Consider the following 270,578-nt stretch of genomic DNA (forward strand, 5'->3'; position numbering starts at 1 on the left):
TACTGCTACTTGACAGCTACAATCAATATTATCAACGTCACATTCAGTGCATACTATTCATATGGTGTCTGTATTATTCACTAAAGCTCAGAGACGTATGATGACTTAAGTCTTGTCAGCTCGCCCTATGTTTTGCATGTGCTCGGCCACTGTACAGTAGACCAGGCAACCCTCGCGCTTTTTCTGTTTCGAACTGGTCTCACGCGGCAGTGGCATGCACGGGGGAATCCGAGCGGGCGGGTTTGTTCGACCTATTTCTGACCAATAGGCGCTCACTTTGGGCGGGCAACGCGTTACCTCAGCCAATCGGAGCCAGAGCCGCTAGCCGACAGGCCTGCTGTCCGCGTGCCTCATACACGTGAGCTGGAACAGCTATTGTACGCCGGGAGGCAACGTGCTGAAACGTTCTTCTCGCCTGAAAAAACGGCACACTCACGTTTTCTGTGGATTACAAGGCAACTCTAAAAGCTTTCCTGCACCAGCTGATTGGAGGCCAAAACCGTGATCTCATAAGAGATGGGCAAAGTTTTGCGCTAACAACACTGACCATAACAAAATGAGTTATTTGTGATGCCGAGGCCCGGTAGTGTAAAAGCAGGTACTTTCTGTCATCAAACTAAAAGTAAAACTAATTTATATCTTTACTGCTGCAGTATAAACATTCTAAATATTCTAGGAAGAGCCACCGTGTTTGTACCTGTCAGATAAAACAAACAGACTCATCTCCTCGAGGTGTGGCACGAGGGTAGGTGTGTCTCATAAATAATAAGCCAGGACAGAGCTCTGTTAAACCCGCCTCCACCCCCCTCTCGCGCCTCGCTCGCTTGTTCCGCGAGGTGTGACGTCACGTGAACTGCCCGTGTCCGTTCCAGCTGAGAGAGAGAGAGAGAGAACGGTCGGACGTGGACGTCTCGCGGCCCAGACATAGACCCGAGCCCGTGCGCCCGTGACTGGACCCACCGGATGCAGAAAAGTACTGACAGAAAGAGGAAACGGCCCCCTCCTTCCCCCGACGGACAACAGAGCGCGACAGCAGAGAGGAGAAACCAAAAACTTGTCATCTGATCAGTCCAGACACTGCTGTCGTCGCTGTGTGTGTGTGTGTGTTTTTTAACGATACACACTTCGGTTGTTTTGTTTTGACGGAGGTTTGCTTTGCAACTATTTTGGGGATTTCTCCCCCACCCCCGGACGATTAACTCGGGATAAATTTCATTTGTAATATCCTATCAGTGCAGTCTGCGGGCGTCTGTCATTTTCACGCCTTCTGCATTTTTTTTTTATTATGAACAGTATTCCTACTCAGATGGTCTGACAGTCCCTCCCACACTAGTCCTCTGAGAATAACAGCTTGATCTCCAAACACTTTTTACAAAATCCTGCGACAATGGAATACTTACATCAAAATATCTCTGCAAGGAAATAAGGAGCTCTTCATAACTACACCTGAAAGGTAAAAGTTTCATCTGTTTTTTAGGAGAAGTTTTAAAGTACAAAATGTCATTAATGCCATGGTCATATTTGTAATTACAATGTAGTGCCTTATTCTACATGGACATTTCTCAAAACTATCATATTTTTTTTCTGCCCTCCACCCCAACCCCTCTGCACACAGGCACAGTCATCCAGCATACTTGTCTTATTGGTAGGTACTCCGGTCAGCTTGCCTCGCCCCTTCAAGTGCCCCAGGTGTCTCTCTGCAACCCCCATCTGGTCCAGGATGTCCAGGCAGCTCTCCCAGCTTCCGACACCCGACCTCCCAGCCGGCGCAAGCCCACATTTTGGAAGCTGTACTCAGCCTGCAGGTTCCCTCACAGGGGGTCATCTCAACTCAATGACAGGTCTGAAATCCCTCCTGCAGCATCCCATGAAGGGAGACCAGCGTTTAAAAAGCCCCTGTGATGTGAAAGGTGAGAAAGTCTCTCATTTGATGAGTAAAAACTGTGTTGTTTATGCTGAATGTGCAGCACCTGACACATCTTCAATATAGCAATAACAGAGGAGGAATAAGTCATGCCCCTTTATTCCTCACAGTGCTACTGTTATTACAATAAAAATAAGTAACATTATTCCTTTTTAATGGTACAGATTTTCACGCAATAGTCTGAAGTACTATGTTAGCTCATGATGACTCCTCCATGACCCTGACGGGTATTCACCTAGAGTATAATCCCTGATGCGACTTAAAACTAGGATCCAGATTACAATGGGTGATAACGTGTTTTAGGTGTAGCTGTAATGCTGCTCAGGCATGCATTCTGGTTGCTTGCTGTGCAAAAACGTATCTTCAGCTATTGTGAGATTTGTTCAGGAGTTTACATATATGTTATGACAACAAATTGATTTTGGCTCCTACTTAATGCTGCAGTTCAGCTACCATCTGGTCCATCTGTGAGTGTGTATTTGTGTGTGTGTGTGTATGGGAGATAGAAAGAGTGAGATTTTACAAAAGTGCATCTTATGAGTATACCAGCCACCCAATTTGGTTCAGCATAAATATGGAGAGTTGATCTTTTTACCAGAGGGTACTATCTAATATATCTATATATATAAATATATCTAATAATCTTGTCAACTGAAAGATGGTAAAGTCCAGCAAAAGTTACTCTTCACTGTATTCATCCTGAAATTATAATGACTTATTTCTTCTCTCTTTGGCAGACAAAGACAGACTGGACCTTGATGAGGACTCCTTGGGAGTGTGCCCTGTAAGGAATGGCAGTGGAATAGGCAGTAGCAGTAACAATAATGGATGTGGAGGAGGTAGTGGAAATGGAGGAGGAAGTTTCAACCAGTTCTTGGGGCCTCTTCTGTGGGATCGCACCCTCCCTGCAGATGGGGGCCTCTTCCAGCTTCAGTACATGGACTTGGAGGAGTTTCTGACTGAAAATGGAATGGGCAGCATGCATAATAACAACAGTTCCAGTTCAGCTCAGATACCTTCACAGAGCTCCCAGTCAGCTGTACCCAACCAGAGCTCCCAGTGCCTACCGCCGTCATCCCCACCTGGCTCTTCATCATCTTCACCCTCTTCCTCTTCCTCCCCATCACTTATTGGTTTAGAGGTGGCACAGCAGACTCTTTCAGGGGGAACCGACTGCCTCCATGGTGAGTTCACTAACATGGACTTTTTGGATCTTGAGGGACAGTAGAACCAGAGAGTACAAAATGAGCAAGGATTGCTCATTTTTCATGGTTAGTCCATATCAGCTAACTACAGCAGTATCATGGAAGAGTGTTCTGCAAACTTCTGCAAAAGTTGACAAGCTGAAAAACACAAATTATCCCCTGCCACTGGTATGAGGCCATTAGACCCTCCAATTCAATAATGGTTGAGATGCAATCACGGTTATATGGTGTGTTTGTAATACTCCCATGGGCTGGTGATTCAGCACCTTAATTATCTCACTTTAACTCTCCTTAGAGTTTTCAACAAATACCATGGTGACAAAGCATTTTTCTGCATTGTGGGGTCAGACTGGACACAGGTGATCACATGGCTCTTAATGCAAAGACAAAACTGTTTTAATTTGCTTTAAATATTTTAGTGTGGTGCTGAATTAAAGGTTGATGGCACAGTGAAATGCGGAGAAAAATGAAGGATTTGAAAGAAAAGGGTACAGTACAAAAAGAATTCCTGAGCAATCTGATGTGTCAGCCTTACAATAGCAAGGTGTTGTTTAGTTCAGCATGTTCTCTATGTATTGCGTTGCACTGCACGGTCATCATTCACTCCCAGCCAATTATTAATGTGCAGCCGGGCAATAGCTGTACTGTACTAAGAGAGAGTTTTTGAGAGAGAGAGAAGTGTGTGGAGTGTTTGCATTGCATGTCTTTAAATCTCTCTCCACTTGACACGCCACAGCCTTGTGCACGTGTCAGTACATGTGCAGAGGCTGACAGTACTGGAGTGAGAGAACTAGAGGCAGGGCCAGTAGATGAGTAGGAGGAGGAGTCCACTGGGGGAGGGAAAAACTGAGCAACAGGAAGAGTTTCCCAGTGCTGCTGGACTTCAAACTAACCATTTGATTACCAATAGCTGACAGGAAGTACACTCACATCCACAAGGGAGTTTATGCTGTATGGCATATGGCATATCGCACATTGCATGTTAATAAAAAGGCATATGCATTTTGATTACAGCCACTTTATATGAAATCTTATAACTACATGAAAAAATGTATACTGTTTACAAGGCATATCAAAGTCGTACTGCATAAGACAAAATACCACTCAGTGTAGAAGTTACTATTACTGGGGTGAAGTGATTTTGTTTGCCATCAAGGTGCCACACCAACAGCTGCTTCATAAATATTGAATGGGGCCTCACTAATATACTGGGAACGTAAGAAGAAATAGCACTACTGTCTTCTTTCACAGCAGCTTCGTTTCTTTACTGTTGTAATAATTGAATGTTTAGTCACATGTTGGACCATTCCTTCAAAAATTAAAGCCTCCTGTTTTCTGAAGGTTTAGACATGTGGACAAAAATGCACTAAATCTACTTTGCTGGTCTGGATTCCAGAACTTCCTAAAAAGCAGAGAGGCAACCATGTGCCACAGGAGAGTTAAAGGTTTTTATTCTAAACACAACAGTATGCCAGGTAGTTGCACTGACTAGTTCTTGCTGGTTTGAAATATCTTGGTTTAAGCAGAAGAAAAAAGGGCATATTATCTGGCCTCTATACCACTTGATTGTTACCCACAGCACTCTTTAATTTGTTTTGCTGTGTTACAGAGGCAATGTCTTTGTAGGTACACCATGATGGAGCATTTTGCACTATTGTGTGCACCTGGTGTGAAAAATACCCTTATATTACCTGGCCAGTTTACAGTTATTACTCATATGATAACTCCTTATGTATTACAGATAGCATGTAACAGGTGACATGTAATATAGATATTTGTTTTATTTTTTCAAACAGCACCCTGTCTGTTTGGCCTACCACAGTGTTTTTTTTTTTTTGCAGATTACAGCACATGTTATGCTTTACCTTACGTTCTTGAATAGTGTTCGCACATTGTAGTGTAACTGTAAACTGTTTGCAGTACTTAGCAGCTTTGTGGAACTTAAGGCATACAGGTTTTCTTTAGACACAATCCTGTGTTGACACAATCCTGTGGTCATTTTGTAAGGCTGCATTATTGTGGCATTAAGTAGCTGTTATGTATCCATCTGTCCCTGTAGGGGAGCTTTGACTTATGTTCTCTACATTTGTCGCATATTGTGCTATTTTTTTTTTGACACATTCCACCTTCACCAAATGAAAGAATGTAAAAAGTAGAAACTGTGAGAACACTTGTAAGTTAACAAGCTCCCCTGACTATAATTAGGCTGCAGTTGTGATTGTTAAAAGCCTTTTTCTCTCAGTTTTGTTTTATTGAGTCTGACTATAATTTTATCAGGGTCGCTGATTGAGCTGTTTGGGTATGTAGATACTGGAGTAGCTAAGGGGAACATTGTTCTCTTATAGTGAAGAAAAATCAGTTATGGTACATTGGGCCTTAAAGGGATAGGGCTGAAGTATAGCCCTGCTATATGGGACCCACTTACTGAATCTGGTTTTGATCTACCAGATTTCTCAGTAGCTTCACTGATAAAAGAAGCTAATACTTTCATATAGTTGTAGTTATTGCAAGTTGGCTACTTTAGGAGATTCCATAGGTTCTTTATCTTCTCTAGGAACATAAGTACGGTAGCAAAGCTATGCTTTTCTGCTACTTGCATATAAAATGAAATACTTTCCATTATTTACTGTTTTTAAGTGCTTAATATATCATAGACTACAGATCTTATATAATATAGGGCAGTTAACATTGAATAGTTTAGGAATCGCTGTTACAAAAGTATATTTTGGAAATGCTACACATTTAAACTCATGAGTATTTATTACTTAACCAACCTGTAGCTCCATTATATTTGTATATCTCTGTGCTAAAATTTTTTTATTGATGATTATGCATTGTATAATTGTATTATATGTATTTGTCAGGTATAAGCCCAGAGTAGTCCTTTATCATCACTGCCAATGACAATCTGACTTCAATCGGCAAGGCTGATTGAAAAATGTCCTCTGTTCCTGAGAAAGGCGAAGGAATGTTGTTTGTGGTGTTTAGCACTAAGTAGCTCTTTGCTGCCATCTGGTGGTCATGATGAGGAAATACTGCAAATGTTTGTATTGTCATAGGAGCCTGCTGTCATAAGCTATTCTTCTTAGCTTGACAGTAGAATCAATGTCCTTATAAATGTAGCTCAGTGAGAAGCATGTTAAACAGGATTGTCTTTTTTGTAATTTCAGGGAGTCAGACAAGTATGAACGACTCGTGTGAGTCACCCTCTTCCTCCTCCTCGTCCTCCTGTCCGCCTCTGCTGACACCCACAGGCACTGGGCCAGATGCGATTGGAATGTTTGACATGGACCCTTCAGACATGGCCATGTCCAGCATCTCGGAGCAGCAGAGCTTCGACCCCAGGAGGCACTCCTTCAGTGAAGAGGAGCTCAAACCACAGCCAATGATCAAGAAGGCTCGCAAGATCCTGGTGCCTGATAACATGAAGGTGAGTGCACTCTGAAATCTTCCTGCAACAGTAGAAACATTCAAAGCGGTGGTGGCCACGTTGCACTTTGCAGCAAAGGAAATTTACATTTTTTGCATTTTTGCCTGATAACTGATTTAAGTAAATGTGTTATTTATTTGCAGATTCATTTTCTCAACTAATTGCTATAAGTCAAATTTTCAGTTATGTGGAATAAATTACTAACTTAGGGTTAGGGTCTGTAGAAGCATTATGTTAGTGAAGGAAAACAAAGTTTGCAAAGTGCTTCACATTAAAAGCATGTAGTATCAAAGAAGCAGAATAGTAACACGCACTAGATTTTAGGTGAATTTACAAAACTTATTTGTGGCCAAACAGCCTTATGGATGTACAAAAGCACAGAAGTTTGACCATTCATTAATTATTTATTAAAATATTTAATATTTTAATCCCCATTGTTAGGATGAGAAGTACTGGACCAGGAGGTATAAAAACAACGAAGCAGCAAAGCGTTCCCGAGACGCCCGCCGTCTCAAGGAGAACCAAATATCTGTGCGTGCTGCCTACCTGGAGAGAGAAAATGCCGCCCTCCGTCAAGAAGTGGCCGAGATGCGGAAGGAACTGGGCCGCTGCCGGAACATCCTCAGTAAATACGAGAACCGTCTCGCCGACCAGTTATGAAGGCATGGAGCAAATTCAGGAAGCGGAGGAATATAAGCTGGATTAAATTTAAGAAAGATTGTTTTTGGGGTGACATGATGGACAGAATGGGGTCTGAATAATTATGATGATGATGAGGAAGATGGTGATTATGATGATGAATGTATAAGACAAGGAGGTTTGTGTACTGAAGCTCAGGTGTCTTGTTTTGTTGAGGTGTCAGCTCTTAGAAGCAACGGATAGAATGAATAATTTAACAGATGAAAGATGTGACTTTTAAGAGTTTTGTTATTGGAGAATTGTATATTTTTATAATACTTCAGAAAAATTAGAGGGAGAGCAAATTTGGAGAATAATTTTGTATATTTTCTACGTGACTGGGAAATAGAGATGGGGGAAGCTATGGTAAATATCTTTTTATTATAGATGATCAGTCAGGAGATGTTTAACAAGTGGTCAGCCATTGATGGGAATTTTGTGACTTGATTATTATAGGATGCAGCAGCAGGGGCTAGGACACATGTAACCGATGTAATATAGAGAGCAAAATTATCTTAACATCGTATAGTTCAGCATTTTTGTGGATTTTACTTGGGCGCTCAATCTTTTTTTTCCTGTTATGTTTCTGTCGCTAGGAACAGGCACGCAAGTGTGAGACATAATGAGAGACATGAGACAGCATGAGACAGCACTATCCTCAGCATTTGTCTTGACCAGTCTTGCGTGCTCTTTCTAAATACAGTACTTTATTCTTTTTAATTGACTTGACTTCCCCAACAATATTAGCTCTTTGTACCTCGGACCTATTTATAAGAGTGGTACATTTTCCCTACTCCATATTTCTATCTTTGACTTTATCTTTGTTCCTCTATCCCAGTGGAGTGTTTTTAACCTACTCTGATGTTTCACATCTTAAACTAAGCCTATGAAAGCCTGTTGTGATGCTCTGGGTGACTCTGCTCCTCTTGAATTGTTTCTATATCCAACTGCTCTCACTTACAGCCAATCCCCTCACAGTTATGTGCAAACTCTTCCCATAACATTTTGTCACCGTGTCTCTCATTTGTACCTTGATGGTGCATCAAGCTAGTTCAGTCTCTGTGTTGTAACGTTATCAGTAATCAATTTCCTCAGTAAAACGCACCTTTTTACTTTACTGTACATTCATGAACACACTTTAGTTAGCATTGTTACAGAGCAAGAAATGTGTTTATTGGATAGGCCTGTGCTACTTTGTGTATTTGATGTATTCCAGGAGATGGGTTAAGAACCCCCATTGAGTGGAATGGTGTTAAATTTCTCAGATTTCTGGGAGAAATAAAAGCCAAAATTTCCTATGTTGTTCCACGAAGCTTGTTGGTATTTAGTGCTTTTCTCAGTACAGCTCCCTCCAAACTGTTTACTCAAGTAATTATTCCTTACTTTTTACTCTATCTATAAACTTCTCTGTGTACCCACTACACCTACACAAGGGCACGGTACACTATGTTACTGTATGTTCCTGAGGGAGGGATGACTAGTAATAAAGTGTTTCTTAATCCCTTTATCATGACCATGATGAATAGTCACCATTACTGCTATTATTATTGTTATGATTATTATGATTATCCCTCTTATTGTTGCTGTTCTATATTGAATGATTTTCTTTCTTTGGATGAACCTGTTAAACCTTGAAACACCTTTGCTCTGCAGTGTTCCTTAGAAAGACTGTTCAAATGGAAACAGAAACCCCTCACTCTCTGCTATTTGCATCCCGTCTTACATCTCCAGACAGTCAACATCACTCACTTCTGCTATGGACACTACGGCCAACTTGGTTACTTCGACCCTGGATTTTACAAATGTGACTCAATAACTTGAACATGATGCTCATCCAGACTTACTTAACTTTTCATGATGATCTCTTCTGTTCCCCAGCGGTATATGGACTATGCACATTATCCTCATGCTCCTTATTGGTTTACTTCAGCCTTCATCACCTCAATCAGTGATTGTTTGCTCTTCCAGCAGGATTTAGTCTCTAATATCCTCACAGATGTGGTTGATAAATCTTATAGTGACTTTAATTGAACTACAATTGCCCTGCTGCACCACTGATGTCCATGGTGCCCAGCCCACTCAATGGATGTAGTTGAGATTTCCCAAAAACACCAATAAAAGATTGTTCTCATCTACTACTGCTACACTACTTCTGCTTCATCTCATGTTTATTTCAATAATTCTTGATGCTTCTCTTGAGTTTTTTGTGCCTGCATCTTGAATTGGTATTTATTAACAAAATGGGCAACAGAGGTCAAATTTGAAGACTTGACTTAATTTATTAGTTAAGCCTGATAACCAGACTATAATATGCGGTGAAATGTCTTGAGACTATTTATTTTGATATCCTCCCCATTTGTTCACATTGTGTGCATTCTTCTGATCGGCAAAGCAGTCAAAATATAAATTGTTGCCCAACCATGGCAATATTTCTTTCCTTGGGCATTTAAAAAGTGTTTTACACATTTCTAAATTAAATGTAAAATAAAGTATTTATGTGGATAAAGTTTTCACAAATAAGCCTAATTCTTCAATATAGCAAATGATATTATTACAAAATAAAAGCCTGTATATGGTCTGTACATTGATTAAAGGATCATTTAAAGTATAAGGATAATTTAAAGTATAAGTCACTCTGGTTTTCGTAGTTGGATAGGAGAGCAAATGCTGCATTCATTGTATCAGGTATTATCCACCAAATTCTTAGCATTTCCTGTTTGTTTGTTGTGTATACGGGGAGCAGACATGCATAAATCATTCCCTTTATCTGCTCTCTTAACAGAAATGGGTGAAAGGTCCTCCAGACTGGAATTTTTCCTCCTTCTCAATACAAACCAGATGTGTGTTCCTGGGCTGTACCCACTCTATTCCCCCCCTCCTCTCCTGGGCTCTTTTCTCCCCTTCTCCCACCCTTTGGTCCCCCTTCTTTAAAAATGCAGTGTCTGGCTGTCCCTCCCTATTTATCGTCCAAGGCCTGGCTTCAAGGATGGACTGTGTACTGCTGCTGCTGTCCGTGTGGGCTTTGACTGGAACGGGGTCCCTGCAGGCTTCAGGTAAGCCCCCTGTCTGTCACCTATATCACTCACACTGATCCATGCATACACACTGAATTCTGCTGTCTGTTAATAATTACTGGGAATAAATGGGAACAGGCATTGATTAAATGTCTGTATCAGTGCATTTATTAACCAGCTGGACTTTTCCCTGCAAGTTTTGATGCAATATAGATCTTTTTCCCACTTATATTTTAGTGTAGTGACCATGATTCACTTAATCGTTCGGACTTTAAAATGCAATGGACTGACTAAGGCCAGGACTGTGCAGTATAGTGTGTTGTTAATTATGCACAAATTGGTTGAGTCAATAAGTTGAATCAATAATTTTCATGCTGATTGATAATACCATAAAGAATGTATGGTTGAGCCAAGGTTATTTCTGCTTTTGTTTTATATGTTTATTAAATATGAGATGTCAGTTTTCATCACAATGCAATTTTTGGTTGCACATATATTGTGGTGAATGCATGGTCTGTGTTGGATCAGCTTCCATTTCATGATATGCTGTGATTATTCAGTTTTTTAAATATAAGTGCTACAGAGGTGATAATTGGATATACTGCACACTGTGTCTCTATTCTGCTCACGATGCATACGTGCAGCACATATCTCTTGGTGTCACGTGTGCTGTGGGCAGGGGGAATAGAGTAACAAACATGTTTTCATTCTTACAATTGAAAAACAGGGAACCCCCTCTGACTCCCCTATTTACCTCCTACTCAAATGTTCCAGACATTAATGGTGTGCTGATATCAACACCCATGGTAAAATAAGTGGAAGATTTGATACTGCTACAGAGTTGTAGGTAGTGTACTGTTCTAGAGTTCCAGTTGGATTTAATTCACTGAAACAGCGCAACATAATGATGGTACAGAAATAAGACACACACTTACAGCACCACACGACTTACAACACACTTTTTATTAAAAAAAAAAAAAAAAAAAAAAAAAAGATGGCTGAAGGGCAAAGAGTGCCTGTCATGCAAACACTTGCTCATCTGGCAACCTGGGTGGCAAATGTTTGCCTGGCCACCCACACTGTATTTCTTAAACAGAAAACAAAACGGAATTGCAAACAAATCTCATTACGGCCCTTGGTGTTTGCAGTTTTTACAGGGGGCCATGAATGGAGTGGAGGTAAACAAAAGGATGATTACTATGATGGTGTGATAGTGTGTGTGGCATCCCAACAGGGTCATGTCCTGAGAGACTTCTGGGAGAAGAGAGGAGGAGGAATTGTCCTCGGCCCTGCAAATCTGACAGAGACTGTGGGAACAAGCGGCAGTGTCTGTGTGACGGCCAGTGTGGTCTCAGCTGTGTGGCTCCAGGTAATGATTTGTGTACATGTGTGCCCTTAGTGTGTGTGTGTGTGTGTGTGTGTGTGTGTGTGTGTGTGTGTGTCTGTGTTTGTGCGTGCGTATATGCAGCTGTACCAACATACATCTGTTTGCCTGTGAGTGTTTTTCCTGGAAAAACAAAATAAAAGCCTTTGTCATGCACAAAATCTGGGCTCAAAATGAAGCCTATGCCAGCGCACAGGACAAGCTTTTTATTATGCTTCTGCACTGTAAAAAGGGGCCACTGTGTATACATCCAGTCCAGTTATACAACCTCATTGTTGTTTTTTCAAAGCGGTTTAGTGCTAAACATTTAATTTTTCTGTTTTGAGGAGCAATGTACCACATTCTGAGGATTGACTTGTTTCCTCCCTCCCGTTCCCTTCCTCTCTCCTCTCCCTTGGCATCATCTCTATTCTCCTCAGGTCGTACTTGTCCCTGGCCTCTACCCCCTAATGAAAACTCAGTAGCTCATCTCCTCTCTCCCACTCACTCCTTTTCTGCCCTGCTTGAAGTGCGCTGCAAACCTGGCTTCACGCTTCCCAGTGGCCTGGATGCCACTATTCGCCGTTGTCAAGGTGACAGACAGTGGAGTGGGGATGAGCCCATCTGCACAGGTGGGTTTGAGTTCAACAGAAAAATCTTCTCTCTCACTCCACCACAGATAGGCCTAATAAGCATCTTATAAACAAACTCAATATTGTTTCTCCTATTTATTACAGGTAAAGTATGTGTGTATTCTACATGTATATGTCAAGGAAAAAACGTGACTCTTGTTTAAGAGAGACAGAAAGAGAGAGAGTGAGAGAGTGATATTCAGGAATGAAATCTCTCTGTGAGTGTGCCAACCGAGACGCTGCACAACTGGGGCCTATTCTGCTCGTCGCCATAGCAACCAGAGCTTTAGTTGTTCGATTGGCTGTCTGAAGATTTTACTCCTGAACTGTTGATAAGTTCAAAGAGGAGATGAAAGCTGATTAAGTGTGTGTGTCTGACAAATGAAAGTGTGTATGCATGAATGTGCACCACATGTCACAAATTTGTATTTTCTCATTACTTTGTAATTTTATGTGTTCATATTTAGGCCATAGTCTGTGATGTTGTTGAAGGGGATTATATATCTTACAATTTGAGGTGTTTTTGCTTTGTTTTTTAAAACCAGGTGAAAATAAACTTACCTGTAAAAGAATATAATGCTACAAAAACCCAAATTACCACCTACATATACACTAATTTGCCATTTGGCACACCTAGCTAAAACTGAGAGCGGCGCAGAGAGGTGTTGATTCAGATGTATTATCCTTTTTGAGACTGTAGTTTGTGCTGCATTATGTAAAGGAGTCTCTGTTATTTAGCCAAACACTAAGTGGGGACGAAATAATGGAAACACCTGTCCTCTGACTTAACAAAAACGTATCACCTTCATGACTGGAAGATTTATTGCTGGAGTGCATTTGTTTTTTTACACCTTAGTAACACTAAAGTGCATAATCAAGATGAATAACAACCTCTTGAACACTACGTTAACTAAAATCTATTATTCTAAATTTAACCCATGGTTTAAATGGGCCCATGGTATTTAACCTTTTATATGCCAAAGACCCTCTACCTCTTAATTGACTGACACTAAAACTGACACGTGACCAGTTTAAATCTTTAAAGTTGTACTTATAGGCCACTGGGGCTAGAACAGAGCTCTGAACACACTAAAACAAATGCCTGAGTGGCTGAAGTCATTTCTTAAAGAAAATACAAAGGGCTTTCTCATTAGTCCAAGTACCACTGTGCCCAAGATAATCATGTGGTGAAATATTTTGACTTTCTCCCTCTAAATATAGAAAGAAAAAAAAATCTGAATAGGTGGCTCACAAAAGACATTTTTTATCCCACTGTGCAGCCTTATTACTTCTACTACTGTGGCATAAGGCTGCACAGCAGTACATAAAGTAATGTTATTGAAACTACTTAGTATCTAGAGCCAAGAATAAGTTCTGTGTATTGTTTTTATTGACTTTACCTCTGATTAAGACAATGCGATTTCAGCTTTGAAGGTCTGACTCTTTAGCTTCATTATTCGCACACCTGGAGCTAGAGTAAACATGCTTTCTTAGGAATCCTCAACCCAGCTGGGTCCCGGTCTCACCTTTGGGATTTTTTATCTATTCAAAAATGTGAAATAAGAATACGATTCTCGGCTCTCTCGTAGAGTATCCTCCTGCTGAGAGACAGGCAGAACGTAGGTGGGTTTTGAACGTGTGAGAGCGTTTGTATTGTGTGTCCTGTGCATGTGTGTTAGAGTGTGAGTCGAGCTCCTTCATGCCTGTTGAGAGGCAGTGGGCGGCAGATCACTGTCAAAGTGGCACAGAGCTGCATGCACACAGTGAGAGTGTGAGCCAGTGTGAATGTGTTTCTGCTGTGAGTGCTTATTGGACAGAGCTAGTAAGGTAGAGTTTTTGCTGTATACATTATATGTGTACAGTGGGGGGGTGGATTGCACATGTGTGACAGAGTTTGTGTGAGTACATGCATGTGTGTGTGTGTGTGTGTGTGTGTGTGTGTGGGCGACAGATCACAGTGAGGAGAGTCAGAGAGCTCTCTTGCTCATGCTGCTCCAGGCCTTTCTGTTCCCTGTTCTCCTCTTCTCTGCTCTCTTCTCTCATCCTCTCTTGCTCTCATCTCTTTCTCCTCTCATCCTCTTCCATCTGAGGCCTCTGATAAGGTCTTTCTCTACAGTTTGAGCCAAGGACAAGCATGCAGCTCAAGGCTATTTAGTTTGTGGTGTGGGGATATGTCTGTGTGTATGTTTGTGCGAGAAAAACAGAACAAGGCTTATATTGAGCCTGGCTACAGCTGTATATCTCTGCTCTCAGTCAGATCACTGCTGATTCTAACACTGTAGCTCATTCAAAATGAGTATTTTATAATTCTTTAAAAGATGAGTTTGATATACCTGCTTCAGAGCAGCTTGGTGCTGCAGCCTGTGTGGGTGGCAGCAGTACAAGGCAGGAGAAGGGCGGTATGTGAAAACGGAACTCGGCTCTGGGCTCTCATCCACAGCCAAACAGACTTGTAACTCTCCCTCTCCCATAGGTCCCTTTACATTCTGATATTAATGCTTCTCGGTTTCAGATACCCAAGGCAGCCCTCAGGCATGAGCTGTCTCTGCCTTTCAAAACCATGTTCAGCTTCAAAACCCTGCGCCTGATGGAGCTCGGGTCACTGCGGCCTCTCTCCAAGCACCACTCTTGATATTTATATTTCCACAAGCGTGAGGCACTTAAACGTACAGGAATGAACAGTACCAGGTGTTACACAATCACAGTTATAGCTTTGAGCTCGGAGAGGTGTGGGGTGGTGTTTCACCTGCTCGTCGAACTTTGATTTCTTACCTAAGGAGGGTTATTTCAACTTAAATAGAACAAGACATTGGGTGAAACGCCTCTGTGGGTCACAAACTAAACAGAAACAAGTCAAATGAAATAGCAGGATGGATGTTTTTACTCTGTCCATTTGTTTGTCTTCCCTGATTCCTTTCTTTCATGTTTTTTACTGGCTAATAACGGGTATTTGTACAATTACATCCACAGTCACCACCCTCATGCTGATTCCAATGTGTTCACTGTGTCAGTGTGTTATTGTTGGTTTATAAGGTTTATAAGGCTCTGGATGTTTTGCATTTTTCTCTGTGGTGCTTTACATACTTCACAGAATGGCACTATAAGCCAGTGGTGAAGGATATATTGAGATCCTTCACTTAAGAAGTAATAATATTATGTATTGCTAGTTCTACATGCATTTTCTTATTTTGTATTTAACTGTTATCCACAAGATGTACTTAAAGTATTAACGATAACAGTACATTAATGGGCAATAATGGCCCCTGACAGTTTTATTCTAATTTTTATTATAGTATTTTATTATTATAGTAATTATTGCTAATGTTAGTTTATAAGCAGCTTTCTAATGTAGCAGTTAATGGATGCACTATAATATTTTGAGGTAGTGAAATTATTGCACAAGGTTTCATAAGTTTTATATATATCTTCAACTGCAAAGTAACCAGTAATTGTATCGGACAGATAAATGTCGTGGATTAAAAAAAATGAAATATTTGCATCTCAACTGTAATTAGAATAAGAGAAGTCCTTGGTGGTGGAAGTAATGAGACAGTGTACTCGAGTAAAAGTATAAAAGCAGAAAAATGTACTTAAAGTATAAGCTGGTGATATAATATAATACTTAATGCAGGGAAATGCTATGCAAATATTTAACAGTACTATTGGATTATTATTAGATTTTGTATACTGATGCATTAACATTTAAGTAGCATTTTACTAGCAGTGATAGTAATAGTACTACGTTCATCTATACCAATGCATTTTACAATAAAAGCTCATTACATATATAATATTAATTTATAAAGTAACTCATAACTTTAACTTTCAATTAGATGTAAATGTCAACAGTGCAACAGTCTTTAACAGTGCAGTATTGCTGATTTTACTTCCAGAAGGCTTCTGAATGTGTCTTCCACCATTACTTATTTATGTTTATTAACCTTTGACCTCCTTTTCTTCTCTGACATCAGAGACCCAGTCACCCGAACCTCCTGCTGCCACCCAAATGTGCTCTCTGCCTGAGGAAGTCACCAACATCTTCAGCATCCAGGGCGACGCTAGAGTTGGAACTTCCATCCGCTACAGCTGTCTGTCTGGGTGAGAGGAAGAGTGGGGGTTGATGGGAGGTTAATGAAGTGAATGTGTGGGAAGAGGCTCTGAAAACCTGAAATGGTATGAAGGTAGAAATAAAGGAAGTGAGAGGAATGGGGTTGGAGTGTGAAAAAGAGGTGATGGTGGTGGTGGAGGGTGTTGGGGATTGATGTGTGATGAGCAATGAATGGCAGGGAATTCATTTTGATCTCCCAGCTGACGATCTCTTCATTGAACTAACTAGGTCATTACAGTCTAATCTTGTATTGACTCCCCGTTACACACTGACTCATCTCACAGGGTAAGATGAGCCTGAGTGGATGTGTCAGCCAGAACTGTGCACAGAAAATTAAGACACTCTGAAAGAGAGTGGAAAAAAGGAATCATTTTACACCCTTTTTTCATCACCTTTATTTAGATGAAGCTGCTTAGCTGTCAATGCAGTAGATGTAACAAAACCGCCTGTCTCCGTCACTCTCTCATTTCTCTCCTGCAGAGCGGATATAGTGGGGAGCAGTGAAAATTTCTGTCAGGATAATCAGACCTGGCAGTATCCTCACCCTATCTGTAAAAGTAAGTGTCCAATAAAATCTTTCACTGTCCATTATGGATGTGTTCATTTTCATCCTATCCTCCTCACACTCAATATGAATTCATGCTTCTTTAAGGGGTGGCACAAGGAAGATGGAGTAGTGGTTGGTGATGTGAGTGAATGAACTGAGCAACTGCAAATGCATCTGCTTTGTAGGGATGGAAAAAGTCTGTTTTCCAATCATTTGTAGATTGTGTGTGTGTGCAGATATGTGAGGAAGAGTCAATCAAAGAAGACAGAACATAAGGATCAAGACCTAGTGCTGTGTTTTGCAGTGCTTTTCTGCCATCTTGTGTCTAAACCTGGTATGACGTGGCCTGTTTTTCAGGCTCTAGGAAATTTCGAAATTCTTTCGTTCTTGCGTCTCGGTAGAAAAAATACAAGAAAGTGAAGGTTTGAAAAAGAAAAAAAAAGACATATGCATCACTGTGGTTTCAAGCCTGTGGCTGTCAGCAGAACCAGGTACAGATGACAGGAAATAACAAGTAACAGAGCGACAACTGAGCAATGTCTTAGCTTATATGTTTAAATAATAGTATATCTGTGCTTTCACTCTCTTAGCGGTGTACTGCCAGCCTCCAGGAGAGGTGGAGCAGGGCTACGTGGTGGCAGTCCAGAAAACTGAGTATGAAGTGGGCTTTGACATTCATTATCTCTGCAAAAAGAACTTCCTGTTGGATGGGCCCCAGAAGGTCACCTGTCTGTCAAATGGAAGCTGGAGTGCTTCACCACCGTACTGCAGAGGTGACAAAATCCTAGATATATTTCAGATGGAAACACCATTAATAAAATCTCACCATTTCATGAGATTCAACGCTTTTAAGGAGAGCTGTAACCAAGCACATCAAAGCTTATATTCAGTGTATGCGTAGATGCTAATTACATAAAATCTGCATGGCTAAAAATAATTTTATAAGGATCATCGCGACATTTGTACATGTCTAATCATACTTTGATAAATTGTTGATCATTTTCTCAGCTCGCTGTCTCATCCCTGCTGAGAGGAGCCGTGTTGTGATTGGTGGGGTGAAGCGCTGGCCGTTTGACGTTACAGATGCCATGGTACCTCATGGGGAAAATGTGACGTTTTACTGTAAACATCCTCACAAGCAGTGCAGTTTCACTGATTCCCAGACCTGTTTTGATGGAAAACTGCAGCCACCAGTCTGCTACCTTGGTAAACCAGGACCTCACACATTACAAAAAGAAAACAGTTTTAGTATGCTAGTCCCATTATTGACAGCTGGAAACTTTAGAGATGTTCATTCATTTTCCCTTTGCATTTCAGAGCCCACGTGGTTGCAGTATAAACTCTTCCCTCATCGGCTGGTTTCAGAAATTGACGCATGTGAGCCCGGCGACGTGGAGTGACGACCTCGAGCCACCCTCACCACTCATGACACCGTGTACCCAATATGAACACCTCCTGATACACACCCTATCCTATGATCCTGACAACGCTGCAGCTCCAGCTACCTGTGTTATGACCATGGTCTGTAAAACAGCTCCTGTGGTTTGGAACATTACTCTGCCTGTGCTGTGTCTGTTGTTGCACCATGAGTATGAACAGCATGCACGGCCTTTATCTCACTCTGATGCGCACTATCAAACTGCAGACATATACCCTGACTTTGATCCACCTCCAGCTGGAGTCAGTGCGTACTGTTGATGCAATGCATACATAATGCATGAATACATGCTATATACCAGCTACATACACCTGTGATGATACTTTTACGTAGCCGCCTCGCTCTTAATGACTCTGTGACATGTCACTGTGATCTTTCTTTCCTCTGTTGAACCTGACGCATCAAGTCTTAAGGCTTGTAAGTTTTAATGATGTGAGTGATTTGAAATAAAATAATGTCACACTGGTTTTACTCCCTGGCTTCATTTATTGTTGCACATAAAGTCCTGCTGGGTGAGCTCAAGTCCAGATTTCTTCTTCATCCTCTTTATCTCCGCTTTGCTTAGTACAGTGCCATACAGCGCCTTCTTTGCAGGCTGCAGGTTCAACCGTACTCATAGGCTGAACATGGCTACTGGTCGGACCCGGTAGGCTGCGACACCATAGCAACTCCCCTTGACCCCTCCCTCCCTCAGCATTCGCAGCATCACCCTTTACACTGCACAGTCATATTTGGTCCTCCGGAAATATCCACAGCTCGGGTAAGCCAGTCCCTATGCAGCGAGTCTATGGGTGGAGTATAGTTTAAAATACAGTTTTAAATGTATCGAAAGCGTGTCCGGCGCGTCCTACGCCGGCTTTAACAGCAGGTCTGGAAATAAATGACAGCGCGCCGGGAAAGTTTATCCTAATGCTGCCGGGTTGCGCTCTCGGTGTCTCGGACCCTCGGCTCTAAAATGGCTGGCTGTAGGTCCGAGAAAGCTCCGGTGCAAAGGGAAGGATCTTCTCCACGCTGCGACTGTCTGTAAATATACATATTTCTCTACTCTCACCGGCGCTTAGTGATGGCGTTGTCCAAGGTCCGAGAGCTGTCAAGGCGCACACGCACCGTGTTAACACTGGCACTTCGGACCTAGGACTGTGCGTAATGGCGTCCTCCGCGGACAGTGCTCCTCGGTTTCTCCCCAGATTAAATTTAGCACGGGCTAGAATTTGCAAACCAAACGTGAAATAATTAGTGATCTGATGAGACGTTTTTTATTATTTCCGTTGCGTTTGGCTGGAAGAAGCGTGAGAAAGGAAATGTTATTTCGCTCACATCATTCGGACCCTCTGGTGCGTTTCTTGAATGATCGGCGACTTCGGACGACCCCTAAGAAATTCGCTGAGCTATAATTTATTGTCCTGTAAGGTAACCAATACAATTAGGAGCACGGTGCGGTGTTAAGGAGGTCATATGAGTCGCACATCATTTCGGAATAGGAAATAAGGGGTTTAATCTGCTTCATCTGCAGGTTGTTAGTAATATCACACAATCAATGCTTATTATTGGCTTTTTGCTCTGAACTTGACCCCAATAACCACCAGACATTTAGTTCATCCTGTCAACCACAGGATGTTTATTTATTATTTATTTCATCTACGCCATGAATATGGATTTATATTTATTGTAATTTTGCTTATCTGTATCTCTAATTCACTATATTATTCTTATTTTAGAAATATAAATAGGTATGCCCCAAAATGGATTCTCAGTTGGCTTCAGTCCTGACCAGTGGCAGTCTGGATGTCCAAAATGGCAGCCAGTGTGCAGAGGCATCAGGGCCAGTGACAGAGGTTTTTTTGGACTCAGAGGACAAAACCTCACCCAGTTCTTTGACAGGTAACCTCCAGCCATGCCCTGTCAAAGCAGCAGTGACCAACAGACAAGATGCTTCTTCAATCAATGGGAAAAAGCCAGAGGTGGGCGGGACTTCTAAGCCAGCCTCTCAGGAAACAAGTAAGATTGGTGGGATCAGGCAGCCAATTACAGTGAAGACCGGAGTGCCTGTTGTGCGCAGCCAACCAATCAGAATCAAAATTGTTGTTCCCTCACGGTGCAAGAGGCCAATCACAAACTCCTCCATCAGCCTGACCAAAGACTTTGCTCGCTCACGTTTTAGGAGACCTGTTTTGGTTTCAGCTGGAGCAGTGATCACAGAAAGAAACAGAAGTGAAACGCAGATCACTGCTGTTGACAAAGAAGGTGAGACAAGTGAAGTTACTCATCAAAAGACTGAAGCACCTAAAGCAGAATCATTCCACAGAACAGAGGTAGAGAAAAGGGAGAAAATATGCAAAGAGTTCGATGTTTTTGATGCTAAAATCATCCACACTGATGAGTCAGAAACTCCTTTTATGTCTAGCACTAATCCACTTCAAACCCTGAGCCTGGAGGGGAATAAAGAGGAAACTACAGAGAGAGAAACTGAGAAAAGTATTTCTTTATCATCCCCACCTCAGACATTTCATGAGGTGGAGATGGAAGAGCAGACAGAACCGCTGGACCTGAGTTTGCCCAAGAAAAATGCAAATCGAGAAAGGAGGTATGGACGCTTTTTGGATGATTCTGGCTGCGAGAGCTCACTGATTATGGAGGTAGATGAATACGAGGGAGAAGGAGACAGAGACATAGTAGAAGAGGACGACGATGAGGAAGAGGACACAGATACACTTGAAGACTCTCTCCTGTCTCCCTCTTTCTTTTCTACCTCTGTCTTCACCTCCCTGTCCTCAATTGACTGTGACACAGAAAACCTCCTTCTTATAGACGACCAGGGAATCCCATATACTCTCAGTCCAGACGGACTCAAAGTGCCGCAAGTTGAGGCTTCCACATCAGGGGATCCTCAGGCTGATCAGGCTATTTCAGCAGAGGTAGAAGGAACACAGCTAGCAGAACCTAGCCTCAGCCAAAGTTTTGACAATGCACTAAACGCACCTTCTGATGATCTTTACCCCTCATCAGCCCTTACTACTGATTCTCCATCACTCTGTGTTGATCAGACAAACACTTCAGAACTCTTCACAAGTTTGATTACGAACTCAGACTCCTCAAAGGTTGCAGAGCCAAGTGCTAAATCAGTTCAGGAAGCTAGTGCTGTTCTGTCCCCTTTGTCTGGGATATCAGTCCCCAGCCAACCCATTCAGATCCTTACAAACCCCACACCTAATGCTTCTATTCTCCTCCTGTCATCCTCCTCTTCATCTTCTCAGCTCACATCCGCTCCAGTGGGTCTCTCACTTCCCCTCTCTGTCGCTCAGACCTCACCTGGTGCTTCCACCCCCATGTTCCTTCTTCTCTCATCTCTACCCACTTCCCCCAGTGGCTCCACTTCTACTTCCACCCCTATTGCTGTGCTTGACCCCTCAACAGGTCAGTTGTCTCAGATCACTACAGCCTCAGCTTCTGTCTCCCTCCCTTTGTCCTCTGGTCAGGTCAGCACACTGGGATCACCTCTGCCCACACTGCCTCACCCTGTCATCAGACTGAGTGCTAATAACCCTCCTGTTATTCTGTCCGGAGTGGATAATGTAAACTCTGGCTCTGTGCTCACATCTCTCGCTGTCCCTTCGTCCACTCCCGCTCCTAAGAATGATCATCTCAGCACAACTCCCATCATCCATTCTCAAACCAGCTCTTCTGATTCAAACCAAGGAACTGAAGCCATATCTACCGAAGAAGTCTCAAATGAAAACAACAAGCCATCAACTTTCACAGCATCCTCTCCTCATGCGCAGTCTGCTAACTTGACCTATGACCCCTCAGCTCAGCTCAGCTCAGAAGCAGAAGACCAGTCACCAGGCTCAGAGGCCAAATTTGACCCCTCTGACCTGCACTCAGAACATTTACCTCTGGATGACCATCTTTATTTCTCCAACACGGCTGCTCCTCCCTCCCCTCCCATTGGACCCATACTCCCCTCTGGTAAACTTGACCCCCTCGGCTCAGTGGATCCTCTCTCTCCAGCGGCGTCACCCAGTGCCATGGCCTCTCGCAGGGTACTGTACTGTCAGCTGTGCCCACGGGTCTTCTTTTACCTCTCTGACCTCGAGCGCCACGCCATCACTCACTCGCAGAAGAAGCCTCATGTTTGTCAACAGTGTGGCAAAGCCTTCAAGCGCTCCAGCCATCTGCAGGTCAATGCAAGCTCATTATAACTATCGTTTCATTAGCAGTGTTAGTAATAACATAAGTCAGTTGAACAGATGTCACAAATTATTAGTGCAGTGACAGTAACAGATTTTTTTTGTCCACTTAGAAGCAGCGGAAACAAGCTGTTAACTAGGCCTGCAACTGATTAATTAAGTAATCATTCACAACTCTCACAGCCCTTCACGCATATTAACACATTTGGGTTAAAATGCAAACCTGTCAGCAAATAATTGTCTATTAACACATACAGCAGAGATGAAACAGCTTTACCATTGAGCTAGAGTTGAGTTTCTGGCCGTCTGATGAATAAGTTCAATACTCTCTTTTTCCTTTTGGCTCTGATTTTTTGTTTTCATCTCCTGAGAGAAATATCCGTCTTTTTAGACATCAAATGCTCCACTGTGATCACTAGCCTGTCCCTAACTTTCTGTCTGTCTGTGCAGGTGCTGAGGAGGTAGTGTAAAGTGGGTTTTATTGTACCTGCTACAGCAAAAAAAAAAAAAAAAAATGATGGTATGAAAGCAGTGAGAGTGATGCCAAACAGTAAATTTGGCTGAAAAAAAAAATCACCACATGTTGAATGATGCGGCTAAGTGCCACAGAGCTAAGGGGAGACTGTAAAGTTGAGTGATGATTCTTTCTGGATTCATCAATACAAGTGATCCCTTTCACTTACAAGTAGTCAATAAAAACATTGATTGTAGGCACTTTAATAAAAGTGTTAAAATGTTTGCTATTTTTCTCAACAGAGACATAAGCACATCCACACAGGCCAGAGAAACTTTGTGTGCCCCATCTGCACCAAACGCTTCAGGGAAGCCGGCGAGCTCCAGCGCCACCAAAGGGTACACACCGGAGAGAAACCCTACCAGTGCCAACTTTGCCACACACGCTTCGCAGAGCGCAACACACTGCGCCGACACACCAAACGCAAACATCCTTACCATCAAGTAGCAATGGAAATGCTTAACGAGAGAAGAGACAGAGGAAGTGGGGGAGGAGGAGGCGGATCTGGAGTACAGGAGGAAGAAGAGAGCGCCGAATGGTACAGCTCCACTGTGTCTAATTTGGATAACTCAGAGTCTGAAATGGAAACTTAGGGAGTTTGACTTCAGAGAGTTAGGGGACGACATCGGCAGGGTGTCTAACACTGGTTGGGCACTAAACTTTTCTTTTAACGTTCAAAGAAGGGAGCACTTGCAATATTTATTTCAATGTTTTCAATGATGTTTTATTTATTTGAATGTATATTATTCCCACACCATTCAATGGGCCAAAAATACAGCCTTGCAGAGTCATATGTGACTTTTTAAAAGAGCTTTCCTGTGTGGCTAAAGCCGGGCCAAAGCTCATGCTTGAAATCATGTGAGTTCAAAATATTATTTAGATCACTAACATGCCCCATGAAATTGCATTCCCATACAGTCCACAATAAAATCCTCAAGTGCTCAGAAAAAGATTATAACATATTTGCTCTAACCAATTCTCTGCTCTATATTGTGTATATAAAGAGTACTATTTGTAAAAGCTGCACTTCTGCACTATCTTATGTGAAAGATGTATTCTATCTTTCTTACTGTCAGAGACACTGTGAGTCATTTGCACTTGTTTTATTTAAACTTGATATCCACTTTTTTTACATTGTGAATGGAGACGCTTACTTTTTCTTATGTTGCAGTTGTTGACTTTATGTCTTCAATCTATATCATGTAAGAATTTGACCAAATGTCTTGAGTTGTTCTAACATTAACACTATATTGAGATTCTTTTGTTTTATGTGAATTATGTTAACTTATTTGAATAAAATTTTGACAAATGTAACTCAATCGGTGTCCTGTTTTCTGTTTCAGTTGTCTTCTGCTTTAGTATACCTTTGTTGATGGTGGACACTGGGGTCCACACTTCTCTAATTTAAGCTTATCCTTAAATTTGCTTCTTATTAATGACATTAAAGGTGGCATAACACCTTACATGGGTCTTTGTGACAAAACGGCAACAACAACAAATTTGATATGCATCTGCTGGATTGTGCAAACTGACCACTTGGACTCCCTCCAGGGAGTAATTGAGTTTATAAGACAGTCCTCTGTTTTTTGCACTCTCTCAATTTTCTGCTTAAGCCATGGAGCCGAACAGGGCTAAGCTCGAGATCAGTTATTAAATACTGTATGGCTCAAATGACCAGATTGGGCCATTTCAATTTCTTATTTCTACGCTGACCAGTGTGTGGATAGAGATATGTGGGCATGCTGAAAGGCCTGAGCTCAGCACCATTGTATTTTAGTTTGGCAAAGTCACTTTTATAGAGGGTCAGTGGAAGGAGGGAGGTGTAGAGTTTGTGAGGAGCGAAGGTTAACTGAGCAGTCTCTGAGAACAGAAAATGTGCTGCTGACAGGCACTTAGTCTTGGACTGCATGACTTCTGGCCAGGTGTACCTAATAACTGGCCTACAGACTTTATACTGTGTATATTTTTCAAGAGGCAGAGATTTTGCATTAGCATTTATAACACTGAACACTGAATATTTAATAAAAGAGCTGTGTTTGACCCCTATCATGTCCATACATAGGATACATGTTAGGAAGGGGTCTGTTCAGGGGCAGTATAGACAGGAGGAATGATTACAGCAATGAAAAATTATTTCATCAGTGTCATAAGCTTGGTGAGTAATGCTTTCAGATCACCTTGACAAAAAGTGAACCTCTCATTTAATAGTATAAAGCCATTTCATACAAAATGCAGATAATGGTTGCATCAATGTGATGAGGTACCATTTATCAGGTACAGTTCAGTTTTTTGCATGCCCTTACTATTGATGTTCCTTTTTCAGCCCAAACTGAGCTGATGTGTCATTTTGTCAGTTTAACAAAGTATTAATCTGCCAGGAATATAAGATAATGACGTAGGTGCCTAAAATCTGCACATTTCATTATCACTCCAAATACCATTATATATTTTTTTTAAAAATACAGAAGAAAGTATAAGAAAGTAAACTATATTTTGATGAGGTGGGATTTTATTTTTGTGCTTTTCTCACTGACATCCCGTGTTTTCATTGTAAAACTAACATGTTTATAGCTCAATTTTCAGAATTTCTTGAAAATGTTAATGAACTTGAGATATAAATGAGATATTGTATGAAAGTCCTAAATCAGCACTTTCAACTGTTTTTTTCAGCTGCTTCTGGCTCAAAAGCCATGCCACTGATCAATAACTCCACCCCTGCAATTAGATCAGAGCACGACAAGACAAAACAAGCATGGCAGGGAGCCGTCACAGTCACCATATGATATATAAATGAAGTTACATTAGTGTAACACTGAAACATTCTTAGTGTTTTAACAGATGAAAAGACAGGCTGCAGCTGGTGCCACCATTTTGATCTGGTTATTTTGTCAGTAAGTGACTGTATCACTATATACTGTATGTTCATATCATGTGTTAAATTGACAAAAAAGTTAATCTATTTCATTAACTACAAAAGGAGCTTTTATCTGTGTTGTTCACCCATTACACCCATAGCGATACCATGAGTAATTTCCTACTCACAGCACGCCCTTCCTCAAAGATTATTCCTAACTACTGTGGTAGTTAAGGACAAATTAGACATAGGGTCCTAACCTCCTTGCTGCAGTAGCTGATTGAAGTATTAGATATGTTTGTTAAGGGGACAGTCAGGGTTCAGCCATTAAATCAATGCTGTTTTGTCTGGAAAAAAAAGACTATATTGGCACAAAACAGATTATGGACCCCTAATTGACACCACTGGGCTGTAGCATCGCTGAGCCTACAAGGTTCTTAGTGCATGATGATGATGAATATTCAATCAGATGAGTGTGTGAGATCAGCAGTCCAGCTGGAGACGTGTGTGTATAGTACAGTATATGTGTGTGTGTGTGTGTGTGTGTGTGTGTGTGTGTGCGCGCGCAGTGTTGGTAACTATCCAGATTGCGCAGAGCTTCAAAGTACAGTGACTGACAGACAGATGGATGACGGACAGACTGAGGACAGAAATCTGAGGAGTGTGTGTGTGGCTGTGTTTGTGTTGCGTGAAGTGGAACGGGCAGCAGGCCTTCTGAGTGGCACAAGGCACATCGCCAAGTGATTGAAGTGATAAAGGTAGAGGAGCAGTGGAGAGGGGGATGTGAATAGATCCAGTGATGAACAACCCAGGGAGAGGCAGCAGATGTAATGATGTGTGTTAGACTGGTGTGTTTCAGCTTTTTTATTTTCTTTGATACATTCAGCACTTATATGATATGTTTACTGTATGTCCGCTCTGTTGCATCACGGTCTCATTACTGCTACTAAGAGCTGAAATGATAGAAAGCTAAACTAACCATGAATGATTTTTTTTTTTTTCTCAACCCAAAGTGTATGGCTGCCATTTCACACTTCAGCCATGTGAGGGCACACTTTAACTTACAATGTGCTTCATGTGCTGCTTCATTCTCTCTGCTGTCTCTGTCAAATGGTGGAAGGATACTAATACTGGGTGAAAAGACAGCAAACAGTGAGCCTAGGGAGAGCTGGATCTTCATTCAGATTCTGCAGTCACATTCATAAATATGAAATCACCTATGCATGTAGCATAGCTTTAGTCTAGGCTATACGATGGACAAGCAAGATTTCTTTTAGCTGACTATGTACTGTGTGAAAAGATGCGTGAGCCCAGAATTACACAGAGAAATATGATATTTCACAAGGGAAAGGTTAGCAGTGTGCAGTCCTCCACACTCACCAGACACAGTGCAGGATTAACACTTGTGTGTGTGTGTGTGTGTGTGTGTGTGTGTGTGTGTGTGTGTGTGTGTGTGTGTGTGTGTGTGTGTGTGTGTGTGTGCGTGTGTGTGTGTGAGTGTGTGAGTGTGTGAGTGTGTGAGTGTGTGAGTGTGAGGGGAGGGGAGGGAGAAAAAGAAGGAGGGTAACAGGTGTTAATCAGAAAGGGAGTCCCGACTGTAGAGGAGAGGGTATGGCTGTGGGGGGAACCGGAGGAAAAAGCAATTACATCACCTTTCCTACAATCATGTGCCATGCTATCAGTGCAGTGTTTATATATGTGTGTGAAATGCATTTACAGGGCATGAGAGGAATAGCTGTCAAAAGTGACATTTTCTAATGATGGAAAACACAGACGCACTGTGCAAATGGCACCTAAAAGAGCTCTCCATCTATAACCATGTATTAAACTAAGGTTCACATTCGTTTTGTGCTCCATTAGTCGTTCTGTTTTGTTCCATGGCAACTGTATTTGTCCCAAGCAGCGCTTTCTTTCCACATCAGATAAAATGGCAGCAACCTCCTTTTTTCTGGTTCCCTGTCGGCTCCAGCTCACTTCCTGTCCTCTCTTTAAAGACTTCCCCCCTCTGTTACCCCCTCTTCAGTTTTTTTTATGCTGTCTCCTCTGCCTCACCCTTTCTACCTCTCCTGCGCTCAGTCCCCCCCCCCCCGCACCCCCACCCCACCATGACCTGCTGAACCAGCACACACCAGCCTGTCTGTCAAATCGACGGAACAGGTGCTCCAGCTACGACATCACTTCCCCCACTTTTCCCCCTCTGTAGCTCAAAGGCACATACACGTCAGCACATAGCCACATGTGGAGATCACGCACACACAGGCAAACGCTCTCCTATATGGTCGCTCATGTTGCTATGGAAGCTTGAAGGGTGAGGTGAATTCACTTGGCACCTGGGCTGATACACATTGTAACCTGTATCATGTAGGACACTGACTCACTGACCTGTGACTCTCTCTCTCTCTCTTTCATACACACACACACACACTCACATGCATACACACACATATGTACTAAATAACTTTAAGAGGGTGACCCAAAGGTATCTTGACAGGAGCATATGAGCCTGCGGTCCTCCTGCAGTACATGATTTGATGTGAGTCCAAAACACTCCTGGGCTTTTCTCGCTGCCTTGTAATAAACCGTCTCTTTATCCTGCCTTCACTTTTCTATACTTCACCTTATGTTGCATTTCAGCTGCAGTCACTTCATCAGTAAATCTACTTTTGAAAGTCCTGCACAAATAAATATAAAACTATTGTGATTATTGTTTGAATCTACCCCTCAATTCAATCAATCAGCAGATGTCCCTTTTAGAAGGGGGGGCAAGGGCGGTAAACTGCTGCTATAGGGGTGGGGAGGGGAGGGGAGAGAAGGGTGGGGGATGAGACCATGTGGGGGGGGGGATGAAGTTGACAGTCGCTCACAGTTGGCATCAAGGAGCCAGGATGCTTTGGGGTGGACGGGGACAGGGGCAAAGAGAGTGAGGCAGAGGTAGAGAGGGTGAGTTTTGATCGTAGGGGGACGAAGGAACCATACTGGATTTTACCTCTACGAACAAAAAAGCAGTGAGGTGTGGAAAAGGGGCGAAAGGAAAAAAAAAAAAACAGATATGAAAAGAACATGAAAGAAAGAAATCGTCATTAAACACTCTACGAAGTTCTCGCTTTCCCTCGCTTCCTCCATCTCGCACCTCTCTCAGCTTAATCTTAAATCCACTCCAATTTCCCCTGAGGGACTCAATTCTCTCTTTTTCTGTAAGTATTCTCTTTTATTCTCTTGCTTTTATTCTCTGTGTTTTCAGTGTCTTTTTGTGCCTCAGTGCCATACTGTGAAATAATGTGTGTGCCAGAGAAGAAATCTCAATCAATTGCTTGTTATTTGATTGCATTAATGAGTGAGTGGTCTTCTTTTGGACTCTTCATATTTTAAACAAGTGAGATGTGTGCATTTATGGGATTTGGAATAGGAATTGCACTATGGTGATTTAATATGCATAACATCAGCTTTTTCGAAATGTGTGTGTGCGGTTGTGTATATGTGTGTTTGTCTGCTCCCTTCAAGCAGGTTTCCTCTGGGTTTTCTGTTGCTGGCCAGTTCAAATCAATATTGTTAATAGGTTCTGTGTATGTGCACAAATGCAGCATATGTAGATTCCCAGCGTCTCTCTATTGCAGAGGCAGCTTCACTCCTTTGTAGAGTATGACACATTTGTGGACCTGCTGTCACAGTGCAAACGTGCGCTTTGATACTCTAGGTTGTGTGAGTTCATGTTTGTCTGTCACAATCAGTGTCCTCCAGCTCTGACGTCAGAGTATCTGCTGGGCCTTCTGTCTCTGTCACTAACGCATGCTCGACACTGCTCTTCCTCCTCTTCCTCACTGGAAAATCTTTCTTAAAGCCTTCTTGTCTGTTTAATTCTCTGTCGTTAGTTCTGTCTCTGTGGGTGGGCCTCGGTGACTCTGTGCGATTATGAAAGGCTGTCTATAGGGAGGCTTGCTGCTGCTATAGAGCCCCTCACCTTAGTGTTCAGTCTGCCTGTAGGTCTGCAAGGCTTTGTATCTCTATTTCCCCCTCAGCGTGTCTCTGCTGTGCTTTGTTTGCCTCTACCAATATCAGTTTGGTCTGTCAGTGGATTAACAAGCACCTGTCTCTTCTGCTCCCCTTTGTTCCCAACGCTGGGACACAGAACGAGAGGGGTTCATTCCTCCTGGAAGAGTGACACCAGGATTTTCCTCTTTCTCTCTGCAACACCTCCCCCTACATCCTCCCTTCCAACATGACTCTTCTGGCCTCTGAGAGGTCACTTCTCATCCGGAACAAGTTCCGCTCAGGTGAGGATCCCAGAGTCTCAACTCATGCCAGTCAAACAGGATGAAAGATTTACAGCGATGGCTTCACATCTCAAGCATAATTGGCAACATTAGCAGCCATATGTAGAGGTGAAATGCTTGTGGATGTTATTGACTAGTCAACCACAGTGTCATGTGATCAATAGAGTCAAGGTATTGATCATGGTGAATGGATTTTAGTGATTGCTACTCTTAAACAGAGACGTCAGTGAGCAGATGTGAACACAGCTGAGGCAAAACATCTCAGCAGGTTACTGTGTGAGACATTAATCACAACCTGAGCTGGTTTGTAAAAGAGACAGTGGGTCGCTACCAGGGAAGTCATTTTAAACTGTTAAGTTTCTAACATTTAATATTCATGTCTTAACAAGTTAGGATCTGATAGAAAAGACCCTGAATTATTTTTTTTAGAACAGTGAAAATGTGTGGGTGTGGTTTGATCAGATTTGATTGACTCCTATGACAGTCAGTGGGCTGCTTGATGAAACAAACAACCCACTGACTGTCATCGGGATTTGATTAGAGTCGCTAAATCCTGATTGGTGCACAGAAAAATGTGACATCAGCTGTTCCCAACTGAGCCCTGCCTTCAAACAAATGAGGAACAACAAGGACACACAAACATGCTTGTGTGCAGTAACCAAAAGAGTCTCACTATGGAGGAAAACAGTGTCCTCATGTAAGAAGTTGGGGGAGGAAATATACAGTACAGTACAGTAATGTGCAGTTTTAGGTACTTTTAGATGTTTTAGATTCTTATCACACAACACCACTAGGTGCCTGATTGATCCCAGGTTCATGGCACAGGACAACAAGCCCACTAGAGTTCATGAAGAACTATTTGCAGAGACAGGGAGAACCAGGAGTCCTGCAGCAGATGGTGTGAACTTACAGAGCCCTGATCCCAGCAGTGTGGAGTCAGTCTGGGATCACATAAGGAGACAATGCAAAGGGGAGTGCTGCAAATACTGATTAGATTTAGCTTTTGCTCTCCTTACTGCACTTTGTAGGAACTGACAAATGAAAAACTATTTCTGTAATTTATATTACAGTGTAATGTTGTGTGTAATTTTGTGCCTAAAACATTTGCACAGTACCATGTGTATATATAAATATATATGACTGTTTAACAGTTTTATGAGACAACAGCCTATTAACAAAGTCTTAAAAGTCTTCCTAGATCTCTGAAACAAAAGAGTTAAAAAAAAAAGTTAAAATTAATTCTATGTTAATACTGAGTTTTTCTAATCCTAATACACTTTTGAGGAGGCGACAATGATGAATGAAAAACAGCATTAAACAACCTTCACATAACTGCATAATGCAAGTTTTCCTAACAGTTGCAGTTGCTACTCCTGTGTTCCCAGGCAGCTGTCGTAAACGGCTGGTAAAACAGAAAGGCAAGGAAATGACATAGGGACAGTCCCCTAGGTATGAAAACACCTGCTGGAAAACATGACTCTTTAGGACAGCTGCTCTGTTTGTAATCATGCATATACATAGCAGAGATTGAAGAATATATTAGTCTGGCTGGTATGTATCCTTATCAGTGAATGTATGTTTGCTGCATTTATTCAGTGTAAAATATTAAAATATTGATGTTGCACTAGTTTAGACAGTATAAAGATAATTATTATTAAAGTAAAATGGTAGTTTTAAAGCTTTTTGCCTTTGAAACCACTTAAAAAAAAATATCACACCGTTTGTGTCTATGAGTTTCACGTTGTTAAATGAAAATATCTGTCTAGGTTTATTTCATTTCTCTGAGAGGTAAGAGTAACCAGAATTATATAAGAAAAATAAAATAAAAATAAGATTTTTTAATTAGAGAATTGTTGGAACAAGTTAATCATATTATATTATAGGTTTTTTTTCCAAATTGAGTTATCAAGTTGGGTAAACACAACTCACCAGACTATGAGCCCAACTGATGTTATGTGTAAATTGAAATCTAATTGACAGGAGCACGTCTAATTGAAATCCAGATTTCTAAGATGTTAAACTTTTGTTTTGCATTGGAAGTTTGAGCTGACAGGAAAGCAGAACGAGCAGTTTGCAGCACGAATGAGGATGACGTGAGCAGTAGGGGATGTATGAGAGGCTTGTTGAGAGAGCGGACAGCTGAAGGGGGGGATGGGGTCAACAGAAATAGACATACTGAGAGATAAATAGTTACTGCCCTCCCTCGCTTCCCCCACCACTGTACAGTTCAACCCCCCGCCCCTCCGTCAGGTCTCTCAGGTCTCTAAACTCATAGAAATGTATCATACACAGTTTCACCTGTTCAAGTGTGTACTAAATGTTAATGGGTGTGTAGATGTGTGCAGGCATGCAAGAAGACACATAATCTACAAGCCCTGCAAAGTCAAGGGGTGATACAAGTTACAAGACCATATCATTTAACAGTGATCGTACTGTCATGTATCGCTCAACTCTTTCCATGTGATTTCTTTTTCTCAGGTAATTTGTCCTTCAAAGAAAACTCAAACGAACTTACAGTTCTAGAAGCTGTAACTTGTAATATTTCATCTTTTTTTTTTTTTTTTTTTTTGAAACAGCCATCTCAGTCTCTGCTCTTGTCTTTCAGTCCTGCAGCTGAGGATTCAGAATCGAAGGCAGAGTGAAATCAATGCAGACCCTGGTTAGTCTCTGTGTATCATTAACATTGTGATTGCTCCGTCTACAATATGACTGCAGGTTGGATTTCATATAAAAATATCTTCAAGTCTCATCTTTTCACTGAAACATACCTATTGATTAGTAAATACTGTTACAGGTTTTATGATATGGACCAGCCTTTACTTTAGCTTAATTTCACTTTAAGAACATACATTTGGTGTTTGATTGTGCAAGCATCTATTTTATTTCAATATGTAGATTAAAGTGTCATATTATACAGTATTGTAAACCTAGTTGAATAAATTCGGCATTAACAAAACCAAGGTATGGTTATTCACATAACAGTGTTAAAATAAGAATGTGAAAATGTTGTCAAAGACATGATGCATAACTGTCATCATGAACTAGAGGGGCAGTAGCGAGCACTATTTAAAGAAATTACACCATTCATTTGAAAAGTGTCAAAAATATAATATATATATTGTCAACAAGCAGTGCACTTTGGTTCAGTTCCATCTTTTTGATGCTGCATGATCATTTCGTCTTATGACCAGAGTTTGTCTGTCTCTTTAGGGTTGAAATCTACCAGTCCCTCTCAAAAAACAGAGAAAGATCAGGGTGAAGCTCTGGTGAGTAGCTTCTTGTTTCTCAGCAGCCTGACATTCTCACACTACAGAGCAGATACTTGTCAAATGTATTTATATTACTACTGTTTGTACTTGACTGAACAGAATGAGATCAACTTTTTAAATTTTTTTATTTTACTTGTGTTATTTACATATAATTCTATGTTTATAAGGAATTCATCAGAGGAAGGTTTAGTTTAGGTCAGTATTTTCCCCACCATTGAATGGGTCTCCTCCTTACCAAGAAACACTAAAATAATCTAATTTGTCTATAGCTCAAGATCCAAATACTATTTAAAAAAGCATTGCAATAATTCAGAGGGAAACATTAAACAAGAATACCTTGCTATTAAATTACAGTTTTATTTAACTTTCCCCTGAGTGAACTGCATTGTAATCTCTGAGCCCTGGTTGTTGGTTTGACATGCTGTTTCCTCATGCAGCGTCTAAGTGATAATGGTGCCACTCAGAAGTTGCCCCCTAGTGGTCTGAACACTGAAACAGCTCAAGGTGATACCCTGTCTGCTATGATGTTTCTGTCTCCTCCTGCCTTGCTCTGTATGTGCCTAGCAAACTGCACAGTAACTCATTTCCCCAGCTCCCTCTCATTCTTTCTGCCTGTATTTAATCATGTCTATGTGGCTCTCCACTCCGAGTTGTACATTAGTTTTGCAAAGAAATGAAGTGTGTAAATCTGGCAATGGGCTTGGTGTTTCATCAGCTGTCAGTTAACTAGATATGTGACCTTGTTGCACACTCTAAATCTGCATTCTAAGCAGCCTGCAAACATATCAGTGATTGACAGCACATGATCAACCTGCCCATCCAGGGCGTCAGAATTACTGACATCTCTCTCTTTATCTCTCATCCTACTCTTTACACCCTCTGACCTGCCTTTTATTTTGAAAAGATTATTTTAATATTTGGCTTTTCTGATTTTCTAAGCAGTCATATTCTGCCCTTGTAAAAATGCTCTGTGAATGTGTGTGTTTGTGGGAATAAATTTCCCTATGAGCAGGATTGTTTTATTTATTTTTTGAAGCCTCTGCTGGTTTGATTTGGGACTGATTGCCTATGGCAACACTGTGCATGCTCAGATCACATTTGTTCTAAAATCCTGTTGCTTCTTTCTCTTCAAACTCCTCTCTTCTCTCTGCTGATCTCCCATCTGTCCCCTTCTCTCCCATTAAACTGCATCATTCCTCCCTCTGTTTGCCACCTGTAGAGAGGACTGTGTGTAGTGCACAGAGGCAAAAGAAGGCTCGCCTGTCGCAGGACCTCACAGAGAGGATCCAACATCCGCCTGGACCTGCGGAGCGACAGCAAGAGCATACACTGCCCCTGGAGAACTGTGAGTCAACAAGCAGCCGCATGCACCAGCAAAAACAGTCACATACATCTTTTCCCATTTCCCAACCAATCTCCTCTGCTTCTCTTTTGACCTTACCTCCTTTCACTTCTCATTTCCTCAGGTCCTCCCGCTTTCCCTCTATCCACTGATGTCTTCGAAGATGACATCTCCTCCTGCTCCTCCTCTTCACCCACCGAGCAACATGGCGTTCACCAATCTCTAGCCTTTTCTTCTGTGCTAGGGCTCCCTGGTGACCAATTACTGAGTGACTTCTCAACTATGGGGCCACCCCTTAGCCAGAGCCCCAGTCATTCTCAGGTGAGGAAACAACAGTGAGATTTAGGCTTGATTGAGCTGCATGTTAAATTGAATTCATTGCAGCCGAAAACCTCTGATCAACGCATTTAAATAAATATTAACAGACTGATAAGTTTATAAATAGCCTTATATGTCAGCTCTGATAATCTGATATTTTGCCTTCAGTCTGGTTTGGCGTTGCTCCCGGCAACCGAGGGCATCAGACAACCTATGAGTGTAACACTGGCTGCATCAAATTCCATGGCAACAACTGGGAGACCAAATGGGATGTATCCGACCTCTCAGGCCACACCCCTGCTGCCAAAGGTAATGTTGGGTTAGCACATGCTAATCCTGTCACATAAAAAAAAACCTGTTTCTTTTTGTATGGAATTTTTATTTTGGCTCATTTAAATTTTATAAGGGTCCTTTTCTGCTTAGAATATTTTATGACTCCTCAAAATGACATGATAATGTTAAGAATCCAAGGAAATACATGTGGTAATATGACATCCAGAAAAACAGTACCCAGATTATGTATGTGCTTGCTCTGGTGTATTCAGAGCACGGTATACAATATATACAATATAAAAGATAAAAGAGCAGTGTAGAGGTCTTTAACCTAACAGGATGGTCACTCACTGTTTTGTCAAACACAATGCTCTGCTGTAAGCTACTCTGCATTCATTACTGTCAATTTGCACTTCTGGGGGAGCTCAGTATTTGCCCTGTAGGTTAACACATTCACACACAAGCAGCATGACTTATGTCAGAACCAGCACATATTGTCATGTGGAGATTTGTGAGGCATTTGTACACTTCGTGTAAGAATTTAACCTTGACATGGGGCAAATACTGTCAAACAATGTGGAAGAACTTGACATTTTCTCAGTGATATTTTATGTTCTATTCATGAAATGACTCACTAGAACTAGAGTATGGTTATTGTTTTACATTTTGTGGGCATTGTGTATTTTTACAGACAGTCCGGCCTCCCAGCCCCACCTGCTCATCGCTGCCCCCCTCCCTCAACTACAACCACCTCCCCCGCTCACGAAAACCGCGGGACACAAAACCCAAAATGAGGAAACTCAAGTATCACCAGTACATTCCTCCAGACCAGAGAGGACTGTCTGGGACTGGAGGTACCAATCCAATTCTAATTTCATTAGTCTGTTCAATGCATGTTCTTAGTGGTATAAAATAAGCCACAAAATTATATTTCCAGGGGGAGGAGCCAAACAGAAGAGCCCTACCCCTACCCAGCCTTTAGACCCAGCATATTCCCATCTCCTCAGTCAGCAGCAGGTCTTCCTCCAGCTGCAAATCCTCCAGAGCCAGCAGCAGCAGCAGCAGCAGCAGCAGCAGCAGCAGCAGCAGCAGCAGCAAAAGCAGCAGCAGCAGCAGCAGCAGCAGCAGCAACAGCAACAGCAGCAACAGCTCACTGTTGTACCCAGGTATGCTCAAACCTGTTGACTGTTTTACAGTTCAGACTATACCAGCTATGCAACAAGACATTTTTCCACAGGTAGTTTGGATGACTTAATGCTTGTGTCATGTATTTTAGTGGAGATCACAATGATCTTGTGAAATCCTCTGGAGCCATGCCCCCAAACCCCCAACCTGTTCCTGCCACAGCAAACCACACTCCTACGGGCACAAAGTCTGAGCTTCTACCTGCAAATCTTGTTGATCTAACAGTAAGAAAACCATGAAAGCACAGAAAGACAGAAAGTGTCTAAGAAAGATTATTATTTACAATTCAGGGAGAATACAAACTCCTTCCACCTTCATCACTTTCCCCTTCTCAGGTGTCAGAATTGCGACAGCAGCTGCGTAAGCGTGGTCTCCCTGTCTCCGGCACCAAGTCTGCCCTGTTGCAACGTCTTCGCCCCTTCCAGCGTCCTCATGCTTGCCTCACTCCTGCTCCCCTCGGCCAGCTGGGTACCAGCCTGGAGCCCCTCACCCGCTGCCCCCCACTGCCACCTAGCCAGAGCCCCAGTGCAAGCTCCAGCTCTGGACAAGATTCACCCAGCAGAAGCCCTAACCAACAGCTCTACTTCCAGGACAGAGGGATTACCAATGGGGCTCTCCCTGACAATCCAAATGGAATTATGAACACCAGCCTGTCTGGTTTCACAAATGAGACTCCAGTCAGTCTGGCTGGTGAACAGTGTGTACCTACCAGTTCTGGCTTCCTGGCACCTGGCAGTATCGCCTCAGAAACTCCCAGTCCTAGTCTACCCCTGTCGTCTTCCTCACCCTTGCAGTGTGGCAATCCGTGGAGAACTGAGAACGAGCAGCAGCATCAACAGCAGCAGGAGCTGAGTGTGGAACTGGAGATGAGGGAGAGGATAAGGAGCAGGCCTAGGGACCGCTCTTCTACCACTGACTCAGAGGTGAGGACAGACAAACTTGGTTTAACTGCAATAAGGTTTTTCCAGAAGTAAAACAATTAATATATTTTTACCATTCCTTAGTCTTCTGGAGGATCCCTTCATCCTTTCCTGCAACAGGATCCAGGATGTTGTAAAGTGAAGCCAGAAACAGATGGGAAAAAAGAGGCATTGTTTACGCAGGTAAACACACAAAAGAGTACAAGTGATAACTGCATGCCAATTACTCTTTTCAATGACCTTTTTTTCTAGAAAACTGCTCAAATGTGTGAACATACTCTCATCACCACCTGTCAACTGAGTTACTCCTGTTTTCTAATTAGGTGCTTTGCTGCCAACCTTGTGAAGTGATTGGCCAGGACTTTGAGCTGCCAGTGCAGATTACAGCAAGTCCTGTTCAGTCCTTGCACAGTGTTCGCAGCTTGGAAGAGGAACTACAGGAGGCTATCCAAAAAGCACAGGTTAGAGCCAATAGAGGATCAGGAACAAATCACCAAGTGTTTGTTTTGTACAGTGGGAACTAAGTATTTTCCTTCCTTGTTGCAACAGATGGACCCTCGGCAGTCCATAGATGACATTCTCGATGAGCCTCTTACTTGTGTTGGTGAGTAACCATAGCTAATAAAGAACTTAAATGGTGCTCATATTTTTTTTCATTTTTACTACCTCTCTTCCAGGCTCTGTCAATACATTGCATCATAAATCTCCAGGCCACTCAACCCCCAGCCTTTCTGCTTCTCCTCAAGTTGATCAGTCCCAGTCCTCCCAACAACACAGCAAGGATGACAGCTTTCTGCCCTCACCCCTTTGCTCCTCTCTCTTGCTCGAGCTTCCTCCATCTCCTGCTGTGATAAACCCAAACCAGGTTGTCCCAGCTCCCCCACCACCACTCATCTGTATTTCCCCTCTGCCGTCCACTGGAAAGTCACGGAAACGACGGGCTCCAACACCATTTGACGCTGCTGACTGGCTTGAAACGCTGACATCTGGCCTCCGTCCACTTACTCCACCAGTAGCTCCCTTTGTTGAAACAGACTTCAGTCTGGATTCAGATCTGAATGTCAATCGAGTGCTGGATCTGATGATAGAGCAATGGTGAGGACTTGTGTGCACATACCTGTATTTACAGTAGGTGAGTGTTGTCTGCATCCCACTGGGGACACAAGATTGTGAATAGAAGCCTCCATCCATCCATCACTGAAAGGCTGTCAATCACCGGCTCCACGCAATGTCGAGAGCTGGATTCATTGCAGCGATCAGATCAAACATAGCTTTGATGGGGCACTGAGAGCACACACACACACACATGCACACACACAAGCCCTACGCACACCTAGACACTGCAGAATGCTGTTTAAAAGCACAGCCAGAAATGGCAAACAAGCAACACATCTGTGGACAGACACACTCCACAGCACAATGTTTGCAGTGCAAAAACAAAAGAAAACCTGGTGGCATATTAATTTAAACATGCTTCCTGGCTGCGCTGGGAGAATGTTGTTTCTGACTTATCTCCAAAACCCGTTGTTGGATTGGTTTGAGTATGGCCCTTGGTGTTGACTCAGTCATTGAGTCCTAGTCATTCATAAAGCCCATTTAGAGTGTGTAAAAGCCAGACAGAGCGCACAGCTTGTGTGTGGCTCCAGACCTTAACCCTGATGCCAGACACACAGTCGGCATACAGAGGGAGAAAGCTGGCAAAAGCTACACACAAAGCAGTATGTGTGCTTGTGTTAATGTGTAAGCTTGTGTGTATGTGTTGAATATGTTTAACTATGTGTAACTGTGCAGACAAGACTACTTTTGTTTGCCTGTCAATGCACAAATGCTTCCATGTACTTTTAGCAGCATTAATGCCAAATGCACTTGTAGATATTTGTTTGTTTACAGTTATGCGTGGATGGTTGTGTGTGGTATGGTTGAACTGAGAGGATACACATGTCTGTGTCCACATTTAAGAGGAGACATTTCATCCACTGTAGTCTCATTGTCACTGGGCAGTACCTCCAATGTAGTTATCCAGGGTAATTATCGGAACAAGCACATTACCTTGTTCAAGTCGCCATTCTCCAAGAGAGCAATCAAGCAACCACCCCAAAAATAGTACCCATACAAATGAACCAATCAGACAAGAGAGAGTTTCCTCTTCTCTTTGCAAAAACAGGTGGTCATTTTGTTCCCTGATTAACCCCCAACAGCGTCTGGCTCACAGCTTGCTGCTTATCCTGCTACTAGTGAAGCCAGATTAAACACAATTTATAACCCAACACTGAAGCTACACCTGTTCCCTTGGTGTAAATTAATTCCACAAATGTATCATTTGACATTGTTAAATCTTTGCTGTACATTTCAGCTCTCAAAATGACCATTTCTATTGAGAGAAAATGCACTGTAGAGTTAGCACAAAGTAATGTAATGTTTGGAATATGTGTAACATATGAAAACGGATGAGCTTGTCAGTTGAAAACAATACGGTAAATGTTTTTGTAATAGTGACAGTGGTCATGATTTTATATTCTACATGATTTACTGGCAATACAGGACTAGTACATTATTTGTTTGTACAATATACATTTGATGATTTATAGCTATTGTCAACCTCACTTACCATAATTAATTAATTCAAACAAATCTGACAGAGGTTAGCTGCCATTAACCTCTGCTATAGACCTACTAGATAAATGTAATTTAAGTACGAGATCCCATCTACATAAAATTATATTCTGTCCTTAATTGGGTACATGTCCCATCAGTCATTTTGGAAAGCTCTGATTGGCTCATTTATATCTAGAATATTTGTATAATTTTATGACTAACTGGAAGACCTTCAGCAAGACCTTTTTATTTTGCAACTTGCTCAGTCTCCATAAAACTGTGTTAAAAGAAAAACGATTTGTGTAAAGGGCACATCTGAGGTCGTACTACAGTACGCTCATGTCATGTTTGTCACATTTGCTGCCATCCTGTATCTTGTTCTGATGATAAACCAGTGTCTTACTAAGCAAGACAGCCATGGTGAGTTATTAGAAGAAGACATCTGTGCATCAGTAAACCCTCAGCAGAGCATTACAGCTTTATGTTGAAGCAAACTTTTACTACAGAGACAATGAAAATGCAGTTAAATGTGAATGGATAGCTATGATAATCATAGTATTCAATAAACACTGCCTGCTGCATTAAAAAACAAAAAAAGAAAATTGATAGTCAGGAGAGTAAGATGCTACCTCCTGTGATTTCAAGTGCTTTAGGGCCTACACCAGTTTTCCTAGTTTTTTATTTAATTTCCAGACACTGGTACAGAGCGTCCTGAAACACACCCTAGACAGTTTCATAGGTTTGATTAAACCCTGGTTTAATACTTATATTCTAAATTGGGTTAGAGACTGACCAGATCTAGAGCTGAAGTTTGTAGGCTACTGGGGTGTTTCAGGTAACCAAGACTCTGTTGGTCAATTCTGCTGCTACAAATGCCTTCAAATTAAATGTGTTTGCTTTTATTTATTATGTAACTTATTTGTGCAAAAATATTTCACCCCCTGTATAAAATGCATTTAAAAGCATTAAGAAAATTAAAGTCTTAATAGATTTTCTATGCTGTTCCTCTTTCTTTTATCCCTGTTAATTGAAAGAAAAAAAAACACTGCTCATTGCTGTGATATGGTACACTGAAAGGATTAACAACTAGATTGCCTTATGATGAAAGAACTGCTCACTTATATATTTCATAAGAAACTCTCCAAAATAACGTCTTATTAAATATTTATGATCACAAAGTAATTTAAATATTCACTTGTGCCAATATGGTGCTTAAATATCCATGAAACAACAGTAACATCCACATAGTGGATCTTCATAATGGCACAATATTGTAATGTGGAAGAATAATGATGGAGTTAAATAAACTCCAGCCAGTAAATATCATAAGGAAAATGTCAAAGAAAATGAACAAAACATGCTAATTTATTTTGAGAAAACCATACACCATCTTAATGCTATTTAATATAATCTATAGCTATTCATTAGCTATAGCTGCCTGACCCTGAGTGCTGTGGGGAGCCAGAACTGATCCCAGCTGACACTGAACAAAAAGAGATGCACATCCTGGGCAGGTTGCCAGTCAATAACAAGGCTGACACCCAGAGACACACAATCAGTCACAGTGACATTCATACACACTGGCAACTTCTAGTCACCAATTAACCAAAGCTACATGTCTTTGGACTGTGAAAACCACAAATGTAAGCCTCATATTGGTCAGAATGATTCATTCAGTGGGGACAATGCAATTCTTAACTGAATTTCATGATGATCCATTCAAAGTCAAGACGTTTCACTAAAAAACAAAAATATCAACTTGCCAAGTAAGACATTACTTACTAAAGCAGATGTTATTTACTAAAGTAAGTACTGTCTGCACAAAAATTCAAAGCAACTGCTGATTTATTAGAGTCTGGACCAAATTAGTGGGGTGACTGTCAAAGTCACAGTGTTAGAATGGCAAAAATGAATTATGTCTTTACTGAACGTGGTGGCTGTTTTCTTACTATCTTGTCAATGTATTCTGTGCTTTACAATCCATGATTTTTGTCATTTGTCAATATTCCTGCAAAAGGCTTCTACTCTAAACTGCATCTCCTAATGAATGGAGAAACTTGGCTTAATGGATCCACATGAATCTGGTGGATGAGACAGGCTGTTTTTCTGTCTCTGATGTCTTGCCAAACAGCTCGTATTGCTGTGCAGTGCAAGAAGACTCCTTTAGAATTTTTTTCCTTTTTTCACTGTCTTTCACTTGAAGCCTTCATAGCCTTTTTCAGCAGCTAATAACAGCAGTGGCCCCTAAGGACAAAGCATGTACAACAGAGAAACCACAAACTTTAAGGGAAATGCACTCCAAATCCGCAAAAACAACAAATACAAAAACATCTGCAACAGACCATTGATAATCTAGATATGTGCTGCATTTTGCAAAAGCACTGAGATACTTTTGCTTGTAATCATTTAGATTTTTAATATCTTGTCAGTTTATCCATATAATTCCTGTTTTTCAGAAATGTGAGGACCAACTTGCTGGGTGAGACTAGTAGTATGGCTGGCTGTATGTGGTATATAATATGTGATAATCCTTTTTGGGAGGTAAAATTTGGTCTTAGTGTTTAAATATAATATTTCTTGCTGCCCATCTGTTTGACTTCAAAGATAAATATATAATTAATGCATTTTAATGGACAGATTAACAACTGCCTCAATTAACTTTTTATATAAACAGATAAATGGCCACATTTCAGCAAAAAAAAAAAAAAAAAATACATAAAGGAACAGAGGCAGTCTGGACAAGATTAAGTTTTGCTTTATTATTTGTTTTATATATATACATCCTGGTGAAGTAATTTTTTGTGCTTGGGTTTTCCCCATGTGTTTGTGTTTTTTCATTTGGACTGTTTTTATATGCAGCACTTTTCCCTTAATGTGTTTTGTCTCTAGGAGCTGTAATAGGTAAGACACTGTTATTGCAAATGAACTGCCTCTGTAAAAGTGGGTGAACTGATTAACTGATTGACTAAGGACAAACTGAGATGTGGCTTTGGGACAAACCTCCATTCCGGTTGAAGATACCACAGAAAATATTTCTCTCAGGTCTCATTTACACCTAGCTAAATCTAAACCAGCCTCTATGTTGGCTCTACAGTGATCTAAAGCTGATTATGACTGATTGACATTTAAGCCTATCATACCTGCACAAAGGAAAGAAATAAGATGTGACAATCTACAGTCTCTGACTTATCCACCCAGGGGTAAGAGTGTGTTTTCATAGGGGTAATACTCCAAAGCTGTGTAATGAGGGATTCTCTGTAATGGCCCCTCTAGCCGTTCCACATCACTTCTTCCTTGTCCCCCCATTGCAATAACCGGTACCTGTGTGATTTCATGGGAATTAAAGGGAGAAAGGTGTGTTTCATATGTAAAGCAGGTAGCTCTCAGTAAGATGTGCACTGGTTTGTGTGGATTACCTCCCTCCCTCCCTCCAACCCCATACCCCCCCTTTTCCTCGCTCTCTCATTTCGTCTCTTGGGTCGGGGTTGGGTTGGGGTGGGGTGGCGAGGGGCTGGTTGAGGTAGGCTTTGATCACTGGCAGAAGGTCGCTATGGTTCAATTTCTGTAGCGCTCCTCTGAGAGGTTTGCTCTGCAATTATAAACCATGTGAGAGAAGGCAGAGGGATGTTAATTTCTTAGCAGCTACTATAGCCTGTGTATCAGTTCGCCAACAGCGTACAGTAATGACATTTACGGTTTAAAGCAGAAAAAAAAACGTTAATAAAACGCACCAACCAACACATGGGATGTAAAATACATGAAATTATCGTTTCACTATGTGAGCTGTGTAGTTATAAGAGATTCAATGAAAGAAAAACAGCAGAAGTCCATGAACTTCTGCTGGCTCCCCAACCACAGCCTCATACATTGATACTATAATACTATAAAGTACTATAGTATTGGCCAGCAATAACATATTTTATTACAATTTGGATGCAGTTGAAAACAAGCTGTAAACAATTATTTAAACACAATTTATCACCTTTTAAGTTGATATGGCTAACATGTTAGCAAATGGTTCATTATTTACATATCTAACAGCTAAAGGGCAACATAAACAGCAACATTTTAATCTTTTTTTCATGCCACATGCTGCGTAATGTTCACTAGCTTGTTGCAAACTTTGTCTGCTGAGCAGGCAATGTACAGTGGTTTTACACTTTTTAGAGCTGCTTAACTGAAAACAGCTGCCTACTGATAAGAGTAGTGAGAGTGAACCAAAAACCAATGAGCTGAAAGATGTTATAAATCTTCAAAGAGCTGAGAGAAGCTGCAAAGTCAGACGATGGTAATCTATACGCTTATCATTATGAATGATGTCACATGATACATCATTAATATGAAATGATCAATTACAGTTACTTTAAATGGCCTGGTCTAATAGGTACATTTTGGCAATCATATAATTTTTTTTCAGTGTATTTTCACCCATGTAACAGTTGCCAAAATGCTTCTTCTCATTTCTAGCTGATGTTGATTTAGCTGAGTGAAATGCCAAGTATAGTTAGCATATCATAGCCAGCTTTATTGTTATCTCAGTGAGGTGTTTGAAATGTGTATGCCCAGTTGGTGTTTTTAAACTACCCTGTAAAATGCTTTAAAGGTTGAATGTGCATTATTTAGAGTGATCTAAAAGCAGTATAATATTATATAGTATTCATACAAATAAACAATTGCATTTTCTTAATCTAAAGAATTTTAAAGAATGAGCCTTTTAAATCCTAATTGAGCGGGTCTCCTTTCACGGAGGCAGCCATATTGTACAACCATGTTAGTACAGTAGCCCAGAAGGGACAAACCAAACACTGGCTGTAGACAGGTAATCACGCCTAGAAATGTGAAGGGGTGCTCAAAAGGTTGTACTTTGCAATCTCACCACTAGGTGTTGCTAAATCTAATATACTGTGCTGAAAAACTGAAGATGGATATTATACACTGGAATCCTAACAATGGCTAGAGAGCCATAAAGGAGACCTGCACTGTGTTTGTACTCGTGGATAAAGTTAGTTAGCAATAGCCTACTTTAACATGTAATTAAGTATAGGGAAAAATTAAGACCAGGCAGTCAATTTGTTCATGACCTTGTTTGGATGTGTAGCCTACAGAAAAACACAGAGCTGGTAATTAGATTTATACTACATTGGCCAAAAGCTTGTTTTGACCCAAATTTGCTGACTTTTCTTATACTCGCACCATTCCTAAATTTTTTAAACATCTATACCAGGCAGCTTCACACCACGGTCATATGTCATGACTAATAAAAAGTATATGCATCTGCAATCTGGTCCAGCTTAGACAATATAAGACAGTATAAACATAACCTTACACAATTAATAATATACAAAGAACAACTGTATGAAGTGGTATCACAACACACCATAATAACATGAGCAATTTACCAAATACAAATATGTGCTTAACTGTCTATTGAAGCTATTTAAAACCAGTATTTGTGTAAATTTTGAAAATGTCTGACTTCGGGGCATTCAGTCATATTATCAAAAAGACACAGCAGACTGCACGCTGTTTGCCCTGACAGAGCCAACATTGAGACTGAGAAGCTGAACGCACTACATGGACTACAGTTTACTGGGATTATATCTTATTTCTACAAACAAAAACTTCAAAGTACTTTCAACTGTGATATAATTATATTAAATGTTTCACTCATTGAACTTTAAAAAAAAAACTACCATTAACAACAACAGAGCCATAATTAAAACAGAAAGAACAAAGGACACAGCACCAAAGCAGAACAGATTCTTGGTTGTGATTATGATGCACACCTTTATCTCAGCAGCCAGTGTTTATAGGAGGCTTTTACATATACATTATTGTACTTTTTACACCGAACCTCAGACTGCTTCTCCAAGTCTATAGAAAGAAAATGAAAACATGAGTCATTTCCTTGTGGGACGCAAAACATGGGCATTGACTGCATTTGTTATAGAAATCTTGTTTTCTGCTTCAGAAATGGTGAATTGTTACTGTTCCTCTGCCCCAAGGAGGAAATATTTAAAAAAATTCAAACTCTATTCTCTGTTGTTGTTGTCACTTCCATTATAAGGTAGAAATGATAGTGGATATCAGTAGCATCCTGTAAATAATTTTCATATATGTAAATAGTATTATGTATAATTTGTTATTTTCATAAAAGAGATGTGGGTTGATTATTTATTATAAAGTGCTTCTGTAAAGAGGCAGTTATTGAGGAATGATTAATTATTCTTTTTATGTTCAGAATAACTCAGTTGCTTGTAGTTCTGTGTTCAACTGTATCTAACGGGTTCATTTACACCTCCTCATGAAATCTGTTATCGCACAATACAGGCGACCAGTATGCAACATGCCTTTCGGCATTGCTAATCATAAAATTATGGCTGTGGGAATTTTACCTCCACGCTGCAGTCTGTCTCCTGCTGCACAAAACCATGTTTCTGTGCTAAAATCTTGCTAAAGGGTCATACACAAAGTATTTCAAAACATGTGGCAGGGTGTAGTTTTATCCTGTGGAAGAAGGATGCCCCGAAACTGTTTAAAGTAGCCTGTGCCTGTGTCTGTAACTTAGGGCTTCTGTAGCTTTTTCAGCACTACCACACATCAGGCCACATGGCTGGTTAAGCTGAGCAGAGCTGCTGCTTGTCTTTGTTTAAAACACTGTGAGATGGGTAAGGCTAATTGGACTAATTAGCACCAAGACAAGGCTTGACTGAACAGTTTTACCGCACCACAGATGTTTTGCCTCTTTTTAGCTGAAAAAAGATGGAGGAAGAAAAAAACCCAATTTTTCAGGACTAAACCAGTGTGGCATCATTAAGGGCTTTGCAGTCACAAACCAGGCAGGCAGACATGTTTAAACTGACCTTTGCCACAACACCAGGAAACTCAGCAACTCCAACCAAGCTTCTTGACGTTCAGTAGCTGAGCCACACTATCATGTGAGATGAAAGCTTAATAAACTTGACACTTTTCTTATCTTAACTGCAATTTCTTTGGGCTCGCTGTTAAATTGTGAAGACTTCATAAAGACTTCATAAAGACTTCATAAAGATTTCATAAAGATTTCATAAAGACGATTGTGCGCTACCCCAGTATAGACCCATAACTTTATGAGTTTTGCTAAATTAAGCAACTAAATTAGCATGCAAGGCTACAGATCCACATACAACCTCTGTTCAGGTTCTGCTGAGAAACATTAGAAACATCTGAAACTGTCGCTCCTCATTCTTATCATTTGCTGCAGCAATACTTCACATTATCAGGCTGAAATGACTCCTCAGTGCAGCTCTCACTGTGCCTTGTGCTAAAAAACACAGTAACCCAGAGGCTTTTTGGTAAGTACTGTATCTCTCTCTTGAAAATCTTTCTAGCATGCTGTAGGCTTAATGTGGGATAAATATAGAAAGTATTTTCATTATAGTGGCTTATTATAATTTAACAGACTAAGAGGCTTTCGTGGATCTTGTTAATATTTTAATATAAAATTTTGGCATGTTGTTGCTTCTGTATAAAGTGCCTTGAGATGATTTTATTGTGATTCGGAACGATACAAATAAAATGAATTGAATTGAAACTAAATTGTCTTCTTTGAGATTGACAGGCTCTTTATTATGCACAATACACTGCCAGTCAAATGTTTGGACACACTTTCCCATTGAATTGAAAGAGACTGTGTGTCCAGACTTTTGACTGGTAGTGCATTAGCGAATAAACAACTAACAAAAGTCTATATTAATAAGTCTCAATGACTGGTATAGGAATATTTAATAAAATAATCTGTATTTGGATTTATAAAGGACATATGTAAACCTTATATTATAATTTGGTAAAAAAAAATATCCATGTTGCTTTGTTTCCTGTTTTTCAGCTACCCATAAAATAGGATGGGGACATACAGTACGTGCTTGACAAAGGTACTCAGTGTGCGCCTATCAACACCAGGGGGCGCTCTCTGTTAACACCAGGCTTTTTTTTTTTTAAACTGCTGCAAATCCAGCGAAAACCGTAGAAGAAGAGCAGTTGAAATCACGAGAAGCGTCTGACATTTTTATTTGTTTATTTATTTATTTATTGGCAAAAATAATCTAAAACAGAAGAGGAGTTGTTGCGACAAGATAAGAAAATATTATCTAAGCTCTTTGGCTGTGATGTTAAAAATAATAACAACAGGGATATTGTTGAGGAAGGCCGGGTGGCAGCAGACACATCCACAACAGCCAGTGTCATTTCAGAACAAGTGGCATTGATGGTAAGTAGGCGAAATAACCAGTGTCTTCTACGTTTGCATGTGTATTCACACCTCTATTACTCCCCCGTAGTTGTTAAAGCTGTTCTAACCGCATAAACGTCACGTGACACTCCACCTGACAGGTGCCGCAGCATAAAATGACTTTACACGTTTCCATATGAATTTATGAACCAGCAGTGTAATGGGGTCAGGTGTAGCAGCGCCGCTGACAATCAATAAAAATGTAATTAAATTAGTGAGTGTCAGGCTGCAGGATCTCTGCTGTGTCCTCAGTGACGGTTCTACCGCAGCTATTATGAAGGTGTAGTAATAGTAATGTGAGGCAGTACTACGACCACCCTGCCACATGCTGTGTTTCTGTACTGTTTTTCATTCCCAGTCTGCCCCTGCCAGCCATCCAGCCAGGTGAATCTGTCACAACCTGCGCTGGTTTGTGATAAGAATTTAAATATGTTTCAAATCATGCAGAGAGGCCTGCATCTCTTAAAACCCATGATAAAAGAAGGTCCTTGAACGGACTAACAGAAAGATATGTAAAGTGATCTTTAAATTGAATTGTTCATGCAAACCATAAGGGAAAAAAGCCCCAGAATTTATACCTTAGATGTGTTGATGTTAAACAAATAAAACAGTGTTCCACAATATCAGGGGCAACAGGAATAAACAAAGAGGTGAGGACATTTTTGTTTTTTGATAATGCTGAAAAGGTGGTCATACCTACAAAAATGACTGGCAATGTCTTTTTTTTTTATGGTTTAGGTCTTAGAAAGGTGATGCTTTATTTTGCGAGAGTATTAGATCATTTTGTTTCATGTCCTGATGATGAGTTTACTGTGTTGTTCTGTTTGTTATTGAATGTCTGTAGCTGTTGTTACTGTTTTGACAATCCTGACATGTCACATCTGTGCGACGTTAGCAGAAGCAAACCTTTCTTAGCAATTTATCACACTTCATATTTTAGATGGTCAAGGAATTTAATATGTGTCATAAATGATCTGGAGTTCCTCATACAGGACAGAAAACAAAATTACATGGGACAGGATTTCATACAGGGCATGACACAAAATGATTTGATCCTTATTGTACACTTGATTATACTGCCTTCACCTGAACTGTACTTTTGTCCTCTTGAGAGTCTCGCAGAAGCAAGATTGCAGCAAAACAAAGTGTGTGCTACAAACAGGCCTGTGTGTGTCGGAGTGATTGTGTTTTTTATTGTATGTGTGCCTGCAAAGGGCACAGCTGAGTTCCAGCACTGAATGTGTACTAGACTACGATACTCCCTGCTGCCTTTCTGCTTCCCACTGGGTCTTTTCTCTACTTTATAGCAACGACTTGTGCTTGAGGCCGGGTGTCAGTGACAGCCCTCTTCACGCACTCAGTGTCTACACCTCTGCAGCGTAACATAACCAAACCTTGCTTGCAGCTCACTGCAGTGTAATAATGAAAAATAGATGCCGGGGGTTTGTGCATGCCTGGCTGATCCTTTGAGCGCCTGTGCATGTATGCATGCTTGTGTCCAAGAGATGCCTCCTCTGTTAGTTTTTCAGGGAAGTGGGGAGAGCTGGTAGATGTGCTCACCTACAGTACTTCATCCATGTTGATGGTGCTTTAAAGGCTCCCGTCCCTCCAAGGTCATACCTACAGTAGCAGTACTGTAGAAATGAACTACCCTATGTGTCCTTATTCAATATTCTCTCAACCACAGGCACTCACAGATTAGATGGACCTCATCACGTGCGTGGGATTCTGTCTGTACAAAATATATATTGTATAAATGGAAATGGATTGAATCCTATATGTGTGCTCATGGTGCACCAATCCCTCTCACCGACATTATCAGCAGTGTATTTTAGAATGTTTTTTTACACAATGAGCATTACATAGGACACAGGGTAGAGCACGTCCTTGCATACCAGTATTCTCAATACCAACTATCCCTTACAAAACAGTATTAAAAGAATAACTGTACATTTTTTGAAATATGTTTATTTGCGTTTTGCTGAGAATAAGATTTGAAGATAAATACCTCATTTATGCCTGTTCGTTAATTGCATGGCTACATTTTACAGCCAGTTGACATAGCTTAGCACAACCACAGGAAACAGCCTGGTTCTGTCCAGGGATAGCATAATCCATGCACCAAAGCCTAAGTGCAAAAATGAGCTGTGTTAACTTATTTCTTGGTTGGGAGCACTTGTCAGATAACCAGTGATTAATTTTGTCTAGGAAAGTTATGGTGAAATCTTCAAACAAATGATACTAAAACAAAATTAAAAAGCAACAGTTGAAAGTAAGCGTGATGATGAAATGTATTATGTTTTTAGCTAATGAATAAAAAAGAAACAAAGTGAAAGATGGAGGAACTGTAAAACCATCTACCTGCAAAGTCTCAGTCACAAACTGTAGTTCCTCATAAAAAACTAATTATTCATTTTCACAAAGACTAATATATTTTAAGCCTAAATTAAAAACCGGTACCAAAACAATATTACAGGCAATCAATAGTAACTCCAGTAAATTATTGCTCCCAGCATATCACACCATCCTGTAAAAACAGGAGTAAATTGTTCTTTATGTCTTTAATACTGCCTAACAATGATGTTAATTTTATGAAACTGGTCATAAGTTTCAAACTGGTCCAAATTAAAGTCAGAATGCAATAATACAGTTTTTTAGTTTTTTTAATAAACAGAAAATAGCCATCAATTTATGTAACGTCCCACTAAAAAAAGTCCCATTTGGGAACCAATTAGATGTGTAGATATGATGTGTTAATTAGTGAGCCTTAGATGTGTTGGTAAATAGATTTTTTTTTTTGTATACAGATCCCAGATAAAGGTTTTACCTTGTTTCCAGTTGTCATGCTAAGCTAAGCTGCTGGTGGTATCTCTGTGTAAACTGTAAAGAGAGCACAGTGGTATTGATCCTCTCATGCCACTCTGAAAGAAATCAAATAAGCATATTTCAAGAATCTTTATTTAATCCTTGCACCATCCTGTGACATTGTTACTATGCAGTTTTCAGTTGCAATTGAGAAGTTGTTTAGAAAAAAATCCTGGCATGGATCTGTCTGTCTAAACTCCTCAGACGGCTTCCAAAGAGAGACTGCTATGGTTGAGCTAATTGTAGAGTCCAGAACCAAATCTTGCACTGTAGCAAGCTACTAGTTGTCTGTCAGCAGAGGCTCTGCTTCTTCTACCTTAACAACCAAGTCAGCCAAGCATGAAGCTCTCTCCTTCAATGGAAGACCCGTATAGGCCAACAGTCTCTCCTCATGTCTGTCTGCATTATTCATTCTCTTCGAAAGTCTGTAATCCAGGGATGAGGGATGCAACTCGAGTCATAAGTGGGGGATCAAAACCTATTCCAGCTTTTGAATTGTTTTTTCACTAAGCTCACTTAGTGTCTTGTGGGTATAGATGGAGCAGGGGCAGCTCAATGAGGCTCACAGCAATGTGTCCAGTAGTGCTGCTGTCAGAGTCTGCTAGTGAGTGTGTTATAAGTACACTTCTCCACTCTCTACAAGTAGGACAGGTACGACAGGGTCAGTTTGGGAAGAATCTCTGGATGCTTTAGGGGCTCAGTGTAGTAGTTTTGCTCTCTGTGCTTTATATTTGATGGGTGTTTTCCCTTGTCAGTGTTACAGCTTGATTAGGGGGCATTGGCTACATATGTTCAGGTGCTTTTCTGTTTCAGTTCCTCCTGTTAAGAGGAGATGAACAGGACTGATGAATGGGAGGAAACCAGCCCATTTACCGAGCCACTTCCTGGATTGAAGAATCATTATGCACGAACATAGAACAAAACATTTAGTCTATGAATGGTATGTTCATGTTTCTGAAGCAAGGCAGCCAGACAGATATTGAGTTCATTCATATGTATCCAGTCTGCAGCCTGCAGCAGATGGAGGACTGCATACCAAAACATAACATGGGCAGCATTATTTCTCAGCACTGGATCACAGAATCTGTTTCACACAAGCAGATCTAAGGTAGTGGGTAACAGGCCCTGTAGAGATGCGGATTATGTGAAATGAAGGCTTCGATGCATCCTTTCCTCTGAATCTCCACAGATATTCACATGATGCACACTCTGCCCGTTGCCCCGCGCTACCCCAGGATTTATTTTTCTGTTCATCTCAAACAACTTGAGCATGGCTCACTTTTTCTCGCCTCTTTCTGTTCACCCTATCATCAGTGTAAAATACCTCACCCCTGCAGACAGAGACAGATGGAGAGAGCAGTACCAGCTCCCTGCTCAGTTCTAGTGATTTATGCCACGGCAGCATAGGCCTACACATACACGTACACACACACACACACACACACACACACACACACACACACACACACACACACACACACACACACACACACACCTAAGCATTCACGCATACAGTATGCATGTGATACATCATACATCAGCAGATAAGATTGCATGCGTAAATACACAAGTTCTCACTGGTGACTCAGGACTGAATGCATGACGGCACCTGTCATGTGTTAATGTTAAATGCCAGCGCTCCAGGGCTTTTTAAAAGGACATGAGCATCTTTGAAGCAGTGGTAACAGAGTCAGCCATCATTTGTCCCTTTCTGTGACAGTTAAAGAAGAACAGGCTGCGGGCACATTCTTCTTCCTTATTCCACCTGACTGAGGTGTCACACTTAAAAAAGCTGTTATACTCAGCTGCAACACTTTGCTACAAGAATGGAGTATCAGTTGTGCTATCTGTTAAATGCCAACCAAGCAAACAGTGAATTGTTCAGAGTAGAAAATGAGCGCACAATCCTGCTGCAAAAAGAGAGACTGAGAGGAAGCAGTTGGTAAACATGTTTGTGTGTGTGTGGGAGTGTGTGTGTGTGTGTGTGTGTGTGTGTGTGTGTGTGCGTGTGTGTGCGCGCGCGCGCGCGAGGGTGTGTGTTTGCTTATGCCGCGTTGTGGACTGGGGCTAGAAGCTGTTATGGGGTTGCAACAAGGACATGCTCACTGTACATGAGGCAACGATTTGCAAGTAAGGTCATGGTACACACTGTCCTCCTCTCATCACCCTCTCCCTCTAACCACACATACACACACACACACACATACACACACCTTTTTAGTATGTATTCTGCTGTGTCGAGGGGTAGGGCACAGAAATGGGGTTTGGATGGAGAGAAGAGTGGTGGAGGGTGTGAAGGAAAGGGGAGAGAGGATGGAAAGAAGCAGTCTGATGGCAGACAGACAGAAAAGAGGAGAGGTGGGCTGATGGGGCTGAGTGAATGGAGGGATGGTCCTGGAGAGAAAGAAAACATAAGAAGGTAGAGCAGTGGTGGTGGGGAAATCGTTTATCCTGCAGTCCAGGTAAGGGTGACCTGTTTGTCTCTGTCGGCCTCTGTTACTCCCCGGATGTCTCTATAATAGGCCTGTGAAGCAGGTAGACACGAAAGTGCAATGCAGCAGTCTGCAGACACAGAGGCTCATAGACGTGCTAAAGCTCCATTCCACCAGATAACTTTGGGGAATTCACACAAATTTCAGTTAATGAATTAAAATGCACCATTTGTTATTTCCATTGACTTGTTTAAAGGAAAATAGAAAAGCTGGAAGGAAAAAAAAAAAAAAAAACAGCACTTAAAACCAAACTCTTTAGACAGCTTTTTCTGCTGCAACCTGAATTTCTGAGTCAGCTTTGTTGTTTGGTGCAGTATTGTTTTATCCATGCTAGCAGTAGGGCTATAGGGATGGTGATGTTACTCTGTCAGCTGGTGGAGGTGACAACACAGGCAGTTCATCAGATTTTGGGCAGCTCCAAAAGCTTTTAAACCACTTTGTTTTTTCACACATACAGTAGTTCTCCCCAAGACCTATAGACACCGTGTTGTGTAAAATTACTAAAGTTGAACTGTGCAACCTCACAGATATGACATCTCTGCACATCATTGTTAGGTTTGGCAACAGCACTTCTGAATCAAAGAACAGCTGCTTCTTTCTAGACATACAATTTTGTACCACTGTTCAGCAATCACACAGGGAGCAATCCATCGTAGAGTAAAAATGATAATACTTTATGACAAACCAACTCCTGCAATCCATGGTACGGCACAGATTGATAACTTATAGCACTCTATTCAAGGGTGGATTTTTCCTGAAGGCAGAAGCTATAGATCTAGCTGAATCTTGAAATAAAAGTAAGCCAGACAGCCGGGTCTCTTTGATTTGTCTCTCTGCTCACTTCCTCCTCCTGTTTTTCATTTCACTCATCATCCCCTCCGCATGATGCAGTAATGACAGCCCGCTCTTTGCTTGCTATGAAATCACCTCAGTGAAGATCCATTTCATTACTTTGATTTGGAAATAAAACAGAGTGCGGTGGCAAAGTTGGAAATGAGTGCCGATGAGAGAGAGAGAGAGAGAGAGTGAGAGAGAGAGAGAAAGACAGAGGGCGAGAAGAGAAGGAGATGAGAGGAAAGCTTGGCCTAGAGCTATGGAAAGTTGTAATAGATGTTACATGAGCAGCAGGAGAATAAAAAGCATGTGGGTGTTTTTATGGAATTAAGACTAGGGAAGTCATTACCATATTGTCTAAGACTTTTCAGAGGATTGCATTGGTTTTTCTTAAATTCCACCCCCAAATAACACAGATATACACACATTTAAAACCATGTGAACTGTGAGAAATGAAAGGATGCTTGTTGATGCTGCTCCAGTGTGCTGGTCGATTGCCACCTCACTGTCCTCCTGCCAGTGACACTTGCTGAATTACTGGGTGTCAGTCTGTGTCCCATTGTACAGTCAGTCAGGAGCAGCCTGTCAGCCCCGGGATGTAGGTCAAAAATGACCACACAAGAAAACAGATTCATCTCCAGTACAGTAAGGACCATCGTCGTAAAAATTTTCCATCATCATAATTTTCTTCATGATATAAAATAATGGCTTTCACGATGCAAGTCATTTCAAACAAAACAAGCAACATCATAAATGAATAGTTAGACATTTAGGGATATGTGCTTATTTGGTTTCTTGCCAAACCCTCACAAGCTGTTTCCAGTCCTTACGTCAAGCAAATCAGCTGGTGAATGTAGCTTCAAATTTATCCTCAATATGTGATGGTGTTTCTTTCAGTGGTTCTGCATAGAGGGATAGAGTAGATTAAATTTTATTATATTATTGTTGTTTTGTGTTTGCTCCCTTTAGTGTTTAATTGACATTGTAACAAACTGTTCCAACGTGCAATTTCGACTTTGTGCATCATCAGGTCAGTGATGTGCAATTTAAACAACATGTTCTTCAAATTAACAGCTAGAATATGTTGTTATTGCGTTTTAGAACAACACAGAAGTGTTTTCAGATTTTCTACCCCCCATCAGCCGAATGACAGCACTGGTCCGTGCCTTTCAAAAATGTTAAAATCCAGTTTAAAATTAAATATCTTTTATGATCTGGCCCTTTTAAGCTTAAACATAAATATGTTTTACGATCTAACATGAGATAACTGATTTTATTTGGGCCACTTGGGGGCAGTGGAAACAAGTTATGAATATTTAGCTGCTGCTATGGCAAACATGTTGGCAAAGATTGTTTAAGTTACATATGAAGCAAAATTAGCATTTGTACTCCATTTGTTTCCAAATGACTCGCCTTTAACTCTGTGTTGTTTCCTAATTCCTGAGGGAAATACTTGACTCTGCTGCTAAATGCTCCACTGTGTTCACCAGCTGGTCTCACTCTCTTGTTTTCTTCACACTGTCATTTAATACAGTGTTATTTTAAGTATATCGATTATTAAGGTTTACTTATGTTTATGCAAACATCATGTTCGGGGTTGAATTTTTTATTTTATTTTTTTTTTCAGATTAGGCATATATTTTGTTTTAGGTTAGGGTACCTTCAACAACATGTTTATAATAATAATAATAACTTTATTTATAAGGCACCTTAGGAACAGCAAGAGCCAACACAAAGCGCCGCACACCAAAGCAAAGAATTTCTATACATATATATACATACATATACACACACAGACATATATATATATATATATATATATATATATATACACATACATGTACATGTACATGTACATGTACATGTATGTGTTTAGAATAATAATCAAATTTTAAGGCTGGGGAATTGCAAATAGGTCAATACTTTTTACACTAATGGCTCATGTAAATCGGTTCATCTTCTTATTTCCTGACATATTGTTAGTTTTACCGCAGGTGCAATTGTTCGCTTAGGTTTTTGCCAAGTTTTGAGTTTAGTCAAAGCAGTTGGAAATCAAACAAGGTCAATTTGTAACCTTGTATTATCCCCAGTATACATGTTTTCCATTCAGAGACAGTGTTTCAGCTTTAGAACAGCACAGTGCATTGTTCCTGCAGCCTGAGAAGCATCTTTTGTTTCACAGAAATGTGGTACTTTCTTCTTACAGCTGACGTAACTCTTACAAAGCTTCTTTACAATAGTGTGTTACAGTGTATGAAATATCCTCTGCCATTTGTTTTTTATTGTGTTTTGGAACTCATAAGAAAAAAAATTGCTATTGTTTGTATGTACATCCTGGAGAGGAAATATGATGCTACCTTTGTAGATCAATAAAAAACATTGTATTTTAATGTATTACACTCCTAATCCATCCTTTCCTATTAGCAAACATATGGGCATGCTGACTGCAATGGCTGTTATGTAATTAATAGTCATGGCAGGGCAATTAAAATTGGGGGGGCTTTATAGGCTTGCTGATTAAGATATTTAAAGCATGAAGTACCCTGGGCTCTTTTGTGCAAGTTTCTGCGTATGTTCTTCTATATACTAATTTGCTTTTTCTTTCCTCTAGCAAATATGTGTTTGTGTGGAAAAATGAGCGTCGCCTTTGTGTTTGTGTGTGGTGTAAGAGTATGTACAAGGCGAGGAACAGTTTTAACATTTATCCTTGACTTTTTCTTTACCCGCATACAATTAATTACCGCCCAGAATAGCAGCCCTGGGATCAGCTGCTTCGGAAATGAAAACACATCAGTGTAAATGTGGAGCCAGCCGACTCTGGGAGTGTTGTTGCGCAGCCCACTGCAAACCTGCACCAGCATCCATTTGTAGTAAAAGTCATTATCACGTCAAAGCAGTGGTCTCCAACTCTATTCCAGAGGGGATGTGCATTTTCACAGTCCCACCATAATCCATATTCACTTTCTTAATTGGTTCAATTAGTTCTCTCAGATATTGTATGAATTTCGCACTCTGCCTGTCCCCAGATAAAGTCCAGTTAACGTATTACTGGGCAGAGGTTACAAATTGGGCTCCCAGTAGTGAGGCTTAATACACAGAGGATTTGAAGTCATTTATGTGGTTGAGTGGGCTAAAAACTGTATTGCTGACACTGTAATGGCTTCACCATTCAATCCTATGAAAGTCTTAAACTCATGGGAATTCACACAGACACACATGCCATATCAGGTAAAGATAACACAACAGGAGGTAAATATTCTTATAATATTATCTTGTTTATATTCACCAAGTGGCCATTTAATTCACACTCATTCTGTGAGGGCTGTGTATCTGAATGGCCCCTTGCTTCACACACACCCATTAAACCCTTATTAAATCAATGCTGGCATGTAGACTTGGCGATTAAGTTAGTGACATGCTAAACTATGTGGCTTAATGGTCACTCTGCTTTAACAGCTAAGTTAAAAATGCTGCACAGCCAGGAAATGGAGACACAGACACATGCACACATGTATGCATGTGCACACACTGTCAAACAAATGAGGCGGTTGCATTACTGTCCATCTAGTGAACAGAAAGCACGTATTGATCTGGAGGAGAAGCTCATACATCAGTGCGGTTAGGCAAAATGCCATTAAGGTGGAAGAGGAATAATGTACAGACATAAATGCTTTTGAGGCTTTGCTACTATGAACAGACTCTTGCTCCTTCATTAAACCGCCTTGCTCTCAGAATTTTAATTCTTTATTGCTCGTTTTGTTTTTTTTATCCCTTGTCTCTTCCCATTTAAAAAATATTTTTTCACCTTTTTCTTCCCGATAATCTCTTTCCATCTGTTTTGTGCCGATAGTGTATCTGTCCAGTTCAAGGTTTTGCATGAAAGTACAGTACAGTACAGTAGAGCACAGTGCAGGTGACTGAGGTGCAGCTGGCTGCATGTGGCTCTGGAGAGCGCCCCATCTTTCCTTTAACATTACCTTGTGCGTTCTGATGGACGGACTGGGAGTATCAGAATGATTCAGTGCTACAGGGTCAGGGTCTATGATAATGTACCATGGGGAACACTTCCATATAATGAACACAGTACATCTTCTTTAGAGGCCCTCTTGAGGAGCAAAGATGAGGACAGACACAGGAGAAAGAGGAGTGAATGAATGGCAGATCAAGAGAGATGTCAAGAAGGACAGACAGAATAAAGGACGAGGACAGAGAGAGAGCAGAAGGAGAGGAGAATAGTAAAGATGACAATAATGAGAGAGAACATTTTATGGGAGAGAAAAGAAGTAATAGAGAAAGAGGTATTGTTAATACAGTGCAGCCTCCACTTTGTGCTTCCTCTGCAGTACTTGTGAACACTCCTGGCTGTGTCACACACTTGCTCTTTCATATAAGCATCCTGCTGGTACTGTTAAAAAAAAAAAAGAAAAAAAAAAGGAGCGAAAAAGTTTTGTGTGCATATATTTATGTGTTTGTGTGTATATGAATGCGCATTTTTTCGGGAAGCTAATAACAAATTGTCATGCTCTTGATTTGTATGGATAAAGAAATCACAATGAGCCCCATAATGTGAGCTATTAGTGCATCATTCAAAGCAAGCTGCCATGTCTGTCAGTCACAGGAACTTACAAATCTCTCTGTGACAAGCTTGGGCTTTTGTCTTCAAGTCTTGAACAATAAAGTCATACAGCATTGACGGACATGCACATACGCCCAACTCACAACCCCCCATCTGTTAAACATTCATTATTCTCCAGCGTTGTCTTGCAGAGAGAAAACTGCCACGAGCAACAGATCCACACCAGGCTGGACTGAGAGGCTGCCTCTTTTCAAGTCGACTGCTGCTGGAGCCGGTTCCACATGGCACACAAGTGTGAAATTGGTGAGTAGATTACATGTGAGAGCTGTAATGTGCCAGCAGCAGGTCCATCGTTACAGGTCAATACTGATCAAACGTGGCTGATAATGTGTGCCGTGACTCAATATTTTTCGCTTATCTGTGCAGACATCAGGACACTAGTGAATCAAAAACTGTATTTATTGATAAAAATCCATTATAAAAGACCATGCAGTGTCATTTCCACATAAATTTTCCACTTCCATCATTTTTATGCTTTGTTTAAACTCAGTGTTTTTACAAATAAGGCAAGAGAAAACTGTGTTTCAGCATTTACAGTCTATGTATATATATATATATATATATATATATGTATGTCACTTCAGTTTCCATATTGTCATTGTTGCATTCTGATGATGTGAACCTGTTCCTCTATATGTACATAAAAAAATAAAGTCTTATAAATCATTGACTCATAATTGAAGTTTAGACCTGGCTTGACCCATTTGCAGTTCTCAGCTAAGTGATCAAAGAACCAATACAACGTCTTACTGCCCTCTGTCAATACACCTGATCTGACCTATTGGCTGAGGTGGAGAGGAGAACAGATCTATAGCATTGACAGCCTCCCCCTTTCTTGTCTGCTCTCTCATTAGATCCACTCTATTAAACTTCTTATGCATCTCTTTGTAGGCTGCTGGCTGGGGGCTGGGAAACAATCAGAGAGCCCTGCTGGTGGTTACTGAGCTTCACTATGGCTGAGAAATTTACTGAAAGAGCTGAAATACCCTGCTTTCACAGGCTGATGAAGACATTGGAAGGTTTTTCAAAGGCAACAGTAGAAACCATCTTTAAGTAGGTACAAAGTGTTATAGTGCTGTGAACAAGAACAGAAGTATTTCTGCAGCAGTGATAAAGGAATAGTTTGACATTTTGCTTTCTGGTGACGTTAGATAATAAGATCGATACCACTCTTGTGTCTATCTGGGAAAATATGAAACTGGAGCCACCAGCTGGTTAGCTTAGCAAGACTTCAAACAGGGGGAATCAGCTAAGCTGTCTCTGTTCAAAAATAACAACATATGCCCTTCTAAAACTCCCAGATTAACACATTGTATCATTTAAATCTGTGCAAATCTTAATCTGAGCAGTTGTACATCTTGAACAAACCAAGAAGTAATGTGTTAATAAATGAGCTTTAGATGTAACAGATGATGGTAGCTGGATTGTTTTTACTTTTGAATGGAGCCAGGGTAGCTGTTTCCAATCTTTATGTGCTCATGTACCTCTCCTCCCAACAGTGAATACATGTTCTTCTTAAACTGCGTCTTTTAAGATCATGTCACTGTTTGTATGTGGGTGTGTCGGAGAAATAAGATCACATGACTCTAGTGAGTGTTTGAGTGTTGACTTTGGTTTGTGTGTTTTAGCACTGTGCAGTTTGTTTGTGTGTGTGTGTGTGTGTGTGTGTGTGTGTGTGTGTGTGTGGTGTCATTCAGGGGTTGAGTTAAGGCGAATGGGACTGGGTGGCACAGAGCAGGCAGGGTCAGACATGGCCAAAGTCGTCACTCCCATCTTCTTCAGGGAACGCTCGTCTGTCACGGAGATGGAGCGAGAGATAAAAGGACGAGAGGCAGTTGCTGGGCCTGAGATGGACAGATAGATGGATAGAGACAGAGATTTTTTTTTTAAATTGTTCCTTTTTCTTTCATCCACCTTTCTGTTTGTCTATAAACTTTGACAAAATTTCACATTATGCCAATAATGGAAATTGAAAGTGAAATTAAGAGATACTGCTGGAGAAAGAATAAGATACACATGACATGAAAGAAACAACAAGACAGAGATAAAAGAGGAGGAAAATCAAAAGCGACACTGAGAAAAAGAGAAACGGGGAGAACTCTGTTTGTGTTTTCAATTTATTTAAGTATACTTAAGATCTGTGCCGTACACTTAGATTCCCATTACTTAAATCCCTTATTGGCATTCAACTCATACATCAGACTTTTTATTAGACTCTCTGGAGTAAATGACATCCATTTACTTTTATTATGGCAGATGAATGAAATGAAAACTATTACTGGGTCTGTGCAGAGATAAATGCAGTAGCAGTGTTTGTCCTGTAGGGGTTCATGGCAGTGCAGCGAACTGCAGCAGGTTGAGCAATGACTGCAGATTTGTTGCAGCTTGATGTCTCTCATCACACGCACAGAGGGAGAGGGTGAGGGAGAGCACAGGCAGCAAGATGCTACAGGCCATATTTAGGAATTCTACCTTTGATATCGCTCACATCCAGCTGAGGTTCAGCAGACGAACCAGCAGGGGGCAGGGTGACCACATACACACGCAACACACGTGCACACACACACACACACACACACACGCACAAAACACATATGCCCAGACACAGACCCCCACTGGGGCTGACATTTGCAGTTAAGTGCTGCAATGGCTGGTTATTTATGTTGAGAGGGCTTGTGCTGGGGTGAGTTCAGCAGGTGGCTGCATTACACTGTTTATCGGACCGACGCAGTGGCATTATCACTTCATGAGCCAACCTACACTCTTCTCCCTCCCTACATCTGTCTTTCTGCCATCCATTTCTGTGCATACACCCACTGTCTCTCCCTGCTTACTGCTCCTTGTGCTGTGAAATTCCTCCTGACTGCACTTCCCTCAGTTTTTCTCTCACAGATGTACACAAGCCATCTGGGCACTTGTAGGTCATTGCTAAGACACTACAGGTGCAACCACCACTCTGTTCAAGCTTGTAAGCATTAGAGTTATTCGCTCTTCCTGTTTTGTAGACTAATGACAGCAATTTATAATATGGCAGACTGAAAACTGTAAATACAAAATACTTGTTCAGATTTATTGTAAATTCATAATAATTGAAAAATATGTGGTTTAGATGAGAATCAGCGTGCTTTCCCTGTACATGTTGGGCCGTATCCCTGTTTATTATGCCAAATGCAATTACTGTAGAGTAATTACTGTATACACCTCAGAATAGCTCTTTTGATCTACGACTCATCTCAGTCCCTGTTTTCTGTGTGTCTACCTTTACCGCTCTCCTCTTCCTCCTCTGTGGTATTTCAGTACAGTGAAGGTCAGGTGCTGCAGCCTCACCTTTGATTTTGCTGTTGGTCTTCTCTTGCATCGTCCGCTCGTACTCTCTCACATCCTCCAAACTCAGCCCTGTGGGGAATTCAAAGTATACATGCGCATACATGGCATCAGAACAGAGTGTGAAATATGCATTCAATTTCACAGGGTGTATACTAAAGGTAAAATCTTATTTAAAAATACAACAGAGCACAAATGCACTGTTCTGAATCTTTTACTCTGTACTTAAGACATGCAAAACTTTGCATTGCGACTGTATTTTTGACTCACCATGCCATTCATCTGTCCAAGCTACTGCCTGCCTGTGGCCAACCAGGAGAATGTCCCGGATATTCTAAAATAATAACCGAAACACAAAGAAAATGTGTGCAGCTCAGTTTGTCATCCTCAGAAAAGAACAATGCTTTTGTGGAAGTTGAAAAATGAGACCATAGTTGCGATAACTGGAAACATAGCCCAGATTAGAGGTAGCTTATCTCAGTAGTATTGTTTGCTCTAGCCTTACTCATAACTAAAACCACATTTCCATAAACACTCCTAATTTACAGTAACAATATTGGGGAAAAACAGAGTTGCTAGTTTTGCTTTTAGTGCTTTCGCTTTTTATTTCATGCTTCATTGCTTTGCTTCATGGTGAAGGAAAAATGTGCTGAAAGTGTTTTTTCCACTGAGACTCTATTTTGAGAAACTGAAAAGCTTTGCTTTGTCTGCACTGAAACAACACAGGCCCTCTTACTGATTTGTCATGTAAAGCATTACAGGAAATATCCCAATAAATTTGACATAAGTTTGGTTTACGCACAATCCTTCACAGAGGTCATTTGAGGCCAACAGTCTTATCAGTATAGGCCTGGTAATTATAATAATGTCTAGAACCTACTGTTATAATGATTGTATGTATTTGTGCGAGAATGCAACATAAGGAAAACTCAGTTACGAACAGAGGTGGGAAGTAACGAAGTACAAATACTTTGTTATTGTACTTAAGTAGATTTTTCAGGTACCTGTACTTTACACGAATATTTTTTATCTGATGACTTTTTACTCGTACTCCCTACATATAAACACAGACATATGTAGTTTCTACTCCTTACATTATCAAAACAGGCTCGTTACTTTTTCAACCTCCGCGGATGACGACACGATGTAAAAAACGTAACTAACTAGAGAGGGAAATCGAGTGAGTGTACAGGTTATGATAGAGAGAAAACTTGCAGTGCGACAGGGAGGAAGAAAGGGTTCCAGGGAGTGTTGCAGTGTCCGACTACAATGCAGCAGATTCAGAAAAGCATCCATGGCCGTACTTAAAAGAACTGTTCGATTTTGTCGGCTCCAAGAATGATTGATGGCGAATCCATTGTGTTTTGTTTCCTGTACTAGCACTGTGCAGGTTATTAATAAAAGAAGAATTTCCTGTTTTTTGTGCTGAACTTCTTTAGTTTTGCTGAGTTATCAAAAGATGTATTACTTTTTACTTAACTACATTTTAGGCACTGTACTGTCTTACTTTTACTTGAGTAAAGGAGCTGAGTCAGTACTACTTTTTTTCCCACAAGTATCTGTACTTCTACTAAAGTATAGAATGTGAGTATTTAGGGCCACCTCTGATTACGGATAACTAATCAGGACAATTGATGACTAGCACTATACATGTGTAAAGTCAAATATGTAGATATCATTGCTTGAGTAAAAAAGAGCATGTTATAAAATCCAATTAGCTGCAAATTTAAAATGTTCAATCTTGTATCACACCTGTAACCATAGTTACAGATCTTATCTCAGGCCAGTCCATGTTTACCTCAACACAGAGCAAAGGCATGATGGGATAAAAAACAAAACAAAACAAAACAAAAAAAAATACTGTCTCACTCTGTGTATGAACTCCTCAGTCTTGGTCTGGAAGCCGTAGACCTCGAAACTGCACTGCACTCTCTTGTAGGAGCACATAATGGGATTGTGGTCTTCTCTCCAGCTCTTCTCCAGAGGCCCTCGGCCAGTTTTGCTTGACTGCCAGTGACTCAGATCCTGCATAGAGCAAACAGTGGGTCTATATGTCTATACCAGCTGAGTCTGCAGAAACATAGGTCCTGTGAGACATCTTCAAGAGCTATGGATCTATATATGTACACTATGTGTGTGTGTGTGTGTGTGTGTGTGTGTGTGTGTGTGTGTGTGTGTGTGTGTGTGAGTGAGAGAGAGCGCGCGAAAGCGCAAATGTAACAAAATGCGTGTAGAGGCGCAAGTAGATTGATGCTCAACACAGCCCATAGTATCCAAGTGTGACAACACATATTATGCTTCTGACCAAAGAATGATTGAACGATGTGTTATATTCTCACCATGTCAATTAATGTGTAGTTTTTGTGTGTGCATACGTGCGCGCTTGTGTACATTATGTGTATACATCTACGTTGATGTGTGCCTGTTTGCATGCTCCTGTGTACCCAATCATGTGAATTGACCTTTATTTCCAGGGACTTGCAGGCAGTAAAGTGTAAAACTACCCGGGGGAGGGTTTAAAAGAGACGAGTGGGTGTTTTATTGATTTATGTTCCTTCAGATACAAAATCTTAAGTACATTTGTACGTTATCATTTGGGAGCTGTTGTTGTCACATGTTGATTATGAGTTATTTTTTCTAGTTTGACATTCTTGAAAGGACACATTTGCTTTCTTTCTGAGAGTTAGATGAGTAGATTTAAGCACTTGGCACGATCCATGCAGCGACACGGGCACAGTCTCCTCTGCGTGTGTGCACACTGTCTGCGTGAATGGTGCTTTCATGTGTGCAGGACATGTCATTGCTCACTGTAATGGTGGCTGTGGAATAATTTACAGCAAGGACACCAAAAGAGAACAGAAGAAGAAGAGAAGCTGAAAGCAGGCAAAGCCATGTGCCAATTCTGACATTGGCTGTATGTTGCCATTCCACAGCATGGGTCTTGTCTTCTACATTTCTTTCTTGTTCTGCAGTTCTTTATATATACATTAATGATTGCCAGTGTGTTTTAGAATAAATTGGAAAAGCCGGTGACTGGGTTGGGGGAACCACAGACCAGTAAGCAACTCATGAACAATGAAATAATAATGAATGTGATTGACCTTTATTGTAATCATAAGTTTTAATTTGCAAAGACTCAATACAGTCAACAATGCTACCATTTTGCTTGTGTGTGACTGATCTCCATGTTTGTGTATTTGTAGTACAGTACATACCTCTGACTCTTTGTAGTGTTTTTCAGGGATGGGGTCATTCAAGATATCCAGGAAACTCACACTCTCTGGAGGAGTCGGCTTGTCCCCAAACACCTACATCCAAACAGATGGGGGAGGTCATACAGTATAATGAGAGCAGGCACACATACACATAATTCTCTGTGTACTCTCACGCAGATGCCGTCACTCACTCAGTCGAGAGCAGGATGAGAGTAGATGAGTAACTGTGTAGAAAACTGAGGTCACACACCATAACACCTCTCACTATATCCCACCCTGAGGCCCATGGAGCAAATCACACTGGAGCAGAGAGAAGAGAGGAGGGGGTGAAGAGATAAAAAAAAAAAAAAAAAACAAGGACGTATGTGAGATATTAAAAGAGAGGAGAAAAGAAGAGTTATGAGAGTGGAATACGCTTTTCCTTGAAAGAGAATGGAAGGAAGCTAGGAAGAGAGGGGAGGCTGCACTTTTATGACCTTGTTTAAAATTAGTTCGGAGGGTCCTGTGGAAGTTGCTCGTTTCACAGTTGAAGACTAACAAATAAGAAAAACTGGCTATTAGATAAAACCCCACCACACTCCTGTGATGTGTCTACTCAGGTCTAGCTCCCTCTTATGGAATCTGCTCCATTAGTGTTGCTTTACTTGGATGGTGCTGTGTTTTCTATGTGGTGTAGATAGAAAGCCTTGGTATTCAAATATTTCACTTGTATGTTAAAACAGGAAAACGTATCTAAACACTTGTTTATATTTTGGGATTATATTATTAGTTGTCACATGAACTGTTCTATGTAGTACTACATCTAATTATTATTTTAGTTATAGTTTATTCTATTGATTACTTGCTTAATTGATTGAATGATTGATTTGCAAAATCTTAGAAAATAAACACGTTTTACACAAATATCAAAATAATAAATTTACTGTCAATTGACTATTCAGTTAACAGTATTTCAGCTCTAATTGCAATTGGTAAATTTAATCTATAACTTCATAATTTGTGTGTTTGGAACTTTGGATCTAACAATATAATTTGCACCAACAACAGCTGTCAACTACATGCAAGTCAAGTGAAAAGTACAATATTCACCACTAAATGTAGTAGAGTAAAAGTATAAAAATCCATTTGTATAAATGTACTCATGTTACTTTACTCCATTAGGCATTGAATTTCATATGATGAGTGTACATAATCCGCAGCTTAATAAATGTTTATCTGCCTGCAATAAAACCATGTAACAAAAAAGAGTCACCACATTTCTCCACTGGCAGAATTTTTGATCTGCATATTTTGACATGCTGGGTCTTGTTTCTTAATTACACAGCGTAGACTGAAGAGGCTCACAGAGTTGCAGTTCAGTGTGAATTTCTGTTGGTGCAATTTATGTGTGTCGGCCTTGGACAAAATGCAGCGTAGCAGCCGTGCTCAACACACTGCATGTCCGTTTAATTGGTCTGCCAATACTGCATTTTGTGCTTTGCTTGTTTTTGTTGTAATGGCCACATCAATTTAATGAACATTTTCTTTGTGCTGCCGAGAAAATTGCTGTTTCTTTACTTCACCTGGTCTCTCTCCGCCCCCACTCTTTAATCACTAATCTTTCTCACTTCTCACTTGCTCTCAGTCATACTCACATTGCTGTTATTGCCATTGTTGTTCTCGAATCTTGTCTCAATACGGATGCTGAACTTGGGGAGATATGATACCTGCAGGGTGACCACGGGTTTTAAAAAAAAAAAAGAAAAGAAAAGACATATTCTGTGATACTGTTAAGAGTTGAGCTCTGTTGCATTGACGTACAGTAAATGATGTGGGAACACTTACTGAGTACTCTGCAGCAACAGGGACATGCAATATTGACAGGAAGAAACATCATTAGTTACATGCACAGACATGTATATTCACTGGAAATTCAGCTCTTAACGGTAAGACCAGTTTTGTATAATTTATTGATGTGAAACTAACCTGATGTTCAACACAAGCAAAAAGCTCACATTAATACCTGTGATGGTGTACGGGTAGAAGTTCCAGGCCTTTTCTGTCACGTAGAAGAGTCGCGGGACAAATGCTTTGGCCCAGGACGGCAGTTTACTGAAGGAGTAAAGGAAGAAAGAAACGTCAGGGAATGGAAGAATGAAATGAGCAGGAAAAGGAGGTTATAGAAGGAGATGGGTTGATGCCAAGTGTTTTCTTTGTTCCATTTATAGCCAGATTACCTGTAGGCTACTCTCACCACAGCGTTCGTTTGTGTGACTCATTCCCAATTATACCTGTAGTGATGAATCGTTATTGTAGGCTGTGATTGATGTAATAAAACAATCTGCAGTCGCTGTTGTGACGTATGTCTGGAGTGTGTGTATTCTAGTATATCTTTACTAATGAGGACTAAATGTCCCACAAGCACAGAAAGATTAGGAAAATCCTCCACAGTGAGAACATTTCTTTGCTTCTTTAACAGTTTATTTTAGGATTAGGCCTTGGGTTTATAATGGTGATTAGAGTAAGATTTGAGGTTACATTAGGGTAATGAGTATGTGTAGCTTAGGGTAGGGAAATGAATTTAGACTTAGAAAAGTGTTGTGGTTTTCATTTTTAGAATGCGCTGTCACCCTGAGCACAAAGCTAATAAATGAACCAACACAATAACAGGAACAGTGTAGTCACCCAATGTTTCAAATTCTTGCGACTGAACAGTGACGCACAACAACAGCAGCATTTTAGTTCTAATATTGCTCGCGCACTTCTGTTGTTTAAGGGCCGTAGATCACCTGCTGTTTAGCGATCTTGGAAAAATAATCGCTTTGCTTCAGCTTGATGTCAATTTAAAAATCATTTGAGTAGTAGTATTCTAAGCTTTGTAAGCACTATATTAAAAACGCAGTATTTTATAGCACAGTATAGTTGTGTTAAAAATTCAAGACGAATTTGTAAGAAGATGCAATATTTTTAAAGGTTTGATGATGCTCTGTCAAAAAATATGACTTCTTGTTCTCTGACGCATTCATACCTGGGGTATAAACAGACAATGAATGATTGATAACACACAAATACCTATTATGAGGGGGGAGGGGGGTTTCTCGGTTGGGTTAAACAAACTAGATAAACTCTTGAACTTTACACATGGTAGTAGGTGAATTTTCTTAGTTTTATGAGAGCCAGACTACATGTTCTGCCCTGTTTCCAGTACACGTACATGATAAGCTGCCAGCTGTAAATATTCAGTCTACAGATATGATACTGGTAACTCGTTGATTCAGAGCAAATAAGCATATTTCCCAGTTAAGTAATTCTATGATAAACATTTAGAAATGTCCTGATATCTGTTTACAGCTGTAACATCTATGTGTTTCTGTGTTGCCTATAAATGCTTTAAAAATGAGTTAAAGTAAAAAGTTTACCATCATCTAAATGTACTGTAAGAACATGGTGACAGTGTGAAAAGCCTCTGACAGTCAACACTGATATATGTTTCAGGCAGAGGATACCTGGACTTTGGATGTAGGCAAGTCATATTGTGCTGTGCTGGTGTTACTATAGCAAAACGATGTTTTACTGCCTATAACTAGTGATATCTGCATTTTATCACTGTACCTGTTGAGGTAGATTCTCTTTTCAGTCAGCTGTCCCGGGCCATACTGGGGGTGAATGTCTGGTTCATTCTTCACCACTTCCACGCCTTCTCCTCCACCGCTCTGCTCACAGCTGTGCTTACTGATCGTGTAGAGCTGCCCGATCCTGTACTGGAGCCCGAGGAGAGGTTTAGGATGAGGTTTATCGTGGTGAGGATGTGGGAGGGTGAGGAGAGAGGAAAAATAACTGGTGAGCTGATGAGATGCACAAAACAAAATTATTTTCATAATCCTCAAGATGCTATCTAAAGTGATGCATTTTAATTGCAGTGTTGGTTTAATTCAAAAGGTGTTTGGTAATTGCAGTCGTGGATGAAGGAACGTTTTAATTGAGCAGGTAGGCCCTCATGTTTATTGCTGATATATTAAAACAATATTACATAACTTTTGAAAGGATTCATTTTTTTCTTACATTGGCAGTACACGGCATCTTTGCAGACTTTCTCAGATGTTTCAGAAGTTACAGGTTTTTTTTTTTTTTTTTTTTTTTAACTTATGGTGCCCAGTGTTTGCAAACAGAATCAAACTCCTTCACCTGTGCTGGTGTTACACGAAGAACTGAGCATTGTCATGTAAGTGTTGTGGCCACAGTAGCTACTGTTCAGAAAAACATATATACTGTAGTCTTCATTAAACCTTTTGAGCTTTTTCACAACATGTTTTTATTGTTATTTCTAGTATCTGCTCTGTACAGCTCTCCATCCATCCATTAGTTATAATGACTATGCTTTAGAGGGTAACGATGTGCTGGAGCCCATTCTAGGTGACATTTAGCGAGACGCGGGGTTCACCAGTCGCAAGTCGCCAGTTTTTCACAGTGCTGACACATAGAGACATATGATTATTCACACTCTCATTCACACCACCACCACGGTTTCTATTATACTTCTACTTAGAAGCTGAATCAAGTGGCTTCTTCAGTCTGTCACACTGAAGAAGCCACTTGATTAGTGCTGAAACGTTTTGACCTAACTAAATAGAAGTCCAGTTGCCATGACTCAGCTTCTAGATAACCTCACCTTTGACAACCGAGAATCTTCACAGACATTATAGATCTATTGTATTTTTGGAATTGAAAAATATAACCAAATATAATCAGCTGGAAGGTCAAAATGAGCCAGAACCATTGTGCATTATCACTGTTGTGCCTGTGGTTGGATTTGCAAAACACTGCAGTACAGGATTTGTCCAAGTGGTAATAATTTTAAAATACAATAAGTCTTCTTGTCCCCAGCACCAGGTCAGAGTGAGATTTAAAATTTTATTTTTTTCCACCGAATCGATATTCTATATTAGAGGGTGAAAACACATTTATAATAACAAATCTGTCGATGTTGATGCTATTGAGCAACTCTACAAATCTAATGCAGTTAAATCTAGCACTACAATACTATACTGTCCATTTCAATCATTTGGTAAGCTTTGGGCAGCAGAATCTACTACACCTGACTACCTTCTCAAAATGGTGGTGGCAGGGCACATTTCAGTAACTTATATAGCCTGGTCCCTGTACCTGGACTGCTAGGGTGGAAATTATAATGACCTTCAGCCAGTGGGGGGAAGTAGCAAGTGAGAGTGGCGACAGAAACTCTCCTGGCAACAGGTTCGGCCACAGCTGCTGAATCAGAATTTGCCTTGACAGGCACTTTCTCGGTGATACTTAGATGCAAACTTTGTATTTTTTTTATTTGTTTTTTGAACAGCCACTTGCTGTGTATAAAATTTTTCCTCCAGTGACCATATCAGACATCAAACTTTTATTTTTCCAGTGAGGCTGAGTGCATAGTCTCTAAATTGGGGAGGGGAGGGGACTTTTTCTCTGCTGCAGCTCCAGTTTCTGCTCAGTGCTGATGAGGCGAGAGTATCTTCTGTTAGTGATTCTAAAGTGGACGAGGCCTTTGGGCTTCAGGGCCCACAGAGCCACTCCTGCCTTCAGCTGTTTACAAAACACATTCTTTGCACAGTAATTGCATGATTGCTGTCGTCTTCTTTCTCTCCTACTTTCTTTCTATTTATAGTGTTTTGTTTGTTTTATTTCCAAATGATTTGGTGACATTTGTTTTAAAAGTTCTGGAAAAGCAATAAAATTACACTGTAAACAACTTAAGTGTTCTGCAGTGGCCACCTTAATGTAATTCATTTTGTTGCCCTATTTTGGTGTGCCGCTAAAGCTTTCTTTTAATTAAATGCAGAAACAGAGGAAGAGACAGAAAATCAGGGGGAAGATAACAGTTTGCCATTCTTCACTGTACTCTGCAGACATCATGTGACACTCCTCCTCCTTGTTCCAATTACTGTAGAATGTCAACGTTCAGTATTTACTTACTGGGAATTAATTTATCATAACAATGAGTGCATTTACCAACAACAGTGCAATGGGCTCCTCCCACACACCGGTTGCTTTCTGAAAAACAAATCTCGAGGTGTCCTTAAAATCACTATTATGTACTCTGACTTTGCCGAGATGACCGATGCGTTGAGAAACTCATTCATTTGGCATTTTGGCATTTGATATTTACCTCATTGTGTCCTTTCAAAAAAAAAAAAAAAAAGCAGCAGATAGGTAAGAGGTAAACATATATCATCATTGCCAGGCACAGGCTCTGCAGGTAGCGTCACTGTGTCAGCCAGTGAAAATGAAAGTATTTACGACTGAGATGGAAAAAATGTGCAAGGCAACTTTTTAAAACTTGTAATAAAAAATCTGAGTACAAAGAATTGAATTTGTCATGTAACCAATGATCTGAAAATGAAAATATATAAATGTTTTTGTAAAAAAAAAAAAAAAAAGCACTTGTATACGTAAATAATAAATATCTTCTACTCTCTTTGAAGCAATGATTTCCAGTACCTCTAAAAAGTATTCTCACAGGTTGTGATCATGTATTTCCGGCTTTACAACATTAAGTCAAATTAAATTTAATGTGTGTAATGTGATCAACATTAACAGTATGAGTCATCACTCCATTTCCTAATGACTGATTTGTATCCGTCGTGTGACTTGTGCTTTTTTTTTTTTTTTTATCTCCATAGGGCTGGTTTTGCTATGACACTAACAGACAAACAGTAGGACTTTCCCGATTGTTAATAGTACAGTCAACTGAAATCCACACAGGTGAACTCCATTGATGTCACCAGTAATGTACCAAAGATGATTTTAGTCCTGATAAGAAGGCCAAATGGAATGTACTGTATCTATCACTTTAAGAGTATTTACATAGTAGAAATCTGTTGTACAGTAAATTAGTACTTATGTTTTCTGTTAAATAGCTTTTGGTTCACAGCTTTAAATCTATAAAATATGAAAAGGTCATTTTTTTATAGGCCCTGTTGCCTAAATTATTATGACTTTACAGGTTGGCCGATGGGATAATACTTGTGGGATATGCTTTTGTCCAGAGTGACATTTGTTAATCTCTACACAAAGATTTGGGTTCAGGAGGTGGAGATAAAACCACCTGTACCTCTAGTACCTGTACCACACCTGCCAAGTGTGAGCTTTTGCCTCCAGCAGAACATAGTGCTGTTCAGTCCTTAACACAGTTTAGCTATATTGTGTTACCACTGGATATTTCACACCTGAAAATCAACACTATACCCTGTGAAAGTGGAGCAAGGGTTAGGACATTGTAAATAGCTTGGACTGAGGTAACTGTCATGATTTGATACTCCTTCAAATAAGCTGCACTTAAACTTACATTACATTCAGGCGAAAGAGGATTTGCTGCAAGCTCAGGTCTCTGTGTGCCCTGCACGATACTGTAAATCCTATTTTGGACTGCTATTTGTCACTGTCATTGTTGTGGTAACAGGTAGAATTGAAGGGCGTGGAGAATGGTATAGGACGTGATGAGGACGTTCCTTTCGAAGGACATTTTGGTGCATAACTCCCTTGCCCGCCCATCTTTTCCCTTTTACACGATCTTCTTTGTTTGTAAACCTGTAGGCCAGATACCTTTTGTTTAAGTTGAGGTTGCAAAGCTGTAACAGGTCTGACTAGTTTGTGTGCTGCCAGGAGTGCTAAAGCAAACACGAAAAATAGAGAAGCAGACAGATGGGGAGATAATTTAGATACAACAGCAGTGTTACTGTATGTTGCTGCTAGCCAGGTGTTGTGCGTTGGCTCTGTTAAATTGGTTGAGCCCATTGCTGCTGAACATACCTCTCTCGCCAATGTGCCAAAGCTCCCACGGAGCAGCCGCAGGAGGTCTGTGCGCTCTGTTGGCACTTTTCTTATCAGCACATTAACACTTTCAAGATTACAAGTTGAAACAATGTTTTCACTTTAGAAATAAAAATCCTCTCTATGGTCTTTGAGTTTACAGCTGTAGGAGGTTATTGTATGTGTGTGTGTGTGTGTGTGTGTGTCTGAGTGTGGGAAAGACAAACACACTTACCTCATCTACAGTCAGTGGCATACATATGCGGTACTCTTTCATCAACATGGTGCTGTTACAGAGTGGACCCTTTTTTTGAACCGTGTCTGTCTCAGCTGTCTTGGCTGCACAGCAGACACGCTCAGGCAAGCCACACTGCTGTTAGACTGCAGTGACCTCTTTTCTGACACGTTTCTTCCTTTGTTTTGCTGATGTCAGTCGTCCATGGAGTTAAGTCCAGTCCTCTCTGTCAATGAGTATCTGCTGTTTTTTTTTTTTTTTTCCCTTTCGCTCACTCCCTGCAGCCTTTTTTTGTTTTTTTGTTTTTTTTTTTTTGTTTCTCTGCCTCAGATAAACTGCACTCAACTTTTTAACTGCTGCCTCTCCTGCCTTTTCTTGTTACTTCTGCTTTCTGTTGTCCTGACTTCAGCTGCCCTTTTTGCTTACTGTTTTTCTCACTCGGTTTGTTTGTTTTCCTCCACCGCTGAGAAAGTGGTAATTAGCTGTGAGGTAAGACTGAAACCTACTCCTAACCAAGTCTGCCTGTTCTTTCCCTTTCTCTTCTGGTCTGTCCTTTGCTTTAATTCCACCTCAGACTTCTCATGTGTAACCTCGCTGTCTGCTCCGCGCTCCTCCCTTTCCCCTCAACCACCCTCGGCTGCTTTCAGTTCCTCACAAAATTCCTTTGCCTGTTCACTCCTTATCTATTTTCTTTCTCCCTCACTCCCATAGTATCCGCTCTCCGCCCACTGTACTTTAATACCTCCTCACCTGTGCGCCCCCCCTCCACCTTCTCTGATCTCTATCTGTTCTTTATTCTGTTGCTAGTGCTATTTTTAGCAGTACCCCTCATTGTCATCTTTCTATTTCTGGGGACATTAAGCAACACAGTTTGTTAACATCAGTCTTTGAAATTGAAGCACATTTCTCACCTCCTCTCCAACACTTAGGCTGTGACAGTACTTATATGAATGACTGATACTCAGGGGTATTCAGCGTGGGCCGTTGGATTAAATATTACCAGAGCCATGTGGATTTCCATTAAGCACAGACTCGCTTACGTTGTGCAACCTCATGACCTTCAGCTCGGTTTAATTGAATCCGTGCGTAGTCAATGAGTAGAATCAAAGTGGTTGTAATTTCTCACCTATGTCCTTGAGTCGTGGGCCCTTCTCCTTTTTTGTGTGAGTTAAAGCTGCTGGTACCTGCTCAGCACTTATTGTTGTCCCCCCATCAAATGGGAGAAGCAGCTGTTTGGCCTCTCTGGGTCAGTCTGGAAGGGTCAGAACCAATAACTAGGCCCTGGATTCTTTCTCTCTGGTGGAATTCACTTGCTTTTCTTAGTGTGCATTGAGACGGGGGCCAGAGTGGCTCACTTCTCCACATGTCTTCGCTATCATCCGCTCTGCAGTGAGAGAGCGGTGAAAACAAATTCCTGGTGGGGTTTGCTCCTATCTTATCAGATCAGTGTTTAGAGAAGGGAAGCCACTTCAGAGAGCTGAGGTGTGCTTTGCTTGTCTCTGCCTCGATCCTCCCCGGACTCAGCGAGCACAGAGCCCTGACAGCACATGCATCACCACAGTTAAAAGGATGATTGGTGGTGACTTAGATGTATTTTCAGCAGTTGATCTAGTCATTGATTAACTTTGAGTCATTATTTAATTGTGGTTTAAGAGCTGTTTGGGAACTTGGGTAGCAGTTGTTATAGATGGCAGCGGGTGATTGATTTGCAAATTATGAAGGTGAAAAAAAGATTGGTTTCCTGATTGATTAATAGATTAAATAGATGTTTAGTGTAGTCTAATGTGTATCCTCTTCCCTGTTTTTAAAAAAAAAAAAAAAGGAGGTGTAGGTATTGTAGGATTTAAAGGAGGAATTAAATGGAGAGAGAGAGGCCTCATTTACACCTGGAATTAAAACATGATCTTCAGATGGATACATTATCTAGATAACAACATTTGATCCACAGAACCTGGTATTAATAAGTGTTTTCATTATCTTGGTTCTGCCTATACTGTAATCAAATCTCTGCTTAGCAGAGATACAGAGTGCAACTAATTTGCTTGCAGATGTGACCAAAAATCTGTTGACTAGACTAGACTTTTTGCTTGGTCGCACTTGTACATCTAGCATCCGCAGGTCTGTGTGTATGACTCTTAACGTTATGTTTTTCCCTCAATGAAAGTAAATATAAATCAAAGACAATTTAGGGGCGGGTCTTCACCTCTGATTGACTCTGATTGGCATGTTCCGATTTGAAATCAAGACCTGGCTACTCATCAATGACAGAACCATGGTAACTTAGTTCAGGAGGAGCTGAAGCAGGCCTATACATAGTTTTTTCAAGAAAAACTCTGTGCTTAACACTAATACAGATATACTCAACCTGGGCCCTGGCAGGTTCAATCCAGACCTGAGAAAAACATTGGTCTCTGTTGCCACTGGTAAGATTCCTAACCCTGACCCAGAATCAGGGATAGAAATAACATCAGAGCCACAGGTAAGGGAAGAAAAAAAGCAAAAATTCCTTTCATAAAGATTGGCTCATACAGATCTTACAGTTGAGGTATGACAAATTTAGCAATGCAATACATTGCATATACTGTAAAGAAGGGAACACCACCAGGCAACACCACTTTTGCTGTCAGTGCATCGACCTTCTGCACTGAAACACTACAAAAACATTGCTTGTCAAAGAAGCAGATCTTATGTTGTGATAAGTGTATGGACAACACAGCTCTTCACCCTGCAGCATTTCAGCGCCGGGCAGCAGCAAACTGCAGCAGTGAAGAGGTAGGTGAATAAAAATTTAATTCAACATCACATACAATATTTTCGAAGAGCTGCTTTTCACTAAGTCTCAAATAATACTAATGAAAAGCTGAAGCCCAACTACAGTAACTATACTGTCTGTGTCCAGTTCATTGGGGTGAACTGCAGACACCTTACGAAAAGACATCCATTGAAATCTCCAATAAATTGGACATCACATTTATGATTGATGAGGACATTTCCACAAAGGCGAGTGTGATCATTTAAATTTGTCAAACACTTCTTAAAGCTAGGCACTTTTAGTTTAGTTTTAAAATCATTTCAGATATTCAATATTGTGTTTATGCTGTTCTTCAATTAAGGACAAGCATTTATTTGCCCTGTAGTCCTGTTTACAATGATTTACAGAACTCTGGGAAATTACAAAAAGTAAACCATTAAATGTATTATTGTGATGCTAATGGTGCTGCAAAACAGCAAGGTGCACCTAAACAAACATGTCAGGCACACCACTGCAACCACTGCAAAAAGTTATTCTGCAGCCCTGCTTAGGAAAGGTGAAGGAGAACAATACCATGCTACAGGGCCATCTCTGGACAATTTAGTGTGCTAGGCAAGCTATGACAATTTTATTGATTTATTTATTTTGTGACAAATGAAAATGTTATAATACTTTGTTTTAAATCAATCTTTTTTTTTTCAGCCTGACTTAGACACTGTCACTTAGTATATACACTGCATTTTCATGGCTGTGATGATGATACAAAACATAGGCTGCTTGGTTAAATCCCTGTATAATTCTAGCACTATGTCTATCATTATGTCACCTGGTCTGACCACCTGGTTGGAATGTGGTCATGCAATAACCTGTTTGGGTTTCTTATCAGACTGCTAGGTCCCTACTCATTTACTGGATGGGTAAGTAGGTCTTTATCATTCCATAGATCTTCATTGTCGTCACTATGTAATTTAGGTCCTTATGTTTAAGCACAACTACTACTCAACAACATGACAAGTAGGCATTAAAATGTATTGTTTATGGTTAGTCATTACAACTACTCCGTTATGTTTAGGCATTAAAAGTACTTGTTTAGGGTTAGTAAAAAGATTGTGGCTTGGATTACATCTGTCTACAACTACCGCTGGTCACTACATATTATGGGTTCACATTAATTGATCGTAACAATCTCTTAAACTACGTCAGGGCTAATGCTGCTAATTACCACTGAATGCCAACTCATTGCCTTCAGTAGGTGTATTAGGGCCTTACTGACCTATTCATATGGGACTGACTTATGCAGATAATTCTTTTTCAATAGCGTAACAGTCCAACTGGCAGATCTAACAAGTGTCTGTTAGTGTATGTATATTAATGTGGGACATTTACTTCAGCCTTCCCTGATCAAGTTTTATGGTCCAGTGAGTATTTTAAATCTATTTCTTTCCTACAGTACAGTCCTGCATCAATATTAGTAAAGCAGCTTATGTATGTTTTACAGCTGTATAACACAGCAGTAATAAAATGCTTGTTTTCCACAATATCCATAAAGACGGGATGTTTGTGTGAATCTGGTAGAAAGGTGTGGACAGAATTTAGACATTAACGTCATCTTTAAGATCAGCGTCGAAATACAAAAGTTTTTATCTACCATCAGCTCTTAGGAGGTGTGGTGCAAAGATGTCATAAAACTGAAACTGAAAATGCTATTTTTTTTTTTATGTAGGCCACTCTCTTACAAAGACACACCTTTATTGTTTCAAAGCCACACAATGGGGCAGTTTTGACAAAGAACATTACAGGAGATAACATGTGGACTTATAGCTGATAAGTTATCTAACATTAGCTTAATCAAAATGATTGGATTTGCCTTATTCGGGATCAATTTATATTGAGGTGTTGGTCTGGCTAGTTTGAGGCATTTCTAGATGTGGACTTAATAATCCGTTATCGTTTAGACCACAATGCACTGCACATACATTTACGCCTCACAGTAATGTGATGTTTTTCTTGATCTAGTTAAAAATATCCAGATTACAGTCATGTTACTCTGACAATTTATTCAATTAGATTAAAATAAAAAATATTCTTTCAGACTTTTAAGTGATTAAACTCTGACTGATGTGCACAATCAAATCTCACAACTATAAAGTTAACAGCTACTGTTTTCGTGATGAACTATAGAATTAATCTTTCTACACTCATGCCTAAAATTAATCTGAGGAAGCAGTGCAGTACTTTTATATGACTAAAACCTTTTGAAACTTTGCTTCTGGTCAGAGCTGCCTGTCCCTATTTCCTGTCCTGCAGGACGGAGCAGGCGATGATGGAATTGGAGGGGACTTCATCACGGTGCTTACACCTATCACATCCCCTCACATTAAATGAAAAATGAATGGGTGCACTTAAAAAGCTGGTGAGGCGTTCTTTGACCTCTTTGACCTGTTTCCGGCTCTTACTGGTGTTTGTGTTCTTGCTAGGAAAGACAATGTGTGTGTCCATGCCTGTGATTGTAGCTATTGCATGTGTCAGTATGATGACGCTGACCAGTACAAAGCTCTATTAATCTGGAAAAAGGAAGGAGCAGATCATTAACTGTTGGGCTGGCAGCCATCACTGCATTACCAGCTCTTCAATCTAGAGGTGTGGTCACAAGCCAAGGTTAAAGGTTCTCTGTTGTCCCCTCTGAGTGTGTGAATGATGGACCCCTCCTGCCTGGGCCTGGTGTAGCATTGGCTTAGTGGAGGGCAAAGGAGCTGATTCGCTGCAGCTTTTTCATTTCACAGCAGGTTGAAAGGTAAGGCTCTGAGTAAGATTTAAGATGATGAATTCAGCGGTCTTTGAGGATAAGGCTTGACTGGTTTATGAGCTCCATGTTGTACAGTTATGAACTGTGGTAAGTACCAGCATCACTCTGTGAGTGTGTCCGGGTCCTTAGTCTCCCTCCCTTCCTTCTGTTTTAGACCAATCATCAAAAACCTGAAATATTTAGGTCAGACTTTAGCCTAGCAAAGGGAGAGATGAGAGGAGACAAAGAACAATGTTGAGAGAAAGTACATATTCCATTATTTTTCTTTGTTCAGAGAGTGTCTGGGAGCACAAATGCTGCCAGATACAACTGCACCGCAGACCAAAAGCAGGCTGGTTGTTATACCAACATCTTTGTGTGTTGTGATGTGTAATGCGTGTTTGTGTTATGATAGATGGCGGTATGTGTGTTTGTGTGGCCAGCTCCTCTGTGTTAAGATGTAAGCTTTGTCTTAATCTCCTTGTAGTTGAGTATCAAGCTGGTAAGACAAGACATTGATTGGACCAATTCCTTAATTGATACCACTGGAGGACCGCCTGCCAGGGGGAAATGTGGTTTCTCTGTGTGTATGTGCGCTTTTTGGTGTATTAGAAGTTAGAAATGAATCCCCTGGTGACCTGGATGAAACAGAGCCCTCACTTATCTTTATCGAATCCCAATCTTCTGTTGTCAAGCTGTGTCCCACTGGGAAACGTACATGCCTGCCAGTGAGGAAGATGAGGTCTTATCCGACATAGTTAGGGGCTCCACACAGCGTCTCAGGCCATGCCAATCAGAGCAGCACCCCAACATGATAACTCAAAAGAAAGTACAACCATCTTCATTAATTCATCCAAAGCCATGCACATACTGTAAATACTGAATGTGTGTTACTATATAAAACGAACTGTTATACAAACATGAGCTCAGCAGTATAGACTGAATTCCATACATTGTTGAATGTAGATTCCCAAATGACTTATAGATGTGATTTGAAATTGTTTAGTGTTCTTAAATGGCATTATTCTGAACAAGGATGACTAATATCCACCGAGGGGTGTGAATGTGTTTTTCTCTTTCCAGCTTGTGTGTGCAAATAAAAAGATGGATGAATCAGATCTGCTCTGTACAGTAGCATGCATTAGTCTTTTGTGTATTTGTGTGTCTGAGGGAGCGAGTGTGTTCGAGGGAACTAGAGAGAGTCCTTATGTGCATTGGAGGCAGCCAGAAGCCAGTATGTATCTAAAGGCGTTCAGAGCAGGGATGATCAGAGGGTGTGAGCCCAACACATTCATCAGGGCTCTCCACAGGGACAGAAGTTGAGGCGCGGCAGAGAGACGAATAAAAATGCTGCGGACCAAAAAGAAATGAAATAATTTATTCTGGGAATGGAGTGGAGAGGATTTGGAGACAAGTATGTGTGGAAGGGGTCGGGCAGAGGGATGGATTAAGGCTGCGTTCAGTGTCTGCGTGAGATAGCAGTTAGCGCTGTGGCCCTTCACTGTTGCCTATTCCACACACCATCTCCCCGAAAGGGAATTCAATCGCCACTTTTCTTTACTTTCTGCCCAGTGTGTGACAGTGGCAGTGAAAGGGAAAGATAGATAGACTGAGAAACTGAATGCAAAGTAAATGCAGTCATATAATGTCACACACAGGGTGGAGGCATTTACAAAAACCTGGAACGCCATCTTTATCTCATATAAAAACACAGCAGTGCTCTGTCTCGCCTTCATACTTCTTTACTGACCGCTTTCCCAACTCTCTGATGTTAGTCCATGTCAGGCTCCCTGTCCTTAATGTTAACACCACACAGTCCAGCCAGGCTCAGAAAGTCCCCCCAGTGTCTTTAAGGCCAGTCTTACATTCAGAAACAGATCAAATTTGGTGAGTGCACGAACAACTGTTCAGTGCTGCACCATGAGTAAACCTTAGTATATTCCCTGCGGCTCGAGGTCTGTTTGTTTAACGACATCTATGCCAGATGGAGGAACTTGCCAGTGACAGTGAGAGGAAACAACACAACCGGAAATTTAAAATGAAAACAAAGACATGACATGTATCAATGAATAAGTGGATTGGGTTTATTTCAGCAGTAGTCTAGACTCACATGCTGCATCGATCAAAGCAAAATGTGGAATCACCATTTAGCCTGTGTGAACATGCCAAATTCAATTTTAGGTAGGGTATATTGCCAGTCTGACGCCGCTCCTCTGAGACACTAGAGCCTTCTCAGAAACACTCTCGTCTTACACTGCTTGTGGTCAACCTCTTGTTTTCATAGCTGTTTTTTCTCTTTCTCAGTGGGATATGACAAAAGCACCTGAGGAACAGCAGGAGTTCAGTGATATGAAAATTATAAAGAATCTCTTTCTATCTATCCTCTGTGTGGTATGTGTCCACAGGTGCTGAAAGAGGTAAAAAGTTAGCTGCCTATATAATCTGTTGCAAATGTGTTAAGCGATAATGTGATAAGCATATAAAGCTTTATTTTTTATTTTTTTTTAGTGGACTAGAAATAATGTTAGGTATGAAAAACGCTGAAGTAGATCAAACTGTGAGCAAATGTACTGCACTTATAGTGGTTATTATACTTTCTACCACTGATGGTTTGATTTTGTAGTTTATTTTAGTGGTACTTTACTCCTGCATTTACTTTCAAAAATAACTGTTTATACAAGTATGAATGAGTTGAAATGATGACATGATTGACAGAAAATGTGCTACTATAACAGATAAATATACATTTATAAAAGCTAAAGATATAAAAACAATAAATAGCCTTGTAGAAAAGAGTTGGGTGGGATTGTTAAATAAATCCATTTGTATGCATCTGTGTACAAAATATCTATCTATCTATCTATCTATCTATCTATCTATCTATCTATCTATCTATCTATCTATCTATCTATCTATCTATCTATCTATCTATCTATCTATCTATCTATCTATCTATCTATCTATCTATCTATCTATCTATCTATCTATCTATCTAGTCTGTCTATCTGTCTATATATGTGTGTTTGTTTGTGTATCTCAGAGAGAGACAGACAGAGAGCCTTATTGTTTGGTTGTTAGCTCAGAGCTAAACAGATGCGTAAATAGAGATAGGGGAGCCAAGTCACATCAGATTAGACCAAACAACAAAAATCAAACTGTCTCTCAGTCTTGCACTTACTCACTCTCCCACACACAAACACACACATGCGCTTACAGACAGTAGGTGGAATTGTGAAGACTAAACACACATCAGCAAAGCAATGTCCCTCAAACAAACATCCAGCCTTTATTAACCACATCAGGAAAACACAGTTCTGCACTGTAACTGTCATGTAAAGTTACACACACTGTGGGTCTTTGAATGCTACAGATACATACAACACACAATGTGGAGTAAATATGGTGATGACGCCCACCCTCATATGCATCATAAAGCCTAATGTTACCACTATAATATCTCTATAGCCCTAGATAGAGAGACCGCCATAGAGCCTGGAGGGTAGAGAGCAAGGAGCACATGGGTGAGCTGTGATGATGGATTGATGAATGCAAATGAAGACGAATGCATGTGGCAAATACAGATAACAAGAGGAATATGAAGAGTAGAGTGGCTAGTACACCTTTTCCCTGTAGCAGAAAATATGAATAGCTGATGTGTATCTGGCCTCTTAATGCCACAGCAGTAACAGTGAACACACCACTGAACCAGATATGGATCCCTTATCACAAATCATATGGCCCAGGGACTGCGGCCACCAGTCTTTCTACACCATCTGCAGCCTAATCACTGGGCGTGCATGCAGATCAGCTTAATTGACCTGCATCCTAACCTTTTTTTTTTGGCATATAGGACAAGTCCTAAAACTGCCTATAGATAAGTGTACATGTAGTGTTTTTATTGTTTGTGTGTTTGTGGTTTTTTATGTGTTTGTGCACATATTGTATTAATCAATTAATTGTCATTTTTCATGCAAACATTTCAATTATTCTCTCACTCCAGCTTTTATCAAACATGAAAATCTGAATGATTTGCAACTTATAAAACTGCAACAGATATTTTTCACTATTTCCTGACTTTTATTACTATAAATGACTAATCAGTTAATTGCAAAAATAATCTGTAAAAGTAATTTTGTAGTTGTTTCCCTATTTTGTATACCTCTACATGCAATGTAAAGCTTATATGATTTTATTTTTATTTGCTCAGGTTTTGACACGTCTCTCTGTCACTGTCTTTTTCTGAGATTTCTGCATTGCTGCTTAGAGATTTCATTCGAATAATATAAACTATGAAAATAGCTGACAGCTTGTTCAGTGGATTATACAGATTAATGAGGATATTGTTTTTGGAAAGAGATGTGGGTCTCTAATGACAGTTTTCTTATTTTTTTTTTCAATGTTATAGAGCAACACAAATGAAATTCTGTTCAACTACAAGGGTGGAGGCAGACATCTGAGGAAAGGATACTAAAACACAAAATCTGGGCAAATAAAACCAAAACTATCAATAGCGGTAAGGCAGAAAATGTGTTGTTTTTATTGCAGTTTATGTGAACAGACCCTTTAAAATGACATTATAAAAACCAAATTTCACAAAAAAACATGCTATGTAAACGCAGGGTGATATGAAAACCCACATGCTCTCACACACATGAACACACACATGAACACACACACACACATTACCTGAGTATATTTAGAAGTGACTGTAATGACGACTGCTTCACAAATTAACGCAGGGCAGATCTTTGACAGTCTGATAAAGGAGACATCACTTCTGGGCAGTTGATCTATGGCCGCATCATTACACATGCATCAGCACAATTTGTGCATGTTTTCTGCTGCCAGTCTGTGCACCCTAAATGGCTGTTATATTAGTGATGGTTCAGTTAGATGGAACTGAGGTGCTTGTTCTTTGTTTACTAAACCTCTAGGGGAAAGATGCATTTCTATTAATAACCTACAGTAAGACCTTTGCCCTGCTTGTCCTGAAGGTTTTGTTGCATTTCAACACTCTGTGTGTGTTTTTTTGTATTTGATTACAGAACACAACCCAGTAAATACAAACCAATCATAAGACAATTTACTGAGTGGCCTGGTGCACAGTCAGCTGATGACCTGAGACTGACTATTAGTGCTGATTACAAGAGGAAATGGAGACAGAGGAATATAACACATCCCAAATATAATGCAGACTGTGACTTCTGTGTCACCCCAATACTTCCTTTTGGCTAAAAAAAAAATAATCAAATTGTGTATTGTTGCATTTCTCTTCAGCTGATGCTTATGAAAAGTTTAATTTTATCACTGAAGCCAAACAAGGATTTCATCAACTAAACTGCAGTGTTAAGATGCTGCAGGTTACTCCGCTCTCTGCAAGCTGCTCAGATGTGGTCACTGGCATGCTGCTGTAGTACAGATTTTCTCATTCACTTGCACGCACACGCACGCACGCATACTCACACACTGGCACAGCACGCGCTGCAGCTCTCCATGCAAAAGACGCACCGGGCAGGGTGACACTCACATGTGGATCCACAGACGCTGGCGTGGCGCCTCCGATTTGCTTGGAGAAGCAGAAAGAGACGATAGGAGGCAGGAGGGGGAAAAAGGCAGGGCGGCGAGGGAGGGATGCAGGGAGCGAGCCATAGATGGATGGATGGATGGATGGAGGGGAGGGAGGGGAAATGCGGAGGGACGCATGGGAGGAGAGGGAGAAGGAGGTGGGGCAATGAGAGGGCTGAGTGGCTCTAGTAAATATTTATATTGTATTATGATACGCGCCGGAGTGAAAGAGAGAGAGAGGGAAAGGCAGAGAAAGGGGGGAGATATAGAGCGTCCATCCCTTTATTAATTTTTATTCCGTGCCGTTAAGTTTAGCATTCAACACGTGTCGCCAGTGATGGAGAGAGGGAGGGAGGGGGGAAGGATGCGAGAGAGAGGGAGAGAGAGAGGTTGACGGTTGCTAGGTGACGGGGCGCATATACTGAATTTTAACAAAAGAACAGGGAAAGAGGGAGAGGGAGAGAGAGAGTGTGTGAGTGAGAGAGAGGAGAGGAGAGAGGGAGGGAGAGAGGTAAAGAGAGAGATCCGAGAAACTGAGTACATGTAGAACATATATTTATTTAGATATATATTTTCCCGGCGTGTGCGTGCGTGCGCGCGTGTGTGTGCGTGTGTGTGTGTGTGTGTGTGTGTGTGTGTGGGGAGGCAGCGGTGGAGGAGGTGGTGGTGGTGGTGTAGGGGGGGACACCCGCAAAACGGATACCTCAAAAAGGAAGGATGTGAAAAAGGATGGAGGGACGCAGGAAAAGAGGGGGGAAAGGCTGCTGAAAAACAGTAAGTACATTTATTTGAATGGTATTTGCAGTGCAGAGGCATTTTTTTTTTTTTTTTTTTTGCCGCTTCACCCCGCACGCACACGCACACAGACTCTGTACTGCTTAGATTAATTGCGGCTCGGGCAGTGAGAGGGTGCTACGCGTCATTGAGACAGGAATAGGGGGCTCGGGTGTCGGCATCTGTACGGCCGCTCGTGATGGAGAGATGGATGGCCGGGGATGGAGAGGTGGAAACGGCCGGCGCACAGGGGCTTTGACCCCTCTGTCATTGCTGCGCCTGCAAACTCACAAACCTCTGAGCTCCTTAATGCATCTGGTCCTCACAGCACCCGGGATTGATATTCTAATGATACATGCAGTTCAGTTAGTACCGACACTTGAGTTAATCACACAGACCAAAGCTTTAGGCTATGGTTTTGTCTGCCAGGGATTTTCTATGCATTATTAATAAAAACAGAGTTTGGCTTCCGTTTAAGTCTTTAAACACCGGCGCTGGCTGCAGTTTTCCCCCTCACTCTGCTGCGGATGTATTAATTGAGGTGATAATATCTGTTGATGCTCGTTTTCTCAGGCTGCGTGGTCAATGTAAGTGCGCGAGAGTGTGTGTGTTTGTGTGCATGAGTGCGTCCGCTTGCTCGTCTCCTACAGCCACCGCTAAGCCCGCAAGATTCCCGATCATTTTTTTCCCCCCTCTTGATCTATTTATATCCCGATACGCTGAATATTTGGGCGTATGGTAGCACTCAGTTTTTCCTCTGTTGCCAACGAGGAATCTTCCTCCACGGGATGACTTGACTCAAACACTCTCAGACAGCGTGAACAGGCGTTTTGTTTAGCAGCTGGGCGAAGGAGTGTGTGAGAGATTGCACTTTTTAGGTAGATTTCTAAATTTGCCCAGATAACTTTAGGTTTTTTTTTCTCCCTTTAGTACTTTAGTAGAGGGGAAGTGAATAACACAAATACAAACACAACACACCGCCATCCTCACTACCCCCCTCCCTTATCTGAAAAAAAAAAAGGCTTGGACTATAGAGACCACCAAAGGAGAAGATCATGCTGTTGACCTTTAAAATAGAGTGACACAGTGTTGCTTCTTTTCAGATTTGCTGCAGTGATTGGGAGAGAAAGATCAAATTTATTGGCTTGCACTGTGAGGGCAATGAATGCATTTATCCAGATGAAAATTGGAATTAATGTGTTGTTTGTTTTTTTTTTTTTTCCCCATTTCTGTGGGGTGTTTGGGGCATGTCTTCTCTCGCGGCTGAATTCTCTAGCTGATATCCATTTCAATCACCTCTCTCACCCACAGGTGATGTGCTCTCTTCAGTTTATCATTTTCCATTCCAAGCCCTGTGAATTTTTACACACAGGCGTACTGCAGCAGTGCACTGCATGTACAGCTGCCCGTAAAGTGTTGCCTTCAGTGTCAGTAGAGTCTGTCGTACAGTTGTCCAGAGAGATCTGTACTGTACCAGCTGTGGGTAAGGATAGACAGCAGGGGAGGGGAGAGGAGGAAGACAGAAGGTGTAAGAGAGAGAGAGAAAAGATGAGGGAAGGTGTGAGGAGGAGATGGATAGAAGACATGAGGGGAAAGCCGGGTGAGGGATTGGAAAGACAGCAGAGTGAAGAAGAGAATAAAAGAGAAAGAGGCAGCTAGAATTGAATACCAGAGGGGGACATGGATGGAAAGCACAGGAGAAGGGATGAGAGGAATAGAGTCAACATTTGTGTGCTTGTTTTCTCCAAGCTCCTGCTTTTCATCAATTTCACCTCATTGATTCATCGACTTTTGCACAGAAAACCTTCAAGCTTAGCTCAACCCTCCCCACCTTGTCTCTCTTCTTCTGCCAATCCCCCTGTTTCTTTTTGCCTGAATCCTTTCCGTCTCTTCTCTCACCCGTGCAACCTGTGACTTCCTCTGCATAGTTTCCTTTTCCCCCCATCTTTCTCCACCTCCCCTTTCATCATTCGTTTGATGCAACATTACTGGATAGTTTCCTCAATCCTGCGGCCCACCCAAACCCCTCTCCCACCCTCTCCGCACGTTGCACCCAGTGTTCCTTTTAATACCACTCATTAAGGTAAAGCTCATTAACACAGCACATCAATTAGTCTTTAACGAGATCAGAGGCTGGTGTTTTGGAGCGATTACAGTACTCCCCTCTCCCGGTGTTCTTCTCCGGACTCTACTACGGGTTGTATTGATGAAGATGTTGCACATTCACCTTGGCCTCAAGCAGCTGCATGCCAAGAATTTAATGCATGTGGTGGCACTGAAGCGCTGTGACATGTGAAGCTTTTGACCATTTATTTACTGTTGCATCCTGTTGACACACAAAGTTCCTGGAAGGCCTACTCCCAGCAACAAATAAATCAAATTCATTAACTACAAATCTATTTTTTTTTTTCGATAACATCTCTGACTAGTGCTCATTAACTAAATCCATATAATTTCAGGATAAAACACCCTCCACTGAAATCAGCAGGGGACATAATTTATCAGATTGATTCTTCTGTGCACCCTAAATTGCACACAATAATCTTAAGATTATTTAATGCTTGAACTGACTTATTTGAGTGAAGAGGGCTTTTAAATAGTAAATTATGGTACTACAGCAAAAACAGCAGTTATGTCTTAAAATGAAACTTTTATCTATTTAATGCAGTGCTGTTTCGCACATATACAGATTAAAATGAAAAACAGTTGACATTCTATATCAATCCAGTTCTCCAAAAGTGTAGAAACTCAGGAGAGCGAAGGCAGCCTCAGCAACAAAGCAGGTAAAGTTTAATTGCAAATGTGTGTCAAGCGATTCAGACCTTCTGTGATATACTGAGGGAGCAGCATGCGTGCCTTGTCCTACAATTAGAGCCGAAATGATTAGTTGATGTTGATCGACAGAAAACTAATTAGCAACTTTTGGCTATTGATTAATTATATCAAGCAGTGTTCGCGATGATGTGATGAACATTTTCTGGCTCAGGCTTTTCCAGTGTGAGGATTTTATTCTTTTATTCTTTTATATATTTTTGCAAAGTGAGAATTCAGACTGTTGATGGGAAGTTACCACTTTAAACTCTGGAAAGTTTCCAAACACCTTCCGTCTGTTTTGTTTTGTTTTTTTTTTTTGATACATTCATTTTTTTACAATTATCTGCAGAGGATTTCAGTATGAAAATAGACACTTGCAGCATTTTGATTAATATAGTTAGCAGGAATAAATTTACTGCAGGTATTTAAATCTGAAGGAGATATATTTTTTTAACATGAAACATGTTAAATACATTCTTATTTTATCTGCTGAGAAACTCTTTGTGGTAACATTAGTGAAGGTACAGCAAATCTCTGATGGGCTGTCACAGCAGGCAAACCATCAGTGACAACTCAAAGTACCTACCATTAATGAGATGTAACCATGACATTGGTATATTTCAGTATAAGTTCCAGGAAAAACTAAAATTATCTAGCACCATAATTCATCAATTTATGTATCTTGGGTCACCAGAGGTTTTTGGAGTTCTGGGTTTCTCAGGAGTGAGGGAAGTGCTGCATCGAGTGAATTACAGTAGTAACCGGTTGCTGGGAGATTTACTTTCTGCTTTGGGTGTGATTAAAATGTAGGCTTTCCGACTGAAGTATGGTACAGCAGAGTAATAATCAATATCAAAGCAAATGATCATGCTGTAGAAACTTAGAAAGCACTTTAATATCAACTGAACTCCATATCAGAGTGTTGTTTTCTGTAAGGTGGCAGTTGCTGTGGCAATCCTAAGGTGCAGCCCCTGGCCCAGTTACAGCACGACTCTGGGCCAGGACATGCAAAGACAGTCAAACACACACTGCAGATAGAATGACAGGAAGTCATTTAGCAAATAGGTGGAGATGGGAACAGACAGACAGACAGATGGACACCCTGGCAGAAAGACAAAACCACAGACAAATATGAATGCACAGTGAGGTAGAATTTAGCTGCACTGCACACTGTTGCTATCAAACAGGTGCATACACACACATGCAAACACACAAACCTCAGCTAAAGCCCTGCAGCTTGTTTTGGGAATACAAGTCTGGAGGCAGCTAGCAGGCACACAGCTTCACATGGCTGCATGCAATACACAGCCACATACACACTCTCAAATAGTACATTCAGGCAGAGGCCCATGGGTATGCAGTCAGATACGCACACAGACACACATACACACACACACACACGTACACACACACACCAAGAGCATACTCAAAAATACACACAGTGAGTAGCGTACTTGCACACATTCACACACACCAGCTGCAGTTTTATATGAGAAAGTACCTTGGGACCTTGCCAATAGGATACAAACACTTACCTACACTGAACTGTGCATATACATTTGACTGCACACCATATAGACACACACACTAAAGAGGAAACAAGGATGACAAATGATGGAAGAGTATGGAAAAACGTGCAGGAATGTTTTGTGGCACGCAACGTTTTGCAGCAGCGTGGTGCGGTCCTTCGTGATGATGGATGAGGCAGGAGATGACAACATAAGTGGTTATTAAAAAGAGGAAATGGGGGCATTTATAAAAAACTCTGCTGGACTGATCTTTGGCCCATGTCACATGTCACCCTGGGCTGCTATGTCATGCTTTCTGATCTGTGAGACTTCCCTCCGCTGTATGTAGGACCAGATTTGTTAAAACCCTTTGTCATTCTCTTCTCAGAGCCCAGGAACTGGCATTTATAGCAGGCTTTGTACTGAAGTGACTGTGCCGGATTTACTAGGTGCAGCTACCAGGTGCAAAGTTGAACCTGCTTTATTGCCTTATCACTTCATATAAAAATAGCTTTGCTCTATTTTCTTTCAAGTTTAAATGTGATATTCCCTCATAAACAGATACCGACTACACAGTTGTTACAATTGCAAATGTGTGTTTGCACCTGAATGGAATTTGCACACAGCATGTTATCTACAGTACAACAAGCATTGGAAGACAAGAAGAGAAGAGCAATCTTCAGTGCAGAGACTGAAGAGAGCCTCTGATGAAGATAGTTTGATGTTGCTGGGTTTGTTTTAATTCAACACATCTCTACATGTAAATAACTCCAGTTTCTAAAACTAGCCTTGTGATTTGAGACAGTCCTGCAGCTCCTTTCCTAGATTTAGACAATGAAAAGAATGAGATGTACAACATGCTTGGAATACAGGTAACTTCACTCAGGTTCAGGATTAATTTGTTCTCAATTCTGGTTGTGAGGTTTCATTATTCAAAGTAGACTTTTTTTTTTTCATGTGGAAGCCTTCTTTAGTCCATCTCCTGAGAGGTGATTAGGAATGAATGCCCTCTTTTCAATTATGTAATGGCAATTTCAATCTAATTTTTCAAATGAGCCAATAAATGACCCCAACCTTGGTCTGGTGCTGATCGGGCTCATCAAGTTTATTGTTATGTGATCTGTTCAGTGTTAGCTGTGGCATATTCTCTGTCAGACTCTGCAGCTTGGAGTAACAGACATTCAGTCACACATTTTGTACGGAGCATTGATGGGAAATAGCAAGGCAATCAATTGCTGGCACTGGATGCTCTGTGCTCAAATATTAAGTAGCTACTGATCACACATTTGTCCACAGCATTGCTTTCTGCATATAAAACTATTTTTTTTAGTAAATATTACATGTTGATTCATATATAATGCTTATGTGTGTGGTTTGCACTTTCCTGTTATTTTAGACTTGATAATGTTGAATTGCCATTGGCAGAGTGGGAAGAAGACAAACCCATGAAACCACAGACGCAGTGTTTATCTTATTTTTAATAAGCTAACACTTATACAGTAAGTTATTCTGTTAGTGTTTAAATATGATTTTATTAAAAACTAACCTCCACTGATTGTGGCTTCACAGCAGTTTTTTTTTTGTTTTTTTTAAAAATTGGTTTAATTTGTTTCAGTGAGAAATTTCTGATATCTCAGGACATTACCATTTTCTCATTCTTAGCTGCTCATACTGTAATTACATTCTGCACAATGTGACATGCAGCCATCATACAGATGTGTGGCCATCTCAGAGTACTGAAAATCTCTCTGCTTAGAAGCTTTAGCTTCATGTGTTGAAACCTTAGAAAAACAGGAGAATTCACATAGTTTATATTTGTTGCCGTGAAACAAACCATGTGATTAGCGGTCCTTTAGAGTTGGCTGCATGAAGGAAAAGCAGCGGTGTTCTGACATTTCCTTCCCTAACCTTTCACTACCTCTTAATCTTGAGAATATCTTAGGCTCCGAAAAGAAACCCTTTACCGATCGCAGTCCTCAAATTCCTCTCCCCCGTTGGGCCTCTATCTGCATGGGCGTACATGTCCTGATAGGAACTAACACCTTTGGATGTGAGCGGGAGCACAGCTGTGAACCTAACATTCCTATGCAGCGTTAGCTCTTATGCAGAATCCAGCTTCACTTTAGCAACATGTGGCATGTGCTACTCAAACGCCTTAAGTTACCATTTCTGTTATTTTTAAATCTGGTAAATATTTACATGTGTATGTGGAAGTTTGACGGCCTGTCTGTGCACATTAAGTCTACATTCACATCCGCTTGCGTGTGTGTGACCTTGTACAAAGACACAGTAGTTATCAGTGAAGGTTTCCAGACCAGTTTAATCTGTTTATCCTCAGAATAAGATTGTGAATCATTACTATGCAGAGCCAGGTGCTTTTTTTGCTCAGAGTCTTGAGTAGCTTCCTAGTTTGTAGTTGTTACAGAATGTTTCACCTTACAGGTCCTGAAGGGCTGCAGTGTCGACTGCTTTTCATCTTGCTCTTTTAATTAGTGACTGATTTAGATCTGGCTAGGTGATCCCAGTGTCTGGCCAATCAATGAGGGAATTAATGGAAGCGCTGGTGCAAGCAGAGTAGAGCAACATTGTGGCTGCCACATCCCCAACCAGTGGCTTGGGATAGAATGGGAAAATAAGATGTTTAATGTTGCCGTAACAAAACAGACTATTTGTTCTGTGCCTTAACATGATTCTGCTAAATTCTAAATATTCCCAAACTCATTCATACTGTCTCATCACATCTATTGCAAACCTTCCATCCAGTTTGTTCCTAATTCCGGTCTCGGTGCTTGTTAAAAAACCAATCAGCCAAACATTTCATTCATGAATGTACATGTACATTATGCAAATGCACAACGTGAACGCATGTTTATTCTTAGATGATTGCACTGCATTGATAGCGCTCTGATATTGAAGCTATTTTTTTTTTTCCAAACACACACAGCCCTTGCAGCTTCTGGATAGCTGTAAAAAAGTTGAGTAGTGAGAAATTATTCCTTTTAAAAGCAAACATAATAAGATAATCCCCAGGTTGAGCATTCTAAGGACATCTTGACAGAAGATTTGGGAAAAAGGCAGCTACAGCAAACAATTTATATGCACATTAAAGCCAGTAAATGATGTGGTATCATAGTCAACCTGGGAGTAGAGGGGGTTGGCCTGGAAGCAGCACTGCAGTCCTCTGCTCCCCGCTGTATTAGATGTCAGGTGTTGAGGCGAGGAATTGAAATATTCCTGCACCTTGGCCCATCTTAAAGCAAGTGCTTATATTATACAAGCATTGGCAGTAGATGTACAAACTATGCAGTCTCCTTACAAAACCATTTTATTCATTCATTTGGCATTAGTATAGGCCATTTAGGTTTATAATAATAATAACCTTGCACTCTATTATGTGAATTCCTGATGCAAGATCCCCAGAGACTGGACTTTCCACATGAATGCATATGGCCTTACTGATATTTATGTCTGGGCACTCATGAGGGTAGTAAACCACTTGTTGCTGTTTTTTTTCCCCCTGGTGTTTGTGTGTGTGTGTGTGTGTAAGGCAGAGAAAAAATAAATTAGATACAGTAATGAAATATTTCTGTGGATCATTCATACACAAATTCTTTGTACGATCTTAAAATACAGTGGATGTGTGAGTTTGCAATGTCCTGAGGATTGAATGAATGACAGGGGGCTGAAAGATAAGACACACACAGTCATGTCTCACCATAGTTGTGAGGACACTAATGCATTTCCTAGACCCTAACCATCACAACTAAATGCCTAACCCTAACCCTTAAACCAAGTCTTAATCCTCAAAACACCATTTGAAGCCAAAATGTCCTCACAAGGCCAAAAAGTCCACACAAGAATGGTATCAGAGTAAAACATGTCCACATAACTACACAACAATAGAATGACATGTACACACACACACACACACACACACAAACAAAGTGAATAATTCAAGATGCTCACACTGTTTTACAATGTAAAATGAAACCAGGTCTTTATTTATATCAGATGATTTTCCTTTCAGGTTGCACCAGTTAATTTTAGAGCACTGCAGCAATTACTAGAGATGTACAAATTAAACACATTCTCCACTTAAGTAATTATACACTAAGCTGAATGTTATGAGTTAGCGAGACGAGATGTGGTCAAATATTTCAGTAATAATCATCCATAATGGGTGTGCTTTCCTGTCACTGCTTTTTCATGTCTGGTGTGCCAGAGACCACAATTGCTAGGACTTAGACATTTTTCTTTTTGTTAAAAAATGAGGTCAGAGAATTGTTAGTGCTACACCGTGGCAGGGCCCAGGGTCAGCTTCATCTCATTTCTATCAATTCACAGAGGGAAGAGAAACAAGGAGTATCCTCCCATTCAAGTAATGAAATGTATCCCCCGAATGTACGGAAGTGAAGTCCAATTAATTGACACTGTCTCTTGGCAGAAGTGTTTAATCTGAACCCATAAAAAAAAAAAAAAATCTGAATTATAGGCGAGATGCTCTGGACCTGGGAGTGAGGCAGGTTTTGTACGACCACAAGAAAATTAAAGGGACTTGAAATGTCAGAATAAAATGTCGTTTTGCTGTGAAGAAACATCAAAGTGAGATGTCAAGGTGACTGTTTCATTTTGTTCTTGTAAAAGGTTACAAAATACGAAAAGGACAAATGGAGACAACCCGCTAGAAACAAGTGTTTGACATGCAGAGCCATTGGAGATTTCACACTCCCCTTCCCTGTAAAAGCAGTTTTTATGAATTATGATTTTTTAATGCATTTGCAGATAGAAAATGCAAAGGCCTAGTGTTACGGCACAGTGTAGGCTCACTCCACACCTTCTACCATATTTATCTGTTAAAAAGAATAACAGAAAGCTGGGTGTAACAGCAACTTTAATATTCATCCTGGACAAAATATATATTTTCTTCTGATCTGTGTGTGCAAGAGTCCTCATTAGTTACATCTGTGTATGCCGCAATTTGTTTTCATATCAGCCATCCCCTCAAATTTAACTCACATAAAAAAAAAAATGTCATCATGTTTTTTAAATCGACCTTCTCTAATCAGCCTTTCTCACATGTATTTTACAAATAGTGTGTGTTGTGTTTCCTGTGAGGACCTGGTGTGACAAAGGTGTGATGAATGACTCCATTGTTTGTCACTTGAATGCTATGATCGCTGTAATTGCCAGGGCCGAGGCAGCAGCAGCAGGCTTTACTACTGCTGTTTACAGCCATGCAGTAAAACACACACACACACACACACACACACACACACACACAGAGTACTATACGCCCTGCTGCTGTATGCTGCGCTACTCGCCCATCACTCTGTACACTATGCACAATGGGAACAAGAGCTGCTCCCCTGCCTGGTGGCTCTTCTACTCGACAGGGATCAAAGAGAGAGGAACGAGAGATAGTAGGGGGAGAGAAACGAAAGAGGGGAAGTTAGGGAGGGGAGGAAGTAGAAGCTGAAAGAAGTACAGGACAAAGATGTGTGGATGGAAAGAATGGCGAAGAGCTGGGGGAAAATAGGCGAGGAGTTGTGGAAGGAGAGGGAAACAGAGGGAAGGAGAGTTAGTGAAAGTGAGATGGTGCACGGGGAGGTGATAGAGTGACTGAATGAAAGGGTGACTGAACAAGTGAAACACATAAAGTGACTCAGTGAGAAAGACCGTGTCTGCGGGTGTGCTCACGTCCCTGTGCGTGTGTCCAAGTGGATGAGTGGGTGAACAAGTGCAGCAGGACAGAGAGGCATGAGAAAGAGAGAGCGAGATTGTGGGGAAAGGGAGAAAGAGAGGGTGAGAGGATCTGTTCCGTCAGAGAGGACACACTCCAGTGGCTGTGATTGAAGTATGGGCCAATTAACACGAGGAGCATTGAGCTCCAGCTGCACTCTTCTCTTCATTCCTCCGCTCCCCTACTCTGCCATATTACCCCACACGGCACATACACACACACACATTGATACACTCGCATACAGTATATGCACACTGTGGGCACTGCAATATGCTGGCATGTTATCTTATCTTTTACTATAGTGCAGCTAGAGACCAAGAAAATTACAGAGGGTCATATAGCAGCTTTCTCAAGTCGACTGCAGTCTTAAATGTGGACAAATGAAAGAAATTTAAAAAAATTGAGTCTTCAGTCTCAGTGGAGGGCTTTTCATCCCAGGTGCTTACACTGACTCACAAGGATGCTGCAATTTCTTCCAATAGTATACAGTAGACTATATGTCAGCCTGCATGTATTTTAGATGTTGGCTGTGGAAAACTGCCTGGGTTGATTCAGTGCAGCCTGTACCATAGGCAGCGGGAGGCCGGTCCATTACTCTGCATGACAGCATGGAATGAAGCAGCAGAGCCCCGGTGTGGGCGAAACACAAGGCTGCACACTGCACTTCCACAACTCCACACACCAGAACTCAAAGGCTCAGTCCCCATTCATATTTCCCCAGCAGATCGGATGCAGCAGGTCTGGCACATTGCCTTCATTGGAGTACAGTGGGAAAGGGGCTCAGAGAGGTGTGGATGCCAGCAAATGACTTTTAGCCAAGCCGTTCTCTCTCTTGTGACTCATTTCCAGAAAAACCATAGGTGCTCACTGCAGTGGTAGCATGTATAGCAAAGGAGATACTCTAAATGTTGGGTTTTTAGTTTTAGTTTTTGTAAAGTGCCTTGAGATGATTTGTATTGTGATTTGGCGCTATACAAATAAAATTGAATTGAATTGAATTAAATGCTGTGATTGTTTCCCTACCATCACACTGCCATCAGGAATCAATTTTTCATTTTTTGTTTAGAGGCTACACAACTTTCTGGTCTCTCTGGTAGCTGCAGGAGTGATATAGACTTCACTGATATTCTCCATAGAAGGAAACACCTTCCAAGTAGCTGATTCGCCTTCAGCTACATAAAAGTAAAAAACTGAAGTACAAAAGCACAGAACTGTGAAAGAGCCTTTGCAAGAACTGCACATATTTTAGTTGTTAATTAGTTAAGGTAATAATTTGGAATCACAGTGAGCACATTATGCGGAGTAAATCAAATGTTTAAGCAGATATGACGTGTTGTGATTGTGAAGCACTGGCAAATGCAGAGGAAAAAGCGGAGACTGTCCAGCCTGTGTGAAGGTTTTCTCTCTTATCTTCTTGATTAGCTGTCTCTGCCAGACTGAGAATATTCCTGCTCTTAAGTGCTTGGTAAATATTCCTGAAGGTGTTTTTAGTTTGCTTCTAACAGTCACTGGCATGTGCGCTGGCATCTGTAGTGCTGTAACTGCCACTTTCTTTGTTTAAAAAAAACAAACTGAACAGGTTTAGCAGGAAAATAATGATACTGTACATACAGCATGTGCTTTTTACAGTGATTGACAAAATGAAAGATCAACTCTGTGCAACACTAATATGTGGGCATACTGTGAGATACAGTGATTTTAGACAGCAAACGATGATTGAGGGTCCATGCACCATAATGAATTCAAAGCCTAAAAAAAAGCATCAAAGGAAGTAGTTTTAGAAGATTTGAAAGGTTTTCAAGTTCAGTTTTTCAAGAAAGACAAAAAAGAATAAATTATCATATTTATCATGCATGATTCTTAACCAAACAAGCCAGTGATAAGTCACAACTAATCAAAATTAACACATCGTTACCTAAATATCATAGTATCATGAGCAGCGATCCAAATACGACACATAGCTTGAAAAAAAAAAACTTTTCACATCTCAACAACTGTCTGATTCCTTACCTCAAATCCTGTTCAGGAAAAACAGAAATTTACATTCCTTTGACTAATTGATCCCAATGTAAGCATTCCCAAATATATACACGGTGCATACTCCATTGAATTAGAAGAGCCTCCAAAAGCTAGAGAGGATCATTTTTAAAAGCTAGAATGGGGGGAAAAAACAGAAATGTGAAAATTTGCATTTTAACAAAAGATTCATTTACGGAAGCAAATCAAATGAAACAGTAATCTCTCTCTCCTACTCTCCTGTCTGTTCTCTGTGTGTTTGTTTGCTGTGAGCCCCTCACTGCACACTTTTTATGATTCAGTTTGCAGAATATCACAGAATGGAACACATAATGAACTATATAATAAGATGGATTGCAATGAGGGTTTGATTGTAATCTTCTTGTACTTTGCTTTATTGTAGCACGCCTCAGTGACATGATGCACTTGTACGTTCAATAACAGGCAGAGTACACTGCTGTTAAAGTGGATGCTGTATATAGTAATACACTGTGTTCACACTTCCAACAAGGCTCACTGTGGTGGAATGGCATACGCTAGCTGAGCAGTGCAACGTAAACACCTCATGAGAGTGAAATACAGTGACAGGCCTAACAGTTAATGTCTCACAGCGCAGAATACATCTCCACCAAATGATATTCCTGCAGCTTCATCTCTGACTCTCATTTTCTCTCTCTGTCTGTCTCGCTGCCTTTCCCATTCTTTCCTGCCACATCTTCCTCACCTTAAAGAAAACAAAAAAGCAAAACAAAATAAAAGCAAAAAAAGCCCCATTTTTCCACACTCTCTACTTCATTATTACGTTCTCCCTTTTCCTCTCTCCTTCTAACAGGTCTGTCTCTCCCTATCTCTCCACACCTCCATCTTTCTCCTGCCCGCATCTATCCACCTCCCTTGTTCGCCCTCTCATTCCACTTCATTCCAGTGCTCTCAGCCTCTTTTTCTGCCTCTCTTTTTCTCTGCACATAAACACATACCCACAGGCCTGTCACTCACAACATGATGGTTGCCATTGTATTTATTTAGGCCCTACACGTATACGCGCCCCAGTAATCAATATTTCTTTTCCTGCTTCTGTCCTCACATATTTTCAACACCATCCCAATATCCCAACATCCCACCCTACTTCATCCTCGCTTTTCCCCCCTTGTCTTCTCCGCATTCAACCGGCCTTCGTTCCTTCATTCAGTCAGAGAGTCTTAAGGCATATCCCGTGTATTTACAGTACGTTTCTATTCTATTCATTTCACAGCTCCCTCCCTTCCTTTTTCATTCCTCCAGTCACTTTTTCTTCTCCACCCCCTCACATCTTTTCTTTGTTGCTTTGCCTTCTATCCAAAAGACTGATCAGGGTCAAGGAATCGGCAGACTGTAACAAAGAGAGGAGAGTTGGAAGAAGACAGAGCGAAAAAACATACAGAAGAGGATAGGGGAAATAGAGCTGCAGAAATGGGAGAGTGACTTTAGAAGGAATATTATGTCAGCAAGCTGTTAATCAATGCAATTGTGTTTGGTACCTGAAGCAATGAAAATAGGAAAAAGAGATGGGGAATATGAAAAGACAGAGCACGAGAGAGAGAGCGGGGAGAAAGTGAGAAGGAAGTAGGGAAAAGGAGGGAGGGCAGTTGGCACCAGAAGTAAATTGAAAATGATGTGCTGTGTTTTTGTGTGTGTGTGTAGCTGACATATTAACCCTGCCATCTCCCAGGTAGTCATTATCTTTCCATGTGGTGGTTTGTGTGAGTGTATATGCTTGTGTGTACTGCATTAACCCTGGTATCTCTCTATCATTAAGCTGCTCCACGGGTATAGTGTATCCATGCATTTATCCTGCAAGTGTGTGTGTGTGTGTGTGTGTGTGTATATGTGTGTATTCAGACACTTGCATGTATGTGTACGTGGATGTGTGTGTGTGAGGGCGAGTGTTTACAGTGATCTTAATTGTTGTTATCATTCATGCAGCACAATAACCACCTCCGCTCCCATCTTTGTCTCTGTCTGCTAATAACGCTCGCTCTCTCTTGCCCTCTTTCCCTCCAACGTCCAGTTTCTATTTTTCCCCATATTGTTCCTTCTCAGCCTGCAGCCTAAATAGCACCCATTTCATCTTCTCTGCTTTCTTTTCCTTCCCTCTATTGTTTTTTTCCCCTTTGCATTCCGATTTCCTCATCCAGTATTTTCTCTAGCCAAAGCTAACTTTTATTACCCCATGATTGGATTCAGAATTCATTACACTGTCTTGCCTGTGTGCAATCTCTGATTTGTTTCTGTCTTTCTTTCTTTTTATCCCTCTTTCTCTCTACACCTCCCTCTTTTTGTCTTTCTTGCTACCTCCTTATTCTCTTCTCCTTTTTCATGCTTGATTTGATTTAGTTTGATGCCCTCTGTACTGGACATAATAGGGAAAAAAACACCAGTCTAACTTCATCTGTTCTTCTCTTGCTTTTTCTTCACCTTCTTCTTCTTCTCTTCGCTATCTCTCTTTCTTTCAGGCACCCTCTCTTAGTGCGATATATATCTGCCTCCCCCCCTCGGCAGGTTGCCATGGTCGCCATACCTACTCTCTCTCTCCTATTGGTCCTGGCAGAGTGGGCAGGTCTGGTGGACGCCTCCCCCCACCTCCTGCTCCGGCCTAGTCCACGGGAGCGAGATGCAGGGGCCATGATGAACTTCAACATCGCCGTGATCCATGCTGGTGCTACGGTGCAGGCAGAGGCAGCTGTGGCTGGGCCTGGGGGAAGGGTGCTCTATCCTGGCTTTGGCCGGGTGTACGGCTCCCTGGGGGAGAGTGTGGTCACCCAGTGGGGCTCTGCTAACGTCATCTGGCTACAGGTTAGACCCTGTCTCCTCTACCCACAGCTCACTCAGTCTTATTTGAAGGAAGGGAGTAAAAATAACCATCCATTATTCATGCTCACTCTCATTATTTGGGCTGAATGGACAGTACACTGCTGCTGTTGTGTGGGCCCTCCTTAATGAGCTCCGCTTTTATTGTTCATGCATACTACAGACCCCTACCCTGTGAATAACACAAAGTCAAAGCACACTGACTGACCTAGCGGGTCTCCTTGTTGTCTCTGTTTTTATCCTTCTCTATCTGTTCTTCTCTGTCTTCATGCCTCTGTCTTCCTCTATCAGGTGAATGACAGTAGTCCTAAGACGGTGCTGTCCCAGCTGTGTGAGCTGCTGGCGGCGCGGCCCCTGCAGGGTCTGGTTTATGAAGAGGAGAGGCCTCCTCGCACGGCCTGGGGTCCATTAGCCCCCATGCTGGAATTTGTGTCTGCGCAAACAGGACTGCCTATAGTGGCTGTAGGAGGGGGAGCAGGGCTGGGGAGAATGCCACAGGTAGGACGAGGGAGGAAGGGACTGGGGTGGGAGAGTGAAGAGGTGTTTGTAGCTAGCTGAGTGTGTGGTGTATGAGAGAGAATCTGTCTGACACAAGGACAGATGTCTTTTATGTGTACGAGTGATTGTGTAGTATGAAATGTGAAGATTGGTGTGTGGGACAATGACAATTAGCTGCATGCTGTATACTGGAGCATTAAGGACTGACGTGAGTGAAGTATAAAGGGAGAGCTGCTTATATTGCCACAACAACTTACAGTGTCAGCATGTCATGCATCGTCTCTGTGAAGAAAAGATTTGGGGAAGTACCGGTGGGATGGAGGAGAAGTTGAAGGTCAGGGTCACTGATCTGCTGAAACTCAGCGGTGTTTGATCTGTAAATGGCAGCAGCTAGGGCTGTCATTCTGTCTCTGATGTTCCTGGAAGCAAAGCAACGAACAGACATGGATGTGTGCATGAGCAAGTTTGCGTAGATTGTACATTTGTGTATGAGTGTCTATGCACCAGAAAAGTAGCACCACATACTTTTCACCACAAGATGCAAAAAAAAAAAAGAAAGAAAAATCACTGCATTTGTGGTTACAAATAACTGATTTACTATTTACTCTTGAGGAAATAAATTGTAGTACTTCCCATATTAGTTCCTTTGAAGATGTACCCTTGCCTAGTCCTCATCCCCTCCCATTCCCTTGAACAGATTTTTAGAAACACTCCCTTCTGGATGTCATAGGAGAATTTTTGCAACAATCCAAGCTGTTTTAGCCCCGTGGCTGCATGAGTGCTGCTGCTCCATAAAAACTTCAAGCCCCGTGATGCCTCAATATTACGCATTAAGATGGTGCAGTCGTGAGAGTTGTAGTTCTTTGTAGCTAAAATGTTGTCCGTCTCTAACTCTGTGTATTACAGCTGCAGTTTAGACATAGCACAACTACAGAGGACGGGTTTTCCCACTGAGATTTTTAACCAAATCTGCTGCTCTCTCTCCCAAATCAGGAATCAGGTTCCATCTTTCTCCAGTTCAGCTCCTCTACTGCCCTCCAATTAGAGGTCATCTTTGAGGTGCTGGAGGAGTACGACTGGACCGCCTTTTCTGTTGTGTCTACACGTCACCACGGCTACCAGGATTTCCTGTCTGTGGTGGAGGGCCTGACGGACGGCTCGTTCATCGGCTGGGAGAAGAAGAGTGTGGTGATCCTGAACGTGACCGATGACCCTGGGGGGGCACGCACGCGCAGGCTGCTGAAGGAGAACGAGGCGCAGGTGAGACAGGGGGGAGGGAGGGGGGAAAGGGGGGAGGAAAGGGGAGGAAGTGCTGCAAGTATCATTGGGGGCCCCCTTCCTGACAGGTGGCTTCCCAGCTTTTTCCTTCCTTGTTCGTCTCTCCCTCTGTCCCTCCGTGGCTCTCTCTCCCCTCTCTCCTCTATCCCTCTGTTCTTCTCTTCCCCTCCCATCTGCCTAGGCATCAAGAGTTCAATGGTACAACAGAAACCATGAGTCAGTCTGATTTGCTGGCTGGTTGTTGTGTGGCATTGTATAAAGACTTATGGAGTGAAAGGTCCTAAAGAAATGGACAGTTTACCCACTTTTTTTCCCTTTAAATAGGTTTAAGGATGGAAAAAAAATCACACTCCACACAGTCTATATTTCTTCTGTGTCAGCTGATTCCACCTCTGCTATAGACATACTTTAAAGGACATTTACACTGAGTGAACTTTTTATGGATTTCCATCGACTGTAAATATTCTTGATGTCTTTTCCATTATTTTATACAAATTTCCCTCAAAGCCAGCTTGACATGTTTGGTATATTATGGAAGCAAGACTTTTAAGAAAAATATGAAAAATGGTGGGCGGCTCCTTGTTGAAGGTTCTTTGAACATTTACCCAAACTTCACCTTGTCTAAACCATGATTCCAACTTGATTCAATTTTCTCTAATCACACTATATTTAACTTTAACTTTGTTTTAATTACCTTCTGTATATGTATCTGCAGCATATAGAGGGGGAAAAAAACACCCATACACTTTGATCACATTGATTCATTAACCTTGAGCAGAATGACTCATGGCTTTGGTTTGTGCCTCTGGTGTGTTTCATTCCTTCATACTGTATGCCTGCTCGCTCTCCCTCTTCTACCACCTGCTTGCTTCTTCTTCCCTTTTTCTACTTCTTTCAAATTTTTATTCCTACTCCTCATGCTTTCATTCACCTGTTTTCCTCCACAATCCTTCCTTTATCTTTCTGTTTTCACCCTGTCATGCACCCTTAAACCTCCTCTATGACCCCATGCTCCACCTGTTAAATTTTTCACTCATGTCAGTCTTATTCCGCTTACTCCTAACAGTCTTTCCACCTCTGCCACCCCTCCTGTGTTTCTTTGCCTGGAGACAAGCTTGCTCTCCTCTGCCGCTTTGCTTTTCACCTCTATCACTGTCTGGCTATCTTTCATTCCTTCAGTCCATTTGTCCACCCCTCTTAGTGCACATCTTTCCAGCCACAGACTCTGCTTGGCTCAGTTTAATCTGGGTCCCAATGTCATCTCTAATGGCCCAGCATGGCCACTGCAGCTCTGTGTGAGCGTGTGCACTAGTGTCTGCATGTGCATGTCTGCAAGTGTGGGCATGTGCATTGGATTCTTTAGATTCAGCTCTACTGGTGTCGCTGTTAATGTAACATATTGCCTGCAGCAGGTTGCCTAGTTGCAGTGCTTGTTTTTAACCCTATGGCTCTTCACAACAACCTCGCTTCTTTTAGCTTTTCTATACTGCAGGGCTAATGATTGCTTGTTTAGTGATCCTGTGTATTTGTGCATTACATATGCGCCTGCTCTCTCTGCCACATACATATATGGTAATGTCTTCTCTGCTGTAGATGAACCGATGCAGGTCTCTGGGTCAATTTCTGCTCAGATCTCTGACTGTCTATCTTTTCTTCCATTTCTCTTCTAGCTTCTGCTTTGTCAGTGTTTCTTCTGCTCTCTCTTTCTCTGTTGTGTGTTCCTCTCTTTCTCCATTTCCCGTCTTTAGATATCCTATGTCTGTTTATAACTCTGATTCTCTCCTTCCCTTCTTAATTTAGTCTCCCTCTGACGCCCTCTCTACCCCTCCTTCTTCCTCCCCCTCTGTCACTCTCATTCCCTGTCTAATTCATTGGAGGTTTATTGGCATACAGGCAGGATTGTTTTGCCAAGCCATTACAGTTCAAAATTCAATGAAGGCGCAATTCTCAAAATGTGCTTTCAGTCTGTTTCTCTGACTCCCTCCCGTTTCCATGAAAGAGTCATCTTTCTCTTTTTTGTCCTTCAGTTCCCCTTTGTCTCTTTTCCTCAGTCGTTTTGTATGTTTCCTTTCTTTTAAATGCTTTTATTCTTCCCTTCTTCTTAAGTATTTGTCAGCCTTTAACCTCACTCCCTCACTTTTCCATCTTTCCGCTCAGCTGAGCTCCAGCTTCCTCTTGTCGACCCTGTCCTTCTCTCTCCATTTCCCCTCTAACCCCTTAAAACCCTCTTTGGTCGATTTCCACCCCCTTCTCTCCCTCCTCAGTCCTCCTTACCTCAGCACTTGTACAAGAGAGCTGATCCACTGCTGTCATTCTGTGTTGCTCTCTCTTCAGTGTTTTTTCTTTCTTCCCAGCATCACTCCATTATCCCACCCTTTCTTTTGCAAATATCTCTTATCTCTCCTGGCTCTAATTTCACCAAAATATGTCATCGTTTGCTTTCCTTCTCTACTCCCCCTTCTGTTCTCCAAGGAATGATTATTCTGTTTTCCCATCTCTGATGATTTCCCTCCATCTGCTCATTTCCCCCCTTCCATCTCCTGTTTTCTCCACGTCTTTTCTCCACCCTGCTTTTAATAACATATGTCAGAGTTTAACCTCTTCTCCCTTGTTTTCCCTCAGGTGTGTTTGGTCTTTACTCACCCCTTCCTTCCACTCTTTGCTTCCTTGCTTTTCCTTCTCCATTTCCCTGTTCTGTCACTTACAGATTAATTTTCCCCATTGTTGTTGTACGTCTGTTTTCATAATTCATTACTGTAACTTGTTTCATCAGGCCTAAGCTCATTAAGTACAGACCCCCGCTGCCTCCTGCACCTCCTGGTTAGCAAACATCACATGCAGCCATGCCAGCTTCCCTCTTTCTGCTGTACCTCCCGCTCTTGCTGAATCATACGCCCGACTCCCCATGAAGCTTATCACATCAGCTTACAGCTATCTCTGCTTTTACCTCACCCAGCATTCTTGTTGTTTCTCGATATGGCCTTTTCTATCCAACCTCGTCCCCTCCTGTTCAGGTGCACCTCTGCTCCAGCTCTATCTCTCTCTCCCCCTTACTTCTCCTGTCCTCCGTCTCTATCCACGTCTCCCCTGTCCCCTCCTTATCTCACTAGCGTGTATGTGTGTGTGTGTCTCCCCTTGTCCCTGTTCCCTCCCTGCCTTCCTACTGTCCTACAGGTACGCTTGCTGTACTGCTCCCAGGAGGAGGCTGAGTTGGTATTTCGAGCCGCCTGGGCCGCCGGTCAGGCCGGAGCCTCACACATGTGGTTTGCTGTGGGGCCAGCTCTCTCAGGTTTGGGGATGGATAGCCTGCCCCGGGCTTTGTTTGCTGTGCGGCCTCAGGGCTGGAGGGATGAACCTCGTCGAAGGATCGCTCGGGGTGTATCTGTGCTGACTCATGGGGCAGTGGCAATGCGCAAGGACTACGGAACCACGGGTGGGCCAAACTTTGTCACCAACTGCATGACGGATGCCAATCAGACCCAGAGACTGCGGGGCAGAATGAGGTGAGACTGAGATGAAGGGACATAGGAAAGTTCTAATGGAAGAAAGTGAAACAGGAAGGAATAGAAAATTAGGTTTTAGACAAAATACAAGGCAGCTACAGACAGAATATGTGAACAAGGACTAAAAAGAAACAGACACAAGATAACAGGTATTTTATGAAACAAGTTGATTTGGTGCCAGAATGAGCTGGGTGGAGTTGGCAAATCCAGTGTCAAAGAGCAGGTACATAGGGGATATCAGAATTTGAAGCTGGCTATCATCCATGCAAAATAGTTGTGGTTGGTGCGTGTAGCTGTGAGTTGGTGAAATTACCCCAGCATCTGTAGCAAGCAGATCATGTCTCATGTATATTAATGAGCAGGATTTAATATATTCCTCGTAGGCTGTGCAAACAGACAGTAGAACACTCTAACAGGTAGCCCAAGTGGTTTTTGTTGCCATTTTTATTGCTAGTCATTCTTGCTTCACATACATGACACATATGATGTATAGAGTAACTATTGTTAAGTTTCTTTCATGTGAAAATGAGCCAAACGTGTAATTAATGAGTTGGTTTACAATAGTTTTGTTAATGAAAAACACCACATAACGTGGAAGTTAAAGAAAAGTGATTAATGAGTTCCTCTTCCTTTTGTTATAAACTATATCCAAGAACAGATGAGAGATAAGTATCTTCATTTCCAATTTTTTTGCAGTGCTACCTGCTGTTCACTGTCAGTAACTACAAGCTGGTAATGCATCTGAGGCTTCTGTCATTTGATTAAAAAAAAAAAGCTTTCAGAGTTTGTGTTTTGAAGCCAGCAAGATGACATGAGGAGACAATTAGAAGGTCTGTCCTGTGAGATAATCAGACATACTTGCAGCTGATGCAGAGAGCAATAGCTGTTTGACTTGAAAGATCCTGACAATTCTGTTCATTTGATCATTTGACTGTAGATTTGATTAACAGACAAGCCCTGACTGTCACCACAGGTGCTGTGATGTAGTTTCAAGGGGAAGAAGAGCAGGGCAGACTTTTTTGTTTCATCACAACCGGCCTAATGATTTCTATTTTCTCCTCATCGCCTCTAAAAATACAATAGTTATTTTATTAATATTTTAAATTATAAATTATTATGATGTATTTACTGCCTGGCTTCTCTGTCCGTCACCATGCAGGTATTTCAGCAACATCACACTCGGTGGCCGAGACTACTCCTTCAATAGTGATGGTTACCTGGCCAACCCCTTCCTGGATGTAATTTCCTGGACACCTGGACGTGGATGGGAAGATGTAAGGACATGTTGGTTGTTCTCTATGTCGAATCTTGTGCACAAACTCAGGGCCATCATTTTTGTCGACTTACATGATAGGCTTGACTGTATATAATTTTGTTTTGCTATTGAAATTCATGAGAAACTGCTGTTTTGCCCTCTGTGAACAAATGCAAGGACAAAAGCACCTAGCAATTGAACCGCGGGGAGGTTTTTTTTTTTTTTTTTTTTTTTGCTGAGTTGAGCAACATCACTGAGGCTTAATCTCTCCACGTGAGCTAGAAGAGCAGATCTCTACTGCAGTGGCTTCTGAAGTAAGAATATAAACCTGACAGTGAGGACAGGGAGAGTACATGGGTTCGTGATCATGTAAAGTTCACTAAAGTCTATCAATGCCTGAGGCAGGGGAGAGAAGTTGGCTGCTGACCATTTGACCATGCTTTGTCTCTTTCCACTGGGCCTGTTTAGTTTCTGCTGTCTTACATTCACACAATACAATAAATGTGTACAGTCACTCACTTATATATAGCACTGAAACAAGTAGTCAGTTGACAGCAATCCAGTCAACATCCATCTATTCATCCATTATCTATACCCACTTATTCCTAACCTGGAGTCTATCCCAGCTCTCTTTGGGAAAAGGCAGGGGTACAGGTCACCAGTCCATCACAGGGCATCCGATCAACATAATTTTTGTAATTGACACAGTAAGTAAGTAGTGAAGTTTATTTTTAAGCAATGTCAAACATTATTAGTTCTCAGCTTGTATACTTCTGTGCTTTTTTGATTTTATATAATTCTAAATTAAACATCTTGGGGTTATAGAATGTTGGTCTGACAAAACATGTGCATATTAGCATTCTAGTTCTACAAAATAATGATAAATGAATTAATCAAGAAAAAACAAAAATCAAAAGATTGAAAAATCAGTACCAATATTTTCAAGTATGTCTTAATACAATACATGCATGTCCATTTGTGCCCTTAAAAAAACTGTTTGCTGTGTGGTTGCTCCTGGGATATGAAGCACAAAATCTACCTCTTCGGTAGGAAATTCCCTTGTTGTGTTTCCCTGGGCATTGTTTCCTCAGATGCGGCACAGTAACACAAAGGTATTCTTTACTGAGACTGTAGGTTTGGAAGACATCTACTTGATTTGACTAACTAATAAAACTTCACTTTTGCTTGGGGACAGAAGGGGGACTGTGGATTTTGTCCCCTAGCTCTAACACTGGAATCACACTAGGAAGATATCATTTAATGGCTAGTAATCAATAATGCATATAATCGCTAGTTGCTGCCCTGTGGCCAGTTATTCATTAAGCATACATTTTGTTCTTTGTCATTTTGTAGAAAGCAGTGTTCTGCTGTTTTTCTGATCAATAGCTGCTATTTGTTCTTATTCGCTACTTGTGTTCTCATGTCTTCGCTGTGAAACAAAATGTGGATTTAACTAGTGATGAAGATCTCTGGGTGTCATTTTCTGGGTGTATTTGTGGAAGAGTAGACTGTGGTTTTGTGTGTTTAAGTGTATTGTCTACATAACTTTATGCATGGCTACCAAGCACCAGTTCACCTGGCATGTCATGCATATTCTATAAAGCTGTGGTTTATTCAGAAATCCGTAATATGAAGCCTGTCACCTGTTGGAGATGTTTTCCCATTAATACCCTGGGATTTTACACTTGTCATTGTCAGAAGAGAGAGCAATGCTCATTTTCTCAGCTACATGGTACATGCATAAAAACACACTGAGAACATATGCTGTGCTCTGAGAACATACACTTCATAACACCACACAATTACAAGTACTGATACAATACTGATGCACACACGCATACAATCACACATGCACACTGGTGGATCTCAGCATCCTGCTGGTTTTAACAGCCCACCAGAGTCCAGTCTCAGGATGTCGTAACATGCTGACTTCTGGCGTATCCCTTTCAATTAGAAGCTCCTGCGCTGGTCCTTCGACTCAAACCCAGGGTACAAAACCCGCCCACACACAAATACACACATTCTAAGAGTTTCCACACAGACATCCACGTGTGTGTGCGCACAAATGAGGGCACATGCTGTATACTTACACACATATGCTTACATCCTTCTTGCATAAACCCAATAGCGTGTGCACACACACACACACACACATACACAATGAGGATAAGACGCCTGTATCTGCCTATTATGCACATCCACGCTGTTGGCTCTCCCTGAATATTTAATGTTCTCTTTACAATGACTGCACCATTACCTAGAGCTTGGGAGCACCCAGCTTAGCTCACTGAAACACTGCGGACTAGTAGCGAAGGTTGCCTTTGGAGGCTGCTCACAGATGTTCTTGGATATTACTAGAGGTTAATCAACATTTATTAACACCACTGATAGCTGGTAAAGGATCATATTTTGTGCTTTCCAGTCTTCAAACCTTTCCTCCCAACCTGAATCCTTTCCATGTCCCAAAATATTCCAGCGATTTGAAAAGTGGCATTCTTTGGCTGTTTTTCAGTTTTTGTGGGCAGTTTTCTGGGTATTTTTCTGATAAAGAGTAGAGTTTTCTCCTGTAAGCTCTATCTGTTTTTCGTTTGTGTTCCTTGAGTGTGTTTTGACTGAATGTCTTTTGCAGAGCTACGGTCGAAGTGCTGTTGAAATACTCTGTGTTGCTGCCTCATTCTCTCTCTCTGCCGGAGCTTGTATTACAGAGACAGGCACGTTGAACAATGCTGCCAAACTTTACTTTACTTGACCGGCCTGCCTAGGCACTCACAGTCCTGTTTTATTCTATGTGTGTGTGTTGTTGCTGTATATATAGCATGTGTGCATGAGTAAACAGTACGTATTCACAATTCCTTTTGTGCATGTCTAAGTTGTCAAGACACTGACGCATGACTTTTATCAGGTGATCACACCAAGATATACCAAGTGTACTGCAGGAAGAAGGTTCAAGAAGGAAGAAGGTGCACTGAACCTTCCTGGGTGTGGTTCTGCCTTGTGCTGCTTTTAAAAAATATGAATATCTCAGGCACCACTTCCAGAGTTCATATAAACAGTGAAAAAACAAGGCGGATAACAGCTAAAAGAATGTTGATGATATGGTCTCATCAGTATCATTCACAGATTAATTATTATTATTACATATTTGAATAACCAACATAGCCCCAACGATCAGTGTAGTCTTTGCACAAGCACAATCACTTTTTCAAGAAATTGCTCCTGTTCAACATAACAGTCAATATTTAAAGCTCTGTGCTTTAATATAGAGTAAGTGACAATAATAACTTGTACAACACCTGCAAAGTATGATAAAATCTGGTTCTGTAGCCCTGCAATAAATACTATGAGGCTTATAATAGTCATTTTTACTCAGACTGCCATTGAGTTGTTCATTCATCTCTGTAGTTATTTAGGGGCCATAGTCTGTGGTGTTACTGCTTTAGGTTGCTTTGTATTGTATTGTACAATTTATTTTTTTATGTATAATGAAGAGTCTAATGCAAACTAAGGATGCAAAGTTTAATGAACAACCTGCTAAAATAGCTGCAACAATAACTGAACATATCAAGGGTTAACATATTACAAGGGTTGTTCAGGTTAAATTATATTGTATGGGTGTTCATGTTACTGTGTCTACCCTCTTAATATGTGACTGAGTAAGGATTGTTTTATTTTAATAAGATTTAACATTTTTGCACTTGATATCTTAAATGAAGTTAGAGTGGACCCTTAATGATAAAATACTGTTCAGTTTGTGTGCCTTTATTGTGTAGCTTTAAGTATTTTTTTAAAAATATGTGATTAATGCAGTATCACATTACATGGGTAAAGGTTATAGGCAAATATCAGCAAACACACTAAAAGTGGTCATTTCCCTATTGACTGAAGACAGTGAACCTGCCTGCACAGGTCTTCACCACCACAGAGGCACTACTGACAGCATCCTGAGCACATGCATCACTGTTTGCTATGGAAACTGCAGAGTCTCTGACCCTCAGATCTTGAGCGACCATTGCAGAAAAGATTACACTCCTATATACAATAAATTCATGAAACACAGTGTTACAGAAAGGCCCTTAACTTCACAGAAGACCCCTCCACCCTAACCACAGCCTCTTTACCTTTTTACCATTCAATTGTAGGTACAGAGAAATAAAGAGCTCCTCTCCCCTGGCGGTACAGATTCTCTACATTGCACAAGGATCCACAAAAAATTACATTTCTTTTCTCTTTATGTAGCCTGTCATATAAATGCATGGCAAATGACAACAAACCTGACCTGAGTAGTTGTCACTAACATACACATTATACTGACTCTGGTTGTGATTAATTATAATAAGTAATAGCCCTGTGATGGACTGGTGACCTGTCCAGGGTGTACCCCTGCCTTTCACCCAAAGACAGCTGGGATAGGCTCCAGCAGATCTCCATCTTCCTCTAATGTTTCTCTTGCCTGTTACCCCAGGTAGGCTGGTGGGAGAACGGTGTGCTGAGGCTCCGGTACCCAGCCTGGTCCCGATACGGTCCATTCCTTAAACCACCTGATGATGCACAGCACCTACGTGTTGTCACGCTGGAGGAAAGGCCATTTGTCATTGTGGAGCTGGCAGACCCTGCATCTGGAACCTGCATCCGTGACTCAGTCCCCTGCAGACGACCTCTTAATGCCAGGTTTGGATCCTTTGTGTAAAAGAGAAATTAAAAAAATAATTGTGATTATTATTGGGTTGATGTTTATTATGATGCAAGTCATTTTATAAATTTTTCCAGATGATAACAAGTCAGGGGAAATTAAAGGTTCAATAAAGTGGTACTAGTAGAAACAATACAATGAATCAACTAATAAAAAAGAATGGTAGTCTCTCAACTTTATTTACCAGTATTATGAATGGAGTTCCTAAGCTCTCATGATGCCATCCAATTTAGGTGACATCAATCACCTATCAAAAACTGTGGTCTCTTCACTCCCTGACCATAATCAATAACAGACTGCTCTCCAGAGGATCAGTGGAATGACTCAGGGGTCTGGAATCAGATATGTCCACAGTAGAGCTTTATGGTTCATCAGCTTCTAAAAGGATGACAGCACCTATCCAACACTGGTCGATCAAACCTGTCACCAAGGGCTAGGCCACAATTTTCCTTCTCTGTGACCGTTTTGTTGTTTTGCTCATTTTCCTTTCCTTTTCTTTCCTTTTATTTTCCTTTATTTAATTCCTCTGATAGCTCATCCAATGTGCCATTACAATAAATCAGCAGTAACAGTCAGGGTTTTTTTTTTTTAAGGATTTTTGTCTGACATTTGTATTTTACTAATTCTTTCCTGACTTTTTCACAGTGCCATCCATGAGGGCGTGGCACCCATGAAGCAGTGCTGCAAAGGCTTCTGCATTGACATCCTCAAGAGACTGGCCAAGATTGTTGGCTTCACCTATGACCTTTACTTAGTGACCAATGGGAAACATGGAAAGAAAATTGATGGGATCTGGAACGGCATGATCGGAGAGGCAAGACTTTGTTTATTTGCCTGTGGCTGCCTGTGACTCTTCCCGTCTGCCTTTGTCTGTTCTCAATGTTTGTACCATCTCTCTAGCGTATTTGTGGAAGGTGTGTGTGGGTTTATATTTGTGCCTTTGCATATTTTGTGTTGCATTTTCACTCAAAAAGCTGCAGAGCAGTCTTCCTCACTCTGAGTTCTTAAGTCCTGGGTGATCAGTTAAATTCTATGTGTAACATCCATCATTAGGAGAGTCGTGGCCCCTTAACCACTGATTGAAACTAGACAAGTGTCATTTTACTAGGCACACACATACACACAAACACAAATGTGTAGAAAAAAACATACACTGTAACAGAGGTCAAAAACACACTCTTACACAAATTAAATGGACAAGTATGATGGTTAACACACATACTCCTGCAGATACATGTGCACACATTGTCAGACACCCCCTGGCTAGTTGCGATTAGTGCTTGATATTTTTTTTTTGGCAATGTTCACTAAGGTTCATGATCCCCCATCATGAAAAGACTTAGATGCTGGCAGAAAAATAGAAAAACAAGCACACCCAGACAGGTGCACGCACATGCTCGCATACTTACTGAGATTGATGTGGATGCTGCTGTTTCACTGAAGTGTCCTGCCGTTTCTATCTTTGTCCCAGAGGTAACTTTCCAAACACCAGTTGTCACGGGTTCCAAAACAGTTCCAAAGCGCTTTCCTGCTCGATCATTTTTAACTTGAACCCAGGCCAGAGCTGTCTGTCGAATCTATTTTCACATGGAAAAGGCTACGTGAATTTTGTTTTCTTACACTAATGTCTGTCTTTTGATCAGATGTTCCAAAGCCTGCCATTCTTTGATCAGATAATCCAGAGACTTGGGAAAGTTGAGGGGAGGGTGGCTTGCTTTCCGCTTCACTTCATTTTTCTGCTGATTTGCTCTGAAGAGCGGATGTGCCATGTCTAATGTAGATTAACATTTCACTTGTATAATCAGCAGACACAGCAGTTTTCAGAATTTTCGAGATGGTGGCAGGAGGAGACAGGCTCAGGCCCATTTTGTATGCTAAAGAGATGCACAAGAGACACATGTTAAGTATTTGTACCAGATTGAATCTTTGGCCTTCCTCATGCAGGTACATCTGAAGGTTGTGCAAAGGGTCAGTGAACAAAAATCTCACTATCACCTGGAAGCAAACCTTTGTACACTGTAAAAGATTGGCTTTGTCTATTTCTAATCATTACAGAATCACCTGTAATTACCTCTTTCTCTTACTGTTGATTCTTGTCCCCTCTAGGTTGTATACAAACGAGCGGACATGGCAATTGGCTCACTGACTATTAACGAGGAGAGGTCAGAGGTTGTGGATTTCTCTGTTCCTTTTGTGGAGACGGGGATCAGTGTCATGGTCTCCCGTAGCAACGGAACTGTTTCTCCATCCGCTTTCTTAGGTAAGAGGCTCTGTATATGGGAGGTGATATACGGAAGCTAATCTAATTATGAAGTGTTGAGTTTGCATAAAGTGCCTCAGTCTTTGGCCATTGGTCCTTACATCTAAATAAGCAGTTATATCTTCTTAGCTGCTCTTGTCTTCCTAACTTATAGTTTTGTGCTGTCAGCAGACTCAAGGCTCCAGTGGGAAGGCAGCGTTATTGGCCTATAGACTGCATTGAGATGCTTGTAAAAAGAGAAACACTTTTATGGACTTCTAGAGAATATGTTTGCTTCAGTGGTTACATCACGCACAGATCACATCATGTAACGTCACACGTCATGTTACGTCATATTTCAACAGTGAAATATTATAGGGAAAAACACATACAGTATTTATGTATGTATGTATATACATATGTGTTTTATTCATACATTCATACATACATACATACAGTATATAGTACATTGTGCACCAGGATTGGGAACATCATTGTCCCTGCTAAGAATACAGTAATAGAACTAATAATTCTGATGATTTAAAAATGCAGTGCAAACATGTTTAAAGAATCTTTAACAATTTTACTTTCGTTTGATTTTTTTCCTTCACAGAGCCCTACAGTCCAGCGGTGTGGGTGATGATGTTCGTCATGTGCCTGACCGTCGTGGCTGTGACTGTCTTCATTTTTGAGTTCTTCAGTCCTGTGGGCTACAACCGCAGTCTCCAGACTGGCAAGAGTGAGTGATGGGTCTAAGCTGTCTGTGTTTCCCAGTCTGATAGATGAGTCTGCATGCAGTTAGTCACCGTTGTCACATGGATGAAAATGGACAAACACTGAACACACTCCTGGAATGTGGTCAAAAATGTCAAAGTCAGAATGATTTTAATATGATCAAGAACTTTGGGTTTCTGTTGACTTTATTTTCTTGTTTTCGTGCTGCATGGTCGGTTAGTTGCCACGTTCAAAATGAGCTTTAGTGTGAGTTTGGCAAAAAGGAAATTATACCTACAAGCTGAACTGCTTCCAAGTATTCTCAATATTGAAGCAGTCATTTATTATTCAACAGCATAGTTTGTACCCCTGTGATATTCAGTATGCTTCATGCCTCGGTCCAATACCCAGTCCGACTCGCCTCTTTTACTGCATGATTGCCGTGCTCCACATAATTGCACCTCTCTGTCATCCTCCCATATAACTCTCTCATTCACTCATCTCTCTTCTTCCTTCCTTCTTTACTCCTGGTAGAGGCAAGAGTGTTTGAGCTCTTTGATTGGTGATTTGCATTATGTGACTTAATCATTTGTAAGATCATGTAGCGAAAGCTGCCATCCACCTTAACAGCGTTTTTGTGAGAAGGCTTACTAGGTATTCTCATATACAGTAAACCCATTTTACAGATCATCAGGGAGGTTTAATTTGAGTGGGATGCTTGGCCTGCACTTTGAGCCGTGTACTGGCTGGGTTGCTGTATAGAAAAAATAAAATAATGCTACAACTACTCATTACACTCAAAAGTCTTTGTTTGTTTCTATATCTCTTTTACTTCATGATTCTGGGCAGAGGCTGGAGGATCTACTTTTACTATAGGGAAGTCTGTATGGCTTTTGTGGGCCATTGTCTTCAACAACTCTGTGCCAGTGGAGAACCCCAGAGGAACTACCAGCAAGATTATGGTGCTGATCTGGGCCTTCTTTGCTGTCATCTTTCTGGCCTCCTACACTGCTAACCTTGCTGCTTTCATGATCCAGGAGGAGTACATTGACACAGTGTCAGGTCTCTCGGACAAGAAGGTAATTCATTGCTTGAATACTGATTTAGTAGGCAAAGCAGAAGGAGAATTAAAGTCTTAGAGTGAGCCAAATCCTATGCATTTGTATGTTAAATTGATTAGAGCACAGGAATTTAGAAATGAATAAAATCTCATTTAACATAACTCAATTACCACAGTCCTTGAATACTTAAAAGACAGTTCTAAATACTACTTTAAGCCCACAGACTGCTCTAAGAGTTGATTGTGTATAGATGTACTGTAAGTTAGTCTGGAAAGTGGACAGAAATAGGTCAGACAGATTGGTGCACAGCCTGGCAAGCCTCCTGCCCCTACTGTCTCCCACCCTCGCTTCTTTTTGCTCCTCTAGTTCCAGCATCCTGAGGAGCAGTACCCACCTCTGAAGTTTGGCACAGTGCCTAACGGGAGCACAGAAAAAAACATCCGCTCCAACTACCCAGACATGCACCAGTACATGGGAAAATACAACCAGAAAGGAGTGGAGGATGCCATACTCAACCTCAAGACTGGGTCTGTCTGCCACATCACGTGATCCTTCATTCCCTTACATTTACATATGTCCCTGTTCTGTATTGTTGTTTGCTTGAGACATAAAATAGTTTTGTCTCTATAGCTTACGAGACTATACAGCAACAATATAAAAAATATTAAGCAGAGCTCCTCAAGTTTAAAAGGAAAACATTTTAAATAGACAAAATATACATAGTAAAATTGTTCAACTGTGGTATTCTGTCTTACCAACCATTATTTTTTTCCCAACTCAACATATAATATTCAGACAAAATTAAAAACATATCAGGATCTTTTATTGTTTTCGGTTGAGAAAGTAGACCTCTTCCTGTAGGCTGTTGTACAAAGATCAGACCAATTTAGAAGCAATGAAGTTACATTTGTCAAACAAATTGAGAAATCTGCCTTTTTAAATAATAATTTAAAGTAGTTTTTGTTTTTCTCCTCAGACTGCTAAGATTACCGACCCAGTTGTAATCAGATCTCCAAAAATACAATCTTATCCATGCAGTTGGCAGTTGTTGCTTATGATTGTGTTATTTTAGAAACAAATAGTGCTGCTCGGTATGTGGTTCCCTGCTTTTCAGCACCTAAAGATCTCGTCATCTACGTTTGTTTAAGGGTTGATGCTAAAAGCTCATTCTTGACCTTGAAAACAGTCGTCAACAAGGTCTCATCACAGTGTTTTTTATTTGCCTGAACTCATCTGATGAAAATGTTTCTAATCTGTATTGTTAATGTTTTTTTGTTGTTGGAAAAGGTTGTCGGCCCTTGTTGCGCTTTTTTTTAATGTTCTCACGCTCACACTGCCAGGTCATTCTTTTCCATTCTGACTAACGTTTGACATTTCTTGCCACACTCCCTGCCTTCCTGCACAGATTCTCTCACCTTCACTCTGTCCCTCCACCTTCACAGCCATCTCCACCCACCCACACATTGTAAGCGGAATTACCCTCTTCAGTTTCTAGTAGAATCTATATCACCCGTTATGTGTTGGATAATCCCAGTTTACTTTATCCTAAGCCTCTGTCAGCGTCTCCCTCTCTCTGTTGCCTTGACACCACAATTATAATTCTGTGTTCAAATACACAAAATTGAGAATCTCCTGCTTCTCTCCTGATGTTTTTTTTTTTTCTGGTAATTAGTACTTATCTTTCCTTTCCTCTTACTCCTAACCTACCATCTTATCTTACAGTTTCTCTTCTTTCTCCATCTCTTTTTTTGTCCATTCTTTCCCAACCAAGTGTGCATTCACGTTGTGTCTGTATTTAAACTTTATAATCCTCATCACTCTCTGGCTCTATCCCATGTCTTTTCCCCTGAAGTGTGTAAATCCCCCCCCCCCTTCTTGTCACTGCTCTCTTCACACTGTATAAATCCCCACCTCCCCATCCTCCACCACCTTACTGCTCCCACTTTCTCACATATCTTTCACTGATCTCTGCCTTATTTTATTCTTGTGTTTTCACTCTTTCTGCCAAGTCTGCTTTACTATTCCACCTTTCCTCCCTTTTTGTGTTATGATTTAACTTTTCATGTCCTCTCTATCATTCTGTGCACCTCTCTGCCATATATTTTTGCCCCTTCCCAGGTACATTGCAGAGATTCACCTTTATACCTCCTCCCCTGCCTCAGTCAATCTCTTCATCCACCTGCTCCTTCTCTGCCATTAAATGATGAATGAATTCTCCCCTGATCCCTTTACAGAAAACTGGATGCTTTTATTTATGATGCTGCAGTATTGAACTATATGGCCAGAAAGGACGAAGGTTGTAAGGTGAGGACTAACACACACAGGTACCTTTGCTCACATACTGTGGATTCAATGTCTATGTTTGCCTGTTGGTCATTTTTTAAAATATCCGCACATTTGTCCTTTTTCCAAGGTGATGACCATAGGCTCGGGGAAGGTTTTTGCCACCACAGGCTACGGTATCGCCCTGCACAAAAACTCACGTTGGAAACGTCCTCTTGACCTGGCCCTGCTGCAGCTGGTGGGAGATGGTGAGCACTATATGGGGAGGGGAAGGTAGCAAGGAAAAATAATTAGGTCAATGAAAGGACAAAGGTAAGGTTGTGGCTAAAATGACAAGATAAAGAAATGAGCAACACCAGGGTGGAGGGTAAATAGAGACAGGGGCAAGATGAATAAGAAGATGTTGAAAAGTGCATGAGGAAGGGGGAGTGCAAGGTGTGGAGAGAGTAATGGCTGAAAGGGGCTTTAATTGTGACAGAGGGAATAATGGTGTGTAGGAGAAGGTTGATGGTGGTCCTAAAGAGGTTTGCAGGTCTCTTTATTGGCTAGAAGAGGGAGGAAAAATAAAAAGAAAGGTGGGAGCAAAAAAGAATCCTGTTTGTTCAAATCAAGCCTTGCATATGACTACATTCTATTGAAGGAGTTGCACATGCCCCACCCTTCTTTTAACTCCTCTCAATCTTTCACCCTTTTTTCCCTTTTTCCTGCCCCAACTGGTAAAAGAAAAAAGGATTTACTTGTGTGAGTCACTGTCATAAAAAAGGATCATCACAACTTGTGCATTGACAGATTTACACTCATTACAGATTAGCTGAGACTGACATTGAGTGAGGAAATGTGAGGAAAAGCAACTCAAGAGAAACACCTGAAAATGGTCGGGATGTGAGATGTGGAAAGAGCGAGCTGAAGCTGAAAGTGTTATAGAAAACAGATCAGATAATTGAATAATTGATAGCTATGGGAGCATTATTAGTATGCTGTTTGTCTGCTGCGCACACTAGGATTAGTCCATGGGAGAACAGCTCCTTGTGTTTGACAGAGGGAATCTGTTTTTAGCAATAGTTGTCAGTACACTAATGCTTGATTGTCATTTTACACAGTCCACCACATGCATTTGTTGTCTCAATCGGACGCTGCTTGTTTGGCTTTTCCTCATGTTTTAAATCAGCTTTGCTTATGGCGTGGCGGACAAAGCCCTTTAGCTGTTTCTGGCACGCGGACACTTTAGCTGCTTACACACTGATAATGCCAATTTGGTGCCAAGATCTATTAAATAAGACTGGGCTTCTCGAGCTGAATAGCTGGACCTGGAAAAGGATGCGCGTATGTGTGTGCACCACGAGCCCAGACAGCCATGACATGCCGTCGCTGTTGTTTTTTTTGTTTTTTATAAATTCTCGGCACATGTCCTTTTCCTTGTCCTCTTCTGTGTAGCAAAAGCCCTTAACATCAGCTGTGTATGCTGAATGGATGTAGTTACAGGGTGGTGTTGAATGCTGAGGGTTCTTGTTGTAAGGAGACATTATTGGAGTGGATTACTAAGGAAGAGGATTAGTTTGTTTGGATGTGGATGTCAAGGGAGGGAAGAATACTCACATTCAGTATGCCATCAAAGGCTCTATCTCAACAATTGCCCTGTGGCTCAAGGACTCGGCATCACACCTTTAGCTAAATCATGTCACAGTGTTACATCATTATTATAGCATGCTGTCGAGTCATATCATTTTACATCTGCACAGGAGGACAGAGGGGCACTAGAGAAGCCCACCACTATTTTGTCAATCCTATTGAGTGTATTGTTCTCATTGTTGCAGCCTCTGGTGATTCATAAAACAGCTTTAAGAGATGGCCCATTGATCTCCCTACAACTTGTTTCCCGATAAAGACAAAACTGCTGAGTGGCAAGATTTCCTTTTTTCCTCTCAACAGATCCACTTCTATTTTGCACAGTATCTTGATTTTGATTCCAGTAATATATTATTCAGTGAGTTGATATTAAAATGAGAGAAGCTGGATTTGCAGCATTTGGCTAGTAGGTGTTTTTTTTTTTGTTTTTTTTTTACCAGAAATCTTTGCAATGAATGCCGAGAAGTTTGTCATGTTGTGATAAAAGCAGGGGATTGTACAGGTCACGGTTTGCCGCTCAACAACTGTGGAGCTCAGCATCTCTGGACATGTCTGGCATCATGCCACATCTGGCGAACTGCAAAATGCAACATGCACATACTGTAGACATTTACTTCTGCACAAGGACACACATGAACACAAACAAATACAGTCCTTTATTAAATTATTTCTTTGTGGTGCATGCCAGCTCTGCGTTTGCAGCGTTCCAGCTCTACCTGACCTGACCCACCAGGAACTACAGAGGTGGAGTGTGGATTTGACACACCTGTCAGATTTGGCAGGCCTGAGCTGGCTGCGACTGAGAGGTAGAGACAACTGCCATCACAGAGGTCTAAGAGAGGGATGAAAAGGCGCAGTGAGAAGAGAGTCAGAATGTAAGAGGGAAACCAAAAAGCACAAGATGAATCACTTGAAGCCAAATAGCAGGAAGGGCCACGAGATGAGACTTACAGCTTAGAGAAAGGATTCAGCTGGGACTTGTGAAGTGGAGGACAGACATGAGACTACCTGTTTATCTGTATGCTTCACTAAGACACTTGCTGTTTTCACATTAGGCTCCTGTTTTGGAGACACAGCTGCTACTAAAGGTCAATGACACTGATAAATCCTCTTCAGTGGGGCTGTACTCTGGAGTTAAAAGCAGAACACTGTGTCTTGGAATGTACAAATGGATGACAAATTAAAGGAAAGACCAATGTAAATTGGGTGAATCCAAGTTCCACTAATTACATTCAAGTTTTCCTCACTTGCTTCTTTTCCCTGCATCTGAGTCCTGCCCACATAAGATGCAAGAAAAAGATGCAAGGACAGAGGGTCTGGGAAACATTTTTCAAGAGACAACATTCTTTCCTCTGAAGGATTCAATCACAAACTGATTTTCAATAAAGGGGCTGATCAATCTGTAACAGACTTTTGCAAACGATGCGTTCATGTGTCCTCAGTTATAGCTCCACCAGGCAGCCTTTTCACTCCTTGATCCTTGGCCTTCAGAGCAGAAATAAGAGCTTTGAGATGCTCTTTGTCATGGTGGACTGAAATGATTTCTGGTCTGACCGAGGATCAAGAATCTAGGAAAGATAAAATAAGGGAATTGGAATTCACCCACTTTCTTAGTATGGTGTTGGGCCAGTGTATGCCACTGGAATAGCTTCAGTTTACCTTGGCAAGTCTCTGGAAATCTACTAGCAGGATGGATCACCATTCTTGAAAAAGATATTCTCTCATTTGTATTGTGTTTTGATGGTGGGGAAGAACTCTGTCTAACATATCGGTCCATAACGAACAATATGATTCAAATATTTTTCGTACTCATGAAACTATTCAACCCCAACTTATGGATGGAAGCACTGTCATCCAGGAAGAGACCACATCCATAAGGCTAGATATGCTTTATCTATTCCCCTCTAGGTGTATAAGTGGACCCAAACTATTCCACCATAAGAGAACCACCAAACCCCTCTCACTGTAGGGGTCAAGCATTCAGGTTATTTTTTTTTATTTGTCACTTGTCTGTATGTGTGTATGTAGACAGGGAGTTGTTATCTAAATCTGCCAGTGGGCTGCAGTAGCACTTTTGTCCATCTATTGCTGTAGCTAAAGGCCATGGCTGATTGGCTAATGATGTTCTACAGGAGACACATTAGCTAGATCACACAGACAAATGAGTTGGCTTCATCTAAACTACGCAAGCACAGCTAATGATGGCACAAATGAAACGGCTAGAGCTTGAGTTTTTGCATTGCACTGGTGTTGTGAGTGGATTTGTGATTTGTCCGCTTTTAAACCCTGCTTTTGCCATTTAACTTGAAATAGTTCACAGACTATAATATGCAGTAAAATGCAACCTTCAGACCTGGTTATTGCAGTGCTACTCATCCTGCCATTGCTATTAGTGTAACAGAAAGCTCTCATTACGAGTCCTGTTAGAGACTACGCCTCTTTAATTCCATCATGAATCATATGCTGCATCTTCTGGCTGTCCATCACTATGGTTACACAAGCAACCCCCGCAGCCAATCACAGGTTTAGCAGAGCAGCTCTGTTTTGTTAGGCCAGTGAGATCATACAGTAAATGAGAAGACTGAGTTGTGGGTAACGTACGCTTGCCTGGTTTCTGGTGGGTTAACAATCGGGACTCTTGAATCCCCAGAGCGTCCCACCTTGATGAAGATTCTGACCATCCCTCCAGCACAATTAAATGATTATGATCTTCTTCCTCTGTCTCTGTCTCTGTCCTTACCTATCAGTTCTCTCTCTCTGTCTCTCTCTTCACTTTTTCCATCTTTTTTCTCTCCTCTCATCCTCTTCAAGCTGAGGAGTGTTCCTGCTGTTTGTCATAATGACACAATCGCAGCCTCTCGTCCTCCATCTCTGCTTCCCTTATACTAGCTCTCCCTAAGTCTCTCTGTCTGTCTCGTTTCCCTTGATTCGTACGTGAACAGTGGAAGAATGCTGCACCCTCTTTCTCTATATAAAACATTTTTCACAACTCTCTCATTACCTTTCTCCCTCTCTTCCATGCTTGTTCAACCTTTCCAACCATCTCAGAGTGGCTCCTGCTCTCCTTTCCTTCTCCTCTTATTTATTCTGGGTTACAATGTTGAGATTAGGTTGTCGGTGCCATTTACTTCTCATTGCTTCTTCATTGTTTGCGACTCTCTTTCTCTCTCTCTCCCTCTCTTTCTCAGTCTTCTTCCTCGTTGTTGCTTTGGACCAAGTGCTGCTTTTTGTATTACTGACCTCTGGCCTTGAGGAGTCACCTTGAATAATGGACGACAGCAAGTAATAGTGTCAACCTGTAGTTTAATGCTTATTAAGTACACCATTGAATTAATCCCAAGACTGTGGGCTTTGATTTTTCTCCTACCCCAATGTTATCCCTCCTGTCAACTCTCAACCCTTTCATGTATTTTTTGTGCACTTTAATCCTTCTCTTCTCCTCCCTACATTTGATCTTTTTTCTTACCTCCCCTCTTTCCCCAATTCTCTTCCCTCCACCTCCTCCCAACCTGTCCCTTTTTCAGATGAGATTGAGATGTTGGAGCGCCTCTGGCTGTCAGGTATCTGCCATAATGACAAAATTGAAGTGATGAGCAGTAAACTGGATATCGACAACATGGCTGGGGTCTTCTATATGTTGCTGGTGGCTATGGGCCTCAGTCTGCTGGTGTTTGCCTGGGAACACTTGGTCTACTGGAAACTGCGCCACTGTATGGCCACCAGTTCTGACAAATTGGACTTTCTCCTGGCAATTAGCAGGGTAAGTGATTTTGTCAGTGTGTGTAGTCCTTACCTATACTAGTACTGTTATTTTACAGAAATTCTGAAAAGTGTTTTTTGTGCCTCCAGATTGTATTTCCACATTTTCACTGCCAATATTTTAACCAATTAAAACTCTTTTTGTAGTAATCACTATGGCGATTTTTCCTACTATTTTGCTGCACTAAAATTTCATTACATTAAGACAAGACAAGCAAAATGCATGTAGCCACACACACACATGTATAAGCATTCCTGTGTGTACCTTTATCTGTTACTGAGCATGACAGTTAGAAAGTGTGAGGCCTGGGGGTCAATTCAATTTCACTGAGTCAATTTGAGAGATTAATTGAAATTCAATTCTGCTCACATCCTGGATATCCTGTTCCTTGGACAGTGACCTTGACAGAAAACCCCATTCTATATACACGTTAATATTGTAACGTCACTGATAATTTATCTATTTTCACCACTGTGATCGCAATTTATGCAGTTAACCAACAAAAATGCACAGCTGTACTATAAATCGATGTTTATCTAAAAAATAGCAGACTTGCATTTTTTTGTTGTGTTGCTCTTTTATAATTTCCATAAAAGAGAAATTTCTATTATTTTCCACTCCCCCCTTTCTCTCTCTCTCTCTCTACCTATCGCAAGTACATACAGTTATACAGTGATTTTGTGGATAATGTGTGCATTATCTTGGCATCTGTACATCTGTACATAATAATGTTACATTTGTGTAATATATTCCTGCACATTTATAACCAAAACCTTTAAGTAATTTAGTTTTTTATTTCAATGTAATTTATTTATTTTAATTCTGCTTCTTTTCATGTTAGTCTGTTCATTCATGTTAGAATAAGCTCTGATAAATGACTCTGTGTTCTCTATTTTTCTCAGGGCATGTATAGCTGCTGTAGCTTTGAAGATGAAACTGCGCCAGGTGCAGCTAAATCGTTGCCTACTCATCACCACACTGCAATGGTTACAGTCCCATCCCAGCCACATGTTGTCTCAACATCTCTGACCAGCCCAGCCATTGCCATAGCACAACCACAGCAACCACCACAACAGCAGCAACCACAACCTGTTTATAAAACACCTCTGCCAGGCTCTCCTCCCACCGTTGTGCATTCTGGGACAGCACTGGGTCCCTCCAACACCCCAATTGCTGGTGCACCCCTCCCTTGTTCCACCTTCCTGCCCCGGCCAGATCGTAGACTGGCTGTGGTGGATCGCTGGAGGCTGCCCAAATCTGCTACAGCCACGAACCCCATGGCTGTAAGGGGAGCTATCACTGACATGGGACCTTTTGCTCAGAAAGTCCCATCAAACTGGGCTTCAGCTGCTGGAGGAGGTGGGGGACTTGATGGCTATAAGAGATACTATGGTCCCATTGACCCTGAGGGTCTGGGGCCCTGCATGGAGCCTCAGGCAGGGTCCCAGACCCCCAAGACTATGCCCAGGGGCCACCCCCAGCCCCCTCCAGCCAGTGTCGCCTTCTACTCTGAGAAGGGCATGGACCACGGGGTGGGGAAGAGAGTGGTCGGAAGTGGCAGCGGAGGTCAGGGGAAAGGGGCCGTTAAACCTCTGGGCACTCCTAGACTGCCTCCTAAGAGTCAGGCCCCTCTTCCTCCTACACCCCCGCTGCCACACCCCTCTCCCCCTCTCCCCTCGTCCTTCTGGAGGAAGCGCAGGCCCAAGAAGCCCAAAGAGCCTGGAGGGCCATTGTACGAGAACATTCTGCCCCTAGGGCGGAGGGGAGGAGCACGAGAGGGAGTGAGGGAGGGAGGAGGGAGGAGGGCACGACCCCTTTCTCCCCCGCTCTCACTTCCTGTGCCAGTACCTCTCAGCCCGTCCTATACCCCTCCTTCTCCCTCAGCATCCTTGCACTATACATCCTCGTCCTCTTCGTCAACCACGTCATCCACATCCACGTCTTCATCTGCCTCATCGTCGCGTTCCACCTCTCCCACGTACTCTTACAGCTCATCCCGGAGCACACGAGACAGGACTGGAGGAATAGATGGAGAGGATGATGATGATGATGAGGAGCTGACAGAAGAGTCAAGCCTCCTCCTTGGCAGGGGAAGGGAGAGGGAACGTTCAATCATCCGGCCTCGTTCCCTCAGCCATGGGCGCCTGCCACCACCCATACCTCCTAGGAAGCCACGCACATCTTGGGGTGACAGAGAAAGGGAACGAGAGAGGGAGAGAGGTGGGAGCCAACTATCTCAGCTCCAAGAGTGGTGGGCAAGCTGGAGTGAAAGAGAGAGGACTGGAGCAGGTGGAGATACTGAGAGGCAAAAAAGGGAAAAAAAGAGAAGAAAAGAGAAAGAAAAAGAGAAGAAGAAAAAGAAAAAGAACAAAAAGAGGAAAAAGAGGGAAGAAAGGGAAAGAGAGCGAGAGAGAGAAAGGAAGAGGCGAAAGGTGAAAAAGAAGAAGAAGAAAGCACTGAAAACAAAGAAAAGGAAGAAATCAACTGGGGGTAAACATTCTGAGCCAGAGGAGGGAGATGTAGAGCAAGAAAGGGAAGGAGAGGCAGAAGGGGAGAGGGAAGCAGGAATGCAAGACTATTCTTCCTTCTCTGCCCAGTATCGGAGCACGTTTGGAGAGAAAGGGCGAGATTCATGGGAAGGAGACAGGGAGAGAGTCAGGAGAGAAGGAGGAGATGAAGGCAATGACAGGGAAGAGGAGGACAGCAGCAGAAGCAGAGAAAGGCATCCCAAATCCTCTCGCTCCCATTCCAGACATCGCACCCCCAGTAAGCGCTACCCTAACCTCAACAAACTCCCTGCATCTGTGAAATTCTGGGTGAATGGAAGAGGAGATGACTCTACTACCCCTCCAACATCTCTTCACCCACTCCTTCCATCCTCCAAGCGGAGAAGAAGTGGAGGGATAGACAGAGAAGATAGTGGTAGACTTGGAGAGCGACGTCCTTTGTTAATGCATTATGAAAAAGAGAAAGCACAGACAAGAGAAGGGCTGTCCTTCCATGAGTGGGACTCTGAAGATGATGATGATGATGATGATGATGATGAAGATGAAGAGGAAGAGAGGGAGAGAGTGAGAGACCAGGAAGAGAGGGGAAGGAGAGCAGCTAGAGGGGCAGTCTCAGAGTCAGAGAGGGACAGGGCCAGGGCAGAGGACAGCTACTCAGATGAGGGTTCATCAGGGGAATTTGGCCGTTTTGAAAGGTATTGGGAGGGAGGTCCAGGGGGAAGCAGCAGTGGAATAGGAGGTATAGGCGGAGGAGGCTGGTTCTTTGGCACTTACCCGTCCAGAGAGAAAGGGGGCAGTATCAATAGCCGGGATGATTCTTTACTAGGAACTCGGGCAGAAGCATGGATTGGTGCTGATTTCTGGGGATCTGGGCCAAGTGTAGGGTGGGGATCAGGGGGAGGGAGTGGAGGGCTTGGCTTGCAGTGGCCACCACCCCCGGCAGCCTTCCCTCCACCTCGAAGATATTGGTCTATGGACAAGATCCCTGTGAAGGGAGAGAAAAAATGGAAGAGTGGGGGAGGGAAGAGCAAGAGGAGAGCTAGGGACAGAGGAGAAGAAGAAAGGCGGGCTACAATGTGTTCCTGTACTCTTTACCCCCAGCCCCATCCTTACCCACATCCCCACAGACGCTCACACACATCCCACTCCAAACGAGGTGCCACAGCACTTTCCCATAGCCAGGAAGAGCTTCTCCCTCACTGCCACAGCTTCAGCGGGGGCAATCGCCCAAAGCCTCTGCCTCCCAAATCAGATCCCAGTCAAGCCAAATCTGGCAGCCAATCTAACCTCAGCCTCAGCACACAGCCCACAGACCATCCACCTCAGCCCTCGCCGTCACCACCCCAGCAGCCGTCCATGTCTCCCACCTCCCTCCCAATGCCCATCCCGCCTCCACCTTCCTCATCCTCCGTCTCACCACCAGCAGGGGTAGGAATGACAGGCCAGGGCCAGGCTCAGGCTTCAGCCAGTGCCAAACTCCAGTACCAGAGACTGCGCTCAGTACCACAGCCACGGAGATTCTACTCTCCCCACCTGCCACTCAAATCCAAGAGTCTGTGTTCACGCAGAGGATCTGCCCACTTCTCCAGCCTGGAGAGTGAGGTATGACAGGGGGAGAGGAGAGAGGGAGACGTGGGAGCGAGCACCACTGCTACAGAGAACCGTCATGCCATGGCCGGGGATGACCCCAGAGGTATGGCTGCCTTGGTGACTAATCAATTAGCAACCATCACTGCAGGAACTAATGTGGACAGTAGTTCTATTGCTAGCACTACTTTGTGTGAGAGCAACGTGACTGCCACCCGCTCCATAGTACACGTTCTAGTGAGGGCGACAGTGAGACGCCACACGAGGGTGAGCTACATCCCTTTGGATGGTTCCCATGACGACGAGAGTGAAGGCGAGGCTGCTCCACCGCGGACAGCAGCTCCAGAACTTCTTCTCCGCTCAGAATTGAGCTTTGTGATGTCATCTTCGGTTCTCCTCCCCTCCCCGAGTCACAACTATGGATAAAAGTAGTCACCAACCTGTGAGTAATGATGTCATATTTGTACACACAAATACAATACGTGCACACACGCAAACACACACAGAGATATATGCTCAAAACGTCTCCCTCCCTCTGGCTTTGAGAACACATGGTGGGATGTGGACAGACCAAGCATCTCCCAAAAGATGCCGGTGTTTGGTCAGTAGACTTTGACTCCCTGTCCTCATTGGGTGTTGGCTTTTGAACTGGATTGGTGGATTTCTTGGTTTTGGAGAGACTGTCCCGTCTTCTTCCCTTTTCTAAATCAGTTGATATGAAAAGCAATGCAGTCACCTCTCTCATGCACTCTGCCTGATCACCTTTCACTGGGCAGTGAGGACAGTACAATTTATTTGCCCTTTGACCTCATGACACCATCAGACCCATCTAGCTCTACCCCAGGACCATCTATGTGATGTCATGTTTTACTAGAAACCCTTTTAACCAATCAGATTGAACAGGAACCACTTCTCGTCCTTCCTGTTGGAGCTTGTCATGTGATCTCTGGTTCAACCAGAACTTAAACACAGTTGAGTATCAAAGTATTTGAACAATAAACTGAACTTTAAAAAGAGAAATAACAATAAGAACAAAAAAAAAGACATGTAGCAGAATTTCATTTATGTCTGTTTTTTCTTTCTTACTCAGACTTTTCTCCCCATCCCCTCTTTTTTTTATTATATCAATATACTTCTTTCACTGTGTTAGTGTTTTAATAAAGAGGAGGCTGGATGTGGCTAGTGTTGGAAGTGGGAATTATTCAATAGCAGTGCCAAATTTCCACTCAAGAGCTTTTAAGCAAGATTGGTTTTCAAGTCATTTGTTTTCATAGATAAAGCCCCATCTTTTCTTTCCACATGCGAACAACACATTAGTCACCATCATGTAAGTGGATCAAGGGGATGATTGGTGCAATATCTGTAATTGGCACTAGATGGCTGCATAATATTCAAATAAGCTTTTGAAACAATTGTGTGAGAAGCTTCTGGTGGGTTTAATAATTGTGGCTATATGATACAGAGGAAGGGGTGTGCCGCAATGAACTTTTATTACTTTCATGAAAGTGGCCAGTCAGGATTTATTCAGAGAGGTAAGGGGAATTGAAACCAAGTGCAGTGCATTGTAAAAGCTCTCTTAGGATAGCATTATTTTTCACAACTATATTGTACCTTAGCAGAGTTTGTAGATGATGGATTATATGAAGCACAATTTCTCATTGTATTTTCAGACATCCATGCCACAGCTGTAAGTGCACAATCTACAGGTAATATATTTTGCTGATATGTGAAAAACCATTCACCTGATGTTAACTTGTGTTGCTATTAAGGACAATAAAATTCACTGTAACCAAGGTTCAAATAACAAAGTACAACAAATATTTGTGCTGAGACAATGATCTTGTACTTTGACTATTTGCTTTGGGCAAATAAGACTGAACGATATACTGTGAATGTTTGAAATTTCAGTTTGAGTTGCACATACAATCCAGCCACTGAATCCAGTCAGTAATAACTCCTGTTATCAAGATTATCAGACGACTGTTTGACTTTGAGCAATATTCCCACATTCAATGTGACACAGATGCAGTGGCACATCTGTTTGCATCTGAGGCATTGTAATTGTTTTTCTCTATTTTAAAATGAGATGATTTGTTTCAGCCAGAGCCAGATGTTCCACATCTTCAATGATTTTCTTATAGGTAGGATAGATTTCATCTAATTTGGTCAGATGATTGTAATAAATGAATTAAAGTCCACAGCACCTGGCTCTGGCTGACCAATATGAATATGAAATGCTATGTGTTCAAGAGAGAGTAGTGAACTGTAGCATTGTGAGCTGTGCCAAAAGCCATCTACTGTGTAAACTGTGCCAATGTTGCCAACATTGCAATTCTCTCCATTATCGTAAGGTCAACATATCCACCTCATCTCTCACACTAAGACCAGCCACAGCCCAGCTTTTCTTCTATTGTAGTTGAATGTAGCTTTGACATGATGTAGCAAAAGAACACCTACTTTTAGACTTTGTAGCTTCTTGGATTATGTTGATTATGGCTAGAAGAAGGGGGGAGGGGTTGACCTGCTATTTGAGGGACTGTGCATTGTGTTTGTGCATGTCGTCACAGATCGAAGGGTTAGTTGACCTTCTCATTTTCCCTTTTAACTCCTTTGCCTTCCAGTGGGGGCAGACTGTACCTTTTATCTGCACATGGATTGCGTTTTTCTAGGTCTGTGTGGGGCAATTTTTAAAATAATCTTTGTTTTTAGAAAAGTGCTTTTTGCTGTTTTACATCCTCTGGAAAGCCCCAGACCCATTGCATGTTTACCTGAATGAAATCTCAAAGATTTGTGGTGGTGGTGGTGGTGGGGGATGAGGGTGGGGGGGTTGTGTACTTCAATTTTAACAAATGCTTAGGACCTGGTGCAGCCACTTTTTAGTGAGGTAGTAAGCTCTCTCTATGCTGCACCCCAACAGCGAAAACCACAGCAACAATTTGACAGCTTCCTGTGTAGTACAACATAGTCATTTTCAACCAATCAACAGGGATAAAACCTGGTATGTCATTGAGCATTATTGATTTCTACTGAGGCGCTAATACTTAAGTCTGTGACTGCATGAACAGAAGTGACTCTTAAAAACCCTCTGGCTTATTTGGTTTTATTTATTTTATGCTGAGAAAAAATAATATATTAAAATATACTATGTTTTTGAGAATGTACCATGTTATACTGTGATTTAACTGAGATATTTTATTGTATTCAATTATCATTTGAAATCATTTATCTATAAAGAAATATATATGTACAAATAAATATATACATATATATACATACAGGTATATATATATATTAGTTAAGTTTGGTATATTTGGAGGAAGTGTTAGATGAAATAGTTTTAAATGTTTTAGCTTTGTAGCAATTTTAGACACTGAAATCATTTTTGAATTTTGATTCCTCCTATATGACTGTGAAGACATTAGTGCCTGTGACAAAAAAGACAAGTAAAAGTCTAAACTCTCTATTCATCTGTATCTACTATAGCTATCAGTCTGTCACTCCTCTCGTACTACCTAACATTACATTTTGGCACTTGCTGCTTTTACACATCTGTTTGTCTCTCTCACACAGTCTACTGTCTCTCTCGCTTTCTTCTGTTCTCCTCTGCTATTTCTCCTCCTATTTTTCATTAACTAGCTATGATCATTCCTCACCTTTCTTCTTTTAAAGTTTTATCATACAGTGATTACATCTCTTTGGTAATTAACTCATCCATTGACCTTTGCTCTTTTTCCTTTGATCACTTTCTTTTTAAATCAGCTCATTTCTCTGTCTCTCACTTAGCAAAAAACAGAGACCAGTAGATACTGTGTTCTTGCTCCTTTTGATTGATTGTTGATGATGATGATCAATTAACTGATTGATGAAATAATTAATGAACAATGTTACTATTACTGATGTGACTGAAGTGTGTATCTGACGACCATGCCACTGTAGCAAGTCTGGGCTGTACCACACCACCAGCGAGCAAATGAGGCCACAGTTGCTATGGTGTTGCCATGGCATTTTCATGGCGTTGCCATGGTGTCCTCTGCACCGCCACCACCTGGTGCCTGCTGGGTAATATAGCATAATGTCCTTCACTTTCCCCAAAGCACTGGTGAAAGATCTGCTATGTGCCCCTCTGCTCAGTTCTGACCTTAATCAAAGGGAGGTGAAATATTTAGATGCTCACTTTGAAAGAGTGCTGAGAGGCTGCATGGTGATGATGTGTTTGCTGTCTATGCTGATCTAGACTGGACTGGTTTGGCTTGTGGATATGATAAAGTGTTGATATTGCGTTGATCACCTAATCTTTAAATATTCAGTTGGTTCTGCCCTGCGTGTTATCATAATAACTTCATATCATTGATAGCCTGAACTCAGCCAAGGCAGTGGTTTGTTCCTATACTGCACATTTCTAATATTGCTCTTTTGTGTTTTATGTCATGTATGTATCTCATGGGCACCAATCATGTCCACTGCTGCATCGTTCTGTATTGCCCTTCACTCTCCCTTTTTTCCTGTCCCCATATTAAAGTGTGAAAAACACATGCTCACTTTGCTGTGAATGCATATCTAGCATACAATGGCCAGTGATCCGCATCTTCCCATCTTCCTCTGGCCCTCACTAAGCTGCAGTCTAAAGCATCACCTCAAGTAGTCTGACCATCCCACACAAGAGCACGTGTGACTTCACAAAAAGTCACACAATGTGCAACACACACTATAGCTACTATTGTTTCTTGAAAATACTTTGAGGATTTTGTGTTCAGAGGTTTTCAGTTAAATACATTAAGAGCAAATGTTGTGCTTATTTTGAGCTATCTGTCTCTTGAGTTTGCTGTAGTCCTGCACTCTGCACTGTCCTGCCTGTTCTGATCCATCAGATTTTGTTTAGAGTGGTCGGGTTCAATTTGTTTTTCTTTGTCAACTTGCTGCTGTTTTGATTTATCTTGTTGTCCTTATCTGCTTTGATTTATCAGATTTACTGATTGGTGAAATTGTATGCACTGAGCAGTCCAGTCCAGCCTAGCGCAGTGTGCTTCAGGCTCGTCCTGTGCCTGAGTTTGTAAGAGATCCTGGTGCAGCCTCGGGCTCATTCCCTCTCTCTACTGACCCTTGACCTGGGAAGCAATAGTTGTTGTGCTCCAGAAATCAAACAGGGTCCTCATTGGCTGTACCAGCCATGAATTATATCACGGAAATACAGGAGTGCTACACGTTGTACTCACCAGGTCTAGGGTCTGTGTGTTGCACCATGAAAAGCTTACCTGACTACAGTGACAGGACACATATACCCACAGAAACCAGTGTGTGTTTTTTAGCATTGTAAAAGGCCCAGTTCTGCTCTAGTGACCTCACCAACACTACAGGCCTACTTACGGGTTGCTATGGCGGGTTGCTAGTAGGGTGATGTTGCTCCTAGCCCAGACTGGTCTGGTCTATGCCCTAATTTAAATGTGTTAGTTTATTTGACATTGTCTTTCTGGGGTGGGGCTGGAGGGTCAGTGCTGCACTTACTTCCTGAGAATTGCTTCATAAAATATGATTCTCTTTAATTAATGCCAGTGGTGCTGTGTTTCCTTCTAATTCTTCTGTCACGAATGCGTTTATAAATAAGGACTTTGAGACTGTGTTTGTGCAGTGTGGGCATGTGTGTGTGTGTGTGTGTGACTGTGTATTTTCTCTTGTGACAGTATTTTCCATACAAGCTATTACCCAGTCAGAACTCCTTCAAAGTAAATTTATGGAGAGCTCTGAGTAGTTTCTTTGGCATTCTGACAGGCAGTCCTCGGCCAAAGAGTGTGTGTGTGTGTGTGTGTGTGTGCGTGTGTGTGTGAGGGTGTGTGTGTGTGTGTGTGTGTGTGTGTGTGTGTGCTTTCACATATTTCTCAGTGGTTTCTTAGTTCTTGTCAGACCTTTGCTTTGATCTGGTCAGAGCTGACCTAACATAATCCACCTCTTTCACCCTCAAAGAGTGCAACATGCCTAACACGCTGCCTCAACCCTCAACTTCAGCCAACAGCGGCCAAGTAAGAGCCACATGACCGGCTCTGTTCCTGCTACAACAAACGGATTTGTTTTTTGCTGCTCAGAACAGAATTCTGTAACAGACCTGACCCTCATGGAGATTTCTGGGAATTCATTGTGTGTATTTGTCTTGTTAGCCCTTGTTGTGTTTCTTGGGGTTTTTTTTAAGCACAGAAATCATTGTATTAGGAACAGATAGTCAAATTGGGTGGCACACAGAGAAATATATATAAAACTGAATTTGAAATTGTTTTAACTTTTATCGTCCTCTGTGGAAAACCTTTTATCTGTTTCTCTAAGCTGTTACTGGCAAATGCAACTTGCTTCTTTAAAATCACACAGTATTCAACCAAGCGCAAAAAAAACATCTAAACAGCACCTGACATAAGATATTCTGCATGAGTGTTGATGGGATATTAAATATGTTTTGTTCTGCTCCCTGTGTGCCTGCGATCTGCTAATTAGCTATGCTTTGTCAGTATGATGGGCTAATGGCTAATTGCATTATGAAGCCTCTGTGTGTACATGCAGTAACAACTTAACGCTCTAATAAGATTGAGTTACAGGCAGTTGGATCATGGTGTCCCCTAACACTGATCTGAGGTTAGTGTTATGCTTTGCTCTCTAATGGCTATGGTCGGAGCATGGAGGATAAACTGATCCTTAATCTCCCATGTGGTATGTCTATTGAACCTTGGGCAGTCATTTATCTTTGGGGCTGCAGTTAGATCGTAACAGTGATGTGATTTGCTTTCAAACACTTTTATGGATTTTAAATACACAACTAAATTTTTAATTTGATTAATTATACATTAAATCCAGTGTATGCTGCTCAAATATGCTTCATCTTAAAATTGTAAAATATATATGGTCCCAACTGGTCCCAACAGTTATCTGTCTCTACTGAACTGCCTTCTCCCTGCTGCTTCATTTTTTTTTACCTCCTTTCTCTCTCTCTGCTATGCGTCCCATGAGTTGTGGCAATCACTTCTGTTCCAACTCCGTGGTCACACACAAGCATTCACACACATACAGTATAGTGACACACGCACACACACACTCATAAACGGTGTGTGGGAATGACAGGAGTGTGCTGCGTCCCTGCTGAGGTGCAGCAGATTGATCCTGTACTGATCTGCCACCAGCTCCCTGGGGATTTGTAACGCATGTCTGCGGTGCAGAGCTTAACACTTTCTCTCACTCTGCTTCCGTCTTTGTCTCTTTCTCATTCCGCCCTTCTCTAGCGACACTAACGTCGTCTCTTACTATGCACTGCAGTGGCCTCATGCTCCTGCACCTCTCACCCTCCATCTTTCTTAGTATTCTGCCACTACCAGGTTTTCTTCATCTGTTTTGATTTTCTTTCAATTCTGTTTCCTCTGACTGACTCTGCCATTTCATTTACGCTGTACCTCACCCTATCTCTGGTTATCCCTTCTTTGAAATCATTCTGTCCTGAATTTTTACTGCATTTATTGATAATTTCTCCATTGTTTCTTCTTCTGTTCTTAATACTGACACTGTTGTCATTCTTACACTTGATACATGTATTTAAATATCGCTATATAAATACCTACTCTAAAACTACAGCTACATATACTCTATGTCTTCACATGCTATACTCATACACACACATGCACACACTACATGTGGAAAACGTGCTGTTTCTCTTTCATCACGTTTGCAGCGCCACAGGGTTCTACAAATCATCGTCTTGATCTATGAAGTTGAAAAAACACCCAAGCATCCTTTCATCTCGTGCTTTTTTTCCCCCCCTGCTACACAGCCAGTCTCTCGCTTCCTCCATTTTCACATGAGCCACACCGGGCCATGATTAGGGACAAACAAGCTAAGTGACCCACAGCTGATACCTCACTGTTTGCGTATGTGTGTGTACTCGTTTCCTTAGCATGTGTGTGTTTTTTATCATTCCAAGCAGCATTTATAACAGTCAGTGGCATTCTAATTAGTCATAATAGGAATACCAAGAGTGTGCTTATACAATTGATGCAATTTGATTCATCAGGGTCTGTGAGGGTCTTTTAATTCAAGCTACACATACTGAAGCAGTTACTGCATTCTCCTGTTGTACCTCATTATACTGAAACAGGGCCATATCATTTCTTGCCCCTGTAACACCAGGTTAACATGCGATGTCTAAGATGCATACCTGTACAACATACACTGCTTGTCAATTACACTCCAGATGTTAATGGGAATGAATTAAGAGCTTTCAATGCTTAACAGCCCTTAAGATAGCAACAACAGCAGCATTAATTTGCTGTATGCTGCAGCCAATACCTTTGGAGCAATATCACCACCACATCTAGGACAAAATAATTATTCATACTACATTCTTGTTTGCCTCTGTCTCTCTCTCAGTGTTGCTCTCTCTCTCTCCGCGTGCATGTGTAATTCCATGTGCCCAAAGGGAATTCATCCTAGAAAACTAGGATGAAGATTAAGATATCCTGACTTTACCTTGTTCTCCCCTTGCCTCCAGTTGCCCCTCTTACCCTGAATCTCCTGCCCTTTTGCTTTCATCCCTCCCCTTGAGCACATTTTGTTCACAACTTTCTTTTCCTCCCTGAAGCAGTAAGAAAGGTTTTGCAACTCACAGCTAAGGCTTTGAGTTCTTGTTAGTATTTAGCACATACTGTGAATACTAATACGTTTAAGCTAACATGACTGTTCTGCTCGTGTTAGAAGATGATCTATAAGCCATGGCCCCAAAGTCATTATACTCAAGGCCTCAAACCTCCAGCCAGCCTCCCCATAATTTGCCCACCACAGACATTTTATTTATTGAGATAAAAAAGAAATGACGCATAAATAAATATTGGTATTATTATGGTTTATTACCAGTAGATTACATGACTATGTGAAAGGGATCGCATGCAATGATGAACCTCAAGGCAATTACAAGTTTACTGTTCTTCACATCATTGCTCGTTTTATGGCCTGCAACCTTCATCTTTTGTTTCATTCTCACTGCTCTCCTAATGTATTCCTCAACAGCAGCAGTCAGCTGTTTTCAGTGAAAATGTCTGAAAACCCACTGTACACTACCTGCTCATCACCAAACAGCTGACAGACAAAGTTATCCGCTAGCTGGTGAGCACCATAGTTCCCTTAGGGTTTGCAGAATAAATCTGAGCAGAAAGGACAGTGAACATTGAACTGAAAGTCATGTTGGGGTGGCCAGATATTTGATTCTAAATGAGTGCTAGTGCTTCTTCAGTGCTGCTGGATAATAAACTAAAACATTTGCTTAAGCAACAGCAACATTTCAGTTTGAAAGGGATAATATGTCAGTGTGGTCCTACTAATTTTTGCTTTAGAAAGTGGCCATTAAACCATTTATTATAATCAGTTTTATCAAAGACGCAAATTTTATTAAAGACATTTATGAATCATCAGTGTGCCAGCACATAGGAAACATTATACCTCTATCTATCTATCATCTATCTATCTATCTATCTATCTATCTATCTATCTATCTATCTATCTATCTATCTATCTATCTATCTATCTATCTATCTATCTATCTATCTATCTATCTATCTATCTATCTATCTATCTATCTATACATAAAAGACTGAAAGACTGTACAAAATAATGTGTATACAACACCCTCCTGGGTCATTTGCAAACTAAAATCAATGACTTTATTTGATAGATGTGATTTAATTTACATACCTCGGCTTCCCAGTTTACCAGGATTTGTTGCTGCAATGAGAGGCAGGTCAGCAGTAAAATAAATATGGAGAGCAGGCTTATTTGCTTCAGTACTGAGAGTTTGTAGGCCATGTTGACAGACCCTATTCGCCTGCCAAAAGTCTCATCTGACTGGCAAGGAGGTTTGTTGCTCTGGTCCAAAAACACAGCGGACCACTCTTCATTAAAAAAGCAAATAGAAGCGCACCCCAACAGAAAACCAATACAAGCAAACAGAGCCAATTGGTTCTGAAAAGAAATTTAACAGGCAGATATGATTACCTCAGACACCACTTCTCCCCCGATACCACAAACACCAGTTGGGCAAGTCAATTTACCTTAATTTCATTGAAGGAGAAAACCAGCCAGTCAGCCAGGTTGAAGCTGGTGCTTGATACAAGTGAGCGCTCGTTAGATGATAAAGGATGCGTGTAATTGGTGAAGTGCTGATTGCTCCCCCAAAAAAGATTCCATCGGAGGAGAATTTTCTGTTTCATTAAGCCATGGTCAGAAATAATAAGATAGCCATCTGTAGACTCAGAGGGATGAAAGAGGTGCCTCAGTACGGATCTGAAATGCTAGCAACAGCTTCCAGTAGTGTCATACAATAATCATATTTGTAAAGTTTGCAGGTTGTAGTTTTCATGATTCTCACTTATTTTCCTTTGGATCTCATATGTCATTTATACATATATATTTTTAGTTGCACTTCTATACATGTTTTATGGCATCCCCCACTATTTGAAATGCAAGCTGTAACTGTGTGTTTTTCATATTTCTGTGTGTCTACATCCTCTGGGTTTACAGCCTTGATGTATCACTGGATGGCTGCACACCAGCTTGCTTTTATGGCCAGGGATCAAACACTGTAAAGTATGCTCTGATAGGCATGCAAACGCACACTGATACAGACACTTTACAGCCACAATTGCTTACTCATCACAGCACATGGAGGGGAAGCGTTGCAAACCATTTATGTGCTTTGTTTTTCAATGCACTGATTACTGAGGAGTGCATGGTCTACAGCTCTTTTTGTGCCCCTCTCACTCTCTCACTCTATGCAAGGACATTTCCTCATTTATTTGTGACTACAGAACAAGAGCATGACTCATCCAAGATAAGACTGATGATGAGTGTGACCCTTATGGGCCAGACAGTAATGGCAGTTCCATATATTGAAAGGTCTGGTGAGGGTTTGTGTGAGGGGAAAGCCCCATTCAGATCCAATCAGCTGCTGGTTCTGCATGACTAATACTGAAATGACATATATCATTGTCAGATAAGGCATGTTCACACAGCAGTTTTTTTAAAACACACACATAATACTGACAAACTCCAACTCACACACACCTTATGCACGCTAGCTCACTCTTATCTTGCTGGCTGACACCATTTTGCTCTCTAACAATCTTGCTAATTATAATTGTTAATTAATTCTCTGGCAGTGTCCTCATCAGGAGACTAATAACCTACATTTCCATTAATTAGACCTTCAACCCTTCGCTCACTCTCTCAGTCTCTTCATCCCATTCCAATCCACCCCATCATCTCCTACCTGCGTGCATCTCTGCTCCCGCCTGGTACTCCTTTCTGCAGGATCATTCATAGTCCATGAGGACATGTGGCGTGTGATTAATTGTGTGTGAGTACCTTTATTACATGCATTGCAAGGACAAATGTTTGTTTGGATACTAAAAACTGGATCAATTGCATTTAAGATTAAAGGAATAGTTTGATACATTTCGAAATCTGCTTATTTGCTTTCCTGTTTAGAGTTTGCTAAGGTGATTGATAACCCTCTCACATTTGTACACTAAATATGATATTGGAGCTAGAAGCTGATTTGTTCAGTTTAGCAAAAAGGCTGGGAATGTGGAAGCAACTGGCACCGCTCTCTCTGCAGGTCTGCAGATTACCACCTAACATGCTGTAGTCGTTCAAGTCTCTGCTGGTTGCCTGGTAGCTGGTCTCAACCAAGAAATAGTCTGGTCTTGCCTTTGGCTCATGTATCAAAAAAAAAAAAAACAGGACACAGAATGTTAATCTGTGGGCTTCAGATGTGTTGATAAGTGGATTTTAGATTTTAGACAGAGCCAGGCTAGCTGTTTCCCCTGGTTTTAAGTCTTTATAATGAGCTAGGCTAACCAGCTGCCGACTCCAGCTACATGCTGCAAAGATACAGGAGTGTTACTGATCTTCCTAACTGACTTTCAGCAAGAAAGCAAATGGACACATCTCCAAAAATGTCAAACTATTCCTTTAAGACTTGGTTTGTACGTGAATGAATGTAAGTCGATACGGTGTTCTCCTAAGTGACAAAACAAGCTTGTGTGTGTGTGTGTGTGTGTGTGTGTGTGTGTGTCCTTGATGATACATGGACAATCAATGGACAAACAGCCCCTCTTTCCTGGAAACTACTTTTCCCATCAGGCCTAGCTGACCTGGTTTCAGTGCACAGTGTTATCATGCCACCACTTGCTCTGATCTCAGGACAAATGCAGTGAACATCCTGTAACTACACATGTGCAGAATCCATTAATGTGGTTGTTATTTCACAGGACTGCTGATCCTATTCTCATGTGCATGATGGATCTATGACTTTTAACCACCTATTTCCAGTTGTACTGCAGCTAAGCTTAACTAGTCATTTCTTGGAGTCGCTAGCACCGAAGCTCTCTGCTCTTTTCTTCCTGGCTGGATACGTTGTCTCCTCTCCCTTTCCTCTCTCTGTCTGGCACAAGAGGAAGTGAGAGACAGTTGGCTCTTGCTAGTCCATACTGTGCTGGTGGTGGCAAAATGGCAGCTTCTGTCTCACTCTGTCTCAACCGTCCTCCTTCCTCTACCTCCCTCACCCTCTCCTGAGAGAAGTAACCCAGATTTCAAAATGAATCGCCGCCTATTCCCCTCAATCTTTCTCCTCTCTCTCTCTCTCTCTCTCTCTACTTCTGTCTCTCTCTTTCTATCTGCCCCTCTCTCTCTCCATCTCTGGTCTTCTTCTTAGTAAAAACAGAGTCAATCTTAGAAAGAGAATACCACCTCTCTATCTCATCCTCCTCCTCACCCTGTGTCTGGGTTAACGGATATATAGCCTACCACTTCACTCTTCTATCTTTGCTTCCTAGAAAGCTTCAATCTCTTGAAGCGCTTGTTGCTTTCACTTTGTATTTCAACAGTTTTTTTTTTTAATTTTGTCTGATTCTTCTTCATTTGATGCTGTGTTGCTTCTCCTGGTTTTTCTGTCTTTTCTATCTGTCTTGCCTTTTTTTTTTTGTTTGTTTTTTTTTGAGGACCAGCTACAGGTGTGACACCATAGCCTTTCTTTTGAAGCGAGCCAGACGAAGAGAGGAGAGGGGGAGAGGAAGAGACAAAAGCTGTCCTTCATTTGAGCCTTTCCTCTAAATTTAGGTACTGTGTCTTTACTATCTTTGCAGCACGGGTCTGTGTGCACATATTTCGTTCTCATTATTTTACTAATTTTCTAGGCACTGTAACATTTTTCCCACCATTCTTGTCTTTCATCCTTTTGATTGATTTAGTTCTCACTCTTTGCTGAGGCACCATCATTTCATCACATTTTTTTTCTAGAGGGCATGTTTGCTATGGGCTTATTCATTTATTCATTAAATCTCTGTTGGTGTTTCATTTATCATTTAGCAGCATGCAACTCTTGCACTACAGTTTCTGCAACTAATATTTGCCGTGATGCACTTTTTCCCTTCACATCACATTCCCTACAGACATACAGTAGATAAATGTTTTTCAGGTCCAAACTTCTCTTCAGAAATGGGACTAACTGCTATTAAGGGCAGGCAGGAAGTCGAAAGAGGATACAGGCTCTAATACTGCAGCAGGTGGTGGGGGTGTTGTTGACATGGCAACAGGAAGTACAGTTGACACAACGATCAGGCCATGAGGAGCTGGGTGGGAGATATAAAGGGTACCGAGAGAAGGCAATGCACTGTAGGTAAAATGGACAGGCATTATGTGGGACACAGTGAGTTGTGCTAATCGTTTAGTGTCTCAGAGTCTCTTAGGAGAGTTCTGTCTCCGTATGTGAATTAACCTCCCTGTCTCTTTCATTATACCTCCCTTTTCTCTTTCATACCTGTCGCTTTCTCTTTTCTCCCTCTATTTACATCTTCACTTTGGGGCCATTTACCCTTTCTGGAGCTTTCCACCTGTCATGTCACTCCTTTACTGCTCCCTACGCTACATCCCATGTGCCATTAATACAACTACTGTCTCTACCCTGACCCATTACCACTTTCTGTCCCTCCTCCTCCTGCTTCTCCATCCTGTCCTTGCTTTCATTCAAGGTCTTTTGCCTGTTACAGACTTACAGACACTCATCATCCTTTCCTTTCTTACCTCCTTCCTCTCCTCTCTCTAATGTATCCTCCAGGCGCCATGTCTACCCCAGTCTCCCCTTCGCCCTCCCTCTCCCCACTGACACTGGCCTCCCCTACATCAGCAACCTCCCCTAGTGTCTCCCCCCTGCCCTCGCCCCTCTCCCCTCCACCCAGGGTACCCGTGTTCCAGAGGAAGGGAGCACTCAAACACAAGAGGATTGTTGAGGTGAAAGACCATCAGTTCACGGCCCGCTTCTTCAAGCAACCCACCTTCTGCAGCCACTGCACTGATTTCATCTGGTAACACATACGCACACACGCACACACACACACACACACACACACACACACACACACACACACACACACACACACACACACACACACACAGCTGCATATTCACACAGAAACCACCCCAGCAGTTCATAAACTGCCTCCTTAGGTAGTACACTACTCCATCTCACTCTGGCTTTAGTTTTTCCTCTCTTGCATAAGATCCAGCTGCCTGCTGGAGAGATACAGCCTACATCCTGTAGCTACCACACTGACCTCATCTGATCACATAATCTCACCTCCACGCTGCTGCCCACCCAGAGCAGAAGTTACACATGCAGAATACACACAGGCAACACCTCAATTAGGACAGTTTTTTCCCATATGGATGCTTTCACACAGAGTAATAGTACATGCAATCATGCACAAATAAACTGACAGGCAGCACTAGTGGAGGAATGATTCAAATCCTGAAAGGGCACACCACACCAGTATTTGATATGTCATTTCCATAAATTAAACTAACAATACCAAATGAGCAACATGAAAAATGCTTCAACAGAGATTCTGAGAAAGTAGATGTTGCAAATCCTCCAAAGTAATGCAATGGTGTAGATTTTTAACAAAGTAAAATTAAGTATTTTGCTGGCTGCAGTTGCAGTGATTAGTCCAATATTGATTGATTGAAATAAAATAAATCAGCAACTACTGTATTTTTATTATTTTAATCAGTTAACCATTTAAACCAAAATCCCAAACATTTTACCACTTCAACTTTTCACAAAGAGCAATTTCCTGTTTTTGGTTTTACCACATAGTAAATGGAATGTAAAAGTACAGTACTCAAGTAAAAGTATTTTGTATTTCTAACATACAGGCTTATCAGTACTCGTAAAAAATGTGTCAAACAACCATGCTGTGAGCTTGTCTTGTTCAGTGAAGCCATGACAGTGTGTGTGAGTCATTGTGTGATTATGTGTGTATCTGGACATATGGTGAGGGTGTTTGTTCGATGCAGGGTGGTGCATGTGCCAGCAGCCTCTGGGTAGCTTTCAGGACATTTCTCCAACTGGCTGCTGTCTTGGCTTTGGTTGCAGCACTTAGTTCAGGGTGAAAATGCTTTTCTTACACACAGGATGTCCGCACAGCAGTTATCAACCTGGGTGTCAAAGCCTCCACGTGATTAATCAAAGACTACAAAACAGATCGTGCCAATTTTGAAATGTGTCTTTCTTGTTTATTAAGCCAGGCTCTAAAAGATAAATGGCTGTACCTTACTTGACCCCTTCAGGTGTCAAATGAGCGAAATACTCTGAAAAGGAAAAGAAAGTGACATTGCCTTGTTCAATTTTACATCTACCTGCACTTAGTAACTTGAGTCATGTCACTAAAAAACACTCTATGAAGACTGTACAGTGATGTACTTCAGACTCTAAGACATGCCAGGGTCACAATGATCCAGCATTGTGGACTCTGAAATCAGAATTATTTGCACCTCTGCTTTTGCTACTGGGACATGTTAAAATATCTTGTGCAAAACAGGCCTATTACAAAGATACAGTCCTGTATTTTTAGATTTGATACATACATTATTAGTTTGTAATAATTTATTTGTAAATTGTAATTAATATTACATAACCAAGAATGTGTTAGGGTATTCAGGTAATTTTAGTACCATTGTTTTAATGTTTTTAATGGCAGCGTTTTGTTTGACTACATTTGTTGGTGGGATTTATCAAAGCATCATTAAATTTACAATGTAGTAATTCACTACACTGAATTCCCTGTAATATGTGGCCACCAAATATGAGTCACTTCTCCCTAAATCTATACCTGGTTCTCTAATGCTCTCTGCTGGTCAAAAAGCAAAATTGGCATCATGAAATTAGTGCTGCAGACAGAGACCTGGGTTGCATGCTGATCAAGGATCAGATTGCCCTCTTCAACTCCTTCTTTAATTATTATTCAGCCAGATGGTAAACTGATTGTAGATCAGTGATTATGGCCAGTTTCCTGTGAACCCCTGGGCCTCTCAAGCCTGATTGTGGAGGAGCTCTCGGCGGTGTCTTATTCATCTTTCTTTCTAAACCTCCTAATCAAAAGTTGATTCCCAGCAGGCAAGCTGCTGACTGGACTCTTTAGTCAATCAATGGCTTTAATTATTCAATTAAAACTCTAAGGAGACACTGGAAAGTAGCTAACACTGCAGTTCTAGAAACAGGAGAATTGTTTCTGTTTGTGTGTGTATCTCTGGCAATAACTGACACTGCTCTGCTTGACCTAGTCAGCAGCATGGCTTACAAAGGAAAGACACTCCTTGTCTTGTTTTTGTGTATTAACATGTCTGCCTTTCTCATTCAGGGGCATCGGAAAACAGGGATTTCAGTGTCAAGGTACAGATAAACCTGTTGTTATTGTCCATTTTTCAGTATTTAATCTTCTCAGATGTTTCTTCTTCAGTGACAACTGTTTTTGTGCCCATTTTTTTTACTGTGTTTCCTCTAGTTTGCAGTTTTGTGGTCCACAAAAGATGTCATGAGTTTGTGACCTTCACATGTCCTGGCTCTGTGACAGCCCCCAGACCAGATGTGAGCAGATGTGCTTTTGCTTTGACTTTCTTGCTTTCCACTTTGGTGAATTTTTGCCCCATCATCATCATATTTAGCCATCCGCTCATTTCCAGTAGCAATGTGTATATGACTCATCCATCAATCCATACATTCTTCACACTGCGCAGCCTTGTCCCACCTGTGACGTCTGCACTCATGTCATGTCATCTTACAAGGCATTGGAGATGCAGGGAGTAGGTGATAGAGAGTGGAGGAGATAGGGGTGGGGGGCTGATAAGAGTGAGAATTGAGGGTGTGAGTGTGTGTGTATGTGGAGGGAAGCAACAGACTGCTCATTCTTCTTCTGGGTGGCATTTTGAGGATTTTAGGAAGATTTGTCTTTTCTTCATGGTTTGTTTTCTGCCAGCCAAATAAACTGCCTCGGAAATTAGGTCAAGGGGAATGTGTGTGTTTGAGTGAAAAGGGATGAGAGAGTGAAAGGCGCATGCACACACACACACACACACACACACACATACACATTGAAATAGCAGCTCACAACGATTAGGGAAGAAAACAGTTTGGGAGAGGTTGGTGCATGGAAAATGGTGGTGGTGGTGGTGGTGGGTGGGGGTCTGATGAGCTAAAGAGAGATAAAAATGATTCATCCCACTCTGTGTAGTATATACACACTCATACACATACACAGTCTTGCCTAGATGCACTCTCATTTATATGTCCTGTCCCAGTGGAGAAATCTAATTGGCTTGTCAATGAATACTCCACTCAGCATCTCCCCACTAATCATACCCTGTATGTGTGTGTGTGTGTGTGTCTGTGTGTGTGTTCATAGTCTTTTCCATAGTCATCCTATGTAAGTATACATGTGTTGTTTGTATGCCTGAACTCTCAGTGCAGGCTGTTTCTGTCATTTTTCAGGACCTGAAGAGTCGACACACATTTAAGATCCAAACATACTCCAGTCCGACGTTCTGCGACCACTGTGGCTCGCTGCTGTATGGCCTCATACACCAGGGCATGAAATGTGTCTGTGAGTTTCACAGATTGTGTAATACATCTATCTCTCTGTGTGTACTTGTAATAATCATGTTATGGGGAAAAAAATCAGTTCAAAAAGGCATTTGGACATACTTCCCATGTGGAGAGAAAAGTCCTGGCTCTTACAAGATCAGCCTCCATAATTTAGTTCAGTGAATTTAATGTCTAAGGTTAGGTTTAAAGAACAATTTGACATTTTGAGAAGTATGCTTATTCCGTTTTTTTTTTTTTTTTTTAAGAGTTAATATTGGCTTTTAAGATTGGCAGCCAGCAGAGATACCAGCCTGCACCAAACCAAGAATATTCTGACAGCTAACCACTGATAAAACCATAACTTGTTACATACAATATTATATCTTAATTAGTGTCCTTCCAAGGTGTTGGCAGGCAAGTATTGTTGCCATTGGGCAGTGATAGACAGACTTTTCCCCCTGCTTCCAGTGTTAACTCTAAGATAAGTTAACTAGTTGCTGAGTGTAGAGTTAAAATTACTGGAGAGACATGACAGCAGTATCAATCTTCTTATCTAACTCTCAGCCACTGTATTTCTCAAAATGTTGAACTATTCCTTTCTAATTTTTCTTTTGCCGTCTACATGTTTTTTTATAGTTGTGTATTTTTATCTTTCTACTATGAGGCTGTGATATGAATGTCCATCGACGGTGTGAAACCAGTGTTCCCAGTCTCTGTGGCCAGGACCATACAGAGAAGAGAGGACGAATCCACCTGACCGTCCGAGGAGAGAAGGAGGACATCTTTGTCACAGGTGAGAGGACCTGCTGAATCATGGCAAATAGAGTTTTAAATTAAAAAAAAAAAAACAGGATTACACTCAATGTAGTAAATGCTTCCACTCTGTATTTTCTGTTATTCTTCTTTCTCTCCAGTGCGGGAAGCTCGTAACCTTATGCCAATGGATCCTAACGGACTGTCAGACCCATATGTTAAACTTAAATTGATTCCAGACCCAAAGAGCCACAGCAAACAAAAGACCAAGACCATCCGCTCCACACTAAATCCTGTCTGGAATGAAAGTTTCACCTTGTGAGTCACTGTGAACTTCAATTCCAGGGCAGAAAATGCACTGGGGTTAAGGACAGAGTGTGCTTTAAGTAAAACAGTATGTCCCAGAAACTGAGATAATTGGGTTTAAAATTAGGCTGGAACATATATGTAGCTTATTGTACATCAACCATTTTCTCCTTGGCATTTATGTTTTTTTCTGATATTTATTATAATTTATATATTAGGAAAATGGATTAAAATCTGGAAAATGTCATAAAGATGAAGAAATAGGAAAAACAATAAATTCCTATTTTGTCTTTGTATGCTCTTATATTACCTCCCCACTGATTTTGATATTTTGTGTTTGTCTCTTCAGCTCAGTGCGTGGTCACCAGTGGGACAGGCGTCTGTCCGTGGAGGTATGGGACTGGGACCGCACTTCTAGGAATGATTTCATGGGCGCGCTGTCGTTTGGCGTGAGTGAAATCTTCAGGCGTCCTATCAGCGGCTGGTTCAAACTGCTGGCCCAGGATGAGGGAGAGTACTACAATATCCCCGTGCCAGACCCAGACCTGCAGGTACAAAACGATCAGCACCAGTGTGAAGAATAAATCCATCAGTTGGTCATGGTAAACAAAGAGCAACCATTAGGATATTTATAATCTGTATTCAGCAGAGAGTGGAGCAGTCCTTTATGCGTTTCCATGTTAATTTATCCTAAGGCCTTGGCATTGTCTTTATCAGCTTATAATTACCTGCATTTAATAAACAGCAGCTGCCACCACTTATACACTGGATCAGGATCTTGAACTGTCCCTGTGCTTCTAATTCTATCTGAGAAAAAAAGATTAGATCAAAGATTTTTACCCACTAGTGTATGTAAATAATTAGATAATAAATTATATAGAGTTCTCTCCCCTCTATGTTACCCTCTGTCTCCACCAGGGTGCAGGATTGTTCTGCCTGATTATAATCCGAATCTAGGGGTAGGACCTGCTTAGTCTGGTGTACAATGTGTTTTTCAGTGTTAGCACAAGGGTTGGTGTTAGGTGTTTAGATGTAATGGTCACGGTTAGGGCAAGGGTCTAGGAAATGCCAATGTCCTTATAACTACTGTATAGAGAGATATGACTGTCTCTGTGTGTGTCTGTGTCTGTGTGTGTGTGTGTGCGCGCACGCTGGACTCCATCCAACCATTCATCTCTCAACTCTCCTACATTCAGGAGCCTCAGCCAGACGCTACAACACCCTCTTTGCCTCAGGCAATACCTGCCCCGCTGTCTGAACAGTTCCCTGCAACTATGTCCCCGACCCCTGTCCCATCCTGTCCACCTGTCCACTCCCCGGGGCCCAGTAAAGTCAAAGTGAGCATCCATGACTTCAACTTCCTCATGGTGCTGGGCAAAGGCAGCTTTGGCAAGGTAAATACAGCAGCCACAAAGACAAATTTTCTACACACACAACCAGCATCTGTGATCCAACAGCTTTAAGTAATATGAGAAAGGCAATTCATGTTGAAAACAGCAAACATTTTTCCTGGCTTTTAATAATTTCTCTTATTGATGGACCTGACCTTCAGGTGGCATTTCATACAGCAGCTTCTGAGCACAGCAACCAGATTATTTATTTTTTGCATAAAAAAAAAAACTCTCTTACTAACATGCTCATTGTCTCTCCTTTCATTGCCAAATGATTCATTTATCCCTTAGCTTCTTTTGTGTTGTCAGCAGTCGTGAGCTCAGGCTGGCTGCCTTCCTACATGCCACACAGGCAAACAGTCCTCCTGGAGGTGTTCATTTCAAGGGAGGCTCTGCTCTCCATTTTGTTTTTAATTCCCCAGTAGATGAGCCATAATGAAGAGACTGGAGTTTTGAGTCCTTCTTCCTTCTCTGAAATCCCCCTGTGCTGTTTCATAACTGTCAGAGAAGAGTCTACAGAGGACAGGAGAAATAGACTCGACTTACATAACGTGAGAAAAAAAAAAAACGACCCAAGAAAGAAGAGACAGACCCCGGGGCTGCTGAGTGTGGGAACGTGAGAAAGAGACAGAGAGAAATGAGAGAAAGTGAGGAGGATTACTATACTGCAGAGAGTGAGAGAATGACCAAAAAGAAATAGGATAACAAGAGGGGAAAAGAAAAGAAGTATGTGACTGTCTTAGTAAGATGTGTAATATTCTGAAAGGTGTTGAGTCCCATTTTTATGTGAGTTAGTCTGAAACTACAGGGAGCAAGAGATAGGATCACAGAGGACGACAACACACACACACACACACACACAATTTTGTGTAGACTAAACCTATTTTGGAATTTTTTGTACTCTTCATAATTTTAAGGGAGTAAATTGATCTTCTCTTTTACCACCAGCCACTACAAGCACAACACTTCAAATTAGCCAGACAATTTTGAACAGCATTGTGATCAGGGGCTTCTACTGCTTTTGACCACATCTTTCCCACTAAAGCCCAGGTCATGTGATTTTTGTTGTAGAAAATGACACCATTATTAGCTTTCATAAAAGCCCACTATTAGCCGCTTTCACAGAGAGCAGCTCTAAAATTCAGCATTACTTCAGTTATTTCACCATCATATTGGGCTACATTTACACACTGCTGCCCTTACATAAGCATCTGTCTATATGATGTGACAACTATTATGTTTAGGTAGCATCATCATTGTCTACCCCTTAGGAATACAGGAGGGTAATGACAACAAATGGCAGGGGACATAATAGCAACATGAAACAAATCAGCAGTTTACAATGAAAAATATCACCAGCTCTGGATTTGTTTTAGACCTGATAGTGATACAAGTCCCAGCTTGGCATAAAACCTAAAATCTGTGTTTTAAATAGCTTAAAAATTGAACGTGTGCTTCAAAAACACATGGTTTAATTAAAAACTGCAGAATTAGTTTTCTCCAAACAGAGTACTTTATAACTCATAAAACAATAACCTAAAAAAACACTCACAGCTGGAAGCATTACAGTACAATATATGCATAATTCTGTTTATAGTGAGATGTGGTATATACAAGAAAGAAAGAAGACAAAGAAATCTTGGTTTGATGTACAGAAAAGCTCAATTTGGAATTTAAAAATGCTTTTTAGCAATTTTATTAATTGTTCTCTTTTCTTCTTGCCAGGCAGTCTGTGTAGTATCTATAAATAACTCTTGTGTTTATTTATGGATCTCAGCAGTTTGTTGTTCACGCGGCTTTCCCTCCTTTCTCTCATTCTGTTCAGGTGCTGCTGGCGGAGGAGCGAGGCAGCGAGCGTCTGTTTGCGGTGAAAGTGTTGAAGAAGGATGTCCTCTTCCAGGACGAAGACACTGAGAGCGCTCTGGTGGAGAGGAGGGTCCTGGCCCTTCCCTCCCGTCCTCACTTCCTCACCTCGCTCTACTCTGCCTTTCAGACTGAGGTGTGTGTATATCTGTGTTCGCAGAAGGTATATGGGGTCTCAAATGAACCACATAACTTTCATTAAATTGTCCATAAACCTGCTTGACATTTTGGCTGCATAGCCCTCCCAGGAGCTATTCCAGTCCAGGTTGGCTGAGAATTTCGATTACTAAATGAAATAATTAGCTTTCTTTAACAAGGTCCTTGGTCCTGGAGGAGGGGTTGAAACAGACTGCTTTTTAATTTGAACAGGATGTGATTATGTATGGTGAGTGTGTGTGTGTGTGTGTGTGTGCGTGTTTTGTTTCGGCAGGACCGTCTGTATTATGTGATGGAATACGTCAATGGAGGAGACCTGATGTTTCACATCCAGATAGTTGGCAAGTTCAAAGAGGCTCATGCAGCGTATGTAGTTAAAAAGCTCCTTTAATCACAGTTCTGATCTGCTGCATCATATCTTCTGCCTCTCTTAGGCTCTCTCCTCCTTCACATACACACTCATCTCTTTGCTTTGTTCATTACACCTGGTGAATCATAAAACGTCATCTACTCAAGTACCAGCCCTCTGAATTTATCCTCCCACTAATCTTATCTTTTAATCAACAATTTCCCTCCCTCCACCTGTTCATCTAATCAATAATCTTTGATCAATCAGCTAAAATTAATTCTTACTCGGTTGTTCAAATCAGGTTCTCTTTCTTCATCTGTATGCTTTTCATCCATTTGGTTACTCTCGCTTTCATCAGCCTTTTGAGCTCCATTCCCTCTCTCCTCTCCTCTTTTCATCATCTTCTTTTTGTATTAGCTGAAAACCTTCACCAGTTTCCTGGAAAATAAAGTAACCAGTAATGAGTACCTTCAGCCTCCTGTCTCCTCCAGGTTCTATGCCGCAGAGATAGCAGTCGGCCTCTTCTTCCTCCACAGCAAAGGCGTTATCTACAGGTAAGGAAGTGGGCTGCTCATCTAACATGGCCTGGTTTGGCACTGACATTGTTCTGCAGTGCAGCACATGGACGTGACACAGATTTATCATGTTCTTAGTAGCTAATGACTGCTATGAAGATGTTATCTGTCAAAATGATTCATAGCTGTGTGATCTGTCTCCTTCTTTCTCAGGGATCTGAAGCTCGATAACGTGCTGCTTGACAGCGAGGGCCACATAAAGATAGCTGACTTCGGCATGTGCAGGGAGGGCATGTTTGAGGGCGACACCACGCGCACCTTCTGCGGCACCCCTGACTACATCGCCCCTGAGGTACGCTGACCTCTGCGCTTGCTGCGTGGTCCAGGATCACTCCCGAAAAACGTCCCTCATTTGTTACTTAGATTCCTTATTTCTCCTCGTTTCACCTCTCTTTGTTTGCTTGACCTGTTTCACAGTGCTGTGAGACGGCAAGTTGCTCATCTCCTCCGTCCTCTCTGACCTTGTCAGCATTTTTGAATAATTAACTTCACATGATTCAATTAGCAGCAGTGTGTGCTTCTGCTGGAAAACACAGTTGTCCTTAAGACATTTTGTATAACTAAGTTTGCCCATACTCTCTGTAACAGAAAGGTCCAACTTAAAGGATAAATTGACATTTTGTTACTCTGTCTCAACACAAATGTTCTTATATATATGGATGGCATTCAAACTTACATTTTATACAATAGAACCTCTTCTTTTGGCAGCATTTCTGTGCTGAGCTTCAGTGGAGGCATACAAAGAAAAGGAAGGGATTTTGTACTAATAAGACCTTCCATGATATTGACTTGATTTTTTTCTAACTCACACCTGCTGAAGCCTCATATTGGCTTTAGTTATCGTTAGGAAAGAGGACTGCAGGTTTTTCCCATTACTTACATCAGACACTTGTTATCTCCTAATGGCCTGTGTGATATGATTTGTAGAAATATTAACCCATTTCTGTGTTTTTATGGGTACCTCAGTGAGTGAGACAAACTGAGTGAAAACTCACTGCAGGATCTCAGGAGGATGTGTATCAGCTGTTCTAAAACAATGAAGGTGGTTTTGTGTGGCATCCTTTGGATGTGTAAAATATGAATGTATGCTTGTACAATGTTAACCTTGCAAATTGCTTGAAATATGTGTGAAGTGACCATAAACAAATTAATTTAAGGAAAGGCTGAAGGGGATATCAGGCTTGTTTGATTTGTAGACTTGTAGTAAACAGATATGGTAAAGAAGGAAGGAGGATGTGACTGTTGAGCACGTCTTTGATATTGTAAACCTTGCTGAGGAACCCCTGGGTATTGACTCTCTTATGTAAACATCCATTGATTCTCTTGCATCTGCCATTTTGGAAGAAATACAATATATTTCCCTAGGGGCTGGGAATTGTTCAGTCGTACACACACACACACACACGCACACACACACACACACACACACACACACACACACACACACACAGGGGACAGATACACACACGCATACACACACAGACAAACACAAGCAGGCAAATACAAACACACAAATCCAAAGTCATGTTGATTATCTCTAAGCTCATTCATACATTTTCCCTCCTTAATGCCATACGTTCTTTCCTCCTCTCTCTCTGCTGTTGATTCCGGCTGTTTCTGACAGCTGCCGCCAACTGCTACAACTCTGCTTTTTCTCACCCTCCCTGACTTCTTTTTACTTTCTTATCACTGTCTGCCATTTCTTCTTCTTTATCTCCTCTCTTTTTTGCTCTGTCCTTTTCAGATTGTGGCATATCAGCCCTACAATAAAGCAGTGGACTGGTGGTCCTATGGAGTGCTGCTGTATGAAATGCTGGCAGGACAGGTAACACTCAGCTTAATCTTACCAGAAGACCCATGTGCACAGAGATTTAAGCCTCCATCACTTCAAAAGACTTTAAAATGAACTTTTATTTTGATATATTTGCTTTTAATTTGCCAGTAGGTCCTCATGGCCCTGTCTTTTCTTCTCTCTCTCTTTTCCTTCTAGCCACCATTTGATGGTATTGATGAGGAGGAGCTGTTTCAGTCCATTATGGAGCAGAGTGTCTCATACCCGAAAAATCTCTCTCGTGAAGCTGTCGCTATCTGCAAGGGAGTGAGCCATTTTTCATTTTCCTCTTACACATGTAACTTTAAGCACACAAATTAAGATAAAGGCATATGAAAGTAAAAAATGATGTTACATCACATTACATTTATAAAATTCATTTTAATAGTTTAACATTTTTTGGAAATATGCTTATTTGGTTTTTGCTAAGACTTAACCTTTTAGTCTGTTTGAATATGATTCTAGAGCAAGTATCTGGTTAGCTTAGCTTAGCATAAAGACTGGAGACATGGGGAAGCACCTCAGAATTAAAGACCACATTACTCTAAGTCATGTTTGTGTAATTTGTCATTTGTACAAAAATCAAAGTGTAGAAACAACCATTTGTGAAGTTATTTTATCTGCTAATCTCTGGGGAAAAGACTTGAAGAGGCCACTGTGCTTAGTAAAATCACAAACAGGATTTGACCGTTTTTTTTTTGTTGTTTTTTTTTGTAGTTTGGTTTCTGTGCAGAGAAGACATAATGTCTGAATCAAAGAGCTTTAGAGTTCCTTTTAGTCAGATTTAGTTCCATTCATAATGAGTCAGGCTAGTTTCCAGTCTTCATGATAAGTTAACCAGTTGCTGGCTCAAGTTTCCTTTTTAATGCACAGACATGACATGAGAGTGGAACCTGTATCAGTCTTTCCTCCTGGCAGAAAAGCTAAAGAGCATATTTACAAAAAAATATCCCTTTAGAGTGCACACACAATGAAGAAAAAGGCATACCAGAAGAATGGTATTAGAACTGATGTATTAAAAATATAATAACGCTATATAACATTATTGCAGTCACTATTTTTGTTTGTTTTTCCAATGTTTTATCCTTTATTTCACTCTTACCCAGCTCCTGACAAAGCACCCCGCCAAGCGTCTAGGTGGAGGAGAGGATGCCGAAAGAGAGATAAGGGAGCATCCGTTTTTCCGTTGGATTGACTGGGACCGTCTGGAGAGACTTGAGATTCAGCCGCCCTTCAAACCCAGAACTGTCAGTTGAACAGATGGACTACAGGCTCTATAGACTCCCTTTGTTTCTCCCTTACTAGCCATCCTCCCCTGCCTGCTCCCTCTGTTTGTTCTTACTCTCTTTCTTGTCTCTGTCTCTCTGAGGATACTTTTAGGGAAGTAAAGCTGTCACTTTCTTCCATCTGTCTCCTCACTCTCAAACTCCCATGAAATCCTTACTTTCTCTGCATGTTTCTTCTCTCAGCTGTCCACTTTGTGCAGGCCATATCTTTTGCTCTTCTTCTCCCTGTTGAAACGGCCCCATCCCTTCCTCCTTCATCCGTCCTTCTACTCTGTTTTTAATCACCTCTGATAGTTCATAGAGATGGGCTTTGAGCAGTCTGACACAGACAGTTCAGTCATGACAGACAGGACCCTCTGACCTTAGGGTGCTCTCTACTCCTCCTATATGCAAATGTATATCATCATTAGCCTGCCACACTTCAGTTTGCATTCCCATAGGCCAATGGTAAGGTGTGCCATGAGTAAGATGAGTACAGGGGTTAGAGGCCAGGCCCATTAGCCAAATGAAATTCATATCATCCAGCAGAATGTGTGTCATATGTTGTTAAGGAGCAGAAAAAGAGAGCAGCTTTCTTCCTGCAGTAGGTGTGGTATAGAGCTCCTAAGTGAGAAGAGAAGGGTGTGGGTGAGAAAAATATATGTGGAGGTGGATTCCTATTATAATTTCATTTTTCTTTTTTCAGAACAAAAGGTTTAATGTGACTATAATCACAAATAATCACTGTTTGTGTATATGTGTTCTAATTTTAATCATGTGTGTCCATTTTCTGCATCCCTTCTACTTCATCAGGGTGGGCGGAAAGGTGAAAACTTTGACAAGTTCTTCACAGCAGCTCCGTCAGTGCTCACTCCCTCTGACCCAGATGTACTAGCTGCCATCAACCAGGAGGATTTCCAGGGCTTTTCCTTCCTCAATCCAGACTTTGCCCCCTCACCTCTCACTGCTGTTTGAAAATGGTCCCCAAACCTCCTCCCGCCTCCCTTCCCTTCGACTAGTAGTTTTATAACAGACAATTTGAACATGAGAACTAGCCGTGAGTATTAAAGATATCTCTCATAACCAAATTCTGATGTTTACATAAAAATGCCAAGACACCTTTATATTCATGCTCTTTCTTTGATATTTAACTTGCTAGTCACCGAATGTGTTTCAACAGTGCAAACAATGCCAGTATTCTACTGTAGATTTCTGTCTTTTATAAGACATCTATTAACTTGGTATAAGCACTGTAGTATGAACCTGATTAATGAATCTCTCTGCATGCAATGAATTGCTTATAGTAGTACTAGAAAAGATATACCTGTTTAACTTTCCAGGTTTATTTAAAATGTTTTTGCATTACTTTAAAGTTATTCTGTGTTGTGTGAAGTTATATTTTACCAAATAAATTCATTTCCAAGTCAGGTTTTTACCCATAGAGCTATACACAGACCATTCAGTAGGCAATTATGACTTATCATATTAACATATATGAAACAAGTTTCTTAACAGGTATATTACAGTTAAACATTATGTGCAAACAGTACAGTAATTCAGCATCAGAAGCATTTTAATGTGCCAGGTCCACTTTTATTATGAAGCAAACTGAATGAGTAGGCAGTTTGAATTGTTTTAATTAGACAGCCATCCCATAGAAATACTCAGTCAGATACATGTGGCCTGGCACAACCTCTCAGTCTAACGTCACACCAGTGACCTCAGTTCATCCAGCTCAAACAACACACAGTGGGCACAGTGTTGAAATGTAAGCCCAGGACGACTCTGCCTGATTCTGATATCAATGGAAGTCCTCACATTACTGCCACAGTTTGAATTGCGTTGTTATTATTCACAAATAGTTTTTTTTTTTCTATTACTCCTGTGCAAAATTTGGAATTAAGCCCTTGCAGATGACAGTATTTACTCTACCCATGGGACCCAGTGTTTGCGGTGAAGTATTTATTTTAGAAATATGTCATTTAATAATGTTTTATTTATAGATACTTTACTTTAGTGGTCTATACCATAAAGCTTTTTGCTGTGTAATGATGTACTCACAGCATTGATTAGGGTCATAATTAAAAGTGAGGCTCACTGGGACTGTTCAATACATGGAAAAATAATAGCAGCACTGTCATTAAACACTATCTGAGCAGAGCAGGTGGCTGCAAACATAACAATTTAATAATCGTATTTCAGTGCTCTTATTTCCCAAACCAGCTGGTCAGTCCACACAGAAATTGAATTGATTTCCCAAAAAGCATCTTTACAATTTGTTTTTATTTGTTTACATTTAGTGTGATCATGATGGTAATCATACCCATTTGTCATCCAGAGGTGGCTCATTGTGCTGCTTTGTTTAAAATGCAGATGTGTGTTCCCCTTTAATTGTGGTCAACTGTGCAAGTGCAGAGCAGTCACTCTAATTAGTTTTAACTCAGTTTGACCTAAGGGCAAATGTCACAAGACACTTATACTTCAATATTATGAGTACGATAAATAACGCAATCTATAATATAGAATTTAATAGATAATTTATGCATTTGTTAGTTAAGTTAACTTCTGTTTTATGTGCTGAAACAAAACATGGAAATAAACTCACTGAAAACAATCCTGAAACAAGAACAGCGAAGTGTTTCATTTTGTGATATTTGTGTGAAGCAGCTGAGAAACAAACACAGCCTCTCATTTTGTCATCTCTGCACGCCTCTCTGTCACACTCGCTCCCTCTCCCTCACTTTCACACATACTCACTCAAAAGTGCAATCTCAAGCATGTACACTCACACACACACGCAGAAGATGCTGACCCCTCAATTTACTGTGGCACCGTAGTTGTCAAACCACCAAACCACCTCTCAGGCACCTCACTTTCACTCCCTCCTCCTCCATGGAAGCTGCCTCTCCACCTCCTCTTGCCATCTGCCCCGCCCACCTCCCTCCCTCCCTCCCTCCCTCCCTCCCTCCATCCTTTGAAACCCTTCAGCCCTTATGGCATCGTGATGGGACTAATATCCCCATAGAAATCTGAATTATAACAAGTTGACCTTCACATTAAAATCTCGTCAGCCTTCCACGTCCCTCACTACCTCCCTCTCTTCTTCTCTATCTGCCCTTCATTTCTCTTCTGCTCTCTTTTCTGTTGGTGCTGCATCTTGTCTTGGCCCAGCCTCTTCATCAATGCTATTATCCGTTCTGTACTTATAGTTTATATTCTCCATTAATGGTGCTCAGGCAATTTAAGTGTGACGGGGACGCAGTAGCAGGTAAACTCAGCTAGACCAGCAGCACTGTATCATTGTAAAATAATACTCATTGTATTGCTTTCTGTGCTGACAAAATGAATGTAGATATCTTTTGTAAGTGACAGACGAGACTCTTTAGCAGTCGGTGATGTGTTTTTAAGCAGAGAGTAGTGACAAATTCATGCATCTATTTTAGATAAAATAAAACATGTAACGTCACTTTTCAGAGAAGATAAATCCTGCTTGTTTTTTTTTTTTTCTACATGATGTACATCTGATGCAGACTCTCAACTGCCTGATTCAAAACACCTCACCATAACTTTTACTCAACCTTGACAGTATCGGCCTTTGTGTAACTGAACCTCCAGCACTCAGTGGTCGGAGATCTGATAGTGGTCCATCACTCACTGTCACTGTGCCATATCATTCCTCTTCTTCAGTGTCGCCTCCTCTTCCTCTATCGCTAGCTCTTCTTCTGTTTCTATCTGATCTCAATCTCTCATTCTCCGCTCTCTCTCTCTCTCATTCTCCTCTCTCTCTCGCTCTCTCCCTCTCTCTCTCTCTCTCTCATGCCCTGAGGTCAGAGTGTGCTGTACTATTGATATCACTACTAAATATATAGGATTCCTCCACCAGCCAGCTAAAAATAGTGCAAGGGACATGGACCACAGGAGACAAAGGAGGAGGGGGCAAGAGGAAGAGGAGATGGAGTCAGAGGTTTCTAATTGTGCCATTCACATGTACTTGCATTATGCAGTTAAATAAAAGTGTTTGACCTGTCTTGAATGAACTACAGATACACAAGAGGTAATTTACTGTTTTCTACTTTTACCTTATGCTTCATCCTGTAGATTTGTGTAACTAATTTGCAAACTATGTCCTCACTCAATTCCAAATCAAACTCATGGCCATATTTCCATCTTCTCTTTTTCAACCTGAATTTTGCTTTATTCTCATGATAATTTTTTACACTGCTGCCAAAACATGTTGTGGGTAAGGGTTATAGTATAAGTCAAAAAAATATATAGATCAGACAACATGGTACCTTTTGTACTGGTTAGTGTGAATTAAATTAGGAGTTTTAATGATGACTAATAAACTGATACTACCACAAAACAAATGGAAAAGCTAAAACACTTTGAGAGTAATGGACCTCAGAAACAAATGGCATGAAAATGTAAACCAATAAAATAGAGACAGAAAATGTGCTTTTCCCACGTTACATGATAATATTCAACATCACAAAACTACGTAGCTGCACTGTGTAGGCTCCCACAATTACAAAGAACCATAGACATACAGTATGATGAGATGTAGTAGTTTAACACGACCCCCCCACCCCACACACACACACACACACACACACACACTCCCCCACCCTCTCTCTCTCTCTCTCTCTCTCTCTCTCTCTAACACTCCCACCCCCCTGCACCCTGCTCCCACCACAGTCTCTTCTGTGGCTAAAGTAGCTTGGTGAACCGATCCATCGCAGAGCGTCATGCAGGTTGAGTGAAAGAGAGAGTGAGGGATTTAGGAGATGGGTAACGGGGCTTAAGGAAAAACTAAGCGAGAGGGAGCGAGAGAGAGAGAGAGAGAGGAGGGAGGGAAAGAAGGAAAAAGCCTCCCTGGTGTGAGGTTTTTTGGCTACTGACGTGTGCGCACGACTCCCGTGGAAAGGTAAGTATTTTTGCTTTTGAATAACTAGACTTTTGTGATTTTGTTTTAGCGCTTATTGTGATGCCGACGCCTTTTTCTGCCGGACTTAGTCATTGTGAATGTATGTAATGACATCTGTAAAAAAAAAAAAAAAAAAAAAAAAGCAGCATTCAACGTGTCCTCGTGTCGTGTTGGTCTAAAGACAGACGCTCATCCTCATCTGAGAGCGCACGGAAAATCAGACTTACATGTTACCTGAATTCCGGTCCGTTAGGCAGGTCTTCATTTCTCTCATTTTCTTCAGTTTTCTGTCTAGAGTCTCTCACATGTTCTCTGCCTTGTGTTTATCATCTCCAAACTCCGCGTGTGAGCGTGTGTGACAGCAGGGGAGGGGGCGCACACCACACTGCGCACATCACTGCCTCATTCAGTCCTCTACCAGGATACTAATCTCGTTTTACATCCAGAAAATCCCGTGTGGATATTTAAGTATCTGCTCTGCCTCGTAGATGCGGGTGTGAGTTTTATTGAGTGTGGCTGCGCAGCTGCAATGCTTTGGGAAATCATGAGCAAACCCACCCATTGAGTCACGATATCTTCGTTTAGTCGTTACGAAGTCTGTTATTTTCTACTGACTGATTTCATCAACCCTCTCCGGCAGATTTTTTGCGAGGCTGCACAGTCAAGGTTGGTTAGTTTAGCACAGGTGTAGGCGCATCCTCTTTGTGCGCGTTGGGCACTCCTTCCTTTTTTTTTTTTTTAGGTGGGTGGGGGGTATCTTTCGCTGTGTTAGCCTATATCTGCTTCATATATTCTTCCTGCCCCTGCTTTAAAGACTTTCTGCAAACACAGTTTCATCTGCCCCGGTCCTCTCAGTTCTCTCCACATTCTTTTGCTTTTGTTGATCCTCTCATCTTCTCCATCACTCCTTCTTTTTTTTCTTTCTTGGTGTCTCTCTTTCCTGTAAGGCTTAGATGTGATGTCGGTCTATAGATTGTGACAGATTAGAGAGAATTAAACCTTTTGTCCCCTTTGTGGCTCCTATCTAACCAATTCAACTGGCTCATTACTTTCTAGGCAACAGGGCTGAAGGGCCTGTCTCACAGCACTAAAATGGGAGTGTTATCACAACTCAGTAACACAGTAACAGGAAAGCTGATTTTTTTTTTTTTCACTGTCTTCACTCAGAGGATTTTTTTTTTTTTTTTTTTTTTTTTTTTTTGGGGATGATGTGAACACAATACATGGATTGAGAGGGGGTGATTGTGTTGTGTTACCCTTATTTTTGTCCAAATCCATTATAAACCAGCAGGATGTACTCACTGGACTGTGTTTTCTCTTTGACTGGCAGTTTATGAGCGATAGGGGAACTGTCCACGGTGCTGAATGAGTCCTGCAGAGACACTAACGCATGTTCACTCATTTCTGCAGTGTTACAACTTCAACTGATTTGCACTTATTCATGACCACTTTGGCACATCCTCCAACTGCTGGAAGGTGCGATTGTTCATCTCCCTTATGTCCTTCCTCTTTGGTTTTGTGTCATTGCAGTAGGTTGTTTTGATTTGCACGACTCTTCCTCAAACTGTTTCATTCACACTGGCTCAAACTTTTCACTGTGACTTCTTACTCAACCTCTGGACAAAATCCTCTGGACAAAATCCAGAAAATTTGTCTTTTGACTTCCCATACTGCTTTTATTGTTTTGTTGTGATTTTATTTTTTTTTTTGTTTGGTCATACTTTTCTTTTCACATATATCTGTCCCTTGTGATTCACTCTGTACTTGATCTGCTTCTTTCAGCCAAAACTTTTCCCAAAATTCCCAAAACTTGTCATTTCTCTGAGGTGTTCTCTAATGTTTACCCTACACCGGCAGCCAGCTCTGTTCGTACACTTCATTCTTGTGCCCCACTCTCAAAAGAAGCTCTGATCATCCCTGCAGCTGCACAGAAATTGAAGTTACTTCTATAGTGGCCACCTCTTGCACAGTAGCTGTCCAGATAAGATGAGGCCAAGCTTTATCAGCTCATTCCACAGTCAAATTACTGTTTCTGTTATCAGCTCTTTAAAAACTACAAAGAACGACCAGAAGAACAATAAAAATTAGAAGTGTTTTAGTCAGTATTGTGTTCATTTTCTTTTGTCAAAGTCTTCTAACAAATGGCATTTAAGTAATAAATTATCTTAATTGTAGTTATATGCAGCAATGATGCTAGTGAAAGCAATGTGAACATTATATTAATGGCAGTCAAACAGGCAGGGCACAAGTAGGGAAATAACTCAGCTTGGCACAGCAATGATATGCAAAGGGCACGGTCAAACACACATCTTCTCTAACCTTGAAGTATCTGTGTTACATCAGCAGAAGAACATGCCTGATTTCACTCCTGTCAGCAACTGTAAGAACAAGAGGAGGAAGCCTGACTTTTTGCATGATCACCAAAACAGGACGAATTAGCAGTGAAAAAAAAAAAAAAAATCCTTTCCTGCTACAAAAATACCAGTTATCCTGTGTCAGTAAGGATTATAATCACCTCGCCTTGACCACAGTTTGAACTGTAGACAGCACAGCAGATTCATTGCTTCATGACTGCACCTGGACTGTTTTTAGTCAGTTATTAAAAGACAGCAGCATTACAGCAATAATAATGCCAGTATAAAGCATAACACTGTGTATAAGTCAACAAAATATAGGTGAGTATAGATAGCAGCAGCCCGGCTTTGTGTTTCACATATGCATTTACTCTCCATTACTTGTCAAGTTAATGAGCTTAAACACTGGTCCAAATTACGTTTCAGAGGCTGAACAGTTACACATATACGCACACACAAGCGTGTGCACAGAAACTCAAAAATGCATACAGACAGCATGCTCAGAGGGTCTGCAGTGAAATCTTCCCCAGTCAACCAGAGCTAGGTCACAGAAATTTTCTAAATATATTATTAATGGTGGTTTGTCATAAAGTCATCATCTCTTGCTTTGGTTCATCTCTGACCTTTAACAAGATTGGTTGCCATTAGATGTGCTGCTAATTTAACTGTTTGACTCAAGAGATTAGCTGGTAACTGTTGATGTGCTGTGCACCTTATATATAGTATCTCTCTGTGTTTTCTTGTTTATTATGACCTCCCTTGTAAGCCTGTCAAAATGTACTTACATTTTTGTCCCTGCAGCTCTGTCATGTATTTTCTCTTTCCCTCTAACACCCCTCACTTCCTCTGTCTGCCCTCCAGATGAGTTCGTGCAGCAGTCGTGCGTTGACCATCCTGTCCACAGTGTTTGGAGCCTGCGGGCTGCTGTTGGTGGGGGTGGCTGTGTCCACCGACTACTGGCTGATCATGGTGGAGGGCATCATCCTTCAGCAGAACCAGAGCATGGAGGTGAAGATGGCACTGCATTCAGGCCTCTGGAGAGTTTGCTTTGTGGCTGGTAGGAAGATATGTTTAAATATTTGCATTCAAATATGAGACAAAATGTTTACGTATATAGTATATGTTCACTTCATCGACCTGTCTGTTACTAAGGGTTGCAGGGGCGTCTGGATATCAGAGGGCTGACACATAGAGAGAGACAAACACTCCCATTTAAACTTATGGGCAATATAGAGTCACCAATAACCCAACCCCAAACAGCATGTCTTTGGACTGTGGGAGGAAACCGGAGCACACCAGGAGAACATGCAAACTCCACATAGAAAGGCCCTGGTATAACACAGGGCTTGAACCCACAACCTTCTTGCTCCGAGGCAACAGTACTAATCAGGGCTCCACCATGTCACTTCTGTCCACATCATAATGGAAACAAATATAGAGACAGAGGTAGAATAAAATAGCAGAGTGAAAGAGCAGGAGAGGGTGAAAAGAGAGATAGCGAGCTTCTGGCCTCTGGAATCATAGCTGTCACAAAACATGATCGTTACCTGTGAGCAGCACCGCAGAGAACCACATGCTTTGTTTGGTTTTATTCTGTTTCTTTGTGCATCAGTGACTTTGAGCCTAAAACCAACCCCCAATATTTTCCTTTCTTTCTGTGTTTCCTCACAGGATCAGAGAATGGAAGATGTGTGGCATCGGAGTACTTCACTGAACCCGACATAGAGCTCACCACTGAAAACACTGCAAACATCCTCAGTGAGAATACAGTACAAAACACATAAAATGCATTGATATTATTTACATCTACTAGACAGGCTGCAGCTTTGAGTAACTGTAGCCTCCTCCCACTGATTGCTTATAGGTAGAATTTTAGAAGATTTTTTTCAGAAAATAATGATCGCAGATTCTCCAGAGCAAACATTTGCTGCTTTCTTCTGTTTTCGATAATAAAAAGCTGAATACATTTGGGTTTTTCACTGCTGGGACAAAACAAAAGGAAGTTGTTTGCCTTAGTACACAAAAAGTAAAGTTTTACATTTTTTTCAATCTGGAAAATAAATTTTAAAATATGCATGCGTATGTCTGTATGAAAGATTTAATATCAAAACTATATTAAACAAATCTGATACGTTTTTGTTGCCTACAGTTTCCCTATAAGAATATAAAAAAATATATAGTTTTATATATAGTTAATATATTGAAGTAGTTATAGTTGTCCATACTCGTGAAAACCAGACTACTTTAAGAAAGAAATATAGTTTCCTATTTCTCTATTTCTTAGGCATCACTGAATAACCAATGTCCAAATGTTATTAATGTTCACACATTACAATTAACCTATTCCTAAAGTTAAAGGACACATCCCATCAGCTTTGTTTAACACTGTGATTTCTGCTCCTACAGAGATGGTGCGTACAGCCACACCCTTCCCGATGGTGTCGCTGCTCTTTGTCTTCACTGCCTTCGTCATTAGTAACATCGGACATATCCGGCCTCAGCGCACAATCCTGGCATTTGTGTCCGGCATCTTCTTCATCCTTTCAGGTGGGACCCATTACTCATGTCCTGTTGTCACCTGTCACTATTTCCTCACTCTATGATTGATTATCCCTGCCTTGTTTGTCCTGTGTCGCACATGGAGACTCTTCATCACAGGTCTATTTTTAGTTCATGATGCAGGTGTGTTGCTGTCATCAGGAAAGGTGATGGGATTAGTTTATAGGTCTCTCAGGAGAGTTTTCTGCTGTTTTGACTTTGCATTACTTTGGAATGAAAAATTATTTCACTATTAGGACCAGGCTTCCCTTAAAGTTCTATCAAATCTAATGGCAAAAATATGACTTTGAGACTTTGTCTATGAAAAATACGGAAAAACATGAAAAATTCCTCAATCATCACACCTGGATTTTCTTCATTGATGTAATTACCTTTCTTAAACAGCAGATGGCTGTAGTGCTCCCCTTTCATGCGCTCAGTGCCTGAAGGAAAGACTGTCAGGAGCTAAATTGGAGCTCATGTTCTCAGAAGAGGAAGCAGCACTGCAGAGATCAGAGGAGAATCAAACGGGGCCTGATACAACCGCTCCAACTTACCATAGCAGGGACTTGCTGATAAATGGTGTAGCAGAATACTAAGTGTTACATAATGACAGTTATATAATGTTTATAGCCTGTGCTGGAAGTGTTGCAGTATTTCACTTCATGAGGTATTTTGATAATAGGGTGATAATAAGGGGCATGTATCAAATTGCTTTTCAGCTGTTCAGATGTTCTGCTGCACTAAGCCCCCCTCTCTCTCTCTCTCTCTTTATACACACTCCCTTTCCTCCCTCCACCTCCTGCCTCTCTTGTCCATGCATCGTCTTTGCTTTTTCCATTTCTCCCCACATCTTAATCCCTTTCCTTCCTCTCATATGCCCTCCTTTGTTCAGGGCATACTGGTTCAGTACTCTGAATCACTTTGGCTGTGGTGGTGTGATATGAATCTATTGGCCTGATACATGCTGTAATCTGGGTCGGTCATGTTCTGGTTGATATTACAGTATTCATAGCAGCAGAAAACAGCACAGCACGAAGCCACAGCTGTTCAGACTTGGTTAAAAGCTGATGTTGCTCCTTTTTTTTTTTTTTTTCTCTCCTCTTCCAGTAAACTCACCACAGACATGTTGCATATGTATCTGTACTTGCAAACACTTTATTTACCTCAACCTTTTCCCCAAATCCTTTTGTCTTACACACAGCACACTTTATTTTTCTTCAGATGCAGTGAGTGTACTCATGCATGTGCATTTGCTGGTGTTACTTATTTAAATGAAGATGTGCTTCCACGCCGGGTTTGACAGCAGCATGGTTTCTGCATTTTCCATGCTTTTCAATTTTAAATCGACTCAACACAACCTCCAAAACCAGTTGTTTATGCAAAAGACATAATTGTGTGACAGCTCCATGGTCCATATGAAGGTGGCGCTGAAAGCTAAAAATACTAATTTGCAGCTTATTGTGTGCAGTTTTCTCTGCATGATGATTTTCAGATTTTGTATCTCATGCATTTAACATTTCTAAGGCACAACTGAAAGCATGTGAGTGCTCCTGGCAAATGGGTAGTTTTAATGTTGTATGTGTTGCTTTTGGGTGAAATTGGTTGTTCTTTTAGATTGATTTTCAGCTAAATTGAAAGGTAAATACTGATTCTCCACACAATATTATACTGAGTCCTTGAACACACTAAAAACCTAAAGCACATTCTGCATGTAGCCTGTTACTAAATGGCCTTAATGTACCTTTAGAAATTGTGTCAAACTAAGGTGATATTTTTACCTCAAGAGCACAAATTCAATCTGTTAAAGTGTCAGAGTTATTGTTCTCCAGTATGATATGCCAGTGTTTAAACAAAGTCTTGATGTTTGTGGTTTTTATAAAATCATTTAATCAAATTTCTATAATATGAAATCACTCACTTTAAACCACTGGGAAAGCCATTTTTCCTTTAATAAGATTTACAGTACAGTTACATGTAACGAGGCAACTGGATGTCAGTCGTCTTTATCTCTTAGTCTAGTGTTATGATACATACACTTACCCATCCACCCACTGCATCTGATCTGTTTCCCATCTCTTTATTTACATTGGCCTTTTAGTTTATTGTTTGCCATGGTCCCTCCATATCTCATCCTTTCTCTCTGACTCTTACACTCTTGCCACCCTGGTGCAGCTGTCTGAATTACTTTATAATGACCTGCTCTTCTTGTACCTGATTCTCGTTCTCTCTCTGGCTTGGCCATTGTTACTGTGCTGTGTGCAGGCCTCAGTCTGGTGGTGGGCCTGGTGCTTTACATCTCCAGCATTAATGACGAGGTGATGAATCGACCCAGGGAGCCCGAGCAGTTTTTCAACTACCACTACGGCTGGTCTTTCGCCTTCGCTGCCTCTTCCTTCTTACTGAAAGAGGTCAGTGTGTGCTTTGTGTGTGTGTTGTGTCCATGTTGAGAGTGCAAGCAGGTAATATGATGAATATAGCAGACATAATGCCATGTTATGGGGCATACCCGCAGGGCTCATGTGTGCCAGTGTGGGTTCATGTGCACACACATGCATAGTGCTGTTTTATGTGAATCCGCTGCTCATCTTCCCACCTCCCCTCCCCCTTTCTCCTTTTGCCTTTTTCTCATCATCAGCAGCCTTGCTCTTAATGTGGTGCAGTGGACAGTTCAGTGTGAACTAACCTCCTCCCTTCCTGTTGCCTCTGCTTTTCTCCCCGTCCACTCTGTTGTCTTCTCCTTTTACCTTTAAATCTGTTTTATCTGAGCTTGAAAAAAGCTCAGATAAAATAGAATCCTTTGCAGTAAAAGGTATGCACAGTCTATACTTCTCTCTATTTTGTACATCCCATTTCACTCCATTATCACTCTTACTCTAATCACTTTGTCTGCCATTACTGGTAACTGTTTCTTCAAAGTTTTATTTGTATCTGAACTTCTTAAATCCCTCTCTCCCTGTCTCAACTTAACGTCCCTTATCTCTTGCTGCTTTCTCTTCTCACTCACTGTCTCAGGGTGCCGGGGTGATGTCAGTCTATCTGTTTATGAAGCGTTATGCCGAGGAAGAGATGTACCGCCCCCATCCTGCACTCTACCACCCCCGCCTGTCCGAAAGCAGTGATTACAGCGGCCAGTTTCTCCACCCAGATTCCTCCTGGCCCCCACCGAAGAGAGGCCGCAGCACCTCTGAGGCCTCCAGCGACATCTCCATCCAGCTTAATCAGACACCACCAGTGCCACCAAAAAGCAACCTCCAGCCTGGCGGTCAGGGCAGCCCACCATCTGGTTCTTCTTCCGCAGGGAGCTACCAAATGCCCCCCCAGTCTGGTGGCTACCCTCCTACACACACCCTGCCCAGGTCGCACTCCTCACATCCCCAAGGCCAGGTTCTTCCCATGGCCATGCCTCCATCCCCTGTGCCTCCCCCTCACTATCATGCACACATGCACATGAGCGCCTCCCCTTGTTAAGAAGGAACATCACAGATTAAGGACAGATACTGACTCCTCATAATCATGCATAAGTTACACTTACATATGGATGAAATGAAATGCTGCACATGGGTCACAGAGGATGTTACATACAATGAAGGGAGAGGTGCTAAAACGTAATAAATGTAGCTTTGGAAAAACATGAACGAAGGACAGGATACACCTTTCCTTTTTTGGTGGGAAGAGGAAAAAAATCTTTCCCAGAAAGACTTCAGAGGTTAGGTTGAGTGACAGGGGAGGTACAGGGGTGGGGGAGAGAGACAGGGCGCGCGAAGGGCTGCAGTATAATACAAAGATACTGCAGTGCTGCAGGAAATTTGTATGCACTCGGAAATATACAGAGCTAAACATTGATCACAAGGTCTGAGGGTGCACACACAGTAGTTTTATACATACATAATTCATAACAATACATGGACTATGTACCTTTTTACTAGAAGGTAAATATGATTCAAAATATTCCTGTCTGAATTTCTTACATTTTAAATCCAGTTTCATAGCTCACAATGTCAAAGTAGTATTAAAATATTATTAATTAAAAAATATTAGTTACCAAGAGAATAATTCTTAGTTAGAAAGATATAAGTGGATCATGTCCTGAAATATCATGAGGAGAAATCTGATTTATGTTTTACATTTTTCTGGAAAAAAACAAGTTTCTAACTTCTTGTACATAAAAAAAAAAAAACACGAGGACTTATACATGGCTGTTGTAAATTCTGAATGAAGGTTTGGCACAAGTAATATCAAGGAAATGTCTAACTCATTCTGCAACAGGCACACTACAACCAACACCATACACCCTGGATGCAGTGCATGATGCTTTCAGGGAGGAATCACTCTGAATGTGAGTGGGGGCCTGATGCCCTCTACCGGCCGCTGTGCTGCACCGACCCCCAGACCAGGCTTCGATCCAGTTCACCACCTTTTCATGTGCTCATACTTCCTCCTTGATGGTGCAGCATGGCGGGGTTGAACTGAAGCTGCAGTTTTTTCGAAGGTGGGGTTGCAGTGAATGTGAGGAGAAACAAGACATGCAGCTTTGAACTGTAGACTGGATCTAGATGTATGGTTTACAGACTGTTTTTTTAGAGCTATTGTGTTGTTTATATACTGGCAAAACACATGATGAAAGTAATGAATATGTTTGTACTACTGCTCAAAGAACAATACCAATTCTGCAGGTCGTTTGGTTTTTTTTTGCCATTATATAGATAAAGTACAGCGGCTGCTTTATTCCAACATATTTGGTAGCCATTTGTGAGAGTGCATCATTCCATATGTTTTTAGAATATATGAAAAATATATATATATTTTGATGAAAATGTGATACTGAGCTCTGTGTTTGTCTAGGTCCCCATAAGTGGTCCCCATCTGCTTATTTTTTCAAACATCAACTATGTTGTTGGCGACCCAGTCTGCATTTAGAATTTATAAACAGAATATGAACATTTTATTAATAGCTACACTATAACTATGTAGTTTTAAGCAGGAATGTTTACTGATTGTATTTGTCAACAACTACAAATCCTTCTGTGGGTACCCGGTTAATTAACTAATCATTGCAGCTCTAAACATGTTATCATTTATTTTATTTTTTTTAATTGTTGTTTGCTAAACCAGTTATCAGAGGTTCTTCCATACACAATCTTTCAAAGTGGCATTTCCATCAAATACTGCTCTGTAGAGATTTGTATTACACAACACTGTGGGATGTTTTTAGCCTGGTCTGTCATGCTATGGATGTGTTTTAAACACACATGAATACTGTTTTTAAGGTATATTTTTGGACACTCCAGATGCTTCACATTCAGAATAAGCCACTCTGCATGGTGCCTCGGTGACGCAGGGTAGCATTAACCCTTCTCAAGAAAAAAAGGACCTTCATGTAAAAAGAGTTGCAATTTATATTAGAATATTTATATTTTTTGTTTGTCTATTTTTTTAGGCACATCATGCAGAGAGATGTGTTGATTTGATCTTAAAGATGATAAAATGTGTTAAAATGATATAATGTGAGATCATTGAGATATCACTGTATTTTCAACATACAGATTTTAGTAGAGCATGGCCACATTTATTTGCCACCAAATCGCTTTGTCTCTTCAGAGTCATAAAAATTCATATTGAGGTAAACTGATACTGCAGCCTTGTGGTAAAACTCCATTTTACTCCCGGTGCCATCATGAACTCTGTGAGTGTGGACAAGTAAGATGAATCTTCCTATACTTAACTAATGTCCCTTTAAAATTTTAAAAACATTTGATAATCATCGTGCCTCCTAAAAGGTGCCGGTTCTTTTCTATGTTATCTCTGTGCCTCTTTGTTTTCCGTCTCTACCCCTAGCCTTTTTCTTTGCTTTCCACATGATTATATAAAAGGGTGTAGCCATGTTTCCTTCTGCATAAAGCCTCTCCTTGCACATGACCATCTTTGTAAAACATGAAAACTGGGTAAAACAAATGCTTTTCAGTGCTTCAATAGAAGTGATGCTTTCTAATCTGAAAATACATGATTCACTAAAATTGTGATAAGATCACTGTTCAAGAAAGTGTTGACATCTGTCACTCACTTTCCTTTATTAAAACATGGGTAATTTCACCCTGTCTGTCCCCTCTAGTTATCTGTACGTATAACTATAGATCTTTTGTTGTAAAATGTTTCAAATAGACTCAATATAATCCATATTTCATTTTGAAGTTTTATTAGAAAAAAGGTTTGCTTAGTAATCAGAATAAATTCTAACTTTAGTAAGAATCGTATATGAGCCTAGTATGCACGTACATTAACACAATACATAGAGTTCTTTTCTGCCTGGTCTCTATGATGGAGGGAGCCACAGTAAGTGAATGCACTGCACTGCAGTGAACCACTGGGTGTTAACCAGGCTCCCTCCTCAGTCACGGCAAGCTACCACAGCCTCAGGGCAACCATTGATCTGAGTGTTGTATGGGTATATTTGCTTGTGTGTGACTGTGTTTCCATATATGTGAAGGTTGGTAACTGTTATTAACAACCTGATACTAAAGTAAAAGCAGTAAAAACATGACTATAGTTCCAGTTAAGGAAAAATCTTTAAATTAAACTTATTCCTGTCTCCCAAACAGGGATGTCTATGTGGAATACATATATTTTTCAAAGTACAGTAAGATGAAATACAAAGTTTTGGTCAAGGTCAGAAAGAGTACAATAAAGAAGGGAGAAATGTAGGTGAACTAATAATATGTCAGAACAGTGAGCCTGTGGTTTCAGGCTAACAGAGGAAAAACTGGAACAGCAACTAAATCTTTAAGTATTCTGTCATTTCTATTTGAAGTTGTATGTAGAATTAGATGGAAATCAAAAGCAAGCTGCAAATTATGCAGACAAATAACTACAACATGTGCATGTGAATTATTGTGTGTGAGAGGGAGTGAGGAAAGTCAAATATCAAACATCCACAGGTCAATAAAACTAAAAAGCAAGAGCACTCTGCTGTCTGACTTCCAGTACTCAGTGTGTGTGAGTGGGTGTCTCTCCTGATGAATGAGGGCCGGCTGCTCGCGTAAACAGTCGAGATTAAATTGTGACTTGTGTTTGCTGTGCGGCCACTTTTCTGTGATAATGTGCTTTTCAGTGTGTAAGACTGTGCAGGCCTATGTGTGTATTCGCTTCTGTCTCTTTTTCTTTTGTTTGCATGTGTGTGTGTGTGTGGGGGGGGGGGGGGGGGGGGGCAGTGTGGGTTGAGTGGATCTCTCTTTTCACCATCACCATTACTGCATGAAAGACCTGTCACTCTGCATTAGCTCTCTCCCCTTTCTGTGGATGTGTTTGTGTTGGTGTGTGTGTGTGTGTGTGTGTGTATCAAAGAGAGAGAGAGAGAGAGAGAGAGAGAGAGAGAGAGAGAGAGGTGAACTGGACAGAAAAGCCATTGTAAACCCATTGAAGGTCATTGTCCACTCAGTTTTATGCATCTTTACTGTAAGACCAGCAGCTTGGCCACTGGCTCCCCTTTTATAGATCTGTGGATGACATAATTCAGTTTATATCAGACACAGTGAGAAATATTTATGGCAAAACATAAATCGTAACAATAAATATACAGCTCCTGTTGAATTCGTACCTGTAGTGATACCATGATGTTAACTTGTAGATATTTGACTCCATGATTTAATCTCTCTGTCTCTCTCTCGCTCTCTCTCTCTCTCTCTCTGCAGGGCTGCACGCGTGCTGCATTTCCCAGGACAACTAGCGCGGCCCTCATCATCATCATCATCATCATCATCATCATCATTATCTTGGAGTGTCCCAGCAAAAATATCGACATCAACAACACACACATCCACATACACACACACATATATATATATATATATATATGTGTGTATGTGTGTGTGTTTGTGCTAATATGCTACTTACAGCCCTGCGCGCTCGACACACGCTCCAATAAGCACATCCAGACCCTCAGTATGAGAGAGAAGCGAGAGGGGAAGGGAGATGGGGGTGTGGAGATGGAGGGGTGGTGAGGGTTAGGGCAGGGGTTAACCCGTCGCCGTGATCTTGAGGCGCAGCACACTGTGGTCGAGGTCGTCTTGTGTCGATTCTGACATTTTCCCGCACAACCGCTCACATCACTGAGGAGTTTTGGTGGGATGCGACAAGTTGCTTGCGTCGGGCTCAGTGTGGGAGAAATAAGATAGCGGAGCAGACAGGCAGGCGAGCTTTCGTCCAACCGGAGGGGAGGGGGTGGGGGGGGGGGGGGGACGCATTCTCCCCCCCCAGTACACACAAGCAGCGGCCACATCCACTGTAGACAAATCCGTGTTCAATGACGTGTTTTGTTTTAGCCTCTTTCTAAATGCATGTTCATCCCTTTTTTTCCCCCCTCACTGGCTGGTTTAGATTTAATGAGGAATAGATTTCCAGTCCCCGGCGTTGCTTCTTATTTTTCATCACTTCTACTCATTCTCTTCTATTTCTTTATTTCTTACCTCGTTATTTAGCGCATCCACCGTCCACCCCCTCTCTTGCTTTTCCCTCCATCTCCTCCTCGTTGGGTGCGCGACGCGCTGCGAATCACTGAAATAAAAAGGCTGCAGGTAAGAGCTCTCCCAGCTTCTTTTCATTCTTACGATTACACTGTGCCATGTTTTCATTTCGCAGCCTGACGGATCATCCAATGTACTCGCCACATTCATTTGTTTCACGCTGGGCTGCAACTTAGTCACTATTGACAGTGCAGATTAGGGAATTTAGAGGAATAAATCAGGACCATAATTCTCAGATGACTGATGCACTGATTCAACCCCGAATGATCATTTTCACACTTATTTGCGCGGCTCTATAATTAGCGACGACAACGTCTATTATGCAAATGATATCCTTATAATAGTTCGTTGAAGCTCTCCTCGCGTCCACACCGCAGGTGTTGGGACAAAAATGTCTGTTGTGTGTGTTGTAAAAATGGTTATTTACTCATCACACAATCGGGAGTTCATTCTGTGCGTGTCGAGCTGTGCCTCAGTGTGTGATTTGTGTCCCGGTCCTCTGAGTTTTTCGCTCTACCGGTCGTTTGGTGCTAGGCGTCCATTTTCCACCGTGCACGGCTTATGCAGGCAGGGTGATGTGTGTAGCCGACTCTGTTAATGAATGCACCGCAGTCCGCATCACTATAATACATGAGCTTTCCACGCTCTCGTCCCCGTGGCTCTGAGCTTGTGTCTAAATCAGCTGCTGCCGCTCTGATGCTGGACTCCTCACAACGTCTTAGTTTCACGCTGGACCTGGGCCACATCGTGGTGTCTGCCGCGTTATGAGATTCGTTGTCTATTCAAGCCCAGCGTCTCCTGTCACTGGCCAAACTGTGCTCTGTGCCATTACAGATCCAGAGGTGAAGGGCACCAAACATCTGGCACCCTATCAATTACTCATGTCTCATCACAACTCAGATCACAGCTAAAGGTGGAATGAACGTCTTGAATTGGAGATGTTATAGAAACACACACTGCAGCATTCAGGAGTTCCTGTGAAGGTAGGGAGTTATACTTGTCACTGCTGGGGCTGCAGACCATGGCAGCTTCGACTCTGGTCGTTTTCTCAGAGATTAATTCTCTCATGTGAAATATCCTGTAGTGGTCATTTGCAGACTTGATGACTGTGACAAGAGTTTCTCCCTGCTGAGCGTTTGATTTAGGTGCTTCATCTCTCTAATGTACAGCAGGAGAACAGCCTTCTCAAAGCAAACATCAGCACTTGTCCTTTTATGGTGTTTGTGCAGATTCTAAATCCTTTGGCTGTAACGGTGTCACAGTTTTCCTGTTGAACTTTTGAATTTGAAATGCTGCCACCGACTAATCACCTGTCCATCAATACTTAATGGATCTTTCATTGAGGTGTGGTTGGCCCTGCTGGTCATAACCCCCACATACTAAACACCATCTTTATTATGTGTGTGTGTGTGTGTGTGTGTGGCTTTAATGATAATCTCAACAACATCCAAATGTTGGATTACAATCAGAACTCCTCAACTGGCTCAAAGATCTGTTGTTTACGCCATAAGGTGACTCACTGCAGTCAATACAGGTGCGTAGCCTGCGCAGGTTGTAGTTGTGTTTTAGTGCTGGCCAAATCATAATCGTCTCATATACAAGTGGCTCGGAACAATAGGAAAGGCCTGTGTAAGAGCATTCATAGGTGGGTGGGTGGGTGGTCAGGTCTGATTCTCACTGTGGTTCTCTCTGATCAGAAACAAATCCGCGATGGTCATCACATCTGTCATGCAGCTGTTGTTCAGAGGACCAATGACTTTACTGTCATTTTGATGGTGTAAGGCTTCATACTTCACCTTCCTCTCTTCAGACAGGGCTTAGGAGGACTGATTCAGAGCCACTGACACAGATTCTTCAATTTAAATATGATCTCAGGGGTCCCAAAAGAAATCAAGTCATCAGAATGCCACTGTTCAGTCATATTACTATGCGGCTCCTGGTCTCTGCGCCAGCAAACTCCTACATATTTAGTACTTGTTGAAAGTCTGAAGCTATGACTATCTGAGTGAGTACAAATCAAACACGCTTCTTGCTGATTCAGAACACAACATTGTTTACAATTCCAGTGGGCAGTGGCCTCTATCCAAAGCTGAGAGAAAGGTTGTAAGAGCCTCTGATTGGATGGTATCATGTCAGTGGCTTCTTGCACACTAATCTGTGCCCACAGGCATGTAGTATAAACATACAACAGATGCAGTACTAGCATGTTTCAGAGGCAAGCACTCAGTAAACTGGACATACATGGATGGAACTTTGTTTCATAAAATCACAAAATATTTCTTACAGATTTTTGTTGGACATTAATATCCAAGACTAACAAGTACCTACATTTGTGAGGACTTGCTGCTTTTCTCTGTGATAATAATGACTTTGGGTTTTTGAAAATGTTGGTCAGAAACTGTAGCAGGCACTTTTCGCCATTCCCTGATTATATAGAGACCAAACAGTTGATTTAAAACTAACAACATATTCAACAAATTGTCTTTACGTTTACTGAATTTTATGAATTAATTTTAGATTAAACTTAATTAAAACTGAAAACAACTACTAGTTGCAGACGCTTTATCTGTATTAAAGGCCAGTGTCTATTGTCTATTTGAGTATCTTTAAAACCTTTAAATATTTGAAATCTGACTGCTCCTCTGCTGCATTACACTGGATAACGTGTGTTTTCAAGGACCATTTTGAATGAGATCTACTGTCAGAGAGCACATTTTCCATGAACTCAGTGAAATGGGTTTCTTAATGCGTGAGCATGGCTGCACATGTACATGTGCTTGGGCATATGTTCATGGTTTTCTGAGTGTCCGGTCATCCAGAGACACTTTATTTTGGGAGCCTCTTAGACCAAGGTGTTACTGTCACTGCCTCCTCAAGCTGTTCTGCTCAGACAGGCAGAGACTTGGTCACATGCAGTCGTAGGATCATGGTGCACTCACATGAGCTTTAATGGTGATTCTGCTCTGGTTTGAAGTGCCTTGCAAAGATGACCTATTTTATGATTTTGTTGTCATCATTTCGTGGGGCTTTGAGGCTTGCATATGTATTTGCATGCCAATGATTTGTTTGTGTGTTGATCTTTTTCTGTGTGCCAGTGTGTGCCGGCATGCCCGCGAGGCTGTATATATGTAAACGTTTGTGTGCCATCTGTGGGATCTCATCAATGAGCTCAGGTGTGTAGTTTTATCTCATGCTTAAGGAAACAAATCATTCTGGGCACTGATCTGAATACTTAGACATGTTCTCTTAAAGTTCACTGTGGCCATCAAGCCACTGGAACAGAATGTGCTGCTTGTATTTTTAGAGCTGTCATCATAAATAGGTCTGATTTTGGTAATTTGGAGTCTAGACATCGAGCACTTCCTTCTCCTTAGCATACATTAGTCAGTATGGTGTGACTGTTGTGTGTATATACGTTGAACATATCCCCACATCCAACCACAGGACCACTGCCTTTCACACATGTGAAAAGGTTATTACAGATATCATAATTTATTCAACGAGCAGTTTTGATAGTTGATTTATGCAATGAATAGCTAATGGACCAGCTGCTACACAGTTCAAATCCCCTGTGTGATTTATGGCTGCATTCTTGGTTTCACAAGCAAAATATTCTGTCATGTTAGGAATGAGTCAGACAGGTAGATCTGATTACGGCAGAAGTTTCTGAGCAAGTGAGGGCCTGGTCCTGTAATGGTCCCTGCAGCAGCTACACTGTGGCTCCCAAAGCTAAATTCTTGGCCTTTGTTGCTGCAGTACATCATGGTGCAGCTAATTGGCCTCTGGCTGGCCCAGAGTCCTGGGTGTGTTGCAAACATCCAACAGCAGCACCACTGTAGGGGCAAGTTTGTGATGGGAAGCTCAGCATATTTAGCTATATTCTAAATCCTACATTTCTCCCAATTTACTCACCTTGTTGCCAAATCTGCTGTCATCAAGGACTGTGTAGAAATTACCGAGACACTGAGAAGGCCTGAACTTTATGTTTCATTTTGTAAAAAAGCAAGGCACTCCCCAGGGTTGTTGAAGGAGTATGTTGCCAATGTGGCATTGTAGTCCAATAAAACCGTTGCAACACTCAATGTATTAAAATAACAGTGTTAAATTAGTGCAACTTGTTTAACTGTCTACCCATTCTAATGTGCGCCACCAGAATCGCTGCCCTAGGTATAGATCAGAGTAGACCTTCAAGGTTTTTTCAATATAACCATTAAATATTTTGCAAGAACACTTAAATTACAATATAACTTTAGGATAAAATACAAGACCTTCCCGCTACAAGAAAGCCAGGCTATCCTACCATCAGCTTAAAAAATTACAATTACCTCCTCCTAATATTTTTGTAAAGTCTCTTACTCTAACTAATTTAGATAAACTCACACTTTCTTTTTTTCTTGCCCTTTTGTTCTTTCACACCCTCTTGCTCTCAGGCCCCTCATTTCCTCTTTCTTAATTATTGGTGGAAAATAGAAATTAAAGATAATTAAATGACAATGATGATCTCCCACACAGGGGAATTTTTACCAGAGGGAAAACGTAGTAGGTTATTCTTAAGGTCATTTATTAAATACTGAAGTCAACGACCACACACACCCACACACACCCACACACACACACAGTAGATACTGCATTTTTAGGCCTTGGAGATACAGTGATCCCTTCTAGGCATGTATGAGAGTCAGTATGTTGATAGGGTTGGAAGGTCATACAACACACATACACAATCACATTTCCTTGTTTGCTTGCACATACGAACCCACAATATATAAATAATCCACACTGTGGTAGTTTCATTTGACAGTTTACATAATAAGAAGCCTGAATGCGGAGATACGAGGCTAACTGTCTAACTGAGGGGAGCATTTCAGGGATTCAGTAAGCTTGGACCAGACCCATCCTCAGATGCACTGAAGAAGAAATGTGCACGCACACACACACACATAAAAACCACACACAACACACTGTCTTTTCTTCCATCTTTTCATCTTTCTCCGAGGCAGATCTGTTTTGGGGACCACAATGCAAACAGGATGTAACCTATTTTGATCACGGTGCCATATTGCATCATTAAATATTAACAGAGATGACTGCACTATGTTATGTTTGGTAAATAATGTCTGTTGACTATTCTGTGCTGTTTCATCCTCACGTTTATCTAAGTCCACCAAGAAAAGACACAGAGAGGCTGTGCATGTGTATTTGTGAGTGCATATGTGTGTGTGTGTGTGTGTGTGTGTGTGTGTGCGTGTGTGTGTGTGTGTGTGTCTGAGAGCATCTGTGTCGCAGTGGTCAAACAAAAATCTATTGATAGAGCATTAGCGCACTGCTCTCTCTGTCTGGAGTCAACACTCATGCTAGTGACTTGAAATATTCTCCCTCATTTCTGCTTCCTTTCCTTCTCATCTCCGTTTTCTCTTCCCTGTCCTCCCTCTGCCTCGTTTTCTCCCTCTGTCTCTTGCTTGTCCCTCTCCTTTTCCCCCTCGCTCTATGCTGATCCAGACTTTGGAATTCAATGTTGCTATGGTAACAATGTCGGGCTGGTCCTCTCTGCCTCCCCCTCTTGCTCCTCTTATTCAGAGTAGATGCAGCACAACTTGCTCTAGTGCCAGTGTGTCTTTAGCCCGTAATACTGTCGCTACAATAATTAAACTATCTGCAACAATACGGACCTTCAAAATTAAAATAAAGTTTTGAATGTACAGCTTATAGGATTAATTGATTAGAAAGAAAATAATGGCACTTTTTAGTGAGAATTTAGGCTGTGGACAGAATGAAAAGTTTTAACATCCAATTGTGGGCGCAGGGATTTTGTGAGGGGTGGTATTAACACATTTTGTGCATTTCCAAAGAATCAGTGAATTATTATTGAAAAGTTCTTTTCATTCATTCAATCTTTATTTGTACCAATTGTGAGAGCAGTTCCCTTTGTTTTGCATGATCACCCTGTGTACACAGGACAATAAAATGAAAAAAGTCCACATTTAGACAAACATGTAAACTTCCTGGGGCTGCAGGAAATACTACAGGAAATCGATATGTAATATAAAACATGTCATTTACAATACAAATACAAAAGACCAGTCCAAAGACAGTTCAAAATTTTTTTTCACATAAGTCAAAGTAAAGAAAACTGAAAGGAGATTGAGGGTAAAGGTGTTTTTTGTATTTTAGTAGTAGTTCTTTTTTGTGTTCTAGTGCTACTAAATAAACTAACAAAATGCAAAATGTCCCTGTCTTTTGCTAGATTTCATGTGTAGCAGCAGAACTGTGACCATGGTTTCTCTGGTTCGTGCTTTCTGCTAACTGTGGACTGACAGAGAGTGGGAAAGCCGTCCAAGCCACAACCTCTGCCAGCAGCAGCTTTCCTGTGCAGAAGAATACGGCAGACAGCAAAAGAGAAACAAAAAAATAGAGAACGAGTACGCAAAGCAGAGAGGGGGGTAGGTGAAAACAGTCGATGGATGCTGTCCGGATTGAGGGGACAGCAAGTTCTTCACTGACGAGGAAAAGAAAGATTTCAAAATTGAGTCGAAGGATAGAAACTCGCCGTCAGGTACGTCTTACTTTAACATCATTTGCACAAGATTTCATTGTAGTCTTTTGCAAACTCTGTTAGTAACAGTTTTGTCAGCATGAAAGATAAATTCCTATGTTAAAAGTACATCAAGATCAAAAACAAAGCCCACTAAGGCAATTTTATAGCAGCATGTACATGCATGGGTCAGTGTGATGAACTGTAAGTCTGTAAAGTTGTTTTTGTGAAAACATACATACTGTAGGCCTACATGTTTGTATGTAAAAGTTGCATCCCTATTTCCTTCCTAATAGAGACGGGCACGTACAGGTACAGGGTGATCTTGTGTGTGTGTGTGTGTGTGTGTGTGCGCATGAGTGTGTGAACTCACCTCCAATCCCGCTGATTCTGAGGGGGGAGAACGGTGTCAGGGTCATGAATATGGAGTAGACTGAGACTGGGAGGGTGTGATCCATTGTGTTTCACATCAATTCTGTCTTGTTAAGCGAAGTCAGCAGAGTCATCAGTTCTCCAAGGACACATCATTGAGCCACTTATGCACCTCCCACACCCGCCTCCTCCATGCTCTCATCTTTTCTTATCGCCTTCCTCGCTCTCTCCCACCGGTGCCCCTCACCTCTTCCTGCCCCTCATCATCTCACCTGCATGTTCACTGTCTTCTTCTAAATTAACTGTACTTTTTTCCATGATTGTAAACCCATTCCTGTTCGGTTATCCAATTTATTCCACTCCTAATGTCCATCCTTTATCTCTTCGCCCTCTCTTAAAGGCATGGTGTGTGAGAAGGGGATCCAGATCCTTCTCACCACCGTGGGGGCATTTGCTGCCTTTGGCCTGATGACGGTGGCCATAGGGACAGATTACTGGCTGTATTCTCGTGCCCTCATATGCAACAGCACAGCCAACATCACCCAGGATGACCCCCATAACAAAGACAAGAAGGACCCTGGGGCACTCACCCATTCTGGACTGTGGAGGATATGCTGCCTGGAAGGTAGGGAAGATGCTGTGAAGACATTTCAGGCCTGCTGGTGGGATTTGCACTGATGGGAACAGTTTTGCTTTGGTTGAGACTATTAATTTTAGATTAGGCATTGCAGGGGAGGCTGGGTATTTTTGGGATCTAAATAGTTCTTTCAAGTGACAAGGAGCATTATTTCCATGACTTAAATCAGCAGGAAATTATCCTGAATTCTTAGGTTATTGGATTTATACGTGAAAGTACACAAAAACATAAAGATTTCTCAGAAACAAAGGTGAAATAATTAATAACACAGAAATATTGGTATTACAGCTTTCTTTGTGGAATTAATAAGACTTGAGCTGTGATTTGTGTGATTCAAAATGATGGTCAGAGGAGGATGACTGATGCTGTATGTAGGAAGCAGATGGACTTAATGTATTTAGACCTTGTTGTCATTATAAACTGTTATTAGCCTCTAAACACATTAAAATTGACTTGACAGCACTGGACAAGAGGAGTAATGATGAGTCCAACTTCAGTAATTGCTGTGGAATGAAAATCTTTTGGCCCTGCGATAGACTGGTCACCTGTCCTGGGTGTACCCCTGCCTTTCACCCAAAGAGAGCTGCAATAGGCTCCAGCAGATCCCTGTGAGCCTAAATAGGAATAAACAGGTGTAGATAATGGATGGATGGATGTAAACTTTGTGTTGTGTCAGTGCTTTTAATCTAAAGCATATTTTCTGTTAGTCACTGTGTTTTTTTTTTAACCCTGTGTAATTATAATTGCAAAGTGGGATCAGTGTAAATAAGCAGAACATTAAGACTGAAGTTCAGCAGTGTCAGTCTTTCATTTGACCTTAGGAAACTTTCGTTAAAAAGCTACAGCATTGCTGTAATATCAGTAATCATTAGCACTGACATATACACATTGCTATTCATATTTATTAGACCATGCCATAGTGACAAGTAAACAATTTTGCATAATTGCAGTATAATTATATGATACTGAAGCGTAACCCTCAGTCAAAATAATGCATTAATCATTGTCTTTGATTCAGGCTACAGTAATTTAATTCAAGCGTTCAAACAAAAGGCCGGCGGTTCACCCTGACGCTCATCGACTCATTTCAACTGGTGGAAGATACAGAAATTGGCAGCAGCCATCTCTCATCTCTCAATCAGTTTGTCATTGCAACACAAGCAGCTAGTTCATTATACATTACACTGCCTGGCTGATATTCCAGGCAGCCAATGGGGTGGTGTAACTTAAAGATCTGTGTTGTTGCTCACCCACAGACTGATGCTGAAGCTCTTCTGTCTCCACGAAAACCTCACGTCTCTCCATATAAAGCTCCAAAGCCCATCCTGGGTTTGGTCATTGTACAAAGCTAATTTGTCCTCATCTTCAAGTTTCCTGATAGCAAAGCAGCCAATTAGAGATAAGCTCTAGCCCTTGCAGCTCTGCTGCAGTGCACCCCGCACCCACCCCTTCCACTGCCTCAACCATTCACTTTCCCCACTTGCCATCCCTCTGTCTCAGTCCCTGAAACATTACATTTCATCCTTCTTGTAGCTTCCTCTCTTCTTCAGTATTTTCTCTCACACTGTGGTGCAGCAAAGCTCACAGTGTCTTGGCATGTCTTAGAGGTCAAGTATCCTTGATGCCTGCGGAGTATTCAGCCAAGAGAGATGCACAGTAGTCATGCGGCAATGCAATGAGGTGTAGCTGGAGTGGAAATGCGGGACATGCTAACTCTAAAAGATTTATGCCTGCGGGTGAGTGGCACATTATGCCATGGATAGAGGTGTGTCCTCTCCTCCTCTCTAGCTCTTCTGCAGGATAACTGAGGGTGGGGTGCGGTTGCACCATATTACCTGTCAATAGTTATTTTCTTTTCTGTTCGTTGGATTTCTGTTCATAAAATTGTACAACTCAATTAGAAAACTAATAGCAGCACTTTCATTCAAGTCATTCAGAGAAAAGGTGATCTGACAGGTGGTATTATAAATTCATATTCATATTCTACATACATAGCAGTGTCTACTTTTATTATTGTCAGTGCATTTTTCGGCCTTTAACCAGTGATTTATAATCTTTTTGTCATAGTGTTTGGTTGTGGCCCCTTTCTCACAAATCAGTGAGTTGTTAGAAGATCCACCAGAGTGATTTCCCCTTTAAACGTCTTGGATGATTTGTTAAATTTTTACATAATCTTGTGAAACTAGATAACTGTAAATAAAGAAGCTTAAACTAGCTCCATGTCAACCAGCTACAATAATAAAATGATGCATCTACAACATTACTCATGGCCATTTTTTCTGCAGTACTTTTACTTGTTATACTTTAAGTAACCTAGATTACCAAGATAGTAGTTCTCTACTTTTCTTAAGTAGTGTTGTATTGGTGTATGTATTTAAGTAAAGGATCTGAATACTTCCACCAGTGCAGTGCTCTAACTTACTTTTACAAACTTGTTTATGTTTGTAAGAGTAAGCGTGTGTGTGTGTGTGTGTGTGTGTGTGTGTGTGTTTTGTACCTCCATCTGTTTCTTTGCAGACCAACCTGTGGAAATTTAAATGCTGTGAGAAAGACCAGCCAGCTCACCCCACATCTGTCCGTCTCTCCCTCCGTCTCTCTCTTCATTTCATCACTCCATCTTTTTCACAATCCATCCATCAGCAACAGTGATGTGCTGTCATCATCGTGCGTGCATCCCTCCGTTCGTCTGTCTGTCTACATGCAAGTACCCGGCGGGTAGATATCTGTCTGCCTGTGTCTGCACACTTGTATGTAGTTATGTGTGTGTACGTACTAACTTATGTTTCCTAGAAGGACCATTAACTTTTGTGATGTTCTTTATCAGCATGTTCATGCGTGTCATCAGGCACCTATACTGTACTTGGATTTTCTAGCACAGATGTGTGTTTGATTGTCAGTCAGTTTTGTTTCTCAGGAGGATAGTTGTTGTTCTTAAAGATGCAGTTGAGTCATTTGCTGTTGCTGCATCTGTTGACTTCTCTGTCTTCTCTCATATCTCAGGAGTGAAAAGAGGAGTGTGTTCTCAGATCAACCACTTCCCAGAGGACGCAGACTTTGACCATGATGGGGCAGAGTACGTTCTACGTAAGTCAGTAGCAGATATACCAGATATGAATGATGAGGCAGAGGGAAGCTTTGCTGGGAAGATGAGAAATTATAAGAAAATGAACCTGCTCTCTTGTTTTTATTGTTCAATCCTCAGGTGATAATCTCACCAAGAAATAAACATGTGACAATGTGCACAAAAGTCATGGGTGATGGGGTGCCCTAGGGTGCCCTAGTTACTACCAAGTGCCCTGCAGTGGTATCTTTCTGCTGTATGATATGTTACACGTGTGCCCATCCATTTATAAAGAAAAGCTTGTGTTCTGTTTAATGTTTGCAGAGGCATTTTGCTGGCATTTAGGTGGCATTTTCTCTCCCGTGGCCTAGATGAGAGAGGAGTGTTAATATGCGTTTTTGTGTGTATGTGTTTGCATGGATGGCAGAGCTCCTAAAAGCACTGAAGGGCCCCATGGGAAGAATTTAATTCTGCCATATGACTAGCTAAGTAACTAATTTCAAGTATAATTTGTATATTTTTAATGGAGCGGCTTTAACCCTTTTTATTTTCTTTGTGACTATTATTCTGCAATCTAACATAACATAACCAGGGTTAAGTCTATGTCTGTCAGTTGTTGTCTATTTTGGTGTATTTTTTAACAGTGCAACCGAACATGCATTATTGTAATACAGTCAATGAGTCAGTCAAAACTAATTGCAACTAGGCCAATGATCTGAGTTTGTGTTGCAGCTGCCACAATTTCAACCTGGAAGTAAAGATAATAGGAGTTGGTGTTGTCTTGTTTATATATGCATTTTTTGTTAAATCCATGAAATTAAATTGTGCACAGTGCAATAATGGTAAACCCCACCAATAAAAGTCAACACTACTATTTCAACACTGCACATTGAATAACTATTGCTGAAAGAGTGATGACTATAAATACTGGAGTTTGTTTAAATAAAATCTTTAGGACTATAACTTTAAGAAAATTCACATATTCTCACAGAATTCTTATGTGTTTTTAAACCTCCTTACCTTTATTTCTCTCTAGTCTGTGAAGTTCACCAGTAGTCTCTGGTTCTTTTTAAGGAGTAGTCAGGGCTTCCAACATCTTCCCAATCCTCAGTGCCATCCTGCTGCTGATGGGAGGCGTTTGCATCGCTGCTAGTCGTCTCTATAAGAGTAAAAGGAACATCATACTGGGAGCGGGAATTCTCTTCGTGGCTGCAGGTAACTTTATTATTTGAGCAGCTATAGGTAGATGTGCATCTGTGCTTGTGTGAGCTTGTATGCAGGTCTGTATGTGTACATGTGAGCAGTGGTCTGGAGAACATTACTTGCCATAACAGTTTTTTCGCATTGTTTGTCAGTGTGTGAGTTGAGTTTGGACTGTTCTGTCACTTTAATAGCGGTTTTTACATTCACCCTTCATGTTGTCAGTTCTCTTCATTGAGAATGTCACAAATCATCATGTCAAACAAATTTGATTATTAGTACTGCAAGTTATTCTGTCCAAGCTTATTTAGATCTTTTGTCAATACCATATTTTTCTGCTCTCTCAGGTCTCAGTAACATAATTGGAGTGATCGTATACATCTCGGCTGCACTGGGGGACATTTCTCCTAAGAAGGATGAGGATAAGAAGTGGCAGTACTCCTATGGTTGGTCTTTTTATTTTGGAGGCCTGTCCTTCATCATGGCTGAAATGGTGGGGGTACTGGCCGTCAACATCTACATAGAAAAGAACAAGGAGCTGCGCTGCCGCTCTCGCACCGATATTTTCAAGAGTACCACGCACGCCATGCTGCGCCTGCCCAGTTACCGCTTCCGCCGCCGCTCCCGCTCCTCATCCCGTTCCACTGACCCCTCCCGCTCCCGAGACCCCTCACCTGTAGGGGGAGGTGGGGGCAAGAACTTTGGCCTGCCGCCCTCTGCGCTGCTTTCCCAGGGCCCCATCTCAGTGTCGACTTTACCAAACCCTCACTCTCGCTCCCACACAGCCCTGGCTGGAGGTGACATCTCCCTCTACACCTTGTCCCGTGACCCCAAGCTGGGGGGTTTGCCGCCCATGTATGGAACAGTGGACAGGGCCACCCTCTACCAGCTCCACAACTGCTTCCCAAAGGACGGGGGTGGGGGTGGAGGGGGAGTGATGATGAGTGGTACACTTCCCTCGCTTAAATCCCACAATCCTTCAAATTCTTCCAACTCTAATGTGCCGATGCCCAACTCTGTGGGCTCCGGCCCTCCACCCTTCACCTCATCCACAGTAGACAGGGAGCGAGGGATGGGGACTCTGGACAGGCTGAAGGGAGACAGGGAGAGCAACTCTAACACCCTCAATAGGAAGACAACACCTGTTTAGAGACATAGTATAAGATGGGAAGGTGAGGAGGAAGGGAGAGAAGGAGGATATGAAATAGTAAAAGAAGTCAGATACAGAGATACACTGTTTGTGTGTCTCAACAGGAAAAAGGTAGAAAAGGTCAAATGCTACATCTCTCCCTCCGTGTTCACAGGTATTTAGTCTATTCAATCTCACTGAGAACAAAAAGAAGAAGAGTAATAACAACAACAATGAACTTTCACAATAAAACTATTTTGATATTTTAATGTGCTAGAAATGATTTATTTTGTTAATGATCAAACGCAATTAACCTTGGGCTATTATGAAAATGTTACACATATTTTTTTGTGCAATATTACTTCTAATTTAACAAGCTCATCATTAATGTACAATTGTTGTTGTGATTATTCTTAGCGTTATTACAGGCTAGCTGTATTTGCAAACACTATTGTTTGGAATGAAGTTTTAATTTTCATGGTATTTTTTCACTCTAATTTTCGATCTTGATGACTTTTACTGTGAATTTCTTCCATGCAGAGCCACTGGGCCTGTCAGTGAGCTGTGTGTTACTGTGTCAATGTGTCAAGCATGAGTGTGCACAAAATGTGAGTGAATGAAAGGCTGTGCTGTTTTTTAACTCTCACATTGTATAATCTTCATTTATAACATGACGTCAGATGTGAATACTGTAAATTGTCTTCCAATACTGATACCGAAAGAAATGCAACAATAATGTGAGTGACTGATGCAACTCACCAACTTCATTGTTATTACGAGTCTGAGTTTTCTATGGGCATCTGTTAGTCTTTCCATTCTAATCAGTGTTAACAGTAGTACTTGTAGCTATAGTCGTGTTGAAGATGTCTGTTCTTGGGCATTAACAGAAACCTCTGACTGGAGGAAGCATAAAAAAGAAATATAGAATAATACATTTGTACAGAATCAGGTAAAGGTTGCTGCCTGAGCAGAAAAATAAAAAAAATCTAATAATTTTTCTATCAAGAGTCCCAAAGTGACACATGCAACTCATCATTTTCAGTGGCAAAAAAATACAATGTGTATGTGGGTTGGGGGGTTTAAAAACACTATAGAGAAAAACTTTTGAAAAGAGGCCTGTACATTGTAATTTCTGCATACATATATTTGTAAAGTATTCAGATGCATTTTTGGGACCACTGTTCAAAATAGATATATGCATTTTGGAAAAAGTGGGTTTAGCTGAAGTGTTTGGTTTCCATTGCCCTTCCTGGGTTGGTTTCATCCACCCACCCTGCGGCGCCACACTTGACCTCTTCCCTGCCCATATTTGGTCATATGATCAGCGCTTTACCCTACTTTGTCACATGACTAATAACAGATTTACCACAGAGATGACCCATTAACCTCCCCAAAGATTGATTTCACTGTGCTTCCCCTCTGACTCCTGACTCCTGAGTCTGAACTCTGACTGGTTTTGTTTATGTTGATGAGAATGTAAACACATGTAAAGACCAAACCCGGCACTCTCTCTTCTAAACTGTCCCCAGTGACTGTAGATCCAGGTTGAAACCATGGACACATCTGCTATATGAAATAATGAAGAAACAAAAATACAACCAGATGCTTCCAGATTCTCTACATTTTCATTTCTTTTATTTTATTCCTGAAAAAGAAAAATGTGACAAAACTGCACACAGATAGCATTTATGTGGGCAATATGAATAGTATGTAGTTGCAAATAGATATATCTAGACAAATGATCTAAATGTGTGATAAACACTGTATTGCACGAAGTTTATAAAAAAGCAATGACAGACATTCACAGACTGCTGTCTTCTGTTTTTGTTTTGCTGAAGAAGGGCTGTGATCTGTTATGAAGTATAGAATGAGTAAATGGCATGGAGCAAAAAGTACAGTATTAGTAAGTAAGTATAGTGGAGAAGGCTAAAATGAAAATACTCAAACTGCAAGAAATTTAAAATTGCATTTAACTACAGTGTTTGAATAAATGTTCTTGCCACCACTGGGCTTTAAAACACACACGGTTTGTCATTAGTGAGCAAACATTGCTCTTAGCAGTTACTCACACTCAAGGTCGCTCAGCTAATCTTTGGCATGCTGTGAGCCTAAAAAGACTTCAACCTTCTCTGTCAGACCTGAAGCTCATAATATTTGCAAATATATGGGCACTGCCAGATGGGTGGTATTTGCCAAATAGGATAATGTGAAAAGCAAGTGACAGTTAATTCAGTGTACTTTTCTGTGATCACCTACCTTCATGAGTACTTTTTTTTTTTAATGATCTGGTCCATCTGGTGCCTTATGCATGATTTTGCATGACCAGTTAAAAAGTACTGTCAAGGTCTGCTTTGGTCACCTTGGCCCACTGGGCAAGTTCTGAGAGAGCTCAGACGGATGACCGTTAGGAGAAAGGAGCTGGGAATATTTCCAATGAGAAATAAGCTGGAGACAGCAATACTTTAGATGCATTAGGGCAGAGGGAAGGCAGTGCCATTTCCTGTACAAGGAGCCTAAGATTCCTGACAGTGCTCCTGGTCCTTGAGGATTATTTATCTTGAGTGCCTTTCCCTGCTATTATCATACCTTCTGCAGTATAGTTAGAGTCACAGTGATGCAGCAATGTGATTCGAGGAGGATTCGAGGAGGAACAAGGGGGGGCTGCCAAAGCAAACTCATGTCATCCGCTATACCTACACATTTGATATCACAGTTTAGAGTAATACTTAATATAATTCACTAACTTTATAGCCTGTAATATTTTGGCTATAGTTGACATTTTCCTCACATATGAATTTCCACTTTCAAATTTACAAACATGCAGCTAGTGTGTATGCACCACTTGTCTCCAGCAGAACTATTAACAGCTAAATATACAACCAGGATAGTGTGTCATATGCATTCACTTTCTGTCCACTGGGAGTTAAAAGCATTTGTATGTAAGTATACTTGCAGGTAAGCATGTGAACAAATGTGAATAGATGCCTCTCAACTCCCCAGTGGGCCGAGCGTGAGAGCAGTTATTGGAACATCTCTGATCTGACTGGTCAGTTGTGTGTGTGTGGGGATGAGGAGCTGGAGGTGGGATGGAGGAGTAGTGCCCGCTGGCCTCCCCTGGAGACAGCATGAAAAGTGACGCACTGAGGTCAGGGGTGGAGAAGAAGAGGAGAGGGCGCAGAGGTATGAGGACAAGCTGGGGGCTGCATAGTTGAAATTCAAGTATAAGGTTTCCTAACCTCTGCAGTAAAATGCATTGCGATGAGCAGTGTCCTAATTATAGAGGAGCGGGTTTTCGGGAGGGGGATGTTTGGCAGCGAGGTTAGGAGTCACACTGTGAAGGGGTGAAAATGGGTGAATGTCAAGCTTGAGGGCAGACAGGGTGGCACGCCAACACACAAAAAGGACACAGTTATTTTATGTCAAATCCCTTTAATGAAAAGCAAAACTGGTGCCACATACTGTACATACATGAGTAGAAATTAGCTTAGTCTATACTGCGTAAAATAGCATTTCTAGGTAGAGAGCTAAAATGAGTATCCTATGACAAAGCCAAGGTATGTAATGCAATGGTAAGTATTGCAAATAATGTGACTAGAGACAATACAACAAACAGTGGTCTGGTTCAGAAAATATAAACACATTCATTATATGTACAGAGGTGAGCTTATAAAGTGAGACAATATAATTATCTGTTATACAAAATGATATTTTAGTCATTTCTCACATTTGATATTATTCAACATACATTATTATACTGAAGCAGCATTCTTAAAATAGTAACACATAAGTAACAAACAATGACAACTAAAGCTTGTTTATAATTCTTAATTCTTATGTCAAAACCACTGAAATTAGTCATTTCATTTTATGATGTAATGTTTAATACAAACAATGATCTTTCCTTGAACCTAACTGAGTCATCATCACATAAATTTACAGTCAGTTTTACTGCTATATTTTAGTCCTGCCAGATCTAGAAACACTTCTAGAGGGCATGGATAAAGAACGTCAAATAATGTGGACTAGTTGCATTTCATGTTTTGTTTTTCTTGGTAGAAATTGAATTTGAACAAGATACAAGACAGAGTATCTTGAGAATGTACATTGTAATTGCTATACAAAACATATAAAAGTGTCTAAAAATATATTCACTCTACGTATTCTATTGTAAGTGAAAGGGTAGAATTATGTGCAGTTGTATAGCTATAGCTGGACTAACAAACCAACTTATTTAAAAAAAAAAAAAAATACACACACACATCAAAGTGCTAAAACTTAAAGTCATAGCCCTGTTACCACGTCTACCTTGTTTCTACCAAAAAAAACTCTAAAAAAGGTTAGCCTAACTTTGGACGATGTCCTTATAATTAGCATTATTATTATTATTATTGCTATTAATAATATGTTGTTGTTGTACAAATTTTCATTAAGACCTTCAGTAGTATGACTCCCTGACACATTTAATCCCAAGAGCAACCTCAAAGTTTCAGCCCACAAGAATTAGGCTTTATCCTGTACTTGCTCTCAGCCACAATAGGCTACTACATTTCAGCATTCAAGTGCTAGGTAGCGCTATTCTTGTGTGTCCAGCATTTCTGCCAGGGGCTGAAAGGAAGAGAGAGGATAATGAAAAGGAAACCTCCAAAAATAAGTATGGCTCCCGCTGATCCCACACAGGCCACAGACCAGGACAGCTCATGGTGCAAAGGGATGGAGTGGTCGCTGGACAACAAGGCCAGCACAGACTGGTGGAATATAAGGATGGAAAGTAGAACCAGTACACCTGCACAAATACAGAGAAGAATCAGAGATGTAAAAGAGATTAAACTGAAACAAAAACTTTCAGCAGGAGAAATTTAATGTGTTGTCTAAGCTATGGAAGATGTATTTAGTAATGTCCTCTACTGACTATTATCAATCATAAAGACCAAAGTATTAAGTATGAAGTGTAAAATAGTAACCCTGATTTTACTCTAGGGTGAAGGATTACCAGATAGGATGAAACAGAAGGAGGCTGGCTTGAGAAAGAAGTGCACTCCTTTGCTGAGGGACATGGCGATACAGATGGACCCCATGACCATCATGGTGAGACTTAAGAGGGCCAAAACAGCTGCTGCTAGATTCAGATCTGTGAGGAAGAGCAGGGAGAAATCAAATGAGAGGAGCTAGAATAAAAACCTATAAGCAAGAATATGATATAGAACAGATGTAGTTAAAGCTGGTGTCCATAACTTTACATAGTAAATATGGTGGAGATATTGTGAAATGTTGTGGAAACTGATCATTTAGTAGAATCACGTATTGTTACACTTGCACCACTTCACAAAGTTTGATTCTACTGGGCTTTTAGTTGATTATACTTGATAGTTGAAATATGAATACACAAACATGGAATGAATTGTGTCACTTCCTATTCTGGCTCTGTTTAAAACAGATTTTATTGGCAGTGTAAACCTGAACAGGTGCAACCCAAAAAGTGGCTCAACATTTCACAACAGCCACTGCCAGTTTTGTGCTTTTTGACACACCACCACACAGATAATATTATTATGTTACTCATTTAAACACACCAGATAAAAGCTTTAGGAGTGAGACTGGGTGGTGGAAAGGAGAAGAATCCAAAAAAAGAAGGCGATAAACAAAAAAAAAACAAAAAAAAAACAAAAAAAAAAAAACAAGGTGAAAAAAACTGTCACTATTCAGGTTTTGCCCACCTACACTTTACATTTATTACCCATGCAGCAGGATGGCTTAGGCGTGCCAAAGCTGTTCAGTCTTTTGAGTTCAGACTGAAATATTAGATTGACTGTCATAAAGATTTGAACTTTATAGTTGTTGTCAAAGGTTTTTTTTTTTTCATAACTGGCACTGCATAGTATTTTTAATTAAAGAGAATGTAATGCTTCATTACACTGACAATATTAGTGTTGGAATTATAGATTATAGATTATATAAGATTATATTGTATGATGGTAGGTTCCCAGAGTTTCCAAAAGCAGAATGGGAAGCAGAGCCTTTAGCTATCTAGCTCCTCTCCTGTGGAACCAGCTCCCAGTATGGGTTCAGGAGGCAGACACTCTCTGTACTTTTAAGGCTACACTTAAAACTTTCCTTTTTGACAAAGCATATAGTTAGGGCTGGCTTCAGGTAACCCTGAACCATCCCTTAGTTATGCTGCTATAGGCCTAGACTGCCCGAGGACCATCGGTGCACTGAGCTCCCCTACCCTAACCCTCCCTTCCCTTCCCCTCTCCTCCTCTCCTCCCCGCTCACATGTATATTCCACCATTGAATGTCACTAACCTTGTGCTCTCTCTCTCCCCTAGTTTGTACTCTCTCCCTCTCTCTCTGCTCTCTCTCTGTACCTTCTGCAGGTGTCCTGCCAGGTGTCCTGGAGCTGTATATTGCTGATGTGCAGTTACTGGCCCCACCAACCTGCAGTGTCTATTTGTTGTTTATTGTTGCTGTTCTTTTCTCTCTGCTCTATCCACTCACCTCAACCGGTCGAGGCAGATGTCCGCCCAAACTGAGCCCGGTTCTGCTGGAGGTTTTTTTCTTCTGGTTAAAGGGAGTTTTTCCTCTCCACTGTCGCCAAGTGCTTGCTCATAAGGGATTTGTTAGATTTTTTGTTTTTGTAAAGTGCCTTGATAAGATTTATATTGTGATTTGGCACTATACAAATAAATTGAATTGAATTGAATTGGTAAATGTAGCTACATGCTGCTCTGTGTTCTTACAACTGAAAACAGCTTCACTGTAGTTCTGCATCTGCACTGTTTTATTCCACTAGATCTGTCTTAGGTCTTTGGTGATTCAATCTGCACATTGGCTGTAGGATGACCTAGATGCATATGCACATCACATACGAAACTATCATCTTTGTAAGGTGGATGAGTATTAATACATCGGAAAAAAACTTTAAATGTATCTAAAAAGACATAAACTTGTTACTGACCCTTATGAGTTTGGACAAAAGACATATAGATGTAAGTATATTCCCAGAGAATATATATATATGAGTTACGCCTGCTCTATCTGTTCTTATGTAAGTGCTGTTGGCCAGTAAAAACGTAGTTGAGGTTGTAAACCTGAACAGGTGCAACCCAAAAAGTGGCTCAACATTTCACAACAGCCACTGCCAGTTTTGTGCTTTTTGACACACCACCACACAGATAATATTATTATGTTACTCATTTAAACACACCAGATAAAAGCTTTAGGAGTGAGACTGGGTGGTGGAAAGGAGAAGAATCCAAAAAAAGAAGGCGATAAACAAAAAAAAAACAAAAAAAAAACAAAAAAAAAAAAACAAGGTGAAAAAAACTGTCACTATTCAGGTTTTGCCCACCTACACTTTACATTTATTACCCATGCAGCAGGATGGCTTAGGCGTGCCAAAGCTGTTCAGTCTTTTGAGTTCAGACTGAAATATTAGATTGACTGTCATAAAGATTTGAACTTTATAGTTGTTGTCAAAGGTTTTTTTTTTTTCATAACTGGCACTGCATAGTATTTTTAATTAAAGACTATAGTAAATGATGCTAATGGAATAATTGTATGTCTGCCATGCATGTCTGCCATCTGCAAAATTACAGCTTCTTGATTCACTTCTCATACCTCTCATACATTTAGTTGCCAGTTTACTGGGTAACACTAATGCTTTCTAATGCAGGAGCCCTGCAATAAATCCTACTTACAGAAATGTTAAAAGATCCTATTTCTTTTGAAGTTATTTTGCAGTTGTGTTACTGTATTTAGAATACCCTGACTAATATAAATGGGGTAAAGCGTATGTTAGAAATAACTTTCAATGACCCCCAAAAATTGCTGCCTCCAAAACAATCATAAGATTTAATGTAAAACTAAACAATGACGAAAACGGGATTCACTGCATGTTTTTAACTAGTACCTATAAAATCTTGACGACTAATTGTATATCAAATGTCAGAGGTTCCATGAATGCATCAGTAAGGAAGTCACAATAGATAAAGATGCATTCATGTTCACTGTGATATCAAGTCTCAGCCAGCTGATCTTCAGCCTGCACTGAGTGAAACTAGTGGCTCCTTCAGCAGTTATGTAAACACATTAATCAGTATGATAGCTTATGGTTTTCTCTGGAAAATGGGTGGCAGCTGAAGTTAATAGGCTAAAACATGAAAAAAAAAAACACCAGTATGGTCCTGTGAGCACAGCAGTGAACATCTTTATTATCTTCACCTTTATTTATTTGTTAGTAGCTGCTATGTATCTATATGTATAGCTAAAACAGCAAAGTAAAGTAGTGTATGAGGTCTCACTCTTGTTAGTGGTCTTCTTGAATATGACTGCATTCTCCCCAGATGTGAAGAATTTGAAGTAGGTGCAGTTGGATTCTGTATGTAAAAAGAAAAGATCAGATCAAACCCACACACACACAAAGACACACTCCTATGGGTGGTTGCTGCATCTCCTATGCATCCATGCACTCTGTCCTTGCAGGCATCATTCCTATTTATATCCAAGTGTCGAGCATTAACTGAAATACCCAGGGACACACACCGCTACACGCACACACAAGCACACATTGCCCAGAACCGCACATATGGTGCCGCCAGAGAGGGTGAGAGACAGCTAAATACTAAGGGTGGATGGCAGAGGGGGAGAATGAGCGGTAGGGGCAGATGGAGAATAGAAATGTAGAGGTGGGGCAAGTGAGAGGAAGAGAATGTGTGTGGTGAGCACAATATGCAAAGGAGATGCAGAAAATATGGATAGATGTTTAGAAGAAGGGAACATGGGGAAACAGAGGAGTGAGCAGGGGGCAGATGGAGGGGTGGTGAGTGAAGGGGAAGAAACAGTGGAGCCACAGATGGAGAAGGAGGTGAGGGGAGCAGGAGATGTCAAGAGAGGGAGGAAACACAGAGGGGTTGGTTAATATTGCATTAGACATACACTCTCCCTGTCTGTCCCTCTTCCTCATTTCCCCCTCTCTATATTTAGACAGAAACTGTGAAGTAGTCAGATTCCACTTGGCTTCACAAGCGCATAATGATGACTTTCACCATCTGAATATTATTTTCTCCAAGATGACCACATGCTTGTGCACACACACACACACACATTGACACACATTTCTTTCATACACAAATATGTTTGTGCCTGAACACATTTGCCAACATTTTTTATTGATGCAGACATCAGCCTACTGATTTTTTTAACACATTATGCTATCACAGTCAACTGATTTGCTCTCTCTGCCCCTGCTGAGGCTATAATTATTGAACTGTCATGTTCCTCTGCAGCAGACGGCACAGATGGATGGCCGGTCTTGAGATGACAGCCACAGTATCAGCGGGCCACACTTTGATTGAGACGGGAGCCAGAGGTGTGTAAACAGGGAGGTGAAACAGAGAAGCAGAGATGGCAAAAACAGTCGTTTTTCTAAAAACATGATGAGCCCACGGCCATCTGTGACAGGCAGCGTGGGCCAACAGTGCGAGAAGGATTGTCAGAACCATACTGCTCTCACACAACAACAGACCATTCAGGCATAGAGATGTACAGTATATGTGCCAGGTAGATGACAGGCAAGATGAATTAATCCTTGACAACTGGGTAAAACAAATAATCCTGTAACACATAATTCAAGGTGATGCATGTGAATAGTTTTTATGTATTAGTATTTATTATTCGGTATTCAGGATGTATGTATTTCTAATGTATAAACAGATTTTTGTGGTTCCTACAGATCTCAGCTATGACTCCCTGAGAAATGCAACAATCCCAGGAGTAGCTCCTCCTAAGCCTGCCTTGCCTATCTCTACCTGAGCTGTCCAATACCTGCCCTTCTCCAACGCTAGACACGCTTTTCAGACAGATATAGGTCATTGTGCAGATAATTGGAAAGGAGCTTTCACAACTCTAAACATGGATGCTCTTCAACAGCATAAACTTGTGGTCTGCCTCTTTATCATCTGAACTGTAGCTACAACAGATGATGATTAAGTGTCCAGCTGATGGACGTCCTTGAAATGAATAATGCTTCATTACACTGACAATATTAGTGTTGGAATTATAGATTATAGATTATATAAGATTATATTGTATGATGGTAGGTTCCCAGAGTTTCCAAAAGCAGAATGGGAAGCAGAGCCTTTAGCTATCTAGCTCCTCTCCTGTGGAACCAGCTCCCAGTATGGGTTCAGGAGGCAGACACTCTCTGTACTTTTAAGGCTACACTTAAAACTTTCCTTTTTGACAAAGCATATAGTTAGGGCTGGCTTCAGGTAACCCTGAACCATCCCTTAGTTATGCTGCTATAGGCCTAGACTGCCCGAGGACCATCGGTGCACTGAGCTCCCCTACCCTAACCCTCCCTTCCCTTCCCCTCTCCTCCTCTCCTCCCCGCTCACATGTATATTCCACCATTGAATGTCACTAACCTTGTGCTCTCTCTCTCCCCTAGTTTGTACTCTCTCCCTCTCTCTCTGCTCTCTCTCTGTACCTTCTGCAGGTGTCCTGCCAGGTGTCCTGGAGCTGTATATTGCTGATGTGCAGTTACTGGCCCCACCAACCTGCAGTGTCTATTTGTTGTTTATTGTTGCTGTTCTTTTCTCTCTGCTCTATCCACTCACCTCAACCGGTCGAGGCAGATGTCCGCCCAAACTGAGCCCGGTTCTGCTGGAGGTTTTTTCTTCTGGTTAAAGGGAGTTTTTCCTCTCCACTGTCGCCAAGTGCTTGCTCATAAGGGATTTGTTAGATTTTTTGTTTTTGTAAAGTGCCTTGATAAGATTTATATTGTGATTTGGCACTATACAAATAAATTGAATTGAATTGAATTGGTAAATGTAGCTACATGCTGCTCTGTGTTCTTACAACTGAAAACAGCTTCACTGTAGTTCTGCATCTGCACTGTTTTATTCCACTAGATCTGTCTTAGGTCTTTGGTGATTCAATCTGCACATTGGCTGTAGGATGACCTAGATGCATATGCACATCACATACGAAACTATCATCTTTGTAAGGTGGATGAGTATTAATACATCGGAAAAAAACTTTAAATGTATCTAAAAAGACATAAACTTGTTACTGACCCTTATGAGTTTGGACAAAAGACATATAGATGTAAGTATATTCCCAGAGAATATATATATATGAGTTACGCCTGCTCTATCTGTTCTTATGTAAGTGCTGTTGGCCAGTAAAAACGTAGTTGAGGTTGCATGTTTTTCCCAGTTAAACATCTTTTAGACTCTGTTTATTCCCTTTTCATACTGATGCACCTACTATATCAGGTGGAGGCAGCCACAAGGTAAACTCACATTGTCAGGCAGTTTGCTGAAAAGCAGACACTAGTAGACATTCAGAGAAAGAAAACAGACACGTTCTTTCCAGAAACTTCACCTGCTCACCCCCAAGACAGGCCAAAGAACAGACAAACACAAATTCACACAGACACACAGTGGCCAGAGGTCTCACCTCCAGGTAGTTCAGCAGGGCCACAGTTAGTCCTCTCTGGGTCTATGTCAGCCACCCATAGGGTGCGGATGCAGCCTTTCCACAGGCCATAATGGGCCATCTGGCAGGTCTCGTTGCCGCTGAAATTCTTTGGTTGGGCCAGCTCCACCCAGAACTCTGTCCCCATGCCCAACACTGTCAGGGTCACACCAATGATAGACACGAAGAATGCCAGCTTGATCTTTCCCTCCTGGCTGTCACTCATCTTGTGGGTTCGCCTCTGTCCCCTACCAACTTTCATTCCACCCAAACCGCCACCTTGTCCAGCCCCCGCCACCCCAATTCGACCCTCTTCATCTTGCTGCACAAAGAAGTTGGACCACATACTGATGTCAACGGGTGATGCCCAAACAGGGAGATTAGGACCAAGGTCAGGGCACTTAGGTCAAAGATTACGGAAGCAACCAATAAATAAAAAATGAAGAAAAGTTAAGGACGAAGAAAACAGGGAATGGTTGAGGTGGTCTAGGGTGTACCTTTGGAAAGTGTTCACAGTATATTGAAATAAGACAACACTGACTGTGCTGTGATAGACGGGTAAATTGAGCAAAAGCAGTGAGAATGATCAGACAATCGAGTGAAAATAAGTGGGCTGAACAGAAATTAAACAGAAAAAGATATGAATAGAGCTATAATGAAGAAGGGGCGGAGGAAGTAAAATAATGATAAAATGGGAAGAGATGGAGGCAGGACCAAGACAGCCAGTGTCTCTTTTCCATCCGGTCCTCTGAAATAGAGAGATGAAAAAGAAAGATGAAAGAGCAGTCAACATATGCTTCACACAAACAAAATCCTTTCATCACTGGTGTAATATTTAATTTCCAACTGCTTTATCAGCATCTACAGTATTCCCTCCCTAAAAGCCATATGACATGCTCTCAGCCAACAATAGATAAACCATATGGCTTTTCCCTGAAAGGCAGATTTTGCTTCAGATGAAGAAACAATTGGGCTGGATGAGCTACTGGAGTTGGTTGGTGCAGGGTCAAGGTGAGAGATAACACCACAGCACCACAGACTGGACCACACATATTTTATTCTCCCAGAGGAGTTGACAACAAAGCTCTTTCCCAAGCAGCTACAGTAACTGTAGCTTAGACATAGATCCCATTTGATCTGACGGGATAATGGGTTGCTACAAATACCTCCCATCCTGCATTATGTGTACCAGCAAACACTTGAAGTCTACAGCTATGACTCTCTCATGTGAGTGGGTTTCACTGTGTGCGGCAAATGCATTGTATGTGATTTCAGGCTCACTCAGTTGTTCTTGTTATACCAAAATACGAGCAAGGAGCCTTTGGAGCAGTTTAAACGAAGTGAGTAATGGGGCACAAAGGCGTCACCGCTCTGCACAGGGTGCCTGAGAGGTGATAATTCAAGCCTGAAACCTCTGACAGAGTTGGGGCTGCAGTAATTAACTCTGCTTTGCAGTCCAACAAGTGACATATTTGAGACAAGAGGCCTGTCCGGTTAGGAAGGCAGCATCAGCAGGCCACACACAGTTGGTGGATCACTTAATTCAGAGCTTTGCTTCTGACAGCATCAGAGGTTTTATTATAGGCAAGGCACCACATGAATTCACATGGGGCACCGAGGGCAACTACTTTGGCTACAATGTTTTGCAGTATGTAAAGAACGGGATGCAGTATGTGAGTGCAAAACTATTAATTTAGAATAATAGAAATGCATCTGAACAACAACAAAAAATAACCAAAGACCACTGACAGTAGAGCTGGAACATCACTTAGAGCTGAGACAGTAAGTTTGTTAATCAGACAGATAATTAATAAACTGTTTTGTTATTCAGTTGATTTGTTTAAATCATTTATAAATCAAACACTTCAACCACCCTCTGGTTCCAGCTTCTCCAATAAGAGGATTTACTTTTAACTTTTTTAAAGCATTGACATTACAATATAACTTTTGCTTAGGGAAATTGTGTGCATCTACAGTATCAACATAAATACACTGAAACATCTGTACCCCCCCCTTTTATGCATTACCTGACAACAAATATTTCACATCTATGAAATAAAATTTAAATAACTTATAGTGTTAGTTGATTTTTTTTTTTTTAAATCCATGTGAAAAAGCAAGCTCCATTTGCATGGGAAGTATGATGCCTTTTAAAGCACAGAAACAGCTAAAAAAAAATGGACATGTGGCATTAATTTGAATCATAAACCAATAACTTGATATGATTATACCATCACCATATCCCAAAAGCTGATAAATTATATCAGTTTATCACTGAGCACAAACTGGCAGAAACTATTGTAAGGGGATATAATATGTATCTGAGTATCTGATATTAAAGCTGTATCATGTTGTATTTTCCCATGTTAAAATCTAAAAACAACAGATACCACTATACTGTAAGCCTGGCTCTTAATGTTTGGGATAGTACCCGTGCCATAGAGTGCTTTTCCAATATTAAATGCAATAAAGAATAACAAGACTGTAGCCGATGACAGCAAATTAGTAGTCATAGAATTACAAACCTCGATCGCATTACATCTATAATACATGATGATCAGAGGGGACAGAGCATGCCAGGCTACTGCACAGAGGGCTAACACAGACAACTGCTTAGTTTGTTTTAAAGGCTTACCTAAAGTAGCACATACACTCATGTTTTTGTGGTTTATATTGCAACAAAAACTGTAGTGCACTGATTGAAGCTCAACTCAGCAGAGGATAGACTTGCACACATGGGTGGTTTTTAGGTTGTGAAAATCAACAGTCCCCACCATCTGTGTGACATCGGGGCATAAGTAACCAATAACTAGGTAATATGCTTCAGTTAAAAGAAGAATAAGTCTGACCTGTGTTGTGTTGTTCAGCTGAGGAGGAAGAGACGCTTGGAACTTCATACAGAGTAGTGATGGGAGTGTTAGTGAAAGAGAGAGAGAGAGCGAGAGAAAGAGAAAGGGGGTGGGAAGGAGGTACATAAGGGTTATGGAAAGTGAGCGCAACAGGGGAGGGGGCTGCAGCCTGGTTGGTTAGCACTTTTGATGGTTATAAATGTGTGTGTTTTCCCCTCACGCTACACCTGCGGCTCATGTTCAGTCTCAACAGTAACACCCCGTTCTTTCTCTGTACATGTTTGAAATCTTAAATTAGTGAGCAAAGGTGCTGCAGGGTGGTCTGCTCACAGTCCTGTCAGCATAATTGAAAACATGTCTGTATCTGTAACAGCCTTGCCGTTTGTGTGTATGTGTATGTGTGCGCGTATGTGTGTGTGTCTATTTTTGACAGCCACCTGTTAATGACATTAAGTAAGGGTGAAGGAGGAGCCTGTGTTTATATGAGAGGGGCCAGGACAGCATTTTACTGCAACACAATACACTATGAGGGAAGTGAAACAGAGAGTGAAAGTGAAATAGGGAAACAGAAAAGAGCAGCTGACAGGGACAAACAAAGTAAACAATCAAGTGGTAGAACAAACAAAAATGGACACAAACACAACAGAGGTAGGTAGGTACAAAATTGGACTACACTGGTTGAAAACAGAGTGGTTTAGAGAAGAAAGAACGAGCAGCAGCCCCATTTCATTCCTCACTGAACCAGGTCCAGAAAGACTGAAGACTCAGACTGATCTTGTGGAAAGCTTTTCTTTTAGACCCAGCCCTGCTTGGCTCACCGACAGTTTGGGTTACATACGTGGCACAGCAAGACAGACGCCAACCCCAGCAGCCAGCCACACTCCAGGAGGGCAGGGAAGGGGGATGGGAAGAGAGGGGGAACAGAAGGGGGATGCAAACTGTAGAGACAGACGGAAAAGGACACAAGTGGAGAAAATGGCCAAAACAAGCAGCAGACTGTGACAGGAAAATAAGAGGGGGAAAAAGTCGGGAACATGACAGCCATGATTAATCGATTCCTCTGGAGGACAGCTATCTGTTTTAATGCACATGTGCGTCTATTCCTTAAACTGACTTTACTTTTATTCAGCCTATGTCTGCTCCTCCATCATATGGGATTGATAGAATGTGTCCACACACGACGTGAAGCCATCAATCTACAGTCTACAGTATGCTGATGTGAACAATCTTGCCTCCACATCAGTCAGGAGTCTATGTCATCAGTACAGACAGTTTATTAGGTCCACCAATACAACAGTCCTGCAATAAACCCACCCGTCATGAATGTGATAATGTTATGTTTTTATTTCATCTGTTTAAGAAAGGTGTTTTATAGAAAGAAAGTATATATATGTCACCCATATGGCAACAACAGAACATCTGGGGGCTGCTCCAGACTGACTGGAGAAATAAATTTAAAAACAATAGAGAGACTAAGACATTTCTGGTAACTTTTTGTGCAGATGGTTTGATTTCTTTGGTTACTTGCTTCATGTTGCTCCTGAGACCGACATCTTTGACTGACAAATACTGCAAACAGGTCAGCAAAAAATTTTGACTTATAATTCAATTAACTTCATTTAAATTTCACTTCAATTAAAATCGCTTCAAAAGCAGACTGTAGGAAAAGCACAGGAGTAAATAACATATGCACAATACCAGGATGATGAAACAGAAGCAGATAAATTCCTGCTCTAAAATTTTATTATTTACACATGTGCTTTTCCAAATTTCCAAATGTTTTCCATGAAAGGAGCTGTTCACATTCATATATGTGCCAGTGTTTTTAGAGTTATGTCTGGGTCACAGTTGTGCCATTGGATGTTTACATCTTTTTATCTCCCATATTCTGAATACAAACCGGTACATGTAGACCCAGGTCCAGTGTTCCCATCTCCCACTGTTGCAGCCTTCTGTCTTTCTGAATGAAGATCAATGGGGGAGGCACTGCCCAGAATGACAATGATCGTCACTGATCTTGTATCAACCACTAGAGGGAGATCATGTTTTCACAACTGTCACTGCAGCATCAGGCCTAAGGAGAACTGCTAAAAACATGTAATTGGTCTCATGTTAGGCAGCCTGAATATCCTGATCCATAAGAGAGGCAGGGTCAGTATTACACGTTTCCTGCGGTGGATATGGCTTCAGCTGCCTGGGAGAGCTGCTGTTTTATCTGTACCCTCGAGGAATAACAGAGTAGTGTTTTGCATCAGTGGCCCTGCTGCTGGGTTTTGTGCAGTGAGGTGCAGCGATGCAGATGGAGATGGGCAGTATAGAGCTGACACATGACATTATTTCATGTCAGAGATTTGTTGCTTTCACATAACTGTTTCACAGAAACTCCCTGTTGAATAAGCTCCAGCTGGACACCGACTGTTATGGCGTTTATTGAAACTTAAATATAAATCAGACGTTACTCCAACCAAGGAAGAGCAAGATTAACATTCTTAAGCAATTCATAATTACATTAATGTGTCTATGAACATGAGTTTGAATTTTATTAAAGGGCAATGGCTGAAAGAAAATATAACACACAAGAATTATTTAAAAAATGCTCACGGCAAAGAACAGAGTCCACTGCAGCTTACTGATTACTGGTATATTTTTTAAAAGCTATTAAAACTATTCAAGATATACTTCATTACTTGTGTGAAAAAAATATAAAACAGAGATAATTGTCTTTCTATATATACAGTATATTGTCAGACATGCTAAAATCAATACGTTTGGAAGCATGAATCCGATTAGAAACCTCACCTGTAAGATGTTTAGGAAGATGAAGGTGAAGGTCTGTCTGGTCACATAGCAGTAAATCAGTGACTTAGTTTTAAAATAAAAGCACAAATTGTCAGGTACTTTCAAGAATATCTGAAGAAGAAAAGTACAGATTTGGAAAACAATGTCAATACATTTGAGGTTCAGCTTCCAAAAGAAAAAAAAACAAAGAAGTGCAAAACATACTGCTCATACTGTGATGCAGCATGAGAAGAAGAATTTAGATGTCATATTACATTAAAACAACCAAACAGTATTTCTCATGAAAGTGAAATGGCTCCATCGCTTGGACATTAACATTAACTACAAGGCTTGAAACTACAGATGCTATCGACTGAACGAAACTAACCACTCATGGTTCCAGTCTACATCTCCATAAACACTGCTGGTAGCTTGGTTGCACATGTGGATAAGAAAGGAAGAGCAAAAAGAAAGAAATCATGTAAATTCAGTTTTTAATCAACATTTGAAAACAAATTGGACAAACAAAAGACTTTCTGCTTTTATAAACTAGATGTGGGTTTTAGGTTTTAAATCATTTAAGAAATCACATTTTTTTCAGAGGAAAAAAAAAAAAAAAAAGAAATTAAAATGACATAGTGACACTGACAGAAGCAAAACTTTCCATAATGCAGGAGTAACATCTGAAAAGTGTTATCACTGACATAGTCTCTCCCTACACTGTTGTGAACAACCCAAGGTATCAAATGAAAGCATAGTCTTAAGCCCGTACAGTGTGAACATGTGGTCCTCAGAAACAACAGCAGGAGATGAGGGAGATGAGAGAAAAGCAGATGTTTAGGAACATGCAGACAGTTTCTAACAAACTACCACCTCATAGATTTTGTGAAAAATCCCCCAAAGGTCATACAGCAAAATGATTAAGTCACAAAAGCTGCACAGTAAAATGTACTGTTGAAAATTTGTTGGGTGTTTGATCTTTGTCTGCAGACTTCTTTATTAAAATGCCACTGCAGTGTTTTGTCTAGCTTTGATATTACACTGGCTATTAACTTATTAATTATGGGAATATCAGACTGATTGACAGAAAATAGTAGTATTGTAGTTTTGGTTTCACTCTGTAGTACAACATGAGTCATGAGTATTAGTTGTGTTTATTTGGTCTTGTCAAAAAGAGGTGAGACAAAAAGAACTGGGCCCAACACATCTTACATCCCACATCTACAGGGAAACAAGGAAATGTGAAAATTGGTAAAACAAAAGCAGGAGATACTGACATTTATGAACCAAAACATAATGTTGTAGCCTTGATAAGTGGAAAAGCCAAATTTCTTTCCTTAGCGAACTGAGATGCAGTAACATTAAGGCTTTTTGGTAAGGAAGAGAAGAATCGCCATTAAATACCAATCAGTTTGCCTCTCCCGATCTTTATTTAATTCTTCTTGATTTATGTCAGGACTGAACTGCTGAGACAAAACTCATCTGCTAAAAACTTGTGCACAGAAGATGGACATGAAAAAGTCACAGCACCAAAAAAAAAAAAAAAAAAAAATTCTAACTGGCAAAACTGAAAATGTTCTCTTCTGCAGTTCACGTTATTCTGCGGCCTGAATACAAGGTGATGTTACAGCTCAAGTCAGTGAAGCTACACACAGTATTGAAACAATTACAGCTGACATTCAGATAGAGTCCAATTAGACAACAGATTCTCTACCAATCGTCCTGAGGGGGGGCAGTAGTCTGATGAAAATGAAGGAACACGAGGAAATGATCCAAGTCCAAACAATTGGGGGGTGGGAGCGGGTGAGAGAATTCATCCAAAAATGAGGCGTCTCCTCTCACCCTGGTACTGATGATGGCAAAAGTGAAGTGGACATTACAGCTACTGTATATCTATATTAGATAGTCAAACAAAAACATCCTCATCTTCCTCTCCATCTCCCCTACACCTCCCTTTCACAAATCACTCCTGTTTTCTGCAGTTTTCGTCTCAATCACAATAGTCCAGTTAGTTCCCTACTGCACCTCCTTCCAAATGTACTTAAAACAGGCTACTTCCATTTAAATACAAACCTTAAAGTGTGGCACCCCCCTCCCACCAAAAATGACATCCCCGTCTCACAAAGTATAAAAATTGTAGACCCAACCCTGGACCCCTACCCTTTTATTACACACAATTCTCAAAAATCTTTGACACCCCACCCACCCACAGCTGCCCCCTCACCACCCAAACTCAGCCCCCTGTTATGAACTGAATATAAATCCTCCCTCATACTTCTCCTTTCCAATTCCAAGTATTAGTTTTTTTTTTTTTTGTTTTTGCTTTTATTTTTTGCAGCTAGACATTTCACACAGATCTCAACCATTAAACTGGATACCAACCAAAGCTATTTGTCAAATGTTTAATATTCCCAGATCTACCTGAAATGTTGCTCTACCTAATTAATCAGGGGGCTGATTTGGAAACGGGCAGTACACCCCACCCCCCTCCCCGCCATCTTTGCTTCTTGCCTCGTCTACCAGAAGTCCCGACGGTGATAAGCATCTGGATCGCAATATTTGGTCACCACCACCCTGTTGGCAAACTTCCGTCCTGTCAGCCCTTGCATGGCCTTCTGGGAGTCAAAAACCGATGTGAACTCCACAAAGATCTACAGAATCATCAGAAAACACACAGTGAGGTGATATGGCATGCAACTGTTTACTATAACGGCAACATAAAACAAATTGTATTTTTGATGACTGAATCTGATGCAATTCCTACCTTGCCAGTCCCTGGCACCTCCAGGCCATCCACGGGTCGAGGTATCTCAATGCTCTTGACTTGGCCGTACTTGCTGCACTCATCCCTGACGTCTTCCACAATCTCCTCATATTCTTCATCATCAAGCAGCTCCTCGGGGGCCACCATATTCATCAGACACAGCACCTCAGTGGGCAGACCTCCCATCTGAGTCACTGAGCTATTCAGACCTGGTACCTGCAGTGTCACTGGGGTCTGGTTTATACTTGTCTGGAAGGATAGACAGCAAAGGTTAGAACATGATTAATTGTATATTTTATGTAACAGCTTGGTCTCTGGGCATTAATTGTTACTGAACGTAGAGCTATGATATATTCATTATCTGTATTATTTTCATATACAACAGTAGACAGCTGCCACTTTCACAAACCCCTTAAAGTACTGCATCGGAAAACTTAAAAGGCACTTCTCACTTCACTCCAGAAGGTTTTGGTTTTTTTCTACTGTGTGTATGTTAAGCAGAAGTCGACCAATCGATCGGCCGAGCCCTTTTTTACACATTTTAATTAATCGGCATTGGCCCATTTGGCTGTACATTAGGCCGATTTATAGGCAGGCACATATGCGACCAGCTAAGCGTTGTTGTGGAACACGTGAGGACCCCTCGTGACAAGCATGTTACCACTGATGTTCAGTGAGCTGATGTTCCTATCTGCTGAAAAGCGTCCAAAAATGGAAAGAAAGTACTTATCTTTTGTTTTTAATTTAGCCTTATACATTTCATTGGTTAAATATGAAGCTACTTTTGGAGAGCGATTGCGAGTAACTTTTTGGGTCTGTATTGTTAGCGAGCTGTAGTTTAGGCTGTAGGCACAAGTACCAAAACATGCTAACAAGCCCAGCAGCTAAATTATTACAGTAGCATGCACTGTATGGATAAACTCATATGTTATTCATTCTGTTTCTGTACCGGAGAGTTTCTCTCCCTCTGCGTGACAGACGGAGCAACGCACACACTGTAGCCGTGCCCTGTTTACCTTTCACACACACATGGCTTCAGCTAATGATGGCAGGGGAAAACCGCTCGTTTTGAATGCGTAATTACATTGTAGTGTGTTAGAATTGACGTTGACCATGCTTATGTGTGCAACAAATCTGAAAGTAGATACACGTGCAATTCAGACGAATATTCTTGCTAAAACACGCAGGATAACTTTCTTCAATAAATGTGTCTGTGCACACAGGAAAGAGATGACGGGGGGAAATTCAAATCGGCCAAAAGAATCAGCATAAATCGGCTATCGGCTGCCCTCATTTCTAAATATCGGCATCGGCCAGAGAAAACCCATATCAGTCGACCTCTAATGACAAGTGTGTAAAAAAATATACTCTATATCCAGCTTTACGCTGCTTTGATTTCTGACTATAGTTCATTTCTTACTGATTCAGAATATAAGAATTTTGTTCACCATGTTCATCTGAATTTGAAAACACATAGAGAGTACAACTTTAAATGTCACTGAGTGGTGGGTTTAGAGTTAACTGAATTTTTCTGCTATGCTCTGCATACCACCATTAAACCATCCAACACTGGCACAGACAGTGTTGCCGAGTTTGCCACATTTTGTCTTCCACTGAAATGTACCTTTAACATCAGTGATTCAGATGCATACTTGTTTAAAGAATAGCAGGTAAATTGTTAATTTGCAATTTCTCTCAATCAATTTTAGCAACCCTGAAGAACATCCAGCCTCCCACCACTGTACTGTCATCTGTCCAGCCCCTGGACACTCACCAGAGTGGCGTTCTTAGATCCCACGCTGGCTCTCTGCACCAGGAGTTTCTTGTCTCCCAGCTGCATGCCATTCAGCCCAGCAATAGCCTGCAATGACATCAAATTTTTATGCCACACTTTCTGAAACCCATAAAGCTGCAAGATTATACTCACAACGTAGTACTTGAGAAGTTTCCATTTGTTATCTCATCTTTAAAAACTTAATATATGTCACATCTATATAGACATTTGTAAATATCTTTCTGTTGAACTTGTTACCTGGTCATTAAGGTTGACATCAACATATTCACAGAAGGCATATCCTTTAGACAAGCCCGTAGCACTGTCCTTCACCAGGTTGAAGGCTTTCAGAGGACCGAATGATGTTAACAGCTCCTTCACCTAAAATACAGGAGACAAAAGAGTTAAAAATTCATCATTTGGGAGAAAAAAAAAAAACAGGTTAAAGTTTAGTTTCAGTATATAAATATGTGCATCATATTCTTATAAAGTACATCTAATTTTACAAAGGACAGTAAGAGGACATTGTTTTAAAAAAGAACGTAAGTGAATTGCGCAGTAGTGTGCCTTGGACATCAGGTGTACCAGTTTGGAGATAAAACTGTTTATGGTAGAAATACAGACCTGATCATCATTCAGGTAGTTGGGCAAGCCGCCAATAAAGAGCTTGTGAGCCGAATCGGGCACCACAGTGGACACCACACCTACAAGAGAGACAAATACAACAGGAACAAAATTAAAAAGAGACACATAGGCAAAAGGTTTCTGTATAGAATGAATTGCTTTTGAATTATGCTGCAGGTAGTTGAGGTTAAAAACCATTAATTGTCTGTGTACCAGGCACATAGACAGTGGGGTTTTCACTCATGCCCGGCAGAGGCTGGTAATCGTGAGGACGGCGAATCTTGAGGCTCTGGCCTTGAAAGATGATGCCATCAAAAGCCATGGCCTGTGTTGTTTCATCCACTGAACGGAACTACACAGAGAAAAGTTTACACATGATTAAATGTAAAATACCCAGGGAGATCACATATTGTTTATGAGGGTATTATCTCACCTCAAGAAAGGCAAAATTCTTATCCTGGTTGATCTGTACTGCAAGGACAGGGTTTCCAGGGGCCTGAGTAAGACCACCCAAACGCATCTGGGCATTGAAGAAGTCCATCATGGACTCCTACACAGAGAATGACGAAATGAAAGTAATTTGAATTAATTGTGAAATTATAAAAAAAAATAAGGATGACACACTAGGTTATTTAACATGTATATAAAACTGGACTTAAAAGCCAAATAAAGTCCTTTCCTCACCTCTGTGATACCAAATGGGATGTTGCCCACATAAAGCCGGCGGGCCTGTCGGGTCATCTGGCTGCCCACTACAGGAACAGGGGTGGGAGTAACAGCCAGACCATCTGGGGTCATGGTCGGCAGGAGAGCTGTGGCTGGGATCTGGCCTGCAGCTGGAGAACAAGGCCAAAGACAGGAAACAGTTCAACAATCTTATATGTGTATATGTATGTGTCGCAGTAAGGCAAGACATTTTCAGCTGAAGCAAGGAACCATAGCAAGGCCAACTGAGATGGTTACCTTGCATGGCTTTGTACTGCATGGGAGTAATATGCTCAAAGCCAGGTGGAGGAACATCCCAGTACTTCTTTATCTTCTTCTTCTTCTCACGGTGTGGAGAACGACTGACCAAGGAAGACAAGGTTTGTTAAATAAAAGTACAATTATCTACTTTAAACATATCTTTCATTAGCTTTTTAATTAAACATAAGATCCAAAGAAGGACCATTTTGTTCAAAATCTAGAACCACAATAGCAATACAAATTCTAGCGACATTTGGGGGCTACATCACTCTCAACAGTGAAAACCTCGTGGTAAAGGAGAGAGAAAGGATGAAAAACCCCATCCAGGAAGATATCTAGACAATATGTCAATAGTGCCTAGAGTTAGAAGCAGTTCTTTAAATTTCAGTGGCTGCAATAATGCAAAAAACAGCTATGTGTTAAGTTTGCTGTATTTACCTTCCAGCATTTTCCTGAGGGTAGCTGGATGGTGAGCTGAAATGACATAGGACGGGTTTCACATTTCTCTCAAATCAATCATGACATTAACCAACATTTCCACTTCAAACAAACAAACAAAATTAGTCTTATTTTCTAAAAGCATCACCAAAGACAAACATCTAACACAAGACTGCCAATTTGTGTGTTTTCTAAAGACACGCTAGAAGATTCAATGAGTCTAATAACTGATATTCAGCAATATTTGTGAACTAATGATGAAAGTAAAGCAGAAAAGATACCCTCAAAACTGTTGCAGCAATTACATTTTGCATCTTCTGACCTCATGCTCAAAATATGAAAAGTAATTTGTTTTAAAAAAAGAGCAATGTTCAGGACAGAGGTCACATTTACAGCTAACTATATGAGTTGACAGACTTTACAAAAGTATGTGTTAGAAGAAAAGTACTTAAGCAGCCCTTAGTCAACATCTGCCTTCAAACTATTCAAAAAAACTTATATACAAATATAATGCACAGATTTGCCAATCAATATCCGATTTACCAAGAAGCATAGTTTTCAAAACATACACATCTTCAACACTTCCAATCATATCCATAAAATGTAGAGCTGTCCTAAACCATGTCTGTTTCCATGAGAAACATGCATTTGTCACATCACTAGTGGTAGCAGTGACACTCTACCAAAGATTTTCCACAGCCACAGGTGTAAAGAGTAGCTCAGAATGAAAAGATAAGAGGGCTAAAGTTTTATTTCCTACATCAATGCTAATGGATTTTCATTTTCTGTGTATGTTTACTTATGTTTAGAATTCGCAAATGGTAAGATGCACAAAAACAGGCAGTGTGATAACACATAAATATGTGTGGCCACATAAAGCAAGGCCAAAACGTTAATCTGCTGAGCTAATTACTGACATCTAAACTAGCAATAGAACCTGATACACTTCCTTTCTGCACAATGGTTACTACATGAACTGCAAGGTCAGTAGGAATGGGTCTGGCATATGCAGTTTCATAGCTTATATAGCTGGTATAGGTGTAGTTGCCTATAGATACCAACCTGCGTCTGTGTCTGCGCTCCTTACTGTCCCCACGGCGGTCCTTGCTGCGTCTGTCCCTGTCTCTGCTCCTCCTTTTCCTCTCTCTGCTACGGCTGCGGGAAGAGGACCGGCGGTGATGTCGGTTCTCCTTGTCCCTTTCAGCTGCAGAGAGAGTGTTAAATGACAATAGAAAACTATTTAAACATGGGGTGGCAAACAGCTACCAGACTGAACAATTAAAAAACAGGTTAGGGATATTTATTAGTAACTGCAAAGATCCACTTTTGCTTTCACCTCAAAGACACAGACAAAATAACTGTACTTAGGTAAAGAATATAAATCTGTCCAGCATACCTCACTTCACATAGTAATACTAAAACTCATATATGACAGTAACTCAAAAACGACTTTTATAATAATAATTTACCGATTAGTTACCAAATAATGCGTTACACACATCCTGGCTAAAACAGAAAAAAAGAAAAAAACACAATGGTTCCAAAATGCCACAATGCGATCATTTCTGTACACTAACGTTGGCCAAGGTGAAGTGTATTGTGTGTAAACGTAGATTAAAGAGAGCTTAAAGTGGGATATGGGTAACATCAGTAACGTTACCGGTGTCAGAAAGAGGGCATTAAGTACATAGCCTTCTACATGCTATCTGAACGAAAACAGCTGCAAAGAATGAATGCTAGCTGCCCCAACTAATATCAGCTGGCATTGGCATGAGCAGTCACAATATAGACTGCCCCTTCCATAAACACATATCGCCATATAGTTACAGACATTTGGATTCAACATTAATCCAGCGTTATTTGTTGTAAGTCACCGATCTTTCAAGCAATAGCATAAGCTGGCTACATCCTATCCCAAACGGTGCCAGGTTGTGGGTTAACAATTCGCTTACAATGTTCCAGTAAATAGACACATCCACGTCTGGCTAAAGCAAAGGCGGCGACTCCGATCAAAAATAATGTTTTCAGTTGCTGATGTGCAGCTGTTTCATTTACCTTGTTTGTTTTCAGAGAGCTGTCTTTCAAATTCGTCGAAATCCGACATCTCTGAGTTGAAGGCTGCTACGCTTTCAGCGACTGCGTTGTTCAGTTGGCGACGGCTAGCTTGAGCTAGCAACAAAGTGAACAACACTTTTAAAAACAAGTGCCTCGCTAGTGTCGCTCAAATAAGATCGATTCAACGTTCAGCCTAACTATAATAATATATTTACTTTAAGCTGATAACCACCACCCGCATTAGCTACGTGTTATTTATTTACAGTGTGACAAACACAAGCATTAAGAAAGAAAACGTGTTCGCGTGGGTTAGCGTGCTAGCGTTAGCTGATTAGCTTGTCCAGAAGAATAGGCCTGCTGCTCGTTAGCTACGTGGCTAGCTAGCGAGTACCAAAGCCGAATGAATGGCTCGTTTCCAAGCCAAATGCGAGTCCTAACGAGTAACGAACCCACGAAGAGCAACTACTTGTTTTTATAAGCTAGACGTATGCAATTCCAAATATTTCAAGGCTGGTGAAAACAATAAAGATTTCGGTATGCCCGCTTTTTTTTGCCTCGTCTTTCTGATACCCCCGTGACACCGGAAGTTGATGAATGACACGTTTCCGGAGAATGAAGAAGACGCTAGAGGGGGGGCGGGGTGCTTCACCCTTAAGAACAGTGCACCCATTGGGACATAGTTAAGATGTATTAATGTTTGCTACAGACAGATTTCATGAAGATCAAAGATTTGTCTTGAAATGTCAGGTCTTGACAAATCAAGGCCAAGTGGGATTCTGGGCTCCTGGGCACTTTCTTGCACAGTCTCAAAGTCTCAAACCATGAACCTATTAAGGACATTTGAACAAATAGGTTATTTTTGCACTGCAATGGACTGGAGAAATGTCCAAGGTGTACCCCTCTGTGCTTATCCAACGTTTGGCACATTTATTTATGGCACAATAAGAGAATTCACTGTGAGTTAAATAGAACAAGAAATCAACATTGTAAGAAATCAGCCATTTTAATTACATTTCGGTCTTAACAGTACCATCTGCGTTTCATCAATAATCAATCAAGCATTTTTTTCAGTGAGCACTGATGTTAGCTTTTACAGATTGACACACCAAAAAATGTGCAAGACATCAAATGTCTTGATGGCATTTCGGTTTCCCAATACGTTTGATAAATGGTGGACAATGTTTCTTTGATACACAATTCACTCAAAATACATAAATATAAGACATAAAAGTGAAAAAATGATTGTTTTTTTTCTAAAAGACTGCACTGTGGTATGATTTAGTTAGGTATGCTTAGCAGTGAGACTGCACCTTATACAGCTTGCTTTTTAGCCATAGCCTACAAACAATCAGACACTGAAACCAGCCTAAGTGCTGCCGATTGGAATACATAGGTTACTGATAACCTAAGAGTCACTATATTGCACTGTAAACTGGCTTTAATATGAGTTCATATTTCACTGTACTAATATAAACATCAGAGATTATCATACAATATAATCCTGTCTGCTGCTTTGATAATTAAGAATGTTGACACGACCTCTATCAACAACAGATCATTAAATAGCTTCTCACATGCATTTGTAGTGAAGCACTGGGAAAAATAGTTGGTTCTGCTGATGCTATATCTCACACTGTAAAATTGTTTGTGAGTAATATCCACATTTTTTTTTTTTTACAAAGAACCAAAAGTTACACAATATTACAAAGAGCCATTATAGTAATAATCAGTGTAAATGCTCTCTACCCTATTTTACAAAAGGTAATATTGTCACAAAAGCATTACAAGAGCCTCAATATTAGAAGCATAGGAAGTGACATTAAGTGTATTTTAGTGCAGGACAACAGAGTAATGCAGCAGTACTGTTGTTAAAAATGGACCCGAGACCAATAGGTGGCCTTATTATTATTAAGCAAACACACACAATACCACCAACATTTCTGTGTTTGTGTTTCCTTTTCAAAAACAAGTGGCTCTTGTTGGCAGAAACTGTGGTACTTCTACCACTATTACTACTGAGTACTGAAAAAAATGCATTTCCACAACATCATGTCTGCCTGACTACTCCTTACTAAGATCAGTTTGTGACCTTTCTCTTGAGTTCTCTCACCTCTTAAACCTGGGAAAAAAGAGAACCCACAATGACTCCCAGCTTGTAATTCAGAAGGTGTTTAGAAAGTGACCTAAAACAGCTGCAAGGAAAGTAAAAAAAGACTGGCTACAGCAAATAAAAACGTGGGCAATACAATGACAATGCCAAAAATAATACAACACAGACACATTGAGCAATATAACCATAAGAAAGTGAAGATTTCTTGGAAGTATGGCATAATTGTACGAACTCTATGGAATGCATAATCTTTTTCACGTACGTTAATAAGACTGTGTTAGACCGCTGCTATATTTTAGGATTGTGTCAAAATTGCACATGAATAAAGTAATGATTGTTATGCTTATAAGTCATTTAGGCTGACAGAAAGCGAAATTATGCAGATAATCAATTAATGACTTTTTGTCTTTAAGCAGATCCAGGTGTTCAGGAGAGAAAGCGTTGCATCTCTATGCAAATCTCAAAGCTGAACCATTATTGAGCTGAGATGGTTATACTCAGCTACTAAGGAAAGACAGTGCCCTTTGTAATCCTAATGGTAAAGACACATTCGTGTTCACAAATTCTGGATCAGATTAGCTATTTTTGCTTTTTAAACAATGACGGCCATGTTTTTTCTCCTCTCTGGCTGCAGCAGGCACTCCCACATCCTCACTTACTGAAATGATGGTAAAGATTTGTCAAAGGGATGGATGCACTTATGTTGTATTCATGATAAAAGTGAGATGTGAAATGTTTGTCTGTTAAGCAAAGATCTCAGCTGCAGATTAAATCGCCCTATCCTGGACGCCGAGCTAGCAAAATATTTCTTCATGCCTCTGGACATCCCTGTGCCTCGGAGGTGAGCTGGCCTGCTGCAGCCGAACCTGACAGCATTTCCTCTCCTCACTTCTTAACCACCAGCATCACTGTTTTTCACAGAAACTTCCAACTTTCTCCCTTCAATGTCTAAACCTGTAGGAGATGGGTAACAGCAGGTTATTTTTCTTCAGGGCCTGCACCCTGCTGAGAGTCTCCTCATCCAGTGCAGTGTAGCAGCGCCGGGCATAATCCAGCAGCTTCTCCTTGGAGGGGTCAAACTCTCCCACCTCTGCCACCTTTTCTGGGGCCACTAATAGCAACTCAGCAATGGGTGTCGTTGAAGCCACCGTGTTCCGGTCCACACCATGGATTTGGAAGGCTTTGGACATATTTTTCAGACGCTGGTATGTAAGTAGGATCTTCTTGTAGCGAAACAGCACCCCAGCAGCATCTTTCACTGTAGAATAAAAAAGAACAAGAGCATTAGCTACATACATTTCAAAACAAAATATGGTTATATTATTATGTTGAATTATGTTTCAGAATCTCTCCTTTTCTTACCTCGCTGCCGCTCTCGAGGAGCTCGGAAGACTCTCCTTCTCTTTAACTGGTGTCTGTTACTGTTAATGGTATCTGGCATTACGTCTTCCCCTGATATCATTTCTTCCTCCTCTAAGTAGCTTTCCTGCTCCAAGTACTCTTCAGATTCTCCCAGGAGCGACAGGGAATCTTATGAGACAATAAAACATTTCCTCAGATAAAAGATTTCCTAGATAAAAGCCAAAGAAAAGGTTTTTTTCCATGTCTTTGCCTTCTTCTTTAAGTATAAAAAATGCATTCATTAAGGTGATGGAAATCTATGTACCACTTAATTTAAATTACCTGGACCTACGTTGCTATGTCCACTCATCTCATTTATAGATGACCTTGTAGTATTGTTGCTGTTGCTGCTGCTGCTACTGGCTGTAGTACTGGGAGCACTATGGCTGTGGCCTTGCAGGAGGGCCTGGGATTGTGAAGAGTTGAACAAAGCATTCATAGAGGCAAGCGGACTGGTTAATGGACTGGAGACATGGTTTTTAGAAGGAACCATGGTTGGAGGAACGGGCCTGCGTTGGATAAAATGACGTGAGGGGAAATGCTGTGAGTCTGTCTTCTGTTGCTCTGTAAGGAGAAGGTAGTCATAATAACTAAGAATTTGTAATGTAATATTAGATTAATAGAATTAATAAACAATGAACAGACTATACTGAAGCACAACTATATTCTAACCATGAGAAGGAAACTTAATTTAACAGTAAGTGAGAAATTATGTCTATACCAGCTGGACGATCTTCCTCTCTTCTCGCCCTCCAGTTGAATCGTCTAGATTCGTAACCTACAGAGAAGCAAATACCAAGAGATAAAAATTTGTTTTCCACTGTGAGTGGTCTGCAATTAAATGTCTGTTCCTAATGTATATTTTCTTTCAGCAGAGGACATTGTGGCACGCATGTCCCCTGTTCTCACCGTTACTATACTGACTCTGACTCTGATCCTGTCCCTGACTCTTTGTGGAACAGATGAAGCGGTCCAGTTGGCAACGGAGGAAGTCTCTCTCCTCTTCCAGGTCCTCAATTCTTTTCTGCAACCATGAGTTTTTCTCCAGAGAGATCTGAAGCTGAGTCCGCAGGTTGGTGATCACCATGTATGAATTGTTGACTGGAGACGGGCCAGCAGAAGGGGGCGACTCTGAGGAGGACAGAGGGTCATTTGGGAAATCACAGGTGTCACCATGAAATTTTTTGTGAGGGATAAAAAAAAACTGTGCAGATAAAAGTGAATTTTAAAGTACTGATTCTGACATTCACCATCAAAATTCTGATCACTCTGACTGAAAAATCCTTGTTGCTCAAAGTTGCTCTCTTCATAGGGGATGGAAATTTCATATGCATCCTCATTTTTCGGGGCTGAGGGAAGAAAACATGCACAGAAATGAATCAGTTATACCTGATTTAAAGACAGAACAATAGTAGTTATTTTTAAAACTTACTCTGCAAGTGGAGTGAGCCTGCATGGGTCTTGGATGAGGAAGCAGCATCAGTCCTGTTTCCGTCCTCCATCTCAAACCACAGACAAACTGATCAGTTCATGGATTTAAAGAACTGCCATGAGGATGTGTGGATGAACATTTTACAGTAATCCAATGTAAAGACACAAACATAGCTGGTTTTTACGTCCACATGTATTTTCTTTAAGAGATGCTGTTCATCGGCGAGCTTTCACACCGTAAGTGCTCGTACTTTATGCAAGCAGACAGCCAGCAAACCAAAGCCAATTTTATTATATGTTTCTCCGGTCGTGCACGTATAAACTCAAACAGGTAAACGGAACGTGTTACTTATAGCAGCCCTACAGAGTAAATATTAGGAACTAATTCCCACTATGTTAGCTTCATGTAATGTTAGCAAAAAGGTTGCTGCGAATATAAAATTACAATCCCCTTCTTTCTATTCACTCCACTGTTTAATCCCGTTATTCACACATTACCAGAATATCTGTGCTACAAATATATTCTGCAGAAATTGGTACATACCACTTTACGTTTGTAATAACTTAATCGTGTACATGTAATAAGACGTTATTACTCTGTCATATCTCCATTTCACGAGTTCATCTGCTAGCTAACAAGCTAACAATAACAATTATCGCTTTTATTTTTTTAACACTCTCGCACGTCACTTCCGGCTGTAAAAAGAAGGAAAAGGCAGAAGGTTTTGTTTCTTTATTATTATTTATATTTATTTTGTTAAAATTTTCTTTAGTTTATTTTGTCTTATGATAGCACTTAAAGTGGTGGGATTTATTTGTAACATTTATGTGTATATAAATCATAGGCTAATTATAACATGCACTTTGTGTGCAGTAAATCTATTCATTCAAAAACAATGTGCAGATACTGGATGGATGCGTAACTGATCACGTTCAAATAATTTGCACTGATGGGGACCAGGTCAGCACCGCACCCTGGTTCAGCTGTGACACAGTTCACTGTGAGACTGCAGGACAGGTAACAACAGGTGACGAGGTGTCGGGTTTCAGCGTAGACCACTGGCTCCTTTTAGAGCCGACACGGAAACACGGACGATTTCCAAATTGTAAACGTGTTTTAAAAACTCCGCAAAATAGTAACGCGACGGTAAGTGTTTCAGTATTTTTCCTTTTCCTAACAATATAGACTCGATATTCGGCTACAGGCTGTAAAAGTAAGATGTGGGATAGGTGTGGCACCTGTTTTGACTGTTAAATGTGAGGGAAAACACTGGCCACTGTGTTTTCAAGCTGCTATTTAACACAGGTTTATGTGTGTTTTACCGTAATGGAAGAACTACTGAGATCCTTATTTTAGAAAAGAATGAATATCACAGTGTAATAACACTTTTTTACGAAAGTCTGCATGCAAAATTTTATCTACAGTAAAGTAATTGGCAGCCAAATATACTTGATGTACCAAAAGTAGGTACGTCTCACATCAATGTATTTAATATTATTAGATTATATTTATTTGTCACTGTAATGTTGCAGCAGGTAGATGTGAAGCTAATATTAACTAACATTTATGCTTAGAATTTGTGAATTTCCCATCATAGATCATTGAAGTTTTAAGATTATCTGGTATTTTGTATTATAAGTTATACCTCATTCCAAAAAGTCACTAGTAACTAAAGTTAGAAACTAAATGTAGGGGAGTAAAATGATCAAATACTAGAAAATGAAAGCACATACCTCACCATTACATTCAGGTACAGTACTTGAGTAAATGCACTTTCCACCACTGGTGTTTTATGCTATGGGAATTAGTTCCTATTTTCTGTATTTGCGTCATTAATTCAGAGGATACTGAGATATGACATCCTGTAGCTCTTTCTTCAGGGGAGCCATGGCAGCCAAGCATGATGGTATGTCCCACTGTAAGCTGGCCCTGGCGTTTGCTGTGCTGATGGACCTGTTGGCTGCAGTGTCCTTGCTGGTGGGGGTCTTTGCTCCACTGGAGATCAAAGGGCAAGACTTTGGGGATTTGCTGGTGTACACGGGAGCCCTGTTTGTGCTGCTATCCCTGGCAGGCTGGGTCATATGGTACAGCGGCAACATTGAGGGTCTGACCTCCAAGAAGGAGCTGGGGGGAGGTGTCGGTGATGCTGTGGACCGCCTTGCCCGCTCCCTGAGCCGCAGAATACGACTCGCAAGGACTCAAAGCAGCCCGACCTAAGAAAAATACCAAAAACTAAAGACTGCTGTTACATGAAGCTGTCCTTGACAGGCAGCAGGCCAAACTGCCCTGAGGCATAGGAGTGTCATAACTGTAACTTCTCTTGTTAAGTTAAATGTCTAATTCACATGCCAAGACTATCATTCGGCCAGTTTTCATAAAGTAGGAGAATTAATGTAATTTCTGCTAAATGTGTGGACTACACCTGTAATTGCCTCTACTATAGATTGTACAGATTAAAAATATTATGCTCTATTATTTTGTCAATTTCCTCATGATTTTACCATGTGTTGGGTTGCTGTACCAGATTATGGCAGTGCCACTCATAATGAAAGTTACTACATTAACCATCAAATACATTTTAATGACAAAGAATTTTGCACAACGTTGAACAAACACCAATACTCCAGTATTAAATAAGTTTACAAGATGGTAAGCTGCTGAGACACAGGGGTATCAACAAACTTGTAATTGTACACAAATACTGCTTAAAATAATGTATATCCCTTATTTTAACAAAGATGGCAGAATCAAATTAGACATGACTGTAAACCAAAAGAATTTCATGTCATTCAAGAAATCATGATGGAAAACACATTCCTATGGACACGGTCTGCAATTGTTCATTTAGGAGATGGGAGGTCATATATATTTATACATACATGCCATACATTTATACCATGAAAGAAATTATTACCAATCTCAATGCAGGGTCAGGAGATAAAGGAAAAATATGTGCAACAGTCTCAAGAGATAATACCTAATACCCGTTTCCAGTTCACATTTAACAAAGAAAATCTGTACAAAGCTTTGAAACCAGCCATGCTATTAATTAAACCTCATGACCAAAAGATGTATGACAGAAAGGCCCAGTGCCCTTTTGGTGGAATGGAGATGTGAATAAATATTCAACATGTTGAACTAGCAGTAGAAATTACACAGAGCAGTTTGTCAGTGAAACCGAATGGATTGTGCAAAGGTAAAAATGATCTACAATCAGGTAGCTGAATTACTGAGCCAGTATACAGCATTGATATAAAAATCTAATTAAGGCACACAGCAATGCATCATACCACATTTGGACAATCCAGTCAAAAAAATAGATGAGGTCAACAAGGATGGAAGAGAATATATATAATTTTTAGAGGATACTTTTATTGCTGCAGTATGGAGACGAGGTTTCATTCAGTTCAATGAAAGCACCATTTCCAGTGTTACTGTACGTTTTGTTAGTGAATAGTTTGTTTCATATGCACCTTATTCCAAAGGATGTCAGAGGGCAGGACTCGGTACAGAGGGAGTGTGATTCTGCCAGATGATCATGTGACTACGCTCAGACCGCTGGGGCGTAGCTTGGGACAACTCAACCGATCTGTCACTCACATCGTCTCCTGGAAAAGTTGATGGCTCAATTAGTCATTCTAACGGTGAATCAACAGGCAGTGCTGAATTGATCTAATGCATCACATAGATTTAAGTTATTGGATACTGCAACTGCACTTTTCAGTTCTTCAGCTCACCAATCCGGAAGTTGATGTAGCCCTCTCCTCCACTGAGGATGAGCTGAGAGGTAGTGACAGTGCTGCTGCCAGGAGAGGTCATCAAACAACCTGTGAGGTAAAAATGATCACATGGTCAACAAATACAGTATGGTACTGTACTCTGAATTACTCCTAAAATTAAGTTATTTTAAATGTTTAGCGTGTTAGTGTCTATTTCTTACCAGGTGCAGAGATAATGAATCGGACAGCTTGTCTGTGTCCATGGTAACACAGCTGGGCTGATGCAATGGAACAATACGGGATGGAAATAGCTTCTGATGCTGTGAACAGTAATTGATATTGTGAATACTTGATAGGACACGTATGGTGCATAATTCTGACAACATAAAAATCAAGTACTCAGGCTTAATAGAACTCACTTATTGATAATGGGATTGAGAAAATGGCACCACCTCCAGTGCCGACCCAGAGACGGCCAGAAATGACTGTAAGTGAAGAGATCTGGAGAGGTGATAGTGTCAGGAAGGGTTGGCCTAAACAGGGGGATGGGAGTATGTTAGCAGAGCTGCATAAAAGACTGACAACTAATATTCATTTCATTTCAGAATGGGTATAAACATTAATTCCAGCATATGTAGGTCTCTGACTTTTAATTCCTGGGTCCAAACAGCTACTGCTGTTTTTCAAAAAAATTTTTTTTTTCATTTCAATTCAATTCAGTTTATTTGTATAGCACCAAACATCCAGCAGAACTGGGCTCATCTTGGGTGGCACACCATTTTGAGCCTAAACAGTCCTAAACATTTTCTGTTTATAAAGCAACTAGAGTCATACTATACGGGTAAATGCGTTATTGAATTCTAAAAGTGACTGGTAATAATAAAAAATATCCAATTTTAGCACCTAATGTTTTCGTGACCAAAGAGGTTATATCGACTTCCTGTAGTGGCCGGCCAGTGGACCAGTCAAACAGCCTGAGGATTGGGTCGAGCCGGCAGGATGTCCAAACACCACTTCCAGCAGCACACAGGAAACGAACCTGCTGCTCACTGCGTTCAGAGACTGAGAATATGTGCTGTAAAGTAAGACGACAGTTGATAATTGTGTGTTTAAGATGGTATGAGCATAAGACAAAACAACACACCCTAGTTTCTTACCTCAACATTCTTGCTGTTAATGTCAACTACATGAACTCTGTTCCAATATCCCACCCACAAGTGGCCACTTTTTGCAAGGCAGCAGCGAATGGGCTGTAAAGGGTTTGATCCAAGCGGCATCACTGAGTGTGACTGCAAATTCCAACCACCTGTCAATCACAGCACTCATTACGTCTTAGGCATCAAGCATCAACTTCAAAGGGGAAACAGATTAGCTGAAATATACAGTGACTTTGGAAATGATTAAGACCACTTGACTTTTTGCAAACTTTGTGCTGTGGACTTAATTTTAAAATGAATCAAATTCCCATTTTGGTCTACATTCAATTGCCCGTAATAACAAAATTAACATCTTTCACATTTACAAATGAATTGATATCATTCCTTTATTAAATCCTTACTTCTGGTATTTTTATCTAAGGTAAACTAAACATGATGCACCTGGATTGGCACAACAAAGTCTGAATATTTTGTACGTTACAAGAGATTTTTAATACATTTTCAAACATTTAACTCAATTTTAGCTATTAAAAATTAAATTGAAAAGACAAAGTGTGCAAAAGTGAAGCAGTCTGAATAATTAAATTCATTTAAAAAGGTATTACCTGAACTGTGTGAGAAAATGGCTAATGTCCCATCAGCTAAACCAGCTATGACTTGACCCTGGGAGTACCTGTGATATTGAGTCAAAGAAAAGTTCCTTAGTCATCTAATTTAATGCAATTGTACATTACAGCAGCCACTAATTAAATGTAAAAATGTAAACAGTTCAAACACAGAGCAGACAACTCACGTGAGTGAATGAACACCTTCTGAGAGGGAAACAGACTGCAGACAGCGCCTCCTGCCAGCAGAGGCTGAGTGTACCAGTATACTGTGAGACAGAAGAAAAGGTCACAATGCATTGACACCGAGTATCTTATTCACTGACAGCATTATTTGCTGAAGTGAGCTGGTATTCAACAAACACTACCTTCCTTCCTGAGTTCCTATCCACACAGTTCCTGCAGTGTCACCTGACAAAACAAGACCAGAAAGATTGTGTCAAAGGAAAAGCCAAGTAAGCAGTGTTGACCTTTCACTGTTTCCTGTTCATTTTCAGTATGATCTGAGAGAATAATGCAAGTATAGAAACAGACAAATCGAATTGAGGCAGCTGTCGCAGCCCATTGTACTGGCACTGACCTATGGGAGGCACAGCAGCGATGCAAAGTGCAGGAGCTGTGGGTGGCAGGCTGAACTGATCCAGTACTGTGTTGGACCGTGCTGGATCAATCACTGCAATATCACTGCTGGAGGCAGGGCCAGAAACTACCCACACAGAACACTGCCAAAGAGGGACAAATATGGAGTTTAGAGAAATGAGTGGCAAGAAACAACTTGTGCAACCCTGGGCATTGTTAGTTATGGGGGGATGGCATTGGACACGGTAATTAGCATGTGACAACCAGCTGTTATTTAACCAGGGTAATGACAGGCTTACCGTGGCTTCTCCTGAGATCTCAGGTGTGACTGCAACTGCACAGTTCAGCTGAAGAAAAGCATATGTTGGAATAATTGTTTAATACACCACAGGTAAAAGAGTTTTATAGGTTTATATGAAGTTGGACCTACCTTAGCAATGGAGTCTCTTTGGTCTAACAGTCTGAGCTGAACCAGAACAGGCACATCTTTAGGCTCTGGGACAGATTCATGGGACCCCTGTAATAATGACATTTAATGACTAATTGAAATGTTTACCTGGGCAAGAGTCATTCTCTGAGATAAGTTTCAGATGTTGTTAATAGTGAAATGGATTAAAGGCAGAGTATTTCCCAGTTAAGGGGAACTTTTAGACCATTTTTCATGCACTCTTCTTTATTCTCTTTAAATTATTCTCTTTTATTTGTGCCTATGAAGGTGGTTCAGCTACCTGTGTATTTGCCAGTGGCACGCTCCAGCCGTGTATCTGCTTTTTTCCTAGAGTTTCCCAAACTTGGGAGCGAATTTCTCTGTAGAGTTCTCTCCTTCTGACACGTGGTGAGGGAGCAGTGGGAGAAGACGATCTAGAGATAAAGTTTCTGGTTTTAATCAGCTTGACTAAACAATTAACAAAACAAGCAATTAGTTGCAAATAATTATGTAAATGACCAGAAAAAAAAAATGGACTTACTCAGCCTGAGTCTGTCTGACAGCTGGTTGTTGCGGAGACCCCAGAGGAGAGACACTGAGTGATGGAGAAGCCGGCACAGCGAATGCAGAAGCCGGAGCTGGGATTAAGGGTTCCTTGGTCAGGCCAAAGAAGCGGTTGAACCTTCATCATGAAAACAATTGACAAAATATCACACACATCATGAACCCCTTGAGTACAGCATATTGCCAAATTAGCACTTAATTGTCCCATTTACTTTAGTCTTTCTGTCTTGTTGCTTACTGCCAACTGGCTTTACTAACTGATCCAGCAAGAGTGAGAAAACAAATATTCTTCCCTCTTAAGCAAGAATTGCTCAGTGACACTGTTTACCTTGTCAAACACAATGCTCAGGCTGGTCTACAGCAATACTAAGCCTTTAACCTTTCATGTAACTCTACCAGGCTCTCACTACCTGCATATTTAAAGTACTTCTAAATAAATTGGCCCTTCTATGATAGTATTTTTAATAACTGGATCATTAACAGGTCAAAAAAACCTGTGGCAAATGTCACATGTTGGTATGTCAATGTGATGCTGCATTCACCTAAATACAACATACTGCTTTATGCATTATTGTGTTGCTTTAAGGGACCCTCTCTACAATTAAAATATTTCAGCATGTCAGTGCAGCTTTATTCTGGGGCTGCTGTATTCTCTGGGTCAGAGCAGAACAGTACCAGGTCACCTCTGTTGAAACAAAGCTTTGCTGACATGGTGGTATGACAATATTTAATAATATGACTCCAGATAAGAGAGAAGGAAAACACTTACTTTCTCCAAACACTTGAGCGCTTGTCCTCTGTTAACTTCACTTCCTTTGCGGCTCTATTACAAAAGCAATTGCATGAAAAAAAAAAAAAGGTAAGTGTTAGAGGCTGTGTTAGACCAAATTTTATACTCTCTTTGAACAGGCGTCAACTTTAGAGTGAGTAAAATAATAACAGAAAAAAAAAACCTACATGCTGCTGTTTCAATTTCGTAGTAAAGTTACCTGAGTGTCTCATTACGTCTCATTGCTTCCTGCAGCTCAAACAGACGTTGTTTATATTGGTTCTTCTCCATGACTACACGAGCCATTTCAGAGCGTGAAAAGTGCCGCATGGATGTTGGTAGAGATGCCTGTTGAATGTATAAACAACGTATTAAATGGGGCACATGGGCCATTAAGCAGTTAATGAATATGAAGACAGTGTAGTGCTACTAGTGCACTTTATATTGCAGCATTTATGTTTGTGCTACAGTAGATGAAAGCTTGAAAATAACATCTCCTTACATCAGGATTCTCTGATTGAAACGCTTCCAGTTCTTTCCGAAGTCTTTGAAAAAGAGCAGATATAAAGGACAAAGTTGTGTTAACTTTAAGAACTGATGAGCTTTAAAAATATGGAAAATATCTAGAACAATCTTCTGCACCTCTTAGATTCCTCCTCCTTCTCCTTTATTCGCCCCTCTAATCGTGACACCGTTTCCTGAAGAGAGGTCACTTCCAGTGTAAGAGCCGAACGGTCATCAATCAGCTCCACTACCCGAGATATCAAAGCCTTACGGGCAGCATCTGCCAGCTCACTGAAAGGAATACAAAACATAAACATTTTGAGATTGTGAAGAAATCGACAACAGTTCCAACAAATTGGTGATTGTAATATTTTCCCCTCTTAATAGTTTCTACTGAAGTAAAAGGCACAAGTATTTGGAAATTCCCTCGTACACCAAAACATCATAACAAGACAGTGAAATTAAAATAGGACTCACTGGGTGACTTTCAGTTCCTCATACTGAGAAAGAATCTCCTCAAACTGGTCTGTACTGCCTAGACAGAAAAGATGATTTGAAAGTCTTAACCACAGTGACACACTTGGTATAATGGCAGTAACACAGATTAGGTAGAAATGGTATTATTTATTGTGCATTCACATCCAAGAAAATGTGACTCTGTAAGGAATGGTGCAGAATGGTAAAAAGGGAACTGAAGTTATGAAACTAGAGCAGGAAACATTTAGTTGCATTCAGTGTTAGTGGGGTATAAATAGCTTCTCACCATTGCTAGCTTAGACTTAGAAACCAAGCTTTTTTTTCACCTCCAGTGTCTGTGATCACTTTGTGCCAGTGATCACATTCTTTGTGGTTTGATGCAACCTTATAACAGCACAGTGACCATTACTGAGGTATTTATTTGTTTCTCTAGCCAGATCAGGGGGTCACACAACAATAACTAGATAATTACTGGGCGTTTTGTAAATGTTTATCAAACTTCAGGTTAAAATAAACAGAAAGTACATGATTTGTGAAACTGATCTTATTCCTTACACAAATTTACCTCTGACACTAGCCCCTCGGTCTACACTCTCCACATAGTCCCGACTCAGCTCTGACAGTTCAGAGTAGACAGAGTCAGTGTTGCGCAGCTCCCACTCCATACTATCATCTTCCTCGACCTCATCCTCTTCCTTATCTTTTTCCTGCATCTCTGCTCCCTTCCTCTCTTCTGCTTTCCGTTCCTTCTCTCCCTCCTCCTCCTCCTCCTCTACCTCCTTCATTTCGAGCTCCAAACTGGTGTCCAGTTCTTCCTTCTGTGGCTCCTCTTTGTTAGGTCGAACCGGGGTGCTGGTGCTGCTAATGAGGAAGCCAAAATAAAAGAGTGAGAAATGTGAGAAAATGTCTGATGAATGTGCACAAGCATGTCAACCAGCTACAGAGAGTTTAATCTGAGTTAATGATTAGAGCCCATTTTGCATACTTTCCATGCAAGACCTCCAAAAGACACATACTCTTTAATGGTTTCGGATTATTACCTTGTATCCAGACAGCCATGAAACTGTGCCAGTTCAGGTGTGGAGTTTATGATGTAACTGACAAACTGATCTTCAGTGGAGTCTGCTGTAATGTCAACAGGCTTTTCTTCCTTGCTTACCAGCTCTTCCAAACTTGGGGGTCCAGACTGTGAATGTGGTCTTTGAATTATCTATTTACAAAAAAAAAAAAAAATCAGGAAACAGATACATCTTTGACAAAATCTTGTATTAAACATGTTCAAAATAAAGATATGTGGAGTGAGAGTCTCTTTACCTTTTCATTAACACTCAATTCTGACAAGACTTGACTGGACAGAAAGTCTGCATTCTTGGGACGCACATGATTCCTAAATTAAGTCACATGAATAAACAGAAAGTGTGTCTGGTAGTGTACACATGCTTTACCTATACAGTATAAGAAATTAGTTAGTTTACGTTAAAAGAGTGGTAAGTAAAAGCAACCTTAAAGGAGAATCTCTTTCAGAATCCTTCCTCTTTTCCAAAAGATCCCGATATGTGTGAGACAACTAGAGAAGAGAATATCAGTGTTATCTAAGAAACAGAATAATGACCAAATATGGTATAATATGCTGTTTAAAACGTGCTTGCATAGCAAACAAGTTTTTAAACTAAAAAGCAGTATCTGACCTTGTTGTGAGTGTGTCTCAGGGTGCTCAGTTCTCGACTTTGAGCTGCTTTCTGCTCCTCTAATGACACCACTGCAAGAAAACAAAATAAATATGGTTCGAGTTTTTCTAATGATGAATGAAACTCTCATGGGAAAAAGACTGAAAAATGAAAAGAACTAATACATGTGAAACACATGACTAATGTGCATTTGTCGCCGTTAATAATCACATTGATCAGCTTGCGCTCTTGCTTTCTTCTCTAGCTCTCTCTCTCGCCGTTCTCTCTCCCTTTCCCTCCCCTTCATGGCTCTCCGCTCCTGTTCAATTTGGTCATCCAGCTCCAGATACCGCTTTAAAAAAAAAAAAAAAAAAAAACAAACAAAAGATTTAACAAGTCTCAGCAGAACCACCTAACTGTACAGCATTTTAAAGAAAGGTTTCAAAATATGCAATCTGCAGTAGAGCATATTATCAACATTTTCAAATACCCATCCACCCTCACCTCCTGACTTTCTTTCCTCAGTGCTTTCTCTGCTAGATATCGCTCCAGCAGCTCTTCTCGTTCAGCTTTCTCCCTCTCCACTTCCTCCTCCCTGTCTCTCAGCTGGGCTTTACAGCTGGCGAGCCCCTCCAGGACCCACACAAATATGGGTACCAGTGACTCCACCACACCTTCCCCATGGGTTTCAATAACAGTCTGTGAAAGGGGGAAGCAGCAGAGTGTGCGGTCCTAATATGTATGGCCACATGTAAACAGTAATTAAATTTAGAAAACATTGGAATGTTTTTTCTCTGAAACAATAAGAAACTGCTGTACCTGTAGCTCCGAATACAGTTTTCCTGCTTCATCACTCACAATGTTGGGATCTAGCTCCACCTCCCCTATTCCACTAAGCACTCTCTCGTTGCAGTCCATCAGCCACTTATTTTTTTTTCTGCTGTATTAACTGTCAAAATGGTTTCTTGGAATCAAGGCCAAAGATAAATTATTTAAAAAAATATGAGCCAATTCTCTGGCAAAAAGTTTTTTTTTTTTTTTTTTTTACTATAAATCCTCATTAACTAATATCTAAGTTAATTTAACATTTCTGCCGTCACCAGCCCCACTCATCCTCAGTATCTTTATGTCCCATTTGTACTCGATAAGGGCAGCATCCTCACAGTGAAATCAGCTAGCTATTCTACAGGGTAAAGTTTATCTGATGTCAGGGGATGTTTTCATGTCCATCCTAGAAAAGAAGAAAACATAATAATAATCAAGCTCTTCCACAGCAAAACTAGGTTTAATTGCAAAAAAGTCCCTCAGCGGCTTTGTGCAATATTTGAGCTTAGACATTCAGTCTTGCCTTCCAAATAATTACTGCAAGGGGATAATTGTTTGAACATGTTGATATGGTTTTCTGCTATGAGAATTTATGATTACCATGGTTTGTTTGTAAGCAAACAAAAGTACTACTCAGCAAGGATGAAATATAAATTTCAATGGTTGACTTAAAGTCAGGATAAACACTATAATCCATTAATGATCAGTAATTTGCTAGTGTTCAGGTTTGCACAGGAATGTAAACATAGTTTTTAAATTAAACTAAGTTGTAAATTAAGCCTGGATGGATTTGGTTTTAAAGCCTTCTTTTTTAAAGCTGGTTTTTAAAACAGTAATTTAAAGAGTTAAATGCACAACTTTTAGCACAATGTATCAGAACAGCTGAAACTGAATGGACAGAAAGTTATTCAGCACAAGTTTTGAAATTAATCATTTAAACAAAAATTCCAAACTTCACTTGGTTTTGTGATAGTAAACATGTTTCTGGTCACGCAAAACTATTTCTTCATTTATCAATTAAATCCTTTGCCAATCAAATGACAAAAAGACAAAAATGCTAACAGCCAGAGATAACATATACAAATTGCTTGTTTGTTTTTTGTTTGTTTGTTTGATTGATTTCTGGGAATCAGCTTAAACACAAAGAAAATCCGTATGTTATCAAACAAGACAAACAAGGAGCAAATCATCACATTTGAGAAGCTGGAAATAATGAATTTCCAATATTATTCTTGAAAAGTGATTAATGGTTGCAGATTATTTCCTGTCAGTCGACTAATCGATTAACTGATTCATTCTTTCAGTTGCACCCAAAACAAGCAACCTCAATATGCCATCTTGAGTTTCAGGGGGGTTATTGTGTACAGCTTTCAGGTGGTTAACTGATAATGAAATTAATTATTAGTGGGAGTCTCAGTCACCACTACATATTAGGCAACGCGTGTAGCGTCAAAGTTGCATGTCATGGTTTTTTACGATTGGCTTTTGGCTTTACAGTCTCCCAGTGGTGCTTTATAGAGCCTACGTATTTCAACATAACGTGACTTATGACAGAAGCAGTGTGCCTATATGTTAAATGTGTATATATGGCTAAAATGGATTACCTTTATGTAATGAGAGACATCAAACGTGTGTGAAAAAAGCAGCACTCAGAAATGGTAAGCACTAACAAACTAGCCTTCTTGGTTAGCTAGAAGGAAGACAGAGCTTTGAAAACGACACATTTGTACTGCCGTACTGGATAAATAAATAAGTAACATGAGTGACACCTTGAGAGAAGGGTTATAAAGTTGAGGCTTAACCAAACAAAAACAAAAAAACAAGGCGAGTCGTTACCGCGTGTCGTCTAACAAACTCACCTTAGCAGATGATTCCTGGGTAGTTTTTCGTTTTACTGCCAAAATACAAAACTTCAAGTCGTTTTTTCTTCGGGACGATATCAATTACACATAAACGAGTTTAAAGAAGGAGGTGTTGTTTGATTCTGACGTGTCCAGACACGTCGCCTGTGTAACCAATCAGAGTTCTGCAATTGTCAAAAACAACCAATAGACAAGAAGGAGAGGCGGGACATGGGCAGTTTTGTTTTTAGAAGGAGGAATAAAGCTTCCTGTAACTTGAACGACGACACGTGATCAAGGAGGTTGTCAGGTGATCTGAATAAAGCACGGCCAAGTCTGGTACATGTGAAAATACCTCACATACCTGACAACATAGATAAATTCACTTCGGTCCCGCATGGGGGCGTCTAACCCGCTGCCATGTTGCCTGGCAGGTGATAGTTGTATTACAATAAGCAACAAGAGCTAGTTACTTAAAATAATAATAGCAAAACTACACGAAATTATACTATGCTAATACTTCATTATATGTCATATAATGGAGTTATTTTTTTCCCTATTGCATAGGACTGCAACTATGTTTTTTGTTGCCATTCAATGCTGATTATTTTATAGATTAACTAGGCCTACCTAATTATTTGGTTTGTAAATACAACACAGAATCTTTGATTATCTAACCCCCAAAGTGACACAATGGGTATTTAGTCTGAATAATTAAAAACAAAAATATTGAAAATAAATAGTTGAACAATGAACTGTTTTGGCTCTACAAACTATTGGGCACTTTCATGTTTACTTAATTTATAGCAAAGCATAATATGTATTTATAACTATTATTTATTCCTATGTTTTAGATGCAAAGGCAGTGTGTGAAGTGTGTGAACTAGTAAACTAATAAACTATCAAATAAACACAGAAAGTACAATATTTTTCTCTAAATGTAGTGGATTAGAAGTATAAAGTGGCATGAAATGAAAATACTTAAGTACAAGTACCTTAGATTTTTTTCACAGGACAGTGGGGTATTTAAGTAAATGAATTTAGCTATATTTCACCACTGATGATTAATATTAGTAGGAAATTATTTAAGTGTGAATCGAAAGGTACTGGAGACAGAACTTTATGTTTTTAGAGGCATTTCTGCAGAAACATCTGTCTTTACTAAAATGTATTTGGAAAAATTCATGTGAATATAGGTTAAACAAGATGTGAAGTTAATATTTCACATAGTAAGGCACTGCTGGTCAAAACAGTTTTTTTGTAATTAATTAAGGTGAGGAATGCCATTGGATGAAGTGGTCTACAGTTTGTTTTTCTTCCAGCAGATGGAGGTACTAATACATTGCTCTCTCTCCCCTCCTTCTTCCTTTTCTTCCTGTTGATTTCTGTTGATGTTGTTTTCTGTTCTCTTGACCAACCCTCAGAAGATAAAATCCTGTCCTGCTTTCCTGAAGGGACTTCTTCCTCTCTCCCTCTCTGCATTGGCATTACACCGAATAAGAACATGTTTTACAACTTCCAAATCCTCTGTGAGACAGATTTACATAAATGTAATTTACCTCACAAAATTTATTGTTAGTTTCAAGACTAAAAATAGAAAATCACCAACCTTATTCACCTGCTGATCATGCATAGTCACTGGCAGAAGAGAAATTCTGAGATTTCCATCTTTGGCAATGTGCTACCATCTCACCACAATATAGGTGAACGCAATCTGTCCATTGGATGACATTAAAATTATACATGTAGAACTCTAAAGCACCATATTACTTCATACCTCGTTGTCACTTGATACTGAGGTTTGTGGATGATCCTCAATGTCAACAAGGTTTAGTGTCTTTAATGTGTAAATGGTATTGTATTCCTCTCCAGTGCTGCTGCATGATGTCAAAACCTCAGCAAAGAAAATGAAAAGTAATATACTCGACTTGATACTACTAGCACACACACACACACACACACACACACACACACACTGCATATATAGTCTTTTATTGCATACTTTAAATGGCCTGTCTACATGGTACATGCAACATTTAAGTTATTTAAGTACTAGATACTACTTTAATAAACGTAGCAATATATCAAAATAACACCACAGTATTTGTCCTGGGATCACAAAATTATTTAAATGTAAATACAGAATCAAAAGTGAAAGTACTCATCAGGCAACAGAATGATCCCTTCACAGTGTTATATCATACTATATCATACTATTGAGATATTATGTATTAAAATGTTACAACTAAATGAGTGTATTTTACCAGTTCATATGCTGTTGAGTAGCTTAATCTATGACAGTGCAACAAATAATACATAGTAAATCCTACATCCTGAGCTCATATGCTGTATGTGACTCTTGATCTTCACAGTGACTAACTCTTGATAAGATGAAGTAAAGGCACAAACACCTCCTTAAAAAGGGAAAAAAGTTTCTTTCCCTGGAAAATGGGAGTTGCATTTCTTTATAATTCTGATTGAAAGGTGAAGTGAACAGCATGAGGTAGTGTGAGCCTGATATGACATGAACTTGTTTTGTAAAAGATGAGAGCACAACAGGAATGTTTTTTTTTTTTTCCTGCCTAGTCCATTCAGAATACTGTGCACATTTTTCATCAGTTTGTTTCATATTTTGTCATGAATGTATTTTTTCATACTGTGACTTTTTTAATTACCCTCTCAGTCTCAACGAGAACTTCTTTCCCATCCTCCCTCTGTTGTTGTGTCATCTTTCTCGCCTTCTTTTTCACAAGAACATGAATCACCACACTTACAACTATTATGAAGCAGAGTGCCAGAATGACGATGCCCAGTCCCAGCAAATGAGAAGTTCCTTTTTCAAAGTGATTCATTTGGTCCCACAGTCCCACACCTAAACAACTGAAGCCGATGACAGTTTTCCAAAAACAAAGCGCCATCATGCAGGAGCTACAGGACATTTCTGTCCCCCCGGTCACCATGGTGATGCCTGCCAATGAGGTGACACCTCCAGGTAAGGTCACTGTCTCAGATTTAGGGTTGTATGTGACGGTAGAAGTGACATCTGTTAGAGCTGACGGATCAAGTGTTTCCATCTTGGTTGTCATGGTTGGTTTTAATTCCTTTGTGATATGAACAGGGATTTTGCAGATTTTGCTCCGCTGCCTCTTTCTCTTTCTTATTCCTACAACAGGACAGAGTGCTGATTAAGGAAATGTGGAAAAACTGATGTTTCAACATGCTGAATTTTCCGACTAACAGAATTTACATTAGAGAAGCGTTATTAAATAGTTGTGAAATTAAGAAAATATTGATAACTGTAAAACAAAATGTATTTTATATCTAAAAGTATTGTATTGCTTACCTCAGCGTTGAATCAAGAGCTTCAATGCCAGTGGAAATCACGATGAGGGACAAGATTTTTTTTTCTTCAGAAAACTTTCTATGAGTGAAAACCTAAACGTGCTGCTGACTTTCTCTCTGGACATTGGGTGTAGAAATGGGAACTGGGGGGACCAAGTGGTGTCACTTTTATCAAATACGTCACAACCTCAGGCCTCACAAGATGGTGGACAATTGTCCAGACCTTTGTCATTTGTTTGTTCATTTCTTTCCTTGTGGTCAGTAGGAAGTTCTCGTCTTTCATTAAGCGTCATTACAACCCATTACCAGATATTTATCTAGGAACAACTCCCTTCCTCTTTTCCTCTCTCTTTCAGTCTTAAGATTTGGGTTGTGCCCCACCAAGGCATTGTTTAGACTGTGAGAGTTTTTCTTTTTAAAAACACTGCCCTGTTAAGCATTGGGACCATGAGATGTACTATTCAACCTGGTTCCTGTCTTGTTTGTGATTCCTCAAATAGTATAGAGGAAATGTTTCAAAATTACATCAAACTTTTCATTTTAGTTTTCACCACCACAAACTTTTAATTGCAAACATATTCTTTTTTTTTTTTTTTCCAGAATTCTCTTACCATGCATCAAAAATGACATGAATGAATGCGTCTAAACCGGTGCGTGGGTGCTGAGCTAAGCAGATTGGTAGTATATATGTCAATGCTGAAGTTTTATGGGTCAATACTGTAACACAGGTGAAGCCAGATACAACCAGTTAATAGGCTAAAATGCTGCCCAGCCAACTGGGATGTTGCCAGTAGTGAATCACTTGCTTAATTGCAGATATTTTTAGATGTGTTGACTTCTACTATAAATAAATTTCCCCCTGTTACTACACTGTTTATATGTGTAATGTATGTTACTGTTGGCATAAGAAATATGTTGCAAAGCAGTATATTAGCTTCTTTACAGACAATCTTATTCTTTCCTTATTAAAAATGAAATCTCAGACACTCTCAGAATTACTATTGCAGTTAGATGCCAGACATCCACACAACACGAATTCGCACACAAGTAGAGAAACTTTTTAAAAGTGACCACAAGCCCTTGTTGCTCCTGCTTTAGCAGGTAGTCCAGTTTAGGTCAGATGTCAGGGATTATTTTAGGGAGAGGAGGGGGTAATTCAATTGACTATGCCACTTACAGGCTGAAGATGATGGTAATTGGCTAAGTGTTGGATTGGGTGGGACAGGACGGGGCACAAGTAATCCAATAGATGGGCTCACTGTGCGTATTTATGGAGCAATCCTAAAATCCTGCTGCTAAAACAAGGCACAGATAATAATCGGCTAGTGTAATAGAGTATATGGAAGAAATTCAACAAATGCGGTTTACCTGGTTTCACCCAGCTTCCTTAAATGAACTCTGAAAAATGTAGCACACTAAGTCTGCCATTTACTCTCACTGCCCTGCTAAGTTAGTCTGAAACAGCAGTTAAGACAATCAAGATAATACTTTCAGTCTAATGAAATCAGACGCAAAGAAAACAGACTGATGACGTAAATGTGCCAACTAAAATGTAATGAAGTGAGTTTGTGAGTCGTGCTGATAATTTCTGTGACCATCTACCATGGTGAAGATATCCAGTGAAAGGATCAGGACTGAGATACAAAGTACCGGGTAAGAAAGTTTATACGAACGAAAATGAAGGCAGAGTGAGTAGCGTGCAGTTTGTTTTACCTTATAAACAAGATGTATAGTGCAGGAGACAGCATATTGTGGAGAGAAAAGGAAACACAAGTCTGGTATGTAAAAAAGGGGAGAAAGAGAAGAGAGCTCCTCTACAAAGAAAATTTTCAGAATAAAGGGAGAGAGGTAACATTTCAAAACGTTTAGCTCAGTAAAACAAACTCAGGCTAGTGAAAGAAATATGGCTCACACAGGACAGGAAGGAGGTCAGGCACAGAGAAGGCGATAATGTGAGGGGCGTAGGTGGGGTTGGACATAGTGATGGGAGGGGGAGAGAGTTAAACTTGCTGGACAGATGGTAATCTGGCATTAGAAGCCAGTTGTCAACTAAACCCATTGAAAAAGCCCTCACAAAAATAGCAAATATATTGCTGAAGAACCTTGACAACCCACCTGGGGCCATGTCCCTATTTTTTTGAGCAGTTTAAAAAACCGATGATAAAGTTTTTATGATTCATGGCACTCAAATACTTTTGAATCTCACAAAGTTGTGATAGCAAGGATATGGTAAGATACCCTGGGCAATGATTAGCATTAAGTTATTAAGTAAGATTATAATGTTTTTAGATGAAACATTACAAAGAACACCAATAATGTCATATAAATCTTTCTAGACCCAGTAGGGAAAATAAAGATCCAGGGGTTCATTTCAGTCAAAAGCTCAGCCACCTTAAATCCCCTATTAACAGAATTAACCCAGTCATCTACAGTAGGTGTGTGTTTCCCCCTGCCCTCCTTATCTCTCACTGTCTTACTGCTGAGACTGATATTCAATTCTCCAGCCATCATCTGCCCACATAGCACCGACAGGTAAGCTTTCTATCCATTTGTGATCATTCTGTGTTAAATCCCAAAGGTTTTATTAGCGCATCACGTTTCTAAATCATATTTATTTCACAGTCTGTTTGCCTTGTAACGTCAAAAGAAGTTAAGCCATTGAACAAGAGTATAATTTGGACAAAAGAAGACGCTCAGAAGAAGAACACCTCTGAAAAACTCAAGTGGCAAATACTTGCCAGGGAGTTTGACAGACCTGACACATTACTAAGACACTAAGCAACTACCATGGGAAATACTACCAGTAGTGCATTATCAAAGGAGATCCTGGAGGACCTGAAGCTCAACACCAAATTCACTGAAACTGAGATCTGCCAGTGGTATGAGAACTTTCAGAAGCAGTGCCCATCAGGACGCGTAACACCAGAAGAGTTTGAGCAGATCTACAGCCGCTTCTTCCCTGACAGCGATGCCAAGAGCTACGCACGGCATGTGTTTCGCTCCTTTGACACCAATGATGACGGCACTTTGGACTTCAAGGAGTACATCATTGCACTGCACATGACGTCCACTGGGAAGACAACCCGAAAATTAGAGTGGGCCTTCTCGCTGTTTGATGTAGACAAGAATGGATACATCAGCAAGTCAGAAGTGACGGAGATCTGCCAGGTGAGAGTGATTCATCTGGTGGTCTTTAACTTGGTGAACATAATGGTGGCTGCCATGTCTTTCCTGTGATGTTGTTGGAAATATTTTGCCAGAAAAAATCACTTTTATTCACTTATCTTATCTTGAAAACAGAATATATGTATTATTTCAACATAATCATCCATGCAAACACGGTCCATTTTCAAGTTCCTCAGTGAAAACCTTTATTCTAAGCTCTCAAAGCTTTAAGGAAAGAAGATATCACAGGAAAAATACAGTAATTAAACAATCCTCTGCCTAAGCCTTGCTCAAGGCTCCATTTTTTTCCTGAATTTTTTGTGTTACTGTGGTGTTCCTTTTATTATGGGGCATTATCTTTAGGGCCACAATCTGCTGGACTGCATTATATTGTCACTATTATTATATTATAGTGTTTTGTTATTATTAAGATATTATTAAGATCCATTTAAATTTTGGTGCTCCTGTGTTGGAAAGTGGTAATTTTTCTCACGGTTAGTCTCAGCCATAATTGCCAGCCAAATTAACCAACCTGTTTGAGCATCAAACTGCTGATAATCTCTGTGATTCCAGGTTTAACGCTTGAGACTATATAGCCAGTCCTACTTTTAAGAAAAGCTACTCCTGTATTGGATTGATAACATAGAGTTTGCTCATTATCCCCCAGTATAATCCAAATTTCACTTGGACTGTTTCACTGTTCAGTTTGTCACTTTGGACTGTATACTGTACTTTACAATTGTGAGATGTTGTTTTCATACAATCAAAACCGAGTCTGATGGAGGTTGTAAAGGTTCTTATCTTCTGTTTTAAGATATATAGACCTGTAAGAGGTTTAGGCTGATCAGATGAGAATCCACCTTAAATTGTAATGGGATTTTGTTCCTGGCCAACTGGCCTGAGGCCATGTGCATCAGGTTTACTAGCACTGCACAAAATAGCTACATTTTAAAGTTCAATAACCTACAACAAAATTAGATTTTTCCTAATCTGCAAAACACTTTACAGATAGAATAAGACATATCTTTTATATGCAATGAAACCACTATCCACATTGAATTACATTACTGAGAGATCAATTCTATTCTGGATGTGGAATCAAAGTAGAAAACCTAAGTGAGGAAGGTAGAAATTGCCATAATTACTTTAGTCTAGTATAGTCTGATAGGGCAGACTAGTAAACAGGGTCAAGAATACTTCATTTGAGGGTAGTTGCTTCACACTGCTTACTTTAATATTTATAAATGACTGCAACCTCCAAACCTTGTTATCTATAAGCTCACAGTTTGAACCACTGTGACCAAAGCATCTGAAGTCCAGAGAGAAAAGAGGTGACATCTTGGTGTTTGGCCTGTGGCCTGAGTCTTGGCACTAATCCATGTTAATCTAGGTGTCTTAAATGTGGGAGATGAGTGCTTCCTCTCTAAGTGGGACACACACTTAAAGGCCTGAAACTAAAATGCACAGTCATTTACAATCAAGTGGTCCATTGCAGATGAGCTATGTCTAAAAAATGCTACAAACGTGTGAATGTTGCTGCTGTGTGTATTCATGGTTTATTTTGACATAACCAGTGGTCCCCAGGATTGCTCTTGTAGTAGCATTTGATGGGTAGATCATTTACTATGAGGAGATTACAAACTTAAATTAGTAATATTGAGGCAAACTGCACCGAGTGTACAGTGATTAATGACAAATTTCAGGGAATAGAAAGATTAAAATGATAAGGAGAATATAATGGTTTGTAGCCTTTCTGTAACTGTTACGTTGCTTTACATCAAATGCTTGATAAACCACACATATGCACAGTACACTAGCTGACACTAAATAAACAGTGCTGGGAGTGTACTCACTTGTCTAACAGTGTATACGCTTCTTGGCTTGAACACATTTGCTTTTTGTTGACATTCCATACATTATTCATGAAAGAGAAATGAAGCAATATTATCAACACTTCTTATACCCAATTCCCTCTCAGGCCATATTTAAGCTGATCCCCAAGGAAGAGCAGAGCAGGCTACCAGAGGATGAGAACACACCCGAGAAGAGAGCCAACAAACTGTGGGCTTACTTTGAAAAGAAAGACAACGGTAAGAGGAATTACACATTCATCATATGTACATACGTTACCGTGCGAGACAGGCAACTGTGGCTATGAATCCACCTGGAGGCGCCACTCCAGTTTTAGCAACACTTCCATGGAAGATGAAACCTTAAGTGACTTCACTGATTTTTGCATGCCACTGCCACACACAGGCACACAGAAGATAAGATTAGATTTCTTACAGAGATTTAGAGTCAATATTAAACCTCATGTTTACCCCTTGTTGTTTGTACCGTTTTCCATTTAATTTCCACTATAATATCTTCCTGTTCTTTCTTTTTACCTTACAGAGCGACTGGCTGAAGGGGAGTTCATCACAGGAGTGATTGAAAATGAGAATGCAATGCGTCTTATCCACTATGAACCAATCAAAGAGTGAAATCATCCCTGCGCATCACTTCATTGTTTTCTCTTATTAGACTTTAGTTAACATTTTTTTTCCTCCTGCATTCTCTGCTGTATAATCCACATATTCCTTCTGTGTAAATACTCCTGTCTTCAGTGTCTTGTTTGAACCAACTTTTCAGTAACTTTCCTTTTTGTCACATTGTTTTATGTTTATCAATCAATTTATATCAACCATAAGCTAATGGGGCAAATTAAGGTGAAATGTTTCCAAATGTGCACAGACAAAAAGAACTGATACTGACCAGATTGTATTTATGGGGTCTATATTGACGCTGGGGTAAAATGATAGCAAATGATGTAATAAATATAAAGAACATATATAATAAACATTGCTTTTCTTTTTAACCTGATTCAAATTAAATTTGGGCTCTAGAGAAATTGTTAATGATAATATATTACATATATAGGCATCATACCCAGACAAAGGATCTGAAATTATTGTAGATCTCGAAGTGTTGAACTCAATAAATATATCTAGAATAAATGGAAGGTTTTTCTGCTTTGGAAATAAGTCTTTCCCAGTAAATAAATTCTTTTTTGACCTAGAAACATACGGTATATTATAATGGTGGCAGTTGACAAAATAGGTCTTCAGTTCTTGGTTGTATTTAACTCTTATGGTAAATCCAGGATTATCCCAAATATAAATTTATGTACACTTATTTAACTTTAGAATGAATGAACACATTCACGGTAAAAACACTAAATATCAGAAAGTAATACATATTTGTATTCATTTCCTCAAGGTATGGTGTTTTATAGTGAAGATTGTTTAAATAGTGTGTGTGGTCTGTGAATGTCTGCATTTCTTTTTCAACTTTCATTATGAACAACCTGCTACCCCCACCCTTGTCCCTCTCCATCCCTTCAACTGCCTTCTATCTCGCCTCACTCTGCTCCGCCGTCTTTCCATCCAACTCGGGATTACTGGTTTACACATAATCTTCTGTTCAACATCAGAGAGCAGACTTTTCAAAATCTCTGTAATCTTTCTATCTCTATGTGTCTATCTTATGGGTTTGTCTGTGCATCTGCAGAGCAATCGTGTTTGTTGTAGCTTCTGGTGTACATGTATTACATCAAATAGATGTATCTCTCATAGGTTTGTCACAAAAGAGAGACAAGCTTAATAAAGGAAACATGTTGAGTGCCCCAGTAAGATAAATAAGAATATACTGTATATTTATTCTTAAGGATAGGCTGTTCTGTTGGGTATCAACGGGAAAGGAAACATACATCCTATATATGCAATGAAATGATATGGAGATGACGGTGAAGTTAATATATAAACAATAAAATAATATAAACATTTACATGCTTTTGCATAAAAAGACAAAATTACTTTCCCACCAGGAGGCACTGAGAAATACCCAGAAAACATACAGGGTACATTTCAATTCCCTTAACTGCACTCACGTGTGTGTCTTTTCCTTGCATCTTAGCCCTGTCCACTCAAGATGTAAGGGAAAACTACGAGGAGAGGAATCGAAGAAACACATTGAAAGAGATGTCCTTTCCTCCATTCCTTCATCTGACCCTTCCAGTCACCAACTGGTTTCTGTGAGGGATGGTCTCTTGTTTCCTCACTCATGTGTCCTACAGGCGGCCTCTTTGTTCCGCAATCCTTGTGTCTCAGAGCAAGAGTAAGAACACTCGGTCTTCAAGATGGAGGTCAAGAAAACCTTCCTGGTTGAGTGAGGAGTGAGGAATAATCAGTTAAGGGAGTTTGGATGTACCCAGTCTTGCATGTGACTGTGACCTATACATGCATTGTAGTTTTTATGTTTTGATATGTATTAATTTTATAAGTCTTCAAGCCCGGTTTGTTGTCTTAAGTTAATTCAAAGTTGAAGTCGAAGGAAAGAAAAACAGGATCTGTTTGCTCATATTGTTCCTTCTCCCAAACAGTGTCACGTCTTTCCGTTTTCAGTTTTTCAGTCTTTTTAATTGCTGAGTCACAGATGCCTTAACAAGGGGAATCAACTCGGTCCATTGCCTCCTCCATCTCATCCATCTCTCTCTCACAGTCCTCACATCCCTCTGGTCCACAGCCTCCTACCAAAACCAGTGTTGGTACATCCCCATTTCCTACTCCAACGACGCTGCCATTCGGGGCCCACGCCACGTCAATCATACCATCTGGACACTGTAATAGGCCACTGACAGAGTAGAGCCCGCCCCCTGGAACAACTTCATCATAGGATGGTGCATGAGTGGCAGCTCTCGCTTCCTCCAGTCGAAGCCTCTGTTTGCGACGGAGCTCAATGATGGTCTTTGTGTAAGAGTTGAGTGTGACCACCGCAGCCCCCATACAGCAGCTGAAGGACACCCAGGCGAGACTAGGAATAGAGCACACATAGTGCAGTTAGGAGAGAAGAAAAATATATCCTTATAATCTCTTACTAACAGGTATTTTATTCATAGATTTGAGCAATACAGGTTTGTTTTCGGTCTCTCAAGAGCAGCCACCTACGCAAATGACCAGCCATAGTCCCAGGACTGAGGCCTCCAGTCTTTGGGGCCAACAATGACTGTCATCTGAAACACTGTGGTGTACATCATATGAGCAACCATCCCAAGAAGGCCTACATGGGAAATAAAACAAACAAATCTGTTAAAGTGAACCTAGGACATGATTTTGGTCCAAAGTGCAAGAGATGGCTATTAAGTAGAAACAAAATTAAAGAAGACACTACGCCTCACCTGATAGCACAGTACAGATAGCTGCGTAAGCATTGATTTTTAACGAATGCATCTCTTTATGAGAGCACAAGACTTCAAGCCACATCAGTAAGAAACCCATCCCAAGCAGGCCGATGTATGTAAACTCTGAAACAACTGACAGCCAGAGCACACCTGAAACATGAAAAGACACACCTAATAAACACACACATCCAAATAAAAAAATATTCAAATTGGGCCAAAATGGCACAGAAATGATCCACAACTCACCTTGTGTTTCCCCAGGTGTTAATTCTATAAAGCTTCGACATTTCTCTCCTGGCATCAAAATCCAGAGATAGGAACAAAATCAAGAAAAACATTGTTTAAGTTGTAACAAACAGATGTTGTGGAGAGCAGAAACTTAAGAGCTTAACCTCTATTGTGACTAGGACCAACTATGTGTTTTTATGTATAACTGGATGTGTGCGTTGTGATCTCACCATCACTGTGTTTCTCGCAGCTTTCCCAGAAGCCGGTGTGGAAGTATCTGAAAGCAAACTTGTCTTCTCCTGTCTCCCAGATGTAGTGCACTGCGTTGGCCAGCTGCCGCTGCCTGATCCTTGCTAGCTCCTCTCTCCTGGCTGGAGAGAGTGTGCGGTTGAAGGGGTTCTGAGTGGGACTCTCTGTGTGACAACACAAGATGTCGACACTGAGAAGAGCATCTTATATTAATTTTTGTGCCTGCTTATATATGTTATGGATAATGAATTGGTGGCTCAGGCACAACCCAGCCTGCAAAAGCTGGAGTGCCACTCACCAGCTCTTCAAAGTTTTTTATACATAAAAAGAAAAACACAGTCATACCAATACTCACAACCTATCCTGACTTGCATTCCCTTAGAATGTGACAGGAAAAACCATGCCAACACCAAACAAACACAGTACCCTCTTCCTGTGAAATAACAGATTCTGATCTACTGACTGATCCACTCTGAGGATTAAAACACAAAAAGTCCAACAGCAGTAAATGCATGTGCAGGCAAGCAGATGTATAAACACATACAATGCAAGTGCACTATTACATCACAATTCAGGTTTGTTGACTGAATGTTTTTCTTTGTCAAATGTTAAATGCACCAAAAAGTCAGTGAAGCTAATTGAATGACAAATGCAAACTGTATGATGGAACAGAAATTTGTAAAAGTAAAAAAAAAAAAGATTATGTGCTTCTGAATGACAGAGGGAAAAAAATAGTGAGAACAAAAAATCTACAAGTCTGTCAATCACACCTTGGTCCTGTGCTTTGCAGTCACGTGTCAGCAAGCACCTTGTCATCCCACATGTGTATTTGTAAATCAGGGTTGGAAGCATAAGGGAATTATATCCATTTAGACTGAGCACTAGTACAGGTATATACTCTTTTTTCTAAGTACACAAAGTACAAAGTAGTGATCAAAGTTGATTCTCCATGCACTGAGAGCTGTTAATCTCAGTATGGATTAAGCATATCTGTTGATAAAATAAAGACCAGGGAGCAGGCCATGGATGAATAAACCATTGAAAGCCACCCGCACACCCCAGAGATTAATACTAAGCCACAATTAAGGTCATGGTGGGACTAAGGTATGGGTAAAAAGAGATTAAAAAACATCAAAACCAAGGACAATCAGTCCAGGACATGCTGAGAGGCTTGTCAGTTCATCCAGACAGATTAGTTTTAGGTATTAAGTGTTATGGTGCGACAGAGTGGAAAGGTCAAGATATTCAATACTTGTACATGTAATCAGGTTCGAAGGTCAAGGCCAAAACTTTGCTTTTGCATCAGAAAGCTATTCATTACATTTTCAATGACAATACACACAGTGACCAATGGACCATACACACAGACACATGAATAAACAAAACTTCCTGTACTGTACATATTAAGTATGCACTTACACTACATTTAGCATCCACTCTGTGTGGTAAACCTAGCCAGTAGTGCACACAGGTTTGATTCAAGGTTGGTCTGAATTCTTGTGGCAATAATTCAACATTGGATGGAATAATTCACATTCCAGTCTTATAAAAATCAATAAGCATTGTGAAGATTTATTCTTGGCTTTGGGAACAGTAGTTTGTTAAAATAATCTTAACTCAAAATCCAAAGAGCATCTTAAAATAATACTGATTTCTTTGCTAAGAGTTTCTATCTAAAAAGAGGGAAACCTGTGGTTTTGATGGAATGTGCCTCATTAGTAACAAGGTTTGAACATTTAAATTATTCCTGAATATTACAAGTGCCTAATGCTAAGAACACATCATGTACTTGCTGAGATAAGGTAAAATGAGTCCATGAGCTCATGCTTATGTCCATGAACATGTTGCAACAGATATTGGGATTAATCACCAGACAACTTTTTCCACTCATCAGCGATCTGATTTTACTACAGCAACTTCCTATTCACTGTAGCGCTGTCTACTTGTTCTTACGCAAGAAGAGGGTGAATGTGGCATTACCTTCTTTTGTTTTAGGCCACCTCAAAGCTAAATGTTTGAAATTTTCCTGTAATCATATTTACACTTACTACAATACTTAAGAACATTTTAAGGCACTTGTTCTTTATTCAACTTTATGCAACTTTATACTCTAACTTATTGTACTTTTTTATTCCTCTATTGATTTGGGAGCTATACTTTTTCCTTAGTTTGTAGATTCATATTTTACTTTAAATATTTGATAAGATCTCACTTGATACTTTGAGTACATTCCTACTTTTAAGTTAACACTTACTGTACTCGTAATTGAGTATTTTTACATTGTATTGCCACTCTTACTAAAATACAGGATGCAAAAGATGGTGAAACATTAAGAGACACAAAAGAGGCACTGACATGCACAGGTGAAAGACTGTAACAGCTCAGTACCTGTGGTGTAAGGCTCGCTGTTGTTCTGACCACAGTTCTTCATTTTGACAGGCGACAGGCAGAGGGGCTTGACCACCTTATGAGTGCCTTCACACCAGTAGGAGGTGCAGAGAGCGAGGATGGAGAGGGCCAGAGCCAGAGTGGTCAAGGTTAGGGAGAGCAGGGAGCGAGCTCGACGGGACATGCGCTCCAGCATGGCCACACAGGGGAAGCAGGGAGACAGGGGGGTGGTTACAGAGAGAGAGGGGGGGGGAAGTATAGCAAAGAGTAGCCAGACTGCATGTAGAAATAGGACAAATGGGAGCAAGAGCACCAATTTGGTCACAGTTGGAGCCGAGAGGGAAGGATGGATACTTTGAGGTAGTTTAGAGAGGTGACGAACGGCCAGGTTCAGATGGACAGCAAAGAGAGATGTTATGTTTCAGGGCAGACAGAAGCTGACAAAAAGATTGTGTACAGTCAGCGTGATTAAAAGAATGGAAGATGAAGGGAACAAGAGATAAGAGAGCAGGAGAGGATGCTCTGAAGTTGATACACGTGGGAAAGGACAGATGGAAGAAAAAATGAACAAGAGAGGATTTAGGTGGACAAGGGTTCACAGTAAGAGGGAACAGTAGGATGCAACAGAATAACAGTATGGTGCTCAGACAGCTTTAATGTGATATCCCCTATTGAACCCTGGACTCAATGATGTGGCCATACATGTTCTGACCTCAACACACTGTTGATGCTTATGTGTGCATGTACTAGATCAGTGTGACAGTAGCAGTAAGGTCATTTAAAAATATCAGAATCAAAAGTTTATCCATATAAATATAAAGAAGAGAAATAGGACATTCTCAAACACCTTGCAAAAAAGTGAAATTAAATGGAAAATGAATGAAGAACACGAAGGCGAAAGCCAAATTGTCAGTATGGTGACATCGAAATTTGTGGTATGTTTCTGGACTAAGTATGAGTCATATTTCCAGTTCTCAAAATGAACAGGGTTTGGAAGAATAAGCAATAGATGCTGTCCTCTGACCTGAGCTAATATCTTGCTGATTCCTGATTAACACGCTCAGGCCTGCCCATGCTGCTCATTATCAGCTCCACTGCTGGACCCTAAGTAGAAGACAAGATGGAGGGGAGCAAAACAAGAGATTACTTTTTTGATGAAATTATGGATAAGCCACAGATCGAAATGAAATTTTTGCTAGTAATCCCTGATAATCTACTTTAATCTGTTTGTGTTAGGTGTATTTTAGTGTGAAGTGAACTCTGACCATATCTGCTGTCTGGCTCTCATGCCATGTTCTTTGGTCAGCCCACGGCCCCTGAAACACAACACAAGTTGAAACTGTTAAGTTCAGTGCCACATTGATTCTCACTTCTTCCATTATCTGAATACTGACAATAAATTTAAGCAACATAATATGATTACAACCTGAAAAACACGATCATATATAGGAGCCTATATTGTCGCAATTATAGCTTTGCAAATGTCTAATACTTTCAGTACTAAATATCCATAAACCTGCTCATGTAATTTTATTTTATATATAAATGCCTGCATTGTGTGCATTCACTTTAAATATACGTTATATATTGTAATCTTTACATTTAGCAGTAACTGAAAGCTTGTCTACCTCTTTCTGATTTTTTTATCAACATAATTTTCTCATGTAAACATTTAAAAAAAAATTATAAACTTTCAGTGATCAGAATGATGACATATCGAGTAAACGCTAAGACCAATACAACTTGCATATGGGCTAATCCACTACAGATTTTGCTAGAATAAAAATTATCTAGCAGCTTTTCATTTTTAGGTGTACTGACAGATTGACAGGTAAAATTAGATACATGCCATTTGTTTCATTTAACCTGCATTCACTAGCAAAATATCCAAAAGCTCCATCTGGTCTTAAATAAGACAATTTTCTCATAAAACTGAAGCCATTAATCGATTATCAAGACACCTACCTTTGTTTTTGTCCCCTCTGGTACTTTAAGTCATCTACCACAGTAACACTGTTATCTTCACTTGCCACTTCTCACAGTCCTCTGACCCTTCAATCCTCTGTTATCTCTGCATCGTTCGAGAGCCTTAAATCAAAAATCTCCTTAAGAACTTGATTTCAGTTGCTCCATCTTGAACAGATTCTGTGCCGCTACCCTCCTCATCTTTCCCCTCTGTATCTGTCAAAAGCATTCCTCCTCCAGGATGAACATCAGTGACCCTTACCTCTCCAGCTGCACTGCCCCCTTTAATCCTCCTAGCAAGCCTGGAGATGCAAGATGGATGGAGCGACTGAGTGTCCGTCTCCACGCCACCCTGCTCTCTTTTCTGTCTTTCTTGGGAATTTATGTCACATACCCATCCTGAATCATGTAATCCCTCTAAGTCCATCTGTTACTGCAGTGCTCCCTCTGGGTTCTTATAAACCTCCCAAAATATTTATCAATGATTTAAATTACACAACATTGTAAAGTTGCCATACACCTGGTTTTTAAAACATTACACTAAGAGCATAGATGGAATTGTGAAACAGCATATGAACACATGAACTGACTCTTTTCTTTACTTTTCCCCTAATCACCACCAGCAATACACAAAACACAATCCTGTGCCCGCAGTGGAAATTACAAACAGTGGAAAGACATTTATATTGTGACAATAATTTATTTACAGTATGTATGTACATAAAAGTTGAAAGAAACCGAATGGCAAATAAGCAATTATAACATTATGTGTATGTTTAGAGGGTAAATTTAAGGAAGAGGTGAAAAAATTTTGCTGTAGAAAGCAGTTTAACCCCAGGCTTGAGATTTACAGTAATGTAAAACCAGCTTTCCATCACTGCCAAAACACTGAAAAATACACAAAGAGAGAGAAAAAGAAAAACACAAAGGTAAATGTTAAATGTTACCAAAAATGACTGCATACAAAATTGATAACTAAAATGGAAGAATTCAATTTTGATTTCAATCAGTTAGAGTGAAGGGCATGAACTCTCCATTGGATTCTGGACTTTGAGGTCTTTACAGTTACTTATCAAGACATTACATGGTAATAGAGGATTTTGTGTCACATGGAGCTTCCAAATCATTGCCCCCTCTGCTGGTCTAAATATCACTTCACTTCTGTGGGCTGGGGCAAAAGGATTGCCAATTAGTCTAACTACTATAACAATATTTCATTACAGGCTAAGAGACAATATCCTGAAGTGATTCTGGTTGAAATTTAATGTAGAATAAGGTTAGAAAAGATTACTAAAAAGTGCAACAAAATGTTAATATTCATGACCATGTTTATTGGTATTCTTCCATATCAATCAGTTAATTTACATTAGTCAGAGAAACACTAATAAAACAAAAGATGGTTGTTAATAAATTGCTTTGTTTTGTGTGTTTATTTCATTAGATTGGCAGATTGAGGAAAATGTGCATTAAATGCAGTACAACAACAATGGGGCATCTTTACATGTACTCACATCAAAGAGGACCCCTACTTCTTGATCTGGTGAGGGGGCAAAAGACTGGTTAACGTAGATGATCTGTAAGAAAAAATAAATATTCAGTTATGTGCAACAACATAAAATAGCTGAAGCATGAAAGTCTGTTTTTAGGACAGATATTGGGAAATGAACAAACCAATAGAAAATCTCATTCCTTACCAGTTGTTCATTGGCATCAAGCTTGAGGAAACGAGAGATGAACTGAGACAGGGACTGTACAGTCCTCCCCCTGTCCACTGCCCACTTCTTTGTTTTCATTATAGGAGTGTCTCCCACTGCCTTCAACAGCACATCGACTGTAAAAATGAGGAAATAAAAGTGAAACTGCTTAGACAGATCCAGGCAAATCTAAACTTGAACTGTTAAGGAAATATGCTTGTTAAATCCAGAAACACATCAACACTGTACTGTACAAAGAACCAAAACTGTGATTATCCTAAATTCACTAAAGAATTTGATGCTCATCCAGCAGAACTATATGGCTTCATAACAGGCCGATGTAATACAAATAGAAAACATGTATTTGCGCTTTTGCATAATTAACACAGTTCTGCATAATTCCTTCCTTTCAATCACTTCAAATGTCTGTATTTAGATTAATTTTCTTACATTACGTGTTTTATCTGTGGCTATCTGAAGCATGTTAGTACAACTGTGAATTGAAAATCCATGAAACATTAAGTGTGCAGACTTTTTTTTAGCTTGTGAATTACCTACAGCTTTAACATTTCACAAACTAATGTATTTGATTAAGTAAACAACATAAACTAATTTTTAAAAAACAGCATATGTTCAAAACAACTATTGCCTCCTCCTGAGTTATAAATAATTAACTTATACCAACACAGTAAAACATGTTTATAGTCGTAGTATTAAGACAAAATGTCAAAGCTCAATAAATATCAATATGTTAAATATTTCAGAAAACTGGGCTCTGATAGGTGTGCAGCTTTAAGCTAGCTTGAACCCATTAGCTTGGACGTAATAACTTATCCTTACGTATAACATATGACGTTGCTACTGGCATTCCCGTAAAATATATTTGATAAATGACTGCCACAAACATCCTTCTGTAAAATTAAATATCATGTAACAACAAAAAGACATGCTGACTTCATAAACATTAGCATTAGCTTCAGCTATGCCTCAAAAGGGCGGTACATGTTATAAATTGAATGCTTATTGGGTAAACAGGGACAAAAAGCCTTCCTTATTGGCCCAGATATCTGCCAATCGTTTCATACGTCACACACCCGGAACCTTTTCTTTAGCTGTAGTTATACTCGTAAACAAATGGCTGTTATTCTCTAACTGGAGTTTATTTCGATATATTCTGCTTTCTTACTTTTTTTCTTCTCGTCATTTGTCGCCGAGTCGTCTGACGCTGACTGCCCCTCTTCTTTTTGCGTTTCTGTTGGGGACTCTGCACTATCGGACATCTTCGCTACTACTTTTGCTCAGTTCGTTGGTCCCACCCAACTTTGTCATTCGCGACAAACACTATTGGTTCAAGAAAACGTCAATCTCCAGAACACCCATTTCTATTGGTTGATAGGGGCAGGGTAGAGGAAGCTCAAAGGAAGATTTGGACCTGCGTTCTATGTAGGTTAGTTTCTGTTTTTCGTACGTATTATTATTGTTTTATAACGAAATCTAAAACATTTTTAGTTAAATGGCTTACTCTTCTTATTCTATTTCTGCTATACAGGAGGCGTCAGATGATAAATATTACTATAAGGGTCCAAGGTTAACCTAACCTGGCAGTTGGACTTTGTGTAGTCTTCTCGTGACCATTTAAGCAACAGTAAGTTCATTTTCTAATGTCTAATCTCTTTGTCGCTGCATTTCGTGTTTAGCTGCGATACTGTTTGTATATTTCGTGTATGCTGTATATTTCTTCCTCACATGAAACAATACCTCAACAAAAAATTCCTCTATGTGCCTCTTAGCAATACACAAACTGCACAAATGCAAGAAAAGCCACCGCCGTGCACAGGGACATGGATGTTATCTGTCAGTGTGATTTGGTTTGCATCAGTGGTATTTCAGTGTGTTTTGTCTATAATCCTCCGCATTAAAAGTTGCCTCTCATATGTGTGCACTTAATTTGTTCATTTTCTTGCAGTGGCAAAAATTGGTAGGCTCTCTGCAAAAGATGCAGTGCTCTTCCTGTGTGACATGCAAGAGAAGTTCAGACCCAACATCTTCCATTTCTCTGACATTGTCAGTAATTCAGCCAGATTGCTTGAGGTAGGAAATATCATCACCATTGCACGACTCTCTCTCTGACTCAGCTATCAGCCACTAACAGATCTCTATTACATATTTTTGTTCCATTTCACAGGCTTGTCGTGTTTTGGGTATCCCTCCAATTTTGACAGAGCAGTACCCCAAAGGCTTGGGTCCCACAGTACCAGAGCTAGGAACAGGAGAATTGAAGGCTCACCCTAAAACTTCATTTACCATGATTACTCCAGAAGTAGAGAAGGAGCTGCAGGCACTCGGGAACCCCAAACAGGCTATATTGTGTGGGATAGAGGCACATGCGTGTATCGCTGTAAGCTTGTCTCATTGTTTCTTCAATGTAACTGTATTTTTTTTTCTTGCAGAAGACTGGCGATGTTCATATTCAGCAGCATATGTATTCTGTGTTATTCAGTAACCTTCTTATTAAAAAAATGTTTTTATATCTGTTGCGTTTCCCAAACAAGCTGTTTTTTTTCCATATTACGTTATATATAACATTTTTGCTCTATATTGCCATTACTGCAATAAAAATCAGAGAAAGATGATTATCACACTCTTAATATGTAGTGTAATTATGTTAGCAAGTATTTTCATTGTTTTTTTCTAGCCTGGTATAGCACAGACTTTCTGAAATTGTAATTAATGAAAGATTAATATGGTGAAAACCTCTGCTCATTCTTGCTTCTTATTTTTTTCCTCAGTGCACAGCATTTGACCTGCTTGACAAGGGAATAGATGTTCATATTGTGGCTGATGCCATCTCATCACGAAGGTATCTCTTTTTATTAACAACAAAGAAATACAATAGTGTATGTGAAGTGTGTGTTACTAAAGAATTGTATTGTCTCCCTCCACAGCCAGTTGGACCGTTTGTTTGCTCTGTCCCGACTGAAACAGAGCGGAGCTTTCCTCACCACTACAGAGGCTGTGATGCTGCAACTCATTCAAGATGCCAAAGACCCCCGCTTCAAGGAGGTGCTTACTAGAGCTTCTCTCTGTTGTACTGACATGCTGTAGTCCATCTTCAGATGGCTTGTTTTGTTTGACCAACATGTCAAAGCCCTGATATAGTTGGGATGTGGCATACAAAAAAACATGAAATTTTCACATTTCACATTTTCACATTTGAGAAGCTGGAACCAAGTTTGCTTCTTTTTCTCTTATCAAAATATAATTATTATTAAAATATAATTTAATGTAGCTAAGCTAACGTATACTAATCAATCAGTTGATTAATCATTGCATCTATAATCCTCAAACTGTTATCAAATACAGTGCTGCAGAAAAACAGTCTGCAGCTTGTGAAGTGCCAAAAATGCACTCCCCTCTACCTTTATCACTCAGACTGTTGGCTGGTTGCATTAATGACAACTAATGCACAGTATATTTTAACAACTTTTTTTTTTTTTTTGACAGATCCAGAAGCTCATGTCCCAACCATCCCCTGACACCGGCCTCCTCGCCTTCTTCAGCACTCTGTAGGAAGATCGTCACCTGTCATCACCATCAGTCTGTCTGTTTCATAGATACTGTGCAGGATTTTACCACTGCCAACATACTATAACCAAGCCTCAATAAAGTCATATTGCACCTTCACGTTTTCACTGTTGTTCTTTTGTGTTCCTGTTCCTGAACAAATGTCTCATGTTCTGTGTGTGGAGTGAGGGTTTGGATCTTTGTTGAAGAAATTCCAAACAGTTTTAGGTGAAACCTACATGTTGTTCCTTTGCTGATGTCCTGGCAGGCTCTGAGTTGCAGGAACTTCCTTAAACTGTCAAAGGCTGAAGGGGTGGGACCAGCTCACAGAGGCGGAATGACGGGGGAGGAGTGAGTGACATCATTCTGGTTAGGTCAGAAAGGGAGGGGAAGGAGAGGGAGGGAGAGAAAAAGGAAGCTCTCCGATAAGTTTTTGTGTATATTTCTCCAAAGTTACACAAACTTTCACAAACCAGCGGTATGACTGGACGCCTTGTGTGGATCGGTATGCTGAAGAGAGAGATCTGAAGGGGAGAATGGACACCAGCTTGTCTGCACAGCTGATGACAACATCAAATATTAATACTTTTAAGGCCTTGGGCCTCGAGTGACTACAGAGGTAAGCAAATCACTCTTCGTCCTCAGAAACTAGAGACTGTAGATGGATTTGATACATTTATTTGTAGACACAATCATGTAGATTCCTTTCTTGTCAATGAATAGTTTCTGGAGCAGTAAAAAGTCTTGTGTCTGGACTTACTGGTTTGTAGTTGATGTTGGCTGGAAGTACAGGATAGAAATGGTTCACAGTATTACATTACAGGCAGGCGGGAATGTACTATGGCATTCCCGTGTTTGTCACAATACCGAAAGTAAACAAAAATTAAATGTACATGTAGCTGTAGTACTTCTTCTGATCCCTCAGACCGTGGACAAAGAAGAAGAAAGACCATGTCTTCTGACTTGGACTCCAGTCTCACCAGCATTGACTGGCTGCCGCAGCTGGGAATCAGCAGCCTGCGCTCGGGGAAGGAAAGAGGAGGAGGAGTAGGATTAGGAGGGGAGAGGGACAAGAAAAAAGACAGAGCGAGGGAAAGAGGAGATTTTCTAACCTCTGTCCCGGACCCCTCGTCGTCCAACTCTAAAGGGAAACCCCCTCACAGCTACGCCACGCTTATTGCTATGGCAATAGCAGCTTCACCCGAGAGGAAGTTGAGTTTGAACGACATCTACACCTGGATCAGTGAGACTTTCCCCTACTACAGCCGAGCAGGCCGTGGATGGAAGGTAGGCTTCAATGCAGAACATGTTATCAGTGTAGTAAAATGGGTATGTTCACAGTGGTTTATTTGATAGTTTCTAACTGATTTTAATATTATTTGCGTCACCAGCCAATACAAGCCTACATTACATCACTCTGTAACTTTGTGTTGTTCTGTTGTTAACAGAACTCCATTCGGCATAATTTGTCTCTAAATAAATGCTTCAGGAAAGTTCCCCGGCCGCAGAGCGACCCTGGAAAGGTGAATGTTATGATGCACATGTGACCGTTTGGTAGAATCAGCATCATGTGAGATTAAAAAAAAAAAATGCTTATGACTTTGTATTTGCACTGTCTTTGGAGGGTTCCTATTGGACAATGGATGCACCCCCAGAGGGGACTCAACTGAGGGCACCTAAACGTCCATACCCGGAGGAGGAAGAGGAGAGGCTGGACGTACGTTGTTTAATATCATTCGTTCTTAACCCAAAGTGGAAAGTAACCACAAGTGCAAACTTATGTTGAACAACTTATATAGGACTACTTTCTATGGGAGAAACTGTTCTTATGGGGTGGATGCAGAAATTGAGGCAGAAGCATCTCAAAACCCTGTCAAATAAAAAGCAGTAGTAGAGGTCTTCTTTCCATGAAGGACTTTAATACCTTTCCAGCACTGAAAATAGTACTGCTGTGCTGTTACAGGTTCCACAGGTACTGGGGACAGAAACAGACAGAGGATCCTCTCCTCATCAAGCACAGCTGACCCCCCACACAGACCACCAGCTTCTCAACACAGAGCAACCTGCAGGGATCCAGCAACAGTCACCCCAGCCTGCCTCTCTCTCTCCTCCTCCATGCAAGGTAAAGTTCCCTCCCGTTTTGTCTGCATGTTTTTTTTTTTTTGTCATTAAACAGCACCTAACGTAATATCTTGTCTTTTATCTTCACAGCAACCATCACCCTACATGCCAAGTCCCATCTCCAGCCTCCCTGTCCCTCATCCTTCTGTCTCTCCTTCATCTGGACACCCAGCTGCTGAACCCATGTCCACTGTCAATTCTTTTCCATCTCCCCATCTCCCTGGGCCCAATTTCTCCACCTCCAGTGCTTCTGCTACACCTCTGCCTGCTACCTGTATGTCTCTATCTTCTCCAGCTGTTCCCTCATTCTCTGATGCCACTCTGTCTTTTCCAGCGAACTCAGGGCCTGTGGCTGCTTCTTCTTTCACCTGCACTCCCAACACAATGCCCGCCCCTGTTTGCAGCACGTCAGGGCCCACCCAATCTTGTGTATCTGTTCCTCCTTCATCTCTTGCTGCCCCTGGTGTTGTCTCATTACACCCCACTGCTGATCCTCCACTGCGTTTCACCTTTGATGAGCTGAACTTACCGGACTTGTATGCATCTTTCAAGTCTCTCTTCAAGACTATGCGTGAGAGGGGAGGCTCACAGTGTAAGTATTATATATTTGCATTAGTGCTATAAATTATCTGTTACTCACATAAACAGCTCAAATGAACAGATTTTTTTTTTTTTTATGTCTTTCTAGCGGATGTTGCTCCCATGGCTGTGCCAAACAATGACACTACCCCGCTTCACACTCCAACTCTACTGCCGATGTCTCCTCACCCCACATCTGCACCTCCTGCACATCCTGCACCTCCTGCACCACCTGCACCACCTGCACATCCTCCTGAGACAGAGCGTATTTCACAATACAGTGAGTCTCACATTAGCTTATCAAACAAGAATGCTTGAATTGTATTAAAATCAGCAACATAACATAAGAAAGTCTGATGCTTCTTGAAGTTATCTTACTCCTTTGTACTTTAGCGGTGCCGCCTGACTGGTTCAGTAGCCCAGATTCTCTGAAGGAGAGCTTCCGCATTGCCAGTAATCTCGACTGGGCAAACATAGATCTCTCTGGTCACCCAGGTCTGTGCCATTTTATCACAGTCTCATTAAAGTCTCACTTTACCCATACAAAAACATATTTTCTCACTTACCTCTCAAGCTAGTTTGAGATTTGTCTGCTGAAAAATGTTTCTTTTTCATTCTTCCATTGGTTCATACCTTAGTTTTTTCCCTTTGTTTGCTTCAACTGTGGCTGTATTGTACGTTTTCTTTTTCAGAATAACTAGAATTATTTGAAAGTGAAAATGTCTTGTATGAAGCTGTGTATGATGGTTCACTACACGAAAGTAACACAGTGACTAATCAGTGCAAGTATTACTGTTTCTTGGATTACTATAACAATACACAAACACTGATTACAACCACTATGATGGAAAACCCTCATCGGTTGATGGAAATGGAAATAACTGTTCACTGTAACCTGTAATTGTCAATTGTGGCCCCAAATGATATGAAATCTCAAAGAATGATATGCTGTCTTAAAACGTCAGCAGATAAAAACTAAGACTACCTCTCTGGGCTCATTTGAGTAAACTGGCCCTTTAATGTGTTTACCTTATGCAGCTAATGTACCAACTCTTATAAACATTTCACCAGCCAGAATGATAATTAGTAGCAGCTAATGTTTACTGCCACCTGCTTGTGATGGAAATTTTAAGTTAATGCATGATCTGTATTTTTTTTAGTTTCTAAGGACTGTGGATCTGTTCTGGTCACAGAACATCTTCATGCTTTGATTTGCCGGACTATAACTATTTCCTTTATTTTCTGTTTCCAGACCTGCTGGAGAGCATGCGGCAGGCAGAGCTGTGCGACTGGGCCATGGACCCGGCGCTCTTCACTTCCCTCTGTGACTCCCTAAACCGTTTCTTCACTCAGAAAGGCATGATCACCTCCGGGATTAACTCCCCACTAGCCCTCGGTGGACCTCACTCCTCACAAATCCCACCGTTCACCTCCAATCCACCTCCTACCCTCGCCAACCTCACTCATCCCTCACCCTTCCCTTACTCTCCAATAGCACCCCCTTCCAATGGCACACAGCCTCCCCGGAGGGGTCTGCACATGCAGGGACCGTGTCTTCAAAGACCACAGCTAACACAACCTGCAAACACAGGTGAGACTTCATGTTCAAAAAGTTGTTTTGTTCTTAACCTCTGTTAAAACTTTGTGGAATTCAGTGTGGCTTCTGAAAAATTCAAAAAGGAAATGTTTAAAAGTATTCACATGTAGCACTGTAATCACACTTGTCTGAAGGAATCCTTCCTTAAGGTGATGCTGCTGTAAATGATCAATGGGTGAGAAAATATACATGGCAGAAGCTAATATGAGCAGCAAGTTGATGGTACCAAAGTGTAGTTTCAAGTGTTTTTTTTTTCTTACTATCACTTCACCACAGCTCAGTAAAAAAAAGTGTTCAACGAAAGACAAAGAGAGGAGGCGTATATTACTGTGTTCAATTACAATGCAATCATGTCAGGAAATTGTCTCTGTTCACTGTAAAGCAGAAGCTTCAATAGAAAAAGAAATATTTTAAAATTTGTTTCACTTCTGTTTTCTTCCATTCTTAACGTTTCTTTCTTTCTCAGCTGGGATGCAGCCTCAGGCTATGGCACCACGACACCGTCCCCCATTAAAGAACACCAACAGTGAGGAGATCCAGGATGACTTTGACTGGGATTCTCTGCTCATTTGACCCTCCTAAGTCTGTGTGGTGAATCGGTCAAAACAGAACTTTCCTGAGAAATGAGACTCGATCGTTCTCAGCGCCATGTGTCTAGAACCTTCTCTGACAGCAGGTTTGGGATCCTGTTAAGACACAAAGGATTGAAGACTGTGTTTCAAGGTTGAAATAGTTTGGATTTTTTTTTTTTTCACCTTTATTCCAATTTATATGCTGAAGTACCATGTGTAGCTTATCTTCTGCAAGTAACTGGCAGGGTGTTATTTTCTGTTAGACTGTAGTTTCATAGACGAAAGGACAAGGAAAAGTGTAAATTAAAGACATATGCCTATATGGGATATAATCAACCCTTAATAGAGAGGGAGCAAGCACAAAACTACCCAAACACAGATACTGTGGTTTTGTTTTATTTCATAAATTTCTTCAGAATTTTTTTTTTTTCCATTTTACTTTTCAAATGTGAATGTTTACAGTCAACACCACACAAAATTCAACCTTACCCGATAAAAGATACTTTTCTTGTTGATATAAAATAATAAATTCATCAAACTAAATTAAAAAGAACAGCATGGAGCATGTCTTCAAGTCCCTGTTTTTTTCCTTTCATTCATTGAAATAATTGTCTTTTTTTTGTTTTTTTAAGAAGCATCAGTAGATCTCCCACCCCAGGGAAAAAGGGTTGGAACACAAGGGCAACGGTGCTATGGGACACCTGTGCAACAGGGATCCTAATATGAATGTGCAACTGAGTGGGGGAAAAAAACAAACAAACAAAAAAAACAAAACTAATGCTTCCGTTTGACAAAAAAAAATAGTGTGAAATAAGATTGGCAGAGAAATGTGCGACCCTTGTAATATCTCATTTGAAATCCCAACATTACACAGTTTTAACACGAGTGACAAAAACAAAAAAGTAGTTGTTTCTTCCTTTCTGGGTCACTGAAATAAGATCAGACACAAGAGATAACAAAAAACAGAGACAGATATTGATACATATACACAGAAACAGGCATTTGCACTATAGCATACACTCACAAATTAGAATTCATGTTCTCATTCTCACACGGCTGCGGACACACACGCACAGACGCACTCAAACATCCTGTCAGCATTTTCCTCAACCAGAGCAGTTATCAGAGCTCTCTTTAGCTTTCTACAATAATCAGGATGAGAAAATAAGTATATGATTTGAATGGCATCATCACATTTGATTTTCCTTGTTTATTTGTTCCCAAAAATCTGAAAAGAATAAATTATATTTAAACATTAAATTAAATTAAAAGCAGAAGATTTGAAACAATTTGACATTGCGCCAGAAGTGTAAAGCAGGTTTTCAGTCCATATCTCAGTCTGGAGTTTATTAAAAAGTCATCCTTCATGCACTCGCTCAGTTTAAGTGATTGAGTGTTTGTCTTCATTCTGTAGGGAGAAAAGAGGAAGAGGCACCTACGACAGTTTCTCTGTTCAGTTTGTTAGTGGCTATGCTCCCCTCTCCCTCCGTCTCTCAGTGCAGTAATTAGAACAGAGTGACACTACTGAAAAAGCCTCCTGCTCTCACAGACTTACCTTCTTCTCAGACAGGACTGAAAAAAAAAAACAAAACATGAACAATACAGAACATAGGAGGATTAAAATAAAATAAATATTTCTCCATTTACGCCCAAAAAATAATGTATACTGAAATAAAAGGAACTAAATGTGGAAAATGAAATAATGCTTTTAAAGAAAAAGAAACTGAATTTTGGATTTTTTTTTTTTTTTTTTAAAGATAGAGATGTAGACATTTTTCTTTTTGGACAATTTGTGTTAAAAAGGGGATGAATGAGGGGGACAGCAGGTACGACAGAGGAGGTGAGTGAAGTAGTGCTGACACTGCCTCAAAGAAGAAAAGGATTGGTGCTTGCTCCGGTCGTTCCTCCGCCTCCCACTGATCCTCCTGCCCCCATCACTCCTGCTGTTCCAGTGGGCCCACCCAAAATCAACTGAGGAGGTGGTGCACCTCCAGGCCCTAACAGAGCTGAGCCTGGGGGTGCCATAGGCGAGAGCCCGCTGTAGGGTACGCCCATGGGGCTGGCCTGCATCATGCCCAGGCCCATTCCTGGAGCCCCCATGCCGACATTCATTGGCCCCATACCCATTCCTGGTTGCACCATGCCCAACATGGGATTGGGAGGCACAGGACTGGTGCGGAGGCTGCTCAGGCCGAGCGATGAGGGCTGAGGTGAGATGGAGGTCATTGGAGGGGCCACGCCAAATGGGTTAGAAGAGGCTGGCGTTGGAGAAACCCCCCTACTGGAGATGGTGCTGCCTGGAGTCACTGCCATACCAGGAGCAGGAGATGAGCCTGAGGGTCAAAGGTACCAGAAAATACAGAAAACAAATAACAATATAGGTCACCTGAGTATGCCATCTGAGTTTCCCCTGCATATCATGATAAAAGATTTTTATACACTCAAAGTAAATGTGCTTTTCTTATTTTTCCTTCACTAGAATGAACTCAGTAATATCAAACCAAAAACTCATTAAGATCAGATTTTTGAAATCTGTGAGTTTTGTTTTCACTGATTTTTATTGAAACTGATTTTTCAGTTATATTTGTTTCACATATCAGCTCAGCATTTCCTTGGTACAAGACAGCACCATTTTTTAGAATGTCGTGTTAGCCTTGTGTTTGAATGAACAACGTTTAGCACATCTCCAGAAAACAAGTATAGCTAACCTCCAGGTCACCACAGAGCCTTCAACATTGTGTTTAACCATATTTGATGTGGGGTATTCAGGACAAAAAAAAAAAAAAAAAAAAAATGTTTTTCAGTCCAAACTCTCCTTCTCCTAATTTTGAGTTAACAATGGTACATTATGGTTCCTTACATCTGATGGGATGTTAGAATGTATTTTAATCAAATGGCTGCTTCTGCCAGCTGAAGTTCATTGAATTTAGTTGTGAATCACACAGTCAAGAGAATCTTAAACTAAAAATGTTAATACTTCCCAGGAAAGGAAAGAGTGATTGCAGTTTCTCACATGGTTAACACGAGAGCTGTAACTAACCTGTGTTCTGGAGGAAGGGGTTGTGTGCTGAAGAGGAAGAAATGGAAGGAGGCGGCGGCTGTTTGGGTTTGGGTTTAGATGATACCAAGGAATCAAGATCCACCAGCGCTGCGTTGGGGCCAAGGAAGGACTCAGGGGTCTTACGAACAGGAAGAGAAGTGCCCAGAGATGACAGGTCAAATGGCACTGGTGAGCCGGTACTGTCGCAGCCTGTTGCTGAGGATCCTCGTCGCTCTGGGTCTCCTAAGAGGGTGAGATGCAAAAAGGACAGAAATAACATTTTTCAGCCCCTGACTTGCTAACTATTAAACCACAATATAAAACAACACATAATAGAGAAGGATGAAATGTTGGACAGGACAACTGTTCTGTGTCCATACACTTGACGAACTCTGCCTATATGTATAACTTCTGAACATGTACAAATACCTTAGTGTTTGAGAGTCCATGTAGCTTTAGGTGTGAATGTACCTGTGCCATTAGTGTGTTTGGCGGTGCCACTCCAGATGTCAGAGGTGATAGGGTCAGAGGCAGGGACAGGCCCGTCCCTTGCCCAGGGGTCTACTGGCCCCCCCGAGGAGGAAGTGCTAGGAGGCACTGAGGGACCCCAAGGGTCGGCACTGGGGGGGGTCACAGCTACAGGGGAAGGGAGGAGACGCAGGGGAGGGGAGGGTTAACACAACAACTTACAGGTACAATCCACAATAAGGAGGGAGCAGGAAGGTGGGCTGGTTCCAACAGTGGTGTTTCTCTCCTTGACCTCTCCAATAATTACTGAGGAAGTGAGGACATGTGGAGGCAGATTTACTGTGGCCATCCGTCATCTCACTTTTTCTGATCAAATCTGAAGCTCAATGGAGGTAAAGGAGAGATAATAAAAAGCTAAATCATACATTAAATAGGCACAAAAGGGCAAGAGAGAGAGCTCTGGTTGAGACACAGCCACAGTCAGTCCTGAGTAGAAACAAGAGGATAAAAATCCCTAGTTTAGACACAGAGGGAGGATGGATTCAGCATGCTTGCTTTCCTTATTACAAATTGAAAGCTTGAGTGGATGAGAAGATATGAGAACATGATAACATGACAGAAAACATAACAGGGCTGTAATGACAACAGAAAATGGAACAGAGGAGTGAAGAGGAACAAAAGTTGAGAGGTCTTCATATCCTTTTCCATCCACAGAGCAGGAGACGGTTCTCTTTAGATAGTGAGGACATTCCTACAGCCCTAATTTGCAACAGAGATACGTGAGCAGTGTAGCTGCTTACCTGAGCTTCCCCAGGGGTCAACATTGTTAACTCTGTTGGACGTCTCTCCCCAGGGGTCTGGAGGAGGGGCTATAGTGGGTGGGGCTCCCCCACCCCAGGGATCTGAGCTTGTAGGGGATGTGGGTGATGCCACACCCCATGGGTCTGTGGGGGCTGTGCCCCATGGGCCCGAGGCAGCAGGAGCGGGAATTGTAGGTGGAGGAGAGGGGCCCGCAGAGCCCACAGTGGCTGAAGCAGGGGCCCCCCAAGGGTCCACAGAACCTAGCTCCATTAGAGCACTCTGTACAAAAAAATACAAATTGAATTACAACATAAAGCTGACATTAGATATGAGTGTTTAAAGAGAAAAAAAAAAAAACAAAACTGAGATGGAAATGGAAAAAATACACAGACATATCAATTAGGTAGTGAAAAAATCTGAATAAGCTTCTATCAGATTATCAGTTCCTTATAGGTATAGTCTCATGGAACCTGATAATTCTGAAACAAGATTTCTACACTACATGTCATAAGAAAATACAAAATAAAGTTGTTTTTTTTTTTAAATCTAAATTGGACCTTGGTGTATTTGCAGAAAAAACTATAATGACATCATCTTATTTAAGTGAATGTACTATTTTTATTGACTTCTTATAATCTATTATAATATAGACAGAGTGAGGCATACACAGGTAATGCAGGAGAGGGAGATATGCAGACAACATACCTCCTCTGTCTTCGGCTTCTCCCTCTTGCTCTCCTCGATGGCCATCTGCAGTCTCAGGTCATCACCTCTGCGTAATCGCTCTTCCTGCCGAACACACACAGTGATGTCAGCAACCTGAGACACAACCTTAGAAAGCACACCACGGATTTAGGATCAGTTTACAATTTCACAATTTAAGTTTAAAACAGTGGGTGGAAACTGAAAACCTGAGCTCTATTAATTATCAATAGTTAACCAATAAAACAAATTATCAATCGCTAAAGCACATATCGCTGCAAGACATGGTAAAATCAGAAGAAAGCAGTAGAAGTGTTGTAGCAACAACATTTAGATATCAACATTATGTGAAACCCTAGCATAAACAAAATATTGAGGTTTAAATCTGGGGTGTATTTCAGAAAGCAGGTTTAACAAACTCTGAATTTAACCCTGAAATCTGAATGGATTAATCCTGAGATGGGAAAAGGAGTTCCTGGTTTCAGAACAGCTGATCAGAGTTAGTTCAACCAACTCTGAGTTGATTAACTTTGAGTTACAGGTGTATGAGGGGCTACACAAGGATTTACCATTGCAACGGCAAAAAAGGACTTTATTCTTCACACAGGTGGAATTAGGCACAATATTAACACATTCTTCAAAAAAAAAAAAAAAAAAATCAAATAAGCTGCAGCAGCAAAGGAGAGGGAACTAGTTTTGGAGAAAATTGCTGCTGGACTCAATGCATAAGTTTGAAAAACACAGTTACATAATGCCTAGTCCTTTGACATTTAACACTTGACACAATATTTTTCTTTTAACAGTAGGCTACAGATGAAAAAGTGGTGTGATGTGATTAAGGTTTATATTAATTTAGGTGGAATCCAGTGGGCTAAAAGCACCGGGCAGCAGCTCAAAATGAAACATAGGAACATTCACACTGTTCATGCAATTAGAGATCAATGTCCTCACACTGACTGACTGATCATAAAAACAATCACATCAGTCAAGATAAAATATTGGCTACTCAAAGGATTTTTCTCTGCTTATCCTGATGCAAACTTCTGAAAATGAGTGTGCTCTGATCAGCACTTCAATATGAACTGTATGAATGGGGAAATGAAACTGTTTGTCTGAGAGGTACTGCACACTCCACAGAAGGGGAGGGGAGACAGAAACTCAAGAGTTTCTTGAAGAAATCCTGCCAGCGAGCAGGTTAGTTTCATGGAGTAAATTACTGCGGTAACTGGCTCTGCATTTAAACAGGTCTGAGTTTTCACTAAACCTGTTTTCTGGAATACCTCCACCCCAATCCTGTAATAGAGTTTATCATCCAGATTAGACATAAAAAAAAAAAATAATTAATTTAAATTTTTTTTTTTTTTACTTGAAAAAAGAAAAAAAAAAACACCTTGATCAACCATAATACATCTTACCAATAGACTGAGGACTTCCCAACTAAATGCCACTTTCTTATCCTAGCTCATTATATGAAGGACTGACTATTCACCAGCAGTACTGAATAATTTGTGAGGAAATAGGTTTCTGCTCTAGAAGTGAACACATCTTAGGTTGAAGTTGTTAATTAATATCTTGCCAATAACCTGCATCAGTTTACAGAATACACCAAAGGTGCAGTAGGTACAGAACTGTAACTATTTACATAGGAAACGTGTTTTGCACCCACAGTAGAAGGAAATTAAGACAGATGTAAAAGTTCAGAAAAAGAATATTTCAAATTGAATCTACAGCTGAATGCATGCTATCACAGAGAGGGTAACGGAGGAAAGAATCATCAGTGCATTCAAACCATGTTCATGTTTCATTGATTTTGTTAGGATAAATATTTGTCAGTGCCATGCAAATTCATCAGAGTTCATTTTTTGAGTGCTTACTTTATTGTAGTTTAAATATATCATGACAAGGACATGAAAAGCATGTACTTTGTACACTTATGAAAGCAAGCACTATGAAGGAACACAGCTACAGCTGATGCAAATTTGTATCAGGAAGAAAATGACACATGACAAATATAAGTATAAATTCATTTTCGTGATTCATCACCATTTGATGTGTATTAAAGAATTGCCAATTTATAGAAAGACAGATAGTTGATGACTGGTCGGCCAGTCAGCTAGGCACACTCTCTGCGCCTGACCTTTTGGTGTATCTCTTTGCTGAGTGTGATTGCATAGCGGAGCTCTGCGTCCTCCAGAGGGTCCTTGCTAGTCTGGGGGAGGTCAGGGGGTTACACAGTGAGAGCAAAGCTAAGTGTATGTCGTGAATATCAGTAATTTCCCACTGTGTACAGTGCTGCAACATACAGATATGCTTTAATCCTTAGCTAAGAAAGAAGAAATCTAGCGCTGCGTGTTTCCAGTAGGCTGCTTTGTTGTTACCTGTTCTGCCTCTTCTTTACTCATTGCCAAAGCCAACTGGAGCTGCAGGTCTTCCTCTCCGGAGCTCTGTGGCCAAGCTTGCTCAGGGTCTGCCCCTCCAGAGTGGGAGCCCAGTGACAGGCTGCCTCCCAGACTGGGAGCTGAAGGAGCTGAGGAGGCTAGAGAGGAGACAAATATGTATACACACAAGTCAGAACTTATCCGAGGTTATCAACTGTTCTGAACTACAAACCCTTGCTTAAGTGTGCACCCATCCTTTACAGTGTAATGCTGCAACTGTAGTACTGCACTAGCGTAATCTCTCTAAACACATCCAAGTAACTATCTCACCACTGGAGGTCTGTGCCATCTTCTCTTTGGTTTTTAGGGCGTGGATCCTCTCCTCTCTCAGTCTCTCTTCATCTTTCAGCAGTGTCACGAGTTGTTTGGCTTTCTCTCGCACGTTTACCCCCTGGAAAATTACAGGACCAGAATGAACACAATTACCTGCTGCAGACTCTAATGCAAAATATGACACAAAGACATAAAATGAGTTACTGATGCAGTTACTTAATCTGCACACCTTACTGTTAATGGAAGCACTGGATAACCTATCAATTTCAGTTATCAAGAAACCATAATCAAGAAACCATAATAAATCTTTTATGGCTGGCTTGTATATTTGCACAAGCGGTCAAAAATACATTATAAAACGTCCTTGAATGAACAAGCAGTAGGTCAAAGTTTGCCAGCATTCCAAAAAGGCAGAGCTTACTCACTAATCACTTTAAATGTATGTATAGCTTTGTACACATAGAGGTTTGTGTACCTGGTCTTTGCCATCCCTGTCAATGTACTGGAAATCCTTGAGGGTCTGGACTGCGTATATGTTCTCCCTGCACTGCTGGGCAACACGTTCTGAACCCGTCTTGATCAGGTACTCCATAAGAGTCATAGCCTGGTGAAAATACAAATAACAACCCAGTTATAGTGGGGTAGCAGAAATGTAAATATTAAAGAGCCACATACATGCACACTCAAATATGCACAGAGCATGTCAAAACTTAAGATCATGCAAATTATGAAGAAACAAATCTATAATATATTCATTTGATAAAAATATATAATAAAATAATTATCCATATATAAAAGAATATTTCACTGCATTACAATGTATTTTTATATCTTGATGTCATAATATCATTACACTGCAAAGACAATACTGCAATATTGGTACCAGGGTATCGAAAATACACCTGAGAGAACAAACTGTTATAGTAGTAAATTACATTATATATGACAAGAATAAATACTGTGAATTATACCCAACATGACACACACCTTGTACACATGTCTCCAGTTCTTTCCATGGTCATTGAGCCGCTTCCAAACCATGCTCATAATTTCTGAGAAGGCCACTACATTGTAGGTCAGATCAGCAATTTCTGACATCAGGGAGCTGCTGGGGCCCCATGGGTCATTGGATGTTGCCTCTCTAACCTGGACAACAACATAGGGGGACAATTATCTTCCATCAAAACCATCCCCGATAGGAATAATTTCAGGCTATTACAATTTAACAACACACATAGCAATGCAAACTCAATCAGGACAGAAGCTGGTGAGACACAAAATAATGAATGAATAATAAGTTTAGATTAGCTCATATTGTGTACACCAAGACAAAATAAAAAAAGTTACCTACATAGACTTCACTTAAAATCGAGGGGATGGGAGTGTGAAAAATAAGAGACCAAGAAAAGCCAGAAAAATAAAAGGACACCCAACCTTGATTTCAGCCTCTGAATAGTTGTGGACGATGTTCTTTACTTGTCGCCGTAGCGATGAGGTCGACATGGCAACGGTCTGACCGTCGGATTCTGTGGCAATCTGAACAGCAGATGGAGATGAAAGACTGTATAGTTGGGCTACACTGTGATACAAACCGTAGTGGGGCAAGGAAGAGTTACAGTACAGAATTAGTACAATTTCATTTGAATTACTACCAAAAAAAGAGAGCAAAGAAACAAGAAATAGGAATACTGGAAAAGTGGTATGCAAATGCTGTGCCTGAGTGAAACAGTGGAAAAGCAGTGAGAATATGTCACCCATACTAGAAATGTATCTTAAATTATGTGGCTGCTGGCATCAAAAGGTTGACAAAGGCAGAGTTGTGCAGACCTGTTATACAAGAATGATGCAGAATAAGGGTGTCTCCTCCTGGTGCCTTTTTGTTGTCCTGTCTCTTATGCCACTCATTCAGGGCGTGTGATACCTCAGGTTGTCTGCTTCTTCCCGTGGCAACATTGGTGTGGGGAGTTGTGGGAAGATGAAAACTATGGAGTAAGATTGAGAATCATGTTTAGATGCATAGTGGGTTTGGAGATTACTGCTTTATCACAACAAACAGACAAAACAAAAATGTTTGATACTACTAATTCCAGAGCAATCAAAAGAAGGACAAAGCAGATATTCAGAAACACAAATCCCATGATTTGCTGCTGACTCACACATGGTTGATAATCATAGATGCAAATATTAGTTACAAGCTTTATCTTATTTAAAAAAGGGAAGGTTTTTAGAAAAAGAAAATAAAAGGCCTTTTGTTACTTAAGGAAAGAAAAATGCCATGTTAAGTATCAGCGAGTAGGGAGCTGATGAATTGACTATTGGCTGAGCCAACAGGGCCCAGAATTAGGGAAGAAAAAACTCTTATACTTAAAAATAACCCCACTCGACTTGGCACATTCAACTACACATTCTGGCATCAAAAACTCATGTGCCAGTCAGTAATTTTGTTGACATTTTAATAAGATAGGCAACTTCTATCTTTACATCAGAGAGAGCTATTAACAAATAAACAGAAAGTGTATTTCTGGACAGAAAGTTAATTTGCAATTCTGCTGCCTCCTCCATAATAACATGAATCTATTTAGCTAACTTCTGGCTAAAATGTCCCTTGTCATTAGATTGTAAACACTATGAACTCATTTTGAGCTTATTGAGAGGATGTAAAATCTAGCAGTCCTAAGAGAGATCAAGAGTTTACCCTGAGTGGAAAAAAAAAATACTAAAAACACTATAGGTTATAATGATAAGCAGAGCTTTTAGCATGCAAAAATGAACTTAAAGAAACACAATGTGCAAAGGCATCTCAGAACATACAGTTGTGAAGCCAACCAAGGAACAGACCATGTAATGGTTTACTCCTGTCAGTTATTAACAGGAAGTTGAGAGGAGACTGACCATGTTATCAGCAAAACTAGTGGGAAAACTTTGCCTGGTGCAATAAATGATGGTTTCTGATATGCCACACCGACAGCAGGATCTGAACTTGACTAATCATCTTGGACTCATCCTGTCTACTGGTGTTAATGTAACTACATGTGGAGAATGCTTGTGTATTGGTGTGTATCCCTCAATACATACTGAGCATTGTTTCCATTTGACACAGCAGGTGGGAAAACCGTTACTGACCAGATGCTTCCTTTCATCTGCATTTTCTAACCAAACAGATGCTATCTCAAGTGACTGTCACAAAGCAGCAGTGGCTGGCAAGTCAATCAAAATACGTTTTGAAACTGAGATTCAGTTTCATTCACCTACAAACTTAGATTTACTGTCAGTATAGTAGGAGCTTAAGAGAACCCTTCTTGCAAAAAAAAAAAAAAAAAAAAAAAAATTAAAATACTAAACACAACTTTCAGTTTGGACATGGTCTTCTCTGCAGATGCATGAGAAAAGAGGTCACTGAAGGAAGTTCAAGTAAGGGAATTCACTATCATTTCAAAATGTAGTACAAGGCCACTCCCTAAACTGCCATCTCCAAAAAAAAAAAAAAAAAGGACGAAGGAACAATCTCTTTTCTTTAAAAGATGATAAATCAACCCCACCTACAGCACAAACACCTCCCAACCAGGGAAATAAGCAACTAAAAGAACAGTGCTGCTCTTTGAAGATAGCCAGCCTCTAAGAGTCCTTCCTGCATACTGCACTCAGACCCAACAGAGACAGTAAAGACAGTACACCATGAACTACCATAGGTATTAAAATGTGATTTTTTTTTTTTTTTTAATTCTGAAGCTTTACAAATGTACGATTTATATTAATTATTTTATTACCAATTAATTATTTTATTTCTAGTAGTTTAAATGCAGGGGCAGAAAAAAAGTGGTCAATTACCATCACACCAATTCCCAACAGCTTAAGACAACATCTCTAAATAGGCCAAACCTAAAAAATATTCACTCTATTATAATAAAATAAAGTAAATCACAAGTCTGTGCATTTAAGAACCTGGAAGCAATTTTTGCTTATTATCATAAATGACAACACAATTAAGCTGTCAATGTGACAAGTTTGCTATACAAAACGATTTAACTGTGTGGTTTGCTTTAAATTACATAAAGCAGCCTGCCATGTATAGCTTGATTAGATGATTTGTAGGTCAAAGGTGGGACCAAGTTTAATATAAGAAAAAAACACTGCAAAAGTGAGGTCAGTGACTGCTGAAGCTGCGTACCAAAGTTCAGACACACCAACTAATCTTTGATAAGGAACACAACATTCACTCCACACATATATCTCAGCCATCACTGTCTCTACCATTTCTGACATCATATAAAAAAAGGTTTCATTAACTATTTTAGCAATTTTTAAACATTCTTGACAGCGAATTATCTGAACCACATCAGGGAATGAAAGTTACTTAACACAATTATTCACTTGGTCATCTAATAGCATTAAAGACAAACAGATCCCTTGCTTAGATCAACACACAGCTAGCTATCTAACTTCAATGCTTATAACTTTTCTGACCTGCTGTGGTGTTGACAAATCACAGTTACACCTATGCGATATTGAGTAACTTTACACAGAACGTGAATAAGGTTATTGAATCTGCTGTAAAATAATGGTCAACTGCATGCACTTGACGTTGTACAAGTTACAAGTTACTCCCACCTAGTTAGTCTGGACACATGCATTATTATTATTATTGCACTGTCAGGCAACCGCAGCTTTCCTTGTCACACCTACAGTGAAGAACTGTGAGAAACAAGATTCTCCAGGCTGATGAAACCAAAATTGAACTATTTGGCCTCAATTCTAAATGTTATGTCTGAAGGAAACCAGGCATCTCTCATCAGCTGCCTAATACCATCCCAACAGTGAAGCATGGTGGCGGCAGCATCATGCTGTGGGGCTGTTTCAGCAGCAGGGACTGGGAGACTGGTCAAAAGTTGAAGGAAAGCTGAATGGAGCAAAGCACAGATATGTCCTCACTGAAAACCTGACCTCCAGCACTCAGGACCTCAGACTGGTCTGAAAGTTCACCTTCCAACATGACAACAACCCTAAGCACACAGCCAAGACAACACTGGAGTGGCTTAGGGACAACTCTGTGAATGTCCTAGAGTGGCCCAGCCAGAGCCCTGACCTGAACCCTGTTGAACGTCTCTGGAGAGACCTGAAAATGGCTGTCCACCAACAGTCCCCATCCAACCTGACCCAGCTTGAGAGGATTTACAAAGAAGAAAATCCCCAATCCAGGTGTGCAAAGCTTGTTGGGTCATACCCAGAAAAGACTGGAAGCTGTAACTGCTGCCAAAGGTGCTTCAACTAAGTACTGAGTAAAGGGTCTGAACACTTATGTAAATGTGATATTTCAGTTTTTTTTTTTATTTTTAATAAATTCACTGACATTTCTAAAATTCTGTTTTCACTTTGTCATTATATGGCACCGAGTGTAGATTAACGAGAACAAAAATGAATTTAACCAACTGTAGCATCAGGCTGCAACATAAAGTTTAGAAAAGTGAAGGGGGGCTGAATACTTCAGCTAATGTTATGCAACCAGCAACCGATCATTTACACGGTGTAGAGTAGATTAGGTGTCCAGACACGGAGTTAATGGCCATCCTCACCTTATACAACAGCTTTTAGTCAGAGGAGCACAGGTGTGTCACAAAGTCTGTAGCAGCAGTTTGCCAACCAAGGTTCGAGCAGAATATCAACAGGGCTAAAGCAGCGTGTGGCAAGGTACAGATGAGAAAACAAACTACCGCCAAGCAAAAGGTCGTGATCCCGTCACCGAAGCCCAGCAGACTGGAAATAAACGCGAAGGTTAGCTGTCACTTTGGCTGCACAGAAACTGACTGGGAAAGATTAGCAAGGCAGCAGTTAGCCTTAGCTAGCTAGCTGCTAGTTCGCAACAGGACTGCTGGACTGTACGAGCTTCAGCGAGGACGCATGCTGCTTCGGGACAGCGCGTAACACACACGGTCAAATTACAAGCCAAAACGTCAAAAACCTGTTGACAACACAACACAATAAACAAATCAAGTGTGCACTGACCCTGTTGTAGCTTGAACGTGCGAGGAGATGGCCGAATTTCCGCTTCCGTTACCGACTACAGCAAAGACCGCACCCCCGGTAGCTGAGCCTTCCCGGGATTAGTAGAAAACTCATGAATAATTAATTAACAGTTTATAGCCACAAAGATGGACCCAAATAAAAAAGATACATAATACTATAATTAATAATGTCTTAATTAGACAAATCACATCCTCTTTTGTGTGATGGTAGTCTATGTTGTTACTTTTTTGTTTTTATTTTCGTTTTCCTTTCTTGTTCTACAGGTTACTAAACTTTTGTATAATTTAAGTATAATTTTTGAGTACTTGCACTGTACTGAAGATTCAGAATCAGAAGCCAATATATTTCAATATATCTATCCTCTACTACTATACGTCCCAATTTCAAATTCACATCCACAATCATACAGAGTACGACATGCAGTAAAATGGTTTTATTCAACTGAGATTTTAAAAAAGTATAATGAAAAAAGATGTAAGAATAAAAAGTAAGACAAGATAAAAAAAATAAACAATGAATAAGGTGCAGTGGATTTAGCTGGAATATAATAGAATAAGTTATATAAAGTTATATACAGAGTATAAATATAAAATACTGTTATGAATAAAGTGCATATTGCTATGACTGCAGTTTGTGCACACATACTACATTTCCACATTTACTAGCAACTATAGTTAGTAGTTATTTTACTTAAGCAAAGGATCTGAGAATTCTGAATGGTCTATTATTCTTTATGTCATAATAAAACTAAAAGGTTAAAAAAATGTCCATGTCATACTGAGAGCTGCAAAACCTTAAGCTTGCATAACCTTCATTAACGTAAGACCTGTCTATAAAATACCACACCCATATCGTTTTTGACTGATAAATCATATAATGTAGAGCATGAAACTCATTGTGGTTTCTCCTCAATAATGCTATAACCCGCAATGCCCACAAAGAGGCATCCATGAACCAATTCCAGCATCAAGTGAAATCAGAACAGCTTTGTTCAGAGTTGCATGCCGGTGGAGCCATAAATAATACGCGGTAAGCCCCATAGATCAGAGCAACACAGTAACAGCTGGCATGCATGTGTGTTAAAGTACAAGCTCCCTTTTTATCTTGTCTCTCTTTATCCTTTTATCTTTCAC

At 40.8% G+C, this 270,578-nt stretch overlaps 19 protein-coding genes across 39 annotated transcripts; 12 read left to right on the forward strand and 7 right to left on the reverse strand.

Moving 5' to 3' along the window:
• The first annotated feature begins 759 nt into the window (after positions 1-759).
• On the forward strand, positions 760-9,386 carry dbpb (D site albumin promoter binding protein b). Its single transcript, XM_026317258.2, has 5 exons — positions 760-1,453; positions 1,616-1,910; positions 2,662-3,108; positions 6,300-6,559; positions 7,001-9,386. Exons 2-5 carry the CDS (start codon positions 1,721-1,723, stop codon positions 7,217-7,219), a joined length of 1,116 nt encoding a protein of 371 aa, XP_026173043.1. The 5' UTR covers positions 760-1,453; positions 1,616-1,720; the 3' UTR covers positions 7,220-9,386.
• A 784-nt stretch (positions 9,387-10,170) lies between these two features.
• On the forward strand, positions 10,171-18,805 carry ntd5 (ntl-dependent gene 5). Its single transcript, XM_026317386.2, has 8 exons — positions 10,171-10,290; positions 11,486-11,620; positions 12,055-12,246; positions 16,218-16,344; positions 16,835-16,911; positions 17,492-17,674; positions 17,910-18,107; positions 18,219-18,805. Exons 1-8 carry the CDS (start codon positions 10,224-10,226, stop codon positions 18,299-18,301), a joined length of 1,062 nt encoding a protein of 353 aa, XP_026173171.1. The 5' UTR covers positions 10,171-10,223; the 3' UTR covers positions 18,302-18,805.
• A 242-nt stretch (positions 18,806-19,047) lies between these two features.
• Positions 19,048-24,300, forward strand: LOC113136803 (flocculation protein FLO11). Of its 4 annotated transcripts, none has more exons than XM_026317866.1 (3): positions 19,048-19,099; positions 20,058-22,517; positions 23,283-24,300. In XM_026317866.1, the coding sequence occupies exons 2-3, from the start codon at positions 20,082-20,084 to the stop codon at positions 23,631-23,633; spliced, it is 2,787 nt and encodes a 928-aa protein (XP_026173651.1). In that variant the 5' UTR covers positions 19,048-19,099; positions 20,058-20,081; the 3' UTR covers positions 23,634-24,300. The 4 variants fall into 4 exon arrangements, with proteins under 4 accessions (XP_026173651.1, XP_026173650.1, XP_026173652.1 ...); XM_026317865.2 differs by lacking the exon at positions 19,048-19,099 and adding an exon at positions 19,112-19,749; XM_026317867.2 differs by lacking the exon at positions 19,048-19,099 and adding an exon at positions 19,112-19,362.
• A 4,465-nt stretch (positions 24,301-28,765) lies between these two features.
• Positions 28,766-41,062, forward strand: LOC113136776 (myocardin). The gene is made up of 16 exons (XM_026317818.1): positions 28,766-29,088; positions 30,021-30,165; positions 32,771-32,824; positions 33,376-33,431; positions 33,872-33,938; positions 34,654-34,779; positions 34,901-35,097; positions 35,263-35,403; positions 36,059-36,221; positions 36,305-36,533; positions 36,644-36,776; positions 36,888-37,475; positions 37,557-37,655; positions 37,796-37,933; positions 38,022-38,076; positions 38,150-41,062. Exons 2-16 carry the CDS (start codon positions 30,111-30,113, stop codon positions 38,569-38,571), a joined length of 2,523 nt encoding a protein of 840 aa, XP_026173603.1. The 5' UTR covers positions 28,766-29,088; positions 30,021-30,110; the 3' UTR covers positions 38,572-41,062.
• An 18,482-nt stretch (positions 41,063-59,544) lies between these two features.
• Positions 59,545-74,395, reverse strand: pitpnc1b (phosphatidylinositol transfer protein cytoplasmic 1b). 2 transcript variants are annotated; one of them, XM_026317175.2, is made up of 11 exons: positions 73,729-74,395; positions 69,294-69,442; positions 67,705-67,793; positions 67,527-67,534; positions 67,337-67,408; positions 65,703-65,795; positions 64,357-64,512; positions 62,758-62,821; positions 62,491-62,559; positions 60,830-61,007; positions 59,545-60,798 (listed from the first exon to the last, which is right to left on the reverse strand). In XM_026317175.2, exons 1-10 carry the CDS (start codon positions 73,774-73,776, stop codon positions 60,853-60,855), a joined length of 903 nt encoding a protein of 300 aa, XP_026172960.1. In that variant the 5' UTR covers positions 73,777-74,395; the 3' UTR covers positions 59,545-60,798; positions 60,830-60,852. The 2 variants fall into 2 exon arrangements, with proteins under 2 accessions (XP_026172960.1, XP_026172959.1); XM_026317174.2 differs by having other exon boundaries at positions 59,545-61,007; positions 73,729-74,394.
• A 25,831-nt stretch (positions 74,396-100,226) lies between these two features.
• Positions 100,227-125,883, forward strand: grin2db (glutamate receptor, ionotropic, N-methyl D-aspartate 2D, b; the record flags this gene model as incomplete). The annotated part of the gene is made up of 16 exons (XM_026317776.1): positions 100,227-100,514; positions 100,821-101,027; positions 102,021-102,287; positions 105,480-105,808; positions 106,968-107,082; positions 111,526-111,731; positions 112,399-112,567; positions 113,860-114,013; positions 114,606-114,731; positions 115,556-115,785; positions 116,134-116,294; positions 118,002-118,071; positions 118,181-118,298; positions 123,201-123,436; positions 124,339-124,906; positions 125,015-125,883. Coding segments are annotated over exons 1-16 (4,113 nt in total), but the record flags the coding sequence as incomplete, so codon positions are not given.
• Positions 125,884-129,093: 3,210 nt separating this feature from the next.
• Positions 129,094-156,539, forward strand: prkcg (protein kinase C, gamma). 6 transcript variants are annotated; one of them, XM_026317146.1, is made up of 17 exons: positions 129,094-129,236; positions 141,594-141,908; positions 144,243-144,274; positions 144,387-144,469; positions 145,370-145,481; positions 146,127-146,255; positions 146,377-146,533; positions 146,871-147,072; positions 147,718-147,915; positions 149,738-149,911; positions 150,206-150,297; positions 150,772-150,834; positions 151,009-151,147; positions 152,600-152,680; positions 152,846-152,953; positions 153,793-153,933; positions 154,765-156,539. In XM_026317146.1, exons 2-17 carry the CDS (start codon positions 141,649-141,651, stop codon positions 154,924-154,926), a joined length of 2,133 nt encoding a protein of 710 aa, XP_026172931.1. In that variant the 5' UTR covers positions 129,094-129,236; positions 141,594-141,648; the 3' UTR covers positions 154,927-156,539. The 6 variants fall into 6 exon arrangements, with proteins under 6 accessions (XP_026172931.1, XP_026172933.1, XP_026172936.1 ...); XM_026317148.1 differs by having other exon boundaries at positions 141,662-141,908; XM_026317151.1 differs by having other exon boundaries at positions 129,097-129,217; positions 141,662-141,908.
• Positions 156,540-158,772: 2,233 nt separating this feature from the next.
• On the forward strand, positions 158,773-167,389 carry cacng7b (calcium channel, voltage-dependent, gamma subunit 7b). The gene is made up of 6 exons (XM_026317335.1): positions 158,773-158,875; positions 162,091-162,286; positions 162,901-162,987; positions 163,636-163,776; positions 166,033-166,178; positions 166,783-167,389. Exons 2-6 carry the CDS (start codon positions 162,091-162,093, stop codon positions 167,236-167,238), a joined length of 1,026 nt encoding a protein of 341 aa, XP_026173120.1. The 5' UTR covers positions 158,773-158,875; the 3' UTR covers positions 167,239-167,389.
• Positions 167,390-178,728: 11,339 nt separating this feature from the next.
• Positions 178,729-185,254, forward strand: cacng8b (calcium channel, voltage-dependent, gamma subunit 8b). Its single transcript, XM_026317234.1, has 5 exons — positions 178,729-178,839; positions 179,591-179,815; positions 182,828-182,911; positions 183,963-184,103; positions 184,436-185,254. Exons 2-5 carry the CDS (start codon positions 179,593-179,595, stop codon positions 185,236-185,238), a joined length of 1,251 nt encoding a protein of 416 aa, XP_026173019.1. The 5' UTR covers positions 178,729-178,839; positions 179,591-179,592; the 3' UTR covers positions 185,239-185,254.
• A 3,398-nt stretch (positions 185,255-188,652) lies between these two features.
• cacng6b (calcium channel, voltage-dependent, gamma subunit 6b) lies at positions 188,653-199,674 on the reverse strand. The gene is made up of 5 exons (XM_026316525.1): positions 199,545-199,674; positions 196,678-197,443; positions 193,518-193,592; positions 190,208-190,345; positions 188,653-190,000 (listed from the first exon to the last, which is right to left on the reverse strand). The coding sequence occupies exons 2-5, from the start codon at positions 197,039-197,041 to the stop codon at positions 189,780-189,782; spliced, it is 798 nt and encodes a 265-aa protein (XP_026172310.1). The 5' UTR covers positions 197,042-197,443; positions 199,545-199,674; the 3' UTR covers positions 188,653-189,779.
• A 4,922-nt stretch (positions 199,675-204,596) lies between these two features.
• Positions 204,597-211,533, reverse strand: u2af2a (U2 small nuclear RNA auxiliary factor 2a). Of its 2 annotated transcripts, none has more exons than XM_026317173.1 (12): positions 210,944-211,533; positions 209,951-210,092; positions 208,889-208,924; positions 208,448-208,551; positions 208,169-208,320; positions 207,918-208,034; positions 207,698-207,836; positions 207,485-207,564; positions 207,119-207,241; positions 206,861-206,947; positions 205,087-205,335; positions 204,597-204,973 (listed from the first exon to the last, which is right to left on the reverse strand). In XM_026317173.1, the coding sequence occupies exons 1-12, from the start codon at positions 210,990-210,992 to the stop codon at positions 204,839-204,841; spliced, it is 1,413 nt and encodes a 470-aa protein (XP_026172958.1). In that variant the 5' UTR covers positions 210,993-211,533; the 3' UTR covers positions 204,597-204,838. The 2 variants fall into 2 exon arrangements, with proteins under 2 accessions (XP_026172958.1, XP_026172957.1); XM_026317172.1 differs by having other exon boundaries at positions 207,680-207,836.
• A 2,461-nt stretch (positions 211,534-213,994) lies between these two features.
• Positions 213,995-216,584, reverse strand: ccdc106a (coiled-coil domain containing 106a). Of its 3 annotated transcripts, none has more exons than XM_026316999.2 (8): positions 216,430-216,584; positions 215,887-215,956; positions 215,705-215,803; positions 215,379-215,585; positions 215,176-215,232; positions 214,737-215,018; positions 214,416-214,583; positions 213,995-214,311 (listed from the first exon to the last, which is right to left on the reverse strand). In XM_026316999.2, exons 2-8 carry the CDS (start codon positions 215,954-215,956, stop codon positions 213,995-213,997), a joined length of 1,200 nt encoding a protein of 399 aa, XP_026172784.1. In that variant the 5' UTR covers positions 216,430-216,584. The 3 variants fall into 3 exon arrangements, with proteins under 3 accessions (XP_026172784.1, XP_026172782.1, XP_026172783.1); XM_026316997.2 differs by having other exon boundaries at positions 215,364-215,585; XM_026316998.2 differs by having other exon boundaries at positions 215,364-215,585; positions 215,887-215,973; positions 216,430-216,556.
• A 3-nt stretch (positions 216,585-216,587) lies between these two features.
• Positions 216,588-218,358, forward strand: LOC113136311 (transmembrane protein 238-like). Of its 2 annotated transcripts, none has more exons than XM_026317002.2 (2): positions 216,588-217,032; positions 217,755-218,358. In XM_026317002.2, exon 2 carries the CDS (start codon positions 217,774-217,776, stop codon positions 218,101-218,103), a length of 330 nt encoding a protein of 109 aa, XP_026172787.1. In that variant the 5' UTR covers positions 216,588-217,032; positions 217,755-217,773; the 3' UTR covers positions 218,104-218,358. The 2 variants fall into 2 exon arrangements, with proteins under 2 accessions (XP_026172787.1, XP_026172786.1); XM_026317001.2 differs by having other exon boundaries at positions 216,593-217,032; positions 217,767-218,358.
• Positions 218,359-219,238: 880 nt separating this feature from the next.
• On the reverse strand, positions 219,239-229,174 carry LOC113136309 (C-Jun-amino-terminal kinase-interacting protein 4). 4 transcript variants are annotated; one of them, XM_026316995.1, is made up of 28 exons: positions 229,039-229,174; positions 227,174-227,585; positions 226,859-227,053; positions 226,586-226,706; positions 226,376-226,446; positions 226,190-226,254; positions 226,002-226,074; positions 225,728-225,897; positions 225,253-225,545; positions 224,688-224,745; positions 224,349-224,501; positions 224,209-224,251; positions 223,927-224,054; positions 223,707-223,760; positions 222,915-223,055; positions 222,675-222,807; positions 222,377-222,463; positions 222,246-222,293; positions 221,948-222,089; positions 221,736-221,778; positions 221,556-221,636; positions 221,368-221,435; positions 220,763-220,911; positions 220,509-220,680; positions 220,025-220,138; positions 219,827-219,925; positions 219,624-219,713; positions 219,239-219,494 (listed from the first exon to the last, which is right to left on the reverse strand). In XM_026316995.1, exons 2-28 carry the CDS (start codon positions 227,270-227,272, stop codon positions 219,376-219,378), a joined length of 3,009 nt encoding a protein of 1,002 aa, XP_026172780.1. In that variant the 5' UTR covers positions 227,273-227,585; positions 229,039-229,174; the 3' UTR covers positions 219,239-219,375. The 4 variants fall into 4 exon arrangements, with proteins under 4 accessions (XP_026172780.1, XP_026172779.1, XP_026172778.1 ...); XM_026316994.1 differs by having other exon boundaries at positions 225,253-225,548; XM_026316993.1 differs by having other exon boundaries at positions 225,253-225,554.
• Positions 229,175-232,656: 3,482 nt separating this feature from the next.
• LOC113136728 (visinin-like) lies at positions 232,657-238,122 on the forward strand. The gene is made up of 4 exons (XM_026317766.2): positions 232,657-234,894; positions 235,010-235,530; positions 237,506-237,617; positions 237,922-238,122. The coding sequence occupies exons 2-4, from the start codon at positions 235,150-235,152 to the stop codon at positions 238,008-238,010; spliced, it is 582 nt and encodes a 193-aa protein (XP_026173551.1). The 5' UTR covers positions 232,657-234,894; positions 235,010-235,149; the 3' UTR covers positions 238,011-238,122.
• Positions 236,879-247,396, reverse strand: LOC113136726 (germ cell-specific gene 1-like protein). Its single transcript, XM_026317762.2, has 12 exons — positions 247,270-247,396; positions 247,087-247,112; positions 245,838-246,463; positions 245,576-245,698; positions 244,876-244,926; positions 244,635-244,714; positions 243,611-244,132; positions 241,204-241,386; positions 240,992-241,039; positions 240,743-240,895; positions 240,513-240,624; positions 236,879-240,378 (listed from the first exon to the last, which is right to left on the reverse strand). Exons 7-12 carry the CDS (start codon positions 243,804-243,806, stop codon positions 240,006-240,008), a joined length of 1,065 nt encoding a protein of 354 aa, XP_026173547.1. The 5' UTR covers positions 243,807-244,132; positions 244,635-244,714; positions 244,876-244,926; positions 245,576-245,698; positions 245,838-246,463; positions 247,087-247,112; positions 247,270-247,396; the 3' UTR covers positions 236,879-240,005.
• A 1,178-nt stretch (positions 247,397-248,574) lies between these two features.
• isoc2 (isochorismatase domain containing 2) lies at positions 248,575-250,953 on the forward strand. 2 transcript variants are annotated; one of them, XM_026317763.2, is made up of 7 exons: positions 248,575-248,716; positions 248,819-248,914; positions 249,236-249,360; positions 249,455-249,667; positions 250,059-250,129; positions 250,215-250,332; positions 250,774-250,953. In XM_026317763.2, coding segments are annotated over exons 2-7 (594 nt in total). In that variant the 5' UTR covers positions 248,575-248,716; positions 248,819-248,913; the 3' UTR covers positions 250,840-250,953. The 2 variants fall into 2 exon arrangements, with proteins under 2 accessions (XP_026173548.1, XP_026173549.1); XM_026317764.2 differs by having other exon boundaries at positions 248,577-248,712.
• Positions 250,954-251,224: 271 nt separating this feature from the next.
• Positions 251,225-256,262, forward strand: foxj2 (forkhead box J2). Of its 2 annotated transcripts, XM_026317760.2 has the most exons (10): positions 251,225-251,452; positions 251,759-252,120; positions 252,282-252,356; positions 252,458-252,550; positions 252,797-252,955; positions 253,045-253,546; positions 253,643-253,813; positions 253,927-254,028; positions 254,786-255,124; positions 255,597-256,262. In XM_026317760.2, the coding sequence occupies exons 2-10, from the start codon at positions 251,785-251,787 to the stop codon at positions 255,701-255,703; spliced, it is 1,884 nt and encodes a 627-aa protein (XP_026173545.1). In that variant the 5' UTR covers positions 251,225-251,452; positions 251,759-251,784; the 3' UTR covers positions 255,704-256,262. The 2 variants fall into 2 exon arrangements, with proteins under 2 accessions (XP_026173545.1, XP_026173546.1); XM_026317761.2 differs by lacking the exon at positions 253,927-254,028.
• Positions 256,263-257,461: 1,199 nt separating this feature from the next.
• epn1a (epsin 1a) lies at positions 257,462-269,514 on the reverse strand. 3 transcript variants are annotated; one of them, XM_026317757.1, is made up of 13 exons: positions 269,425-269,514; positions 265,252-265,406; positions 264,859-264,960; positions 264,412-264,570; positions 263,900-264,028; positions 263,422-263,542; positions 263,092-263,249; positions 262,851-262,922; positions 260,717-260,800; positions 260,011-260,290; positions 259,214-259,378; positions 258,743-258,985; positions 257,462-258,035 (listed from the first exon to the last, which is right to left on the reverse strand). In XM_026317757.1, the coding sequence occupies exons 3-13, from the start codon at positions 264,925-264,927 to the stop codon at positions 257,569-257,571; spliced, it is 1,947 nt and encodes a 648-aa protein (XP_026173542.1). In that variant the 5' UTR covers positions 264,928-264,960; positions 265,252-265,406; positions 269,425-269,514; the 3' UTR covers positions 257,462-257,568. The 3 variants fall into 3 exon arrangements, with proteins under 3 accessions (XP_026173542.1, XP_026173544.1, XP_026173543.1); XM_026317759.1 differs by lacking the exon at positions 262,851-262,922; XM_026317758.1 differs by lacking the exon at positions 262,851-262,922 and having other exon boundaries at positions 260,717-260,842.
• Between the last annotated feature and the right edge of the window lie 1,064 nt (positions 269,515-270,578).

Source organism: Mastacembelus armatus, chromosome 16, assembly GCF_900324485.2.
Source record: "Mastacembelus armatus chromosome 16, fMasArm1.2, whole genome shotgun sequence".
NCBI lineage: Eukaryota > Metazoa > Chordata > Actinopteri > Synbranchiformes > Mastacembelidae > Mastacembelus > Mastacembelus armatus.

Excerpts from the sequence above, each read along its gene's own strand:
- dbpb (XM_026317258.2), top strand. The coding sequence starts at position 1,721 with ATGTCCAGGCAGCTCTCCCAGCTTCCGACACCCGACCTCCCAGCCGGC. Across the intron at positions 1,911-2,661 it reads AAGCCCCTGTGATGTGAAAG|ACAAAGACAGACTGGACCTT; the intron begins GTGAGAAAGTCT and ends TCTCTTTGGCAG. Across the intron at positions 3,109-6,299 it reads GGGAACCGACTGCCTCCATG|GGAGTCAGACAAGTATGAAC; the intron begins GTGAGTTCACTA and ends TTGTAATTTCAG.
- ntd5 (XM_026317386.2), top strand. The coding sequence starts at position 10,224 with ATGGACTGTGTACTGCTGCTGCTGTCCGTGTGGGCTTTGACTGGAACG. Across the intron at positions 12,247-16,217 it reads GGATGAGCCCATCTGCACAG|AGACCCAGTCACCCGAACCT; the intron begins GTGGGTTTGAGT and ends CTCTGACATCAG. Across the intron at positions 17,675-17,909 it reads TTCACCACCGTACTGCAGAG|CTCGCTGTCTCATCCCTGCT; the intron begins GTGACAAAATCC and ends TCATTTTCTCAG.
- LOC113136803 (XM_026317866.1), top strand. The coding sequence starts at position 20,082 with ATGGATTCTCAGTTGGCTTCAGTCCTGACCAGTGGCAGTCTGGATGTC. Across the intron at positions 22,518-23,282 it reads AGCGCTCCAGCCATCTGCAG|AGACATAAGCACATCCACAC; the intron begins GTCAATGCAAGC and ends TTTTCTCAACAG.
- LOC113136776 (XM_026317818.1), top strand. The coding sequence starts at position 30,111 with ATGACTCTTCTGGCCTCTGAGAGGTCACTTCTCATCCGGAACAAGTTC. Across the intron at positions 34,780-34,900 it reads TACACTGCCCCTGGAGAACT|GTCCTCCCGCTTTCCCTCTA; the intron begins GTGAGTCAACAA and ends TCATTTCCTCAG. Across the intron at positions 37,934-38,021 it reads AGGCTATCCAAAAAGCACAG|ATGGACCCTCGGCAGTCCAT; the intron begins GTTAGAGCCAAT and ends TTGTTGCAACAG.
- pitpnc1b (XM_026317175.2), bottom strand. The coding sequence starts at position 73,776 with ATGTTGATGAAAGAGTACCGCATATGTATGCCACTGACTGTAGATGAG. Across the intron at positions 67,794-69,293 it reads AAGAGAATCTACCTCAACAG|TAAACTGCCGTCCTGGGCCA; the intron begins GTACAGTGATAA and ends TTACTCCTTCAG. Across the intron at positions 64,513-65,702 it reads AACACTACAAAGAGTCAGAG|GATCTGAGTCACTGGCAGTC; the intron begins GTATGTACTGTA and ends TGCTCTATGCAG.
- prkcg (XM_026317146.1), top strand. The coding sequence starts at position 141,649 with ATGTATCCTCCAGGCGCCATGTCTACCCCAGTCTCCCCTTCGCCCTCC. Across the intron at positions 146,534-146,870 it reads TGGAATGAAAGTTTCACCTT|CTCAGTGCGTGGTCACCAGT; the intron begins GTGAGTCACTGT and ends TTGTCTCTTCAG. Across the intron at positions 150,835-151,008 it reads AGCAAAGGCGTTATCTACAG|GGATCTGAAGCTCGATAACG; the intron begins GTAAGGAAGTGG and ends CTTCTTTCTCAG.
- cacng7b (XM_026317335.1), top strand. The coding sequence starts at position 162,091 with ATGAGTTCGTGCAGCAGTCGTGCGTTGACCATCCTGTCCACAGTGTTT. Across the intron at positions 162,287-162,900 it reads GAGAGTTTGCTTTGTGGCTG|GATCAGAGAATGGAAGATGT; the intron begins GTAGGAAGATAT and ends GTTTCCTCACAG. Across the intron at positions 163,777-166,032 it reads CATCTTCTTCATCCTTTCAG|GCCTCAGTCTGGTGGTGGGC; the intron begins GTGGGACCCATT and ends TGCTGTGTGCAG.
- cacng8b (XM_026317234.1), top strand. The coding sequence starts at position 179,593 with ATGGTGTGTGAGAAGGGGATCCAGATCCTTCTCACCACCGTGGGGGCA. Across the intron at positions 182,912-183,962 it reads TGGGGCAGAGTACGTTCTAC|GAGTAGTCAGGGCTTCCAAC; the intron begins GTAAGTCAGTAG and ends GTTCTTTTTAAG. Across the intron at positions 184,104-184,435 it reads AATTCTCTTCGTGGCTGCAG|GTCTCAGTAACATAATTGGA; the intron begins GTAACTTTATTA and ends CTGCTCTCTCAG.
- cacng6b (XM_026316525.1), bottom strand. The coding sequence starts at position 197,041 with ATGTGGTCCAACTTCTTTGTGCAGCAAGATGAAGAGGGTCGAATTGGG. Across the intron at positions 193,593-196,677 it reads CCCTGCTGAACTACCTGGAG|AATCCAACTGCACCTACTTC; the intron begins GTGAGACCTCTG and ends TTTTACATACAG. Across the intron at positions 190,001-190,207 it reads CTTCTGTTTCATCCTATCTG|GTGTACTGGTTCTACTTTCC; the intron begins GTAATCCTTCAC and ends GTATTTGTGCAG.
- u2af2a (XM_026317172.1), bottom strand. The coding sequence starts at position 210,992 with ATGTCGGATTTCGACGAATTTGAAAGACAGCTCTCTGAAAACAAACAA. Across the intron at positions 207,565-207,679 it reads TGGTACACAGACAATTAATG|GTGTGGTGTCCACTGTGGTG; the intron begins GTTTTTAACCTC and ends TCTCTCTTGTAG. Across the intron at positions 207,242-207,484 it reads ACTACCTGAATGATGATCAG|GTGAAGGAGCTGTTAACATC; the intron begins GTCTGTATTTCT and ends CCTGTATTTTAG.
- ccdc106a (XM_026316997.2), bottom strand. The coding sequence starts at position 215,956 with ATGGAGGACGGAAACAGGACTGATGCTGCTTCCTCATCCAAGACCCAT. Across the intron at positions 215,804-215,886 it reads AGGCTCACTCCACTTGCAGA|CCCCGAAAAATGAGGATGCA; the intron begins GTAAGTTTTAAA and ends TTCTTCCCTCAG. Across the intron at positions 215,019-215,175 it reads AGAGGAAGATCGTCCAGCTG|AGCAACAGAAGACAGACTCA; the intron begins GTATAGACATAA and ends TTCTCCTTACAG.
- LOC113136311 (XM_026317002.2), top strand. The coding sequence starts at position 217,774 with ATGGCAGCCAAGCATGATGGTATGTCCCACTGTAAGCTGGCCCTGGCG.
- LOC113136309 (XM_026316993.1), bottom strand. The coding sequence starts at position 227,272 with ATGGACTGCAACGAGAGAGTGCTTAGTGGAATAGGGGAGGTGGAGCTA. Across the intron at positions 224,055-224,208 it reads TTCAATCAGAGAATCCTGAT|GCATCTCTACCAACATCCAT; the intron begins GTAAGGAGATGT and ends TACATTCAACAG. Across the intron at positions 223,761-223,926 it reads AGACGTAATGAGACACTCAG|AGCCGCAAAGGAAGTGAAGT; the intron begins GTAACTTTACTA and ends CTTTTGTAATAG.
- LOC113136728 (XM_026317766.2), top strand. The coding sequence starts at position 235,150 with ATGGGAAATACTACCAGTAGTGCATTATCAAAGGAGATCCTGGAGGAC. Across the intron at positions 235,531-237,505 it reads AAGTGACGGAGATCTGCCAG|GCCATATTTAAGCTGATCCC; the intron begins GTGAGAGTGATT and ends ATTCCCTCTCAG. Across the intron at positions 237,618-237,921 it reads CTTTGAAAAGAAAGACAACG|AGCGACTGGCTGAAGGGGAG; the intron begins GTAAGAGGAATT and ends TTTACCTTACAG.
- LOC113136726 (XM_026317762.2), bottom strand. The coding sequence starts at position 243,806 with ATGCTGGAGCGCATGTCCCGTCGAGCTCGCTCCCTGCTCTCCCTAACC. Across the intron at positions 240,896-240,991 it reads AACACCTGGGGAAACACAAG|GTGTGCTCTGGCTGTCAGTT; the intron begins GTGAGTTGTGGA and ends TTCATGTTTCAG. Across the intron at positions 240,379-240,512 it reads GACTATGGCTGGTCATTTGC|TCTCGCCTGGGTGTCCTTCA; the intron begins GTAGGTGGCTGC and ends CTCTATTCCTAG.
- isoc2 (XM_026317763.2), top strand. Across the intron at positions 249,361-249,454 it reads ATTCAGCCAGATTGCTTGAG|GCTTGTCGTGTTTTGGGTAT; the intron begins GTAGGAAATATC and ends TCCATTTCACAG. Across the intron at positions 250,333-250,773 it reads AAGACCCCCGCTTCAAGGAG|ATCCAGAAGCTCATGTCCCA; the intron begins GTGCTTACTAGA and ends TTTTTTTGACAG.
- foxj2 (XM_026317760.2), top strand. The coding sequence starts at position 251,785 with ATGTCTTCTGACTTGGACTCCAGTCTCACCAGCATTGACTGGCTGCCG. Across the intron at positions 252,956-253,044 it reads TCTCTCCTCCTCCATGCAAG|CAACCATCACCCTACATGCC; the intron begins GTAAAGTTCCCT and ends TTATCTTCACAG. Across the intron at positions 253,814-253,926 it reads AGAGCGTATTTCACAATACA|CGGTGCCGCCTGACTGGTTC; the intron begins GTGAGTCTCACA and ends TTTGTACTTTAG.
- epn1a (XM_026317757.1), bottom strand. The coding sequence starts at position 264,927 with ATGTCGACCTCATCGCTACGGCGACAAGTAAAGAACATCGTCCACAAC. Across the intron at positions 263,250-263,421 it reads GATGGCACAGACCTCCAGTG|CCTCCTCAGCTCCTTCAGCT; the intron begins GTGAGATAGTTA and ends TCTCCTCTCTAG. Across the intron at positions 259,379-260,010 it reads TGACCCCTGGGGAAGCTCAG|CTGTGACCCCCCCCAGTGCC; the intron begins GTAAGCAGCTAC and ends CTTCCCCTGTAG.